The 258,332-nt window shown below is 40.0% G+C and overlaps 2 protein-coding genes across 6 annotated transcripts; one reads left to right on the forward strand and one right to left on the reverse strand.

Annotated features, from left to right (window-relative positions):
- Positions 1-26,620: 26,620 nt before the first annotated feature.
- On the reverse strand, positions 26,621-165,408 carry LOC126473340 (uncharacterized). Of its 2 annotated transcripts, XM_050100335.1 has the most exons (10): positions 165,023-165,408; positions 160,603-164,417; positions 124,069-124,217; positions 106,872-107,156; positions 99,072-99,209; positions 77,367-77,488; positions 60,836-60,960; positions 43,505-43,791; positions 39,327-39,509; positions 26,621-27,216 (listed from the first exon to the last, which is right to left on the reverse strand). In XM_050100335.1, the coding sequence occupies exons 2-10, from the start codon at positions 164,168-164,170 to the stop codon at positions 27,157-27,159; spliced, it is 4,917 nt and encodes a 1,638-aa protein (XP_049956292.1). In that variant the 5' UTR covers positions 164,171-164,417; positions 165,023-165,408; the 3' UTR covers positions 26,621-27,156. The 2 variants fall into 2 exon arrangements, with proteins under 2 accessions (XP_049956292.1, XP_049956293.1); XM_050100336.1 differs by lacking the exon at positions 99,072-99,209.
- Positions 165,409-165,475: 67 nt separating this feature from the next.
- LOC126473341 (uncharacterized) lies at positions 165,476-185,130 on the forward strand. 4 transcript variants are annotated; one of them, XR_007586438.1, is made up of 2 exons: positions 165,476-165,598; positions 176,594-179,868. XR_007586438.1 is itself a non-coding variant. In XM_050100337.1 (2 exons), the coding sequence occupies exons 1-2, from the start codon at positions 165,806-165,808 to the stop codon at positions 183,739-183,741; spliced, it is 513 nt and encodes a 170-aa protein (XP_049956294.1). In that variant the 5' UTR covers positions 165,609-165,805; the 3' UTR covers positions 183,742-185,130. The 4 variants fall into 4 exon arrangements, 1 of the variants encoding a protein (XP_049956294.1); XR_007586437.1 differs by lacking the exon at positions 165,476-165,598 and adding an exon at positions 165,609-165,815; XR_007586436.1 differs by lacking the exons at positions 165,476-165,598; positions 176,594-179,868 and adding exons at positions 165,609-165,815; positions 169,796-169,975.
- Positions 185,131-258,332: the final 73,202 nt, after the last annotated feature.

Genomic DNA, 258,332 nt, shown 5'->3' on the forward strand with positions numbered 1-258,332 from the left:
TTGCTGAGCATAACCTACAAGGTGCCACATGAAAGGTGCAGTCGTGGACCGTCATCCTCATCCTCAGCTTTCAGTTTTCAGCTGCCAAGACTTTTGGGACTGGTCTTCAGTTCTCGGTTGACATAGCTTCCCCACCTTTGTTAACTTAAGTGAAAGTGCTGGCGACACCTCAATACACTTTGCTGCCTGAATTCATAAGCTGTTCCTCTAAATTGTCTAGATGTGTTCGGACTGGTGCTGTAATCTTGTTAATGTTATGTGTGTCAAGGACCAAGCGCACCTTACCATCTGGCTTACACACAGCCTTTAGGGCTACAATAAGGGGAAAATGATTGCTCAATTTTGCCCCATTCAAGCATTCTGTTACTCCTTTTCCATGGTATAAGGTATGAGGTAGAACAAAAAGTTTTGTAAGGATATACTTCCATTTTATATGCAAAATTCTTAATGATACCTGGTCTGTTTTCAAAAACATGTATATAAGCAAGTGTCAGTTCCTTAAGTTCCCCTTGCTGTTCTTGACACAAGCAATTTGATTCACTTACCTTTGTGCTTATTGTATCTACATTTACTTCTGCTGCTGCTGACTGTTCTGTATTGTATGTGTTGACAAACATATCTCGGGAGGACGACGGTTCAATCCCGCGTCCGGCCATCCTGATTTAGGTTTTCCGTGATTTCCCTAAATCACTCCAGGTTAATGCCAGGATGGTTCCTCTGAAAGGGCACGGCCGACTTCCTTCCCCATCCTTCCCTAATCCAATGAGACCGATGACCTCGCTGTCTGGTCTGCTTCCTAAAACAACCAACCAACCAACAAACATATCTATGGGATTTACCAATTGAACTTCAAAATCATGAGTAACTTCGGTTTTACATCTATTGGTATTCCCATGATTAGGTCTATTACAAATAATTGGCTACTTACAGTGAAATAACATTGGCCTTTTCCTATATCAATTTGTACTTGGTATGTCCTAACTGTATCCATACTGATTAAACAATCAACTATTAATTTCTCTACTATCAAAAAATTGTATTGTACAGGAAACTGTCCTAATTGTACAGGAATTAAGGCTTGTATCTTGACCCATTTTGATTTATGACCAATGACAGCTTGTACCTTGCAGTTTTGCACTGGCAGTGTGGGTATATGCCCATGTTTCTTCAGTTCTTGAAAGAATCCCTGTGACATCAAATTAGTCGCAGCACCTGTCGAACACAATGGGTACATCAAGGTCAAATATTTTGGCTTTAATAGTAGCTTATACCTTGCTTTTGGTCAGGTTTTTCTGTGTATCCTCATTACTTTGATATAAGTCATCTCTCACATCACTACCTTGATCATATCTGATAAAGCAAGTGTTGGTCAAGCTCATCCCCCCACTCTCCTTCGAGGTCACAGAACAGGGACCTACCATAATCATGTCAAGTTTTCCAGTGTTGGAGCAGCACCGGTCTCTGCGTTGGGCGTAACTTCCACTATATGGACAGTATGTGTTTGATTACACCAATTAGTATCCTGTGCAGCTCTCAACTGATATTCTCTTTGCCTCTGGGCATTATTTGGCATATGTGCATTATTTTTTCTGGCTGAATCCCACTTTCTGTGGGTTATTCGGTTGTCTGGTATTGTTTTGTGTTTGCCAAGTGATCGGCTGATTATTGCCGGTGGCTTGTGTCTGTACATATTGTGCGGGCTGGCCATACGCTACTCACCTGTTTTAGATATCAATATAATAGAGGGAAACATTCCACGTGAGAAAAATTATATATAAAAACAAAGATGAGGTGACTTACCGAACGAAAGCGCTGGCACGTCGATAGACACACAAACAAACACAAACATACACACAAAATTCAAGCTTTCGCAACAAACTGTTGCCTCATCAGGAAAGAGGGAAGGAGAGGGGAAGACGAAAGGAAGTGGGTTTTAAGGGAGAGGGTAAGAGGGTAAGGAGTCATTCCAATCACGGGAGCGGAAAGACTTACCTTAGGGGGAAAAAAGGACAGGTATACACTCGCACTCACGCACATATCCATCCACACATACAGACACAAGCAGACGTCTTATGTCTGCTTGTGTCTGTATGTGTGGATGGATATGTGCGTGAGTGTGAGTGTATACCTGTCCTTTTTTCCCCCTAAGGTAAGTCTTTCCGTTCCCGGGATTGGAATGACTCCTTACCCTCTCCCTTAAAACCCACTTCCTTTCGTCTTCCCCTCTCCTTCCCTCTTTCCTGATGAGGCAACAGTTTGTTGCGAAAGCTTGAATTTTGTGTGTATGTTTGTGTGTCTATCGACCTGCCAGCGCTTTCGTTCGGTAAGTCACCTCATCTTTGTTTTTATATATAATTTTTCTCGCCTGTTTTAGATGTTTAGTAAAAACATCTGCCCATTTCTTTTATATCCACCTTTGAATTTACTGCTTTCTCCATTGCGATTGTGATTACTGTTACCATTACCATAGGTTTGTGTGGGGTAAGGTTGCCATCCATGTTGTACTATGAATCCATTGTTTACTTGTTGGTCCACAAATCTCTCTGGCACTATCAGTGTATTAACAGGCATGGGTTGCACAGGTCTCTCTTTGTATATGAAATCTATTGAGTCCAGTACACATAGATAATATCCGATATCATGTTCCAGAATGGTAATGAGTTTTTCCCTAATGTGTGCAGGAAGTTTGCTCTTTAAAATTTTCAGCACATCTACTTGAGATACCGGGTTCATCCAGTATCTGGTTTTATTCAAATACTTTTCAAAATAGCAGCTTAAGCTTCCATGTTTGCTATTGAATGGAGCTGGGTTGAATACTTCACATCTGAGCCTCTCTTGTGTGGCCTCAGACCAATATTTATCCAGAAGGGCTCTTTCAAACTGTTCATAGTAGTGGCAATGTCCTGCCATGTCCGTAGCCCATAGCAGAATGTCAGCTTTGATGTCTCCAGCAACAAATCTAATTTTCTGGTCTTTGGTCCAGGTATGAGGTAAAACATTTTGAAATGATCTAATAAAGACCATGGGATGTGCTCTTTTCCCTTCAGAGGTAAATACCAGTAATTGTCGATGCCTAAGTAATCCCTCATCTGCAAGTAATGTTACAAACATGCCATGCTGTCAGTGACAGGAGTGTTTATTTTTGCTTGTGGCATAGCGCATGGCAACTGCGCTTGCTTGATAGTTGCAGCTGCTGGCAATTGTTGCTGCATTCTGCAACCTTCACTATTTTCCTTCAATGTGCTAGCCCCTTATTGTGGGTATCCAGTGAAAGTATCTAACCTTTCTAAAAACATGAGTTTGTTTTCTGTCAAATGCTGTTTTGAAATGTCAGTAGTTATAGCAATACTGTGTCCTAACCTTTCCTGTACTTCCTTTTAACCCGAACCTATTTTAGCTAGAAGTTGCCTTTCTTTCTTCTTCTACAGTATCTACGTAAATTTTGCACTCTGACACTACCTTTTTCAGCAATGGTTGCATCTCCACTTCAGCTTTTTCAGTTATTTCCTTTACATTGGCACATAACTTACATCTCTGTTTTTCAGCAAATTTTGACTCTAAACTTAACTGGTGTACTCTTAGACTTAACTTTTGTACTTCTTGCAGCTCTCTGACTGCATCGGTCACAATTTTTACTGATGCATCCACTTGGGATAGCATCTCCTGAATTTCAGAATATGCCTCACTGAGGTTTTGTAACTCACCTACAAGTTTTTCCTGTTTATCATCAACTGATGATACCTTTTACGTTAACATATTTATACTGTGTGACATGTCGGTGATTATTTCTTGTTTTAGTTGTTTACCTAGCGCTGTCAACTTCCTGGATAGTTAGTCAGATAATTCAGTGCATATACGGTAGTTTTGCTCACCTCACTGAACTGTTGACTAATACTATTCTTCAAATCATTAAATACCTGATTTTGCTGTGTAAACTGTTGTCCTATATTTTCCTGATGTCTTGTGGACTGCTGTGTTACGCCCTTAAGCTGTTGTGTTGCATTTTGCTGAAATTCCTATTGTTTTGTAAACTTTTGTGCTATTAGTTGCATGAGTTGTGTCAAATTGTGGGTGTCACTAGTATTTACACTGCTTTTTCAAACTGTTTCCTGCTCTTGCATTCACGACATCATGAGAAAATAATCAGAGGAAGATTTGCTGTTGTGTGCTTCAGTTTCACTATTTGGAAAAATGTTTCCTGGTGAGAACTGAGAAATTGTCACATTGAGCATCATATCGTGATTAGTTATATCACCAGAGTCATCATTTTTTAATAGTGGAACACCAACCTTGTTGTTTTGGTAGCCATCGGCCAGTTCTATAGTTGACAGATTACTTTCAGCTGCTGCCAAGCTCAGATTTCCGACATCTTGGCGTATTGTATTTTGTAATGAGTTTTCAACAATGGCTATTTCCTTTGACTCCATTCTCAACAATGTTTAACAGAATTATGAAAATAAATTTCAAAAATGAACTTTTGATTGTATTGGTACTTTTCAATTAAAGTACAGTATAACCCCACTTTTATGTTCCCGGAATTAACGATTTCCCACCATTTATGACATTTTTTATCAGTCCTGTCAAATTTCCTATGCCCACAATGTTAATTTGCACCTGATTTTGCATCAACATATTTTTCTACGATTTACACATTATGAAAAAATGTTTGTGGAGAAAAAATGACACTGGCATGATGTTGGTTGTCCAGTAGCATTTACAAATATTATGTGGTTAAGTTTCTTGACACCAGAGAAGTCTACTCAGCGGATTTGAACCAGTAAATGTGTAAAAGTTCAAACAATTTGTGGCTATCTCCAGTCACTGTCGAGCTCTACTTGGCATGGTGGCTGATATGAGTAACTAGGTTCATTTGAATGAAGATATCATAACCAATCACAACCATTTCTAAACTATCTCTACTGCGCAAATGCAGTTTCATGATTGTTGTGATAATCGTGACACTTTTGTCGAACCATATTGAGTGTGTTTTGGCATATGGCCACTTGGAGTGCTAGTTGATACAGTCATTCACTTTGAGTTGCTCAAATGTTTTTAGTGTAAACGCAGCATGGAATACATATTTTATTCATGCTAAGCAAAACGTGTTTCGAGAATTTATTCTCGTTGTCAAGTGCAGTATTTACATATTTATTTTTTGTGATGTTACACAATCAATCAGTGTGAGTGACAGTTCGCATGTGTGTGTGGTTCTCTACTTAACTGATGAGGCACGGTACCTGATAACCTGAAAAAGGTGACTATAGTGCAAGAGACGCAGAATAACACTTATTCAACCACCATACAAAATACTTATTTACAGATTTGCTTTTTAACAATGAGAAAAAATTCTCAAAAAACATTGCACTAAGCAAGAAAAAATATGTAACTAGTGCAGTATTTCATTAGTTCCATTGTGCATAGCACTGGTTATAAAAATATTGTTTCCAGATCGCCTCTCTGCAGCTCACGCAAATTCCTCTTGCCTGTTTCAATCCTCTTGATGCAGGATTCTCAGAGCGGACAAAATGATGAACAGATGGTTATATAACTACCCATATGCAATCTTCATCTCCCTAATAACTTTTATAACACTTCTTTAATGTACAACTATAATAGACATTTTTTAACAATACTAATGTGGCAAAACTGGTCATATATCCACTCACTACCTCTCATAGTGACAATCAGAAATTAATCAATTGAAGAGCGCGCTTAGCTCTATTCTTTGAAAATATTATCTTTTCCACAAAATACCTTATATGTTTTAAAAATAAAAGAAAAGAACAAGTCAAAAAATAGTATGATCCCTTACATGCTCCAAAATCTTTGTGGTGTAGTGGGTGTAGTGAGTCTGACTGACCAGACATAAAATATAAAGAAAAATCTTGTAAGGGCCTTTTTGTCACATAAAAAGGCAAGGATCAGCTTTGCATCTCTTGTTTCCTTCAGGTCGCTATGAAGAAAAGCAGTAGTCACATCTATTTGTGCAATGTTCATCTCCTTGGCTGCAATACTAAGTAATGTTCAAATAGTTGACATCTTCAACACAGGGCTGTAAGCTTGCTGATAATCATTCCATTCCTTTTGAGAAAATCCTTTGATAAACAATCTTACTTTGAATCTGTCAATTGATCCATCAGCATTTTCTCCAGTTTGTAGATCTGCTTACTTGTAATTGCCCTTTTTCCAGGAGGTAAACTTCCAAAGTCCAAGTTCCATTTTCATGAGGTGCCATCATTTCTTGACCCATTCCTGTTTTTGAACTGTCTCACTGACTCAGATGCATGGCATCACAATAAGATTCTGGTTTCTCAAAGGTGATTAACTGCATTATGTAATCTTCAAATCTTTTTGAAAATTTTAGCATTAAACATTCACCCAGCTGTGACCTAATCCTTTCATCATCTTATTGTTCTAATTTCTGTTCAGTTTCATCCTATAAATCACTATATCTATTCAACTCATTTTGTCAAAATATCTATTGAATTCATTTTGTTCTAATTTCTCTTCAGTTTCATCCCGTAAATCATCCTAGCTATAGAACTGATTTTCTCTTGGAAAACTAAATTTCAATTTGCTCTCAGTTTGTTTTTTCTGTTTACTGTTAAACTCTCCTCCATTATCACTTAAGATGTTTTTAATTGTATTCCCAGCGGTCTTTGCTTTTTTTATATAAATTGCCTTAGTTTATTAGGAACTTCTGATGTTTCCTTGACAAAGTAAACAGAAATTTACTGTAATTATATTTGAATAAAAGAAAGTAGTGATACCCAGACTATGACATTTGAAAAGGACCACAGACACCTGTACGAATCATTGCACGCAATTCAGAAGCTCTTTTCTGGGTGCCAATTGGAAGATGATGTGCTTTACCATAAAATTTACCATAAATACAGCCTTTACATTGATGCCTAAGATCTTGGAGATTAACATCTTGACATGTCACTTAGTCTGATATTCAAATCTTTTACAATATAATCCTCATAAGTTTTATTGACTGATTTCATTTACTTCAGCAGCAAAAGGAGATATAATGCTTCTCATCATTAATTAAATAGTCCTCAATAATGATCATGGTTGCCAACTAGCTCTGTGACTTCATCCATTTAAAATAACACCTTTCTGTCGTGGATAAAAATGTTCTTTTTGGATTTTTATCATGTGCTGCTTAGATAGAAAATAGGTATTTTTAAATTTTTGGTACGTACCATCACTGAATGTGATTTTGTGCCACTTTACATTTACTGCTGCTTCCATGTTTATGGCGTCCTTGCCAAAAAGTCAACAGTACCACCACCCACTGATGTAACTCAATGTATTGTAGATAATGGTTCAAGTGTCTTGAAAAAATTGTCAGTATTGATAATATGACTTACCATTATCTACAAACCAGCTACCAGTATAACACTCCATCCTGGATTTTCCATTATTCAGATGACATGATGAGAGATGTTTGAGTGAAGAGTACAATGTTCATATTTGGAGTGTCAGCAGCTTCCAACACATCACTTTTCTGATTCCTTTGTGGTTGACCATCTACAGTCCACCCTTTGAATTTCTTGATGACATGGTTTGGCTTCTTAAGATGATGACAAACAATAATTTTCTTTTTCCACTGTGATTGTTTAGAGAGTTGTTTCAGTGACTCCTGAGGTGTAGAATCTCCTCCTTTACTTAGAAAGCTTTCTCGTATGCACAAAGTTGTCAAGTTATCAACAGTCCTGTCACTTTCTGATATAAGGATCCAACTTGATTTGAATGAAAAATATCCATGTGGTAGTATGCCTAATGTTTTACAAATTAAAAATGAATTGCATAATTCTGGATTATTTTCTACATCTTTGTCCAGTTCTTGCTTCAAATCATTCCACACAATTTTCAGCTTTGATATATGAGTTGCTACATCATCTTTAAAATGTCTCACAAATCCAAAAATTCATAAACAGAGGTCATAAACTTTATCTTCAGGAACACTGTCAAATAATTTATGCAATCCTGCCCATACTTCTTGAGATGTATTATGATGTATTATTTCCTGCAACATGTCTGCTGTCATATTCAGAGCCAATACAATTAAAGCATTGCTGTCAGCCTTAAGAGAATTATTTAGTGAGTTCTTCTATGTTTCTTTTAGTTGAACAGTAGCATCATCTTCTGTTTATACAGGTTTAACTAAACTATCTTCAATAACATTGAGTGGTCCAGGAATACCAAATATACAGATATTTGCCCTGTATTTCCATGTATACCAGCTTTGTTGCCCTTCCAGTAAACCAATACTTACCACTCTTGCCAAATTGACAGCTGAAATTCACAAACTGACTCCAAAAGTTACTCTGATATATAAAAGTTGCAATACAGCAATTTCAAAATTTACACTTCATTTATGTATTAAACTTGCAATTTGCGTTTCTTTAATTCACTTTGAATACATAGCAGCACCTGCGCCCATAACCTGTTTCATTGGTTAAAAACAATGCAAGTTTTTCTTATTCAAAAAGCATTGGATTATTAAAAGCCTGCACATTAATACTTAACAATGACAATAAGCACTTCAATTGTAGCAAAGAGTGTAAAATAATCCACATCTGGTAAGACAGAGATATTTAAATATCATACAAGTTATTTGATAAAAATGTTCACAACACAAAACTTTAACAGTGCTCAAGCAGCAATCTGGCGAGTAATCCTACTTAGATGTGCTGGAAAGCAAGTTGCAATAGTGGCTATTTCCATGATGGTGCTTTGATATCCCTAGGATATATAGTGAAGCCCTCCATAACTGCTCAGCCTTGGAGTCAAAGGAAAACAGATAGTTTCCAGTCTGCCAAATTCCGTATCTGGATCCGTAAAGAGTCTGGAAATGGCATCTTCATTAGAATGTTGATGGGAATGGCAGTAATGTATGGAGTACTGGTAATTGGATAAGTGCAAGACCCAATAGTGATGATGGTAAGTTGCTCATTCTGGCAATTTAGACTTGGGGCAAAACAAAGAGAACAAAGGTTTCTGGTCAATAACAGAATGAAACTTATTTCTGTGAAGGAAAAGCGTAGAATTTATACACTGCAAGCTAGTGCTTTTTATTTGTTAATAATGTTCCTGAGGATTATATCAGCCAGCAGCTGAGCTTGCATGACCTACCGACCAGAGATGCCCTGTGTTATTCATTGCTTGCAGTGACCTCATTTGACAAAAGTGTAGTGAGCTGTATCGATAGTATTGCATCGTCCATTGATATATCGAACAGGATTACAAGAATACTGTACATACAAATGTAGTGTATTTCTAGATCAGTACTACAAAACTTATATTGACGGATCAAACAACAGGGGTACTTTCACCTGGTCAGTTGTATTTTTCTGTCAACTACTTTGAGGCTTATCTCCAAATGAACTAACTGTATTCAGTGCACCTGTAGGCACTGAAGTAGAACTGGTGAATTTGAGGTGAGTGCTTACTCATCTGCTATATTTTCTTAAGTTTATTTTAAATTAATCATAAAAGGTACTTCATGTATGAAATGATGGATAACACAATTTATCTATATTTTCTCTTACAATACAAGGGAATCTTGTTCTGTTGCCCTTCATACTACACACATTGGAATTAAAGGAACTGAGCAAAGTAACACATCAGTCAGAGAAGCTTCTAAGGAACAGAATGTGGCACAATGTGCCATGTTTTTTAATGCAATTACTTCACTACTGAGGAGAACAGATACGTATCAGAGAGAGAATGAGTGGTTACAGGGCAAAACATGTCATATCGGGTTAAGTATTAAGAACAACAATTACTAGAAACAAGAACAACTGATTGTGTGAAACTTGATTTAATTGACTCAGGCAGCAACCTGGAGTTACCACAAATGTTCAGAATCATTCCATGCTTGCTACCCGCACTGCCACTGGTGCTGTGAGCAATGAGTGGCTGCCTCAAGACAAACGCTGCGAAGAAGCCATGCCCTCAGGGCAGTTGCCATGTCACCTAACAGGATCCTGTGGCCGATAAGCCTGATATAAGCTGGCACTCCGTCAGGAATGACAGTTCTTGTTGGTGCTCTGTATCATTCACATATTATGCCAACTGCCTTTTGATGACCACTACTGTATTGGACCAGACTACACTTGGACTGTGTCATTCTCTATTTATTGTTCACCGTTTGTCTGTCCAGTGAACACAGAATAAAGAGTGTTAATAAGTTTAAACCTCAATAGTGGTAACAAGTCCTTTTGTACATGCCATGCTTAGATTGCTCTGATACCGTGGACCTGGAATTACTGCAGCAGTAGCTGCCACAAAACAAGGAACAGTGTCAGTTGGATAGGCAGTGGAGCAACAGTGTCAACACTCGATTTTACTACAACATTTGTTGGCTTTGTCTGTCAGAGGAGACTTTTGCCCTGGCTGTCCTCCATTTCCTTCCTTTGTGGATGGCATTGGCCAGTAGAACACGTATTTACAGTGCCTCAGCCATCATTTTGTGATGTACCAGCTAACCAACACAAACTGGAAGCAGTCCTTTTTTTCTGTCATGGACCTCTCACAATTTGTTAGCTTTGCTCCCCAAGATGACTCCTACTGTGAGTCCTGATACTTTGTCACATCCCAGTATTTGCACTGTATTATCAGACCACTGCAGAAGCCAGTCTCGGGTGGCATGTGCTTGGTTGGAATTCTATCAACAGTGGAAGCTGCCATCAGAACAATGTAAGGATTAGGTCACCGAGCTTTGCAGCCTTAGTTGTCATTGTGCTTTCACGCATTCGGCAGATGCTTGTTGAAGATCATATGCTGAGTCTATGATTCAGGATTCTCTTCTTCAATTTGCACTGGATAAGGAAGTGCCCAAAAAGCTATGCACCTTGCAGATCCTTCCTTGGATGAAATTCTTAAAATCACTATGGCTTTTGAACTCTCACAAGACTTGAACTGTAGAGAGGAGTATTATTTTTACCATGTGATCTGTGACAGCTGGGCCAGCAGTACAAACATTGAGAGCATGCACCAGGAAAATTGGGTCATGCTGCAGCTTCCTTGTAAACAATGTGTTCCTGCAGTTGTTCTGAGTCGGACAGCAGCACTTTGGGTTTTCCCAGTCAGAAGTAGTGTCTCCTTCCCTTTCTGGCAAGCACATGCCCTTAATGTTTCTCTCAGCATTCATGCTTCATGCCTACACTGGTCAGCTACCTGTTTTGCCTGTGGTGTTTGCAGACTCGTTTCTTCCATGTGCCATGTCAAACCCAAGCCGTAGCTTATGCATGTTGCAGTCATGCACACAGCATAATCTTCTCCAGCAGATGTTATTAATGGTATTGACAGTGTGCTTAACATGACATCAGTGAAACCATTCAAGCTACTACTCACACTGTATGTGATGGGTGGTGAAACACCTTTCCGATGGGTGGAGCAATGCCTTTCCTGGTGGATACTGGTGCATCCTCTTCTCTGCTCAATAGTTCTACCAATGTGATTCTGGGCTCTCCTCTACTGTTCCCATTTCAGAGAATGGTCATGGTCTATGGCAGTCATGAGAATACAGTGCAGACATGTTTTCAATGGAGGTTGGATTTAAAAATGTGTCCCACACACTTTCATTTTTGGTGATTTCTTCTGGCACTGCACAAAACATTTTTGGGTTAGATGCCTTCAAGCAATTTGGGTTTCCCATTTCTAAGAATGTGCATTTGGTGTATATTCCATTCCAGGTCTGTGTCAGGCAGCATGTGTCAAGATATGCCTTCACTTAAAGTCAGTTTAATCTTGTGCTTCTCATGGGTGTGCCTATTTCCTCACACCATCTGCGTTGCAGTGAAGGTGGAACTGGACAGGTTGGTCACCCCCGATGTAGTCACCCCCAGATTCTTCCAGTCAGTGGGCTTCTCTATTCATTGTTGTCAAAACACCAGGTGGCTCTCTCACGATATGTGGCTATTTTAAAGCTGTGAACAACCAGTTGACCATAGATCCTTCTCCATTTCCACAACCAGAAGACCTGTTCTCTAGGATACAGAACAGAGACTATTACATGAAGAATGACCTGCTGGGCACATATTTATGGCTGCCATTACATCCAGATTCCTTCAACCTGCTGGTCCTTAACATGCCCTTTGGGTAGTATAAATGGCTTCCATTTGGAATCACTAGTTCCTCGGCTGTTTTTCAGAGATTCTTGGAATGGCTGATTCAGGGCATTCCTTCATATGGCAATTATTTAGATGACACCATCATGACAGGCGCATCTACAGTCGAGTACCTGTAGAATTTGTGTTCCATGATTTCTTGTTTATTGACTGAGGGCGTGAAATGTAACCTCAGTAAGTGTAAGTTTTCCAGCACTTATTGGAGTACCTTGGTTTTGACCTCTGAAAACAAGGCATCTGTCTGACCAGACACCATGTGCAGGCCATCAACAACATGCCCTGCCCCCAAATTCTGAAAGAACAACATTATTTTCTGGGGAAGATTAGCTACTATTTGTTTTATCCCCCAGACCACCAAGCTCACTGCCCCACTCAACACCCTGCATAAGTAGGGGACTTGCTTCAAGTGATCACCTGTGCGTGAGCCAGTGTTTCTTGCACTAAAGCAGACTCTGCAATTGGCACTGGGTCTGGTCCTGTACTCACCAGGAAAGGCCCTCCTCCTCATCACTGGTACCTCAGAGCATAGAGTCAATGCAGTGCTCTCCCACCAGGATCCTGATAGCTGTGAACACCCAATTGCTTTCATTTCCAAAACTCTCACCAAGGCTCAGCACAATTACTCCCAAATAGAGAAAGTGGCATTACCTGTTGTATATGCAGTGAAGTAGTTCCATACCTGTCGGTATGGCATTAATTTTCAGCTGATCACAGACCACACGCCATTACTCTCATTGTTTGGTCCTCAGTCTCGACTCTTGGACAAAATAGCACAAAAGCAACAGAGATGGGCATTGTTTGTGTCCACATACAAGTATGATATCCTCTACAATTCTTCTGGTCCACAAACCTACTGGCTTAACTGCCAGCTGACACAGATCCCGAGTTTGACTATCAGCTCTCAAGAATTTCTCATTTTTCCACTAGACTGACTCATCCTTCAGGAGTTCCACCTCGATGCACAGGAGTTGCATGGACAGCCACCACACACCATGGATATGACAGGTTGGCCTGAGAGATTGTATCTGGACACCCATGGCCCCCAAAAGACGTGCTCCACCCTCTGGCCCCAACTCTTCCTCTATGACAGGGTTCTTCTCCTCCAGACAGAACAAGACTGGCCTTGGGTCATTATTCTTCCAACCATGCACCACAATGTCCTTCATCTCCTACGTGCTGGACACTGGGTTGTTTTGCTTATGAAGCAGCTGGCCTGTCAGCACACTTATTGGCCAAACATCAAGAGGTATATCAAATTGATGGTCCAGTCCTGTATCACTTGCACCTGTCAGCATCCAACTCCATGCAAGGTACTTGCACCTGCCAGCATGGCAGGCCCCTGAGAATATCTTCACATTAACTTTGTCATCTGTTTTATACACCAGATGTAGCTCATTGTGGTATACCCATTCTCCAAGTTTCCTTATGTCCACACACTCCCCTCTACCACGTCAGTGACTGACTTCAGGGTTCATCTCACCTCTTTGCTATTGAGGGTCTCCTGTTGACCATCATCTCTGACATTGGTCCCCAGTTTACCTCGACACAATTCTCCTGTTTTGAGAGCTCCACAGGATCACACACCTGCCCACTACCCCATTCCACCAGTAATCTAACAGGGAGGCTGAACTAACGATGCAGACTTTTGAAGGGAAGATGTTAGCCATTGCACACTTTGCTACCATGGACAAGGCTCTCACACTGTTTTTGGCAACCTATCGGGCCACTCCGGTCTCTAGGAAGAGTCCTGTTGAGTTGCTATTCGGTAGCCACCATGGACTCTCCTTGATTTGATTTCAGCAGGGAAGCTAAAACACCTTATGTCTAACCCACCAATGCCCACACTGAAACTGAGTTTATTGTGCGGTATCACTCCCTGTATATCTAGTAAAGCCAACCAATGCCCTTAAATAGTGCAAGGAGTCCCTTTACCAGTTTTTAGTTAGACACCACTTCTTCAGGTCTAGTTGTCCTGAAGATTCTGTGTCTTTTGCTCTCCAATGCCATGCATTCGTAGATTAGGTGTGATGCAGTTTCTTCACCCTCATCACAGAACCTACATTTAGGATCTTCTTCTGTTATGTTGTATGTATGTATTGTTTGAAATTCCCATGGCCTGTCATCAGTCCAGTCATGAGTTTGATCTCTTTCCAGTTCAATCCCAGGAGTACAGAGCTTCTTTTAAACATGGCTTGGGCTTCATTACCTTACCACCATGTTTCTGTTTATGGACCTTGGTCCAATATTCTGTGTGCTGTTTCCTAAGCCAGTTCCATAGTTCTCGTTTAACCATAGCCTTGGTGATTGTCAGGACAGGTTCCGGTCCAATAAATGGAGTCATTGCCCCATCCTGGCCAATCTGTGGGCTTGTTCATTGCCACAGATCCCTGAGTGGCCAGGGCCCTCACTAGGTCTACACTATTGCTTCCCCCTAGCTCCACCAGAGCACTGTGGCATTCTGCAACAATCTTAGATCTTGTTGCAGAAGCTGCCAATGATTTCAGGGCTGCCTGGCTGTCTGAATAGACGTAGATGCTACGGTCATTGTAGCACCTACACATATTCTCCCCCACACATGCCCTAATTGCAGTAATTTCAGTTTGGAATACAGAGGCCGGTTTTCCTAGAGAGAGGATGCCCTCCAGTCTTAGCTGAACCCCATACACCCCTGCCCCAACTCCTTGGTCTGATTTCAGCTCCTCGGTGAACCAAATGATGTCCCCCATACAGTGTCGAACCGTTTTTTCTCACTGCTCCTTGCTTTCAATTATTATATTCTAAGGCTTCTTGAAGCAGTTGGGAGTTATTATATAGTCAGCAGGCATTTCCCCAGCCATTCCTATATTTACCTCACTCACCATGTTAGTGTGTGATTCTGGATATCCGAATGAGACCCAGTTTTTGCCAGTTTTAAGTATGTATGCCCCAGCTGCTGCCTCCACCTTGACCCAAAGGTGTAGAGGAGGCATGTCCAGCATGGCTTTCATTCCAGCACTTAGTGTGCTGCTAATTCCAGCTGTTATGGCTAAGCAGGCCAGTCTCTGCGCCTTAGCAATCTCCTTAGCTGCAACCCACTGTTCTACCTTCTTCCACCATACCACGGTCCCATAGGAAATCCTTGGTCTAACCACTGTGGTGTATATCCAGTGCATACCTCTGGGCCTTAGGCCCCAGGCCCCAGTTTTTACCACAAGCCCTTCTGGTACTCACTAGAGTACTTTTTGCCTTGGAGCAGATACTCTTAATGTGAAGGGTCCACGTTAGTTTCTCATCTAAGGTTACCCCTAGATATTTCACTATCCCCTTCACAGGTAGAGATTCATCGAAGAGCTTTAGATTCCAACTTGAGTGATGGATATGTCTCTTTGTAAATGGCACCACAACAGTCTTCTTAGGATTATCCTGTTTAATGCACCAATTTTGTGCAATTTCCAATCCTCCTCCTGTCATATTTCTAACTGTGTCAGTAAATTTGCCAACTATCACTATGACAAGGTCATCTGTGTATCCTTGGCAGAAGCATTGTCTGCAATTTAGTTCCTCAATTAGTTCATTCACCACTAGATTCCACAATAAAGGGGACAGAACTCCTTGTGGGCAGCTTCTAGTGGTGTTAATTACCATCTTTTCATTTGTCATGGTAGCCTCTACCTTCCTTCCGCTAAGCATGGCCCTCGTCCACCTACATATATTGGTCCCTGGGTCATGCACCTCTGCTGCCCTTACCGTGGAATCGAAGGTCGTGTTACTGAAGGCCCCCTCAATATCCAGGAAGATGCAGAGGGCTATTTCTTGGAAGTGAAGTGCTTTCTCCACCCTCACAAGAAGTTGGTGGAGAGCTGTCTCACATGATTTACCTGGTTGATATGCGTGTCGGTTTGAATGTAGAGGGGCCCTAATTAGCGTCCTCTCCCCAACGTATACATTAACCAGTTTTTTCAATGTTTTGAGAATGGAGGAGGACAGACTGATTGGTCTCATATCCTTGGCCTTGGTATGATCAGTTCTCCCTGGCTTTGGAATGAAGACAACCTTCACTGCCCTCCAAGCACTGGGGATGATTCCTACTGCTAAGCTAACCCTGAATAACCTGCATAGGACTCTTAAGAGCTTCTCTCCTGCCTGTTGCAGGAGAGCTGGAAAAATTCCATCTGGGCCAGGTGACTTGAACAGTTGGCATGTTCCCACTGCCCATTGGATTTTATTAAAGTCCACACACTTCTTGGCCATTTCACAGTCCTCTCTTCGAGTGCCTGAGAATCATTGTCTCTCCAGGATCACATTCTGGTCAGTGTTGTCTGGGAGCATCTTGAGGAAAGTGAGTTTTGAGGAGCATTTCCAGTATCTCATGTGCTGTCTTTGTATATTCTCCATCCTCCTTCCTCAATATACGTCCTGGATTGGTTGATACTCTAGTGAGAATTCTGTAAAGTCTGGCTTAAGCAGTCATGCTCTGTACTCCCTCACAGAACGCATTCCAGGATGCCTTCTTTGCTAGTCTGATTACAAGGTTGTAATTGACAAGGGCCTCACAATATTTAGCTCTTTGTCCTTTACGTCTTGCAATGTTAAACAATCTCCGTACCATTTTTATTTGCATTTCCAAGTTCTTAGTCCACCAAGGCGCACTCCTATTTGTGCACTTCTTGGGGGTTGTGCAGTTGTCCTGACATGAGGTCACTATGGCAGACGTAACAGCCTCTGCTACTTCCTCAAACTCTACTGGATTCCTTATCGAGGTTTTAATTTCCGATAAGCCTAAGTCAAGGTCCCTCCTATATGTCTCCCAGTTGTTTTCCTGGGATTCCTATAGGTCATGGTCTGTCTGATTCCCACTTCAACCTTAAATTTAATGTACATGTGGTCCGATGAGGATGGCTCTAACACCACATACCATTGTTTGACATAGCTGCCCATCATCATGGAACCAAAGATTATGTCAATTACTTCTTCCCTTCTGCTATTCCTGAATGTAGGTTCATTGCCCCTAATCTGGACCTCCATGTCTTTAGCTAAAAGAAATTTAAGAAGGTACTCACCTCTACTGTTGGTGTCCTTGCTGCCCCACACTAGGTTGTTGGCATTGGCATCGCGACCTCCTCCACCAGGGTTCATCCTTCTGGCACAACCTTCAGGTTGATCACTCTCCAGTCTTCTTTCAAGACTTTTGGGTTCTGGGCCCCTATTTTCTCGAACAGAGTCTTAGGCAAGACTTCCTTAAGGATCTTTGGTACCCATATTGACACCTTTGCGGTCTTAAGAAGCTCCGCTGCCATCTTGACCAGCAGCTTTGTATCTTCCCACAGGGATATCATGGGCACCTTGTCCTTAAGCCATTCCACCATGTGCACCACCTCACAGACTAAAATGAGGGCACTGTGATCTAGATAGACCCTCCTGAAGTTGAATCCTGGGCCAGCGCCACCCCCCAACCTCCAGTCTTTTCAAAGAGGACCATCTGTACCAATTCCTACTGCTGCAAGGTGATGGCCACCAGTGGATAGCCTTCCTGGATAACTGCCATCCTAAAAACTGAGACTGCAGACTGCAGTACTATAAGTCTGTTTCCATATTTCTTGCCTCAGTTTTTTCTGGACTCACTTATCCAAGGACAAGGGAGTCTTACAATTCTCCCTTGTCCTCTTGCTACCTGTTTTTGACATTGTGGGGGTCTGCTTATCCCCTTCAACCTGAGACAGTTATTTTCCTGGGATCTTAGGTTCAAGTCCCTTTAATTCCCTCCATTTGTCTTTAGGAAGCCATTCTTTCCCTTCCTTTTTCCTCTGTTCCCTGAGTCGTTTTTTCCTCTGGGCCCCAGACAAGGTTTTGATCTTAATCTGGTCTAACTTCTCGATTACAGTTCCCACTTCTGGCTCAGATCTAGACCCTGATTCAGTAGTTCGAATGCCTTCCATTGGCCCAGACCCCAATGTTTGGGTGTCTGAGGTCTCAATTTGCACCTCAGTTTGTTTTTCTTTATTTTCTTTAATCATGTCCATATTGGTCCCACGAGATTTGGGGATCTACATGGTCCACACCATGAATACCCCAAGTGGTTTACGGCTACTTACTCAGGGAGGTCGCCCGGTATACCTGAGGCTCCATTTGCGACACATCTTCCCTTGTGCCACACACTCCTCAGCACAAATCGCATCACACCTTGGGTTGGGAAACGGAATTGGGTTGGAGTACGAGTGGATAGGGAAGATGGGACGTTGTGAGACTCTCTTTAGTCTGAGCCATTGAATGAGGCCTCTCTGGCAGTAGGTCCTCATCCTTCGGCATAGCTCTCAGCTTCACACAGATACACAAGCCTCTCCACCCGCACTGACAGTGCTTCGTGAAGGTGGTGTCCCCTCGAGAGGATGGATTCTCCTTACACTGCTGTCTCTACCAGGACCTCAACCCTCTACCTCGAACCCGTCACTGGTTCTGGCTCAGCGCCTCGGTCTGGACGCGATGCTTCAGTCGCTGTCCATCCTGTGTTCCTGCTACAGTCCACAGCTCTCACAATCACCTGTTGTATGATGTCTCCACTAGAGGCCATCTCTGGTGCTGCCACCAGAACCAGCTATGCCCCAGATCACCACAGTTGGTGCCACAGCCCTGGACACCTTGCTACCTCATCCTTCCCCACCTCTCCAACCACCAGCTTTGCTTCACCCCAGCTGGGCCCTCAGTAACATGGGGATCATGGAGCGGAGCCCAGTACCCCATTTGTCTCTGTAACAGTTCCAGCGGAAGTGGCCCCACCTCCAGTGAATGCTCCATTCGTGTCCATGCCTGCTCCTGACAGTCCTGGGACTGTCAACATACAGATGCAACCTATCCCAGTCTTAACCCCGCTGGGGACCCTCACGGTCCTCGTGCCCACCACTGACCCGCCACTCCCTCATCACAGTTAGTACCACAGAGGCCTCTTCTGTCCATGTATGCCTTCTTTGGGGGAGGGGGGAGGGAGGGTTGATGTAACTGTCCAAAATCAACCAATACTTGCCACCCACAGCACAGACGGTGCTAAGAGCTATGAGTGACGACCGCAAAACAAATGCCGTGCCCTAAAGGCGATCGCTGTGTCACCTGGCAGGATCATGTGGCTGACCTTCCTGATATAAGCAGGCACTTCACTGGCAATAGCAGTTATTCTTGGTGTTCTGTGTGAGCCGCATATTACACCAGTTGCTTCGTGATGATAACTACCATCTCACACTGGATTACACTTGGATTGTGTGACTCTGTATTTCTCGTTCCTCACTTGTCTATCCCGTGAGTAAGGAATAAAAGTGTTAGTAAGTGTGAACTTCAACCAAATTCATGTTACGTGTCTAGTCACATCCATACAGAGCTTTTAAAAGGCTGACATGATCAGACAACTGAATGTTACACACAAACTTTATGAAAGTATTGATGGTTTGTACGATTACAATATCAGTTGGCTTTATAGCATTAATACAAGGGTCACTCCAAAAGAAATGCACACTATTTTTGTAAAAATACAGTTTTCATTCTGCATATGTGAAAGTTTTGCAGTGTGCAGATACATCCTTCCCACTTGTTTTCAAACTCAGTTCAACCTGTTCCCGTGAGTGGCGCTGTCACAGCATGTCTTCAAGGTGGCTGCTACACTTGGCATTCGTCAGAAGCAATGTGCTGTCATAGAATTCCTGTGCTGCGAAAATGAGACAGTGAGAAACATCCACAAGAGGTTGAAAAAGGTGTATGGAGATGCTGCTGTCAATTGCAGTCAGTTAGTCAGTGGGCAAGCAGGTTATGTGATGAAAGCGCGCACGGCAATATGGAGGATTGTCCTAGCAGCGGCAGGCCTCGTACTGCACACACTCCAGACAATGTGCAGAGAGTTAACGAATTGGTGACTGCTGACAGACGCATCACAGTGAACGAATTATCACGGTACATTGGGATAGGGGAAGGAAGTGTTGGTGTTAAAAAAGGTTTGTGCCAGGTGGGTTCCCAGGATGTTGGCAGTGGCTCACAAAGATACAAGAAAAAAAGTACGCAGCGAACTTTTGGAACAGTATGAGAATGGTGGAGATGAATTTCTTGGAAGAATTGTGACAGGTGATGAAACATGGCTCCATCATTTTTCACCAGAGACAAAGAGGCAATCAATGGAGTGGAATCATGCAGATTCACCCAAGAAAAAAAAATTCAGAACCACACCTTCTGCTGGAAAAGTTGTGGCTATGGTGTTTTTCGATTCTGAAGGACTCTTGCTTGTCGACATCATGCCAAGTGGAACCACCATAAATTCTGATGCATATGTGACGACACTGAAGAAACTTCAAGCTCGACTGAGTCGTGTTCGACCACTTCGGCAAAAGTAGGATGTTTTGCTGTTGCACAACAATGCTGGCCACATTTCAGTCAAAAAACCATGGAGAGCACAGTGTTGTTATGCTAACAGTAGTGCAATTTGCAAAGGCAGTGTACTGTTCCTCCATTTCTAGGTCTCATCATTAACAATCTTCTGATTATCTTGTCAATGATTTCATTAACTTTCACGCCCACAGTGAGTGTTTTCCATATTTTTAAATTTGATAGTTGTTCAGGTAACAATTCATGCTTTGATATCTTTGGATTTGATTTCTGAGAGAAGCTTGAAAAAATTATTCTTGTCAGTATTGCCCTCAGAAGTAAATAATCAGCAGCAAAAACAGTACAGGTTCTTTGTTGATAGCGAGCATAGAATCTATTTCCTTAAATATTTAGTCTTGCTCAAATGAGACTAAAATCACAACAAAGTTAAACAATGATGTATTCTTTTAGTGGATTCACCTGGTCTTTTTCTAGATTTGAAAGGTTCTTCACTATTTTTATACACTTCACTACCCCTTTCAGTTACCGCAATTCTGATATGCTGTGGAACAGATATTGGCCAATGTACAGTATCATTTGATGAAGAGGAGTCAAAGTTAGGTGCGACAGAAATATGTTCATTCGCAGAAAATCCCTTGTTATTACTATCTTTATCACCCCCCTCCCATATCACTTTGCATCAAAGTCTTCATAAAAATCGCATCACGTAGATTTTTCCCCTTGTTTGTAGTCTCAACACCAAAAATTATCTGTATGCAGGACCCACATTCAATGCATTGTTTACTCTTCCCTTCCCTTCGCTATCTCCACAAGCGGAAAGTTACTAGGATACAGGTCCAGTGAGTGACTTAGCTTCTTCACTCTTTGGTTTCCTTTTTTGCTTTAGAGTGAGCGGGGTGTTCCTTCTTCAGGTATTGACTATAAACAATGATTTACGTGACATTGGATTAGTTTCTGCCTGTGAAGTCTGGATGACTCTAGTGTTGATCTTAATGTCTACAGTTGGTAAGAACCTTTGATTAAATCTAAATGACTCTAGTTCATCTAGTTGAGTTTTCATACTCATTAAATAAATTCAATAATAATTAGGTATAAACTTTGAAAAAATAATTTTTAGACTGTAATACTTGAGTTAAGAAATTAATAAATCACTGGTAATCTCTTCACTGCACTTATGCATGTATTTTTAAACTGTGCTTACAGTACACCTGTGCAGACAGCATAGGAATCAAAAAACATTTCAAGTAGAATAATTGCATCCATCAGACAACTGATTATAATTCTACATTTTTCAAGTTTCATGTAATGTTTTACAAAAAATTCTGAACACACTCATTGACAGTTCCCATGGCCTGATAATAGGTAAGCAGGTACCTATGTTTACATTTCACACATGTATAGAGCCTCAGACTCCAAACTACCTCTTATTTACTGAACATGTTTTGGTATTGTTGGGATTTAATTTTAATAAAAATGGTATGTACTGGGGGCCTCTAAATTTTGAGGACCTCGAGATTTGGTGGCCGCCCTTTACCAGAGGCCCAGAGTGACCTCCCCTTCCTCCTAGACTGCCGGTAGGCACATGACAGCAAGGTCTTACAGTATAGTTTAAGACATAATCAGCGAGTTAGTTACACTTAAGAGTGTAGCAAAGATGAAATATCATTGATAAAAACAGTGATCTAAGAACAGATCTCTGGAGACTCCTTTAGAGGCTGTCGCTGTTTGGATGTGGACGCCACAGGCTGTTACTGTCTGTAGTCTCTATCTTCCACCAGATGATGATGATCCACAGCATGTCCTGGTGGTGCTGATAGCCCAATTGCCGCCACCTTTCCTGTTACTGGGTGACTTCAACACCCTCTGTGGGGTGGGTCAGTGGCAACAGGTCGAGGCGCCACCATAGAGAACGTATTGGCACAGCTCGACCTCTCCCTTTTAAACGATAGTGCCTTCACACATTTCAGTGTGGCACACGTCACGTACTCCGCCATCGACCTGTCGAGCTCCAGCCCTAGCCTCTTACCGTATGTTCAATGGAGTGTGCATGATGACCTGTGTGGTAGTGACCACTTTCCAATCTTTCTTTCACTGCCACAGCGTCAGTCTTCTGGGCACCCTTGCAGGTGGGCTATGAATAAGGCTGACTGGTTCTCCTCCACTGCCGCTATTGAACCTGTTTCTCGTGAAGCCATTGATGCGGTGGTTCACTCAGTCACCACTGGCATCGTTACTGCCGCAGAATCTGCCATTCCCAGTTCTTCTGGGTCCCCTCGGTGGAGGACGGTGCCTTGGTGGTCGCCAGAGATTGCCGAGGCGATTAAAGATCGCAGGCAGGCGCTCCAGCGTCACAAGCAGCATCCATCTTTCAAAACCTCGGCGCCTTTAAACGGCTCCACGTGCAGGCCCGCCGCATCATTCGCCAACACAAGCAGGAGTGCTGGGAACGGTATGTTTCCACCATTGGCCTCCATGTCTCTCCATCACAGGTCTGGGCAAAGATTAGACGCCTCTATGGCTATCGGACCCCTGTCAGCGTCCCTGCACTCTCACTGAATGGGGCAATTTGTACTGACTACGACATAATTGCCAACCGCTTAGCAGACCATTTTGCTCTCAGTTCCACATCTGTGCATTACCCACTGGCTTTCTGCTCCATTAAAGAGCGGTTGGAACATCAGAGCCTTTCATTTCACACGTGCCATCCTGAATCCTACAATGTCCCATTCACTGAGTGGGAATTCCACAGTGCCCTAGCCGCTTGCCCTGATACAGTTCCCGGGCCAGATCGCATCCACTGTCAGATGCTGCAACACCTCTCAGTGGACTGCCAGCAACGCCTCCTTGACCTTTACAACCGTATTTGGGTCGAGGGGGAGTTTCTGTCACAATGGTGGGAAAGTATTGTTATCCCCATTTTGAAACCTGGCAAGAACCCATTGGAGGTGGACAGCTACCACCCCATTAGTCTCACCAACATTCTGTGCAAGTTGCTTGAACGCATGGTGAGCTGGCGGTTTAGTTGGGTACTCGAGTCTCGGGGTTTCTAGCTCCGTCTCAGGGTGGGTTCCATAAAGGCCGCTCTGCCGCCGACAATCTGGTGAATCTGGAGTCAGCCATCCATACAGCCTTTGCCTGCCGTCGGCACCTCGTCGCTGTCTTTTTCGACATGCGGAAGGCGTACAATACGACATGGCGCCATCACATGCTCTCTACGCTTCATGGTTGGGGTCTTCGGGGTCCACTGCCGCTTTTCATCCGAAATTTTCTGTCGCATCGAACCTTCCGTGTGCAAGTCACGGCCTCCCATAGTTCCTCCCGACTTCAGGAGAACAGGATGCCACAGGGATCTGTTTTAAGTGTGTGCCTGTTTTTAATTGCAATTAACGGGCTCACTGCGGCGGTGGGAACGTCTGTCTCAGCGTCCTTGTATGCTGATGACTTCTGCCTCTACTATAGCTCCATTGGCATTGCAGCTGCTGAATGTCAGCTGCAGGGCGCTATCTGTAAGGCGCAGTCTTGGGCTGTCGCACATAGCTTCCAGTTTTCAGCTGCCAAGACCTGTGTTATGCATTTCTGCCAGCAACGAACAGTTCACCCTGAGCCGCAGCTTTATCTTGCCAGTGAACTTCTTGCTGTGGTAGAGACACATTGCTTTTTGGGTGTGGTTTTTGATGCCTGGTTGACTTGGCTCCCACACATTCGGCATCTTAAGCAGGTGTGTTGGCGGCATCTTAATGCTCTGCGATGCTTGAGCCACACCAGATGGGGTGCCGACCGCTCTACCCTCTTACGGCTCTACCAGGCATTAATCCAGTCCCGTCTGGATTATGGGAGCCTGGCTTATGGTTCAGCATCCCCATCTGCGATGCGGGTGCTGGACCCACTCCTTCACAGCGGGATCTGACATGCCACTGGTGCTTTCCAGACCATCCCTGTGGACAGCATACTTGGGGAGGCAGGCGTCCCTCCATTGCGGTTACGGCACCGAAGTTGACTGGCCGCTTATGCTACGCATGTTTTTAGCTTGCCCAGGCATCCTAATTATCATCTCCTATTCCCACAGTCGGTCGTCCGTCTCCCAGAACGTCGGCCTCGGTCGGGTTGTACGATCGCGGTCCGCGTCAGAGAGCTTCTCTCCGGGCTTTGGGTTTTCCCTCTTCCACCTCCTTTCCGGGCCCCTCCGTGTACACCCCTGTGGTGTGTGCCGCACCCTGACTCTAGGGACCATTACGAAAAATATTCATTGCTGGCTGGCTGCAGTGTTTTCACTGCTGAGCTGGTCGCCATCTTTCGTGCCCTGGAGTATATCCGCTCCTGCTCAGGTGAGTCCTTTGTTATCTGTACCAACTCCCTGAGCAGTTTATGAGCTATCGACCAGTGTTTCCCTCGCTCTCATCTGGTGATGGCTGTCCAGGAGTCCCTCCTTGCTCTTGCCCGTTGCGGCCGCTCTGTGGTCTTTGTGTGGACCCCAGGCCATGTTGGGATACCCGGCAATGAACATGTTGACAGCCTGGCCAAACAAGCCACCAGTGAACCAACTCTGGAGGTAGGCCTCCCGGAGACTGATTTACGGGCAGTCCTATGCCGTGCAGTTCTATCGCTTTGGGATGCTGAATGGTGCGATCTGACCACACCTAATAAACTCCATACTGTCAAGGAGATGATGGCTGTGTGGCGGTCATCCATGCGAGCCATTCGCAGGGACTCAGTTGTCCTTTGTCGGCTCCACATTGGCCACACCCGGCTGACGCGCAGTTATTTACTGCGTCATGAGGACCTGTCTCTATGTTGCTGCAGGGCGGCCTTGACGGTGGTCCACATTTTGTTGGCCTGTCCCCTTTTAGCCGTGCTCAGGCAGACATTTGCGCTGCCTGATGCGCTCCCTGCCCTTTTAACAGATGGCACTTCTATGACAGGCTTAGTATTGCGTTTTATTCAGGCAGGGGGCTTTTATCACTTAATCTAAGTGTCTGTCTTTTTTGTGTTGATTCTGGCCTTTGGCCTACGATTTTAGACTGATTTTTTAATGTGTTTCCCGGAGGTTGGCTTTTCCTTTTTTGTCTCTATGGTCGGCCAACCACTGTCACACTCTGTGTGATTTTAATTCCTTTTGTCTGGTCTCTGTCTAAGTCTTTATTGTCCTGTGTCATCTGTTGTCTTTTCACTTGTTCCTTTTTATTCTGTGTGTGTGTTTGAAATTTTGGACCAAGGGACCGATGACCGTAGCAGTCTGGTCCCTTTAATCCCCCAAACCAACCAACCAACCAACCAACCTACCTGGAGACTCCTGAAAGCATATGTTCCCATGATGATTACTCCAACCCACAGACAATTTGTTGATATCTGTTTTTAATTCACCTGTTGAACCACAGTATTATGCTTTTTGAGAAATTCTTCCTTTCAAAGTTACATACAAAAAACCTCCTAGAATCAAAAAGTCTTAAACTCATTACTTCTGGCCTCTCCAAGGCATGTTTGATGTTGTCAGTCACTTTGATTAATGTAGTTTTCTTAAAGCAATGTTTTTGGAAGTCTAGTTGATGTTTATTATGGATGTCATGAATTTTTAGGTACTCTGCATGTAGTATATTAAACAATGATTCATTTGAAATGTTTAGAATGTGGCTCTTCCCTCATATGTTCTACATAACATGAATTTTGTTAACTATGTTTTTAGCTGCAACCCCCACTTGATGTCTCACAGCTTTTACATAACTTGTGCTTCTACGACCACAATTAAATTCAATGAACACTTGTAGACCAGATCATTTGATGAAGCAGGGGATCCATGATACCTTCTCAGTTTGTCTTCCATTTATCCCCAAAAAATTATCTTTTATAAACAATAAAAATCCAAGTTCCTCCCTTTTCACAAAGAAACTCATACTTTGTTGCTTTCAAGCATATGCAACGAACTTGTACTGAACAGATAACACAATATTATTGCACAAAAATAGAGGGGCAATGTGTGTCTGTCATAAAATTTGATCATGATTTCCATCAAAATCAATGGCAACGTACACACTTTAAAATTCTTTTTCGTTGTTGACTGTTCAACTATAGCAAAAAGATTTATCCCCAAAAATGTTCTTGAAGTGGAGACTTGGTATTGGTGCGTGAATAATAAGACAGCAATGTACTGAAAACTGTTAAGTCATTTTATTTAAAAATATCTTGAAAATATAACAAGTTATAAGTCTTTACTCTACAGCACATTCTTTCAGCCTCCTCTTTTGGTAATACACTGTGTGCTATGTCCAGATTAAAATGTTATTTAACTGACTAATAATAAATAAAGACACCAATATCTTTAAACATTATACTAATATTTCTTTCTGACACACAATTAAAATTGTTCTAAATACAACAATGATCAATTTGAATAGTTACAGCAACATTGGCTACTAGTGTATTTATTTAGTTCAGTAAAACAGAATTTGAATTTTTTTTTTTATATTGGGCCTACATGCAAATATTTTGAAATACTGGACATATCGATAGCTCATTAATTACTCTTAACACCAAAATCAAAGCTGCCTGTACATCACATAGGTACAATGAAAGTATGCACATTTTATATTTCACAAACTTTAACATTTATTAAAAGCCCTTTAGGAAGATAGAACACACCTTACAGTTTCAATGTATAATTAGAAGACTTTCTGTCATTATTTCAGGCCATGTTGTCCAATGTATCAATTGCTGCCCACACATGTCGCACTGTTAGGAACAGCTGGAAGAGAAAAAAAAAAAAAAAAATTAGAAAGTCGCATAAAATCAAATCAAAAGAGAAGCCTACAAGAAAGCCACATAATGTTTCTGGTGGCATTGAAGCAAATATTGCAAAGATGTTGGGGCCCTTAGCCTCACAGTTGGCTTTTGAAACAAACAAATTACTGCAATGAAATACTTCTTCTTTTCCAAGTTCAATACATTCACAAACGCACATAACTGAAAAACTAAATATGATATGGCTTCTTTGTTGGAGATAGAGCACTTCCATCATCACAATGCCACAATGAATGGAACAGTTTGATATATCACATGAATGAGTGTCAGACTGACACACGTGGGAAATGGAGGAGGAGGAGGAAGGGGAGGGGGGGTGTACGGCATGCAACATCATCAGCGCACTTTGATCATGGCCAGGTTGTGGCCATCTGCTACATAGTACAATTCATCTCTGAGGTCATGCAGCATTGGGCTTTCCACATGACGTATTCTGAAATGTTTGTCACAAGTACATAAATTCAGGAAAAACTGCCATTGCCAGCATTAGCTTCTATCACCTGCAACATTTCATTAAAATTTTATTCGCGACTGTCAATCAGCAACTGTGGAGCATGTTTTATGAATAGAAATAGTCAGTCATCAGTTGCAGAAATTTTTATTAAATTACCTTCTTGAATAGTTTCTGCAAATTAATCCGCCACCCTCAGAAGATCATACAATTAAGCTTACATCTGAAAACAATCATCAAGGTGTTTTGATTTCTTTAGGACTGATGTTCAGTTTTGTTTGACTTATGTTACAGATACGAACACCCTCATTGTGCTTATGTCTTCATAAGTTTTTAGGTACACTAGTGCTTGTTGCTTTTTACGTACGTGAAATATTTTATAGTCAAACAATCAGTCTGCTGGTCCAAATCACCACATGTCTCGTGGTTTTTTTAATATTATACTTAAGATATGGAGTATTTTTGTTGCCATATTTTCACATTTTTTATGTTACTTTTTAACTGCTTGACAGTACTATGTAAAAATTTTAATGTAGGTACACTTATAATCTGTTTTATTACTCTACATTTATTGTTATTAATCTGCTGTTACTTGTGATCCAATCCATGTAATAACTAAATTCTTATTCTATACCCATTTTTTGTAGGACTCTATCGTCCAGAGTTTGCTTGATGATTGCTTTCTGATGTAAGCTTAATTGTATGATCCTCTGAGGAGGGCAAATTAATTTGCCAAAACTAGTAAAGAAGTTAATTTAAGAAAAATTTGTGCAGCTTATGACTGATCATTTCTACTCTTAAAAAATTTGATTAAAGGTATTTCTGTTGTTTATAATGGAGTGTTACAGTGGACAGATGGGGCATAGTGAGGAAACCAGTCGCCCGTACAATGCTTGAAAACAACTGGAGGGTCCCATACAGGAAGGTCAACTATAGATCAAACATTTAGCTGGGAGAGTATTGGAATTCAGCAAACCCATTCCGACAACACTTCTAGATTACTCCAAGGGATATACCACCAAAAACCACCGTCTGACTATGGAGTACAATGTCACTGTCAGAGCATTGTTGAAGCATGGAAAAAGGTAATGTTCCAGTTGCTGACCTGGCCACAACAGACACTATGCATCTCGCCCATCCTCCACTAGAAAGCAAGCTGGCACCCAATAAAAGATTTGATGACATGCCAACCATGTCATATACCAAACCATTCTGTTCCTTATTGGCAACAGAAACTCTCTCTATCTCCAACACAGCAACCATCTTATATTCACCAGGAACTGATGAAGAAATGAGTCCACATTGTGATGAAAATGGTTCTCTGATAAAAATAGTAGCAAGCAGCAACAGTACTTAGTACATGTAGATAGTTTTAGTGTAGTTGTTCCATTAAGTGCTTCTATTAGAAATGGGCAGTATGTGTTTATTTGATTGTGTTAACTTCTGCTTTTTTAATTTTTTGAATTGATTGTGTATTTTCCAAGTATTACTGTCACATGAACCAACTTTGTAATGTAGTTTCATGCCATCCCAAGAGCTACTGTACATGAATAAGTTTGAGTTAGTGAATACTGAAAGTCAGTAGAGGTCTAGATGCTAACCAGTGAGCAGTAGCGAGCAGCAGGACTTTGTCTGCATAGAGCATTTCCAGAACATGAGGCAGAAAAAGAATGGATACAAGTATGAACTGCTGATAATTAACAATCAAGATGTGTATATGCTCACAAGTTATGAGAAGATACTAGACAAGTGGTGTTAATATTTTGAGCAGTTGCTGTAAGCTGAGATTTGGACATGAAAACTGTGGAAGTCACTGAGGACACTGTGAGAGCTGCAATTAGAAAATTATATAACAGGTAGGATTCCAGCGAGCACAAAATAAATGCAGAGATACTGAAGGCAAGAGGAAAAATCTTTGCGTAGAGCACTATATAATCTCATCCAATGAATATGGGGCTGCAAAGAAATTCCACACAATACGATATTATCTGTAATTACTCCAACAAATAGGGGGGATAGCAAAAGGGACTGTAACAACAACAGAGGGATATTACTGCTGAGTGTGCCATAAAAATTCGTCTTTGCTCTTTATGACAGATAAATTAAAACTGTTGAGGGATATTACTGCTGAGTGTGCCATACAAATTCGTCTTTGCTCTTTATGACAGATAAATTAAAACTGTTGACTGAAAAGATGGTTGGGAACTATCAAGAAGGGTTTCACAGAGGAGCTCAACTACAGATAAATTATCTGGTTGGGAGAGCACTGGAATTCAACAGGCCCACTCTGACAATATTTACACATTATTCCAAGAGATACACACTGAGGTGATACATGTCATGGGATACCTCCTACTAATGTGTAGGACCTCCCTTTGCATGGCATAGTGCAGCAAATGGAAACAGCATGGGTACAAGAAGTCCCCAGAGGTCCCCTGCAGAAATACTGAGTCATGCAGCGTCTATAGCCATCCATAATTGCAAAAGTGTTGTTGGTGCAGGATTTTGTGCACAAAATGACCTCTTGATTATGCCCCATAAATGTTTGATGGGATTCATGTCGGGCGATCTGTGTGGCCAAATCGTTCACTCCAATCGTCCAGGATGTTCTTCAAACCAATTGCAAATGGTTGCTACCCAGTGACCTGTTTGGGAACAAGAAGACCATGAATTACTGCAAATGGTCTCCAAGTAGCCAAATACAACCATTTCCCGGCAATGATTAGTTCAAGTGGACCAGAGGAGCGAGTCCATTCCATGTAAACACAGCCACCATCAGCTTGCACACTGCCTGTTGACAACTTGTGTCCATGGCTTAATGGTGTATGCCCCACACTCAAATACCTCCACCAGCTTTTACCAACTGAAATTGGGACTCATCTAACAGGGCCAAAGTTTTCCAATTATCTGGGGTCCAACCAATATGGTCACCAGCACAGGAGAGGCACTGCAGGCGATGTCATACTGCTTATCTCAGGCATTCACGTTGGATGTCCGCTGCCATAGCCGATTAATGCCAAATTTCACTGTACTGTCCTAAGGGATAGACTTGTCGTAAGTCCCACATTGATTTCTGTGGTTATTTCACACAATGTAGCTTGTCTGTCAACACTGACAACTACTCGATCGTTAAGTGAAGGTTGGTGGCTACTGCATTGTCTGTGGTGAGAGGTAATAACAGAAATTTGGTATTCTTAGCACATTCTTGACTCTCTGGATCTGGGAATATCGAATTTCCAACCGATTTCTGAAATGGAATGTCCTATGCGTCTAGCTCCAACTACCATTCCACATTCAAAGTCTGTTAAGTGCCGCCGTGTACCCAAAAGCACGTTGGACACCTTTTCACACGAATCACATGAGTAAAAAATGACATCTCCACCTATACTCTGGCCTTTTTATACCTTGCATCTGCATATTTTCATATTGCTATCCCATAATCTTGTCATCTCAGTGTCATACTGTCCACATGCTGACAGTGTACAACATGCTTGAGGAAAATGGGGTACCAAGGAAATTAGTGGGCACAGGGAGAGCATGTAGAGACAAGAGAGTAGGTGAAACAAAAGGAAGAGATATCTGCAGAAATTAAATATACAAAGACACAACTGAGTTACAGACATTGGCTGTGAGTGGGCATTAATGTAAATCAATGTGGAAATTTGAAAATTTATGCCAGACAGACACCACATATCTATAAACACATAAAGCGGTTTGGTATAAAATCAAACTATTTCACCCATATTATTTAACATGGTGCTTGAGAAAGTCATCCAAGAAATGAGCAGTGATGACAAAGGTGCCAATGTTGATGATTGCAGCCTGGCATAGTAAAAACCACAATGATGAAGACAGTGAAGGACCTAGCTCAGAATACAAGCAAAGCCAGTCTCATAATCAGTGCTGAGGAGGCGAATGTGATAAGTCATATCCTGAGAAGCAGGGCAAAGGGCCCCATTCAAGCTGAAGAGCTGTGTATGGCTAAAGGCATGGCTAGACAAAATGTAACCTGCCGGAACTGCCTTGGTAGTGATAGGAGGCAACTCTGTCGCACCATGCTACATGTGCAAACTACTAATGAGGTTCCAGCCATTTCCACAGCATGACAACCGACGCAGCAACAGTAGCTGTTACAGCCAGCTGCTCTTGCCTGTGTGACGTCCCTTGTTGCTGTACACACAGGCCATCCACTACGGCATGATCCGCACTGGCAGTCCGCATTCTGTTTGGCCAGGCCTTACATTAAAAAGCTTCTTAACTTGGCATTTGGTTTAACAACCCCAGAAACTCATAGCTGGATATAAAACAACTTGCTATTAATTAATCCAAGATATACTTCAACATGAAAAAGATAATGACATTACATACACTCTGTCACAAAACCAAACTCAAAGCATTTACAGCAAGAATAGTTCCAGTGATGTTACACGAAACAGAAACCGTCTGTCCCACAAGGGTGGATGTTGAGAAACTCTTGAAGAAAGTCTTTGGTGCAGAGAAAAAGGAGGAACTACGAGAACTATATGAATTGATGTTGCAGTTAAACACTCTCCAGCAAATCTGGCTTGCAGACCTTACCATAGTGAAGTAAAACCAGAGCTGGTGGGAAGTCCTGAAGGAACACTACTATTAGGCAGACACAGAAACCAATGAAGGGGTGAAATCATGAGAGGCCTACATCAGATGGGAGTTGAGTCAAACAGGATGCGAACAGTTCACAAGTGCGGTCACTGAAGGCAGATTGCATGGTTGGCACATGATCTCAAGTTTGATGAACACTGGGTGAGTACACAAACAAGCAAGTAAGTGTTCATATATTTTATGAACCTTGGTGTCATGTGATCCTAGTAGCACACACCAGTTCAGGTAGCTTTAGCCCCAATTGTTGCCTCAGTGTTTTTGGTCGTTCAGACATCACAGCTTTAGATCCTTTTAATTATTTAACATATTTAATTAGATCTATTTAGAAGTAAAATATGCCTTGGAACTGTGCTTTACATATACAGATACAAGGAGACTCTGTCTCACAGTCCAAAAACAAGTAAAAACTACACACTGGATGTGGTCCACAAGCTTCAGACTGCTGCTCAGGGCTGTAGTAGTGATGTGATCTCTTAGGCAATAGCTGTGGCACATCTCATGCCATACCCATCATTTGAAAACCTTAAAGTTGCTGTGCCTCCAAAAGTATTTGATCTGGACAGTTTGTCTTGTGAGTCAGAGAGTGAATGTCAGACAGTGGTAGGTGAAGTTGGTGACCATATCATAGTGATAGGGGGTAATTTCTATCTGCCACCTACAGACTGGGAGATGCATCCTTTCAGAATGAGAGATAGGGACAAAGAGTCTTGTGACACTATACTAAATGTACCATACTTACCCAATTATAAGATGAGGTTTTTCCAAAATTCACCATTTGAAAAATACAGGGTCATCTTATATTCACAGATTAAACTACTGCTGCTAAGATTAATGTTTTTACATTGTTTACTTGAGTATGTACGAATGGCATTCATTAAACAATTTGGAAGGAAAGGACTGGGCAAATGAACAGCTTTGCATTCAAACAGCTTCAAGATTTCCCAATATGCCAAAGTGATTGATACAGTACTGATGTTCCTCAATCAATCATGTCACATTTGACTCGTGCTGCATTAGTGCAAGGTATATGTGAGAAACTATAAACTAACCACTGCAACGATCTATTGCTCTGCCTAAAATTTGATAATCTTTTGAAACACAGGAGGAAATAGCACTAAACTGTATCATCCTACAGACGGTTGTTGTATCTGAACAGGTTAGCAATGAAAATTCTCATACATGTATGGATACATCTACAAACATTAACGTCACTTTTTAAGTGAAGGTAACATTCAAAAGTGGGTATGTTGTTCAAAAAACACTACTAGATTCTGAATCCAGATCACTATGTTATTTGATTATGCGAGAATGTATTGATTTATTAAGCAGGTTGCAAAAGAGAAATCTGATCACTGTTCATGTATCAGAATACAGGGTAAAAATGTTATCTTTAATCAGCTATAGAGCATAATGGTGACATTTAGATGACAGATGAAGGAAAATTAATCCAGAATGAAATGTCTAATAAATGAAATCATTCCTATTAAACTGACTGTAATTCTTGCAGGGAGATATTGCAATGGCAAGACCTGTTGTGGAGATAGTACCAACAGACATCAGTAGATCACGGGACAGGCAGAAGTTCAAGAATTGGACTAAATTGTGATTGTGATCTTTTATTTATGTATTAGTTGCTGTTGCTACATATGACGTGCACCCTAGAAGATACTGCAGTCTGTGTTTCATAGTTGCTCAAGCACAGTGCTATGAAAGGATTGGAGGGGGATAATGTTACCAGCTTGGCTGAGAACTAGTTGGATGGCAGGAGGGGATTAGTGAGCAGGCATAAATTACATCATGTTGCCAACCATGGGAATGTATAATGTGTACTCTGGCCTTTTAGAAACAGCTACCACATTTAAACTGCAGTTTGACAGAATCCATTTGTGGATGGAATTGAATTGACTTTAAAATTGGACATATACTGAACTGTAGTATTCATTTCTGCAGGAGACAGTAAAAGTCTAGACAGGGATTAGTGGTGTACTTACATATTTTTTGCCCAATGTTGTCAAAGCTCACTGTGATGTTTGACAGGAACGAAAGAGGGTGGTGTCAGCTGTTGGTTCTACACTACCAATGAGAGAGCAGTAGGCAGACGATATGTTTGGAAGCATGTGACAGAGTAACATTCTCAGATCAGTATAGAACCAAAATCCAATATGTATTTGGATAAAAACATCTGGGTGTTCTCAGGTCCCACAGCAACAACCACCTCAGAAATTGCAAAATATTCAGAAGAAACAGCCAAATATTTGTGACAACAAGAACATAAATTTCACAGCTGTGCCGTTAGGATGATGATGATGATGATGATGATGATGATGATGATTAAAAATACTCACACCACAGATGAGTTAGTAAGTGAAAAAAGTAGAAAAAATTGTCCACAAATTAATGTAAACCATTTCTTTCTGATTATTTTACTTCTCCTTGTTTTATCATAATGTAGACAACCAATAAATTGCATTAATTTAGAATAAGTATAAAGTTAGCTTTTTAGACAGATACTTTATGTCAATAAAACAGTTTATAGCTTTGATTAGTCAGTACATATTAAAAATAAATTTTTCTCAAGAAGCCTCTTGAGAAAAAAAAGGGGGTTGTATTATAATCAGGGTCATCTCATATTCAGGTAAATATGGTATTTTCTGAAAATTATTTGGAGCAGTTGGTGAGACATTCCACCTTTGAGGAAACGTTGTTGGATGTTCTGGCAATAAGCAGGCCTGAACTTTTTCATTCAGTGATGACAAGGTTATTGTAGCATTAAATGTGAACATTTCAGATTAAGCTTGGCCTTTTTTTTTTATAAATATCAACTGAAATGCAAATTGTGTAACCAGTTCCATTTATTATATTACATTTTCTGCTACATATTTTGGAGGATTAGATCTCCATCATTTTATTTACAAACTGACGAAATCCACTTAATATTTGTACTTTTATTTGTCTCCAAAGGAATTGCAAAGTTGAAAAATTCATCAGAATTTCAAGCACATATAGAAAGCAAATTTAACAGCTAATTGCACTAAGCATTTTTATAAACTCCTACAGAACTGTGCCATACCACAAAAAATGTATAGAGGAGTTGCCACACAGCCATCAGTGAAGGACAAATCATAGACCTTGCTTCCATCAACGGACAGCATTCTGAGCTACATTGTTCAGAAGGTGGCATGCCTAGATGCCAGCATCCGTACAGATGTCTCTTGAGGAACATCTGTACACCAGTGTCCGTGAGCAAGGTCACTCTTCAATGAAACTGGAAACAGCTCCACCCATGTTGGTCCTACCAACTGCCATCCCTGCCACCAACAGAGAATGACCATTTGACACGGCCAAAACAACAGAGAATGACCATTTGACACGGCCAAAAATACGGCACCAATGACACCACCCCTATTCACTGTACACGGACAGCCAACATCACCTTAACTTTATGACTGCTTAACTTACTCCCATGCCTGAACAGCCTTATGAAACCCTTGTATGTTCATGCTGCTGTAACTCGCACCCAGAGGTTGGCCTATCATTGGAATCAAGAACAAGGACATCAAGATGATGCTAAAGCCAACTTATACAAAAGTCATTGGTTTGATGGAATTACATTTTCCTGGAGACATACGAGACTCAACTTTATCTTTGATAAGTAATGAATTAAAGTAATGAATTAAAATTTGTGCTAATGCCAAATGGGCAGAGTACATAAGTTGATGTTTGTGTTAGGGAGAGCATTGGACTAGGGTAATCTGTGCAGCTGTATGAGTCACAATGGCATGATGGTGCAGTGGTTAGCACATCTGCTTTGTAAGCAGGAGACCTGGGTTCAAGCTCCAGCCTTGGCACCAATTGTATTTCTTTACTTCAGCTTCTATCCTTATTGAACAAAAGTAATTGTTTGAACAGTTACACTACAGCCACTATGACCAACAAAATCCCATCTCATCAATGGGCTGACAACTCAACACTGCTTCTTCAACGAAACCCAGCACAAACCAAGGCATTATCTTATGCTGTGTGTCCATTTCAGTGGGGAACTATGCTATATTGATAGATAATAACAAAACCAATCATGTAGCAATGAAGACTACAATCCTGGTGATATTGCTGCGAAGACCACATGACTGGTGACCGCAATTACAGAGTAGTATTAAATTCTGCAACTGCTGTTGCTATTATGGGCAGTGCTTGTATTACAGACTATACATGGACTTTGATTCTGGATCACTACTACGTGATTGTACTGTGCTGTATTTACTATGATTATAGAATAAATCACATTCAAGATAATGCAAATATCAAAGACATTCTCAAAATATGAGTACAGGTTCAGGGCCTGGGACTTGATGGGTCACAGAAAAAAAGGAAAGTAAGTTTAGAATTTAATGTTACACCAACAAACCTTGCTAAGAAAAATTTATTAAATACTGTGAATATTTCTTCAAAAATCTAGATTTTTTGAGACATTGATGACTTTTTGTGAATTATTACATTAAAGGAGAGAATAAATTCTGAAGTACATGCAGAAACGTCACACAATCAAAGAAATTTTGTGCTGTTCAAGGTGTACAGAGGCACATGCATGGATAGTATCTTTTGGGACTTTACATGTATACTACTAACAGAGGCAACAATTATTATGAAATATTCAGCAATGTTGTAGCAGACAATGTTCATGAGATTTGCTGAACTATACTGTCAAAGATTCCCAGACTGTGATAAACTGTGGTCAGCTATGAGTGTTCGAGCACTGCCGTTAAAGAACAGCACTATGATATGGCAATGAAGGCAAAAGGCCAGTCACGACTTTGCATTGAAATTCTTGGAAAGTATATTAAGACATCTCAGCTGCAAAATGTATAACATGTGAAATACTATTGTAAATTATTTCCGATTACTCCTTGTAGACAGGTTGTAGGAATTCTGTGAGAAGGTGCTTCATATAGTGTTTTCTTCAATATATTTCCATTTTCTTGCAAATATTCAAAATGTTCACTCCTACATAGCTCCACCATTTCACATTATTACTCACTACTGAGCTAGAAACTTTGGTTGTAAGGGTTTGTACCTAAGTTTGAGTAGTTTCTGAGGTGGTAACAGAGAAACTTTTTATTTATATGCCTCTCACAATTTTAATGTCCTGTAACACACAGCCCATGTCCAAGGTCCACATGCAATAACCACTCATAGACAACAGGTGGCAACACTAGCAGTGGTGGGTATATAAAGTGTGTTGCCTGTGGGGAAGAGAGCCAGGGTTGCAGAAACAGTGCAGTCGTTGTTATTAGAGCAGAGCATGACCATTGGCTTCCAGCCCACCCAAGACTGGTAGCATTTTCAAAGAGACTATTTGCATGCTGCTGTGGTTACAGTATACCATTCATGGCAAAATGGCGCTATTCAAAGTCCGCACAATGTAGTGCACCATGAATCATAGATCACAGGGGTGACGGCTGCAGAGACGTGTACAGATGAATAGACATGTAACTGTTAAGCAACAGACCTCCCAGAAGAACCAAGGGACTACCAACAGTGTCTCCTCAATGACCATTCAACGAATATTGCTGCATATGGGCCTCTGCAGCAGATGCCTGGTTCGCACACCCATGCTGAATGTGGATCATCAGCAATGAAAGCTGGCATTTGTATGCCAGTGCTGCAACTGAGTGTCCACTGAGTGGCGACAGGTGACCTTTTCAGATGACAGACAATGAATGGCATGAAATGTCTGAAAGCAAACATCTTGCAATGATTGCCAAGAGTGTTCAGACCAGAGAACAGAGAATTATGGTCTGGGGAATTTTCTTTTTGTAGTACTGAACAACACAATAGATCAACAAAGTATGCATCTGTTCTTGGGGACCATGTCCACCCGTACATGCAGTTTGTTTTCCTTCGGCACAATGGCACTTACCTGTGCACGACAACACAGCTCGCATAGCTCGAAGAGCACCAGGATGAGTTTACACCATACCACCCCCTCCCCTCCCAGGTTCAAACCCAATCGACAACCACCACGATCGAGCTGTTCATGCCATAGATCCTAAACTGAGAAACTTAGCACAGTTTGCCACGGCACTGGAGTCACCATAGGTCCACACCTTCCAGTACCTCGCTCACTACCTGCCTGCACTTCTCACAGTGGTAACCACTGCAAAAGGTGCATATACAATTTTTTGACAAGAGGTCACATTAAAGTAACTGGACCGCATATAATTTACAAGTACTTTGTTTATGCATGTTTATAGTTACAGTGCTAGCAGCATCATTATAAATGTTCTATGGGCCATAGCAAAAACAACATCCAATAGTTCAGTGTGTGAGATTCAATCACTAATTACATGGCTGCCAGTAACTGAAGAAAATCAAGAAAAATAATAAGTACAGTACAAGAATTGTCAACATGGAGACTTGTCTGAATGCCAGCAAACTTTAGTGGACATGATTGTTTTGTTGGTGTGTATTTACCTTCAAATTTGAATTAATGGCTCTGCCTTTAACTGTTACATTGGACTTTGAACAAATACAATAAGTGTTATAACTACAGTTACTTATGGCTCTGCCTTTAATTGCTTCACTGGCTCTCAAACACATACAATAAGTGTTATCATTTCAGCTGCTTATTTCATAATTGAAATTATTCATAGCAGAGCAGTTCGACATTATATATTTGTTTTCAAAGTAATTGTGCAGCACACGACACTGTCATAAGCGGGTAAAATGTCAAGACAACATTTTTAATCTGCCGCTTGCTGGAGATACATCATGCACAGTTCATTGTACTGTATTCATTACATACAGAGTCTTCCTTAATATGAAAAGTTTCTTCAATTTTTCCATGGATCACTAACACACAGCAAATCACTAAAACTAATAAGCAGACAACATAACTTCTGCAGCATTCACAAATAAACCTGACATACAGTGCATTTCCACAGATTAAAAGCATAAATAATTACCTCTCTTAACCACAGCTCATCAGCTAGTAGCTCATTGAGGATTTCCATACTGTCTTTGCTTGGGTTGGAAGAGCGCTTGTCTGCAACCCTCTTTGCACACTCTACATACATATGGTATTTTTGGTGAGCTACCTTATTATACAGCTCAACACGTGACACACACACTTTGCAAAGGAGGAAATCCTGTAAAGGCCAAAATTATGTAAATAAATTCTAACACATTTTAGGTTACATTTAATTGATAAATGTAAACCCCATTCTCTGTTGCACAGTTGTCTGAGGGGACTTAACAGATTTTTTTATACATTAATTATTGAACTGGCTCCCTAGCCTGATGTTTGGTATTTTCAAAATTCCATATTCCATAAAAATATTATAACAGGTTGCTAAAGACATGGAGACTTTTAAAGCAAATAATGTCTTTATTACAAAAAGTCAAGAGCAAATATTATGAATCTGCAGCATTAAATACAGACTCCCATACTAATTTTACAATAACAGAAATTCCAGATAAAAACAAATGAGAAAAAACAAAAATGATGAAATACAACCATTCATTGGTAACTGAATGATTCGTGGTACACAGAAACACAAAACAGCATAGCGATGGTACTAGATTTCAAGCTACTACCTTTTTTGTAGATTATGTACACACACACACACACACACACACAGTGACAGTGACACCATATAGCATCCACCTATGGAGGAAGTGGTTGTCGGAGGGATTGCTTGTGCTGACTGGATTGAGGGAAGGTGTGTAGCAACTGAGAGAGAATAAGATGTACTGGGTAAGGAGGTGATGGGGAGGTTAATAGAAATTCACAAGACTGAGAGGGAGGGGAGGTTTGTGGAGAAAGGTTTGGTCAGGGGAGACATGGTGTGGAAAGTGACAGGAGAGAAAGAGTGAGGATACAGCTATTGCATGGGTTGGGAATTTTCATAGATTTACGATAGGCAAAGAGATGTGAGGGGGCATAGCAAGGAATCAAACTGCCATGGGTATTAAATAGTTCTTTAAGGGGACCACACCCTGCCTATCTAACCCATGTTAATTTAGGCAAGTACTTGACCCATTTCTGAAAAAACAATTTGATGTATTACCTTATTATTTTTACTGTATGTTACATGATGCTAATAGAGTCAACTGTACTAAAATCTACTTTATCCACTTTAGTTTTTAAGAAATACATTTTTAAATTCATTAACAAAAAATATTAAGTTTTTTCTGCAGAAAATATTTTTTGTGAACTTCCTAATGGGGGAATATTAATGAATGTAGTACCAGAGGTTGCTTTTTATGTTATGCAGAGTCTGTGAAAATTTCATTCATTTATCTACGATAGTTTCTGATATAATGGGTCATATGTACTGAAAATTTTAGTTTGCAGGAAATTGACTTTCACAAATCCCAAAAGTTTTTCTTTACTTACAGTTAATTAAAACTGTCCTGCTGCATATGATGGCCTTTCTTTGGCCTCTAGCAGGTCTTCCAGCTTCTTTTTCACCTTCCTGGATGTTTTTCTTGCTTTCTTGGCCATATTAGATGCAGATCTTTCTGCATCGGCTATCCTCATTTTATCGCAGTGTTGCAGCCCAGTAATCATATTTTCACCAGGATTAATTCCCAGCTTTTTCACTACCCAACACTTTCCAATATTAGCAATGTTGCAGCCCAGTAATCATATTTTCACCAGGATTAATTCCCAGCTTTTTCACTACCCAACACTTTCCAATGTTAGCACAACTGAATGTAATAACAGCATCACGAACTCCTAGTTTCATTGTATGCAAGCCCAAAAATACAGTTTTAGGATGGCAGTTCTAAATTATGCTGTTGAAACATTCATTTGAGTTCTGTGTCTGCCCATGCAGACATTTCCTTAGACCAAGTCTCTGAAAATAGGTTTAATTGCTGTAATAACAGCAGCAGGAAGAGAATGCTGGTGAGGATAAGATTCTCCAGTTGCCTGAGCCCTATTGTATTTGCACCACGAATTTTCTCCTGATGGACACAATCCATGACATGGCTTACCATCTGTAGAGGACTTATGGAAGAATATGGCCCAAACATCTCTCTTCATTGTCTCCAGATTTTCTTTATTTCTCCTAATTGCTGGCCCATAGTATACCTGCAAGTTTTGTATTTCAGTTTTAGTTAACCGACTCTGTCCGGTCAACAATTTTCCATCTTCTAATTTTTTTCCTTTCATATCAACAGTTAGTTTTCTTAGCTTTGTTCCCAAACGTTTTTGAACATGGCCTACACATTCTATTTTGCTAATAATGGCATCTCCATATGGCTTAGAGTTCACCACATTGTCGTATGCCTTACTGTCACCATCACTCAAATATTTGGTGTACCATATGCCTCTTGTTTCTACGGAGCAATGAAATATTTGTTGTACTCCATGAACTTCCATACCACCACTTGTTCCTCTAAAATTAGCCAAACAGTTGTGTTCTTTATGTTCTTTGACTTTACAACATTTGCAATATTTAGACATTATCTCCTAATCTAACACTTTACTGGTGACTACACTCGTGGCAGTCATTACTCCATTCAGAGAAGTATGTCCTCTTTTCTGCCAACTTCCATCAAGTACAACTGCAATATCCGAACATCCATCATTTTCTTCCATTGCTTTCCTAGCAGCAAGTTTCATGCTTTCCTCACTGACCTCACATACAGCTTTCTTTAATATTGCAGTCAGTTTTTCAAATTTATTTGGTGGTTGATGGAAGTTCATCACTGAACAAAATGTTCTCCCTGCAGCCATGCCCTTGCCAATGGATCGTAAGGCATAAACTGATCTAGTATTGATTTCATAAGGGCCACTTGCATCAGGTTTTGACGAACTCATAAATGAAATCACAGCTGAGCATTTAGTGCAAATTAAATCCAAAGCAATTGCTAGGCCTTTTCTCCCACTGGCACTCACACATTTTCACACACTGTGACTCACCACTGTCTACATTGTACTTCAAATTTAGAAATTATATCTGATAATATTCTCAAATTTATAATGATGTTACTGTACCCCTTGTCACTTACAGTAAATTTGTTGGAACTCTTTTGAAATGTTGAGAGCTTCTTTGATGATGCACTTGTTGAAGAATTACAATTAGAAACATTGTTGCCAGGCGACATAACCTCTTGTACAGAAAGATTTCTAAACTTGTTTCCTCTAAATTGTCGTTTCTTGAAAATGCCTTTACGTTTTGTCATCTTCAATAAACACACCAAAACACATGTAAATAAGCACTGCAAACGTAAGTGTAACAACTACTCGCAACCACACTTGAACAAAACTAACCGTGTGTTTGAAAGCGTGTTGTTTACAAACAGCAGAAACAAAAGGATACCATTTTTTTTTCAGCAAAATCCTTTCCAGAGTACTTTAATAAAACCTTAATCTATTGAAATGTGATGAAAACAAAAAATTGATTTTTTTCTACCTGAGCCACGGTGTGGTCCCCTTAAGTCACTGGTGTTGTGTTGTACAGCATGTTAAGCAACTGAACTGTCAATTTTGCCATTCGCCACAGTTTTGCAGTGCCCATTAAAGTGAGTAGGCAGCTGGTTAGTTCTCCTCTTCATATAGAATGATGCACAGTAATTGCAGTACAGTTTGTATACAACGTGGTTACTATACATGAAGCACTGACTTTAATGAGACAGGAATTGCTGATTGTGTCGGAAACTGGTGTATGGTATACTTTAGGTCTGTGCCTGGGTCAGCCACAGTGAAATGAATTACTATGAGCAGAGAAAGCATTGGGATGGATTAAGATATTGTGTATGTTTGGTGGATAATGTAGTACTTTGGTTGATGATGAGAGGGATTTTGGGTACAATACCCCTCATCTCAGGGCACTATAACACGTAGCTGCAGCTTCAGCGATGGAACTGGCTATATTTTTCAAGACTTGGATAGTACTGGATCATAATAGGAGTGCTGATCAGAGACTGGTTCACAGTGGTGACAGGTTTGTTGGTGTTAGAAGAACAGATAATACAGGAAATCTGTTTCTGGACTATATGTGCAGGATGCTGCATATTTTTAAAGGCACTGATAATGACATCAGGATATTGGCTAATCCTGCACTCCACTGCATACGAAGCACCAATGGGCACCAAGGCTGTAACATAGAAGTTTTACACCGTATCTCCTTACCTTCTGTGATGCCAACTTGGGGTCTGGAGGACAGCCCTCAAGAGTTGTTCTGTCATATGGCTGGCCATACATTTGAACACGGGCTGTGGCACTACTGTGTTCACAGGCAATGCAGGGCATTGCACCTTCCCCATCACCATCTGTTGGCTCATCAATTACATTGAAACACGGCCAAGTTCCAACACTAGTTCTTAGAGTGTTTGGCCACTTGGCAATCCTTAAAAGATGTTCCATTCTCTCTTCTGTTACTTCATCAACTGTCTTTAAGTTTGTTAAAAAGTAATCATCTACAGAGAGACAGAAGAAAATGACTTTTTTCCTCAAGTTTCTTGTATACAATTCAACAATGCATTGTTGCTCAACAAAATTGGAACCAATTATTAATTAACCAGTAACTACAAAAAGCTACATCAACTAGAGAACTGGTAATATGAAAACACATAAAATACATTTCTTGCCAACATTACACTCACTAGCTATAATAATATTGCTACATTCTTGGAGATTGACAGAGACACAGAATAGGAACCCTTGGAAACTGCAAACTATGAATATCGTAGCCAATGGGGCTGACAGTGGTGTATCAAGTGGGCCACACCTCTTGCAACATTCAGTAGCAGTATTGATGTAGATCTATGTGAGAGAGTCATTTAGATGAGAACTGTTCATAAGAAATATTTTATCTTTTCTCCATGGATTCATCTTTAAAATTTCTATCTACCAGCCATTTGTGATCCTACACAAGGTTCTCTGAATTCTTTTAATCTTTCCTTTCAGGGCAAATTTTGTAACAGAGAGAAATTGTGTGACATTTAGAAGTAGTTTAATCAGTTCCTGCTGTTGTGAAACTTACTGGCACATTAAAACTGTGTGCCGGACCACGACTCGAACTCGGGACATTTGCCTTTCGTGGACAAGTGCTCTACCATCTGAGCTACCCAAGCACGATTCATGACCCGTCCTCACAGCTTCAATTCTGCCAGTGCCCCGTCTCCTCCCTTCCAAACAGAAGCTCTTCTGCGAACCTCACAGAACTAGCACTCCTGGAAGAAAGGAAGAGCTTCTGTGAAGTTTGGAAAGTAGGAGATGAGGTACTGGCAGCATTGAAGCTGTGAGGATGGGTCGTGAGTCGTGCTTGGGTAGCTCAGATGGTAGAGCAATTGCCTGCGAAAGGCAAAGGTCCCGAGTTCGAGTCTCAGTCCAGCACACAGTTTTAATGTGCCAGGGAGTTTCATATCAGTGCACATTCCGCTGCAGAGTGAAAATCTCATTCTAGTTCCTGCTGTTGTTAAATATATAATTCACAATCCTCACTGTCTCTGAACCACAATAAAACAGGAAATGTATGTAAGTATTCTAATCCCTCTTCTGTTTGCTATGAATCTGTTATGTAAATTTTTTTGCTACACAACCACAACATTGTGTAACTGATATACAGTGAGAATACTGCATTTTCCATAACAGAATGCAGCACAAACACTGGTATTCTTGCACTGCAAGTAACTTTCATATCATTAAACAATGGAATCCCCAGGTTGGAATATCAACAATACAAAGAAAAGATAGATCGCTACTTACCATAAAGACGACACGCTTAGTTGCAGACAGGCGCATTTAAAAGAATTCTGTTCCGAGCACCTAGAGATGACGGTTATGTGTGTAAGGTGTGCTTGCTTGTGTGAATGAACGTGTGTGTTTCTCTTTCTTTTTCTCATGACGGCTGTGGCCAGAAGCTTGTTTGTAAGTGTCTTTTAATTGTGCCTGTCTGCAACTTATTGTGTATCTTTATGGTAAGTAGTAACTTATCTTTTCCTTACATTGTTTTATATCATTAAAGTATTTGATAAAATACATCTATAGACATTGTGGTTAATTAAGTTAAATATAAGCAGTGCAAGTCACAGCTTAACTCTTGGCCACCACAGATCCTGCTGATGCTTGCCACTATGAAGAGTTGCGTATAACTCTCCTTCCTCATGACAATGACGACGATAGTGTAACCATTGAAACATATAGTGGATGAAGTAGACTTAGTGACTGACACAGAATTACATAGCTTTTATTTCAAAAAAGGTTCTAATTTTAAGTTTTTTCTGTCTTTTCCGTGCCTGTTTTCACCAAAAAGTGCACAGCTGACCATACGAATCTCTAGCCTGCAACAAGGGCTAAGGTAACTGCAGCTAAGAGCATCAGAGAACTGATAAAGTCTCTGGTTTAGGCCCTTCATCACACTCTACATTAGAGAATCCTGAATGTTTTACAAACATACTGCAGATCAACAGACATTATGAGGTGTCACCTTGACCGATAATTGCTTATAGATTCCAACAACAACCAATTACATAATGAGTTACATCACACCTTCTTTTCTATTCATCATTCATATCACTTTCCTACCTAAGGTATCAGCTATGAGAGTCAGCTGTGGAGAATAGTAGTTAGTAATGTAACAGCTTGGGGTAATTTTCATTGCATGCTTTGTGTTTCTAAGGAGCATTTTCATTTTATACAAAAGAATGTTTGAGAGGGCACAGAAAATTGTTATGATCCCGCAAAATGAACTCGGTACAGCACTTTAGCTAGGAATAATTAGCTACGGATACAGGGTGGATGCTCACAGCTGTTGCTGTTACAGCCATACAAAGTGTTGACCTACCTCCATAACTGGGAGATACGGCCAGTCATCTGAGCTGACTGACAAGACCTTCAGTAAACACAAAATGTGTGCAAATGGAAGATACGGACTTACCAACAAGCATAACTTTATCCAAGTCCAGAGAAGGCACCTGCAGCAAGTTGTGACATGCAGTGCTTATAATTAACTTTATTAACCACAGCATCTATAAATGTGGCATAGCAAATAGTTTAAAGATATAAAAGTTACTCACAGTGCAAGAAGAATGGTATTAGAGCTATATTCTTATGTGGAAGATGGTATATGCTCTCTGTACGTCAGCCACACAATGTTGTGGTAGTGTAGCAAAAAAGTTGCAATTTTCACCAAAGAATTTACATAACACTGCCGAAATCACAGGCCAGTTGTGTGAACTTCAATCACAGGCAAATATAAATAACCATGGCTTATATTAAATTCATCAAGAACTATTATTGTTTAGTTTTGTGGACCAATAGACAATTCTAATCTGTTGGTACAGAAGATTGTTTGTGCTCACTAAATGCCGCTGGCCTTAAAGTGACGATTACAAGAAAGCCTACTTCAAATATTCAGTGAGAGTTGTAGCACTCAAATAGTGGCTCATTATTTAAGTGTCGCTAACATTGAGTAAAAGCATATTTCAATAAACAGTGAACTGTAAATTTTATGTGATAAACTGGACCACAGTTACACATTGCCCATTTGAAAATGACTGTTGTTAGGAAGATTGAAATGCAGCTGATGAACTTGACAGGGAAGAAGTACCTACAGACAATATAAAGGCTGTAGAATTGAGTGAGGAATCAGGACTTTCAATGTGGTGTAATGTTAGGGAACCAGTAATGTTGATTATTACTCCAACTACTAGTAACAGTAGTGGTGTGCATTCAGGGGAAGCAACTGAAGCACTGCTTCAGTAACAACAGTTGTAACACTATATAATATAATTATAATCATAAGGTTATTGAATAACATCTAGATAAAATTGTTAGATTTTTTTTAAAACACACAGAACTAATAAGTTCACTGATACAGCATTGTGAGCTGAAACAATATCCATGTATCTTAGCTGACCAACTAGAAAGTTGCACTTGCACCTCTTTAGGTCACAGGCAATGTGCGTGATTTTCTGCTACAACCTATGCTTGCTTTGGATGGGCATATAACACAGAGACAAAGTGTATCAACAATAGTACCATATTGCTTGCTCAGTTTATGGGTTTGGCAAGTGCGTACAAAAATACACTACTGGCCATTAAAATTGCTACACCACGAAGGTGACATGCTACAGTCGCGAAATTTAACCGACAGGAAGAACATGCTGTGATATGCAAATGATTAGCTTTTCAGAGCATTCACACAAGATTGGCGCCGGTGGCGACACCTACAACGTGCTGACATGAGGAAAGTTTCCAACCGATTTCTCATACACAAACAGCAGTTGACCGGCATTGCCTGGTGAGACGTTGATATGATGTCTCGTGTAAGGAGGAGAGATGTGTACCATCACGTTTCCGGCTTTGATAAAGAGGATATTGTAGCCTATCTCGATTGCGGTTTATCGTATTGCGACATTGCTGCTCGTGTTGGTCGAGATCCAATGACTGTTAGAAGAATATGGAATCGGTGTGTTCAGGATGGTAATACGGAACGCCGTGCTGAATCCCAACAGCCTTGCATCACTAGCAGTCGAGATGACAGGCATCTTATCCGCATTGCTGTAACTGATCGTGCAGCCACGTCTCGATCCCTGGGTCAAAAGATGTGGACGTTTGTAAGACAACAACCATCTGCACGAACAGTTCGATGACGTTTGCAGCAGCATGGACTATCAGCTCGGAGACCATGGCTGCGATTACCCTTGACTTTACATCACAGACAGGAATGCCTGCGATGGTGTACTCAACGACGAACCTGGGTGTACGAATGGCAAAACGTCATTTTTTCGGATGAATCCAGGTTCTGTTTACAGCATCATGATGGTCGCATCCGTGTTTGGTGACATCGCGGTAGACGCACATTGGAAGCATGTATTTGTCATCGTCATACTGGCGTATCACCCGGCGTGATGGTATGGGGTGCCATTGTTTACACATCTTGGTCACCTTTTGTTTGCACTGACGGCACTTTGAACAGTGGACGTTACCTTTCAGATGTGTTACGACCCGTGGCTCTACCCCTCATTCGATCACTGCGAAACCCTTCATTTCAGCAGGATAATGCACAACCGCATGTTGCAGGTCCTGTACGGACCTTTCTGGATACAGGAAATGTTCGACTGCTGCCCTGGCCAGCACATTCTCCAGATCTCTCACCAATTGAAAATGTCTGGTCAATGGTGGCCTAGCAACTGGCTCATCACAATACGCCAGTCACCACTCTTGATGAACTGTGATATTGTGTTGAAGTTGCATGGGCAGCTGTACCTGAACACGCTATCCAAGTTCTGTTTGACTCAATGCCCAGGCCTATCAAGGCCGTTATTATGGCCAGAGGTAGTTGTCCTGGGTACTGATTTCTCAGAATCTATGCACCCAAATTGCGTGAAAATGTACTCACATGTCAGTTCTAGTATAATATATTTGTCCAGTGAATACTTGTTTATCATCTGCATTTCTTCTTGGTGTAGCAATTTTAATGGCCAGTAGTGTATGTGAAGCTGCCTGAAAGTATCTCGTATTATAATATAGAATTCTAAGAAAAAAGGAAATAATTAAAAATGGAATTAAAAATGGATGGCCAACATCAGAACTATCGGACTTGGTTCAACAGTGTGAAATGTATACCAAATGTGACTGGTTAGCTGGTAGCAGTAACCTAAATGTGTTGTTTTGCTCGTATTGTCTGTTGTTTGGAAAGGATAGAAATACTAGTTGGACCAAACCTGAGTACATACATTTGGGAAATCTAGAGAAGTCAATAACCAAGCACAAATGCTCTGCTGACCATCTACGATCATCTGTTACTAGAGCTACTTTCGAGGAAAATAAAATACAAACAGCAGTTGATGAACACCTTAAAAAAGAAATATCTCTACACAGTCAGTCAGGTGGAACAGGGCATCCTAAAATTCTGTGTAGGCAAATTATGTGGAACTGCTGAAGTACACTGCAGACTATAATCCTCTTTTAGTGGAGCACACAGAAAACCTCCACTGTGTTTAAAGAAATTTCTAATTGAGTTCTAAAATGATGTAATACAAGCTGAAGTTCAACTGTTTTATCAGCTATGAAATGGGAAATTGTGGATGTTCTTTTGTAGCCATCATGGCTGGTAAAACTCAGATGTGACAAATAATGCAAAGTTTTCTATTGCCCTGCGTTATGTATATGAAAGAGTGATAAAGTAAAAATTCTTGGGGTTCAACGATACAAATAGTGACAAACATGCCTAGTTACTGCAGAACTTATCTGTCATTTCTTATCAAAATCAGGTGCACTGAAAAACATTTGACAGTGCAGTAACTGTGGTGGGAATCTGATTTGGGTAGATGCCTTAATCAGTCACACATCCTGAGGTCACAAAACCCACTTTTTCACCACTGTGCCCATGTAATGAACCTCCTTTTGTCTCAAAATACCAGCCAAATACCAGAGGGTAAAATGTCTTTTAGTTCACTTAATGGACATACAGCTTTTTCTCCCCCTCCTCCATAATCTCTTAAATGAGTTACATTTTTGCAATGTTGTCTTCCATTTGTCTGTACAACATGATGGAATTCCTCATAAAGACTGGTAAACACTGTGTCCAGAAACAGAACTAAAGTATGTGATGTGTTTAGTGTGATGCTAAGGTATTTTAGTACCCCCATTAATGGCTTGTTGGCAATTTTGGAAGACTTAAAACTTGTTTCTCTCTTGAAGACATTCAAGAAAATATTTACCTTCGCCCATGCAAGTGATATTTTGCATTGTGAACAGAAAATCCGACACTTGCCACTCCACTGCCATGCTACATGACTACTGTGAATAAGTTTTCCAAGAAATCTTGTCTCAAGTACAAAAACCTTCAAAGAGTAAAAATATCAACTATAAATGCCTCTATAATGAAATGTTTGATAACTCTGATAGCGATCTGGATTTAAGATTTCAAGATTATTCTAAACTGAAAATTTTAAAAATTTTAAATTTACCACTACATGAAAACTACGAGCAATATTCTAACCAGTTTCCCAAAAGCTGCTTCCAAAGTCTATAAGATGCACATGGAAAGTTCTTAAATATTATTTGATTGAAAAATAGTTTATAAATAAAGCCATGAGTGAACTCGCACAACTACTGAGCACCAATTCAACGCTAAACAAAAATTTCCAGCAGTTTAATATGTTAGTGCCATTACTGTATACAAATTTTTGTAATTATGTCTTCAGTAGAAAGGAAATTTTCAGCATCAAAGATAAGCAAAAGCTATTCTCAAAATTCTACTGGAGAAGAGAGACCCTCTCACCTTGGAATTATTTTGATTTAAGCTTGCCTACTAAAGCCAAAGAATGGAATTTCAATTGTTTTTTCTTGCAGAAATGATCTATCGAAGTGTCAGGGGTGGGTTTAAAGCCAGAAACAAGTTATTTTGTATTAAAGATTGCTTACAGTAATATAAACTGATAATAGGTCTAATTGTTGCAGTATCTATTCTTTCAATTTAAATTATCACCAGTTCTGATTTCAGTCTTTAATATTTATTATTTTAGTTTAAAAGATTACCAGTTTTGAGTGTTGTCGAGGGAAGACAAGCCCTTGATTTACAACTGTTGACTTACTTAGTGCTTGATTTGTAATGGTATGCACTGTTATGCTGTACTGTACCTCTGATGATTGAAAAAGATATCACTGCACATTTTGAGATGTGATATGACAGACCTTCTGCTGTGATTCAAGCAATGTAACACAAATGTTGTATTCACACCTCTAAAATGTTTTAAGAGGTCTAGATTTCAGAAACTTCCCCCAGAAGGTCAAAGTATCAGAACTTTTTTTACAGATCAAGAACTGCTAAACTTATAATATAAATATTTAAAATTAATTAATTACTAATAATTAATAGTCTAATTATAATATTCAGTGCTAATACAATGATAATTAACAGTATAATTATAACATTAAGTGCTTTGGCTATCTGCATGGTCACTGCATGCCACTGGATAATAGATTGGTCAATGACAATATGTTACTTAGAATTCTGAAGTCAATTGAAGCTAACAGTCAGGAACAGAAATTTGCAGCTGAAGCTAATTCTCTGAATGGTGAAAATCATTTTGAGGATCAAAAGAATCATATTAAAAAATTGCAGGAAGTGCTAGCCAACACAAAAATAGGAATCACAGACCCACTTACTTCTAAGAAAAATAAAATGTCAGAATTTCCAGCAAGCTATGAGAAAATAAAAAAAAATCAAATAAAAATAAAAGTTTAGCTATTCATAAACATCTGCAAAAATCTGTTGATGAAGGGGTTGGTCAAGTATACAAAAAGAACACCAACATTACGACTAATTTGTAGTATAAATAAAGACATACTGAAAAATTAGTCCTTGGACTACAAGAACAACGTAGACAGCTTGGAAATAAATACATTAAAATCCCATTTTTACATTTCTGTATTTTACCTTTTCCTGCTTTTTACATTCATTCTTGTTGGACCCAACAGAAATTCTGTGCTCTCCACACAATGCTTTCCCATCATTAATGACTCCATGTCAGAACATTTCCTACATTTTAAGTTTTCTTTCACACTATCACAACTGTTAACACTAATTTTCATACAGATTTCTGCAAAAACTGCATCATATTCTTGCTCAAAGTCAGCCTTGGAACAAAGTGAAAAATGCAGAATATGTGCAAAGTTATTGATCATGTAATGTAGCATTAGCACGGTAAGTAAGATTTTCATTATCAGCGAGCTGGGGCATGGCCACCTGCATTACAGGTTCATGTTGTTTGGAAGGGTGGGAAAGTATGCTGAGTCACTGCCTTAATAATAATCACTATCTGATGACAGTGATTCTAGTACGAACCTTCCTTCTGCTCATTCAGTTGTGTGACAACAGCTTTAATTTAATTTCACAGTCATTTATACAAATAAATACATTTTTGAAGACAGCGACCTTTATAATGGGCTTTCACAAATCACTGTTACATCCACATGAGTTACACTAATTCGTTCTAGGCGTGCAATCTTAGGTTGGTATGAACTGATGTCAGGAGTAAACATTCCTACTCGAGACGCTCCTTAACATGATGACAATTTCTACCCTCTTTCTCACCTAGGACATCACTGAACCAAGTGATTTCCTTGCCACCAAAAAGCTGTAGATTTTGTGCCTATTGTTCTCTGTTTACGAAGACTGTCAACTTTAGTGTTTTAATGAATAGTGTGATACAAGTTTTATTTGCCATAATTCTATAATGATTATCAATAATAAATCTCACATAAAACATGAATATCTCTCTAATGTGGTTCCATGAAAGACTTTTGCATCTTTGTTTTATTTAAACGACTGGACATGATCGGAAAGAAGAGTGAAACCCGCATGCATGTTTGCGTCCGTCAGCACTCAGCCACTGCCTTTGTGATTACCACGAGAACAGTGGCTAAGTGCTAACACAAACAACAGTGCATTTTTTTCCCTTTGTTCCAATCATGTCCAGTGGTGTAAATAAAACACAGAAGCAAAAGTCTTTTGTGAAACCACATTAAAAAGATATTCATATTTTAAAGTGAGACTTATTATTGATAATCATTATAAAATTACAGTACTGGTTAAAACACTACAATTGACAGTCTTTGTAAACAGAGAACAATAGACATAAAATCTACAGCTTGTTGCCAACAAGGAGGTCACTCAGCTCTGGGATGTCCCGTGTGAGAAAGAGGGTAAAAACAGTCCTCTTGTTACAAAGCATCTTGAGGATGAATGTTGACATCTAACATACCAAACTAAGACTGCACGCCTAGTACAGATAAACGTATTTCATGCGTAAGTAACAACGATTGATTACAGAATGGTTGTCTTCAAGATTAGTGTTTATTTGTATAAATGACTATGAAATTAAATTAAAGCTGTTGCATCACAAGGCAATAAACAGAATGAAGGTTGCTGCCAGAGTCATTACAGTCAAATTGTTTAAGTTGTCATGACTGAAAACAGAAGACAGTTGACAGGAAATGTCCAAATCGTACCAATGTGTCACAAAAAGAACTAGACAAGAAGTCTTCTTGTCACTAAAAATAAAAATGATTACCACACATTTAATTAAGAATTCTGAAACAAAATATGCAAATACATTAAGTTTCACTAATAGTAGTCAGTAAAATTTATATTCTATCTTTTCCATACAGTTACTGCTTTTCTGAATGCAACAACGAAGCTGTAATTATAACAATTGTCCCAAAAAGATAGTGCCATACTGGTAATAGTAAGCAAACAAACAGTAGCGTAAAAATTACATTCTGTAGTAGCTTGAACCAGTGCCTACAAGTGAAAAAATTAGAAAAGTTAAGAAATGTATCAGATCATGAACTTAATTAGCAAAGGACCTAGGAATTTTCGCTTCCACCCTGAACATGATTGTGAGAAATCAGTCCAACATCAAAGCAACTGCGATACAGTCTGGTTCCATGACAAAAAATCTGCATGCATTCAGCCATCAGCATATGATCGTTTGGATAAACTCATTGTAGAGGGATTTGTTAGTGTGAGAGCATTGAGAGTTCCACTTGATGGCAACGTATTGCGAGAAGAAGTACTTTAGTTTACTGCAAAAATGGGTATTACCAACTTCACTGCATCAAAAGGCTGGCTAGATCAATTTAAAACCCATTTTAAAATTGTTTACAACCAACTGTGTGGTGAAAGTGTAAGTGTTGATACTGGAACTGTGAACCAATGGAAAACAAGAACTGCAAAATACCTTTAAACATTATGACCAAAAAAATATTTTTAATGTTGATGAAACTGGTCCCTTTTACAACACATTATCAAAAGATCTTGAGTTTCAATGGTGGGAAATGCCATGGTGGGAAACCGAGTAAGCAGACGGCAACCATTTTACTTATGGTCAACGCTGTCTGGTCTGAAAAATTAGTTCCTCTGATAACAGTTAAATTTCTGAAGGCAAGGCGTTACAAAAATGTGAGAACTATGGCCACTAATTATGATTCCAACAGCAACGCATGGATGGCCAATTCCATCTTCACATCAACTGAATGCTAAAATAGATGCAAAAACAGGAATATAATGCTGCTACTTGACAGATATCTCAGCACATCCTAACAACTGCAGCTCATCAATAATAAGTTAAGTGTCCCTGCCTCCTAATTGTATGACTGAGTTCCAATTGTTAGATATGGGAATCATTCATTCATTTAAATAGAAATATAGAAAAATGCTTGTCCAGAAGGCTGTATTTATGCACAATAATGGTATGCACCCAAAATCTATGACCATATCACTTTTGGATGATATGTATTATGTAGCCACAGCACAGATGAATGTGACTCCTTTTAACTATTTCTGATTGTTTCATGAAAGCAGGATTTAAGTTCACAGAGAACCCTCAGGAACCACCACAGTCCAAGATTTTTCTGTGATATGCAAATCATCTATGTTTCAAGACTATGTCAGTATTGATGTTTGAGTCATTGCTTCAGAGGTGATACAGTTAATAGCATCATTACCAAACGTTTTGAAGAAGGGAAGAGAGATGTGACTGGTGAAGATGATGATGAAGATAATGACCAAGAACCAGTTGTGTCAAGCATTAGAGAAGCTACGGAAGTATTAGTATTTTGAGGCACTACATTGATAGAGCATCAGGTGATGATAATAGATTTGATGCTTTGTATACTGTGGAGAAACAAACAGAGCTAACTGCTGTTAGAAAGAAACAAAAATAATTAATTATTTCAGATTTTTTAAATAGCCAAATTTAAATTGTTTTAATCTCATATTTTTGACAATATAATGAGAGTGACAGTAAGAGTAATTTATTCATTTCTGATTGTTGTGTTTCCCATGCTTTCCTGTATTTTACACTTTTTTGGGTCAGGGTGCTGAAAAGTGTGAAAGGGGGTTTTCACTGTTATGTTGAAATCAGTTCACTTGCAGTAAAAAAAAAAAAAAAACAGTTACACGAACAAGTTACCACAATTTTGAAGAAAAACATCTAATTATCTGTCACATTTTTAACCTCTATTGTGGATAATGGAATGAACACATGCCAGTTCCATGAATTTAAGCCAAGCCATGATTTCATCCAGGCGAATTCATTAGAAAATTTAAAAAAGCCTTATCATGAAGTGATTGGATTGATACAGATAATCTGCTGAAATATTGGTATTTTAACAAATTTATCTTGATGACTAAAAAAAAAAGATGAACTTGCAGCCATATTAATTCCAACAAATTCCTCTAGTTGTACATGAAAAGCTGGCTTTTATACACTACAGAGAAAGTTTATTCAGTGGTTGACAGAACTGAAGGACGGAAGTGAGGTAATTTTTCAGAATGAAGACTCTAAAGACAGAACCATCACAATGAGAATACTGTAGCAATACAAAATTAGAAACCAACAACAGAGAAGTAACTGAAATGATATAAACACACAAAATGATAATCACTGGGCACAAAGCAAGGATTCTGTTAACCATTATAAAGATTGGATGTGTTGTGTCCTGCTACTAGTGCACCTGAGTTGTGAGTGTCCAAATGTAGTGTCACCACGCATGTGTGATAAATCAACTGCCAACTGGCTCAGTGCAGACCAGCCACTAGAGGCCACCAGTAGAAAGTGTGCACATGGCACAGTCTCTGTGTGCTGTCTACTGGCGATTTGGACCTATATACACTTGCAGCAGTGGTGACTCATGCTCATGCTCATTATGTTCTTTTGGTTTGTACTGATAAATCAGTTGTTCTGTGTATTGCTTATGTTGCACTTTCTGTATGATTCTTTTGTCTTGTTACGTGTGGAACCGCAAGATGTTTATTTCTGATATTGTTCAGAGTTTATGAAACAAGCCATATTTGTGTTACTTAAATTGGTTTCATATATTACTTGGTTATGACACAAGTGGCAACGAGGATGGGATGGTTTCTGCTTGTGCAGTCTTTAAGTGTGATTTCATCAGGTTTAGTCATTATGGTCGCTGTGCTACCAGCCCTGACTGAACAGCTTACTTTGGCAGTAACCATTTTGTTGGCTTCCATTAACAGACAGAGTAATGTTCTGCCAGTCTATCCACTCAATTTTCCTCTGTATGATTATTCAACCAAGGATTGGGATGCTGACGAAAAAACTCATGCAGCATTTTTTGGCTTTTGGTTTGACAGACTCGAATTTGTGCAAATCCTTATTATTAAGATGTATCAATTACTGTGTCAGAGTTCCCCCTTTACAAGAACCAGCAGCTCTTACTTTTGATCACATGTGCAGTTTATTGTCCAACTACCACCGCATGTAATAGCAACACAAGTTGAATTCTACCAATGCCATAAGAAACCAAACCAGTCGTATAGGGCCTGGGCAGCTGAACTTCACGACCTTAGCCGTAAGAGTCAATTCGTTACTGATGCCCATAATGACTCTATGGTGTGCAACGCAATTATCTGTTTAGCTCTAGACAAAGAAGGGTAAGGATTTACTCTGTGAAAACTGCACACTGGCAGAAGTTATGCAAAAAGCATAATCTTTTGAAGTTTCTCAGGCAGCAGTTGACCAAACTGACGCATCAGGCAATATGGCAGTAGTGTCACACGGTGTGCCCTCTAGGATGACTGAAAGCTTACATGAGTAAGTGGCAGTAGCGGAGGTAAACATGCAGGCCCAGCGCCTAGCAGACCGAGGCCGGACCAAGCAGCTGTGGCCACACAGCGCCAGCATCAGTGTTCTCTGTTTCTGCATTGTCCTTTCTGTTTTGTCCAACACAAACGTTTGGTGTACCCTAAGCACTGGGTTACTTGTAATGCTTGCCAGTCTCATTCACCAAAGGTCGCTCAGGATATGGACATGGATGTAAACTGTGCGATTCCAATGCTTGTGACTTCTTCCCAGTTGTTTATCAAGTTAAGTGTTTTTCATCAAGTACTATGGCTGCAGGTCAACATAGGTGCTGCAGTGAAGTTATTGAATTCTCATTCTCAAACCTATGTGAGTTTAGGATCACCACTGTTGACACTGGTCATGCAGAAGCTAGTCGGTTATAACAAACAGAACATTGTAATGTTGGGACAATTTATGGCATCTGCCTCTTATGCCTGCCTTATCTGAGACTGCAGATGTGTGCGCAAGTTGCGTTTATGTGTGTGTGTGTGTGTTTGTGTGCATGTGTGTATGTGTGCCTACTGTTGACAAAGGCCTTAATGGCCGAAAGCCTTAATTGTGTGAATCTTTTTATTGTGCCTATCGCGACTCAGCATCTCCGCTCTATGGTGAGTAGCAACTTTCCTTCTCTGGTATTGTTACATTCCATCCTGGATTTTCCATTGTTTGATACAACAAGGTTATGCATTTGTAAACATAATGCCTTCAACAAATTAGTTCAATTGTGATTGCATCATAAAGTCATTCCCAATTGAATATGTCAACCTATGAGCCCAGGTCTTGTCATTTGTGGGAAATTTCAATCTTCTGTTTTAACATGAAGAACTGAGGCTCATAAAATACTGGGTAACACCTATAGTGCGGCACCTATTACTGAAAGAATGTACAGAGAATGGTGTCAATGCTTCAAGAACAGTAATCTGACGTTGAAGGCTGGCATGGGGATGGAAGAGAGAAGGCGTTTGAAGCTACTGAAACCAATGGAAATGATCACAGGACCTTCTTATCGAAAGCAAATGATGTGTTTGAACCATGCACTGAAGGACAAATGGCCACAATACAGTGATAGACATGAAAAGGTGATTTTTCAGCATGACAGTGCTCAACCCCATGACATAAAGCCCATCAAAATGCAATGGGAACAAAATGGGAGGTTCTACCCCACCCACCATATTCTCCAGACTTTGCTCCTCCCTAGTACCACTTTTTTCAATCAATGGCACATCACCTGGCTCATCGGCACCTCTGGTCATATGAACAAAAGCAACATTGGATTGATTCACGTATATCCTCAAAAGACACACAGTTCTTTTACTCGAGGATTCATATGTTGCCCAAAAGATGAGAGAAAATAGGGGCCAGTGATGGCCAATACTATGAAGTGATTGGCATGCCTCATTAAGAAGCCTAACATAATCCTTTGTAGTTATTACTTTGTTCTATACATTCAAGGAGTACATATGGCCTGACATATGATGTACGAGTTTTGATCTTCTGCTTTTAATAAGACGGCACATGTGAGAACAACAAACACAATATGCCAGTGAGTATTGCACCAGTAGCTTACTTAATGTTATTCACCACCTACAGACAGGGTCTAAATATCTTTGTTCATACCATAACAGCTGTGCCTATACCACAATATGTTAGTTTTCTATATTTGTTGTCTACTGTACCTAATCATGTACACTATTGTACTGTTTTTGTACCACATATGCACAGACATTCAATGTACACCTGTCCACATGTAGCAGTGATGTAGTAAAATGTGAAGTGAACTGAAGCTTAAAAAATGTAAGTAACTTTGTTTATGAAGTATAAGTAATGCGAGAGCTTGCAGACAATTAATGTATAAACTGATTTCACTATTTTGTGAATAAATTACAGGTGTTCGAAAATGATCCATCGTTAAAACTGCTAGTTACATAGATAATAAACAGATTAAGGCCACTTGGAGCATATTTTCATCCTCAAAACACATTGAGGCTGTGGATACCCACAAAAATAAAATTTAAAAAGATTTCCAGTATTGGTTTTGCCACTCTTGGTGTCACTACCAATCAGAACACCATTTATGTCTTTAAATTACTGAACAATGTGAGCTGGCTGCTAATTAATAAGTATCAGGTTCCAAATCAAAATGTTTGTGATTCAATCCTCAGTCAGTCAAACCACATCCCCCCCACCTCTTGGAATGATCTGCCCTACAAAAAAATGCCAAGCTGCACTGTTGTTTAGGGTTCATCTTACACTTTAGAACCTCTTATACCTGGATGGTCATTTCAAATAGCACCTTGACATTCAAATACATCTTTACGTTAATGACAGCTTTAGTTAGTACAAATATCAGTGTGGAACAATTACTTATGTATGCTATACTTCTCACAGCACTCTATGCTACAATCACACAATATAGTTCTTTCACAGAATACTTTCAGGAAGCTACTCATATTTTACGGAAGTTTCAGGCAGGATAATTTTCATCAGTGTATATTACTATGAACTTTATGAAAATGATATTCATCAGTAATTACAGTTCGAAAGGGATCTTACAAGAATATAAATTAACAAATATGTCAGATATATGTGAATGATTTTCCTTTGGGTGGCTGTTCTCATACTTTTTAAATGAGTAACTCACAATACACAAAATATGAATCTAACTACACCTCTTAAATCAGGAAATAAAACAAAGAATACAGAGTAATTCAACCTAAAAGCTTACATGGAAAAAATTAAAGATTGGAGACAAGACCATTTACCTTACATTGGTATATGCAAAAACAAAACAGCATCTTTCCATCTGACAAAGAAATGCTGATGTCAATAAGCTCAGTGCATATTAAACCCTAAGAATTGCTCAATATTCAAAGGCAAAAATGCCCTTACAAGATGTTACTACCGTCCAAAAATTAAGTACAACCAAGAAAACAGAAAGTGAAAGGAGAAAAAGTGAGCAATCTAAAACGGGCATCAAGATTTGAACTGCGCGGTCTGCATAGCGAAAGAATGCTCCCTGCTTAAGTCAGACATGTGATCAAAGATAATAGTAAGCAGTGTATTAAGCTTTGAATCAGTTGTGTTTGTATTTTCATTGTGAGCAGAGTGTAGTTCCATGGTCAACTTGACAACATAAGACTAGGGGTATCAACAGGACCTTTATCCTGTGGAGTACAATCCTCAGATGCTTTGAAATGGGGTCGGGTACAGAAAACATCTCAGCGGTGTTCAGAGTACTAAAAAATGTAATTTCAAGGCTTAGTGACAGTTCCAATACATAGAGAAAATTTGTTGTTTTCCAGTACAAGGTCAATCATGCGCATTGTATTTCTTCCCGTTTTGCCCTATACCAAATTAAAACAATGTCTAAGAGCACATAGTCTTGGCAGTCCAATAAAATATATCTCACAAAGCTTTCATCCTAAGCCTTCTTCAGAAAAGCAAACACATACACATTCACACAGACAAGCGCACCTCATGTACACATGACTATAATCTGCTGCTTTTGTCCAATGTGACAGCTGCATTCTCATCTGAGCAGCCAGAGATAATGGTTATACATGTGTGTGGTATCTTTGCTTGTGTGAATGTGTGTACACATTTTCTTTTCTGAAGAAGGCTTTGGCTGACAGCTAAATGTGCTGTGCCTGTCTGCAACTCAATGTGTCGCCTTTGTGGTCAGTAGCAATCTAACATTTTTCTGATATTGTTGATATTCCAACCTGGATTTCAATTGTTTGATATATCACAAAGCTGCAGAGGAGATAATGAATATATAAAACTGTACTTGTGCATCATGACAATCATAATTATATATTTCAATTTAATGTCACTACTGATTCACAGTAAAACTTACCATGTTCCCTCAGAACTTCAGTCAGGAAATTTGAATCCAATGCCTGAGATATTAATGTCTGGATGTAAACTTCAAAGCTGTTGTAGTATTTGGCTGTTTCTGTTATTGACTGCTCAACCAGTGATCTGGAATAGTTATTTCATATTTTAATTTCAGATTCTACAAGAAAATCTAGGCCAAGTCACAGCATACACAGTTCACTGAATTCATGTTTTAGGAAAGGTTTTTCATGCTATATAGATTTAAATATTAAATTAGAGAGAACACAATGAACAGAATGTGAGGATTGTGTCATACATAAGGCTTTTGTTAGAAAAGAATAATTTGTGTTTGCTCAAGACGGAACCATATTTCAGTTAAGTATATATTTGAAAGCAAATATGGCATAAAGTGAGCTTCAACCACAAGATGAATATCTCTCAGCTCAGATTTGAAATTATGAGTTTTTGTGGCTTATGTTTTGCTTTTCTGTGGGTAGTCATGTGAAACATGAAGCACCAGAATACTCCAAATATTTTGTGTACAATGGTTAAGGAAACGACACCCAAAGTGCAAAACATCAAGTGAGTGGCTGCTACAGTTCCTTCTGACATACCTATGTTATTAACTAACAATCCATTTAGGCAGTGTATGTGGTTGAGTATTAGTGTTAGAATTTCCACAATCTTGAACAAAAGGTTACACAAAACTTTGTAAACTTAGCAGAAATAGTTAAAGGCACGAAAATGTTAAACAAGCTTCACACTGAGCTAGTTATAAACTTAAATTCATTTTAAATTGTACAATAACAACAAAAATAAACAGGGAGTAAAATAATTTGTCAGGAGAGTTGACAAAAAGTCTGGTAATAACAAGATTTAAGATGGAGTTTAAAGGTCAAGTTACTAGAAGGAATCGGGAGCAGGAAAAAGAGTACAATGTACAGTTGTTGGAGACAATAATAGTTTCAGTTTCAAATCAGGGGATATCAAAGATGCAGGACTGTAATTAGACAAAACAATAAAGTAAATGTGTTAATTCAAGACCCAAAGAACTAATAATGGGTTCCAACTAATTGACAAAATGAAGGCTAAATTAAAATAGTCACAATATGTTATTTTTGTTGTGGTCTTCCGTCTGCAGACTGGTCTGATGCAGTTTCCATGCTACTCCATTTGAACCTGCTTAATGCAGAGCCTTGACCTCTCTCAACAATTTTTACCTTCCATACTTCCTCCCACTTCCAAATTCAAAATTCCTTGATGCCTCAAGATGTGTCCTACCAACTGATCCCTTATTTTAGTCACATTATGTCATAAATTTCTTTTTTCCTTGATTCAGTTGTGTGGATCCTCATTTGTATTTGATCTTCCCATCCAAGTTTCAACATTCTTCTATAGAACTACATTTCTAAAATTTCTATTCTCTTCCTGTATGAACTGTTTGTTGCCCATGTGTCTGTTCCATATAAGATCACACTCCAGACAAACACCTTCAGAAAAGACTTCCTAACATTTACATTTATATTCAATGTTAACAAATTCCTCTTTTTCAGAAACGTTTTTCTCACTATATTCAGTCTGCATTTCATGCCCAGTGTACGTCAGCATTGTCAGTTATTTTCCTGCTGAAATATTAGAATTCATCTACTACCTATTGTGTCCCATTTTCTAATTTAATTCCTTCAGCATTGGCTGTTTTAATCTGACTGCATTCCATTACCTTTGCTTTGCTTTTGTTGATATTCATCTTATAGGATATTTTCCAGACACTATCCATTCTGTTCAACTGCTCTTTCAAGTCCTTTGCTGTTTCGTGTCACTACTTTGCAATCATAATTTATTAATGTGATGATTTAGTAGTATTCACACCTGCAAGCAACTGGCTTCTTTGGAACTGAAATTATTACATTCTTCAATGAAAGAAGGGAGAGGGTGAAACCCAGTGCCGGCTCATAGCCTACTCCTTGCGAATAGCACCATGGAGGCCACCAAGTTTAACATCCCCATCCAACAGACGGATCACCATCAACAGTGTCAAATGCCCTCACTTCATGAGATGCTGTAGAGAGGTTTGGTATTTAAACCAGGACATTAGCAGAAAATCTAGTGATCAGGTATTTTACGCCACAACCTCTCTTCCCCTTGCTGACCAAGTACTGCCAGTGAAAAATTTTTCCACCATCACAATTTGAACTGGCTTGTCACCAGGTGGAGCACCTCCGCAGAAGCATGCGTTAATGACCTCGGCCATCAAGACACATAAAACCTTGGGGGGAGGGGGGGGGGGGGTGTGAGGTGTGTGTATCTTGCCTATCTCATACATCAAGTACACTAGGTGGAATAGTTTTGTAACTGCTGTCTCACCTAAGAGTCACAATTCTGAGGGAATGATGCCTGCTCCCAGGGACTTGTTTCCACTTAGGTCTGTCAGTGCTCTGTCAAATTCTCCTTGCAGTAGTATTATCTCGTACCTCATCTCCACTTATTTCTTCTTCTTTTTCTATAACATTGTCAAGTTTGTTTCCCTAATATGGACTCTCTACATTATGCTGTAGCAGCTCACATGACCACCAGCAGGCAGTGAGCACTCACGGGCAGGGTGGGCAAATAGCTGATTTGAATGACTTGAGGTGTCCAGACTGTAGTGTAAGTGACCACACTACAGCACACGGCAGTGGACAGGCATGGCCAAGTGGCTAGCATATGCACAGGAAGTGTACAATAGGGCCACCTCATAGTTGGTCTATCCAATCTGCACCTGGCCACAAGCACACTGACGTGTGGCCAGCAGTGCCTTATAGTGCAGTGACGGACTGTATATATTCCTTTCCACTTTCAGCCTTCCCTTCTTTGCTGATTAGTGACTTGCTATCTTGGCTCTCGATGTTCATACAGTTGCTTTTCTTTTCTCCAAATATGTCTCAAATTTCTCTACAGGTGACATCTGTTTCCTGTAGTTATGAATGCTTCTACATCCTTGCATTTACTGTCTAGTCATTTCTGTTTAAGCATTTTGCACTTTCTGTCAATCACATTTTTAGACATCTGTCTTCACTTTCACCTGCTTCATTTGCTGCATTTTTATATGTTCTCCTCCTGACAGCTGAATTCAGTTTATCTGTGTAACAGAGTGACTTCTATTAGGCTTTGTCTTTTTACTTACATAATCCTCTGCTGTCTTTCCTACTTTTTCTAACTATCCATCCACCTTCTATTGTTCAATCTACTTAATTTACTATCTTTCAGCAATTCCTTTAGTCTTATTGCTTGGTCTTAATTTGTCCAATCTCAGTAGACTATGGACCAGGTCTAAAGTATCCACTACAACCATCACTGAACTTCCATATGCAGATAATAATGTAATTCTTGCCAACACTGAAGAAGATCTACAAGAAATCCTAAATGCATCTGATGAAGTATGCATGAGCATCATGCTAAGCCTTAATGTTCAGAAGATGCAGGTCCTACATCTACCTGAATCTAACTCTTATCACTGTACACCCAACAATCACAGTAAGGGAAAGTCCTGCAAAACATCGAACACTTTCCATACCTTGGCAGCCACCTTTCAGCAAATGTAAATATTGTTGCTGAAATCAAACACCACCTCCAATGTGCCAGTACAGCTTTTGGTCATCTTCAGGTACACGTACATCTTTGATACCCATAACATCAACATTAAAACCAAAGTATATATTTCAGGAAACATACCATATATGCTGCTGAGAAGGATACTAAGGGTGAAATAGCAAGATCAGTGCACTAACATCAGTGTTCTGGAAGAAGCGAACACTACTAGCATTGAAGACATCATCATCGAGCATCAACTCCATTGGATAGGCAACTTAGTTTGTACCTCTGAATCCTGTATACCAAAACAAATAATGTATTCCCTGCTAAAGAATGCTCCATGAAAACTAGGAAGATCACAAAAATCGTACAAAGATGTATTAAAGGACAACATGAAAATACGTCAAACTGAAACTGGTAACTGGAAAACTACTGCACTTAATCTTTCAGTATGGCATTGTAATGTTTGGGAAGGAATTCAGTGCTTCAAACAACTGAGGCAGAAAACAGAAACTAACAAGCGTAATGCTAGGAAACAATGGGAGTTCCTGAAGATAAGTAATATACTATGCATCCAGCAGAACAAATGTGTGTCAACAATGTGGAAAAATCTGTATCTCCAGGATTGGTTACTACACTCACTTAAGATCCCGTAGAATGTGAGTTCTGAAGAACATAATCATACTCATTAGTGAGAGAGAGGCCATCATTAGTCTCAATCTGTAGATAACCAATAAATTATGGTCAGAATTCACATATGCCCCAGGAAATGTCTGACAATTTAAATCCTGGTCTGAAATTTTCTGTCTTACCATTATGTAATCAATGTGGAACCTCATAAATTTGGTCAACACAGTTCAGAGGGGTAACAGTGATCTGGTGATACAAATGGGTTAAAACAACAGTCTAGAATGCAATAATATTTTATTAATGACCTGTTTTGATTTCTTGTAGAAGCCATCTTCAAAAAAATGACCACCATCTGGCTGCTGCTGACAGCTCTTCAGAAACTTAAGTGGCAACACAATCATAGCAGTTTACAATGATGTTGCCATGTGATCATCCAAGAAGCCACCAGCAGCAGATAGTCCTCATTTTCTGAAGATGACTTCTGCATGAAGTCAAAACTGCTCATTAAGATATTTTTGTGATCTAGACTGTTATTTTAACCCAATCTATGACCTTCCAGTATACCCAGGTCTCTTCCCCACATAAAACCTTCTTTCATGATTCTTAAACCAGATGTTAGCCGGCCAGTGTGGCCGAGCGGTTCTACGTGCTTCAGTCCGGAACCGCGCGACCGCTACGGTCGCAGGTTCGAATCCTGCCTTGGGCATGGATGTGTGTGTGATGTCCTTAAGTTAGTTAGGTTTAAGTAGTTCTAAGTTCTAGGGGACTGATGACCTCAGATGTTAAGTCCCATAGTGCTCAGAGCCATTTGAACCATTTGAACCAGGTGTTAGCTATGATTAAATTATTCCTTGTGCAATGTTCTACCAAATGAACTCCTGTTTCACCCCTTTCTCCCAATCAATGTCCTGCTATTGTTTTTCCTTCCCTTGGTTTTCCTACTACCGCATTCCAGTCACCCAACACAATTAAATTGTTGTCACCCTAAATTATATGAATAATTTCCTTTATATCAGCAAGCATTATTTCAATTTCTTCATCATCTGCAGAGCTAGTTAGTTTATAAACATAAAGTACTTTAGTGAGTGTTGGCTTCATGTCTATTTGGCTACAATAATCTGTAAATTGTGTTGTTCAAAGTAACTTACTTGCGTTTCTACTTTCTTATTCATTATTAGGCCTACTCCTGCAATATCCATGTTTAATTTGATAAACCTGTACTGACATGATCAATAGTCCCGTTTTTCCTGCCACCACACATGGTTCTCACAAGATGTAAAAGAACTGAAAGATTAAGGAACAATTAAGTTTGGAAAATAAAAAGTGAGAGCAAAAATAGGCATTTGGAGCAAAGAGAAAGTGAATAAAAAGAATATATTTTCAAAAAGTAGAAGAAACTGACTGAGAAAAGGATAGAGAATATAGAAAATCAACAGTGAATGGATGAAAATAAAGTTATGGTACAGAATGGACATGTAAGAGCATGGCTCTGTAAGAGCATGGTGTTATTTAAGATTAGAAAGACACCATTAGTGAGCCAACTGCCAACTCTTAGAGCTCACAAGTGGTGGTGTAGTCAAGTTTATTAAAACATGGACACAATTCATGGACACAATTTGGTTTTATAAACAGTACTCTACAGCTTCAGCCCCTTACTTAGCTTGCATTTATTGCAAACCTCTCATCCAGCACAAAGTCTCAAGGGATTGGAAAAAAGTGCATGTAACTTATGTACACTGTGTTCAAATGCAGAGATATGTATACAGGCAGAATACGGCACTGCAGTCAGCAATGCCTACATAAAACAACAAGTGTCTGGTACAGTTGTTAGATCGGTTACTGCCGCTGCAATGGCAGGTTATCAAGATTTAAGTGACATGGTGATATAGTCGGCGCACAAGTAATATGACACAGCATCTCCAAGGTAGCAAGAAACTGTGGATTTTACCATATGGCCATTTCATGAGTGTACTGTGAATATCAGGAATCCAGTGAAACATCACATGTCCGACATGGCTGCGGCCAGAAAAAGATGCTGCAAGAACTGAACCAATGATGACTGAAGAGAATCATTCAACTTGACAGAAGTGCACCCTTCCGCAAATTGCTGCAGATTTCAATGTTGGGCCATCAACAAGTGGCAGGGTGTGAACCATTGAACGAAACATTATCAATATGGGCTTTCGGAGCCAAAGGTCACTAGAGTACCCTTGATTAATGCACGACACAAAGCTTTATGCCTCACCTGGACCCATCAACACCAACATTGGACTGTTGATGACTGGTCAGACGAGTCCCATTTTGAATTGTATCGAGTGGATGGACGTGCGCAGGTATGGAGATAACCTCATGAATCCATGGACCCTGCATGTCAGTAGGGGACTGTTCAAGCTGGTGGAGGCTCTGTAATGGTGTGAGGCACGTGCAGTTGGAGTGATATGGGACCCCTGATACATCTAGATATGACACTGACAGGTGACATGTGTGTAAGCATCCTGTCTGATCACCTGAATCCATTCATGTCCACTGTGCATTTTGATGGGCTTGGGCAATTCCAGCAAGACAATGCAGCACCCCACACATCCATAATTGCTACAGACTGGCTCCAAGAAAATTCTTCTGAGTTTAAACACTTCCGCTGGCCACCAAACTCCCCAGACATGAACATTATTGAGCATATCCAGGATGCCTTGCAATGTACTGTTCAGAAGAGATCTCCACCCCCTCACTCTGCAGCATTCATGGTGTCAATTAGCTCCAGTACCACGTCAGACATTTGTCAAGTTCATGCCATGCCGTACTGTGGCACTTCTGCATGCGCGTGTGGGCTCTACATGATATTATGCAGGTATACCAGTTTTTTTGATTCTTCAGTGTATACAAGAAGGGTAAAAGAACAGACTCGCAAAACCACATACCAAAGTCCTTAACACTGATTTGCTGCAGAATTCTAGAACATATTCTCAGTCTGAATATAATAAATTTCCTACACACCAAAAAGCTTATTCCAATGAAACCATCACTCGTATGAAACTCAGCATATCATTTTCTCACATGATATATACACACTATGGATGAAGAGCAACAGGCAGTTTCCATATTTCTAGATTTCCGAAAAGCATTTGACATGGTACGACACTGAAGACTGTTAGCAAAGGTACAAGCATACGGAATAATTTCCTAAATATGTGAGTGACTCAAAGACCTCTTAATTAATAGAACTCAATACGTTGTCCTCAATGGTGAGTATTCATCAAAGATAAAGGTATCATCGAGAATGGCCAGCGACATGTGATAGGACCACTATTATTTTCTATATAGATAAGTGATCTGGCAGACAGGCAGTTGTTTGCTGATTGAGATAAACTTACGCTGCAGTCTTCTTCTTCTTTGCCGTGTTTATTTATGTATAAAATCTGATCCAGGAATTTTCCCTTGTGGAGGATTGTGTGTGTAAGATCGTGTGTGAATTTAAAAGTTCTAAATTCACATATTTTAGTGTTCGTGTTGCCTCTGTATAACCTTTCATTGATTGTATCAAACCCATTTGTATTGTGATACATTGGGAAATTTCAAACATTCGCAAATGCCGTGATAAACTAGTACTGTTATCGTCAATTGTAGGCGTAAACTAAACTGTACTCTTTTAAAATTTTTGAGAATAGTAGGCCTATCCTCATTAAAAAAAAATTTCTCTAATTTCATTTTACATTTATGTGAGAAATAGGTTAGTTTGAGAATTTTTGGACACTTATGAAACTACATTTTCATGAATTACCGGCATGAGTGTATTGGATATGTAATTTATTTCGTAGTAAATCAGTGTTTTCAGTTCACAGTTCAGCCAAAGGATATATCACTCCTGAATTTCATTGTACATCAATGCAATTAAATGTGAATTTTTGAGAATTTTCAGACACTACCATTGTCCTTTGCGTAATCTATGAGAATCAGTAGCAAATCAGTGTTTGTGATTTAGTTACTGTAGCAGATTTTCTAGCTAACATATTGTGTTACATCTAGTTTTCCTTTAAAGAGAAGTAGCCCTATATATTATATGCAATAATCATAAATTAACTTTATTTTCGGGTTTGCTAATTGCTGTGTTGTCCAAACAAGACACAACCAGGCTAAAAGCACCACAGGCGCAAAAATGCGAGCTGGTGCCAGTGCAATAGAGACTCGCAACTTGTGTGAGTTCCACCAGTGCCATGGGTGGCGTTGAGAGTGAAAATATTTACTTCACTTTGGCCAATTGCCAGCAGAGTGCAATTCGCTAATGACTGGACGACATCAGACAGAAGCCTACTTGGAAGATAGAAAAGCAGCTCTTGCCCTCTTGGTTATAGATCATCATCCAGGGCTGACTTAGACAGGGAACATTGTTTAGTTAACACTTAGAAGTGAACAGAAAGTTATTGTAAATTGCATTTGCTATGTGCAGTGAAGTTTACCTACAATTATTTGCACTTAGCCACTGAGGGCCTTTTTTGTGTTACATTACAAGTAGTGTTGCAGAATTCGCATTTCAACTAGTCACAAAGATAAGCAAACCTTTTTAACTCATTTGTGTGACTCAGTTGCTAATTTGTTGGAGTGTTGTAGAACCTTCGTTCTCCTATCCTGTTACCTGACACTGGGGTATAGGTGTGTAATAGTCGAGGGAGAAACTGTCTTAGTGATATACTGCACCAGAAGCCATTTCACGAACCCACAAGCTCAGCCTACCATAACTACAGTGGCAACTCCAGCTGCACAGCAGTAGCAATGAGGCCTTTAGAAAATTGGCAAAGAGGGTTTACAAATCTGGCGATGAGGTGGTGGCTTCCCAAGCCTGAAGCAGCATCACTTTTGCTTTGAATTTAAAGTGTTATTATTTGCTTTGTTTCTCCTAATCCAACACTGCAAATTAGTGACATTTTTTGTTCCAGTTGTGGGAGCACGTCATGTACATCACACCTTTTACTTTTGTGTCATTGCTATTGTCTAACTAGTTACGATGTCAACCCCACCCACTACCCAACTACAATTTATAATTCATTATCCCGTGACGCAACCGTAACCTATGTCTGCACCAACTACGGCTCCAAATCCACAGGATCTGCCGATTGCATGTGTTCCTACCAAACCATTATGTAATGTGGATGTCCAATCACCACAGGATCTTAATAAGTTCCTTCATTTTCAGACACAGTGCTTCAGAAGCTGACTGAAATCATGATACAATTCATCACACATCTAGCCGCAGCTCAAACAGTAAGCAGCCACACCTTCAGCTTCCGTGCCACAGTCACTGCCACTGTATCGTGCCTTCGACAAAAATACAGAAGACTGTATGGAGTATACTGCACAATACAGTGTCCACCTAGTAGCCCACCAAATTGTCAGGTACTGTGACACAGGCTTACTTCCTCTCCATCGTTTGTGTATCAATGCATAGGACTCTTGCAAAACTCTTCTCTGTATCACGGCCTGAAGTTGTCCCCTTTGAGACATTAGTCAGTGCATTAAATAAATACTATGTAGACTGTAACAAAATTGTGGCTGCCAGTTTTAAGATTTTTCATTTAAAGAAGCAGCCAGGGGGTGACTGAGTTACAAGGATTGACAAGGAAATGCAAGTACCGCTGTGTATGTGGACAATACAGCAGTGACTATATGATCAGGGATGCAATCACACAGAATGTGTCAGACAATAGGATCAGGTTCTGAAATATTCTGATCCTACTCTTGAGCAGGTATTGCAGATCACTGATTACCAAGACTCTTATGAGTTTGCTGTACACAATTTTCACCAGTTTGGTGACATTTGTGCTGCAGAATGGAAAGGCAGAAACAGTTCTAGTGCTACGCGGTCTCATAAACAGCCACACTTAATGGCACACAAATGCCGTTTAACACATCAACATCTTAAGCACAAGCCACACTTTGCTCACCAACATTGTGGTACAAAATCTTACCCCTGATGCTATATGACACGTAAATGTGAACATTGCCCATCATGTCAAACCACTTGCTACTCCTGCCACTGAACTGGACATGTACAAAGTGTTTGCTCAAAAAGACAGATGTCCCCATGTCACAACGTGAAACAATTGCACCCTGCTATCCAAGTGCATGGTATAACTTGCTCCCACAGAACAGTTGTGTGCAGTTATTCACAACACTATTTCCCCTGTTCAACATCTCTCTAATAAATTGTATGTACCTTTAGTGATTGCCGGGCATACAGTAAAACTTCAGTTAGATACAGGTGCATGAATTTCCTTATTAAACTATGAAACTTATGAACTGTTAGGCAAACTGTGTCAATCTACAAATACACTTACAGCGTACAATGGCCAGAACATTCCAGTGATGGGAATACTTACCATTGCGGCCATGTATCAGAATCTGCAATAGAGAGTTTCCTTTCAAGTGTTACAAAGTAGACAATCAGTTATCATTTTTTGTCTTGACTTGCTTAGACTAAACACTGTGTGCTAGCTGCATTTCATTTCAATTCAAGTGACAGTGTTGCTAAGCTCTGTGACAAATTTCAAGACCTGTTTGCTCCTGCCACAGGCAAAGCCAATAACTTTGTAGTGCACCTTATGCTTAAAGACAATGTGCAGCCACACTTTTTCAAAGGATAAGCAGTGCCTATTGTACATCGTGAGCAGGTTGCAAAAGAATGGCTCACTTGCAAGAAAATGGCATAACTGCACCAATCTCTGCAAGTCAGTGGTCTTCCCCAGTTGTTTACGTTCGCAAACCATAAGGAAAAATTAGGATTTGTGCTTATTTCAAAGCCACTGCCAATCCTCAGGCAGTTGTGCATACTTATCCACTGCCTTGCCCTGCTGAACCAATGGATCGCTTAGGTGCACATTGCTATTTTTCGAAAATTGACCTTCACCATGTCTACTTTCAGATTCCTCTTGATGAATCTTTGCAAAATCCGTTTGCCATCAATACACGTTTAGGACTTTTCGAGTTCCTTTTTTTGCCTTTTGGTAGTGCATCAACACCTGCATTTTCCAATGCTACCAAGAACAGCTGACTACTTCTGTGCCTTCATGTAGAAATTACCTGGACAATATTGTAGTTGCTGGCCGCACAGCAGAAGAACTTTTTGCCAACTTGTGCACTTTATTTCAAGTTTTGTCTGAGGCTGGACTCAAGTGTAATAAAGAAGTGTGTGTCTTTTTCCAAATTCGAATTGAATATTTAGGTCATGTTATCAATTCTCGCAGTGTTCACCCGACACAGGCACATTTGCAAGCAATATGTGATCAAAAACTGCCTCCAAATGTCAAAGAATTGCAATCTGTCTTAGGGAAGCTCAATTATTACTTTCACTTCATCCCTAACACAGCACATATAGCGGCTCCCTTGCACTGCCTTCACTGCGAACATGTTCCTTTCGTTTGGTCCCAAGATTATGACACAGCCTTTCAGAAACTGAAAGTGTCTTTGCTCAATGAGTGTCTTTGCTCAATGATCAATGTTTGGCTCATTTCAGTCCAAACAAATCTGTCACAGACAATTCGTCCTAAAAAATTGCTGCTGTTTTGTCATACCAGATTGGTTTGTCAGACAAACCTATTACCATCGTTTCCAAGCTTCTGAACAAAGCTCAGCATAACTATTCCCAAATAGAAAAGGAAGCTCTCACTATCATCTTTGGTGTGATTAAATTTCACCAGTGCTAATATGGACAAAAATTCTATTTGGTCATAGACCATAAGTCTTTGCAGTCACTCTTCAATCTGGTCAAACCAATTCCTATTTGTACTGCTCAGAAATTGCAACACTGGGCTCTTCTTCTCTCCCACTACCAGTGCAAGATCATTTATCGGCCCACTTCTAAGCACGCAAATGCAGACACTCTCTCACATCTCTCTCATGGGCCTGATGCTGACTTCGACACTTGTGAAGCAGCACGCTTCCAAACTGATGCACAAGAAACTGACACTATCGAACAGTTTCCCCTGGATTATTGCAAAGTAGCACAAGCCACTTCTTCTCCGATACATTCATACCAGATGGCTTTCTTTTATCAAGCATATTGTAAGCTCCATTGTTAATTGATATTTTGCACATCCACGTGATCTTTCCGTTGTCCGCCGTGTCATTTTGCTTCACACAGAGTCAGGAAATTCACGTGTGGTAATACCAAAGGTGCTTCAACGACATGTGCACTCGGCTTATTGCATCAAGGTCATTGGTGTGTTGTCCAAACAAACAATTAGCACACAGACATTGCAAGTGGTTTGGCATGGACGCACAAATAGAAAGGAGGTCTGAACTGTGTCAAGTATGTGTGAAACATCAGACTGCCCCTTCACAATGTTCTTTTGAGTGGCCCAAGGCAGAAGCGCTTGGCGGTGTGTGCACATAGACTTTGCTGGCCCTTACTGGAACACACGCTGGTTAATAATTGTTGATGCATATTGTAAATTCCCCTTTGTTGTTCCCATGTCATCAACATCTTGTTCCACTTTGCAAGCACTTTAGTCCATATTCTGCATCGAAGGTCTGCCTGAATTTCTTGTCATGGACAACGGACCACTATTTGTCTCCGCAGAATTTGAAGACTTCTGTACAGCGAACAGCATACACCATCTCACATCAGCACCATTACACCACAATCAGATGGTGAGGATCAATGTTTTGTTCACACGTTCAAATAGCAAATGGATAAACTTAGCTTGCATCATCCACGCAAACAAGCCTTGCTTTGCTTCGTGTCCACTTATCACTCCCAGTTCCACAACAGCCCTTTGCCCACAGAATTGCTACTTGGGTGATGCCATCGCATGCTCTTCCATTTGCTCCACCCCCACGGCGGTCACCACCTACAGATAGCAGTCAGCCAGCATACAAGATTAGCCAACCTGTGTTTTACAGACTGTGATACCTGTACCAGAGGTACCTCAAGTACTATCGTCTCCTGCGGTTCCTGTCTCCTTTGCAGAAAGTACAGGATCTCATTACTCATCCTCTTGATTGCGAGTGGCATCCTGTACAGTGTGTTTGGGGCTAGGGAGGATTCGGTGCACTGTACTGATCCCCCTAACGAACAAGTTTGAAGTGCTGTCTTTCACTGAAACAGAAACTGTGCCATTGGGACTCATTTAACCTGTTTTGTCTCGTGACAGGAGGAGGCAAACGCAAAAGGGCAGGAGCCTATAAATCGTCCGCAGTTTGAATGTATGGCGAACGATGGTATCCCTTAGGGAAATGGCAGCAAGGGACATGAAAGTAGACCAGGTGCACACAGTGTGTATGCCTGGGGGCCTCATTCAACTTGTAGAAGAGGCTATTCTGGCAGCCACTGAGGGAACAGTGTGCAAACGCTTGCAGATTGTGGCGCACATTGGAAGAAATGATGCCTGTCGTCTGGGGTCTGAGGACATTCTTTGGTCGTACCAGCAACTGGCAGAGAAGGTTAAGAAGACCAGCCTTGTGTATGGACTTTCAACAAAGCTCACAATTTGCAGCACTGTCCCTAGAACTTGTCATAGCCCTTTGGTTCTGAGTCAAGTAGAAGGATTGGACCACAGACCTCGAAGGTTCTGTGACAAGCTAGGCTGAGACTTCCTGGTCTTGCACCATAGGGTTGAAAACTGTAGAGTTGCCCTAAATAGGTCAGGTGTGCACTGCACATCACAGGCTGCTACTATGGTAGCTGACTGTGTGTGGGGTGCACAAGAGGGTATTTTTCGATTAGACAACTCTTCATCCAATCCAGATAACGATAGCTGTAGGAAACCCAGAAGCGTCAGTGTAAGATTGAAAGAAATACCTCCCATAGGCGACAGTATTGAAATCCTAATGGTAAACTGCTGAAGCATTCACAACAAAGTGCCCGAGTTTAAAGGGCTCATGAAACGAAGTGATGCTCACATAATATTAGGTACAGAAAGCTGGTTGAAAGCTGAAATTGATGGAAGCGAGGTTTTTGGGGAAAATAGAAGTGTATATTGAAAGGATGGGCAATGGAAGTGGTGTATTGGCCACAGTAGACAAGAAACACAAATCTATTGAGATAAAAATTTAAGGTGCATGTGAGATTGTTTGGGCAAGACTCAGTATCAGGGGTGGGCATAAAACAACTGGATCCCTCTGACATCCACCAGACTCACCTCCTGATGTAACCGATCCTGTGAAACTTTACTAAATGCCTTCCCTGAAAACTACCTAGAACAGATAGTTAGTAATCCCACTAATTATGGAAATATAGTGTATCTAATGGCAACAAATAGACCTGAACTCTTTGAGGCTTTCAACATCGAAACTGGCATCAGTGACCATGATGTGGTTATGGCAACAATGATTAGCAAAGTACAAAGGACAACTAAAACCAGCAGAAAGATATATATGTTCAGTAAACTACATAAAAAATCAGTATTGTCATGTCTCAATCAGGAACTTGAAACTTTCAGCACAGGTCAGTAGCACACAGAGGAACTCTGGCCCAAGTTTAAAAGAATTGTTGACCACACACTGGATAGATATATACCCATCAGAACACCATAGTGGGAGGGAACCTCCATGGTATACGGTCACTGTAAAGAAACTGCTAAAGAAACAGAGAGTATGGCGTAATACGTGTAAAACAAAGCTTATGGCTATCAATAGAGAGATGCTGAATGAAATACATTTGGCTGTCAAGAGAGCAATGCGTGATGCCTTCAATGACTACCATTGCAGAACATCAAATGACATTTCACAAATTCCAAAGAAACTCTGGTCATATGTAAACACTGTTAGTGGCACGAAAGTTAGTGAATGATACAGGAACTGAAACTGAGGGTAGCAAAGCAAAAGCTGAAATTTTTCATTCAATTTTCAAATGTTCCTTTACAAAGGAGAACCTAGGATAACTGCCCCAATTTAATCCTAATACCACTGAAAAGATGAATGAAATAGGTATTAGTGTCAGTGGTGTTGAGAAACAGCTGAAATCACTGAAACTGAACAAATATCCAGGCCCTGCAGGAATCCCTGTCAGATTCTAAACAGAATTTCCAGTTGAGTTAACCCTATTTTCCAACTACAGTCTATCATAGATCCCTCAAACAAAAAACAATGCCCACTTCTTGGAAAAAGGCACAGGTCATACGCATCTACAAGAAGGGTAGTAGAAGTGATCCACAAAACTACTGTCCAATATCATTAACATCGATTTGTTGTAGAATTTTAGAACATATTCTGAGCTCAAACATGATGAGGTATGTTGAACAGGATGAGCTCCTCAATGCCAACCAGCATGGATTTCAAAAACATCGATCATGTGAAACCCAACTTGCACTTTTCTCATGACATAATGAAAGCTTTGGATCACGGCAATCAGCTAGGTGCAATATTTCTTAGTTTCCAAAAGTTATTTGACTCAATGCCACACTTACACTTATTGTCAAAAGTATGATCATTTGGGGTATCAAGTGAAATTTGTGACTGGATTGAGGACTCCTTAGTACGAAGGACACAGCATGTAATATTGGATGGAGAGTCATCATCAGATGTAGAAGTAACTTTGGGTGTGCATCAGAGAAGTGTGTTGGGATCCTAGCTGTTCATGTTGTATATTAATGACCTTGCAGACAGTATTAATAGTAAAATCAGGCTTTTTGCAGATGGTGCAGTTATCTAGAATGAAGTACTATCTGAAAGAAGCTCCATAAATATTCAGTCAGATCTTGATAAGATTTCAATGTGGTGCAGAGGTTGGCAACTTCCTCTAAATGTTCCTAAATGTAAAACTTTGCACTTCACAAAATGTAGTATCCTTTGACTATAATATAAATGAGTCACTGTTGGAATCGGCCAACTCATACAAATACCTGGGTGTAACACTTTGTAGGGATATGAAATGAAATGATCACATAGGTTCAGTCATGGGAAAGCAACTGGTAGACTTTGGCTTATTAGTAGAATACTGGTGAAGTGCAATCAGTCTACAAAGGAGGTTTCTTACAAATCACTTGTGTGACCGGTTCTATAATATTGCAGGATACCATCTGCCACACACCGCACTGTGGCTTGAGGAGTATGGATGCAGATGTAGATGTATTCTTTATGCTATTATCATATAATCATTTCTATCTACTTCTTTTACCTTTTTCCTAACTTTTGTCAGAATAGCTCCTACCAAGTCCTGGAAGCTAGAGAAGATCTTTTGCTTAGTTTATGTGTATTTACCTCCTGACACCCTATAAACAGATGTTTCATACAGCATGTAATATGTCATATCTTACTGATTTAAACAATTAAACATTTTATCTTCCACAGAGTAAAAGTAACATATTAAAACGAACTTACGATGAAACAATTTTTACAAACAAAAAACATATGCTACTCACTGATGGTCATCACATATGCTGTTCTTCTGCAACTCAACAACTGTTTCAAAATTATTTTGCACTACAAATCGCACAGCAACTTGTTGGTAGATGTGCCTGTTTTGTGGACTCCAGCTTGTATACTGCAGTAAAAAAAGAAAAAAAGGAAATGATTCATCCTTCTGCACTTGCGAAAATACTGTCTACTCAGTTAATAATGGTACTTCAGTTATGAAAAGTAACACAAACAAACAAGCAAAATTTACAGACTCAAATTGCTATTTTTCCATGTATATTAAAGCCGAGTTGTAATGTATATCTACTTTGTAGTGTGAATTCAAACAACATTTAACACTAATCATTAAACTGATACCGAAAGAGGTCATGTTTTCTTTATAGTTGCAGGCAACAATTTAGACTGACAGTTTAATCCTAAAATTCACTTAATGTATGTAATTTCATATTTCTAAATGAATACATAGAATAAATTATTCCAAATTATACATCGTCACCATAAGAAATGCATACCATTTAAATAATCATTCTCAAATATTAGATATTTTGAATTTCAAGCTTTGGGTTCCAAATTCTCAGAGCAAGGAGGAGGAACAAGCAATAAGAAAATTAACTACCACCATACACACACACACACACACACACACACACACACACACACACACACACACACACACGGATGTAAAGGAAGGGAACGAAACTAGCTTTTCGACTTATCTGACAGCTTCAAAGACATTTAAATCAAAATATATTGACATATTCACACTTTTTTACTTGATACTATTAGTACCCACATCATGTAATATTATGCATCATGCGAAATAAAGTAAGATGATGATGTGTCATATGACACAACACATGCCATCATGTTGTCCAATAGCGCATTTGTCATGTAACGCAATATGACACAATGTGGCATTAAAGTTTAGGATGCATGTATCTCCCTGCGATACTTCCTATTACAGATGCACCCCCTTTCTCAGAAACCTCCTATTGTAGATGCACCCCACTCTGTAGAAACGCACAAATTTGTGTCTATTTGTTCTTACACTCACCATATATGTACCAGGTTGTGGGTCTAAAATGGCTCACTGTGCTGAAGAAGTAGGGTTAAATCACAAAAGGGTGCAAATATGTAAAAATGTTTTGGTTTAAATGTCTTTGAAGCTGCCACATAAGTCAAAAAGCTATTTCCCTTCTTTTAGATTCCTAACTCTGCGCAAGACATATTCACCATTTTTTGTCCTATGAAAAGAGCATTTTTCATTCTGGTTCTCAACTTTTACTCTACCATAGTTTTGATATTAGATTGCCATCAATTGGCAACTTATGTACATTTCTGTTGATTCGTATGATGGCTGATCTTGTACAGGTTTTTTTACTGTCTTTTGAACCATGTTGCTTATATCGTGACAATGGATAAACCTTTCAATGGATAAACCTTTCACAAAACAACAGGATGGCAATTAATTAAATGTATTTGTTAACCTTCTTACAAAATTTGAACCGATTTCCACAAGTCTGTAACATAGAAGAAGTGGCACACGTAAAAAAAAAAAAAAAAAAAAAAAAAAAAAAAAAAAAAAGTTTTTTGCAAGTAAAATCAGAATGAAGCTACATTTCTGAAAACAACTTTTCAATTTTATCACAAAAAAACGTACTTTTTAAGATAAAAAAAATTGTTTTGACTTTATCCGTATATCTATCATCGTGCAAAGTTTGAACCGATTCATATAAGTTTAATGTATTGAAGTGGCACACTTCTAAAACTCCTGAAAAACATTAAACCATTGTATCTTGACAACAATAAAGATTATTGCAACAGATAAAGATTATTGGATAAAACAAAAATCGTTTTGACTTCATCCATTTATCTACCTTCATGTGAAGTTTGAGCTCATTTGTACAAGTTTAAAGTACAGAAGTACTGTACTTCAAAAACCTCCCAGAAAAATGTGTCTTTTTGCATGTAAAATCCAAATGAAGCAAGATTTTTTCAAACATTAAACTTATCTTAGACCAAGGTCTGATACACCAGCGTACCAAATTTGAACCATTAGTCTCACTACAGTCTGGAGTTATTTAAGGGTGACTGTTTCTGCATGCACAATCAAAATGTGGGTGACTGTCTTTGCATGTAAAATGTTAATGAGGCACTCTGGTGCCATTAGCTGAACATTAACTTCAGCCCACTTACAATCTTTTACAAAAGGAAGTAATCCATTTGCACAACTTACGTGGGCACCAGCTCCGGTTTGTTGTTCAAGTCTTGCTTAATGTACTGTAAAACACCTATAGTAAGACAAATGTTCAAATTGCTACACAAATGGCTACTAGCCTGGGTAAACCACTTTCTAATACATGTTTCTAGCTCAAACAGGAGCCAAGCACAAAGATCCTCCTCTAAACTGGAATTCTGCACACAGCCTATTCAAAGTGCTGTAACAATATTTCAGAGTTGTTATACTGATTTGGTCACCTATCCTGAGTAAAATTTTTGTTGCTCCTGAAATAAATTGGATGCAGGATGTTTATAATGTTGAACAGTTTTATTTAAAGATGAGGGTTGACTGATAAGTAATGCCTGCACCTTCCTACCTCTTCAACAGTTGGCACATTGGTATGCGGCAGGTACTGGCTTGTTCTATAGCCTCTTCTCTACACCTCCAGTTGGTAGGAAGCCTTAGCGTTGAACGGTTGTGTTCTTACAGTGTAAAGCACAGAACCCTGTGCAGACAGTCAGTCAATGTGATTTAGCAATGTGCAGTCATTGAATTCTTGACAGAAGAAGGTGTCACCCCAAAGGAGATTCATCAGAGAATGAAAGCCATTTATGGTGATTGTGTTGATGTGAGTATTGTGTGTCGTTGGGTGAGTAAGTTTAAAGATGTTGAGGTGGGAAAATCTGACCTGCATGACAAACAACGAGTTGGATGTCCTGTGACAGCAACCACAGAGTTTCACAAGCAAAATGTTGAGAGATTGATTTCGGATGATCGTCGCAACACTCTGAGAGAAATTGCAAGTTCCCGATAATGAAAGACAGTCCGCGGGGACATCATAATGCTTCTGATGAAGACGTTGAGAGAACTGTGAGACTGTGGTTACGGAAACAGTGTGTCGACTTCTTCCCTGACGGCTTCAGAAAACTTGTTCGTCGGTGGCAAATATGTATCCAATTGTCTGGTGATTAAGTGGAAAAGTGAATATTGGTAATTAAACATCACAATCTAATGATTATTTCTGCATTTGATTTATTAAAATATTCCCATCCAAACCCAATTAAAGAAGGTAGAGGCATTACTTTTCATTCAACCCTCGTACAACACTGAGACCAGTAGTTGTGACTCCATGAGCAATTAAATTAATATTCAGTAGAGAATTGACATAGAGGAAACCATACTCAATAAAACAGAGATTCTGATACCAACAATTAGAACACATTATACATAGAATGTGTCCCATGTGGTAATGATCTATTGAATCTATTCATGTTTCCCATACAGATCACCCTGTAACAACAGTACAGACTGCGTGGAAGACACATTTTTTAAACAAAATTTTTATTCATCGTTGGGAGCAATTACATTTCCTTGTCAGGCATGACTGACTTGGGCTGGTTGCTACAGGATTCTTGCCAGATGCCAGCACCAATCTACATCTTGTTCACGTATCTGGGCAAACTCCACTAGCACAATCGGCGATATGACAAGGTGATGCATTGCCTAAGCAATGCTTACGAGGGTAACACTCCCGGAACAAGCGTTGGTAGAAGCAGCCCAGCAATCAAAGGGTAGGAAATGGTCATGTGAGGTCTGGGAGCAGACTGGGGAGTGTATTGGAGACTATAGCTCTACCTTCCTTACCAGCCAGCTCTTCACCTGAATAGACACCCATTTCCTACCCTCTTGGACATAATGTACATTCACTTTCTCAGTGGCCTCCCTAGGCACTGATGTATCCCTTAATTGTTAGGAATAAGGCTGGAGAAATGAGTAGTTTTGCAATGGCTACATTTGTTTTTATCCAATCATTCTTACAAACAAATTCCCAGAGATCCTGACCACGTTTTCATTGACCAACTTGCACAACTGTTGTCAGAAGTGGGATAGTTTGCACAGTTTGAACCGGTACTCAGACTATTCTCTTGTTCCAGATTGTTGCAGCATAAAAATCCTCAGCTGAGAGGTACTGTCTGCACATCATTTTAGCCTGCGGTTAAACTTGGTTGCTGACTTTCCCATGAAATATTTTCCCTTCTGTTCCTGGCATTAGATGTGCTTATGTGCCTCAAACTGTGTGAATACACACATGGGTTGCAGTGCCACCTGTGCTGAGATGCGTTCAGTCACACTTGGCCCTTCCCTATGTCCCTGGCAGATTCTTAGAGCCAACCAATCACTGATACTATGCTGCCCAAGCTGCATGCCACACCACCTCACCACCTGATGGATTGCAGCCTATGCCAATTGTCATTGATGCCAGAACTGGAAGGGACTTCATGCCATCGTCGGGTGTTGACATCACATTGCCTACCAGCTGTTCAATATGGGTCCTGAGTGTCACAACTGCTGTCAATTCGCTGTCGTTGCTACAGATGCCACTGGCACACCACACCATCACTGCAGCCACCACCACCATCTCCACATATCCACCATTGCCTCCACACGTTGAAATTACTGTAAGTTTCATTAGCAATGTGCACTTGTCCTCTGCTGTCATCTTGCCACGAGCACCCTTTGAGTGTCATTGTGGACAGGAATACATTCTGTTTTCTGTATTGACATCACCTTCCTCTGTAAAGGTATTTCAAGTGATCATTAAGTAACTGTCTTTCCCTGATTTGTAAACATGCCTGACTTACGTTCCTGACAAGAAGAAATACTGGAACTTGCTGCAGCAAATAGTCATGGATCCTGTTGCTTCTTTAAATCAAGAAATTAACAGACTCACTCTTAGAAAAATTCAATGACCTCTCTTCCTACTACTGTAAGCATTTTTCCTGCTGTGACTATTATTTTCGGGGAATATAAATGAAAAGGTAACTAATTTTTTGCAAAGTGTTCATGATGTGGGAAGTACTTGTTCCTGCCTGGACAGGTTCTTATTAAATGTAGCCAGGTTGAAGTTGTCAGGGGATGCCTGTACATATTTCGAATCTGTAGATACCTTGAGAGATGCAGAAAGATCAAAGTTTCAGCATGAGAGTTAACAGAGTAATACTCACATAAGAGAGGAGCTACTTAGTACAGGGACTGTCTGTCCACATTGTGGCAAAAACCAGGTGGGGACTGTGAGGCTTTTGCCCACTGGATATGGTTAGTTTCGTGTCATGCATATCTACTGGGACCAGATACAAAATGAAATTTTGTACTAATTGAGGAAGCTGAAGCTCATGCAATTACCATGTCCATTAGGAATACAAACTCACAAATAGATAGTGAGGTTAAAGTGACATCACCAACATCTTTATACAAAGTGTTCAGACTAATCTGGCTGTGCAGAGAGACAGGAAGATTAGTTTCTGCCCCATCATGCAGCACTGAGCTCTACCATGTTTCCACAAGTGATACATGCTGCAAGTGTTGTATAAAATTGTGCATGGGAGAAGGGAACCCATTTTTTTTTTTTTTTTTTTGGGTGGGGGGTGGGGGGGGGGGCGGGGGAAGCATGCACTCCACAGCTTGGTACATCGAACAGAATCTAATGAGCAAGGTGATGTGTGGTGTTGGGATATTGTAGCGCATGTATAACAGTGCTGAAACCCATTAGGGTCCTCATTTATCTACCATCACAACAGAAAAATCTGAGAATCAAATGTATTGCTCTTCATAACATCCTCCTCATAGGCCATCTCTCTCTCTCTCTCTCTCTCTCTCTCTCTCTCTCTCTCTCTCTCACACACACACACACACACACACACACACACACACACACACACACACATATATATGTCTAAGAATTATAGGTACTGAGAACTTAAAAATTATGAAGTTCATGGTACCAGCATCTGTTCTGCTTCTGCATCTGTCTGATTTTCGTTTCATGAGCTTTAGGCCATGGTCGAAGGCATATTTCTGTCAACCTACAGTATTACTAGAGTTTGAAATAATGACAAGGTGAGCTGCCTATCCACACACTTTTTTTTTTGTCTGGAATGACGGTATTCATTAGACATCCAACAAATATGAGGCATGTTTCTTAAGTAAGTACCATTTCGAAATAAAAATATAACAAGAAGACTTTTCTTGGCAATTTTTACATGAAAACCTGTACATTAATATAATTTGGCAATTTTTACATGAAAGCCTGTACGTTAATATACTTTTCATATCATACAACCAGCTTTTAAATACCATCCTCATAGAAATCTGCCACCTGATTAGGCAACAACTGCAAAAACATACTTCTTGACACTTGAGGAAGCTCGTCACATGACACTGAAACTGTAAAGCATCTGATCTCTCTCACTTTTTCACTAACTTTATGCACTACATTATTGTTAATAACTGAAGGTTGCCACTTTGCTCCTCATCATGCACATTTGTATGGTCATCTTTACAAGCTGTCATCCATTCCCGCACCATCCCATAGCTCATAACATCTTCTCCATACAATTCACTGATCTGATGATGAATTTCAGCAACTTTTATGCCTTCAGCAATAAGAAAATGAATCACAGGGTGCATTTCACAGTCAGCAGAATTCTCATTCGAAGGAGTCATTTCAAATACTTGCACACAAAAAACATTCTGAATATTGATGGGAATTTTGTAAAAAAGTAATTTAAATACACCCTTTCATGTAAAAATAACATTGCTAAGAAAAGTCTACTTGTTTTATTTGTATTTCAAAATGGCACTTAATTAAACAACAGGCCTCACACTATGCTCACTTGAGCTCCTGCCACTTTTGTGCTTGACCAACATGGGACAGTTGTAACAACATAATCCCATTGCTGAGCAGTTCTGTTTGTGTGAAAATAAGTCAAGTTCATGATCCATCACAGGCATTACCCATGACTCTTCTTAGTGCAGCAATTTCAGCATTGATAACATAAAACATTTTGACATCTGTGGGCCACACAATTCAGTTTTGACCTCACTAGTTGCTTGGTGTGATGCCCAAAATACAGGCCTCATTTTCTCTTGATGCCAACGCACAAAGAGTTAGCTGGAGATTACTCTGCACTTGCCAAGGATGTAACTGTGTGAGGTGCAGGTAGATCGCTCCATTCCCTGCTACCCTCTCTGAAAGTAACAAAAAAGTGTGTAGATAGTAAAATTAACTTCATCTCATCCTGAATCACATGAATAACCACCAGAACTCATTTGCTAAAGGCTTTAAATCAAATAAATTATAAAGTATGTCACAAGCAGCAGCTGGCTGATAACAAATTTTGTAATTGCTTGTTCATTTCAAAGACCCAAAATGATACAAAAAATTCAAATTTATAAGATGTGCATACTGCTACTTTTAATACAAATGCATAGCATAAGATAAATGTGAGAATTAAATTGATCAGAATTGCAAGACAACTACAATAGCACATTTAAATATGAAGTTCTTTGTTATCTGTGCTCTACATAAATGTTATCTGCCCTCTTCACAAGTCTTATTTGGTCTCTACGTAAGTGAAGTTCAAATAAAAAATTCAGAAGACTTTAGCCGTAAATACAAATTTTAAAAATCTTTATGAAGGTTCCAACTTCTTTTGTTATTAATAACACTAGTATAATCCTGTGGTATCTACCCTGAGCACATATGAAATCCTTTTCAGTAAGGTATATTCTAAGTGAATTAAACAATGCACAATGGCAGTGAACAGACTGCATGTTGTAGGTGAGCAACAACCATGAGATTATTGAGCAACTGTCTCATTGACTAGGTTAAGGCAGGAGGACGCAGATATACATTGATTACAGTTGTCTCCATTTTTATGAGAAATGGACCTAATCATTTAGTATGGATGTGTTCTGGTCAAAGCTCTCACCATGACTGAAATTTCATAGCACGATTATCACGGTATTTTCTCTTATAAATCTTCTTGATGACATGAGCTTTACTAAAAATGTATACAACAATTTTTCTAAGGAAATAAAAAAAATTGTTTTGGGCACAGGAAGAGAGAGTAGAGAGATGAAAGAGTGTGAGATATCTGTAAATACACATAGTGAAACAAATGAGCAATGGAATACAACTAACATTGTGCATGATACGTAGAAGTGTGTCCACCCAGATACTCAAGTCTTTCTGGACTATTTTATGACACTGACGTATTTCCAACTACACAAGCCATATAGTTATGTAGCCTTTTAAAAAACTATACTAAGTAGTAATACTATACTAATACTACATACTATGTAGAAAGAGAACTCCAGCTAGGAGCAAGAGTGTCACAAGTAGCAGTGCGAAGGAGGGAAGATCTGCCTTGTTCATGCAGCGTTACCAACAAGGGACAGGAATCTACATTCCATGTTTCATGCAAATTGTCTACAAAGGCAAAGACTGAAACACAATGCAGACAGACACACCAATGGTTCATGTAAGTGCAAATGAAATTGCATTTCAAATTGACAGCTGCATATAATTACATACAAGGTGCATCAAAAATATTTTCACGAACTTTATACGTGAATTTCCCTTGCACATGCAAGTTTTTTATTTAATTATTAATGAAAGTTTATATTCATTTAATTTCAAAGTAAAATGCAACATAGGTTTGTAACCAATAAAAAAAATTTAGATAATTTACTGGCATTACTGACAGAATGTGACCCTGTTTTCTCATCATGATTGATTAATGGTGTGCTTTCAGATATACAGCCGATTTGTCTTTTCCATTTTTGGCGTAGTATTTGCACAACTGACCCTGTTGTCTTCTTCAGGTGCAGTGAGTTGGCCTGTTATGTTTACTCACTGCTGGACTAGAACCAGACAGTGAACTACTATTGGTCCAACACTGCTATTTATAGCTGACTAGCTTAAGACCCACTGATTCGCTCTTGTAGACTGTATGGCCTGCAGAGATTTTTGTTTGTTTTCATGTAATCAAATTTTCATGTTGTTCACAAACTGCCATATCTCCTAAGCTTTTCATGCTAATTAAGCCCATATAAGCATGGTCTTTTCCGAAAGTACTTCTGACCAAAAAGTGATTCTGGTAGCTGAAGTCCAGAGTTTTTGATAATCATGCATTTAGCATTCTTGTGGAGATTTTTCCATAGCAACTTCCATCCCCTAACAAATATATCTTTATATCTAGCAGAGGAATGAAATACCAATTTTCATAAATTTAGTTTTAAATTTTTTTTAATGTAATGAAATATTTTCTTAAAAATTTTCATCCCATGTTTCAGCCCCTTAGGGGTTCAATTTCCAACAACACTAAAACAAGTATTTTCTTATTTGTAACCAAGAAGTCAAATGCCAATGTTCACAGATGTAGCTTTAACAATACATTAATAGTTTTTTAATAATGATATATTTTCAAAAAAGGCTTTTGTCCATTGTTTCACTCCCTTAGCATTAAATTTCCAAAAATGTTCAAACACATATTCCTTTATTTCTGACCAGAAACCAAATACTAATTTTCATAGGTCTAGCTTCAACACTGCCTTAATAGTGACATTTTTTTAAAAAAACCTTCATCCCCTATTACCCCCTTACTGTTGGAATTTCAAAAAATATCTTCTTAAATGAAGCCTACTGTATCAAATCCACACCTTCTCCAGATTTCAAGTTTCTATCTTTAGTGGTTTGGGCTGGATGATGATGAGTCAGTCAGTTAGGACATAGTCTTTTATACGAGGGTTGGAACTTTAATAGTGGCAACTATTTATTTACAGCTAGTACAAAATAGATATGTGTTTCAAAGTTTTACTGACCTTCAAAGTAGTCACCAGCATTGTGTATAACCCGTTGCCAGCAATGTGGAAGATACTGTTAGCAGTGCCTGTTGTGTTGACAGTTTGAGTGGTGCGGTCTATTGCCCAACGAATTAGTAGCAGTTCTGAAGCAAATACCATGAAATGCTTCCTTCAGTTTAGAAATAGAGTTGAAGTTACGAGGGCTTAAGTCAGGGGAGTGCAGTAGGTGGTATAGCACTTAGCAACCCCATCAGTCAAACAGATCAATAGCAGCTTGCACTTTATGTGCTTGAGCACTGTCCAGCCAAATTATGGTCAGGTCCTGCAGAAAGTGTCATCACTTCTATATCTAAGCTGGTCATAGATTGTGTTCCAAAAATGAACAACACAGAGACAGAAGTGATGACGCTTTCTGCAGGACCTGACCACCATTTTGCTGGACAACACTCAAGCATGTACAGTGCAAGTTGTTACTGATTTGTTTGACTAATAGGGCTGCTAAGTGCTATACTACCTACTACACTCCTCTGACTTAAGCCCTCGTAAGTTCAACTTGATTTCTAAACTGAAGGAAACACTTCATGGCATTCGCTTCAGAACTACTACAGATTCGTTGGGCAATAGACCGCGCCACTCAAACTGTCAACACAAATGGCACTGCTAAGAGTATCCTACGACTTCCACATCGCTGGCAATGAGATATACACAATGTTGGTGACTACTATATGGAAGGTCAGTAAAACTTTGAAACACATATCTATTTTGTATGAGCTGTAAATAAATAGTTGCCACTACTAAAGTTCCAACCCTCGTATATAGAGATTGCGATTTTGATTCCCGATGCCCAGATGGCTGGTGAGACTATAATAAGTTAGAGTTGGACACCAAGCTGTGGTGAAACAAGTGCTGTATTGTTTGAGAGATACAGAGGCGAGCGAGTGTGTCGGGGCTTACCCAAGTTCACTGTTAGTAGCGTCATGTCACCATAACGCGTCTGTGTGTAGCACAGAAGATACAAGTATTGCACCATAATTATGAATGAAATTAGAAGTTAAGTATCAGATTGATTAGATCAATATTTTACCTAAACACATCATTGTTTTTTTTTTACTAATTAGTGGCACTAAATAATAAAGCTAGGAAGCCAGATATTGGTCATAATGTGCAGATGTATGTCAAAATTAACTGGTACAAATCTCAAAGTGATTAAAGCAAAATGTTGGTCAGAATTCACGGTTTTAAGAAAAATTGAGGGCACTAAATATTAGACTTAGAAATGTGAAAATTTGCACGACACTTCAGTTCAACATGAAAATAATAACTACGTGATCCCATTAAGCTTACTCTAAAAGTTTTCGAGTAATTTACGAAAACTAAATTTGGAACAAAAACTTCCTTATTTGTAGTTCAAATGGCTCTGAGCACTATGGGACTTAACATCTGTGGTCATCAGTCCCCTAGAACTTAGAACTACTTAAACCTAACTAACCTAAGGACATCACAAACATCCATGTCCGAGGCAGGATTCGAACCTGCGACCGTAGTGGTCACGCAGTTCCAGACTGAAGTGCCTAGAACCGCACGGCCACACCGGCCGGCCTTTTTGTAATAGATTAAGTATTTCCTATATTAATGCTAGAAAGTTTTGGTTACAGCACATGTTGAAGCCTATTAAGTAATACAGCTATAGCACATTTTAGGACCTTGACATTAATAACAATCAATACAAGGTCTCTTAAATTTGTTGTTCAGAGGTCATGTGCTACTGTCAGTTCCATTCTAAAAATTCTAGAAGGCAAAGTTTTAATGCAAGCGAGCTAAAACTTTTTCTGTGATTTTAACAAACTTAACTATATTCATACAAAAATTATGAAGATTCTAAATTGATTCATGACATTGTTATAAAATACTGTGTGTCCGAGAAAGTGGCCGTTTAGAGACTGCTACCATGGACATAGGGTGGATGACAGCAGCTGTTCCCGTGGCCATCTGCTGTGCCACAAATAGGGTGAGTAAGGAGGAAAGGTACATGCTTTGAGTGATTCTGAACAAAACACTTCATTCGGTGTATGCCCTATTCTGAATGGTTTCTGAGATAGAACACATTTAATATCACTTTTGTACGTTTTTCTTGAATAACTCAAAAACTGCATCCTCCAGCAAAAACATGTCACAGTACAAAATTAAACTATATTAAATTTCCTACAAAAAAGGTCCTATTCAGTTTTTTATCTAGAACTAATTGTTTGTGCGAATAGAGTGCGAGAATGTTCAAAAACATGCATGTGCTGTAGCTTATGTAGTTTTTGTAGGCCAGTTTGAGGTAGTTACCTGACTTATACACCACAAGTGTCCCATATGAAACAGTTTGTCTCTACTTGCTACCTCAATATACTACAACGTGTGCTCATCGAGAGAGTTTTTCAACATTCTCACGCTCTGTTTGTACAAACCATTAGTTCTAGAGGAAAAACTGAATAGAACCTTATTCATAGGAAATTTAGTACAGTTTAATTTTGTACTGTGACAAATTTTCGCTGTAGGGTGTAGTTTTCGGGTTATTCAAGAAAAACATACAAAAGTGATATTAAATGTGTTCCATCTTGGAAACCATTCGGAATAGGGCATACGTCCATACGAAGTTTTCTGTTCAGAAGCACTAATACTATCACCCCTTAAAGCATGTACCTTTCCTCCTGACTCACCCTGTATATAAATACAGCCCGAGAGGCAACACTAGGCTTCACTTCGCATACAGCCACCATAAGACCTGTGTCAGTCAAATGCCAGAGTGCATGCTGCCTCAGATAATGTCAGAGACAGGCTGTTACAAAACGCTTATTTTCAGTAATAATAGAAAGTGAACTCGCAAGGACTGTACACCATCCTGGATCGCTTAGATTTTGCAAAAGTAACTGTTGGTATGCCACCCGTAATGTTAGCAAATCTGCGTGACAAGGGGTGACAATTATTTTCCACTTTCGTGGCGAACATTTATTTTGACTATCATCAGTCATGGCGAAAGACAATTTTGTAGGAACTTACCATAGAGGTCGCCTCTGAACTGCTCATAGTGCTGTTTTGGATAGAGAGATTTACTATCAGTATGAACGTAATGAATATTACAAAGTTGAGCGTGTGAAACTTTACCAAATGTATGTATCAATTAAAGTTCAAAATCTTCGTTTATAATCATAGTCCTGATCCTGCTGAGCAAATAGAGAATAGAAACATTTCTTTCAATGGGCTGGACAAGAACATGGACTTGCAGACTGGGAACTATGGTCAGTATGCTCTCCATCGCTTTCTGGCTGACCACTGTAATAGTTCCCAGGCTCTCATAAAAGACAGCGAACAATATTTACAAAAATTACAATTTCCTCCTATGACTAATGATTGATTATTATGATAATCAACCCGCCACCCCACAAAGCCTCATCTAGACTGAAACCGCGATTCCTGTTTATTAGATTTTCCAACATCTCTATTTCCATATTCGTGAGTTCCACTGCACCAAAAATTTGGCATCTACAGCAAGATACTCACCTCCTCATAATTTGTATCATAATTATTTTTGAGACAGTGCTTTGTAACAGCTGATTTGCTTGTTTCACAGACAGGCACAACAAGAAGGCTGCTATACATTTAACCTTTTGACCGAAAGGCCTTCTTCCAAAAACACATACACATTCAGAAAAGCACAACACACACATATAAGACCACTGCCTCTGCCCACTGTGGCCAGACTACATGCTGTAACTGTGACTGATGGGAGAATCAATATGGCATGGGTTGCAGGAATAAGGAGGAGACAAGGTCAGGGAGTGATAGGGATAGTGTGGCGAGGGGTGGGGAAAGGTGTAATGCTGCTTGTGGTAGCATGTGGGGATGTGGTGTGGACAGGGGGCTGCTAGGTGCTGCCAGCAGAGATGGGAAAAAAAGGACTGAGTGCAGGTAATGGGGACTAGCAAAAGGTTGTGGCCATGGGGGTTATGGGAATGTATGACACATTGCAGGGCGAGGTCCCACCTGTGCAATTCAGAAAAGCTTGTGCTGGTAGGAAGGATCCAGATGGTGCAGCTTGTGAAGCAGTCATTGACGCAATGCATACTGTATTAGGCAGCATGTTCAGCAACTGGGTGGTTCAGCTGTCTCTTGGCCACAGTTTGTCAGTCGGCATTCATGTGGATAGACAGCTCATCCCCATGTAGAAAGCAGCACAGTTGTTGTAGCTTAGTTTGTAGACTACATGACTGACTTCACAGATATCTCTTCCTTTGATGGGATAGGAGACTGGAGTAGGTGGTGGTGGGAAGATGTATGGGACAGGGCTCTCACCTACGTCTACTGCTCGGATATCAGCCATGACGCAAAGGGTTGGGAACAAGGTGGAGTAGGGACGTCAAGGGTACTGCATAGATTTGGTTGATGGCATAATACCACTGTGGGAGGGGTGGAAGGATAGTCCTCATTTCCTCATTTCAGGGCATGACAAGAGTTAGCCGAAACCCTGGCGGAGAATGTGATTCAGTTGTGTCCACCCTAGGTGGTACTGAGACATGAGCAGAGTGCTCCTTTGTGGCCAGACGGTGGGGATGTGGGAGGTAACTGGTGACAGGAGAGAGAAGGCACATTGAGATCTGTTTCTGTGCCCCTACCCTGCTATCCCTCCCCTTTTCCACCCCATGGCTCCTCCTTACCACACCACCTGCAATAGATTGGTTCTCCCATCAGCCACAGTTGGAGTCCCTAGTCCAGCCAGAGTGGCCAGACACAGTGGTCGTGTCTGTGTGATTAGTGATTGTGTGAATGAGTGTGTGTGGTTGCTTCCTCAGAAGAAAGTCTTTTGGTTATAAGCTTAAATGTATAGCAGTTTCTTCGTTGTGCCTGTCTGCAACACAATGTCTCCTCTACATGGCAAGCAGCAATCCATCCTTTTCATAACACTGTTGCTATTTCATCCTGGACTTTCCACTGTTTGATTTGCTTGCTTGTTTTAGTTGGGTGTGTTGCTGATGTTCCTTGCACCTCTGTTTGAATGTTCTAATAACCTGCCTCAAGTAAGAAATGTCATATTCAGATGGAAAGCAGTATACACCCAGCTTTCAGAGGCCTAGATCATGTTTAAAATTACAAAGATGATGTTTTAAAATTTCTGATGGGAGTGAAATACACAGGATGCCAAGTTCCACAGAAATTACCCATTTTTCCAGATATTAGACCAGCATAAAGTGGATAAGCAATCCTTGGCTTGTCTTTCTGTGTGTCAGTCTCAATCTCTTCCTCAGGAATTCTTAATTTTGAGTGCAATGCTTGCTGAATCTGATGCTCTGAGTACCCATTTCTTTAGAACACTATTCACTGGTGTAAATTCGCAAAGCCCTCCTTGTGTGAAAGTGTTTGAGCTCTAAGGACCAGAATCTTTAGTAAAGAATTTCTTGAAGATGGATGGTGATGGTTCAAGGCATGGGAACAGAGGTCACTGTGTGTGGGTTTTCTACATACACTGTGACCCAGGGGTCTGTCCAATTTTCTCTTGACTAACATGGTGATGAAAGATAGTTTGAGCTCTTTCTCAAATTCTGTCATGAATTTTATATTATAATGGATAAGACTTTAAATGTTCCAGGAACTCTTCAAACTTTTTCGTTCCATGTAGCCACACCACAAACATATCATTTACGTGTTGACAGAAACCCATTGGTTTGAACTTTATTAACTTATTAATAAATTACACTGAAAAAAAAAGCAAGAGACCACATCACGTCACTCTATGGGGAAGATACTTCCAACAATGAACAAAAGTAGGATAAGCTCCATCAGAACAAATTTCAGCTTCTCAATATGCTGACCTTCATAAAAATGTGTCAAGATGAATAAGTCGTACCTATGTTCACCAAAATCAAACACTGTGTTAATACACCTGCAGAAAAAATGCTTATAAGCCAAACAAACCTGGCTCTAGCACAAGAGGTAATTCACGATACCCGATGAATGCTAGATGTCATTTCAAAAGAGCTTCTTTATCTCTATCTTTACATGTGGGGTAGACTCTCTGTTGATTCTTGGGAATAGGTTGACAGTATGACATTGTCAGTAGCAGAATCAATGCAATTGAAAATCTCTGCACACCAGAAAGCAAAATTTGATTGCTTGCACAAAAACCCAAGGCAACATACTGGGAGCCATAATGTAATTAATGTCACTGACAAACATATGGATGATGATACAGTGGAGATCCTTGCTAAATGGCTAAATTTGTTGCACACTCCGAAAATGGTAGCTACATCCCACCAGAAGCAGCAGAAGAGGTTCAACACAAAAGCTGTAGAGTGCTTTCCACGGAGACAAAGCTAAAATCCAATATCTCCAAGAAACAATTAGTGCAACAAACGAGGAGAAGGAAACAGTAGTTTCACCAGCTGGCAAGGGCAACACTATGGTTTTAATGTCTCATGTAGACATAACAAGATTTTCAATCTTTTGAATGGTGCTGCCTCAGACATAGATACATGTTTATTCTATGAATAAAATCGAGAAGAAGATGATGACTCTTCTGAATAATGAATTGTTTAGGAATAAAGGAGACGACACACCGAAAGGCAGAAGTGCTGTGTCATTGACAGATACACGCACAACAGGTACAGAGCTTTACTTTGCTAGCTTTCAGAATGGAATTCCTTTCTCACGCTGTAGGAGAAACAAACACACACACACACACACACACACACACACACACACACACACACACACACACACACATACACACATGCACATACCTGTCTCCCTACATTGTGCTCATTTGACTGTTGAATGACCACAAATAATGCCATGGGTTGTTGAAAAGTAAAAGATCTGACAGGGAAGATACAAGGTGTTTCAAAAATGACCAGTATATTTGAAACGGCAATAAAAACTAAACGAGCAGCGATAGAAATACACCGTTTGTTGCAATATGCTTGGGACAATAGTACAGTTTCAGGCAGACAAATTTTCGAAATTACAGTAGTTACAATTTTCAACAACAGATGGCGCTGCGGTCTGGGAAACTCTATAGTACGATATTTTCCACATATCCACCATGCGTAGCAATAATATGGCGTAGTCTCTGAATGAAATTACCCGAAACCTTTGACAACGTGTCTGGCGGAATGGCTTCACATGCAGATGAGATGTACTGCTTCAGCTGTTCAATTGTTTCTGGATTCTGGCGGTACACCTGGTCTTTCAAGTGTCCCCACAGAAAGAAGTCACAGGGGTTCATGTCTGGCGAATAGGGAGGCCAATCCACGCCGCCTCCTGTATGTTTCGGATAGCCCAAAGCAATCACACGATCATCGAAATATTCATTCAGGAAATTAAAGACGTCGGCCGTGCGATGTGGCCGGGCACCATCTTGCATAAACCACGAGGTGTTCGCAGTGTCGTCTAAGGCAGTTTCTACCGCCACAAATTCACGAAGAATGTCCAGATAGCGTGATGCAGTAATCGTTTCGGATCTGAAAAATGGGCCAATGATTCCTTTGGAAGAAATGGCAGCCCAGACCAGTACTTTTTGAGGATGCAGGGACGATGGGACTGCAACATGGGGCTTTTCGGTTCCCCATATGTGCCAGTTCTGTTTATTGACGAAGCCGTCCAGGTAAAAATAAGCTTCGTCAGTAAACCAAATGCTGCCCACATGCATATCGCCGTCATCAATCCTGTGCACTATATCGTTAGCGAATGTCTCTCGTGCAGCAATGGTAGCGGCGCTGACGGGTTGCCGCGTTTGAATTTTGTATGGATAGAGGTGTAAACTCTGGCGCATGAGACGATACGTGGACGTTAGTGTCATTTGGACCGCAGCTGCAACACGGCGAACGGAAACCCGAGGCCGCTGTTGGATCACCTGCTGCACTAGCTGCGCGTTGCCCTCTGTGGTTGCCGTACGCGGTCGCCCTACCTTTCCAGCACGTTCATCCATCACGTTCCCAGTCCGTTGAAATTTTTCAAACAGATCCTTTATTGTATCGCTTTTCGGTCCTTTGGTTACATTAAACCTCCGTTGAAAACTTCGTCTTGTTGCAACAACACTGTGTTCTAGGCGGTGGAATTCCCACACCAGAAAAATCCTCTGTTCTAAGGAATAAACCATGTTGTCTACAGCACACTTGCACGTTGTGAACAGCACACGCTTACAGCAGAAAGAGGACGTACAGAATGGTGCACCCACAGACTGCGTTGTCTTCTATATCTTTCACATCACTTGCAGCGCCATCTGTTGTTGAAAATTGTAACTACTGTAATTTTGAAAGTTTGTCCGCCTGAAAATGTACTGTTGTCCCAAGCATATTGCAACAAACGGTGTATTTCTATGGCTGCTCGTTTAGTTTTTATTGTCGTTTCAAATATACCGGTCATTTTTGAAACACCCTGTATAAAAATGATTGAAACAAATGATGGGAATATTATCAGGGATGTGGAATGCACAAGGGAAGTGATGAATTATTTTGAAGTCTTACTGAATGGGGAAAATGAACAAGAAAGTGACATTGAAGACACTAAAGTAGAGGAAGAAAAGGCATCCAATTTCTTGGGCAGAAACTGAAAATGCCCTGAAACGTGAAAGGTCGGAAGACAGCAGCAGTGGATGAGCTGACAGTGGATATGATTAAGGCAGCTGGAATTCAAGGAATACGGTGGTTATATCAGATGCTGAGGGTGGCATAGAAAGAGAGAAAAGGGCTGAATGACAGGAAAAAGGAAAGTATAATAACATTGTTTAAGAAAGGAAGTAAAAAGAAATGCAGCAGGGACTTAGGAATCACACAGCTCTCACATTCCTTTAAGGTAATAGAAAAGATCACAGAAAAGAGACTGTGAAAAATCCTTGAACATCAATTTCAGGAACAACAGCATGGATTCAAAAGAGCAAGGGAACAACAGACCTCATTTTTCCCCTCCTTCATTTAATGAAAAAGTATTTGGAAAAAGAAAAGGATCTGGTAATATGACAGTGTAACAAGGTATAAAATATGGGAATGCTTGAGAAAACATAATATCCCTGACTCACTAATTAAAATAATTCAGGTACTGTACAAAGGTTGTGAAAGCAGTGCACAAGGAGGAGGTGGAAGATCAAAATGATTTCAGACAAAGAGAGATGTTCAGCAAGGCAGTTCACTTTCCCAAATACTCTTCATCACACTTATGGACACATTCATGGAAGATTGCTTTTTCTGATGACATCACCATTTGAGAAGAGACAAAAATGGAGATTCAGAGGAGAATGGATTACTGGAATAAAAAATTTAAGGAATTCAAGTTGAATGTCAGAGTGTGGCAGTGTCAATGAGGATGAGCAGGACACCAAAACCTTGTAAGATCATACTGGAAGGATAGAAGGTTGAATGCATGAAAATTTCAATACCTCAGTAGTGTTGTATCAAGTGGTGGAAGTGCCAAGCTAAAAATTTTAAACAGAGCAGCAAAAGTTTTCAGCTTCTTCCACCAAGTACAAAACCTAATCTGGGACAAAGGAGTGCCTTTAAGAACTAAACAGACCATGTATAACACATATATCCTGCCAATCATGAGATACAGTCTGGAGACTTGTGTCATAAATAAGAGAGAAGAGAGTCAGATACAGTCATGTTAAATGAAGTTCTTTAGCTCAAAACACCAAGAGGGACAGAGTCAGGACAAATATGTAAGGAGAGACCTGCAGGTGATCTTGACCATGGAGGAAAGAATGAGTGCTGCAGGACTGAACTGGTTAGGTCATGTGAAGCTAATGCACCTGACACTAACTCCATGTCAGAATTTGGAGATGGAGGTACCAGGAAAAAGATCAGTTGGGCAGTCTAGGAAGAGATGAACAGATCAGAATATTGAAGATCTCAATAGGAGAGGAATACTGTATAATGAAATTGAGAGGAAAAAACCTATACTGGAACAGAAATCAATGGAGGTATATCATCTGCCAAGTTCCTACCCAGATCGCTGGCAGCAAATCCTAATGTTTATGAGAATTTCATCATCATGTCGTGGAAGTGTCATATATGAAAGGGGCAACTGTTTGTCTCCAAAAATTATATGCTTAGGGGTAGAAACAAAAGGAGGACATTTTGAACATTTGTTGTAAGTTTCTGATTTGAGAATTTTGTAAAATGATCTCTCATTAATAAATAAAAAATGAAGCAATTCTAGCATCCATTTTCTGTGAACTTTCTTTTAATTATGTTATGAGGAATCCGAAAGTTTGTAGAAATACTTCTGATGTGCACTATATATTTTACTATAATGTAGATATCAAATTATTAAAAACAGAGGTGTTCAGCAATGACTGCAACAACATTAATGTATTGTTTGACTAAAAAGTTAAGAAAAAATGCATAGATAGTATTCAAATAATTACATCCATCAAACTGACAAAGCCAGGAAGCAAAGCGCACATTACCTGCATGCAAGTTCACAAGCATTCATGGTTGAATACATTATTTCTGCAGGACACAGTTACCTTTCACATAAGTTGCAAATTATTTCAGTTTCAGAATTAATTTTCCCAAACTGAGCAAGGAGGCACAGTGGTTAGCACACCGGACTCACATTCAAGAAGATGATGGTTCAAATACACATCCAGCCGTCCAGATTTAAGTATTCCACAGTTTCCCTAAATTGCTCAAGGCAAATGCTGGGATGGCCTCTTTGAAAGGACACAGCAAATTTCCTTCGACATCCTTGAGATATTCTTAGTGTGTACTCTATCTCTAATGACCTCAAAGCCAATGGGACATTAAATGCTAATCTTCTTTAATTTGTTTTATACTTTTCCCAAAAACTATTTTATGTTGAATTTTTTTTTACTATAATGCAACCTCAGTGAGGAAAAGCAACATTAACCTGAAATAAATGATTTGTTTCCATCTTGAAATTCCCATAAACAAACTATTCTGACACCTTAGCTCTCTTCACCCCATTCCTAGTAGTGTCTTACATTCTCTGCAATGTTTATTTTTCATGCAAATTTCATTTACCTATCTTCTGTTCATTATTATTTCTGCTTCTTCAATTTTCTCTGTCATGCTTACTCCCACATGTGTACCAGTCATACCTTGTTGGATAACCTGAATGCCCACTAGTTTAAAAATGGGAGAGAGGGAAAAGGTGCAGGAAATGATGGGAGAGGAGAAAGGGGAAGGGGATGGGAGGGGGAAGGAATAAAAAGCTCTAAAAGAAACTACTATGATTTTATGATCTGTTACATGTGTCTTCGTGCCACCCACTATTCAGTTGCATGTGAGTGGTTTGCTTCTCCTCACTCTTGTTTGATGCCAAATTTTGATACTCTACAAACACAACCAATGCTGATACAGCTATGGAGAACATATGATGAAGAAATACATTTGGCAACAGGATTTGTGAACATATCCTGTAATGACCATGTGCAAGATTCTATTTCCTTGCTGGCATTAATTATCATCTGGGCAGCCAAAGTTCAAATCTCTGCAAAAACTGAGGGAATTGAATCAACATTTAATAATGGCAAAAACAGTTAAGGAAGGATTGGTGATAATTTCATCAGAACAAACAGAAATTTCTCAAGACAATGTCAATAGATGATGATGTCCATGATTCAGGTTTCAAAACAAGTACAACATTAAAACCACAATTGTGTGAATATTTTATACACAAATCAAGCAATCAGGCAGAGTGGAGACTGGGGAATCAGTTCCTCACACATTTTTATTCTTAATGAAATGTGCACTCAATAATACATTACTGCCGATGTTCAATTCAGTTTTGAATATTATTACCACTTTATTACATACTGATTATCACAATTAAAATAATATCTTACCGTGGAAATATTCCTGTAGAGAGTTTTACCACTTTGTTCAAAGCTTTCATATTTTTGAAGGAGAGTTCTCCCATCTATTCTCCATAGTGGTGGATGCTCCATTGCTGTATCACTCTTCATTATAACAAAGTCACCAGACTAAAATGGAACATTGAATGTGACTATCAGCCCTAAGACTTCCATAACTACATAAATTATTAGCATTAAAAATAAGAAACCACTGACATATTATATTTCATGTTTTTGACGCAGTGGCACTGCCACTAGTTATCATTTTCACAAGCAGTGTGTTTTGGTCATCATCTTTTTGGTCACACGTAGTTAATAATGGTAATAGGTTAGAGTCAACACGAAAATTAATTCCTCTAGGGCCACAAACAGAAAAAAAGACACAGTTACATGGACACACAAGTTGCAATAGATCCTGCAACACCATAAATATTCATTATAACAAAGGATCAACATTTGTATTCTGATGTCCATTCTGCACTGTGACACCATGCATACAACTAATACATTAACGTCACATTCTGTGGGACCCGAGTAGAACATAATTTCCATAACAATCACTTCATGCTACTTCTGTATTAAATGAGGATCATGACATATGCAGGAAATATATGCTGTGTCCTATAAATGTATAGTGATACTTCTCTACAATATGCAGGGGTGGAGGGATGGCTGCCGCCTGAACCCTACACTTGGACATTTTCATGACCTTAAGAAAATTTCATGCACCAACAATGCATGAGATACTTCCTCGTGACAAATTTAGTCCAGTACTGTGCTCTGTGCATTTATAAACTATCATACAATTCCATCTGGATAATCACTGTAAATTACTACAATAATAATAATAATAATAATAATAATAATAATAATAATAATAGAAGGTGCGAACAAAAAAAATTAACTAGTAGTTTCAAAGGTTATTACTTGAAAAAGGAGATGCTGAGTCCTTCCTGGATGTTCCAGTGTTTGATTTTGTTAAAGTCAACATTGAAGTTTAAATCTCCTGCATGTTACCATCAGTCATCATCATTAAAAACATTAATGGTACTCCTAATGCCAACTAACTTGTAACTATTTATAACATGGTGCAGTGCAGCAGCATAAGTTAATTTACTACGCCTTAGCTGCAGGGGTCTGAGTGAAAACCATAGTACTACATATTTAATGTATCCAGGTAAAGGCTTTGGGCTCTAAGAGATTACAATAAAATCTGGACATTGCAGGGTGGTTATACTGGTGGCTTTGCAGCTGGGTTGGAAGACAAAGTATGGAAAAATATACCACAAAGAGGCTCATTACATGATACCACAACTGAGCAACTAGGTCAGCTAATATTAAATAGTCCATAGAGATGACAAATTCTTTTTTTTTCCCTCCAATAAAAACTCTGTGAAGATGGTCTGTGCACACTACAATCAGCAGGTTATGAAACCAACAAAAATCTTCTCAACACTTCATTTTTCTGAGCACAAACACACGACAGGTTCACATCTGGCCACTGGTGCAAATCAGCAGTCATGAATATCTGAGATCTGAGCAGACAAAGGGAGTTGTGAAATTAATGCTGCATACTGTTCTCAACTAAGTACACTTTATAACATTCATTGCTTATTACTGGTTGTCATTAACAGTCAAGTCAACATTTTCTAAAAGCCGTAATAAAATTTCTTTGTTATCTCCCTCAATCAGTACTAAAAATATTGAAGAGGTAGCCTTCCTACAATCCACAAGCTTTTAATCAATTATTCCATTTTGGAGTTTCTTAATACCTTGTTATATCTTCTATGATCTCATCATGGTGTATTGCACAAGCACTCTGCCAATAAAAGTAAAAGTACATTTACAAGACTCAAAACCTACGCTGTAGATGAGAGTATGTAAGCTAACTGGCATAAATGCATGGGTGCCTCTGCATCTGTATTGAACCTAAACAAAACTCCCATCTCTGTGTCAATGGTACAAAATCAAAAGAGAGGGATTTTCTTTTCTTTCTTTTTTTTTTTCTTTTTTTCTTTCGGTTACTTTCTACAATTACTTGCATTTGCCTATGGCCCCTAAACACAGTGTGATTCCATTTCACAAAATCAAGATAACAAAATGTATATATCTCACACCTTCATCGTACACACCCATTAACCCCTTAACATAAAACCCTGAGTTATCTCATTTTTATTATTTTGACATATCTGTTTCAGCACCAGACCTGGATCTGAGGGGAGGAGGTTGCAAACAGGGGTATCTGTCCTGGGAGACAATTTCAGGCGGTGCCAAATTCATATTCTTTAAGAAAAAACTCTTGTTTCAAAAAGTGTCTAGCATCCAGCGCATGTTGATCTATCAATTATCCACATGATTTTGAAACGTATCTCTGTTGGCTTTTGAGTATTTTTGAACACATTCTAAGTTGGTTTTTGAAAGAATCAAAGTTGATTATCGAATGCATACATAGTGTATGTGACGTTTCTGCCAAGGTAATCCCTGTTGCATCTAGAAATAAAAAACTTTCCTGTGGACAAAAGGGGATGGGGCTACCTGAACGAGTGAATGTGGTTGACTGGGTGTGCGAATGATCAGTGTTGTTATAATCATTAGCGAAATCCATAGATGCAGACTATGAGAGTAAAGACAACTAACAGGAATAACAGGTATGAAAGATTACATATTAATCATCTTGGTGTGTCCAAGAAAACGAAATTTGGACAGATTTTTTTTCCAGATTTCTACACAACTAAAGGCCAGTTGTACAGTCCCTGGTTAGCAGCCACTTAAGCTCTACTCTCGGAATATCATGGAAAAATGCATTGACAAGATTAGTAAAGTTAACAAGAGAGTAAGTTTTGACATATGCAGGAATAGTTACAGAATTAATGATGACAAGATTGATTGTTAGAATGAGGAAGGAGAAAAAAATGGGGACATTACAAACATTATATGGAAGAATATTATGATTGCACATTTGTATAAAAACTTCGTAATACTACTTTTTGATCTCCTGCTTGAGAAACTTGGAGCACATGAATGAAATGCGTAACTATTTCCTAACATAAAAGTTTTTGCTTGTAGTAGACCTTATAGGCATTTGATATTGGTACTTCATGAATCATATTCTGTTGTGTTATTTATGTAAATAAGGTAGATAAAAATAACCATCTGTGCCAAAACAGTCTTGCTTATCTGGCGTGTGTTACAATTGCTGCAATATTAGGAAGGCCTATTTTGTTTTATCTAGCAGACAGTGACAAAACAGATGTAAACAAACCAAGACACCATACCAGTCTGGGTTACTATTTGTATGAACAGCTTTTCCAGTATCAGTCAACGTCATTTTGATTGTCCATGTAGCAGAATGTTTGACAAACTTTGATGAGGTTTAGATTCTTTCACAGAAAGGAAAGCATGCCATGTAAACCTGTAGCTAGATTATAGAGAAAAAAATACTGGGACCTAAGGATTGAAGAAATGTGTACTGCCTTGCTTGTCTCTTGTCTTTACTGGGTTTATGTTTCCTATATTTAAGTTTATGTCACACAAAAGAGAAAGTTAGTGGCTAATAGGCAATAAAGATTTTTTATTCTCCCAGTTACAAATAATCCAACCTAGTATTAATTGTGAGCTTTTTGTGGGGGTATGCTGTCAAACCAGCTGACTGGAAGCAGAAGAGGCACCACAGGACATTTTGATTTCCACTGCCCCGAATGTAGGCTTGATGGCTTCCATTACAATACATACATGTTTGACTTCCACAGAGCAAAATACAGTGACATATAATACAAGGCTACTATGTGAAGAGGTGTGGCACTGCACTTTGGCACACTTAACACCAAATAACATGTCTTACATTTCCTCAAACATATATGTTTTATATACCAAAATCTTCAGAAAGATATGTGCCACAAAATGAACATATGTCTGAAAAATCACTTTTTTTTATTTTTGATGTCCTATCTCAAATGCTGAACAGGGGGAGGGAGGGGCACAACAATCAAGTTTTTGCCCCAGTTCAGAAATAGCATAGATCTGGGGCTGATCAGCACTGATACTTGTTGAGTGTTTAGGTGCTTGAGAGCATCAGGCCCTACATGTCTAGCCTGCCGGTCATGTTCTAATGGAGGTGGTCGCTACTAGATAGTCCTTACTGCATACAGCTTTGAATACTCAACAACAAACCATACACTTTCAGCCCACCTCTCCTGTGTTATTGTTTAGTCAACACCTTCAAAAGAAGATGGCTGTAGTCATCCTGAGTTTGACATTGAATTTAGTTACTCAAGAAGTGAATAAGTATGTGATATTGCTTCATTAAAGACTAAAAGTGACAAGAGTTTGTCAGTTTAGTGATAAAAGCTCATCAGTGGTACGAGATAAATGCCATATTTATCCGAGAGTGAGATGACCCTGAATTTAAGGCGAGCTCCCTTTTTTTAAAGAGGCTCCTTCAGAAAAATTTATTTTTTACCATATTCTGACTAATCAAATTTCAAATTTTTACTAACTTGAGGATCTGCCTAAAAAGTTACCATAAACTTATTCTAAACTTATGCCATTTATTGGTTATCTATATTTTGATAATACAAGGAGAAATAAAATACACAAAAGAAATTGTTTACATTAATTTTTATCTTCACTGCCTCTTCTGTTTAGCCTGTCATCTGCAGTACCACATTTTTTAATCATCATTGTAATAGTCTTCATCCCAACAGTGGAGCCGTGAAACTTCGTTGACACAAACATTTGGCTCTTTCTTCCGGGTATGTTGCAATTTTTTTAAAATTTTTAATTTTTATTTTAATTATTTGGGGGGGACTTGCAGATTTTGCTTTTATACTGACATGAGAGTGTTAACACCCTATCATTTGCATCGTACCTCATGGTGAGCATCAACAATATTGCTGCATAAAACACGTAAGTGTGCCACTGGCCTCAGTCTAGACTTTTACCACCTCCTGCTGCAATGTATGCTATTGCTAAGTATTTCACCAATTTTAAAGTCAATTCGATTCTGAGTGCAAATGGTTTCATGCAAACTGCACTTTAGGTATGGTAGACATTCATAAAAAGCTAAAGGACACAGTATAAGTTCCCATAGTTAGTACCACGACAAAATTTGCTGCCGACTCACCACTCCCCACCCCACACTCATTAAAGTTAGCAGACAAGCTGGAGTCACTGTTACCCTACCAGGCCTTCTGTAGCAACAATGACACACAGACATCTGTATCTTCTAGGTTGCAGGACCTGTGTCACAGCAGCAACTAATAATAAATGAAATATTGCAATCATGACTGAGACCACTTCTCGAACTTTCGCTCGTCCTGCGATTTAATGTGGTTTTTTTGTACTATCCCCAAAACAGGTCTCTCCGCTATAATTTATTCTTGTGATAACAATTGCAGTCAGTTTAATGAGATTTGTTTCATTCGTTAGATATTTAATTTTGGATTAATTTTCTTTCTTGTTTCATCTGAATGCTACCACCTTATTCTAAAACTGATTACAAGCTGGTAGTGGTTCATAATATGTAAACAACTACCAAATTTTCATCTGCAACACACTTCATAAATCATTAGTTTTTCATAGCCAAATAAAATAATAACTTGGGTTCAGATTCATGTAATGGGTTTTGAAGGACAAGATTTTCGAATTTGAATGTTACCTTTACTTAAAAAGCAGAATTAATGTAAGTCTACAGGTATCCATACCTGTCTGAGAACTTCTATTGAAAATATATTCAAATACAACAAAAGTTTGGGAGTTGGTAGAATTTAATGCTGTTTCCTCCTGTGTTTCACCAAATTCTTAATTTTTTAAGGTGAGCATCAGATGTCATAGTGCTAAGTTCATAGCTTCTCATGTATCCATCCATTGCATTACTGCCACGAGTCAAATGTCATGTGACTGATCGAACACGATTGATACTGTAACGAGCACTTCTGTGTATCGGGAAATCTCAAGCCTATTCAAACAAAAGTATTGCTTGCTAAACTCTACCCTTCAGAACTCTTAAAAATAAATTTGTGCAAAACCACAATAGCCAAAGCTTCATCTGTAAATGTAAGACAAGCCCTATATTAATCTATTAAACACTGAAAGAATATTTACCTCAGCAGCAATAGTTAAATCTGCAAATATAAGTAGACCCTGTATTTTTTAATAATGAATTTGGGAAAAAGCCTTGTCTTATAATTGGGTAAATATGGTGCATCCTCTGTGCTACAGCCACATCCTGCAAGACTTATGTTAACAGCAAACCATTGTGAAACACATGGTCAGGCTTCAATGCTACACAGAAACTAAAAAATGATTTAAAGGTTCACGAAATTTTAGTCAAAGTCCAGTGCATGAGTATACTCAGTATTTTATTAATGGTGAACTTCAAAATCTTATACCTCATTATTTTGAGTTTTAAAAGCTATCTTTATACACTGATCAGCCAGAACATTATGACCACCTACCTAATAGGCATTATGTCCATCTTTGACATGGATAACAGTGGTGAGACATCGTGGCATGGAAGCAATGAGGTCTTAGAAGGTCGCTGTAGGGAGTTGGTACCTCATCTGCACACACAAGTCACCTAATTCCCGTAAATTCCAGGGAAGGGGGTAATGAGGCCTGACAGAATGTTCAATCAAATCCCACATGTGTTCAGTTGGGTTCATACCTAGTGAGCTGGGGGACCAGCACGTCAATTAGAACTTGCCACTGCATTTCTTGAACCACTCCATCACGTTCCTCGACTTGTGATATGGTGCATTATCTTGTTGAAAAATGCCACTGGCATTGGGAAACATGATCATCATGAAGGGGTGTACGTGGTCTGCAACCAGTGTACAATAGCCTTCTGAATGTTCCCCAGAGCAAAATGGAACCGCCACCAGCTTTTCTCCAGCCCGCAGTATATGTGTCAAGGAGCTGTTCTCCTGGAAGATGACTGATTTGTGCCCTTCCATTGGCATGACGAACAAGGTATCAGGATTTATGAGACCATGCAAGGCTCTACCACTGCACCAATGGCCAGTGCCAATGTTTACATGCATATTCCAGTCGTAGTTGTCGATGTTGTAGTGTTAACATTGGCACATGTAAGGGTCATTGGCTGCAGAGGCCCATCATTAGGAGTATTCAGTGCACTGTGTGTTCAGACTCTATTGTACTCTGCCCAGCATTAAAGTCTGATGTTAGTTCTGCCACAGTTCACTACCTGTCCTCTTTTACCAGCCTGTCCAGCCTACAATGTCCGACATATATAATGGGGGATGGCCACCCAACCCCATGATGTCTGGAAGTGGTTTAACTTTGTTTCACCATGTGTTGAAGACACTCACAACAGCACTCTTCGAACACTCAACTAGCTATGTAGTTTCCGAAATGCTTGTGCCAAGCCTTTGGGCCACCATAATCTGCACTCAGTTACACTCAAATAGATCGCACACCTTATCCATTCTACACTCGGACAGCATGCTTACTGATACTACATGCACTGTGCAAGTGTCTGACAAGCAGCATTCCTTGCCAAGTGACGCTGCTATTGCCTGTATGTGTTTATATCACTAGTAGTTTGGGGATCATAATGTTCTGGCTAATCAGTTTATGTCTATATGTAATGTCATTCATTATACGATGTACTTCATTAATGAAAAAACATTATTTTTTAGAACCTAATCTGAAGAAAAAATCAATATGTTAAGGGGTTAAAGTACAAAGTGACAAGCCCAAATGGACAGTACAGTACAAAATATCCATCATAGCAACTCCTACTTCTCAATTACATTTCTAAGAAGCACTCACTCTGAAATTAGTGTCAGCTATGACTTCTCTGACAGGAGAATATGAAGCACCAGAGGGCATGTCAGATCTGGCCAATGACTGTGAATTTTGACTGATAGCAGCAGCATGTGTTCTTGTACGACTTTGTCTGGTTCGGTTCCCACGCAACTTGCTCACTTCTACATCTTCAGTGCCTCCAGGTCTAGTGCCATCAGGTGATGCATGCCTGGTTCTCTTGCAATTTGTTAGCATATAACGTGAACGGCGGGATCGTCTCTTATTAACATTATCATCATCAGATGGTTCCTATAACAAAAATTAAGAACAAATATGAGGTTTTTTTTCCCATATGCTTCACCTACATGTATCCAGAAAGTTAAGCATTTCATTATCAAATACAATTTGCTCTATCAGAAACACTGAGCTGCTCATAAAAGATGGAACAACAGGAGTAATGTACATGAATATAAATATCTGATATACTATATTAAATAAAACATTTATTGTTTAATAGCCATACAATGCTTTATAGAATTTGTTATCAGGCTACTGGTCACAACATAAATGTTCTTGGTAACTAAAAAAAACTACCTGAAGTGGAGCAGAATAAATATATCTTTTGTATTCCTAAACGAAGTTACACTTCAGGGTAAAATTTTCATATCAAGGTGTATTGCTTCTGAAGCAGCACTTCGGGGAGATCAAAATCATACGGTTTTATGCTATATTTATGTGTATTTATCAGCTACATTATCGAGTATTATGAAATATTTACTTGTTTTATACTGTTGCTCATCAGTTATTGGCAGCAGGTATTTTACAGTAGTCACAATTTTTATACTTGGAAAGTACAGCCTCAGTTAATTAACTCTTTATGCTGAAAACATCATTACAGAACAAAAACATATCAGTGCAAAGAAATTAAGTGCCTATGAATACAGTACATGCTCAATATGAAATCACAATCAAAGACAGGCATAAAATACAAAGGGTTTGTACAATATCTCATGATGAACCCTGTTGTGTCTGCACAGCTACCAACCTCGAAAGAGGATGCCAGTCATCACATGGCAAAAATGCAGAGATGTCCAGAGGCCCTCTCCCAGAAAATTTTTAAAAATTATCACTCTTATTTAGGCCTATCAATGCTATATTTCAGACACTTCTTGACCGTAAATGAAGAATAATGTTCAGATGTAAGGATAACCGTAAATGAAAATATTAGATTAAGCAGAAAATGCAAAAAAATAGTAAACATCATGGTTGCTATGTATTATTAAGTATGGATAAATAGGTGAACTGCATTTATTGTAACGCCACCTGGTTAGAGAAACCGCAACAGTGTACAGACGAATGGCTTGAACCTTGTGATGTCACTTGGTTCGGAAGCAGTTTCATTCCTATACTTTAAGCTGACACACACAGAATGAAAAATTTTCATCATCACTCAGCATAAACTACTTTAGTAAGCCAAGGTGACAAACTCATTTGTAGACAGTTTTCATCTAAATCTACATCTATACTCTGCAAACCATCATGAGGTGCATGGCAAATGGTTTCTTCCTGTTCCATTCAAGTATGAAATGCAGGAAAAATGACTGTTTGAATGCCTCTGTCTGTGCAATAATTATTCTAGTCTTATCTTCATGATCCCTATGTGAGCAATATGTACAGTAATCATTCAAAGTCAGTTCTTGAAATTTTGTTAACAGACTTTCTTAGGATCATTTATGTCTATCTTCAAGAGTGTTCCAGTTCAGTTCCTTCAGAATCTCTGTGACAACTTCCAATGGATTAAACAAACCTGTGACCATTCATGCTGCCCTTCTCTGTACATGTTCAATATCACCTGTAAGTCAAATCTAGTACAGGTCCCACACACTTGGAGAATATTTTGAACCCATCGTATGAGAAATTTGTAAGCAATCTTATTTATAGACTGATTGTATTTCCCCATATTCTACCAACAAACTGAAGTCTACCACTTGCTTTACCTATGACTGAACGTATGTGATCAATCCACTTCATATCTTCACAAAGTGTTATACCCAGGTATTTGTATGAGTTGGTTGATTCCAACAGTGACTCCTTGATATTATAGCAAAAGGATACTATGTTTTTTTTCATTTTTTGAAGTGCAAAATTTTACATTTCTGAACATTTCAATCAAGTTGCCAGTCTCTGCACCTTGTTGAAGTCTTATCAAGATCTGATTGAAGATTTACAGAGCTTCTTTCAGACAGTACTTCATTACAGATAGCTGCATCATCTGCAAAAAGACTGATTTTACTATTAATATTGTCTGCAAGGTCATTAATATACAACATGAACATATTTTCCTGGAGCACACCCAATGTTACTTCTATTTCTGATGGTGACTCTCCATCCAAGATGACATGTTGCATGCTCCCCACCAAAATGTCCTCAATCCAATAACAAACTTCACTTGATACACCATATGATCAAACTTCTGACAATAATCAGAGGTGTGGTACTGAGCCAAATGCTATCTGGAAATCAAGAAATACAGTAGCTATCTAATTGCCTTGATCCAAAGCTTTCAGTATGTCATATGATAAAAGTGTGAGTTGCATTTCGCACAACTGATGTTTTTGGAATCCATGCTGGTGGGCATTGAGGAGATTATTCTCTTCAAGATACTTCATTATGTTTGAGCTCAGAATATGTTCTAAGATTCTACAACAAAATAATGTCAAGGACATTGAACAGTAGTTTTGTGGATCACTTCGACTACCCTTCCTTGTAGGCGGGTATGGCCTGTGCGTGTTTCCAGGAACTGAGCGTGGTTTTTTGTTCGAGGGCTCTACAACAGAGCTTTGTTCAATTTTAACAATTTGAGCTGTTTCTGAACACACTCATGCTAATACTTATTTCATTCATCTTTTCAGTGGTATGAGGATTAAATTGGTGTGATTCTCCTGGGCATTCCTTTGTAAAGGAAGATTTGAAAACGGAGTTAAGCATTTCACCTTTTGTATACTCAGGAAGGAAATCATTACAATCTATAAAACATTGTAGTAGCATCATATGATTAGCAAAATATAAACAGTAAGTTTTCCAATTTATTTTTGAATCAAATTGTAAAATGCATATTTCCATAATTTTTAGTATCTTTTCATAACTCCATAATTAAGGTGTGAAGTCCTAAACAATTATGGGCAGTCCATAATAGCTGGCAGCTACGTGCCTGTAATAGTTGCACTGACATGCTGCTAGACAGACGATTATAATGTTTTGGCTGAGCAGTGTATTTCAATTGGATAAAACAAAATTCTAAATTATATATGAGGTATATACGGTGTCTCAAACAGAATCATCTGATTTAGCTTGTCTATATTTCTGAAACTAATAAACATATACAATGAATTTTGTCTTCTGATGAACGGGAAACTCAAAAAGTCTTTTTTCATACCTTTTATTAGGCATTCAATAGGCACCCCATGAGATGCATGGCACATGTCAATGCAGCGTTCAAATTGTTACCACACTGCAGTGAGCATGTCTTGAATTAACACTGCAGTGAGCATGTCTTGAATTACAGCTTCCACAGCTGTTGTTATGTGCTGTCTCAGTTCATTCATTGTTGTTGGTAACGGTAGCACACAAACAGAGTCTTTTATAAACCCCCACAAGAAATAATCACATACAGTCAGGTCCGCTGACCTTGGAAGGCCAGTAATGTAAGGCTGAATCATTTGGTCCAGTGCGACCAATCTATCATTCAGTAATTTGATTTAAAAATTTTTGCACTTCCAGATGCCAGTATGGCAGTGCCCCATCCTGTTGGTAAATGAAGTTGTTCAAATCAGTCTCCAACTGTGGGAAAAGAAAGTTCTAAAGCGTCGAGATATGTGCATTCCATAACAGTGTTTTCAGCAAACAAAAATGGACCATATGCCTTTTCCCGTGAAACTGCACAAAACACATTAAATTTTGGAGAGTCCCTCTAATGTACAACTTCATGTGGTTGTTCCATACCCAATATTCCCACATTATGAGAGTTCACCTTTCCATTTAAATGGAATGTTGCCTCATCACTAAACACTAAGCGTGGAAGAAAGCTGTCATCCTCTATCTTGCCAAGAACGAAATTACAGAACTCTACACATTATTGTTTGTCACCTTCACAAAGAGCTTGCATAGCTGAATTTTGTACATGGTTTCATGTGTAGACATCAATGCAACAGACACCAGATAGGCATCAAGGGCATGTCGAGCTGCACGTTGAATGGATTTCTGTGGAATCCTCGTGAAACTATGGTGGATGTGTTCGACATCTGTGTCAGACACTTGAGGGTGGCCCAGCAATTTGCCTTTACACAAACAACCTGTTTCTTGGAATTGTTCTTACCATCATCTAATGCTCTGTGCTGTAGGAGGATCCACACAATACCTAATACGAAAGCCACGCTGAACAGTTATTACTGATCCGCAATGCACACAACGTAGAACACAAAACGCTTTCTGTTGCCCTGACATCATTTTTACTAGACTGACATCCGCACACACTGCTGGTACCTAGCAGGAACCTTGTAAAACTCAAGAGTTTGCTCTTTCCAACAGTATATTGTTCACACACATATCTCAAATAACATAATAGTTACGATTATTTTTTTTTTTTTTTTTTAAATCATATGATTCTTTTTGATACACCGTGTATGTAGTTTGTTGAATGATGTCACAAACTTGGTTAGCTTACACAACTTCAGTGCTGGATTTAGGGTTTGTTGCTCAAGTTTCAATTACATGAGATATGAAGTTGACCACTGCGTAGCTTTCCTCCCATCCCAGCCCATCCTATACCACACCACCCAGCTTTCAAGTTAATGTGTCAGTAATTGTTTGCTTGCATTAGCAGAAAATTAAAACTAAATGACACCAACACTTGAACAGCAGAAACATGTATTTTCAAGAGAAATTGGAAGAAGGCAGTAAAGGCAATAATTCAAAGCCAAAATTTGTAAATGGAGTAAATGCTGTGCACACCACTGTATAATACTTTCTGAAACAAAAGGGTCAGTTCATTCAAACGTCTTAATGGATACGTAACCATGACAGACACTCCAGGATACAACAGTTCATGCACTTAACTGAATTTCAGTGAAGTTCAATTGTATTATCACTGTGAAACACACCCCAAATGGTGGGTGAATGGCATCCAGTGGTATTTTGTGATAAGAGTAGATTCTGCCTAGGTATTGTGATTGTTATTTGGTAATACATATAAGTCAGAGGAGTGGCAACTGCCAAACTGTACCAAGCAACAGCAGCCAGACCCATCTCTTATTGAACACATGAGGGATGTGCTGGGTCAGCATTACCAGAAACATCCCTTGACACACAGTAGAAATGGCATATAACACTCTCTCCCAGGATGATATCTGAAGCTCTATCATAGTCTCTGACGAAAATTGCAGGACTGTATTACAGCGAGAGGCAGTTATACGAGATACTAAAATTGTCTAATTAATCACATCATAAATAATGGATGGGATAAAGGAGTGTGCTCCCTGCCACCGCTGGATAAGCAACTGCCAGCAGCAAGTCATATACTCTTAGCTCACTTATTTTTTACATAGTTTAATTCTTAATTTATTGGCGTGTTTTTGTATACTTGCATTGTTTAATTCATAAATTTCAGGTGTATTACAGTATTTGAGAGTTGTAGCATAGTGCTTTAGTACCTGAATAGTATAAATTCGCGTAGTCATCTGTCTTCTGTTTTTGTTTTGAATGGCCAGTGTCGGTTGGTCACAGCCAGTGCGCTCCCTGCCACCGTTGGATAAGCAGCTGCCAGCAGCAAGTCGTATACTCTTAGCTCACTTATTTGTTACATAGTTTAATTCTTAATTTCTTTGCGTGTTTTTGGGTACTTGCATTGTTTAATTCATAAATTTCGGGCGTATTATAGTATTTGAGAGTTGTAGCATCGCGCTTTAGTACCTGAATAGTGTAAAATCGCGTAGTCTCCTTCTGCCGCCAAGCAGTGTGTCAGCAGTGCGCAAGTAGCAGCATTAGTGCATTTACTAAGCAATCTTGTATTTTAATAATCGTTTACATTTTGTGTCGAATTGTTTGTGCTCCCTGTAGATTAGTTCATACGATCTTTGCACAACAGTTTTTAGCATGGATAGGGACTGCGACTGCTGTGTTTGGATGCGGGCTGCGTTGGCATCCCTTCGCTCCCAGCTTCAGGCAGTGTTGGCTTCGGTCACACAACTTGAGGCTGTTGCCAATGGGCATCACTGTGGCGGTCCGGATGGGGGTTTGTCAGGGATGGCCAGCTCGGCCCACGCATCCCCCGATCGGACTAACGCTGTGGCTGCCCGGGATACTGCCCACATTGAGGCCGACCCCTCACCCGTGGTAGAGTGGGAGGTCATCTCGAGGTGTGGCAGGGGGCAAAAGACATTCCGGAGGGCTGAACGGAAGGCCTCTCCAGTTTTTCTGATGAACCGGTTTCAGGCTCTGTCTCCGGCTGATACTGATCTTCAGCCAGACATGGCTGCTTGTCCTGTTCCAGAGGTTGCCCCTCAGTCTGCAAGATCTGGGCGGTCACAGAGGGTGGGCTTACTGGTAGTTGGGAGCTCCAACGTCAGGCATGTAATGGGGCCCCTTAGGGATATGGCAGCAAGAGAGGGGAAGAAAACCAATGTGAACTCCGTGGGCATACCGGGGGGAAGCATGCCAGATGTGGAAAGGGTCCTTCTGGATGCCATGCAGGGTACAGGGTGCACCCATCTGCAGGTGGTCACTCATGTCGGCACCAATGATGTGTGTCGCTATGGATCGGAGGAAATCCTCTCTCGCTTCCGGCAGCTATCTGATTTGGTGAAGACTGCCAGTCTCGCTAGCGGGATGAAAGCAGAGCTCACCATCTGCAGCATCATCGACAGGACTGACTGCAGACCTTCGGTACAGAGCCGAGTGGAGGGTCTGAATCAGAGGCTGAGACGGTTCTGCGACCGTGTAGGCTGCAGATTTCTTGACTTGCGCCATAGGCTGGTGGGGTTTCGGGTTCGGCTGGATAGGTCAGGAGTCCACTACACACAGCAGGCGGCTACATGGGTAGCAGGGGTTGTGTGGCGTGGACTGGGTGGTTTTTTAGGTTAGATGGCCTCGGGTAAGTACAGAAAGGGCAACACCCTCAAAGGGTGCGGGGCAAAGTCAGGACATGCGGGGACCAAGCAGCAATCGGTATTGTAATTGTAAACTGTCGAAGCTGCACTGGTAAAGTACCAGAACTTCAAGCGCTGATAGAAAGCACCGAAGCTGAAATTGTTATAGGTACAGAAAGCTGGCTGAAGCCAGAGATAAATTTTGCCGAAATTTTTACAAAGGCACAGACGGTGTTTGGAAAGGTTAGATTGCATGCAACTGGAGGTGGCGTGTTTGTCGCTGTTAGTAGAAGTGGATAGTTTCTGTGAGTTATTATGTGTGGAGGTTACGCTTAACAACCGAGCTAGGTTAATAATTGGCTCCTTTTACCAACCTCCCGACTCAGCAGCATTAGTGGCAGAACAACTGAGAGAAAATCTGGAATACATTTCACATAAATTTCCTCAGCATGTAATAGTCTTAGGTGGAAATTTCAATTTACCAGATATAGACTGGAACACTCAGATGTTTAGGACGGGTGGTAGGGACAGAGCATCAAGTGACATTATACTGAGTGCACTATCCGAATATTACCTCGAGCAATCAAACAGAGAATCAACTCGTGGAGATAACATCTTGGACCTACTGATAACAAACAGACCCGAACTTTTCGACTGTGTAAGTGCAGAACAGGGACTCAGTGATCATAAGGCAATTGCAGCATCCCTGAATATGGAAGTAAATAGGAATATAAATAAAGGGAGGAAGGTTTATCTGTTTAGCAAGAGTAATAGAAGGCAGATTTCAGACTACCTAACAGATCAAAACAAAAATTTCTGTTCCGACACTGACAATGTTGAGTGTTTATGGAAAAAGTTCAAGGCAATCGTAAAATACGTTTTAGACAGGTACGTGCCAACTAAAACTGTGAGGGATGGGAAAAACCCACTGTGGTTCAACAACAAATTTAGGAAACTACTGCGAAGGCAAAGAGAGCTCCACTGTAAGTATAAACGCAGCCAAAATCTCTCAGACAAACAGAAGCTAAACAATGTCAAAGTTAGCGTAAGGAGGGCTACGCGTGAAGCGTTCAGTGAATTCACTGAATTTGAAAGTAAAATTCTATGTATCGACTTGACAGAAAATCTTAGGAAGTTCTGGTCTTACATTAAATCAGTAAGTGGCTCGAAACAGCATATCCAGACACTCCGGGATGATGATGACATTGAAACAGAGGACGACATTCATAAAGCTGAAATACTAAACACCTTTTTCCAAAGCTGTTTCACAGAGGAAGACAGCACTGCAGTTCCTTCTCTAAATCCTCGCACAAACGAAAAAATGTCTGACATCAAAATAAGTGTCCAAGGAATAGAAAAGCAACTGAAATCACTCAACAGAGGAAAGTCCACTGGACCTGACAGGATACCAATTCGATTCTAGACAGAGTACGCGAAAGAACTTGCCCCCCTTCTAACAGCCATGTACTGCAAGTCTCTAGAGGAACGGGAGGTTCCAAATGATTGGAAAAGAGCACAGGTAGTCCCAGTCTTCAAGAAGGGTCGTCGAGCAGATGCACAAAACTATAGAACTATATCTCTGATGTCGATCTGTTGTAGAATTTTAGAACATGTTTTTTGCTCGCGTATCATGTCGTTTCTGGAAACCCAGAATCTGCTCTGTAGGAATCAACATGGATTCCGGAAACAGCGATCGTGTGAGACCCAACTCGCTTTATTTGTTCATGAGACCCAGAAAATATTAGATACAGGCTTCCAGGTAGATGCCATTGTCCTTGACTTCCGGAAGGCGCTCGATACAGTTCCGCACTGTCACCTGATAAACAAAGTAAGAGCCTACGGAATATAAGACCAGCTGTGTGGCTGGATTGAAGAGTTTTTAGCAAACAGAACACAGCATGTTGTTCTCAATGGAGAGACGTTTACAGACATTAAAGTAACCTCTGGCGTGCCACAGGGGAGTGTTATGGGACCATTGCTTTTCACAATACATATATAAATTACCTTGTAGATAGTGTCGGAAGCTCCATGCAGCTTTTCGCAGATGATGCTGTAGTATACAGAGAAGTTGCAGCTTTAGAAAATTGCAGTGAAATGCAGGGAGATCTGCAGCGAATAGGCACTCGGTGCAGGGAGTGGCAACTGACCCTTAACATAGACAAACGTAATATATTGCAAATACATAGAAAGAAGGATCCTTTATTGTATGATTATATGATAGCGGAACAAACACTGGTAGCAGTTATTTCTGTAAAATATCTGGGATTATGCGTGCGGAATGATTTGAAGTGGAATGATCATATAAAATTAATTGTTGGTAAGGCGGGTACCAGGTTGAGATTCATTGAGAGAGTCCTTAGAAAATGTAGTCCATCAACAAAGGAGGTGGCTTACAAAACACTCGTTCGACCTATACTTGAGTTTGCTCATCTGTGTGGGATCCGTACCAGGTCAGGTTGACGGAGGAGATAGAGAAGATCCAAAGGAGAGCGGCGCGTTTCGTCACAGGGTTATTTGGTAAGCGTGATAGCGTTACGGAGATGTTAAGCCAACTCAAGTGGCAGACTCTGCAAGAGAGGCACTCTGCATCGCAGTGTAGCTTGCTGTCCAGATTTCGAGAGGGTGCGTTTCTGGATGAGGTATCGAATATATTGCTTCCCCCTACTCATACCTCCCGAGGAGATCACAAATGTAAAATTAGAGAGATTCGAGCACGCACGGAGGCTTTCCAGCAGTTGTTCTTCCCGTGAACCAAACGCGACTGGAACAGGAAAGGGAGGTAATGACAGTGGCACGTAAAGTGCCCTCCGCCACACACCACTGGGTGGCTTGCGGAGTATAAATGTAGATATAGATAGCAACTTATCAAACAGTTGAGGTGCCAACTGGTTGATAACACATATCTAGGACTGAAAATGTTACATTTTTGGATAATATCCTTTTTCAGAGGTAACTAGTACGTAATAAACGTACACCTGCATGGCTACGTTGCCCTTGCCAATAAAAGTATACCAGCACCACAACTTGACTAAGGTGAGGGATTGTGTCATGTGAAGCAGGCAAGTGGAGAAAGAATGTTGGAGAGGAGCGAGGGATGGAGGGAGGGGTAGCTGATGGGCGCGAAGAAGAGGCACGAGAGAGCTCATTCTGGAGCAGACAGGAAGACTTGTGGTGCTGCAATTGAGTAGTGGCCTGGAAGAGGAAGACAGAACAGAGAAGGGGTAGATTATGGAGAAGGGGATGGAAATAGCATTAGTTAACTTATATACCAAAGACCTCAGTCCCACAAAATTTTAAGGCCTATGCAAAAACCTTCAGCCCCATATTCAAGCTTGATAATAGTGGACTCATAAAATGCAGACACTCCTTCTTCTGACCCTTACAGCGGAAACATTTCTTGCCATCAACCTCACCAACCCAAACTGACTACACATCAACACTGAACCTTTTGTCTCCCTGTTCATATCTCTGTATGACCATCTGCCACTCCCACCTAACCACAACCTAGTCCAGTAATTCCTTATCTTCAACCTGGTCACAGCTTCCTCTCCTAGATCCTTCTGCAAAGACACAAACCTCTTAACAGAGGGAAGAATGCCTATTCACAACTTTAAGACAGAACCCATGCTGTTCATCCATCCTGTAGACAAAGTCTCCACTACTGTCATGATGAACTGCAATGATTATCTGACAGAAGGTATCTGCCTATTTTCCCCCTATCTCCACAATAATGCCCTTCCACTGTGATCCCATTTCAGAAGTCCAGAATAACCTCCAACCCCTACTCAATTCCTTAGGCACATCCCAAATTCACTCCCTCAAATCCATCTTCCTTCTCATCCTAATGACAACCCCCCTCCCCCCAATACACCCACCTACTACATGTTCCCCCAATTCCATTAACCTGATTACCATCCATGTCATTGATACAAACCATTCCCACCCATTACCACCTAAACCCCTACTTGTCATTGTTGACATCATTTCTCTATACGTCAACAAGTTCCCCTATGTGCTACCTGAGCCCCTACTCATCACTGTTGATGCCACTTCTCTCTACATCATCATCCTCTGTGTCCATTGCTTTGCTACTATTGAACACTATCTCCCCCAGTTTCCTTCAAACTGCAGATCCACCACCTCATTCATTACACATCTAGCTAACTACAGGCTCACATATAACTACTACTTCTTTGAAGGGAAGATATACAAACAAATCCATGGCATGAGCATGGGCACCTATATGGCACACTCCTATGTAAATCTGTTTATGGGCCAGAAACTTTCTAAGCCACTCAAAATCTGGTTCAAATTCATTAAAGATATCCTCATGATCTTGACCAAGTTCCGAGATACCCTATCCTCATTCCTCCACAGCCTCAGCACCTTATTTCCCATCCATTTCAGCAGGCCTTTCTCAACCCCATGTGCCACCTTCTTGGACACTGAGCTCCACTTCTCTGATGGCCTCATCCATATCTCTGTCCATATCAAATCCATTAACCACCGACAGTACCCCACTAACAGTACCTGCATTCTGTTAGCTGTCATCCCTTCCACGCCAAAAAATCATTCCCATGTAGTCTGGCCACCTGCACATGGCACATCTGCAATGATGAGCAATCCCTTGTCCACTATGTTGAAGGTCTTGCTGAAGTTATCAGAAAGAGGGATTTGTCCAAACCAAGTCTGCAAACATACCTCCTAAACCACATCTTCGACCAATCTGCTGAACCAACTGTAAAGGAACACCACTCTAATTAACCAATATCTAATTACCCCGAACCAGTACTGCTAAACCACATACTTCACCAGGGCTCATAAAAGAGGATCATCCTACCAACAATCCTTCCTGCTCCTCCAAAAGTGGTATTCCACTGCCCACCCAGTTTAAAAAGTAACCTGACCCATGCTTATGCCACATGAACTCCCAACCCCTTGCCCCATGGATCACATGTGTATTGAAAACCCAGGTGAAAGGCCTGTCCTATGCACTCATCCAGCTCACCGTATTTCAGCACCATCACAGGTACAACCTTTCCTATCAGAGGCAGGGCCATCTATTAAAGCAGTCATATTAAGAGGGTTATCCAGGAAGTACAGCCTAAATCGCCGTAGCTACTTGAACGATCCATTAATACTCAAAGACACATGTGCATCAACTCCTGGTATGTCTTACTCATCACACAACACAATTTGCATTGGTACTGTTGCAGTGTGCCGTTTCCGATATCAGTTCAAAATGTTTAAAACAATTGATCAGCCCATCAACTATGAAATACAGTCAGTGATTCAGTTTTTGACAGCAAGGAACACTGCTGCAACGGAAATTCATCAGCAGATAAGTGAGGTGTATGGCCCCAATACAATAAATGTCAGTAAAGTGTGTACATGGGTGAGAGCCCTCAAAGACAGACAGTAAAATGTCTATGATGAATGGCGATCAGGCTGACCATCAATGATCTCAGAAGATTTGATCAAATACATGGACAAAAAGATGTGCAAAGACTGGTGATTCACAATTTAAACTTTAGTATAGCAATTTTTGAATGTGGGTAGAACAACTTTGCACAAAATTGTCTGTGAAAAGTTGCAATTTTGCAGATTGTGTTCACATTGGTTTCCCAGGCTGCTTACTGAGAAACACAAAATGGAAAGAGTGGCTTGTGCTCTTGAATTTTTGGACTGATATCATAAGGAAGGTGATCAATTTTTACAGAATGTTGTCACAAGAGATGAGGCAGGGGTTCTCACATGACCCCAGAGTCTTAATATCAGTCAATGGAATCGTGTCACATGACATCATCAGAGTCAAAGTCAAGGCCAAACAGACAATCTCAACAAACAATGTTATGGCAACTGTGTTCTGGGATAGGTATGGAGTCTTGTTGGTTGAGTTTATGCAGTGAGGGATAACAATAAATGCAGTCAGTTACTGTTCTAACATGACTAAACTTTGATGTGTAATACAGAATAAGTGACACTGTTTCCTGACATTTTGAATTTTGTTGCTGCATGACAATGCCAGACCCCATTCTGCCATTTACACCCAAAATCTGACCAGATTTTTGGATGGGAACAGATTGTCCACACACTAATCAGTATAGACTTGGTGCCAAACAATTTTCTCTTGTTTTGGCACCTAAAGGAGTTTCTCAGTGACAAGCACTTCGCAACAGATGATGAGATGAAAGAAGCACCTAAAGACTTCCTCACAGGTGGCAGACATCTGTGACTTAGGGATATAATAGCTTGAAGAATGTTATGACAAATGTTTAAACCAATATGAAAACTATGCAGGAAAATAAACATGTAAGGAATTAAATACAAAAAAGATATTTGAAAAAATCTGTGTTGATTTATGTTATACAAGAAATTGGATCTTACTTTCCAAATTATCCTCACACATACCAGTTTTGCTGCAACTTTTGCACAGCCTTTTCTGTGAACATGGCTACCAACAAGCAGTCCACAAGAATGAACTACAACTGCCCGACTTTCGCAAATAACAGAGTTGGCCGAAAATTGGTGGAATACACTGCTGAGCACAACATGCTGGATCTTCCTTCCAATGCCAGCTCCTCTGTACTACACTGAGGTGACAAAAATCACCGGATGGCTATACGCACATATACAGATGGCAGTAGTATCGCATAAATAAGGTATAAAAGGGCAGTGCATTAGCAGAGCTATCATTTGTACTCATGGAACACATATGAAAGGGTTTCTGGCAGGATTATGGCCGCACAACAGGAATTAATAGATTCCAAAAGCAGAATGTTTGTTGGAGCTAGACACATGGGACATTCCATTTCAGATATCATTGGAGACTCAATATTCTGAGATCCACAGTGTCAAGAGTGTGCTAAGAATACCAAATTTCAGGCATTAACTATTACCGTGGACAACACACAAGCCAACAGCCTCCACTTAGTAACTGAAAGCAGCAACGTCTGCATAGAGTTGTCAGTGCAAACAGACAAGTAATACTGCAAGAAATAGCTGCAGAAATCAATATGGGACAAATGATTAACATATAAGTTAGGGCATCACTGCACAATTTGGCATTAATGGGCTATGGCTGCAGACATCCAACATGAGTACCTCTACTAACAGCAAAACATTGCCTGCAGCACCTTACTTGGATTTGTGACCATGTCGGTTGGACCTTAAACAACTGGAAAACCTTGTCCTGGACAGATGAGCCCAAGTTTCAGATGGTAACAGCTGATGGTAGGGTTTGAGTATGGTGCAGACCCCGTGAAACCATGGACCCAAGTTGTCAATAAGGCACTGTGCAAGCTGGTGGTGGCTTCATAATGGTGTGACCTGTGTTTGCATAGAATCGGCTGGGTGCTATGGTCCAATTTAACTGATCATTGGCTGGAAATGGTTATGTTTGGCTACTTGGAGACCATTTGCAGTCATTCACACACTTCATGTTCAACAATGATGGAATCATGAATCTTTATCTTATTTATATATCAAAAAAACATCAGGCTGGTATGAAATACAAATCCTTGGCAAAAAAGTACATCTGTTCATATAGTCCGGATATGTCATTAGTAAAAGTGAGAACATCTTTAAAATGGCTAAATAAGTTGCAGGCTTTCATTTCTGCACCCTATAGCACAGCTGTTATGCACTGAAGTGCCAAAGAAACTGGTATAGGCATCCATATTCAAATGCAGAGATATGTAAACAGGCAGAATAGGGTGCTGTGGTCGGAAATGCCTATGTAAGACAACAAGTACATAGTGTAGTTCTTAGATCATTTATTGCTGCTTCAATGGCAAGTTATAAGAATTTAAATGAGTTTGACTGTGGTGTCTAAGTCAGCGCACGAGTAATGGTACACAGCATCTTCAAGGTAGCGATGAAGTGGGGATTTTCCCATACAACCATTTCACAAGTGTACCGTGAATATCACGAATCCAGTAAAACATCAAATCTCCGATATTGCTGCGTCAGGAAAAAGATCCTGCAAGAACGTGACCAATGATGACTGAAGAGAATCGTTCAATGAGACAGAAGTGCAACCCTTCCGCAAATTGTTGCAGATTTCAATACTGGGTCATCAACAAGATTCAGCATGCAAACCACTCAATGAAACATCATCAATATGGGCTTTTGGAGCCAAAGGCTCACTCATGTACCCTTGATGATTGCATGGTACAAAGCTTTACGCCTTGCCTGGGCTTGTCAACATCGACATTAGACTTCTGATGACTGGAAACATGTTGCCTGATCCTATGAGTCCTGTTTCAGATTGTATCGAGTGGATGGACAGGTAGGGATATGGAGACAACCTCATGAATCCATGGACCCAGCATGTCAGCAGGCAACTGTTCAAGCTGGTGGAGGCTCAGTAATGGTGTGGGGTGCGTGCAGTTGGAATAATATAGGACCTCTGATATGTCTAGATAGACTCCAACAGGTGAAACATATGTAAGCATCCTGTCTGATCACCTGCATCCATTCATGTCCACTGTGCATTTCGATGGACTTTGGCAATTTTAGCAGAGCAATGCGACACTCCACACGTCCATAATTGCTACAGAGTGGCTCCAAGAACACTCTCCTGAGTTTAAACACTTCTGCTGGCCACCGAACTCCCCGGACATGAACATTATTGACCACAGCTGAGATGCCTTGCAATGTGATGTTCAGAAGAGATCTCCACCCCCTCGTACTCTTACGGATTTATGGACAGCCCTGCAGGATTCATGGTGTCAATTCCCTCCAGCACTACTTCAGACATTAGTTGAATCATTGCCACATCATACTGTGGCACTTCTGCATGCTCATGGGGGCCCTACACAATATTAGGCCAGTGTGTCAGTTTCTTCAGCTCTTCAGTGTATGAAACTGCTAACTAATAAACAGGTATGCACACACTATTGTGTCTGAACAACAACTGAATGAACATAGATGAAATGATCATAAAAATGACTGGACAGAAAGTACATAATGTTATGAAAATAATAATAATAATAATAATAACCCGTGGAGGCCCGGGAAAAGAATAGGCCTCCGGTATGTTCTGCCAGTCGTAAAAGGCGACAAAAAGAACAAACCACTAATAGGGCTAACCCCCCTTTTAGTGTGATTAGTTGGTTCAGGACAGAACTAAAGAAGCCTCGGACAAGCGCCATCATGGTCGGGGACGACGCTTGAACCCTATGCCCACCCACAATGGTAACAACACTGCTAGCCAACTGGAAAATGATTCAAATCCAAATAGAGGTGATTTGCAGGATATGCTTCCTGCAACCACCCTAGAAGGAAAACAAAGACAGAGGATGAGATGGTCAGATGAAGTAAATCGACACCTCATGTTCTGTTATTACCAAGCAACAAACCTAGGAACCAACACAACTGGATACAGATCACAAGTATACACAACATTTATTACCAGATATTGACACTTGTTCAATTACCCGAAAGTTCCTAAATGCAATGTAACATATACCATACAGTTAAAAGGAAGTCACGCTTGATCAAGGTCCGCGTCACCTTCCATTTTTAACCAGACTTAACGTCTGAGACAAGAAAGAAATAATAATAATAATGGGGTAGGAGCGAGATTTGAACATGGATCTCCCACTAAACAATCCAACACTGTGATCACACATCCATGATGTGGTGATTTTTACAAATCACTTAATGTTACCATCTTGAGCTTAGTCCATTCACTGTTTCTAATTTGCTTCTTTTTACGCAGTTCAGTACACCTTCTTCCTGGTTTAATGTGTGATCTATGTTCAGTTTTTGAGGGGCAATCCACTGGGCCATTTTACCACTAAATCTGAGGGGTTGAGATGGGGAGTTTCCCTTGTTAGTTATTTCTGTATAGCGAAGTCCATTTCAATAAAGAACCCACAAACAGTATACACAAGCATGCTGCTATTGTCAAAAAAACTGACATGTTTGAAGGCTTAATGAGTTATTAATTATTCTTCATTCACAATGTTACCTGTGTGGTGCCTGCCAACATCTATTGTTGCATTTAAATCCAAGCCCACATTCAACATTCAATTATCCACAGAAAGAGCTTCAATAAAGACATAGCCACTCACTTTAGCTGCTGGAGTCCATGCGGGATCGCTGTCCATATCCTCAGAGTCAGAGTCTTCTTCAAATTCTTCGAGGTTGTACTTCTTTGTGTTACTTATTTCTTTTGCCTTCCGGGGTGTCATTTCCCTCCTGGGCAAATAAACAGTTTGGTCTGGAATACAAAAAAAGCACATTTTAGTAGAGCCAGGGCACTAAGTAATATGCCTCACTATTTATAACACTGAGCAAATTTCTACTGAATATTAATGCAACAGCATACCCTTGGGTTTTCTGGTGCATTAATTTGTGTAATACAGATAATAATTTAGAAAGCATTGAAACACATTAAATATTTAGCATAAAGTGTGAAGTTTATAAAAAGAAATTCCTTGACTACTAATTTGCCTGGCTGTTTAACAAGTAGATGCGTTGTGATAAATGTCGAGTAACTAATAGCATTCACATTGTCAGTGATAGAAGTTCCATCTTACCAGAGCCATAGTTTGTTCCCTGAAATTTTCACCGACTTCAGAGAATGTCACTTAATTCATAGTGATTTCTAAAATAGTTTTGAAATAATGGTTGTTCTATTTTTCTGGAGGGCATGCAGCTTTACTGTATGATTAAATGATGGGTAAAATATTCCGGAGGTATAATAGACCCCGATTCGGATCTCCGGGCGGGGACTACGCAGGAGGACGTTGTTATCAGGAGAAAGAAAACTGGCGTTCTACAGATCGGAGCGTGGAATGTCTGATCCCTTAATCAGGCAGGTAGGTTAGAAAATTTAAAAAGGAAAATGGATAGGTTAAAGTTGGATATAGTGGGAATTAGTGAAGGTCGGTGGCAGCAGGAACCAGACTTTTGGTCGGGTGAATACAGGGTTATAAATACAAAATCAAATAGGGGTAACTCAGGAGTAGCTTTAATAATGAATAAGAAAATAGGAGTGCGGGTAAGCTACTACAAACAGCATAGTGAACACATTATTGAGGCCAAGATAGACACAAAGCCCACGCCTACTACAGTAGTACAAGTTTATATGCCAACTAGCTCTGCAGATGATGAAGAAATTGATGAAATGTATGATGAGATAAAAGAAATTATTCAGGTACTGAAGGGAGACGAAAATTTAATAGTCATGGGTGACTGGAATTCGACAATAGGAAAAGGAAGAGAAGGAAACGTAGTAGGTGAATATGGACTGGGGCTAAGAAATTATAGAGGAAGCCGCCTGGTAGAATTTTGCACAGAGCATAACTTGATCATGACACTTGGTTCAAGAATCATGAAAGAAGATTGTATACATGGAAGAACCCTGGAGATACTAGAAGGTTTCAGATAGATTATATAATGATAAGACAGAGATTTAGGAACCAGATTTTAAATTGTAAGACATTTCCAGGGGCAGAAGTGGACTCTGACCACAATCTGTTGGTTATGAACTGTAGATTAAAACTGAAGAAACTGCAAAAAGGTGGGAGTTTAAGGAGATGGGACCCGGATAAACTGAAAGAACCAGAGGTTGTACAGAGTTTCAGGGAGAGCATAAGGGAACAATTGACAGGAATGGGGGGAATAAATGCAGTAGAAGAAGAATGGGTAGCTTTGAGGAATGAAATAGTGAAGGCAGCAGAGGATCAAGTAGGTAAAAAGACAAGGGCTAGTAGAAATCCTTGGGTAACAGAAGAGATACTGAAATTAATTGATGAAAGGAGAAAATATAAAAATGCAGTAAATGAAGCAGGCAAAAAGGAATACAAACGTCTCAAAAATGAGATCGACAGGAAGTGCAAAATGGCTAAGCAGGGATGGCTAGAGGACAAATGTAAGGATGCAGAGCCTTATCTCATGAGGGGTAAGATATACACTGCCTACAGGAAAATTAAAGAGACCTTTGGAGAAAAGAGAACCACTTGCATGAATATCAAGAGCTCAGATGGGAATCCAGTTCTAAGCAAAGAAGGGAAAGCAGAAAGGTGGAAAGAGTATATAGAGGGTCTATACAGGGGCGATGTTCTTGAGGACAATATTATGGAAATGGAAGAGGATGTAGATGAAGATGAACTGGGAGATACGATACTGCGTGAAGAGTTCGACAGAATACTGAAAGACCTGAGTCGAAACAAGGCCTCAGGAGTAGACAGCATTCCATTAGCACTACTGATAGCCTTGGGAGAGCCGCTCCTGACAAAACTCTACCATCTGGAGAGCAAGATGTATGAGACAGGTGAAATTCCCTCAGACTTCAAGAAGAATATAATAATTCCAATCCCAAAGAAAGCAGGTGCTGACAGATGTGAAAATTACCGAACTATCAGTTTAATAAGGCACAGCTGCAAAACACTAATGCGAATTCTTTACAGACGAATGGAAAAACTGGTAGTAGCCGACCTCAGGGAAGATCAGTTTGGATTCCGTAGAAACGTTGGAACACGTGAGGCAATACTGACCCTACGACTTATCTTAGAAGAAAGATTAATGAAACGCAAACCTATGTTCCTAGCATTTGTAGACTTAAGAGAAAGATTTTGACAATGTTGACTGGAATACTCTCTTTCAAATTCTGAAGGTGGCAGGGGTACAATACAGGGAGCGAAAGGCTATTTACAATTTGTACAGAAACCAGATGGCAGTTATAAGAGTCGAGGGACATGAAAGGGAAACAGTGGTTGGAAAGGGAGTGATACAGGTTTGTAGCCTATCCCCGATTCTATTCAGTCTGTATATTGAGCAAGTAGTAAAGGAAACAAAATAAAAATTTGGAGTAGGTATTAAAATCCACGGAGAAGAAATAAAAACTTTGAGGTTCGCCAATGACATTGTAATTCTGTCAGAGACAGCAAAGGACTTGGAAGAGCAGTTGAACGGAATGGACAGTGTCTTGAAAGAAGGATATAAGATGACCATCAACAAAAGCAAAACAAGGATAATGGACTGTAGTTGAATTAAGTCGGGTGATGCTGAGGGAATTAGATTAGGAAATGAGACACTTAAAGTAGTAAAGGAGTTTTGCTATTTGGGGAGCAAAATAACTGATGATGGTCAAAGTAGAGAGGATATAAAATGTAGACTGGCAATGGCAAGGAAAGAGTTTCTGAAGAAGAGAAATTTGTTAACATCGAGTATTGATTTAAGTGTCAGGAAGTCGTTTCTGAAAGTATTTGTATGGAGTGTAGCCATGTATGGAAGTGAAACATGGACGATAAATAGTTTAGACAAGAAGAGAATAGAAGCTTTCAAAATGTGGTGCTACAGAAGAATGCTGAAGATTAGATGGGTAGATCACATAACTAATGAGGAGGTATTGAATAGAATTGGGGAGAAGAGGAGTTTGTGGCACAACTTGACCAGAAGAAGGGATCGGTTGGTAGGACATGTTCTGAGGCATCGAGAGATCACCAATTTAGTACTGGAGGGCAGGGTGGAGGGTAAAAATCGTAGAGGGAGACCAAGAGATGAATACACTAAGCAGATTCAGAAGGATGTGGGCTGCAGTAGGTACTGGGAGATGATGAAGCTTGCACAGGATAGAGTAGTATGGAGAGCTGCATCAAACCAGTCTCAGGACTGAAGGCCACAACAACACGAACAGTTGTTCTAATACACAATCTTGTCCTAAAACATACACATTAATGGTAGAAAAGTTGAGAATTAATTCTTTTACTCTAATTAGTGTGTGATGCTTTGATTGTACATGACACACAATTAACACAGAAGTCATTGAAATGTATTAAATTTACTGGGATTTATTCACCAACACAAATAGCAATACAATAATTACAATTATGACCATTTGACATACTACTGATTTAGTATGTACAGTCTACATACAATAATGCGCTACCAAGGAAGCAGTGACCAATATCACACAATGTAGGAAAAGGCAGATTGCTGCTTACTGTAAACAATACACATTAAGTTACATACAGGCACAATTAAAAGACACTTACACAAAACTTTCGGCCAAAGCCTTCATCAGCATAAGAGAAACACACACCAGTCATACACACAAGCAAGCACACCTCATGCACACATTACTGCCAACTCCGGCAGCTCAGGGCGGAATGCAACCATCATGTAGGATGCAAGCAGCAACTGGAGGGGTCAGGGAAGGCAAAGGGATAGCAGTGTACAGGTGGGGGGAGAGGAGAATGCTGTCTGGTGGAGTGTGCAAGGACTATAATGCCAACAGACACAGCATTGGGCGATTCTGGGGCAGGGAGGTGGGTAAAAATGAGTCAAAAAGGAGAGGAGCGGGAAAGATGGGCGGAGGCGTTGGCAGAAGGAAGTAAACAATGAGGGTGGAAGACAAAAATGGGGAGGATATGATAGGACAGAGGAGGTGCAAACTTTTGGGTGAAGGGTGTGGGGACAGTATGTTACTGTAGGTTGAGGCTGGGAAAATTACAGTAGCGGAGAATGTGTTGTAAGGAGTAACTCGCATTTGCACAGTTCAGAAAAGCTGGTGGTGGAGGGGACAATCCAAATGTCCCAGTTTGTGAAGCAGCCACTGAAATTAAGCATGTTACATTTAGCTGCATGTTGCGCCACAGGGTGGTTTATTTTTCTCTTGGCCACAGTTTGGCAGTGGATGTTCATCCCACTGAACACTTGGTTGGTAGTTATACCAATGTTAAAAGCCGTGCAATGACTGTAGCAGAGCTGGTAAATGACATGGGGGCTTTCACAAGTGGCTGGCCCCTCAAGGTGAAGGATAAACCTGTGACAGGACTGGCATAGGAAGCGCTGGGTTGGTGTATTGGGCAGGTCTCGCACCTGGGTCTTCCACAGGTATATAATCATTGTGGCAGAAGGTTGGCATTGGCAGTAGCACAGGGATGGATTAGGATGTTGTGGAGGTTGGGTGGGTGACAGAACATCAGTTTAGGAGGTGTGGGAATGATCCCTGGCAGGATGTCCTTCATTTCAGGGCATGATAACCAAAGCCCTTGCAAAGCCTTAGGCCCATTCCAGGACCCACCTCCTACATGCTTTCCAAAATCCACAAACCCAACAATCCTGGATTCCCATTGTGGCTAGTTATTGTGCCCCCCACTGAAAGAATATCGGGCCTCAAGGACCAACACTTCCAACTAACTGCCCATAATCTATCCTCCCACATCAAAACATCAACCACTTCCTTTGCCAGTTCTCCACCATACCTTTACCTTTACCTCCTGGGTCACTACTCATCACTGTTGATGCCTCCTCCCTATACATCCCCATCCTACATGACCAAGGTCTTACTGCTATTGAACACTACCTTTTGTAATGTCCTTCAGTCTCCAAACCCACTACCTCATTCCTCATACACCTTTCTAACTTTATCCTAACCTGCAACCACTTTTTCTTTGACGGGAAGATACTCAAACAAATCTGCATCACAGCCACGGGCACCCACATGGCACCCTCTGCCAAACTGTTTATGAACCATGTAGATGAGCACCTCCTAGCCTCCCAAAATGACAAACCCCTGCTCCTGTTCAGGTTCATCAATGATATTTTCATCATCTGGACCCAGGGCCAAGATACCTATCTTTGTTCCTTAACATCCTCAACACCTTCTCTTCCACCTGCTTCACCTGGACCTCCTCAACCCAGTGTGCCACCTTCCTAGACAGTTGACCAATTCCTCTCATATGGCTCCATTTGCACCTCTGTCCACTTTAAACCCACCAATCACCAACAGAACCTGCATTTTGACAGCTGTCATCCCTTCCACACCAAAACATCCCTCACATACAGCTTGGCCATCTGGGGACAACATATCTGCAGTAAGTGCCTCCTTTGTCATGCAGTACCACCCTGTATTGGACCAACTGAACCACATCCTTTGCCAGAGCTTTGATTATCTATCATCATGCACTGAAATGAGTGACATCCGACCCAAGATACTTCTCACGCCACATAAAGTGGTGTTCTATTGCCCACCCAAACTCCGCAACATCTAGTCCATCCCTATGCCATTCGCAATCCTAGCCCCATGCCACAAGGATCATATCCCTGTGGAAGACCCACGTGCAAGCCTTGCACAATCCACCCACCCAGTACTTCCTATTCCAGTCCTGTCACCAACTGTGAAAGCTGCCATGCAAGCAAAGTAGACCACCCTATGGAACAACATGCAACTGAATGTAACATACTTAATCTCAATGGCTGCTTCACTTCCCAAGCCATCTGGATTGTCCCCTCCACCACCAGCTTTTCTGAACTGCATGGGTGGGAGTTACTCCTTTCAACACATTCTCTGCTAGCACAATTTTCAAGCCTCAAACTACAGTAATATACTGTCCCCATACCCTCCACCCAAAAGTTTCCAAACCCTCTGTCCTATCATCTCCTCCCCATTCTCATCTCCCACCCTCTTTATTTACTGCCCTCTGCCAACACACTTACTCATCTTTCCCCACTCCTCTCCTTTTTTCCCAACCTTTCTGCCCCACAATCTCCTGACAATGGGCCTGTTGGCATTCTAGTCCCTGCACAGGATACATCTGTCTACCCCCCCCCCCCCCCCAACCCATGCACTACTATCCCTTCCCCTTCTCTGGCCCCTCCAGACTGCTGCTTGCACCCCGACCTGCCAGAGTTTGCAGTCATGTGTGCATGAGTTGTTCTTGCTTGTGTGTATGAATGGTGTGTGTTTCTCTTTTGCTGAAGCATGGTTTTGCTGAAAGCTTTATGTAAGTGTCTTATAATTATGCTTGTCTGCAAACTTAAGTGCCTTCTTCACAGTGAGTAGCAATCTATCATTTCCTACATTGTTGTTGTTCAATATCACACAGTCAGACCAAGTATATTAGTTTAGATTCTATACAATGCATAGCAGTCAAACAAGACAGAGGAGACTAGACAACTGAAATCAAAAACAGCCTTCTCAAACAGTCCTCAAATTAGGCTAGTTACTACTTACTTATTGTATGCTTTTAAGCACAATATTAAATATAAGGCACAGTCCATATCAATTCAAGCAGGCTAGGAAAAAATCTTACCTTCATAGTCTCGGATGTTATTGAATTTAGCATATGTTAAAATGAAGGCCTAAGTAAGGAACACGTATTTTTTATTTTCTCCAAAAACATTTCTGCTCAGAGATACAGCCCTCCAAAGATGCCACTGTGCAAACCATTTTGAAGATGTGAATTTTGGAAAAAAATTTAGAATGCTGTATCTCTGGAACAGTTCTATACATTTTGTTGGTTTTTTTTTTTTTTTTTATTTGAGAGATAACTGCTTTCTGAATACAAAGAAATCCTCCATCTGTCAAAGTTCTTTTACTATAGTGTTCTGAACTTTTTTAGAATTTATGGATTTTTTCAAAAATGCCAATCTATAAAATTTTGATTTTTTTTCTGTTGATTAGTACCATATAGTTCTACATTACCTGAAAAGGAGAGATTCCAATTTTAAGTTGAACAGGTTTTATGAACAACTGAAATTGTTGCCATACATAAAACCTGTTTTATTACCACATTATCACATAACAGGCTCATAAAAATCAAAACCTAGCCTCATTTAACATAATTTTAGTTTTGAAAGATGAGCAAGGTACTCATTTCTCAAGCATTTTAAATGGTTCTAAAATGGACGGGAAAGGTCCAAAGACTTGAAGGTTTCAATTTATACGTCTTCTGTGCACTCTGTTTTGTACTGAAATTAGCCAGACAATGAACTAAAAATGTGTTCCACTGCTACAGTATCTTCCCTTGATATAGAGTGATGTCTCCCTGTTGAACCAATAGGAACTGGAGCACTTTCAATCTTCTAAACATTGTGTCTGCAGCTCATGGTCCAGCAGCTAGCATTGCTGCCTCTGGATCATGGGGTCCCAGGTTTTAATCCAGCCGGGTTAGGGATTTTCTCTGCCCGGGGACTGGGTGTTTGTGTTGTCCTCATCGTCATTTCATCATCATCATCATCATTTGTGACAGTGGCTAGATTGGACTGTATAAAAATTGGACTGTGTAAAAATTGGGACTTCGTACGGGTGCTAATGACCACGCAGTTGAGTACCCCACAAACCAAATATCATCATCAAAATATTGTGAACAGGAAGTGAGCACTGATGGTGTTTTTGCTGTCCTTCAGCTAGGAACCTATATCCGGCAGCTGGTCCGTGTGGTAGCATAAAGTTCACTATAGTTTCGTTTAACTCATAACTGGTGTCTATAATCTCTGCAATCCACCAGTCACAGTCATATACACACACACACACACACACACACACACACACACACACACACACACACACACACACACCACAAACATCCCCCTTCTCAGGTTGTGAATCTGAATATTATTCTGCTGCTTCTCTGGTGTTGGCCGAATGAATGAAATTTCTTCTTTCTTGCTCTTTAGAGTGCATGCAATAAGAGTTCGCCCATCACTTTGAATCTAAAAATGTGCCTCTTGAATTCCTTTCACATGAGTAGTTTGTTTGGAACATTCTTCTTTTTTCTGCTCACGGAATTCTTCGATTTCCTCTTTGGACAAAAAAATGAGAACTGTGGATGTAAGATTGCACGACTCTCATAAAATCCTCAGCATTCTGAATCAGAGCTGCATTTGGTCTGGAGAGTTGGCACAAGCGACTTACTCAATTCAAACAGCTGGTAACAATTTTTAAAATGACTAGGAGGACCATCATAAATAAAGATGATCTTCTCTGCCCCTGTTTGCAATTGAAGAATTTTGCACATTGCTAGTAAAGCATGTGCTGAGTAATGTTCTGTGTCATCACTTATAACTGCAACACTTGTGGTCTTGTTTTGAAAGTTGTCACTTCTGTAAAAATTGAAACCTGGTCATTACTTCAATGGTACCCTTGTACTTCTTGTGGGAGAATTACAGACCAGTTCTCGGCAAACTCAGAGTGAAGCACTAAACATAGTTCTTCAGCCTGTACACACCCTTTCACTACCGCAATGTGTTATTGTCGCAGTTTCTTCAGATGCGGGTGTGCTACTGCTTTCACTGACCATTTATCAAGTTCATCAATGAAACTGTCAAAGGCCACAGTTTTCTTAATTAGTTTATTTCCCTACCATGTTGTAATTTCTGCACTGACCATTTACCTAGTTCGTCAATGAAACTATCAAAGGCAACAGTTTACTTAATTAGTTTATTTTCCTATCATGTTGCATATGTAATTTCTGGAGAGTTATCTGCTATGTCTTCCAGGCCAACTGTCTGTAAAGACAGTCCTACCTTTCCAGGGCAGTCAACACATTCTTGAAACAAACAAGTCTCTTGCTATATATCGCAGACTACTAATGACTCCACATGCCCAACCAAGGTGTCATATGTTGTGTGCTCCAGTAAGTTCTTCAACGTTACCACACAAAGTTCAAAATTCATGCAGCAACACACATAAACAGGCATCTATAGGTGGGTGTGGAATTACGCACTTAAGTCATAGTGCATAAAATTTTGATCTTCCAACATGTGAAGTTGTATAGTTGCTCTTATAAACTGCAAAAGTTTCTTTAATACTGCAAGTCATGTACCTCTTCACTTTCACAACTTTTTGACCTTTAACTCTTACATTTATAGTGTCTTTTTTGTTGGCACTCTGGCGAGAACAGTCGCATTTATCTTCCAGATAAAATGAGTGCACTATTTGAACTTGAGCTGCTTCTACAGGATGACCATAATAGGGATCTGGTCTTCCAAAGACACCTTTTACAGAACTCGCATTTCTCGATTTCTCTATCATGTACTTTGATACTGATGGAACGTGGTTCAAAATTGTTTTCTTTGAAAATATCTCTGGAACAATAGTTAAAACCAGCACCTTTTCACTATAGGATGCACAATATTCAATGGCTGAATTGATATGTGCAAAATATTCCTGGCAAGAAGTGCAAGAGTGCTTTGGTTCATTGTCTTCTGAAGATGGAATTACTACTTTTAAGAGTGTGGCCAGTTTTTCTGTAGTGTATTCATCCATAACTTCAGTAGTTTCTCTGTGCTTTCTTATGACTCGACTTCACTGACCACGATTTCTTAACAGGGCTAAAACCTACCTCTGTAGTGGACTGATTCAGGGTATATAGTTCTTCCTCTCCTGATGCAAAATTTGCATAATCTGCACCATGGAAGGCTTCACCTTGTTCAGATACTGTCATTGTTGTTATTCTGTCAAAACATTTAAAACACAAAAAGTCATCGCTGGAAATATCTTCATTTTGAAACAGTCTTCAAATAAGAACACTTATTCCCAACCTGAACAAAGTATGTTTTTTTTGTTTGTCTTATATATCACTCTTTTATGGATATGCAAATAGTCAGCACACTTCACTCTCCTGTGGCCCCAGTCAGAAGACATTTGAAACAGTCCTTTTCACAAAGTGTCAACTAGCAAATTCCTCACGAAAACACACAACTTACTGGATGGTCTCAGATTTCTTAGAAGCCTCTTCAATAAACAAATTAGCACTGAACAACTACAATACAGAAAACTACAATGAACAACCACAACAAAGAAACTGACAGGAAACAACAACAAAGTGTAAGAAATATCACAACAATGAAAGTGAAAAGAAATAACTGCAGCAAAGACAATAGAAATAAACATTGTAACAAAGAAATTAGTAAGAAACAACTTCAGTGAGGACATATATTACCCTTGAAAGCTATAAATTATTTTTAAATATAAAACCTGTCCAACTTAAAAGTGGAAGCTCTCCTTTACAAATAATATAGTACATGGTACTAATCAACACAAAAAAATCTAATTTTTCTGGATTGACATCTTTGAAAAAAAAAATTTCTGTAAATTACAAAAAAAAAAAAAAAAAAAAAAAAAAAAAAAAAAAAAAAAAATATCCAAAAGGCGACAGTAAAAGAACTTTGACAGATATGTCCAAATGGAGGATACCATTGTAATCAAAAAGCAATTATCTTTAAAATAAAAAAACTCTAACAAAACATCTAGAACTGTCACAGAGATATGTCATTTTAAAAAAAATTCCGATATTCACATATTCAAAATGCTGTTCACAGTGTCATCTTTGGAGGCCTGTATCTCTGGGCCGAAATTTTTTTCGAGAAAACAAAAAAATACATGTTTCTTATTTACGCCTGAATTTTAACATATGCTAAATTCAATAACATCTGAGACTGTGAAGATAATCCTCCTGCCTTAAGTGATACAGATTATGCCATAATTACAAACAACACCACACGCAACTTACAAAGAGACGTCTAAACTTTTAATATAATCAACTGCATTATTCATAGCTATCAGGAAAGCACTGAAAGTACCACAATAGACCCTACTGGGGCATTCTGTAACTATGTGATGAACAGTTCACCTGGTTGCTCCACAACTGCATTTTGGAGATGGAGGTTTACCCTTTCAATGAAAAAGAGCTCACACTTCTGCCATGATTAGTACGTATTCTGTTAAACATTGTCCATGTTTTGCACAATTGGTCAAAGGCAGAGGTTTCTTACTTATGCAGGGCAAGTTTTGCTAATGTGGAGCACAAGTCCCTGTCCAGTCTCTTTCCCATGAGTCTCTAAAGTTGAAGTGAGATGTGTACAGTTCCATGTTATTTTCATGGATGGTTTTCTTAGCTGAAGCCAATTTCTTTCTAGGATAACTGCATCTCGATGGATAGGGAGTTGCAGGTTTCCTAGTATCCATTTAAACTCATGGAGTAAAGCTGCATTTCATTGAAGTCCAGGGGGCAAAATGTGACTTATATGGACAACCATTTTATGTCGTTTGGTCTTAGTGTACCACTATTGAGCCATACAGGAGCACCATACTCCATAGTTGAGTAGACTAGTCCAAGTGCTGAAGAGTATGGAGTTTCAGCAGGGAACCCCAGGTTGTTCCACACAGTTTATGTAGGATGTTGGTTCTAGTTCAAATCTTCACAGTGGTGTTTTCCAACTGCTTCTTGTAAGATAGTGTCCAGTCCAATGTAACCCCTACATATTTTGGGTGCTAATTATTGAGTAGTCTGTCACAAAAATAGACCTGGAGCTGTCTATTCACCACTCTGTTGTACAAATGGAAAACAAGCTATCTCTGTCTTTGTGGGGTTTGGTTTCAATCTCTATCTCCGAAAAGAATTTCCCATTGTCACCAGATCACATGTTAAGAGGGCTTCCGTTTCTTCAAAATTTCGATGTCCCACTGCCACCCCTGAGCCATCGGCATATCCAAACTTACAAGACCTAGTGTCAGGCTATCGGAGATGTACAGATTAAACAGGAGTGGTGAGGACAGGTTCCTGATGCAGTCCATTATTTAGCATCTTTGACAAGCTTATCTTGCTGCCCAGTAAATATGGAATGACCTTTCAGCAACTTTGTTATGTAGTGAACTGTTTTTCTGCATGGGAATATTTGGATGAGTTTATAGAGAAGGTCACGTCTCCAAACAGTGTCATAAGCTCCTGAGAGATATAAATGCAGTTGATGTTTTTAAATTATTTTGAAAGCCTGCTTCTAACTAGGTTGTAAGTGACATTATCTAGTCTGTGCAGCTTCTTTCTGGGTGAAAACCAGCTTGTTCAATATGAATTTTCTCTAGTATTACATCTAAGATACTTTTGTAGATGACTCTTTCAAGAAGCTTGTATATAGAGTTAAGAAGGGCTACTGGGTGGTAGCTTTTCAGCTCATTACTTGGTTTTCCCAGCTTAATGATAGCAATGACATTAGACTTTTTCAATACATCATGATATTGGTAAAGAATGCTGATAGCTATTTTGTCATATATTTATCACAATTCAGGAGGAATTCAGGATGAATTCCATCAGATCCCGGTGCTTTTCCCACTTCTTTGAATGCCACTGTTATTTTCTCAACACTAAACGACTGGGAAAATACGTTCTGCTTGGGACTAGATGTCTTCTGGGCATAAATTCACGTGTGCCTTGTCCCTTGATTAGAAGCAGTCCCAACATGATTCACAATCTTGCCTGGGTGCAAGGCTGTGTTACCTTTTGCATTCTTACGATTTCCACCGCACATCTTTAAAAGTGCCCAGGCTTCTCTGTTAAATCTTTTGAAGTTAAGGTTCACAACTGTTTCTGATGATTTCTCACACTGAGCCATGTCTAGTGTGAATAGCAGGTCATCTGCTCTCTCTCCATCCTCTTCTTGGAGGAAATCCTTCTGTAGTTCTTCACAAAGAGCATTCCATCCTGGTATGTAATCCCTGCAGGATCCTCTAGGTATGGTCTTCTTTACTATTTCAGTCATTGCTCTTATGTACCTTTGGTAGCTTTCGACAGTGGATGGAATATTGCCTAAGAATATGTCAAAGTGGTTGGAGAACTTCTTCCAATCTGTCTACTGAAAATTCTATCTTGGAAGGGGATACGACCTGATCAAGGGGATGCTTACTCCTATTTCAATTAGAGCTGATCGATGTTAGCTGTGTGGGAAGTCTTGAAGTAGTCTGTGGGTCCTTTGCAGTTCTCATTGTCTTTGCTTATGAAGTGTGAATAAGGAATGTACTCTGCTGATTTAAAAGATCCCTTCTCTTTTGCATCAAATAGCAGAAATAGATTGTTATCATCAGCACAGCTTGTTAGTGTTTCACTGTAGCTATCGTTGACCCTATGTTTCCATTGTGTGTAGTGACTGAAAAGGTCCCCAACATAGACTGCTGGGTGGGGCTATAGAGGTATGGTTTCTTATGTCCATTCGGTGGTGGAGGAGTTTATACATCGGATGAATCACCTAAAACTTACACTGCAAATATTGCATAAGTCAAAAGTGCTATTGTTGTGCAGTTTTCACAGAATGGACCAGCAGTCAGGAGCTTATACTGTTAGCCAGTAAACAAATTTTAATATTACTTAGAAAGTGTATTTTTTGTGCAAACATACACCTTCCTTTTAACATCAATGTCTGTTGACATTAACAAACTAAATGTAGGGTGAATTAGAATGTCAGTGGTGTTTGTTGCAGGATTCTAGCGTGAGTCTTTACAAGATGATATATTTTGAAAAATTTCCACACCGACATTTATTTGTGTGATTCAACTTGCATAGTTTTTAGATACAATGTTGTTTGCTTACAGTGTTCTTGTGAGTTCCTTGAGTACATTGTGACTTGCTGGTTAGTGTGTGACAATATGAGGAGTATGTCATGAATGGATGATCAGATTTATGTGTACGGAGAGTGTAAGAAGGATGCAGTTCATTCTTGAACGGAGTATGCAGCAAGATATCTCAATAGATTTCAGCCATCTTGGCAATTATTTATCAATCCCTGTAACCAGTTATGTGAAAGTGGTAGTGCAATGTTTTGACAGCGTACCAGAAGGAAACAAACGATGACAGAAGAGGTGGAAATTAATGTTCTTGCTGCTGCTGCAATTGATCCACACATTAGCTCCTGCACTATCACACAAGTAAGTGGTATAAGTCAGACAAGTCTCCTAAGCATTCTCCACCCCTACCACATCTCACTCTGTCAAGAGCTGCATGTTACGGTTATGAGAATTGTGTTAACTTTTGTACAAAGGCATTAAGACAGTGCACTCCAGACGTATCATGCATCTTTTTTAGTGACGAAGGCACATTTTCCAATCATGGCCAAGTAAATCACTAAAACTTGCACTATTGGTTTGTTGACAATCACTGTTGGCTTCGTCAGGTGGAACATCAGCATCCATGGAGTGTAAACATGTGGTGTGGGATAGTGAACCACCAGCTCGCACTAAACTGTAATTTCCAAGACTACTGGGAAGAAGATTTCTTTACTTCCAACAACAATCACAGCATTGAGTCGAAAATCGCAATTTGTATTTGACTTATGTAACACTTTTATTGACACCAGAATCTGTTTGTGGAAACTCTTAAATCCTACAGTTAAACAGCTTTTGGAGAGGTATGCAGATGAATCTGTGCACAGTTAGTCAAGTTTGAAAAAATGTTAAGTGAGTGTTACGGTGAAGTAGTGAAAATCATTAAAGATGAAGGAAAAAATAAAATGATATGGATTTCAATTGACAAGTCAGCTGATCCTACAGGTTGTTTTATTACCAGTGCATTGGGGGACAATTACATCCTTCAGAAGATAAACCATGTGCTCTCATTTACAGCAGAGTATCTAGAAAAAATTTACAATTCAGCTATTGCAAAGTTATTTACCAGTTCATAAAGGTTACCATGACCTGAAGAAATTCTGTATGACAGTGTATTACTTTTCATCTCAGATGCTGCACCACACATGAAAAAGCTGGAACAACTTTAAAAATTGCTACTTCCAAACATGCTTAACTTGACCTGCGTAGCACATAGTTTCAACAAGACATCAGAAGAGAGAGAAAGTTGCTTCTGAACATTGACGAATCAATTTCCAGTATTATGATGTTTGTGAAAGCCCACTCAAGGATTCACACATTTCAAGGCTTCGCACCAGATATGCATCTGCCTCTTCAACTTATCATAATGAGATTTTGGAGGGGGGGGGGGGGGGGGCTGGCTTTCAGCAGCAGTTTACTATGTTTCACATTTCCTGAGCAATCTAAGGTGATCATCGCTCTGGAGGTTGAAGCATCTATAACTGCAGCAGCAAAGAAACTTTGGGGGTGAGAAGTGACTAATTTTCATTGCAGCCAAGTTCAGTTTAACTTCCATTCCAGCCAAGTTTGGTTTCCTGCCACAAGTGATCTGCCAGCTTCAAGAAAAAGGGCAGCCATTGATTTTTCAGTGAAAGTTGTGGAGCTGTGAAAAAATAGGACAGTGTGACAGGGAAATGGGGTTCACTAGTTACGAAAAGTGTAAAATGGTGTTTTAAAAAAATCCCAATTTTGACAAACTTAGAAACATTTTAAATATTCTATTAGGTGACAATTCTAATGCAGTAGAAGTGGGCGCCCACAATAGTTCAACATTTTAGATTTGCCCCTGTTACCTCTGTAGATGATGAAGAGTCACTTTCTCATATGAAAAATGTCTTGACACAACTCTAGAAAATTTAAAAAAGCATTTGACTATCATGTACAACCAATAAGATGATATGGCACTGTAATGTATAGTCTTACAAGAAACACTTTCAATTTTCTGTCAATCAGAATTAGTATTTTGTTTAAAGCTTTAAAGTTACTCAATACAGTATTAACATAAATTCTCTGAAAAGAGTGATCTTGTAAATAAATAGGCATTTTCTAGATTGCCTTTTATTGCCTATTTTAGCTATTTAAAATGCCTTTTTGGCTGCCTGTTTCGCTGATTTATAACGCCTAAACTTCCTGATTCTGGAAATGACAATCATAAACCACTACTTTAGGATATATTTCGAGTTAACTATCATAATCTGTTATACCAAACAATGGAAAATCCAGGATGGAATGTAACAATATTATGAAAAGGAAAGTAGCGGAAATGCAGAGTCACAAATAGGCACAACAAAAAGACTGTGTCACAATATAACCTTTCAGCCAACAAGGCCTTTGTCGATCTCTCTCTCTCTCTCTCTCTCTCTCTCTCTCTCACACACACACACACACACACACACACACACACACACACACGATTGCAGCCTCTGGCAGCTGAAGTCACGCTGTGAACAACAGCAGCAGTGCATGATGGGAGCAGCAACTGGGTAGGAGTAAGGAGGAACCTGGGGTGGGAAGGGGAAGGGATAACAGGGTAGGGGTGGCTACCATCACGCACTGCTGCTGTTGCTCGCAGTATGGCTTCAGCTGCCAGAGGCCACAGGTGTGTGTGTGGGGGGGGGGGGGGGGGTCTATTGTTGACAAAGGCCTTGCTGGCTGAAAGCTTATGTTGTGACAGTCTTTTTGTTGTGCTTATCTGCGTCTCAGGGTCTCCACTATATGGAGAGTAGCAACTGTTCTTTTCATAATATTGTTATACTTGGTTTGTCTGTAATAAGGTACAAATGACCATAATTAAAAAAAAAACAGAACTTTTTATTTATTATTTAAAATTCTTCCTTCTCAGTTACACTTTGTAGTCGGAGTGCACTAATAGCTTCTGAGACCACCAGTTATACATATACTCAAACAATAGAGCCCAATTTATAATAGTTGTTCAAATACTTTAAAAATAGAGCCCAATTTATAATAAACACTGTTACTTGTGATGGAGCAAAAAGAAATTTCAACTCTCAAATCATTTGCAGAAGAGATGACTAATAAAATGAGTTTTTAATTTTGACTAACTAACTTCCAGTTTATTTCTTGTCCTGTGAAAGAACTTAGCAACAGAGCACAGAAACATAATCTGAAAGAAGAACTAATAACAAACTGGCTCGACAGAATATTTGTTTTCTGTTTTGTCATGTCACATCACGTCAAGCAACCTGCAGTTCTTACAAGAATAATTTTATTGGCTACAAATACCAGTTAGAAGCAGGTGTGTGATTTTACAGACCCTTGACGTGGCAGCTGCAAAATGTGCCGTTATCCGCTTTGAAAACTGTTGTTATTCTTCACTTTTTCATAATAAATACTTTATTTACTTTAAGTCATAAGTCCAGGAGGAAATGCCAAATGATAATATGAAGTGAAACAATGGATGCTAATGAGGCGATACTTTTAAGGTTATTTTTGTTCTGCTCATCAAGTTTGTATATACAAATGTTATTGATATTCATCTGGGTCAAAGATCTAAGACATCAAAACTGCACCATTTCTTGAAATACATCCAGCAGTATCATCACTAATATACCAATAAGACTTGTTGTTGGCAGTACAAGTACATTATTTGCCACAAACACTATGAATTAGGTTGAGCACTTGCAAATGAAAACTGAGGAAAGTTTCCAACCCATTTCTCATACACAAACAGCAGTTGACCAGCGTTGCCTGGTGAAACGTTGTTGTGATGCCTCGTGTAAGGAGGAGAAATGCGTACCATCACGTTTCCGACTTTTGATAAAGGTTGGATTGTAGCCTATCGTGACTGCGGTTTATCGTAGAGCCACATTGCTGCTGGCGCGTTGGTTGAGATTCAATGACTGATAGCAGAATATGGAATCAGTGGGTTCAGGAGGGTAAAACGGAACGCCGTGCTGGATCCCAATGGCCTCGTATCACTAGCAGTCGAGATGACAGGCATCTTATCAGCATGGCTGTAACTGATGGTGCAGCCACGTCTCGATCCCCGAGTCAACAGATGGGGAAGTTTGCAAGACAACAGCCATCTGCACGAACAGTTCAATGAGGTTTGCAGCACCATGGACTATCAGCTCGGAGACCATGGCTATTTTTATCCTTGACACTGCATCACAGACAGGAGCGTATGCGATGGTATACTCAACGATGAACCTGGGTGCACGAATGGCAAAACGTAATTTTTTCGGATGACCTCAGGTTCTGTTTACAGCATCATGATGTTTGCAACCGTGTTTGGCGACATCGCGGTGAATGCACATTGGAAGCGTGTATTCGTCATCGCCATACTGGCGTATCACTTGGCGTGATGGTATGGGGTGCTTTCGATACACATCTCTGTCACCTCTTGTTCGCATTGACGGCACTTTGAACAGTGGACGTTACATTTCAGATGTGTTACGACCCGTGGCTCTACCCTTCATTCGATCCCTGCGAAACCCTACATTTCAGCAGGATAATGCACGACGACATGTTGCAGGTCCAGTACGGGCCTTTCTGGATACAGAAAATGTTCGACTGCTGCCCCGGCCAGCACATTCTCCAGATCTTTCACCAACTGAAAACGTCTGGTCAATGGTGGCCAAGCAACTGGCTCGTCACAACACGCCAGTCACTACTCGTGATGAACTGTGGTATCGTGTTGAAGCTGCATGGGCAGCTGTACCTATACACGCCATCCAAGCTCTGTTTGACTCAATGCCCAGGCTTATCAAGGCCATTATTATGGCCAGAAGTGGTTGTTCTGGGTACGGATTTCTCAGGATCCATGCAACCAACTTGCGTGGAAATGTAATCACATGCCAGTTCTAGTATAATATATTTGTCCAATCAATACCCGTTTATCATATGCATTTTTTCTTGGTGTAGCAATTTTAACGGCCAGTAGTGTATATATTGGCGGTTCCACAATTAGGTAAAAATATTTTTAAAATGTCAATGCTGTCAAGTAACTGCGAGTGGAGGACTTACAACATAACACATAACATTAAAATTCTTTTATTGTTTTTTTAAACAAATATTCTGCAACTTGGATAATAAGGAATAAGGAGAGTTGGAAACTCAATAATCTACTTTTTAAATGGAGTAACATAAGCAAAAAATCAATATTTGACAACTCACTCTAATAACAAGACATAAAAGTTATGTGAAGCTGCTTTATAGCATAACTTTCACATCTAACCATTGATCCCTCTCCTTACACAGAGCAATAAGGTATAAAGAAGGCAACAGTCCTCTCCAACGACCTATATTCTGCAGTGCTAGCAATGGACATCCAACTTCAGACTGCTTCCACACATGGCAAACTGTGTGCTTGCTGGCAACCCCATTTTCTTCACTAATATCTGTTAACTTTGTTGCACCAAGGTTCTGTCTGGCAAAGCAGGCAATTCTTTTGAACAACTCAGCAAAATGATGTCATAAGGAGGGTGTCGCAAGACATGTCAGTAATTAGGTGCTGGTGCAAGAATACATACTCGGCACGTTGACATTGCAGAAGTCAACCACAGGGCTTCTGAAAGGAGAAGACCCGCACCATTACAATACTGCCAAGACTGTCAAATTGCCGATATGACAGGAAAAAAAAAGAGCAATGGTGTTATAGTTACTCAATGTTTGGGCCTGACGCCTTAGCTTGGAGGACATAACTGCTACCATTTCAGAAATGACAGTGGACCAGGCTACCATATATACAGATACCACCAAATTTAGAAATTCAGTCTCAGACATTGTTAGCCACTAGTCACAAGGGAGGTATGTGCCAGTCTTTGAGCCAACATTGTCAATGATCTGCTACTGCCGGACACTGTTTTCACCAACCACTAGCCACTGTGTGCTAAATTTGTATGTTACCAACTTGGTGCCTTTCCATTGACAGGCCACACACTTGGTAGCTACCATCTGCTGCCAGCCATGTTCCTGGTGGATCAGAGTTCCAGCATGGGCCATCTATCTGCCCAGCCATCACTGTCCAATCATGCAAATGCTGTCATTGTTCATCAGCCTGTGAGAGCACAAGCATCACCATCACCCTGTGCTGCTGCCACCATCCACGACACATGCCACTCCTCTCCATTCCTGATTCAGCACTACAGCCCCTGTGCTCATGCTGTGGCCAGCCTATGTCGTGGGGAGCATTGGCCACCTTCTTGGTACCATCTTTGTAGCTGTAGCTTGTTATGAAATAAAGTGATTTTTTTTTTTCAACAAGTACTTTTCCCATGGAAAATCATCACCTGCACCTGACATCACTGCAGGCACACCCAGGGTGGTGAGTTGCAGATATCCTGACCTTATTGCCTACCAGCCACACCTTTCACCACAGCAGTCACTCATCCCATCCTCTACATTCGATGACAGAACTGGTTGCTGCCACCTCTACATCAGCAGCTGTAACGTGCTGCATCAACATGCACTATGGTTGTGGTATGTGTTGTTTTGACATGCGTAAGGTAATAATCAAAAGCAGATATTCAAACAGAGAATTAGTTACAGTACAAAGTGTTGCGTTAGTATTATATTTGTATTATATTTAAGTGGCTTCCTCATCATTCTATTTTGGTATCTTGTCATTTGTTTTTTGTGGAACTGACCAATGGTCCACCATATCAGAGTCAAAGACACATGGTGTTGTCTCTGAGGAAACGCAGAGCACGTTAGCATCTCAATTATCTGTACTGAGAGCAGACAATGTGATCACATGTGAGCAAATAAAAGGCTATGGAAGGGAAAAGCGCTGTACCCAGTTTACCTACTCCGATTTACATAAAGATGAGACAGATGACACGAATGGTTAGACAACTTGAGGGTCTGTGGATAAGAAACAATAGGCATATAGAAGCACTTGAGAGATAAAATAAGAATAGTACCTACACAAAAGCAACAAGTCAGGGAAAGAGGTTAATAGTGTGAGTTTAACCGAAGCAGGAGGGAGTAAGATTATGGGATTAACAGCTCCAATATCTTGGGGAAATTCACGGTGTGAAGGAACTGATAATTACAGACAAAATAAATATGTGCTACACTGAAGTACATGATGATGGTGTGAATAGCAACACGGGTAGACCTAATTAGGTGGAGTAGTATCTACATCATTTGGAGATAATAGGTATTGTGTACAACCCGGGGAGCCTAGACCAGGTTTGTCCCTGAATGGCCAAGCACCATGAATACTTGTGCCAATGATTTTCGCATCATGCAGCGCGCAGGTGGAGATGTTAATTTTGCTGTAAACGCTATGAAGGATACACATCAAGCTATTAATCATTTTAATTATGTTACAAACATTGTGGATAAGGAAGTGATACATATGCATTTATTTCTGACAGATGTAGATTCGTCATCACTTGTCACATCCTCTTAAGGGCGGAGAGGGGAAGGGATATAAAAGAGGAAAAGCACTTGTAAGAGGAGTGACTGGGCTGGCAAGGCTGAATCCTTACAGAATATGTGCCCGAGGATCAGGAGGTTCTTAAAGTTGATGATACTTGAATGTAATATGCACTAAGGGTAAGGAAGAGAGAGAGAAAGGAAAAAAAATTGAGTGAAAACTGATCCTTCACAGTGCACACTGGAACTCAGTGGGACATTGTTCCAGCTGGTGGAGACATCTGCCAATAATGCACTGTCACAAGGTTCTCTTGTCATAAAGGATGAACCAAATGAACACTGTAACAGTCGTTAAGATTCTGTTCACATGATATAGTGCTGAAAGGTACAAGGAACCAGAGCTTTACAAGGATTCAATCTGTAATTAGCTTTGATGAAAGGGGAATAAGGGAAATTACCAGTCAACATATTACATGTAGTAGCACCACAAGTGGTTTTTTGTGTGAGTGTAGTTTTTGGGGTGTGTTCACCGTAAAAATGAAACAAAACACTTCTGCTGCTAAGACAAAGTTTCAAATGTTGCACCAAATAAGTGGGTAAAGGAGGCATGAAACAAATTATGGGAAATGCCAAGCATGAGAAATCAGTTGAGTAGATCCATTTGCTCTTAAATGATCTGTTAACTCTTTGGAGCACGGTGGTATACATAGTATACCACCTTTTGAAAATTTTCTTGGCTCTTTGCACAGTGGTTTAACTGCACGACCACCACTCTAATATGCTCACCTAGTTCTCTACTTATCAGACAGATGGCACTCACTGCCTATAAGGAATCAGTTCCCGCCAAGAATTGCATAGATTACAACTGTGAAAGCTGCGTGCTGAGTTGTGCATGGTTTTTGCGTGTGAATAGTGGTTTATAACGAATTTCTTGTTGCGCCTGTGTTTTTTCCATATCTTGGACGTCACAGCTACGGTATGAACCCATGTATACATTCATATGCACAATCTTCCGTTATTTATATACAATTTATTTTGGTGGTATATTATTTGTACCACCGTGCATGTAGCAGTATTCTATTGCATTTCGTTTCCTAGTATAAAATTCGAAATCCTCCGCTACAAAGTTTAGTTTTTAATTGTGTTGTGACTTATTTTAGCTCTTTCTCCATTTTGTTTTGCTTACGTATTCTTTACTTGGATTCAGGCTGTTGTTTGAAAATGAAAATGTCAAGAAGAGGCTTACGAGATGAAGAAATCGAACGATTATTGTGTGAAATTCCATCAGACGAGGATTCCACTGTTGACACCACAGATGACGAATCTGATTATGAAGCAAGCATTGTTGCGGAGGCTATTGTGTCGTCTGAAGGCGAAGTTTCAGAGAGCGAGGAAGAAAGTGAGTCCACTCCGCCAAAACGCGCTGCTGACACAGCGCCAACTTGGGGACAACAATTCAATGCTACCTCAGGAATGCAGTTCGACAGTGAATCAGGACCAAGTGCTTTTATTAGGGACATTGATGATCCAGAACCTATCGATATATTCGAAAAAATATTTCCAAAAGAGCTAGTTGAGCTAATCGTTTTCCAAACAAATTTATATGCGACGCAATCTGGCAAGTCTTTCACTCCAACAACTGACAATGAAATACGAACTTTCCTGGGAATCAACATTTTGATGGGTATAAAGCGTATGCCAGCATACAGAGACTACTGGTCTAGTGCCCCAGAACTTCATGATCGTTATATTGCATCTCTGATGGCAGTAAATCGGTTTGGATGGTTACTGAGGAACATTCATCTGAATGATAACACATTGCATCCAGAAAAAGGACACCCAGGTTATGACAAACTGTACAAGCTGCGACCAGTGATCAAGATACTATCTGAATCTTTTTCCAAGTGTTACCAACCCAGCAAACACCTAGCAATTGATGAGTCAATGATCAAATTCAAAGGCCGCAACAGTATGAAACAATACATGAGAGATAAACCCATAAAGCGTGGTTACAAAGTGTGGATGCTGTGTGACAAGACCTCTTACAACTTGAAATTTGATATTTACACCGGAAAAGTAGGTGACACAGTGCAAACAGGCCTTGGGGAGCATGTAGTGCTGAGTTTGTCCTCTGAACTCGTAAATAAAGGCCATTATCTTTATTTCGACAACTATTTCAATAGCTATAACTTGTTGGCTGGTTTACAGCAGAGAAACATATATGCCTGTGGGACAGTTCAACCAACAAGGAAACATTTACCCAAATTAAAAACAGACAAAGAATTAAGCAGAGGTGAATTTGACTGGAGGGTCAGCAACTGTGGCATCCTCTACTTGAAGTGGAAAGATAAGAGAGCTGTTCATCTCCTTTCAAATTTTCACAGTCCTGAAGTTACTACAGTGACTCGCCGTGAAAGAGATGGTTCACGCATAGAGCTACCTTGTCCTCAAGCAGTGATGGATTACAATGCACACATGAACAATGTCGACAAGTTCGACCAACTGAAAAAATCATATGAAATAAGCCGGAGAAGTAAAAAGTGGTGGCACCGAATATTCTTTCACCTGCTTGATGTCAGTATCGTCAACAGCTATATAATTTGGAAGGAACTAGGCGATAGAGAAAAAATGACTGCCAAAGTCTTCAGGATGAGTATCCTGCAAAGCTTAGTAACCCAGAAAACACCATTGAGGCCATCTAGACTTCATGAGAGTCAAGTCCACGTAAAGAAAAACAAGCCATATGTTTCCTCACGCCAGCGTCTCGACAATTCATCCCACCAGCCAGAGCGTACTACCGCCAGACGTTGTGCGAAATGCAGTACAAAAAAGAAGCAAGTGCGCACTTTCTGGATGTGCGCTGAATGCAAAGTGCCTTTGTGCCTTAGCAAAACAAAAAGGTGCTTTCAAGATTTTCACAAAAAGGAATAAGAAACATATTTTATTTGTAAGGTTTGTAATTTGATTTTGTATTGTAAATGACCAATTGCCAGAAATAAAATTATTTTACATTAATTATACTAATTATTACTGCTTAGAGTAGAATTTAAAGGTGAGTTACAAGCACAAACCAAGATATCTCAAAAACTTTAGGTACGGCCCTAAGTGGCATGGTGGTATATTATATATACCACCATCTAAAACCAAAATCAATACAATAAAAAATTTTAATTCATGTTTTCCTTTATTAGCAACCCCACCAGACATAGAAAATGCATGTTTTATTAAAAAATTAATTAAACATAAAATCTGTGCATCAAAGAGTTAAGGGAATTTATTAAAAAGAAAGGGTTTCATAATTTTATTTTACTGGTTGCCTGTGTGATGATTCAGTGTAATAATGCCTTTGTGTTAAAAATTAGGTAAGTTCAGTGGGCAAATGGCAAGTCAAGAGGGACACATTACCATGGAGTAATTGCTCTAGCATGTACAGCAATACCGTGATCAACAATGTAGCAAAGTCATGACAATGAGTGTCTTGATTACTGGTATCATCATAGTTCTGACTCTACTTTGAGTAATCTGTATCTATTTTAGATGCAAGCTGCCCCACACTTGAGCTCATGCATCAGTTGCCAAGGAGACTGGCTTAATATTAGGAATAATAATTACATTAATAAACACTCAATGAAAACTGTGGTTCACTCTGGATTAGAATAAGGAGAATCAGAGAATACTGTATATGTATGTAAAACTGAGAAATGTATTGTTAAGAATTTTTCCAGAAATGTAAACAGTTGATGATCCCACGGACTCAGTCTCCAGAACAGGAGAGGTATGTTGTGCAACAATTCCACTTGGTGAAGCAGATGACCCTTATGTGCTACGGAGGATGTCACAAGATACCTCAGTAACTAGGTACACTGGTGGAAGAACATGTATTCAGCACACTGACATTGTAGAAGTTGCCCCCACAGCTTCTGAAAGAAGTAGTTTCAACACAACTTACATACTGTCAGGTCTGTGGAGTCGCTGATACAATAGTGAAACTGAGCAATGATATCAGGGTTGCTCAAAAGTTGAGCCTTGCACCTGGTCTTGGAGGGCAAAACTGCCACTGTGTCAGAAACGATATTTGACCAAGCTAGCATATATGCTGCCAGAATTACATGCTCAGTCTGCCATCACCAGGCGCTAGTCACAAGGGGAGGTTCGTGCCAGTATTCAAGCTAAGATGAGTCAGCAGCTGCCATTGTCTGCCTTCATAAGCCAAGCCTACTGCAGCTGCCCAGCCTTCAACATCTGAGTGGACACACACTGGCCCTATTCTTCACCCTGTGTTGTGCAGGTTCATGCTGTCACAGTTGGCCAACATCCTACACATGCACACAACACTGGCATCCTCCATGTTGGAGCCACGGTTTGATCCTTCTTGGCTAGGTACACTTCGTGCTGAGCAATGGGGGCAGGCCAGTTGCCATGGGCACTGATGCTGTCTTGACACAAACTGCTCCAATCCATTCCTCATACAGCACTACAGCCATTATGCTGACAGCAACACCTTAACAGCTGCTGCCATTACTGTTGCTGAACGATGGCACAATGCACTGTCTGTCTGCAAGGCCAAGGCCAGCCTATGTCTCTGTAGCTGGTTATGAAATAACAAAGGGGCCTTTCTAACCAATACTGATCACATAATGGATCATCACCTGGCAACTGCAACCAAACAACTGCAGCCATACCCAGGATGGTGAAGTGCTTACATCAGCAATCTCTTGAACACTACAATGATTGTACAACGTGCACTTGTATACCCTCAAGTCTACTGTGTCACCTAGCTGCACCACTGTACGTGGAGTGTTTGTTTCAGTAAATGGGCCCCTGGGATGTGAGCACATTAAGTACATAATTCCCTTATTTTTGGATCCAGGCTATAAACCAGCATCATACCTGCCTAACAACAACAAATTGACTGATAGTTGAGCATGGAAGAGAATGATGATATCGGTTCTCCATAACCCGTTTGTGCAGTATGACTGAGTGCAACAGCTGTGAAATTAGACTTCACTTGTGATCATATGTCCACAGTTAGTGTGCAGTACTGATTATATTTTGCAAGATCACATAATAGCTCAGCACTTTTCAGTTTATTTTTGCTGCCAGCTCCAAGTAGTTTGCTGCTTGAAATAAATACATTCCACAGGGAACAGAATGAAAGCAAATCTACATTTATGGACACAATTGTCATTTACACATGCTGTAATTAGTATCCAACACACGTTAGCAAAATTACCACAGTACACTGAATGTCTGACCAATCTCATTCTCTTACTGGTTCTCACTGCGGTTGTTGTCTTGTAAACAATGAGATGTTAATCACTATTATTTTAATTCATGCATAGTGAAGTTAGAGCTATATATTTCACTTTTTTGTTCAACCAATGTTGTTATTCCTTTTGTTAGTAAAAAATTAATTTTTAATTGTATGTAACCAATACGAGAAATTTAATATGTTGCTCTATAATCAAAAGGAATGGCTATGTCTGCTCAACAACAAAAAATACAGGCTGAAAAAAAAATATATATACATATACATAAATCCACAAATATTCCACACGTCCAAGGCCTCGCTGCGATGGAGCATTTCCTTTCACGCCGATCACCTGCCACCCTACGTAAAACCTCTTTCCTCATCACCTTAGCCAGCTTCATCCTGACCCACAACTTCTTCACTTTTGAAGGCCAGACATACCAACAATTAAAGGGAACAGCCATGGGTACCAGGATGCCCCCCCTCGTACGCCAACCTATTCATGGGTCGCTTAGAGGAAGCCTTCTTGGTTACCCAGGCCTGCCAACCCAAAGTTTGGTACAGATTTATTGATGACATCTTCATGATCTGGACTCACAGTGAAGAAGAACTCCAGAATTTCCTCTCCAACCTCAACTCTTTTGGTTCCATCAGATTCGCCTGGTCCTACTCCAAATCCCATGCCACTTTCCTTGACGTTGACCTCCACCTGTCCAATGGCCAGCTTCACACGTCCGTCCACATCAAACCCACCAACAAGCAACAGTACGTCCATTATGACAGCTGCCACCCATTCCACATCAAACGGTCCCTTCCCTACAGCCTAGGTCTTCGTGGCAAACGAATCTGCTCCAGTCCGGAATCCCTGAACCATTACACCAACAACCTGACAACAGCTTTCACATCCCGCAACTACCCTTCCAACCTGGTACAGAAGCAAATAACCAGACCCACTTCCTCATCCCCTCAAACCCAGAATCCCCCACAGAAGAACCACAAAAGTGCCCCACTTGTGACAGGATACTTTCCGGGACTGGACCAGACTCTGAATGTGGCTCTCCAGCAGGGATACAACTTCCTCAAATCCTGCCCTGAAATGAGATCCATCCTTCATGAAATCCTCCCCACTCCACCAAGAGTGTCTTTCCGCCGTCCACCTAACCTTCGTAACCTGTTAGTTCATCCCTATGAAATCCCCAAACCACCTTCCCTACCCTCTGGCTCCTATCCTTGTAACCGCCCCCAGTGTAAAACCTGTCCCATGCACCCTCCTACCACCACCTACTCCAGTCCTGTAACCCGGAAGGTGTACACGATCAAAGGCAGAGCCACATGTGAAAGCACCCACGTGATTTACCAACTGACCTGGCTACACTGTGATGCATTCTGTGTGGGAATGACCAGCAACAAACTGTCCATTCGCATGAATGGACACAGGCAGACAGTGTTTGTTGGTAATGAGGATCACCCTGTGGCTAAACATGCCTTGGTGCACGGCCAGCACATCTTGGCACAGTGTTACACCGTCCGGGTTATCTGGATACTTCCCAAAAACACCAACCTATCCGAACTCTGGAGATGGGAACTTGCTCTTCAATATATCCTCTCTTCCCGTTACCCACCAGGCCTCAATCTCCGCTAATTTCAAGTTGCCGCCACTCACACCTCACCTGTCATTCAACATCATCTTTGCCTCTGCACTTCCGCCTCGACTGACATCTCTGCCCAAACTCTGCCTTTAAATATGTCTGCTTGTGTCTGTATATGTGTGGATGGATATGTGTGTGTGTGCGAGTGTATACCCTTCCTTTTTTCCCCCTAAGGTAAGTCTTTCCGCTCCCGGGATTGGAATGACTCCTTACCCTCTCCCTTAAAATCCACTTCCTTTCGTCTTTCCCTCTCCTTCCCTCTTTCCTGATGAGGCAACAGTTTGTTGCAAAAGCTTGAATTTTGTGTGTATGTATGTGTCTGTTTGTGTTTCTATCAACCTGCCAGCGCTTTCGTATGGTAAGTCACATCATCTTTGTTTTTGAATATATTTTTCCCGTGTGGAATGTTTCCCTCTATTATATACACTCCTGGAAATGGAAAAAAGAACACATTGACACCGGTGTGTCAGACCCACCATACTTGCTCCGGACACTGCGAGAGGGCTGTACAAGCAATGATCACACGCACGGCACAGTGGACACTCCAGGAACCGCGGTGTTGGTCGTCGAATGGCGCTAGCTGCGCAGCATTTGTGCACCGCCGCCGTCAGTGTCAGCCAGTTTGCCGTGGCATACGGAGCTCCATCGCAGTCTTTAACACTGGTAGCATGCCGCGACAGCGTGGACGTGAGCCGTATGTGCAGTTGACGGACTTTGAGCGAGGGCGTATAGTGGGCATGCGGGAGGCCGGGTGGACGTAGCGCCGAATTGCTCAACACGTGGGGCGTAAGGTCTCCACAGTACATCGATGTTGTCGCCAGTGGTCGGCGGAATGTGCGCGTGCCCGTCGACCTGGGACCGGACCGCAGCGACGCACGGATGCACGCCAAGACCGTAGGATCCTACGCAGTGCCGTAGGGGACCGCACCGCCACTTCCCAGCAAATTAGGGACACTGTTGCTCCTGGGGTATCGGCGAGGACCATTCGCAACCGTCTCCATGAAGCTGGGCTACGGTCCCGCACACCGTTAGGCCGTCTTCCGCTCACGCCCCAACATCGTGCAGCCCGCCTCCAGTGGTGTCGCGACAGGCGTGAATGGAGGGACGAATGGAGACGTGTCGTCTTCAGCGATGAGAGTCGCTTCTGCCTTGGTGCCAATGATGGTCGTATGCGTGTTTGGCGCCGTGCAGGTGAGCGCCACAATCAGGACTGCATACGACCGAGGCACACAGGGCCAACACTCGGCATCATGGTGTGGGGAGCGATCTCCTACACTGGCCGTACACCACTGGTGATCGTCGAGGGGACACTGAATAGTGCACGGTACATCCAAACCGTCATCGAACCCATCGTTCTACCATTCCTAGACCGGCAAGGGAACTTGCTGTTCCAACAGGACAATGCACGTCCGCATGTATCCCGTGCCACCCAACGTACTCTAGAAGGTGTAAGTCAACTACCCTGGCCAGCAAGATCTCCGGATCTGTCCCCCATTGAGCATGTTTAGGACTGGATGAAGCGTCGTCTCACACGGTCTGCACGTCCAGCACGAACGCTGGTCCAACTGAGGCGCCAGGTGGAAATGGCATGGCAAGCCGTTCCACAGGACTACATCCAGCATCTCTATGATCGTCTCCATGGGAGAATAGCAGTCTGCATTGCTGCGAAAGGTGGATATACACTGTACTAGTGCCGACATTGTGCATGCTCTGTTGCCTGTGTCTATGTGCCTGTGGTTCTGTCAGTGTGATCATGTGATGTATCTGACCCCAGGAATGTGTCAAAGTTTCCCCTTCCTGGGACAATGAATTCATGGTGTTCTTATTTCAATTTCCAGGAAAAAAAAATATATATATATATATAAAAAATTTGAAAATGAATAAATTAAAAAAATTATGCAACTGACGGCTTATACTTCTGCTTTTGTGATATTCACAGCCTTGAAAATTATATCTGGTGTAGTATATCATTCGGAGTGGTGCTCTATACAAAATTTCAACACCTATTTTACGTACAAACTTTATCTTTTCTTGGTTGTCGTATTTATTTGTTGTGAACATCACACACCTTGATTGTTTACTTCCCCCTATTTCAAGACTGAATTTGAATGGTGGATTGGAGTTAATTGATGGTTTTTTTCTGTCACAATTTTTTTCTTATTTCTTAACATTATGTTAAAATCTGTTTTAAGCAAAGGTGAAATGTAACTTAAGTACAAGAACCCACTTAAAGAGTTTTCACAACTGCTACCAACCCTAATATTATATCCAACTGTCCATGGACCACTGACTATGCACTCAAGACATACAACAGTTTCTGGACCTTCTTTCCTGTTTCACATTCACTTTTCTGCTATCAACCACAGTGCAGTAGACACAAGACTTCTCTTTTATCTCGCAGTTTTACTGTCAATTAAATATTAAGGCACCCAAAGTCAAAAGCTCACCTAAAAATTTGATTTTGGATAATCAACTTATATCAACTCACAAGATGTTTTCATCAAAATAAAAAGCTGAGCAGGCAGAAATGAGGTATTTTCAACAAAATGTAAAGCTGAATGGCAAGAAAAAAACAGTAGCTCAACATCAGATATCCAAAAATGGTTATTGTCAGAAAAGAAAACTCTGATCACAGGAATCAATACTGTGATCAATAATCATATTGTGATAATTTCTTTATGTTATCTTTCTGTAAGCAATATGTGGGAAACAAATGAAATATTTTGCAGAAAATGTCTTCCAAGCTAGTCATGGAGGATAACACAGGGCACTGTTTAGTTTGTCTACTGGGAAAATTACTACTAAGTTGTACATATGACATTAACACAAACAATTCAAAAATATTGCAGACCACATGCAACTCCTGCATTCATCTTATTATTAGGTTACACTGAAATATGAAATTTATTACTAAATATGAAATTTATTATTTTGCCAACAGGCAGCAGAACACAGATTCCTTGTTGCTTACATAAAAAGATCAAAAACACTTGTCCTTTCATCCACATATGGGGACATTTTAGAAATAATTCACCTATCAATTTCATATGGAATATCTGTAAACAAACATTGAGAGGTGAGGTGGATAATCCTACAGTGTAAGAATGATCATCTCACAAACTAACAGAAAAATCCTGGTCATCATGTTTACCAGGTATGTCCAAAAACCCACTTAAAACAGGATGTAGTTTCTACTTTTTTTTTCCTTCCACTTCACACATCTAGAGTATACTAAAATGCTATCTTGATCCCAGTACCATTGAAGTGTAGGGCTGACAAAAATTCAATTTTCAATATTTCACACAGTTACTGAATCAATTTAAAATGCTGTCATAATCTGCTCATTAAGATGTATAATCTAATGTGAAAAGGTTAATACAATAAGACAAGTATTACAATTAGAAGCCATGTGTTTGCCTTGAGGCAGTGTAACTGATGGCATGCAAATACAAAGACTTCATTAATCCAGTTTTTGAGAATAAGAACACTTAGCAACTTCCAACACAAACTTTGCACATAATTCAAAACCTTTCCTAGGCTGCCTCTTACTTACATGCATAAAGACAAATATTTAATAGATTAAATCATTTGTAAAGTCATCAGATGCTTGACAATGTTTCTTTTGCCATGACAGTAAGATGTCTGACGTGTACTCATAACAAGCTGCAGAGTTATACCATTGTCAGTCACTGTATGCTACCTGCCTGACAGTGGTCAATTCATAATGTTAACATACTGCCCTCCTTTTCCACCATGAAATGATTTGCCCAGCAAGGAACTACAATGATCTATAGTCTTTTCCTACAAACATCCTGAAAATCAAATAAAATTTCTGAAAATTCTATGCCTTGTAAAGTTGCAGTTTTGATTCACATTCCTTGCCACCCAATTTTAATCATATTTTGTAGGTCATCAGGTTTCTCTCACTGTTTCAAAACTATACACTGCACACGTTGAACCATCACTTTGTTTCTTCCTCTATGAGTTATTATGACTGTAATTTTTAAATGACCTCAATGAAAAAAAGTATCTACCAATACAATTTTCAAGCTGTATTGCTCCTAATGCTTTATGGGGTTGGCACATTGTTCTTGGCAATGTTAGCAGTAGTGGGCTGCCAGATGCCCTTCCTATCACCACACATGCATAGGGTGACCCCAAAAAAACTTCCCACATTTTAAAGGAAAATACAACAAAATGAAAGAGAGAGAGGAACTTGTTTATACAAAAATATACAATGGATATGAGAAGTGCAAAAGATGCTTGGTAAGAGTTGTTAACTGTAACCAATATGCGTTAAAGGACAAGGCCCGATATCTATCATCAACTAAGGTGTAATGTCTTGTGGAACAGCTGCCATCTCCGTTTGAATTACTCTCGAGGTCTGCAAGAGTGTGGGGCCAATATGCATAAACCTTAACATCCAGGTGGCCTTAAAGAAAAATAAATAAATAATAAAAAATCACTTGGAATCAAGATTTGGTGAACAGGGCAGCCAAGCAACATCCCAGCATAATGAGATTGGTTTTCCAGGAAACGGATCTCTGTGCACTCTTATCGATAACCCTGCTGTGCACTGCAACAGCATCTTGTTGGAACCACAAATCACAGTTATCTTGTTCTAAGTTCTTAGGTTGAATCTGGATGAAATGCTCAAGTATGGCAACATAATGGTGGCATGCTACAGTAACTGTTTCACACTCATTTTTAAAAAAGAAATATGGACCAATAATGCCACCTCTGTAAATTGCACAAGAGTCACATTATCAGAGTGCAATGGTCTTTTGTGCAGGATTTGGGGGTTATGATGAGACCAATAGCCAAAATTTTGTTTGTTTACACACAACCACTTCAGTGGAAATCTGCTTCATCATACACAAAAGCATCTTCTGGGACCCTTTGAAGGATGTACACTAATTATTGTTGGCGGCATTAAGTTCTTGGACAAGCATAGTAGTAGTAGTAGTGTGGTGTGTGTGAGAGAGAGAGAGAGAGAGAGAGAGAGAGAGAGAGAGAGAGAGAGAGAGAGAGAGAGAGAGCGCACTTGTGCTCCCAAGGAAGTCAAATAGGTGCAGCATGCTTCCTTGCAGAACACTGGGAACTGCAGAACAGATTGTCTCTCAGCTTCACTATTGTCCAGCATATTAGCAGTTTTTGGTTGAACAGATGGTTTCACTTCCAGTACTGAACACACTGTTTGGAAATTCTTGAACCACTGTGAGACAGTCTTCATAACAGGAACAATTTTATTTCACAGAACAGCAAACCTTACATGAAAAATTCTTTGCACTGCAATCACAGAATGATTGCTTTTGAAAAATTTTCAGCTGAATACACATGATGAGCTCCTGACCAAACGATAATAACGAACAAACATGGCAGGAGAGAGATGAGTGACACCACTTCTCTTGCCCTTCCAATTTGTTCCCTCTCCCAGTGAAAAAATTACAGCCAATCAAAATATGTGAGGTTTTGTTGGGTAAATGGGGTTTTATTCGCAGTCATAGTGTCCATTGTGTCATTGCCATAGATTATTGCAGAGCAATTCATTCATAACACAGTAAGTAGTTTACAAGCTGTTTTCAATACCATTTCATAGTTTTTAATAAATCATTTTCTATTTGGAATATTTTGTCTTACTCATTTTCAAATAGCGTTTTTTGGGCCATCGTTAAGCACAATTTTAATATCTCAAATCTGTGTACATATCTTACTGTTCACTGGATTACAATATTACATGTATTTTGCAAGTAAATTCTTTCATAAGAAAACTAGTTACCTGCAACTATAGCGAGGAACTGAAGCCTTGTTAATATAACTGACTGCAAATATTACTCATCCATAACTTGAATACAACATGAATAAATTAGCTCTAACATAAGTTGTGCCACACACATTCCAGTGAAAGGCAGTAAGCAGGAATGTCAAATGAAACCATCTCTTACATTCATCTATAAGTGAAACATATGGCATACGAGACTGTGGTAGAAATACTGAAAAATTTTAACTATTACCCTTGTGAAGAACTATGCCTAGGGGAAAAAAAAAAAAAAAAAAAAAAAAAAAGTTTAAGAAATTAAAGAATAAGTTTTTAGAGTAGTATCTAGGAAAGACACACAGCTACCCGTCCTTTCCAAATGTAGAGATTATGAAGAAAAGCTTATCCTAACATGTGCAAACGCTTATAAGCGGAAATTTCTCCTGTACTCCATTCTTCATGAATGGAACAAAAAGAAATAATCACAATCTACTGTGCAAAGTGCCAGTTTCTCTTCATGTAACAAGATTTGCAGAGTACAGCTGTAGATGTACGACGTCACTATGTACAAGAATACAAATTTTGCATAGTGCAATGAAAAGAACAGCCTTCTCACTGCAAAAGTTTGATGTCTAGTTTCAGTCATTAAAAGCAAAATAAAGTGATTGATACATTTTGCATATGGTTCTGTAGTAAATACGAAAATAAAATATTTCAAATGCTAAGGATGCACAACAAATACCACACAAAGGATGCAGAGGGAAGAATTGTGTCACTCCAAAAATCAATGAAAGGAGATTAATCCTTTGAGACAATTTACATTAATGTTCACAAGATATTTAGACATTCAAGAAATGTCTGAAATGTTGAAGCCTAAATATACTGTACACAGTGTTAAAAACTAGCAGATCATAGATATTCTTTATTTTAGGTACAGGTACACTGCATACAGTGTATTAAGAAATTTTATTTTAGTCAGAGCATAAATATTCTTTATTTTCGGTACATGTACAATGGTTAACTGTATTTGGACAAGCTTTTTTCCTTTTTTTTAATATCTAACAGTTAATAGCTGAAGCTAGTGTATGTCTATTAAAATTCCATGAAAGAAATTGCTAACCATTCATGTCCTAACTTTTTAGCTTCTCTTGCACTTTGTAATGTCATTTTGATAAGTTCCGTTATAAGAATGTTGTGTTGCAAACTTCCCAATGTAGCGGCTGCTTAGTATTTTTCCCCCCCTTTTCCTTGTGCAATCATAATTAATATTCTCTCACTTGAAGTTACACTTGTCATTTTATATTTCGAATGAAGTCATCGCAATATTAATTCAGTGGTATACTCATTTCAGACATAAGCAAATACCTCACAGTAAAATGAGTCATCTAAATCAATGTCTATAATGTTCGTCATCAAAAGAAGGTAACTGATGTGACTATTTTATTTAAAACATGCAATTAATGATACCAACGAGTTACAAAACACAAAAGTATATTTACTTGAAATTAATACATGTTTTAAGTAAGAGCTTGATTTTTTCTGCAAAACAAAAATTATGTTCAAGCTGTATGCTATTACACAAATGTAATTATTCTCTGTACAGCAAATATGTCAATAAGAATATGAACTGACTGACTATTCATTCATGCCACATGCCACCATTCTTCCAGTAGGCCTAATTGTTTATTTTATACTATGGCAAAGCTACGCAGCTATGACATCCTCCTGGAGGGGGAAGTATCACATGAAAGTCAGTTATTGATGTGGGCAGGTTCAGATGCAAAGAACTGATGACACCAGTACACAGACGCTGGTATCAGAATATTCTGTCTGATGGCAACAGTTGAGAAACTTGACAATGTTACACACCAAAACCATACAAAACAGTATCAATTGCACATGCTGATCACTCAAAACAATGTATAAGATGAGGGTTTTTTGTGTTTGCTGACATCAGCAACTGTACCACCATTTTGGTAATTCCAGACAAAACTAGCAATACCAACAGTTCATTAACATTTGGTACAAAATTAATTTCGATTTGATTGCCTATTTTTAATTAACACAAACATCTGAGTTTTGAAATTCAAATATATTATATTAGTCTGATCAACACTAGGCTATACACATTTAAATGATATTATAAAGCACGAATCAGCAGTCTTTTAAACTGAAAGAGAACGCAAATGACATTAAAGATAATATAGTAAAAACATGCACTTAAGTTTTTTTCATTAAATATTTGATTGCCATCATTTTAATGTACAAAAAGTCAAGGATGGCATACTCTAATATCCCAAATTTGTAATGTCAGATTTAAGTGCACCATAATCTGAACCTGCACCACTTTAACTTAATTACATGCATATTTACAGTTATTGCAACAGGACAATATATTTACAGTAATGAATTACGGCTATCAAGCTAAAACATGAGAGTTATAGGTATGCAACATACCTTCTTTATGTTCACTCATTTTTCTCTTTGGAATCATTTGGTCTTTAACATTTCTACTCCTCTTCCTTTGCTCCTTTTCATGACTGTTTTGTGAATCCAGTGACTGTGGGTCATTAGAGTAACTTGACTGAAATGAATTACACTTTGATGAGAGTTCTGGATTAGAACTAGAATTTCGCCTCAACTGAATTGTTGATCGCTGAAGACTTTTCCCTCGGCTGTCTTTTGCATTTTTCTTCTGCTTCTCTGGTTCGTCTTCCTTATCCAATTTTTGCCTTTTCCTCTCACTTCCTTCATCTTCCTGATGACTGCTGTCCCTGGACATCCATTCAGTTCTTTTTCCTTTGCTTCTCATGTTTTCAGTGTCAGATGTGTCAGAAGTCACATCGGATGTATAACTGCTTTCTTCCCAGTCTTCATCCTGCTGACTTTGTTTCAAAACTTTAGTACTGGTACCAGATATATCTGCATTTTTAGCAATTCGCTTCCTGCGCACTTTCTTCTGTGCATCTGTATCTGCGGATTTTTCAGTGCTTTTGCTTTTTGTAACAGATATTCGTCTCTCTTCATTAAGGAATTTCATGTACCCATCCAAAAATCCACTACGATTTTGTAAAAAATACTTTTGTTTTGACATCTTAACATCTTGTTCAAGAGTCATTGGACTGTAAACAGAACTATCTTCCAATAGACATTCTAAATCATCCTCTATGTTAATTAAGGTGACTTTTCGATTTATTTCATTAAAGGATTCTGCAAAATCTGATGGTTGTTGAGATGCAGACTTCATTTCTGATGACATGTTGACAACCTCTGAAATCTGTCGAATGCTGTCAGAAGATTGTTGAACACTAGGAAGATCTGTAACAACTGGCTGTGTCACAGAAGCTGTTGCAGACTGACATTCATTATCAGACTTATCAATGGAATCCTGAAATGTATCTGATCTTTGTTTGAGTACATTTTCACACACTACACTTGCTTTTGGTGAAACCAACTTTTCATTCAAAGAATTGTTCCTTGAATCAGTATCTCGTTGCTCTCTATTTCTGTCAATGTGTGTGATATAGGAGCTGGCACTGTTTTGAGTCACTGCCTCTTCAGCGGACACTAGTTGCTGTCCTTCAGAGGTGGCCCTAATAAGGTGAGAAGAATGCTCTTTTGTCTGAGCCTCTGTGAGTTCACCAGTAGATAGTAATCCTGTACACAGAGGTTCACCTTCTTGCTGTAGTGCTGCACTGTAACCTGTGGCAGCATGCTTGTCAATATCATTACTCGCCTGCTCACTACAGGATGAACTGCTTTCAATATAACCTTCTTGCTCCATAGATACTGAAGGCTCTAAAATGTCCTGAGGTTGGAGAAGTGTTGATGTCTGTGGCAAATTGGGTGTTTGCACTACTGATAACATGGTAGCGGTACTACTATCTCCACCATCTCTCTCGTTGATGCATACCTTATAATATGGACTGGATTCATCTTCAACACTTTGTTCCTTCATTTGTAGTGTCACGTTTTGCTTTCGGCAGGTATTATCTTGCCGATTTCCTTTTCCATGCAAACCACTGTCTTCGTTATAACCATCTTTGATGTCACATTCATCTAATTTTTGTCTCTGTGCAACACCTGTTGAGCCCGATGTACGATTTATTACATGGTGACTAGGGATTTGTGATTTAGGCAGTACTCTTAATGAGTTTGTTGAGCATGGCTCACTGTCTGCAGAATGGCTTACTATTTTTGGCCTTTCATCAACAGTAGGGCATTGCCGTAAAGACACCTCTGGAGACAATGGCTGGACATAAGATGCAGAAGGCACCATACCTACTGGACTGTGGTAAACAGGATACGCAGGACTCGAAGCATGAGCATGGGGGCTTGGATTGTGGCTATGGGGACTGGGATTGTGACCAAGGGGACTTGGAACATGACCACGAGGACTCTGAACGTGACTGAGAGGGCTTGGAACGTGGCTGAGGGGGCTTGGAACATGACCAAGAGGGCTTGGAACATGACCAAGAGGGCTTGGAACATGACCAAGAGGGCTTGGAACATGACCAAGAGGGCTCGGATGCGACTGCGTACTAGCTGGGCTTTGTGTTTGTGTAAGATTTCCACAATCAGACTGACCGTGTTTCAATGAATCATTTGCAATACAGAGCAATGGCTCAGAATAAGATTTTGTTTCTGTTGTTGAAAAAGATGGTGAACTACCATAATTGGCACTATCAACAAGGGAGCTGCTGTATTGCTGCATATGAAATGATGCATCACTGTTAGGCTGACGCTTATGAATTGTTTGCTGTAATACACCAAGGGCACGTTTGCCATGCTGCTCTTCTACACCAAGACTTGTTGGAACTGACCCAGAACTAATACTAGTTGAACATGATCCACCATTTTCATTGCGTGTAAAGGTAACTGTTTGTCTTCCATTATTCAATGGAGAGAAATTAACAGGCGGAGATTGACTGTGTTCTTCTGGTAAAGGTGCTTGTGTCATGTGCTCAGAAGAATTAAATTCTGAATACAATTTCGTATCAAGTGAAGCCTGATGGTACGGTGTGGGTAGCTGTGCAGGAGAAACAAATCCTTTTCCACTGCTAACAAAATCAGAGACCCCTGGTAGTTGCTGCTGGCATTTATTGTTGTCATTTCGATAAGTTGTTGCACAAACAACTGAAGTACTGTCCCGAGATGAGACAGCCCCTACATTACTGAATGTTGCTGGAGAATGCTGATAAAATGTGGCACTAGTTGCTGCACTGGAGGCAGGTGTAAAAGCTGTTCTACCAGGGGACAGTAATGTGTCCGGTTTCCTGATCTGTATTTTATTGTAGTCACTTGAAGATTTACTGTATTCCAAAGCTGGTGAGAGCTGAGAGTTCATATTATTTAAATTCTGATTTGGGGTAAATTGTACATTGAAGTCTCCTTCACAAATGGAACTGCCCTTCTCCACCCCATTTCCAACAGTTTCATGTGGTAATATACCAAATGGACTTGGTATCTGGACATTTGTCTGATGTGACCAAGACGGGGTTGATGATAGTGATGATGGTGATCCTGCTGCCTGCTGTTCAAAATATGTGCTACTCTGTTGTTTTTCTCTGACTCTTGTTATTTCTGATTCAAGTGCATTTTGCTTGGTCGCTGAAGTATGTTGTAAAGAATGCTTTGAAGGGTTACTTGTGGCACAGGGGCCATAATTAGCCAGTTTTTGTTCAGGATGGTGAAATAAAGTTGAGAAAACTGGATCATACGATCCAGACGTTTGTGTAAGAAAGCTCCCTGAGCCAAATGCTGCTGTCATGGAAGTGTGGCCCATGAGTTCTCTGTTAGGCATGCTAGTAGAACTATGAGCAGTTTGCAAAAGAAGCTGGGAATTTGCTGATTGCAACCCTGTTACTGCTGTATTTTCCAAACTGTTGTTCCCTGTTGGTGAAGCATGATGGGGGGATCCAAAATTGCCACGTCCACTAGGAGCAGTCCCCTGATAACTGCCTGCTGTACCCGTTAGCCTAGTGTATGAAGGATTATATGTTGCCCACGGCCCCAATGGATCCATTGCTGTTCTGTGCCTATGACAATTATTTCATATCTTTCCAATACTAAGCAATCTACAACATGTAGAAATATTGTGCAATCACGTCAAGTGCCCAAATTTGACTCAAGTTTGCAGTGACTTGAAAAACACTTTGAAAATGATGCAGTTCATTATAACTCTTCCTCCATGATCGCAGCACATCCATCCTCCAAGAGTAGTCCATAATGACTTACTGGCCATATCAATGCACACTGCATTTTTGTATCACCTGCAAACAATAATATTTATAAAAATTCAGCCTTTCACTCTTCTGTACATTAATATAAGGATAGTTACTCTAAAAACATCCAACAAAACTCACCACAACAAAAAAAACATGAAAATTATACGTAGGGGCTGATTTTATGAATTTTAATAGGGCCTAGTTTATTCTGTAATGTTTCAGCATTAAGATACTAACAGAAGGTACTACAATAATCTGTGCTTCATAAACATTTATCAGTTTTGAATAAATTTATGGGACATTATGTTATGAATAATCTAGTGTTCCTACTCACTGAAGCACACAAAAATCCCCAGATGTTAAATTCAAACAACATATCCTAGGTAAGATTTAAACGGAGATAAAGTGAAGTAAGGGCTCACTTATAAGTAAACTAAATGCACGTAATTACAATGTCATACTAAATCATCTCAGGACTTTACTGTCATTTTATACAACCATGTATATATTATAGGTCTTTTCGGGCATAAATCGGGTACAATACATGTTTTACCAAAAATGAATTTTATCCTTTCTTAGGTTTACACTGCCTAAACGCAAAAAGAAATTGAATGATCACAACAGAGAAAAGTATCTTCTTGCCTACTCACCTACACATCCCGGCTTTTCTCGAAAATGACAGTTGCAAACGTTATTGTTACACAGTCACAAACAAAACACCCTTTACAACGGTGTCACAAGTAACTGAAATCAATTTTCAGGTTTATTATAACATAAACATACGTTTGTATCTACCACACGTACTGTTCATCTAATCTTTCTTCTCGATCGTCAACCTATATGACGTAATCCCGCGGTAAACCAACACAAATGACTTTAAAACAGACGCGTAATTTGACAAAAAGAACTATATTTAGTAATGCGATATTATCAACTGCGACCCGACTTGTTTACGATGCGTCAGTCCACCACTGCCGTATCCTTCATAGACTTTACCGCTACGCATCTCTAACATCTGTGTTGTTTTCGGCACCATTTCAGACAGCTCGCTGAAGCGCTGAACCTTCCATCTACATGCAGACACCTCATGCAAGTCGTAGGCATTTCTTGTCACGCACTTAGAGCTCAATGAAGGATAATGAAATATCAGTGATAAAGATAAAATCGATCCATCGTAAGGATGTAGTAAAATCGAAAAATTGAATGAGTATCCCGCCAGTCGACAGGTATCTCAGCTTCTAATGTTTCACCATGTTACAAGATGTTCATGTTGAGTGTGCTTATTATTACAGTCGTAACATATCGACAGCTAAAACTTATATTGACAAAGTAGATAATCGCTTCGGCATGCAAATACTGAGTGAGGCCTGCAACTTATACGGAGATGTTTAGTCATAAAATTCGTATGAGCTCAGAGATACTGTAGCCGTGAAATGAGAAAAGGTATACCTCGATTTAAAAATTGCATATTATCAATTTTTAAATAATTCCTGAGATTAGACTTCCACTCGTCAGTTTCCTTTAGTACCTTACTGGTTGATGGAATTTATTTTCTTTCTTGGCCATCTGTTTGCTTCCGCGTTGCAAGTTTCTAGTAGATTAAATCACACCTAGTGAGTCTTTAGGGCAATATCACCCAAATTTTTCCAGAACTCTTATGAAATTGTTTATTTTGTATAACGAAATGAATGAATGGAAAGAAAGTGAGAGCTGTGCCGCCTTTCTTTTGAAGAAATGAATGTGACTGGTTTTCCACTTGCCACTTGCAAATATTGTAAAAACTCACCATTTTTAAATCTGCACCACTCCTCAGTATATTAGATACTTTGTAATTTCTAAAATCAGCAAATTACAGTCGCCAAAAGTAAGCAGTTATTTTTCCAACCTCAGATGTATGCCTTCCAAATGATGTATTCCACTAGCTAAGTGATATAAATACTAATTGTGTTTATGCTATTCTGCAGTAGATGATTCCTTGCTGTCTTCATTTGAGCCAAGTGACTATGATGTGAAACTAAATCACTCTCATACACCTCTTCTGTGTGATCTTGGAAAAAAGAAAAACAACCCATTGTGCAGCCTTTTACTGTTGTCAGTTGAGTCTTTACTGCTGTGACTATGATGTCTGTTTTATAAAAATATTATCTGTAACTTTCCTCACAACTATCGGCAAATTTTCTCTCCTTTCTGAGGCTATTGGTTTTTTTTTTTTTTTTTTTAAATATTCAAATTCTACATCTGATTAACATCAACAACAAAGGCATACAGAAGTGTTGTAATATGATATCAAACAAAAAATTAACAAACCTTATAATCTATAACATTATATGGGATGTTTCCATTATGTGATAAGAGTATCGTGGAATGGTACAGAATGTTTGTAAATCCGGTACCAATATGTAAAAATGTGAGAGGAATAATGTAAATAACTACAGATCAATCACAATTACCTCTTGCCTTTCAAAAATATTTAAGAAGATATGTGTGGCAAATTTATGGAATTTGTGAATAAAAACAAAATCCTTTGTACTGAATAACACGAATTTGGCAATTAGAGGACAACAGTAGCTTCCTTTTATGAGTACATTAACTGTGAAGAAACAGAAATCAACAGCAGTTTTTACTTACCTAACAAAAACTGTTGGTGGATCATAAGTTTCTGCTGTCAAAGTTTGAACAGTATAATATTAAAGGTCTAGCGGTCTGTCCAACAATTTGATCAATTCCTACCTGAACAACTTAGTAAGCAAGCAGTGGGCATGAAGCACACTAATGTCAACTTTAAAACTATTTCTGGATACTTATCTGAGTATAATCTAATCAAATATGTTGTATCTCTGGGGTCATTAATAAGGCCTCTTATGATTCTATACTGTGTTAAGGATCTAAGCTTAAATGTGGAACTTATAAAATGATCATATTTGCAGATGACACAACATTCTATTAAAAGAAAGGAAGAATTACTGCAGTCACTAAACACTCACATAAAAACTGGGCACAGAATAATCAGCTTTTAATAAATAGTAAAAAGAACTATCGAGTAAAAATCTCACAATACAAAACAAGGATATGTATCCTCTCTAACAATAATTAACTAGTTGGTAACAGTAGAGTGATCAAAACCTTAGGATTATGGCTGCGAAGCAATCTCAAAAGAAGCAAGGATATAGAATATCTTATGAATTTACTAAACAAATCATATTGACATTATAAGTAAAATTAAATCATTAACCAATAAAATGTCAGGTGGCCTTGACGAAGTATCTGACTTCATATTAAAAGCTTGTGCTCACTACACAGCTATACCACTGCCAAAATTTTCAACTTTTCTGTAGGAACTAGTGTCTTCCCAGATCTGAAAATAGCAAAAATTTCACCACTGATAAAAAGGGTTCTTCAGATAAAATATCAAACTACAAACCTGTGTCACTGTTAAGTTCCTTGTCAAAAATTCTCGTAAAACATTTTTACTGAGAGGCTGACAAGTTTCATAAGTACGTACTTGCCTCTTACTATCCAGCATAGTGGCCTTAGAAAGCCAAAATCTACATAAACAGCAGCTATTGCACTCTTAGACTGTACTCTAAAATCCCTCAATCAACATAAATTAGCTGCAGGTATTTTCATAGACCTTTCAAAAGATTTCGATGTCCTGGACCATAAAATCAGAGAGATGAGGTGTAAGAGCAGTAACAAATAGCTCTTTGTATTCACGCCTAAACAATCACAGGCAGGAGGTATCACTCACTGAGTTCAACAGTGAATAAAACAAGAAAATAACTCATTCCTTTCCAGTGAACTATCAGCAAAATATGATTGCCTTAGGACTCAATCATGTTGTTGTTGTTGTTGTTGTTGTTGTTGTCTTCAGTCCTGAGACTGATTTGATGCAGCTCTCCATGCTACTCTATCCTGTGCAAGCTTCTTCATCTCCCAGTACTTACTGCAACCTACATCCTTCTGAATCTGCTTAGTGTATTCATCTCTTGGGCTCCCTCTACGATTTTTACCCTCCACGCTGCCCCCCAATACTAAATTGGTGATCCCTTGACGCCTCAGAACATGTCCTACCAACCGATCCCTTCTTCTGGTCAAGCTGTGCCACAAACTTCTCTTCTCCCCAATCCTATTCAATACCTCCTCATTAGTTATGTGATCTATCCATCTAATCTTCAGCATTCTTCTGTAGCACCACATTTCGAAAGCTTCTATTCTCTTCTTGTCCAAACTATTTATCGTCCATGTTTCACTTCCATACATGGCTACACTCCATACAAATACTTTCAGATATGACTTCCTGACACTTAAATCTATACTCGATGTTAACAAATTTCTCTTCTTCAGAAACGCTTTCCTTGCCATTGCCAGTCTACATTTTATATCCTCTCTACTTCAACCATCATCAGTTATTTTGCTCCCCAAATAGCAAAACTCCTTTACTACTTTAAGTGTCTCATTTCCTAATCTAATTCCCTCAGCATCACCCGACTTAATTCGACTACATTCCATTATCTTCGTTTTGCTTTTGTTGATGTTCATCTTATATCCTCCCTTCAAGACACTGTCCATTCCGTTCAACAGCTCTTCCAAGTCCTTTGCTGTCTCTGACAGAATTACAATGTCATCGTCGAACCTCAAAGTTTTTATTTCTTCTCCATGGATTTTAATACCTACTCCGAATGTTTCTTTTGTTTCCTTTACTGCTTGCTCAATATACAGATTGAATAACATCGGGGAGAGGCTACAACCCTGTCTTACTCCCTTCCCAACAACTCCTTCCCTTTCATGTCCCTCAATCATAGGACCATACTATCTCTGTTTTATGTGGACAACCTTGTTGAATGTATGCTTCATCAAAAAACTATTCCATTTGCTGGTGATACCAACCTTTTGCTCACTGGATCCATTCCAGAAACTTTTCAGTCAACAGCAGAAAGTAGCACAAAAAGACATACAGGCTGGTCCACCAAAACAAACTCATTGTAAATACTGGAAAAACTGTATTTGTCAGCCATTCGCTTATTTCCATCATCTAGCCAAACGTCTATTAAAGCTAAATTTAAAAAAATTACCCATTATAAAATGTAAGTGTAGCAAAGTTTTTGGGTCTGTGGGTTCAGCAGGACTTAAAATAGGACACACATTTAATAACTCGTCAAAGAAACTCTCTTGTGTGTGCTATGGTGTGAGAATAATAAAGTCTACAACAAGCAAAACAACAGTACTGCGAGATACTATCAACAATTCCACTCACTGATCCCGTATGGAATCATTTTCTGGGAACATTCAACTCATATCATGAATATCTTTCGAATGCAAAAAAGAGCTCTAAGGTAGTTTGTGGTTTTAAAACATGGAGTCCTGTAAATTTCATTTCACTAAGATTGGTGCTTATTCATTTATGAAACTACCTTGTTCCATAGGGACTACCTCTTGAAAACAGGCACAATCCTGCAGAACAAGAATATAAACACCTATATTGTCAGAGGGAAATCCACTATACACCAATCATATCCCAGAACAACATTCTACAAGAGAAGCATAATTAACATTGGTGGCATAATATACAATAAAATGCCAGAGGAAATAAGAATTGCTGTGTGTCCTGTATTTAGAATAAAACTAAAGGCCTTCCTAATAAACCAATGTTTCTATTCTGTAGAAGAATTTCTGAACATGTAAAATAAATGTTACTTTAAAATATATATTTCAAGAAGAGGTGTAATTGCCTACTATTTTACTGACACTGTGTATTACTGTATCATTATTTTGACATGTCCTTAAACAATTAATGTTAAACTTAGGTTATGAAAATATCTATCTACTTACTTTCAGATTTTTTTATAGTACTAATTATAACTGTATCTTCGCTTTGACCTGTCCAATGTTAATTGTACAATTTGGGCTAAATGATGAAACTGGATCAATGAAGATCAATTGTTGTTGTTGTTGTTGTGGTGGTCTTCAGTCCTGAGACTGGTTTGATGCCGCTCTCCATGCTACTCTATCCTGTGCAAGCTTCTTCATCGCCCAGTACCTACTGCAACCTACATCCTTCTGAATCTGTTTAGTGTATTCATCTCTTGGTCTCCCTCTACGATTTTTACCCTCCACGCTGCTCTCCAATACTAAATTGGTGATCCCTTGATGCCTCAGAATATGCCCTACCAACCGATCCCTTCTTCTAGTCAAGTTGTGCCACAAATTTCTCTTCTCTCCAATTCTATTCAATACCTCCTCATTAGTTATGTGCTCTACCCATCTAATTTTCAGTATTCTTGTGTAGCACCACATTTCGATAGCTTCTATTCTCTTCTTGTCTAAACTATTTATCATCCACGTTTCACTTCCATACGTGGCTACACTCCATACAAATACTTCCAGAAACGACTTCCTGACACTTAAATCTATACTCAATGTTAACAAATTTCTCTTCTTCAGAAACGCCTTCCTTGCCATTGTCAGTCTACTTCGACCATTATCAGTTATTTTACTCCCCAAATAGCAAAACTCATTTACTACTTTAAGCATCTCATTTATTAATCTAATTCCCTCAGCATCACCCGATTTAATTCGACTAGATTCCATTATACTCGTTTTGCTTTTGTTGTTGTTCATCTTATATCCTCCTTAATTAGTCAATCAAAAAACACAAAATTGAGTAAGACCTGCTACCTTTTTTGCTCACTAAATTCTTGGTGTAGGGAGAAAACAGCATCTCATCTTTACTTTCGTCCTCACTTTAAATGTGGGGTCACATTTTGGAGAAACTCTACAGCAGCTATCAACACATTCAGCTCAAGCTAATTGCAAAAAAGGGTAATTAGAATCAAGTTTGGATGGAAACCTAGGCACTCTGTTTATGATTGCTGATGTTCTTGCTTCACCATGTATCTACATTATGGAAACCCTTGTACCCTCTAAAATAATAGGTAGGAACAGTATATTGCTATTTTGCAGACAACAGGTTGATCAGTATATCACTTTGGGATACAAAATTTGGTTTGGAAATAACTGAGTGGAAAATTATGGGGCCAAGCATGTTGCTGGATAATTCTGGGATCTGACAACCTACAAATTGCAAATTTTTAAATTGTGGAAGGCTAGAATTTACAATACACCTTGGCAGTTTGGTATGATTCATATAGGACAGACTGCACATGCCTTTTGCAATCAAACAAGTCTACTATTGCCAAAAATTGCATCTCCAATTGGACATTTAATGGAGTATGATAAAAGAATCATTTTGACTGCAGCAACATCTTTTCGGTACCCCATTACTAAAGAATCCACCGAAATACACATCTTGGAAAATCCGATGATCTGTGACAGCTACCAGCTGGATGATGCGTGGCATCCAATCATCTTCACAATCTGTTCGAATCAAATGTGGCAGAGTGCACCAATGGCAGCAGTGAGCAGTAATGCAGAGTATAGCTGGTTTCCACTGTTTCTTCAGTGCAGGCACTGCCCTGGGCTGGTATGGTCTGTCTGTCAATATGAATTGACGCAAGCATGGAGTACTCACAGCATGCTATGCATATATTGTGGAATGGAGGATGTTTCATATATTGTGGAATGGAGGATGTTTTCATCAGTGTTCAATGGCACATCTGTGGATAACTGGCAGACACTTAGTGGAAATATCATGGAGTGTAGTTGAAGACGACAGGTTGCAAGCCTGAAATTTTTTTAAACATTACAAATTACTGATCGCATAATGTACAAATTATTTAGGAATAAAGGAGGCGACTAACCGAAAGGCAGAAGCACTGCATCATCGCTAGGTGCACAAACAAGAGGTACAGAGCTTTGCTAGCTTTCAGAGCGAATTTCCTCTTTCTAGCTTGTAGGGAAAAACAAGTGCACATGCGTGCACTCGCATGCCCTCACAAACACACACACACACACACACACACACACACACACACACACACACACACACACACACACACCTGCCTCTCTACATTGTGCTCAATCAACTGCCAGATCTTTCCCTTCCCATAGTGAGTGTTCTGGGGTGTGGTGGGGTGAGGGACAGAGAAAGGCAGGAAGCAGACAGGGCTGGGGGGAGCAGGGGGGAAGCATCTAGTGACTCGTGGGTGAGTGGGGGGGCTGTCTGTGGCCTAGCTAGGGGTGCAGGTAGAGAGGGAACACAATTCCACAGTCTGGGACGTGAGATAGCAGCACACAACTAGCTGGTATGAAAAGGGCGGTGGTTCTGGGACAGGGGCAGGGGATGGTGAAAATTCTCTCTCTCTCTCTCTCTCTCTCTCTCTCTCTCTACTGGATGGGGGGACTGTGAGTTACCTTAGGTTTAGGCCAGGGGGGTTACAGGAGCAAAGGATGTGCTGTGAGGATAGTTCCCATCCATGCAGCTCAGAAAAGTTTGTGGTGGTGGGGAGGAACAAGATGGCATGGGTTGCAAAGCAGCCATTGAAATCTCACGATGTGCTCTGCTGAGTGTTGTGCCACTGGGTGGCCCACCTTGTTTTTGGCATCAGTTTAGCGGTGGCCATTCATTCTAGTTGACAGCTGGTTGGTTGTCACACCAATGTAAAATATGCAGTGGTTGCAGCAGAGCTGGCATATAACATGGGATAGGTGCTGCTGGGCGGGTGGATTGGGCAGGTCTTGTATCTGAGTCTTCCATAAGGGTATGATCCCTATGGTAGGGGATTTGTGGTGGAAGTGGCAGAGGGATGGACTAGGATGATGTAGAGGATGGGTGGGTGGTGGTTTGCATAATGTACTAAACTGATTTGTCAAGTACATAATAACTTTTAAAGTTTAGGACAAGCAAACCCAATCTTGATGTACATGTACACCATGAAGAGTGAGGTCAGCAAGCTGCACTGATGTGGTACAGATAAGGTGTTTTGCGTACTGTCATGATTGACCCTGTTTGTCCGTTGTCTGCTTACAAGCTGAATTGTACAGTTGATCAGCCCTTGTGACAGGGTGAAATGGTGAACCCAGTTACAGAATTAGAGTGAACTCCCTATAATGAAAAGCAAATGGCAACTTCAGGGATGCCAACACATTGTATTGGGTTTCATTGTATTTTCTGAAAAGACTGAAAGGAGTTTGTGGCCCTGGAGTCCCCAGCTCGTGGCTTTAGTACGTGCACTGATAGTGTGGATAGATGCAAAGAAACAGTTAATAACTATTTTTATATTATAATGTATCATTTGCAAATAGTGTACAAATAAAAGAATGGTGCATACAGGCTAACCAAATGAAGAAGTGCAGTTGTTAACACACTGACCTTACATTCGGAAGATTAAATTTGCTCCGTTCAGCCTTCCTTTCTGTGGTTTTCCTAAATCATTTCAGGCAAATGCTAGGATGGTTCCTTCAGCAAGGTCTCAGCCAATTTTTTGCCCAGTCCTCACAAGAACATCTTTACATGGGGTGTGCCAGGAGGAATGGTCAGCATTCAGGGATATGACAGGAATGATCATTCGAAGCAGAAAAGTTTAGTAACTATCAGCTCATTTTCTGTATGAACCATAATCACTTCTTCATCTTCAATACTGTGAAACAAATTTCATCTACTGCAAGCTCTTTGCTTTCCATATTTTGTGAGCTGGGCAGAAACAAGAAAAAAACGTCAAGTTAACGTGGGCTCTAAGGTGCAAATGAGTACCTTAAGAGATAAGAGCTCTTGTTCGTCTTTTCTAATGAGTAAAACAGTTCTTTTACTGAAAAAATGTGCATAGCTTTTAAAGTGTACATTTTAGTGCCCATGTTTACTAGACAATTTTTTTTCATGTTTTGGTTCATACTACCTCTTCCCAAAACATGAAAAGGAAAGAGTTTACAGTAAAAGAGAGATGTTTCACAGACTCGCAGATGACGAAGTGCTCTTAGCTGTTAAGGTATCCCTTTTAGATCCTGTGTTCACTTGAGTTTTTTTGCTTCAAATGATCATTCCTGTCATTTCCTGAATTTTGATGATGCCTCCTGGGACACCCTGTATATTCTATGTGTCTGTATATTTTGGCTATTTTTTTCATTGTGTTATAATGACAAACTTATATCATTATCTGATGAGCTCTGAATGAATGAATGAATGAATGAATAAATACAGTAAGAACTTGATTAACTGTCACTCTTTAAACCGTCAGTTTCTGTTAACCGTCACTGCTGTAGCAGCATAATAATACTGTAATAACAGAATGCTCTAAGGTGCAGTGAGGCGTTCGCTTTGTCTATTTACTCTATTTTAGTGGGAAGTGAATGTATCCGCCCGCTGTAGAATGGTACATAAAATATGACCTTCAGTTGGCGTGCCAACACATTCCCCCTTTTCTTGTCTTTGTCTCATTTGTGAGTCAACAATCACCAATGGATCGGTTTCCAGTTGTGGCGAGAAGACTGTAATTGCCGCAGTGTATCTAGCGGGCTGTGCCTTGTTACATGTTTTCCACTTGAATAAGCTTTATTGACTAATATTTTACACTACCGTATTTAGTGCAGGTGTGTGTGATACAGTGACTTGATAAAATGTCTGAAAAACGTAAACGTGTTGTTTTAGGACTTAATCAAAACCTTGAAATTATAAAACGCTTAAGAAAGGGTGAAACTGCGACAAGTGTAGTGTTGATTTATGGTATTGGAAGAACAGTAGTTAACGGCTTAAAACGTGATGCTGATAAAATAGAACAACATGTGTCAACAATGCAGAGCATGGATGGAGATGTGCGAACAAGAAAGACTGAAATCTGCAAAATATGATGAATTGGACACTGCAGTGTACCGATGGTTTATACAAGCAAGAAGTCAGGGGATTCCACTTTCAGGGCCTATAATAATGGCCAAGGCTGTTGAAATGAACAACAAACTTAATGGTGACTCGTCTTTTAAAGCAAGTATCAGATGGCTCGACAAGTTTAAATTTCGTCATAGCATTCGCCAACTTGATATCAGTGGAGAAAAACTCAGTGCGGATAGCTCTGTAATTGAACAGATACTTAAAATTATTACAGATATGTGTAGTGGACTTATCATTATCAGCCAATCAATAACAAAGTTGAAATACTTTTATTTTTTCTTATAAGTTTCAACTCATTTGTCTCAGGACCTTCAGTTGGCGTGCCAACACATTCCCCCTTTTCTTGTCTTTGTCTCATTTGTGAGTCAACAATCACCAATGGATCGGTTTCCAGTTGTGGCGAGAAGACTGTAATTGCCGCAGTGTATCTAGCGGGCTGTGCCTTGTTACATGTTTTCCACTTGAATAAGCTTTATTGACTAATATTTTACACTACCGTATTTAGTGCAGGTGTGTGTGATACAGTGACTTGATAAAATGTCTGAAAAACGTAAACGTGTTGTTTTAGGACTTAATCAAAACCTTGAAATTATAAAACGCTTAAGAAAGGGTGAAACTGCGACAAGTGTAGTGTTGATTTATGGTATTGGAAGAACAGTAGTTAACGGCTTAAAACGTGATGCTGATAAAATAGAACAACATGTGTCAACAATGCAGAGCATGGATGGAGATGTGCGAACAAGAAAGACTGAAATCTGCAAAATATGATGAATTGGACACTGCAGTGTACCGATGGTTTATACAAGCAAGAAGTCAGGGGATTCCACTTTCAGGGCCTATAATAATGGCCAAGGCTGTTGAAATGAACAACAAACTTAATGGTGACTCGTCTTTTAAAGCAAGTATCAGATGGCTCGACAAGTTTAAATTTCGTCATGGCATTCGCCAACTTGATATCAGTGGAGAAAAACTCAGTGCGGATAGCTCTGTAATTGAACAGATACTTAAAATTATTACAGATATGTGTAGTGGACTTATCATTATCAGCCAATCAATAACAAAGTTGAAATACTTTTATTTTTTCTTATAAGTTTCAACTCATTTGTCTCAGGAGCAGGGAGCCCTATCTGAAATTCGTATGTTAGCCCTACTCCATCATATCATAAAGTTTTTTCATCATCATTTAAATATCCTGTGTACATTTAGCTATAGTTGCACATTAAAGTGTTAATATCATACACTACCATACTCTTACATAATACAACATTTAAAGTTAGCTAACATTGTCAATCCACAGGTCTGTCCTCCAGTCTTGTGACAAAGTATGTGTTTTCATACAGACACCAGTGTAATGGGCATATAAGTTCCTTAAATACATCAGAAAGGGGTGGAAACCTTCACTTGCATACCATACTCATAGGCTTGTAAGCACACTTTTACTTAGGTCACCACCAGAGGCGAGCATCGACGCTATGCAGCCTGCCGAGGATCACAGCCATGACAGTAGGGCAAGCCTTGACTCATGTTGCCCGGTCAGCTGGCCAAGCAGTACTGGGGACCACCAGGCTGAGCTGTGCCCTGCCTCACCAGAGCCCCAGTCCACCCGGGCATCTGTATGGCTTGGCTGGCTGTTGCTCACGTCATGCACCTGACAGGCACCACACTGTTGCAAGCACAGAACAAAATCTCTGCAGCAAGCAGTTTTTTACTTTGCATAGTATTTATCAACACAGTACTTAACGTCTGGTGTTATATTAAAATAGCTAATGGCTGTAACATCAAGAACAAGATGGATACTTAAATCTCCACTGTTGCTTGTAATTGTTAAATCAACTTATCGTTATGTGCATGTAAAAAACTCTGTACCTTAAGACTGTTGACAGACACTGACGTTAGAGGATTATATCATGGCAGAACTGTTCTCACATTGCACACTCTTTCCACATTCTGAAGGCGTCGATGGTGAAGCTTTGTGCTCTGTATGACATTTTGCAAACGTGGAAGACAAATATGTTATATCGCATAGCTGTTAATAAATTTGGTGCATTGTTCACATAAATTTATGTCTTTTCACTGTTATATGATCAAAACATAGAGGACATCAGTACTGATAAATTATTTAACTAGCATAGCTAATTAACATTGCATTTACTTTGTAGTGCAGCACATCTAGAATATGCTGTGACAAACTTCCTCTCTCTCAATTATCTAAGAGTTGCTTTAGATGAAACACCTGTGGTACTAGAAATAATGCAAGCAAATGCATTGACTTCGCTTAAGAGATTTTGAGTGCTTGCTTTCAGTAGTGCTGCTAGCCTCAAATCATTGTCAAGAGGGCCGATGAGCAGACAGAGGTTTAGAGCCCTCTCTTCCTCCTTAAAGACGAAAGAATCAGCTATGATCAACAACATGAGGGAGCAGAAGGCAACGGAAACCATTACATTAAAGACGCGTAACCATCTTATTTAAATACAATCTCTTATCCCGTTATGGGTGTTTAAACTATTTAATGGAAATATAAATTTCATTTATAAATGTGTCATTTTATGTGTATGAGATTGCTTACCTTACAGTCCACCACTTTCTCAGCACAGTGTTCCTGTAGCTGGTACACCCATGGTACAAGCAACTGCAGTGTCGAATCACTGTCAGCTTCCATAATCTTGGTAATACTTTGAGAAAATAAATTAATGTGTCAGCTAACTGATAATCCCAGTTCCCAAATACGCTATTTTTCCAAATTCAGCAATTTGTTCATGCTGCATAAGTACGGATTTTAGCATGACACACAAAGTCTTCAAGTGAGTCTCAGTGTGCTACTTCATGGTAAACTACAACCGTGAGTCTTTCACATGGCCACTCCTTTTTAAGTAATTTACAGCATGTTTCACTGATTGGTACTATGGCTGAACATTACGACAATATTTCTGCAACCATTTTTCCTCAAGGGTGTAGGGTAGAACAATGCTGAGGGAGAAGTTGTCGTATGGGAGATGATGAAAATTCTCTAGGGACTTTTTCACATTTTCCCTCCTTATCAGTAATAAACATAACTTTCAAGAGATGGCTTGTAAATATCCCTAACTTTTAGTTTCATCCCATACATTTGTAGCACTTGTCTCCAACAAACAGGAGCTATGCAAGAAACAGGACCCAATTTTTGCACTTCAACCCTAATGATATTGAATGCATAATAAGAGTAAAATAATGCCTTTTAATGTACTTGTATGTCCATGTGTCAGTTGTACATGCGCACACGTCATCCTCCATATCCTGCAACACTTGTGGGGACTACAACCACAAGGTATTCATCTGCTGTTTCTTTTTCCTTGTGAGAAATTGTTGGATGGTGAAGAAGCACATCCCTTGCAATTGCAGCAGAGTACTGTGCTTCTATGTCTGGCACTGTCTGTGAATGATCTAGAAAGCATTCTCCAGCCCCTTTGATGAAGGACCACAGATCTCTTGTCCACATTGTTACACACTGCTCCTGGACAGTAGATTTTGCTGATGCTGGATGGAAGGTCGTCACTACTATTGATCTGACTATAAGAGAAGCTTTGCAGTTATTCAAGTGTTGCAACAGGCTCCACGAGCTTTCCTGCACATGACAGCAAGTTCTAGTTCTTTTCAGTATGGTGAAGGAGTAGACCACGCACCACATCGAAAACTTATAAAATTGTACTGCAAAACACCTTGTTCGAGGGAAATCATCCAGGAACATTACATGAAGAAGAATATAAAAAGTAAGGGTGTACGAAGAGATTGTTGAAACATTTCTAGGTGATGTAAAGCTCTGGACCATAGTGTAATGAAAATTTAATTACAAAATTTGAGATCAAGTTTCATAAAAGAGGCTTTAGAAAGTAGAGGAAAAAAGAAAGGATGAATTGTATAAACCAATAAAAAGTCACTTGTACTATGTTCATTACTGTATTACACATTACAGTGTTTTTCTTTACAAAGACACAAGAATAGCCTGTTCTTAGTATATCAAACCTTCTCAATTCTTGGAGGAGTGCACACCTGCTCATGTGTGGTTCATCATTCCCGCCTCCCCTCCGCTGTCTGTTTCATTGTTGCACTGACCTCTGTTGACACCTGGACTCGGCCAGGTACCCGAACAAGTTGCAAGCACTGTTCCCAGTGCAGCTGAGCTTGACTGCCCACGATGCAGGCAGCAGAACAGAGCAGGCGGGCTAGGGCGGGCAAATGTGGTGCGATGCACAGCTTTGGTCACCACAAGGCATGCACTGTATCTCATTTTTTGTGATGTAATCATGGCTTGGTGGCTCAATGGTACTGTGCCAGGTCTCGGGTTCGATTCCCATCAATCCTAGGATTTTTATCTGACACTGATCAATTCTTTGACATTCTACAGCATTTGTTGATGTGAAAAAAGCTGAATTGGACCATAGTTTGGAATTCTTGTTACCCTGTAGGTCACTCATAAGGTGTTTGGGTAAGTCAGTTCAAATGTCAGAGGAATGTGATGGCGTGCCACCTCCAGTAGGACCATGGTGAGTGAAGAACATGGTGTACAAAACAAACTTTGGATTGATGGCTCCTGTACTGCTTTATCATCTACAGTATAAAATTCTTGGTGCGTTAAGTTGTCTTTCAGAAACTTGAAATTGTCTTTTCATGCATAAAGTCCTGTACACTTTAGTGTATACATTATTTAGCTGTTCATTTTTAAAACAGAGTTTTTGTATTCAATCTCAGATCTCACCAATATCTGTTATATTGTTTTTAATAATAATAAAGTCTGAATCTCAATTCCCAACGTGTTCTATTTCTCTGCCTTGAAACATATATAGATATTTTAATAGTATTTTATATTTGTGATTTTTTAGGCAAAGAACAATAATTTAAACAAGGTAATAGGTTGTAGAGATTTTTGATCCTTGTAAATAGTGAATGACCGTAAGACAGTGATAGGCAAAGTTAAAATGGAAGAAAAGAAGACAAGGAAATAATAAAGAAAGAATGAACTAAAGAAGATTTGAATACAATGCTGGACACTCAAAATGCAACAATCGGAAGGAAGGTGAAATTTGCAACAATATGAGATGCACATGATTAGCATTTCAGTGCCGGCACACATAACAGGCAACAGAAGCGCCACTGCAAGCACTTTATAAAGGGGGAAAGGACACCCATATGAACACACTGGAATTGTTCTTTCATGTGGTTGTTTTGCATAAGCACCTTAAGTATGCCTCGTAGAAAACAGTGAGCATCTTTCAAGCACATTTCAGAGTTTGACTCAGGAAGAGTAAGTTGCCTATAGGGGTTGTGGACTATCCCTCAGAGAAACTGGTGATCACATCAGATGGAACCGAGCAACTGTGATGCAGATTTGTAATCGCTGGTTGTAGGAGGAAACACCAAACCAATGAGACCGACTGCACTCCCTAGTTACACCACTACACATGATGACAGGAATATTGTACACATGGCAGTGATGGATCGCTCTGCCAAATCATGAAGCATATCACAACAAATACAATCTGGTTCACAACAAGCAGTGTTAGCGCTTACCATTCAACACTGTTTGCAGCAGAGTTGACTATCCACAAGGCATCCATTGCTGTGTTTATCACTGAGTCAACATCTCAGGTGCATTTGTGCTAGCAATGGCGTGATGAATGACTGACATAGACAATCAGATGGAACAACATTAGTTTTACCTGCACCACCACAATGGTTGGGTTAGAGTCTGCCTTATGCATCACTCTCCTGGTCCTTCAACTGGTATTATGTTGAGAATGATATTGGATTCCACTCCTGCAATTCCCTGCTGATAGAAGGATAACACAGAGTAAGAAGGAAAGATTTAAGACCTTTTTATGAGCAAAGGATACTGATAGGTGCGAGAGATATAAAGAACAACGACAAAAACTGGAACACACAATAAAGAAAGCAAAAGCTACTGCCCGGAAATAATTTATGAGAAAATTGAAAAGAGCCCTAAGTATAATATTAAATTATTCTAAAGGAAGTTGGAACACATGAGAGAAAGAACGGAATGCCTGCTGAAATCCATTACAGACAAGCAGGGAAACTTCTTATCAACAGAGACTGACAAATATAATGTATAAAATGCTTCCATCCATCACTGAATTTAGATAAAGGTAAATTTCAAATAGAACAGGAGAAAAATGAAGTGAAGAAATGAGGTCGGAAAAGAACTGAAACTAAACAAAATGCACATAGATATTAACCCTCCATTAGTGTGGCATGGTCTCGCAGACCAACTCCTTCAACAGCATTTATTATATTTTCTACCAATAGGGTGCACAAGCTGTTCTGCCGTGTACTTTTCTCATTCAAATTGTTCTACACATCACGATTTAATCAGTTGGGTAGCGGCTGTTGTATAGTGACGATGGCATTGTTCAGTCCCCTAGTCCAACCACATTGACATTGTAATGCTAAAACATTGTTGGTTGTTTGTTAAAAGGTATGTTTGACTCAATATATTTAGCTTGGTTGGCATTGTCTTGCTAGACAAATACTCTGTGTCTTCTGCATGAGAGAATTCCTGAGGAGTAGATCAAAGATTGCAGCAAGACCAAGCGCTAGTTGGTATCTTTGTATATACGTCAAAAGAAAGTAGGAAAATGAAATATCACTGCTGAAAACGCAAAGAATACATTTGTCTTAAACTTATTGAAGTTTTGTGGAAGGATTGTCAATAAGTGCAAACTGTGAATAATTAGAAACTGCATAAATAATTTTCTCTGTTTTTTCAAAGTTTCTTAAATTTATTGTATGGTCCGATTTATGTTTTGTACAAAAGTTTAAAAGTATTGCTTGAATATCCTTAGATTTTCACTGATATGCTAGCGTGTGGTACATACTAGTTATTTGACCAAAGAGTGGCATAATATTCAGTGTGGCCGAGCGGTTCTAGGCACTTCAGTCTGGAACTGCGCAACCACAACGGTCGCAGGTTCGAATCCTGCCTCGGGCATGGATGTGTGTGATGTCCTTAGGTTGGTTAGGTTCAAGTAGTTCTAAGGAACTGATGACCTTAGATGTTAAGTCCTGTAGTGCTCAGAACCATTTGAATTTGTTTTGCATAATATTAGTTTAATGTTCTATCCTTGTTTGTAATTGAAATACTAATAAAACTACATGTATTCAGTTTTTTATTGTGTTGGTCTGAGACACAAGCCTCACCAAACTTGAAACATAAAGTGGCCTACAAATAATCTGATTTGGCCGTGTGGTTGGGCAGATTTGGTCATGTCAGACACATTGTCAAGCCATGTTCTAGTTGTATTGACTGACACATCTCTTGCCGGGTCCTTGTCAGGTGGCTGCGCCACCCAACCACCTGACTACATCAGACCATCTGTAGTGCTCTTGTATGATAATGCTAATCAGTTGTGCTCTGGACTTCACTGTGGGAAGGTTGTGTTTGTGTGTACTATAATGGTCACTGTTACTATTAAGCAAAAAGTCATTAAGGAGTTCTTAGAACACCACAAGGACTTCAGATGGTAGTGGGATACTTCTGACAAGCAGTTGCGTAATAAGTTTGCCAGGAATCACGAATTACAAATCCTTGCAGAGAAATGAAAAACAGTTGCAAATATCTCGAACATAGATGAAGGAAACACGCTACATTATATGCAAGAAAATATGTACTATCCTACAGCTATGAGAAATGAGTTGTGTTTATTGGTGCATTACAGAAAAATGAATATCTGACATTATTTTTATGGAAAGTTAAGAAAGCAGGGACTATTTATGAAAGTGACTGTTGACAGATTGCAGCAACCAATCTTTCATCAGCATTACACATTCTGTCTCAAAGCCAATGAAGTCACCAAGTGCAGTAGTGTAATGAAATTGTCATAGTCCATTCTCAGATAATTGTGAAACTCGTCCCTGTCCAGTTCTTTCAATGTTATATGACTAAAATGTTTCTGTCTGAGTAAGCATTTTTTGGCCCACATAATTCTCTTTCTTACACAAGGAGTTCCTAGCAATGTTGCCAGAGCCCTGCCACCTTTCTTTTGGTTAAATAGAGCAAGAGGCATAACATGTGTGCATGTACGTGTATAAACAACTACAGGTGGCGGATGTGCTGGTCAAGTGGATGCCTCACCAGAAGCTGCAGAACAAGTTGATGCCTCACTAAAAGCTGCAGACCAATTTGACACCGTACTGAAAACTGCAGAACAAATTGATGTCCCAACAAAAGCTGCAGAACAAGTGGATGCCTTGCACACAGTGGAGCAGTCAGCATTGGGAAACACAGAAAATGTTCATCTACTTAGGAAAACAAAAGCAGCAGTTCCATCCTACTTCAATGATTCTTGTACAGGAGAAGTACAGAAAAACCACAGGAAGATAAGTACAAGTGTAATGTTTCTACATATTTATGTGCAGTCTCTTAAGAATAAACTTAATGAACTTCAGTACCAGCTGGAAAACTTAAACTGCACAGTGATTTCAGTAAATGAACACTGGCTTAGCAATGAAGAACTAAAATTAAGTGTGCCATTAGGATGTGAATTAGAACCAGCAACTGTTGAAGAAGTGTTAAATGTAGTGGTGTATCTGTCTAATGAATGAAGTTATAGATGTAAGTGGGCTGTGTAGAAGCAAAATTTGAAGCTGCAGCCATAATGTTGCCAAAACAGGAAATTATAGTAGCTTCAGTATACCACCCCCAAAACACAATGAAGACCTGTTCGTGGAGCTTACGAAGAAACTAATACTCTTGCTACTCAAATATAAAGATTATAGAATGCTAATATTCACTGATACCAATATAGACATAATATGTAATTTTCATCTAAGCAAAAGTCCGCCCCCAGTAGCTGAGTGGTCAGCGTGACAGAATGTCAATCCTAAGGGCCCGGGTTCAATTCCTGGCTGGGTCAGGGATTTTCTCCGGTCAGGGACTGGGTGTTGTGTTGTCCTAATCAACATCATTTCATCCCCATCGACGTGCAAGTTGCCGAAGTGGCATCAAATCGAAAGACTTGCACCTGGCAAACAGAGTGCCCGACAGGAGGCCCTAGTCACACGACATTTACATTTATCTAAGCAAAACAGAATCTGGCACAATCAAACTATGCATTTATGATCATGAAGGACTATGGTTCAGACAAACTCTTAAAAGTGAAATGATTGAAACATCCACTGAACATTGAAAAGTTGTAAGACCAATTAATGAATCACAGCTAAGTAAATTTAATTTAATATAACAGGATAAAATAATAATCACCACAGATGCAAGTGAATCTAATGACAAAGTTTTAGAATTGTTAACTGAAAAATTTGAAGCATTTTGTCCTAAATGCTACAAGAAAATAACGAAGCAGAATCGCTGCACCAAACCACAAAATCTAAAAAAAAATGGTACACTCCACATCTAAGTAGAATGAGAATCATAATGCTACTCTATCATGACAGGTCAAAGCATAATAATGCTGACAAGGATATGTATGTGAAAGTGAGAAAGATTTACAGGTCTGAAATCAAGGCAGCAAATTGCAAAGCAAATGATACATATATACTGAGCTCAGTGAATAAATGCAAAGCTGCATGGGAAATTACTAAAACAGAAATAAACTTTGATGAAAAAGTATACCAGATACCGCTTCCATCTGATACTCTAAATGCACATTTTGTCGGTCCTCAGTCAGATGACACCATCATGGAGGATGTGAGTAAAGCAGGGGCACTGCTGTCAGAAATGAACAGTAAGCAGATAGACAGCTTTCACTGGACTCGTGTAACTGGGAAGACGGTCAATGAATCAATAGCTTAGCTCAGTAACTATAGAGCAGAGGATTTTTATGGCCTCTCATATTATGTTATTAAATATATCAGAAATCAAATTGTAATGCCATTGTCTAAAAGAATCAATAAAATTTTAAATGAAGGTATTCGTCTGGAATGTTTAAAAATGTTGTAGTTAAACCAGTGTATAAGAAAGGGGATATAGCATCTCCAGATAACTGTTGACCTATGTCACTTACACCAATAATATAAAAAATAATAGAATACTGCAAGAATAAAAAATGATTCAATATTTTGAACATTATGCTGTACTTACCTCCTCACAGTATTGTTTCATATCCAGCCTTTCTACAATAAAAGCATTTGAGATCATGGTAGCAAAAATATACCATTGTTTTCAAAATAAAGATCTTACTTCTACAACACCATTGGACCTCAGAAAGCTTTTTATATGGTCCCCCACAGTATTGTCATAAAAAAGACTCTACCACTATGGATCGAGAGAAAATGCTTTATACCTAATGCAGTCTTACCTGGACAACAGAAAGCAGTTAGTTAAGATAAATAATCAAATGTCAGAATGTCTTCCAGCTTTAAAAGGCGTACCTCAAGAATCTGTTCTTGAATCTTTCCTTTTCATTATTTACGTAAATGATTTACCCACATTTATACCATGTGATGCAGTGTTATGCGCAGATGACACAACACTCATCACATGTGGTACCAACCTTGAAAATGTGTAACACAGCATGGCAGTGGCAATGGAGAGGTGTACTAGTTGATGTGAGGCAAATGTGCTGCAGTAGAATAATAATAAATCTGAAGACATTGTATTCAGTCTGAATGCTCCCAGTCATGATAATGAAACAGTCAAATTATTAGGATTTCACATAGTTCATAAGCTCAGCTGGGATACTCACTGTACTGAATCATATTTACATATGTAAACTGAATGGGATATACACAATGCCAAAGGTAAATTAACAAGTTGCTTTGTGGCAAGGACAATGTTTTTACACCTCTGCATGAAACAAAAAACAGAAATACACTCTTCAATTTATTAATTACTGTATCTTCACCTGCTTTTTTCTGTAAGTGGTAGCATGAAGACATATGCTTGGATCCGTCATACTAGCAGTGTTATAAAATATGTATCTGAACCGTGCATTAAAAGTGTTACACAAAGTTACTAGAAAGGTAAAATTAAATCATACATTTCAAAACATCTTGCATCATGGGATTCAGAGCAGACAAGAGGAATTTGTGCGAGGAGTGGAGAAGCGATCCTGCATCGGCATTGTTATAATCAAGACTGTGAACAATGAAATTAATGTGAAGCAGTATGTAATGCAAATTATGAATATTGACCTTGAATGTATTGATATTGAAGGTCTGTTGATATTGGCATTAGTTAAAATCACCCAGAATTGTGTACAGATTCATAAATTACCTTCCAGTTTCTTTCAACTATTCTTTCCAGTCAATTTTTCTAATTATTGAAGCAGTCATTTATCAGTTTCCGTTATCTTCCCTGACATATGTCACTATTCAATGGTGATCATTTGAAGGACAGTGCCAAGTGAAATATGAACAGATCTTTCAGTTGTTGAGATAAAAAAAATTGAGATAAATGATTCGTATTACTGTTACAAGAAACTAATGACACTTTAGTTGTATTTGTTACATCTCCGCGACATTGGGAGTAACGAAAACATGGAAGGAGCAAATTAAAATTAAATTCTGTCTACAAGCAAGATGAGCTGGGAATATTGATTTCAGCAGTAAAGATAGGAAGCTTCTACTCTGTATCCTTATATGGTCACACTTGGCATCATCTCCCTGGCAGTAGGTAATCTCTTTTCCTTCCAGTTTATATCCTTTACAGAAAGTGCATTTCTACAGAAAAGATAAAAATTTGTACAAAGTCATCATTAAAGTGCAAGATAAGTCATTCAAATTCTATAAGACTGTGAAACTTGGTGGCAGATTAAAACTGTGTGCCGGACCGAGACTCGAACATGGGACCTTTGTGAGATAATAATCAGATTCACTAGTGAATACGCAGCTAAACCTAATTTAATTGAAAAGTATTTATACAGACAAAATTTCATTTTAGAAAAAAAAATTATTCATAATTTTGTTAAAAACTATTCACAATGGAGTCAAGGGATATGGCTATTGTGAGAATTCATTACAAAATTCAGTATGCCAAGGTGTCGGAAATCCGAGCTTGGCAACAGTTGAAGGTAACGTACCAACTTGTGAACTGACTGATGGCAAAAGAAACAATGAGGTTGGTGTTCCACTATCAAAAAATGATGACACTGGTAATATAGCTAATCACGATGTCATTTTTATGATGCTTGATGAGAGAATTTCTCACCGGGAAACATTTTTTCAAATAGTGAAACTGAGGAGCGCAACAGTGAAAATTCCTTTGATTACTTGCTCATGACATTGTAAACCCAAGAACAGGAAACAGTTCATAAAAACAATATAAATACTAGTGAGACACACAATTTGATACACCTCATGCAACAAATAACACAACAGTTTACAAAACAACAGGAATTTTAGGAAAATGCAATACAACAAACTTAAAGGGTATAAGACAACAGTTTACACAGAAAAATCAGACATTTAACAATTTCAAGAATAGTATTAGTCAACAGTTCAGTGTGGTGAGCAAAACTATACACACTGAATTATCTGATGAACAATCCAGGAAGTTGACAGAGCTAGGTAAACAACTAAAACAAGAAATAATTACAGATATATCCTGCAATATAAATACATTAATGGAAAGAATATCATCCATAGACAATAAGCAGGAACAGTTACCAGGTAAGTTACAGAACCCAGTGAAGCATATTTCAAAATTCAGGAGATGCACTCCCAAGCGGATGCATCGGTAAAAAATGTGATGAATACAGCCAGCGAGCTGCAATACATGTGCAAAAATTTACCTACAGAAGTACAAAAGTTAAGTCTAAGAGTATACCAGTAAAGTTTAGAGTCAAAATTTGCCAAAAAACAGAGAGATAAGATATGTGCAGATGTTAAGGAAAAAGCTGAAGCCAGGATGCTGGATAAGGGCAGCACCCTTGCCAAAAAGATAATGTCAAGAGTGCAAAATTTATGTAGATACAGTACAAGAAGCTCTAAAGGAGAAATGAAGTCAGTTTCTAGCTAAAATGGATTCAGGCTTAAAGGAAGCAGAGGAGAGGCTACAAGGCAGTATTGCTAAAATTATTGGTGTTCCAAAATAACATTTGACAGAAAGCAAACCTATACCTTTAGAGAAGTTAGATCCTTTCACTGGTTACCCACAATACGTGGCTAGCACGTCGGAACGCCACCAGCGAACATAAACACACCTGTCACTGACAATGCGGAATGTTTGTCAACATTACTTGCAGATGAAGGATTACTTACGCATCAGCAATTTCCAGTATTTATTTCCGAAGGAAAAAGAACAAACCCCGTGGTTTTTATCAGAGCATTTTGAAATGTTTTACCACATACCTGGACCGAAACCCAGAAAATTAGATTTGTTGTTGGATACCCGCAGGGTGACATTGTGCAATGGGCTGTGGACATGGTAAAACATTGCCACTACTATGAACAGTTTGAGAGAGCCTTTCTGGATAAATATTGGTCTGAGGCCATACAAGAGAGGCTCAGACATGAAGTATTCAACCCAGCTCCATTCAATAGCAAACATGGAAGCTTAAGGGGCTATTTTGAAAAATACTTGAATAAAACCAGATACTGGATGAACCCGGTATCTGAAGTAGACATGCTGAAAATTTTAAATAGCTATCTTCCTGTCCACATTAGGGAAAAACTCATTACCATTCCGGAACATGACATTGAATACTTTCTATCTGTATTGGACTCAATAGATCTGATATATGAAGAGATACCAATACAACCCAAGCCTGTTAATACACAGATAGTGCCACAGAGATTTATGGACAAACAAGTGAACAATGGATTCGTAGTACAACATGGATGGCAACCCTACCCAAAACAGACCTATGGTAACAATAACAGTAACCACCGGCAATGGCAAAAGCCATAAATTCAAGGGCGGATATAAAAGAAATGGGCAGAAATTTAACAAAAACAACTATAACTGGCAAGTACATATGGCCAGCCTGTACAATATGTACAGACACAAGCTACCGATAATAATCAGCCGATTGCTTGGCAAACACAAAACAATATCAGACAGCTGAATAATCCACAGACAGTGGAACTCGTCCAGTAAAGTAATGCACATATGCCAAATAACACACAAAGGCAAAGAGAATTTCAGTCGAGAGTCTCTCAGGATACCAATTGGTGTAATCAAACATCAACAGTCAATATAGTAGAAGTTACACCTAACCCAGTGACCAATGCCACTGTGAAAAGCAAAACATGAAATGGAAAATGTGAACTGTTCACAGTAGGACCCTCATTCTGTGACCTTGGAGGAGAGTGGGGGTACAAGCTTGATTGACACTTGCTTTACCAGACATACTCAAGGCAGTAACATTAAAGATGATCTGTATCAAAGTAATTAGGGTACACAGGAAAACTTGACAGATGGCAAGGTATGAGTTACTATTAAAGCCAAAATATTTGACCTTGATGTACCCATCGTGCTTGACACAGGTGCTATGACTAATTTGATGTCACAGGGATTCTTTCATGAACTGAAGAAACATGGCAGTATACCCACACTGCCAGTGCAAAATTGCAAGGTACAAACTGCCACTGATCAGAAATCAAAAGGAGTCAAAATACAAGCCTTAATTCCTGTCCAATTAGAACAGTTTTCTGTATGATGCAATTTTTGGATAGTAGAGAAATTAACAGTAGATCATTTAATCAGTATGGATACATTTAGGACATGCCAAGTACAAATTGATATAGGGAAGAGCCACTGGCATTTCAGTGTAAATAACCAATTATTTGCAATAGGGGAAGTACTAATAAATGTAAAACTGAAGTAACTCATGCCTTTGAGGTTCAATTGGTAAATCCCATAGTTATGTTTGTCAATACATACAATAACGAAGAGTTGGCTGCAGAAGAGGTAAACATCGACACAATATACACGTAGGTAAGTGAATCAAAGTGCTTGTCTCAAGAACAGCAAGCGCAACTTAGGGAACTGATACTTCCTTATATACTTGTATTTGGAAAAAGACCAGGTATCATTAAGGATTTTGTGTACAAAATGGAAGTGTATCCTCACAAAACTTTTTGTTCTACCTTATACCCTATACCATGGACAAAGAGGGAAGCAGTAAGAGAAGAGATTAACAGGATACTTGAATGGGGCATAATACAACCACCATTTTCCCCTTATTGTAGTCCTGTTGTGGCCATGAGTAAGCCAGATGGTAAGGTGCACTTGGTCCTCGACGCATGTAACATTAATAAGATCATTGTACCAGTTCACACACTCATCCAGACAATTTAGAAGAACAGCTTATGAAATTCCATGAGGCTAAATTTCTTACTATAATCAACCTCCGGTCTTTCTATTGGCAAATAAAACTACATTAAGAGAGTCGGAAGTATATCACCTTTTTATGTGGGGGCACGAGCTCCAAAGTTCAAGTATTACAATTTGGATTAAACAAAAGTGCAGGTGTATTTATCTCTATGCTAGACAAAGTGCTAGGGCCCAAACTTTTGAGCAAGGTAACAGTATACATGGACAACCTTTTAGTTGCCACACCCACTTGGATAGAACGCTTAAGATTAATTGAACAAGTACTGAGCCACTTTTCTGAACATGGTGTAACAGTAAATCTCAAGAAATCTAATTTCGGACACGAAAAGGTAAAATTTTTAGGATACATAATATCTTCAGAAGGCATATTGCCAGATCCTAAAAAAACATGATGCCATTAGGAACTGCCCTGTTCTTCAAACCAAGAGGCAATTAAAGGAATATTTAGGCCTAAAGTCATTTTTTATGAAATTCATCCCTAAAAAACTTATGAACAGTGATGCTTTACTCAATCTTCTCCAGAAAAGCAGTCCTGGGTTATGGGACAAGCAATGTCAAATCGATTTCAAGAACCTCAAGCAAGCCTTATTAAATGCAAACATTTTATCTCAACCAGTCATGAAGAAGGATTTTTGCTTATGCACTGCCTTTTTCAAATGATAGATAAAGAGGGAGAGTTCATACATAAAGTAATTAGCTTCACCAGTAGCACCTTATCCAAAGCTGAACATTCATATTCAGTTCAGTTGGAGGGTTTGGCTGTAATTTGGTCCTTTAAAAAGTTTGTGTATTTCCGTTGGGATAAACACACCAAGTATACTGTGACCGTCAGTTCCTATCATTTTTGTTAACCTGTAAATTGTTACACCAATGGATAGCCAGGTTCAAGAATTCAGTTTTGTAATAGTGTACATAAAAGGAAACCAAAACATAGTAGCTGATGCTCTTTCTCAATTACCACAAGGTTTACAGGAATTTAACAATCTTTTAGAGCAGAAAGGTGAAATAAGAGCTATGTTGAGGGAAGAGAAAACCCTCTGACCATACTATGTCCACATGTGTAAACACATGGAGCAATTACGGCAGGAAGAGACATGCTGGAGTAAGGTAAAAGTGAAAGTTACACAGAATGGTGATGAAAAGTTAAAAAGGTTTTTCACTATTCACAAAGGTGTTCTGTTCCATAGGAACCATACTGAACAAGAACAATGGCATGTGTGTTTGCCAGAGGAATATGTGGATGATTTTATCTTATACACACACAACACTTGGGGTCATTATGGCACTGCAAAATGCACTGGCAAAATAAGTAAATATTGCTATTTTCTCAACTGTAGACAAAGAATACTATAGGTGGTAAGAAAGTGTATTGTGTGACAGAAAGAAAAACATTCTAACATCTCCAAAGAGATAGAACTACATCCCACTGTGGCTATAAAACCTCTACAAAAGGTATCATTGGATGTGGCTGGACCATATCCCAGAGGTAAGGGGGGAGTAAGGTATAGAGTAGATCTGTATGATATTTTCGTCAAATATGTAAAACTGTATACTTCACAAAACATCACAGCCAGTTCAATTATAAGACAGATCAAACAGGATTATTTTGCAAGAGTAGGGAAACCAGAAGTCATGTTAACAGATAAGGCCTCATAATTTGTTGGATGTAAATGTAAAGAGTTTGTAGATTCCAAATTTCATCCCAAAGCATCCTCCACAGAAAGGGTAAGGAAGTCAACAGGTTTGTGAGGAGCTATATACCTTGTGAACATACCAAGTGGACTGAGTACGTCACTCCTTTCTTACAAGTTGTTAACAACTTTCCCCATACATCAACAGGATTTACACCAAATGAGCTAATGTTCCATTGCAAGTAGATGAATGGAAGAAAACTTTGCCCAAGATACCGATACAGGAATTATCACTGGAGGATAAAATACAACAAGCAGTAATCAGCCTTGAAACCTGGGCTAAATGTAGGAAAGGAATTTATGACAGAAAGCTGAAACATACAACACAATTTTATATAGGAAAGAAGGTGTTGCTGAGAGCACATCCCAAATCCACAAAAATTGGAAAATTGAAGCGTAAGTGGCAACTATTATATGCCAGATCATACATAATTACTAAAATCCCCTACCTAGGAGCATACAGATTGGCACACATGAGCACTGGTAAACACAAGGGCCTTTACCCACACAAAGACTTGAGAACGTTTATATATTGAAGAAGGGCTGTATACTCTCTAAGTTGTATATATGTATAATAATATTGGATTTAGGATGCTGGAGAGTCACATTCTAGAATTTATGTTTTTAGTTGTTCAGGAAAATTTTTTGTTTGTGTTTTTTTCCTATATGTCTAATGTGTGAATGTAGGAAGAATTTTACTTTTATCTGTCTAGAGATGATAATACTCTAAATAAAATGCTTTGCCTTGCACATAGCCCAGCTGTAAAGAAATAAATAAACTTGTGAAATGCACGGTAGTGCACACTGCAATACACAACTCGCTGTGACGCCTGTGGTACCGGAGAGAAGCAGCGCATGCGCATCTGGTAGCAAGCTAATCAACAAACCGCAAGCCTGTGCATGCCAGACAGACACAGCTGGAAGTGTTGGAGCTCCCAAAACAAACAAACCTGATGAGCTCCAGCCTGCACTAGCATTTGTAAAGCCTATTGCATAAACAGGGGCTTAGAAAATTAAGGGAGAGTCTCTACTTTAACTATGACTAAAAACAAAGATGAGGTGACTTACCGAACAAAAGCGCTGGCAGGTCGATAGATACACAAACAAACACAAACATACACACAAAATTCAAGCTTTCGCAACAAACTGTTGCCTCATCAGGAAAGAGGGAAGGAGAGGGGAAGACGAAAGGAAGTGGGTTTTAAGGGAGAGGGTAAGGAGTCATTCCAATCCCGGGAGCGGAAAGACTTACCTTAGGGGGAAAAAAGGACAGGTATACACTAGCACACACGCACATATCCATCCACACATACAGACACAAGCAGACATATTTAAAGACAAAGAGTTTGGGCAGAGATGTCAGTCGAGGCAGAAGTGTAGAGGCAAAGAAGTTGTTGAAAGACAGGTGAGGTATGAGTGGCGGCAACTTGAAATTAGCGGAGATTGAGGCCTGGCGGATGACGAGAAGAGAGGATATACTGAAGGGCAAGTTCCCATCTCCGGAGTTCGGATAGGTTGGTGTTGGTGGGAAGTATCCAGATAACCCGGACGGTGTAACACTGTGCCAAGATGTGCTGGCTGTGCACCAAGGCATGTTTAGCCACAGGGTGATCCTCATTACCAACAAACACTGTCTGCCTGTGTCCATTCATGCGAATGGACAGTTTGTTGCTGGTCATTCCCACATAGAATGCATCACAGTGTAGGCAGGTCAGTTGGTAAATCACGTGGGTGCTTTCACACGTGGCTCTGCCTCTGATCGTGTACACCTTCCGGGTTACAGGACTGGAGTAGGTGGTGGTGGGAGGGTGCATGGGACAGGTTTTGCATCGGGGGCGGTTACAAGGATAGGAGCCAGAGGGTAGGGAAGGTGGTTTGGGGATTTCATAGGGATGAACTAACAGGTTACGAAGGTTAGGTGGACGGCGGAAAGACACTCTTGGTGGAGTGGGGAGGATTTCATGAAGGATGGATCTCATTTCAGGGCAGGATTTGAGGAAGTCGTATCCCTGCTGGAGAGCCACATTCAGAGTCTGGTCCAGTCCCGGAAAGTATCCTGTCACAAGTGGGGCACTTTTGTGGTTCTTCTGTGGGGGATTCTGGGTTTGAGGGGACGAGGAAGTGGCTCTGGTTATTTGCTTCTGTACCAGGTCGGGAGGGTAGTTGCGGGATGCGAAAGCTGTTTTCAGGTTGTTGGTGTAATGATTCAGGGATTCCGGACTGGAGCAGATTCGTTTGCCACGAAGACCTAGGCTGTAGGGAAGGGACCGTTTGATGTGGAATGGGTGGCAGCTGTCATAATGGAGGTACTGTTGCTTGTTGGTGGGTTTGATGTGGACGGACGTGTGAAGTTGGCCATTGGACAGGTGGAGGTCAACGTCAAGGAAAGTGGCATGGGATTTGGAGTAGGACCAGGTGAAACTGATGGAACCAAAGGAGTTGAGGTTGGAGAGGAAATTCTGGAGTTCTTCTTCACTGTGAGTCCAGATCATGAAGATGTCATCAATAAATCTGTACCAAACTTTGGGTTGGCAGACTTGGGTAACCAAGAAGGCTTCCTCTAAGCAACCCATGAATAGGTTGGCGTACGAGGGGGCCATCCTGGTGCCCATGGCTGTTCCCTTTAATTGTTGGTATGTCTGGCCCTCAAAAGTGAAGAAGTTGTGGGTCAGGATAAAGCTGGCTAAGGTGATGAGGAAAGAGGTTTTAGGTAGGGTGGCAGTTGATCGGCGTGAAAGGAAATGCTCCATCGCAGCGAGGCCCTGGACGTGCGGAATATTTGTGTATAAGGACGTGGCATTCCTCCATTATGACAGCTGTCACTCATTCCACATCAAACGGTCCCTTCCCTACAGCCTAGGACTTCGTGGCAAACGAATCTGCTCCAGTCCGGAATCCCTGAATCATTACACCAACAACCTGAAAACAGCTTTCGCATCCCGCAACTACCCTCCCGACCTGGTACAGAAGCAAATAACCAGAGCCACTTCCTCGTCCCCTCAAACCCAGAATCCCCCACAGAAGAACCACAAAAGTGCCCCACTTGTGACAGGATACTTTCCGGGACTGGACCAGACTCTGAATGTGGCTCTCCAGCAGGGATACGACTTCCTCAAATCCTGCCCTGAAATGAGATCCATCCTTCATGAAATCCTCCCCACTCCACCAAGAGTGTCTTTCCGCCGTCCACCTAACCTTCGTAACCTGTTAGTTCATCCCTATGAAATCCCCAAACCACCTTCCCTACCCTCTGGCTCCTATCCTTGTAACCGCCCCCGATGCAAAACCTGTCCCATGCACCCTCCCACCACCACCTACTCCAGTCCTGTAACCCGGAAGGTGTACACGATCAGAGGCAGAGCCACGTGTGAAAGCACCCACGTGATTTACCAACTGACCTGCCTACACTATGATGCATTCTATGTGGGAATGACCAGCAACAAACTGTCCATTCGCATGAATGGACACAGGCAGACAGTGTTTGTTGGTAATGAGGATCACCCTGTGGCTAAACATGCCTTGGTGCACAGCCAGCACATCTTGGCACAGTGTTACACCGTCCGGGTTATCTGGATACTTCCCACCAACACCAACCTATCCGAACTCCGGAGATGGGAACTTGCCCTTCAGTATATCCTCTCTTCTCATCATCCGCCAGGCCTCAATCTCCGCTAATTTCAAGTTGCCGCCACTCATACCTCACCTGTCTTTCAACAACTTCTTTGCCTCTACACTTCTGCCTCGACTGACATCTCTGCCCAAACTCTTTGTCTTTAAATATGTCTGCTTGTGTCTGTATGTGTGGATGGATATGTGTGTGTGTGCTAGTGTATACCTGTCCTTTTTTCCCCCTAAGGTAAGTCTTTCCGCTCCCGGGATTGGAATGACTCCTTACCCTCTCCCTTAAAACCCACTTCTTTTCGTCTTCCCCTCTCCTTCCCTCTTTCCTGATGAGGCAACAGTTTGTTGCAAAAGCTTGAATTTTGTGTGTATGTTTGTGTTTGTTTGTGTATCTATCGACCTGCCAGCGCTTTTGTTCGGTAAGTCACCTCATCTTTGTTTTTATATATAATTTTTCCCACGTGGAATGTTTCCTTCCATTATATTAACTATGACTATCTATACAATACACACATAAAAAGATAAGCTAAGGGATTATATACACGGAAAGGGACCCTAATTACAAGATATTTACTTCAGTTATGCTACTATATACATTATATCTATACATGTACAACATTTACAAATTTAAGATTTAAAGTACATGGACCAGAAAAGTCTTCCTACAGGTAAACAAGTGAGTACAGTATAAATGGCAAACTGAACAAGAGGTCGCACCATGCCTATTATACACTGTATCTTTCAGATATATAGGGTAAAAATCAAACAATGGAAAATCCAGGATGGAATGTAACAATACCAGAGAAGTAAAGTTGCTACTCACCATATAGCGGAGATGCTGAGTCACGATAGGCACAATAAAAAGATTCACACAATTAAAGCTTTCGGCCATTAATGCCTTTGTCAGCAGTACACACACACACACACACACACACACACACACACACACACACACACACACGTGTCTGCGATAGCATGACTGCGCACTGAAGTGAATGAATACATGGTTGAATGTATGGAAAAAGTATTGGTAGCTATCGAGTCACTATACATGCATCTATGAAGATCTAGTTTTAAGTCAGTACTAAGTTTTTTTTCTTCCAGGGAATGATGGATCGACACATCCTAAAGTGAAGGAAGATAAATGCTTGTAGAGTGTTAGGTACCATATAAAAATAAGAAAGGACTCCACCGCAAGATAAATATAGTTATAAGTTTATGATACGCATGAATGTGATAGTGTGAAGGTATGTGAAGAAGAAAACAGGTGCAGTATGTCACATATCACAATGCTGAACTAAGGTTGAATACTACCAAATAATCAAGGGGGACAAAACCTAGCTACTGTGAGCTTCAACTACCCACAAAAGTGTCAAAAACCTGAATTACATTAAAATTTTTATGCATGTTTGTTACTTATGTAAACATTGTTTTACGCTCATTATACGTAACATACCATATTGATGATACAATTCTGCAAACCTCAGCACATGAAATAGTTATCCTTTATACAATGAACATAACAACTAAATATTTGTCAGACTTTTAGAGATTACATTAGATTAGATTCAGTTTTTTTCCATAGACCCAAAAAATGAGATGATTCTCGGTGGTGTGGAACATGTCAGAAAGTATGATATAAAAACATAAAACATTTGAATATAATACATACTACCCTGATCATTTGTCAGTAGATTGTCAAAATATGTGAATACAATGTAGTAAATTGGAATAGCCAATATTTACAGAATTAACACACTGTCAGAATGAGACATTGTTATGCAATATTAATAAATTGATCATACACAAAATACCTAACCTTGACTGTTGTGACCAAGTGCTGTCAAAACTGAAATCTAACAGACATTTTACTTAGGCTGGCTCAACAGTCTCTGTTAAGATATTCATCTATAGAGTAGAAGGAGTTGCCAATCAAAAAATCTTTCAAACTCTGTCTAAACCATGCTTTATCCGAAACCAAGTTTTTAATGGTTCCTGGCAATTTATTAAAAATGTGTGTTCCTGAATATCGAACCCCTTTTTGGACCAAGGTAAGTGATTTTAGGTCTTTATGTACATTGTTCTTATTCCTAGTATTGCTACTATGTATTGAGCTATTGATCGAAAATAGAGACGTATTATTTGCAACAAATTTCATTATGGAAGAAATATACTGAGAAGCGGTGGTTAGAATACAAAGTTCCTTGAACAGGTTTCTACATGATGTCGAATTTACACCACAAATGATTCTTATCACATGCTTTTGCGACCTAAAAACTTATGCTTGGTTTGATGAGTTGCCCCAAGTGACATAATATAATGAAAGTAAGCAAAGTATGTAAGTTTTTTTATATTTATATCTCCTACATCTGACATCATTCTCACTGGAAATACATACTTGTTTAGATGCATAAGCAATTTTGTGGTATGCCCTCCCCAACTGAATTTATTACCGAGTTGTGATCCAGAAATTTAACACTGTCAACCTCTTCAATCTGCATGTCTTCATATGTTATACACATGCTGGAAGGAAATCTCTTACAGATTCTGAACTGGATATAGTTTAATGACAGTGAATTAGCTTTAAATCATTTATTAATGTCAGTGAAAATTTGACTAGCAGCTATTTCTAAATATGTTCTTGACTTGCTACTTATCACAATGTTTGTATCATTTGCAAACAAAACAAACTTAGCATCTGACAAATAACAGATGAGAGGTCATTAATGTACACAAGAAAAAGAAATGGACCCAATATGGAACGTTGAAGAACACCACATGCAAAGTAATTCCCAGTCAGATGAAGACTGACTGCTTACTGCACAAGTATTTTGCAATGACACCCTTTGTTTCCTGTTATATAGATAAGACTCAAACCATTTTGCAGCATTGCCAGTGACACCATAATATTCTAATTTACTTGAGAGAATGCTGTGGTTCACACAGCCAAGTCTTTTGACAGGTCACAGAAAATTAGCCTCAAATTTATTATCTAATGAATTAAGTACATTCTCATTGTACGTTTAAATAGCTTTCTCTATATCAGAACCCTTAAGAAATCCAAACTGTGACTCGGACAATATATTATTTGCAGTGAGATGCTCTAGGAGACACTTGAACACAACCTTTTCAAATGTTTTTGAGAAAGCTGGCAAAAGTGAAATTGGTCAGTAGTTTGATGGTATCTCTTTATCCCTCTTCTTGTAAAGAGGCTTAACTTCAGCATATTTTAGTCAGTCTGGAAATTTTCCGCTGATAAGAGACTGATTACACTAATATAAGATAGAACTCAATTCATAGGAGCACACTTTGATTCACTTCATTGATATGTTATCATACCCAATGGAATACTTCAAACAATGGAAAATCCAGGATGGAATGAAACAATATTATGGGAAGGAAAGTTACTACTCACCGTATAATGGAGATGCTGAGTCATAAATAGGCACAACAAAAAGATTTTCAAACTTAAACCTTTCGGCCAATGGCCTTTGTCAACAATAGAGACACGTGTGTGCACACACACACACACACACTCTGCAGTGTGGTTTCAGTTGCCTGAAACTGCAATTGTGTGTTTGCATGAGTGTGTGTGTGTGTGTGTGTGTGTGTGTGTGTGTGTGTGGGCGCGCGCGCGCATATGTGTGTGTACTGTTGACAAAGGCCATTGGCCAAAAGCTTTAAGTGTGAAAATATTTTTGTTGTGTCTATCTGTGACTCAGTATCCCCGCTATATGGTGAGTAGCAACTTTCCTTCTCATAATGTTGTTACATTCCATTGGAATACTTAGATTTTAAGGATTTTATGATGGATGCTATTTCTCTGGGAGACGTGAGTGTAATTTCTATTTTACTGAAGTTATTTTTAAAGACTTGTCTCAGATACTCCACTGTACTGTTCACTGAACCTGATAACCCCAAGCTGTCAGTAACAGAAATGAAGTACTTGTTTAAGAGGTTAGCAACACCACATGCACTTGTTACCAAAGTCTCATTTATACCTAGAGCTATCTGTTCCTCTTCCTTTTTGGCCCCACGTGTCTCTGTCTTCACTATATCCCATACAGTTTTTAATTTGTTACCTGATATAATTATCTTTTTCTCATAATAAAACTGCTTCGATTTCTGGATTACTTGCTTCAATATTTTGCTGTATTCTTTGTAATGCATTACAATTCTAACATCAGAGCTGTCCCTAGATAGTAGATATAGTCTCCTTTTTGTCTCACATGATATCTTTATTCCTTGTGTAATCCATGGTTTATTTTTTGACTTCTGTATGATTTGAGTTGCCTTTAGGGGAAAACAATTTTCAAAAGTGGAGGTAACTTTATTAATGAATTCTTTGGATTTTCCATTTGAGTCAGAAGTATTGTAAACATCTCTCCAGTTCATGTCTTTGAGCAATTTCCTGAATTTCTCAATTTTTGACGTATTTATTACCCTCCTGTACTCAGATTTAATAGATTTTTTACCCTGACAAGTTTTGCCATTTAACATAAGATGCTGAATGTCATGATCAGATAATCCATTTACTACTGGTTTTGTGATATAATTCTTTTCCCTGAATTTGTCTACAAAGATATTATCAATAGCAGTCTCAGAGCATTTACATATCCTAGTAGCAAAGTTCACAGTAGGAACTAAATTAAATGATAGTGCTACTGACTGCAATAATTGTTCACTGACAGAGCTTTTCAATAAATCCACATTAAAATCACCAGCAACCATTATTTACTTGTTTTTTGTCATGAGGTGGGACAACAGAGCTTCTAGATCTTTTATGAAGAGGTTAAAATTTCCTGAATGTGATCTGTATATACCTACTATTATAAAGGATTTATTATGAAATACTACTCCTGCTGCACAAGCTTCTAAGTGCTGCTCTGAGCAAAATTTACTAATATCATTATTCTTGAAATCAACAGTTTCTGGCAAATGATGCAACTACTCCTTTCTCCATATTTCTCTACAGAAGTAAGAAGCCTACTTGAATCCTGTAACATTTAACTTGAATCCTGTAACATTTAATGTATTTATACCAGTGGTCACATGATGAGCAGAGAGGCAGATTATATCAACTGGTTTGCTCAACTTTAATTCTTCAACAAAAATAAGCAACTCATTAAGCTTACCCCTTAGTCCCCGGATATTCTGATGCAATAACAATAACTTATTTTGTGCACTGGCTGAATTACAACTGGATGTACCTAATTTTCCTACCAATTGCTGCACTAGTGTCAGTCCTAGTTGAGGGAAAGGGAAATTTTATCAAAATTCAATGAAGGCGCTGTTGGGCGACGAAATCTAGGGCTGCTGGCAGAGTGTGGTAACTGATGACAGCCAGCAGGCCAGGCAAGGTAAACACGGCACTCACGGGCGTGGATCTGCAGTGGCAGTATTGCACACATGATTGGTTTTGAGTGGAGCAACAACGAGGCAGGAAACTGCAGCATTGCTTTAAGTTATTGTGATGTATGAGGCGGGGCACTAGGCCAGAGCCAGGAGTGCCGATTTGTAAATGGCTGACATGTGGGAATTTATTCCAGCCATAGTTTCTGTCTCTCTCTGACACTACATCAGAAGCGAAGGAGAAACCAGTATAAATAGATGGGCAATTTTAGCTTGACAGAGTGTGCCAGGTCAATCAAGCATCGGGACGGACCTGTGTTGGTCTACGATTATAGGGGCCAGTCTGGCAGCAATGTTATAAGTATTCAGCAAAAACGTGTACTTTGTTTCTATGTACGTGTTTAGACTATATTCTGCCTCCGGGAGCACAACACCGGGGCAGGACGGAACGGCAGCCTGGAACTTGGAGCTTGCATGGTCTGCCTGAAGGAGGGTAGTGACAGCGGTCTGCAGCAGGTCCAGGAGAAGCTTGGTTCCACTCCAGCAGAGTGGCCTTTCGATGGCAGCAGCAGTGTTGGCATACCAGGAGTTGCTGAGCCGGCTGGACTCACAGGACAGCACTGCAGGTGGCATGCCGACACTACGCTGCACCCATCAAATACTGTAAATTTAGCTGAATAAAGAAATGCTACTGAATACCGCTGTATCACTCTGTACTGGCCTTTGACACTCTTGAACTTGCTCGGCCTCCTGATGATATACAGCACGGTGGGTCCCTGCTTCAGCTTGGCCATCTGGAGTCCCGGGTTCGACTCACCGACTCCGCAACAGTGGTGTCAGAAGTGGTGCAGGTTACAACACTGGTACCGGATTTCCAGTCCCACATCTTATGTCGAGCAATTAGCATTGAGGTGTGCCTGTGAAAAGGGGTAGTTGAGGTGTGTGGCTGCGTTTGTGATGGGTGGTCGTGTACATCTTGTTACATCTTGTTGTTCGGGAGGTGTTCTTCCATACCAGTATAGGGAGGAAAACAGGACTGTTCACCTGCACACGAGCACGACGTGGAGGGGTGAGTGACGTTTGATTCATGGTTTATGTGTCATTCTTTTGTTAATTAGGATGGACTTTTTAAAGGTGTGTTGTGTAAGGTTGGAGGAGGCTGTATATTTATCTGGATTCATGGGAAATGGGTGACATAATAACATAGCACCTAAGAGATGTAATTTTTGTAATCTGTGCGGACCACGGGTAGTGGTACCAAAGAGTTTGAGAGAGGAAGTCTTAAAGCAGGCCCATGATCATGTGCTCTCAGGGCATGGTGGTCGTCGAGCAACGGGAAGACTAGTATCAGAATGATTTTTGTGGTGCACTTGGAGAAGGGATGTGGAACAATACGTAGCAAATTGTGTGCCACGTGCACAGTGAGTGGATGTGACGCACACAATAATTTCATTGCAATGGTTACCAGAGGCTTCGAAACCATTTGAGTTTATTGGGCTAGATATTTGCGAGCCAAACAACAAAACACAGTCAGGGAATCATTATGTTTTAACTATAATTGATCACTTTTTGTGGTTCTAGCCATGCTTGCAATACCAGACCAACAGGCAAGTACAGAAGTACAAGCTTTAGTCAATATCAGGTTACTGAAGTTTGGGGTGCCTGTTACTGTAATTACAGATCAGGGAACGAACTTCATGTCCAAATTAATGTCACAGTTGTGTCATTTATTGAGAATTAAAAAATTATGGACCACTCCATTTCATCCACAGGTGAAGGGGGGAACGGAGTGAGTACATAGGGCAATTTCAGAAATACTAAGTTGTTATGTGAATGAAAACCATGATAACTGGGACGTTTATCTTCCATACGTGGGGACTACTCAAGAGGACATCGTTATCAGGAGAAAGAAAACTGGCGTTCTATGGATTGGAATGTGGAATGTCAGATCCCTTAATCGGGCAGGTAGGTTAGAAAATTTAAAAAGGGAAATGGATAGCTTAAAGTTAGATATAGTGGGAATTAGTGAAGTTCAGTGACAGGAGAAACATGACTTTTGGTCAGGTGAGTACAGGGTTACAAATACAAAATCAAATAGGGGTAACGCAGGAGTAGGTTTAATAATGAATAAAAAAATAGGAGTGTGGATAAGCTACTACAAACAGCATAGTGAATGCATTATTGTGGCCAAGATAGACACGAAGCCCATGCCTACTGCAGTAGTACAAGTTTATATGCCAACTAGCTTTGCAGATGATGAAGAAATTGATGAAATGATGGTGAGATAATACAAATTATTCAGGTAGTGAAGGGAGACAAAAATTTAATAGTCATGGGTCACTGGAATTCTAGAGTAGGAAAAGGGAGAGAAGGAAACATAGTAGGTGAATATGGAATGGGGGTAAGAAATGAAAGAGGAAGCCGTCTGGTAGAATTTTGCACAGAGCATAACTTAATGATAGCTAACACTTGGTTCAAGAATCATAAAAGAAGGTTGTATACATGGAAGAATCCTGGAGATGCTAGATGGTATCAGATAGATTATATAATGGTAAGACAGAGTTTTAGGAACCAGGTTTCAAATTGTAAGACATTTCCAGGGGCAGATGTGGATTCTGACCATAATCTATTGGTTGTGAACTGTAGATTAAAACTGAAGAAACTGCAAAAAGGTGGGAATTTAAGGAGATGGAACCTGAATAAACTGACTAAACCAGAGGTTGTACACAGTTTCAGGGAGAGCATAAGGGAACAATTGACAGGAATGGGGGAAAGAAATACAGTAGGAGAAGAATGGGTAGCTCTGAGGTGTGAAGTAGCGAAGGCAGCAGAGGATCAAGTAGGTAAAAAGACTAGGGCTAGTAGAAATCCTTGGGTAACAGAAGAAATATTGAATTTAATTGATGAAAGGAGAAAATATAAAAATGCAGTAAATGAAGCAGGCAAAAAGGAATACAAATGTCTCAAAAATGAGATTGATAGGAAGTGCAAAATAGCTAAGCAGGGATGGCTAGAGGACAAATGTAAGGATGTAGAGGCTTATCTCACTAGGGGTAAGATAGATACTGCCTACAGGAAAATTAAAGAGACCTTTTCAGAAAAGAGAACCACTTGTATGAATATCAAGAGCTCAGATGGAAACCGAGTTCTAAGCAAAGAAGGAAAAGGAGAAAGGTGGAAGGAGTATATAGAAGGTCTATACAAGGGTGATGTAATTGAGGACAATATTATGGAAATGGAAGAGGATGTAGATGAAGATGAAATGAGAGATACGATACTGCATGAAGAGTTTGACAGAGCACTGAAAGACCTGAGTCGAAACAAGGCCCCGGGAGTAGACAACATTCCATTAGAACTACTGACAGCCTTGGGAGAGCCAGTCCTGACAAAACTCTATCATCTGGTGAGCAAGATGTATGAGACAGGCAAAATACCCTCAGACTTCAAGAAGAATATAATAATTCTAATCCCAAAGAAAGTAGGTGTTGACAGATGTGAAAATTACCAAACTATCAGTTTAATAAGTCACAGCTGCAAAATACTAACGCGAATTCTTTACAGACGAATGGAGAAACAGGTAGAAGCCGACCTTGGGGAAGATCAGTTTGGATTCCATAGAAATGTTGGAACACGTAAAGCAATACGGACCTTACGACTTATCTTAGAAGAAAGATTAAGGAAAGGCAAACCTACGTTTCTAGCATTTGTAGATTTAGAGAAAGCTTTCGACAATGTTGACTGGAATACTCTCTTTCAAATTCTGAAGGTGGCAGGGGTAAAATACAGGGAGTGAAAGGCTATTTACAACTTGTACAGAAACCAGACGGCAGTTATAAGAGTCTAGGGACATGAAAGGGAAGCAGTGGTCGGGAAGGGAGTGAGACAGGGTTGTAGCCTCTCCCCAATGTTATTCAATCTGTATATTGAGCAAGCAGTAAAGGAAACAAAAGAAAAATTTGGAGTAGGTATTAAAATCCAGGGAGATGAAATAAAAACTTTGAGGTTCACCAATGACATTGTAATTCTGTCAGAGACAGCAAAGGACTTGGAAGAGCAGTTGAACGGAATGGACAGTGTCTTGAAAGGAGGATATAAGATGAACATTAACAAAAGCAAAATGAGGATAATGGAATGTAGTCGATTTAGTCAGATGATGCTGAGGGAATTAGATTAGGAAATGAGACACTTAAAGTAGTAAATGAGTTTTGCTATTTGGGGAGCAAAATAACAGATGATGGTCGAACTAGAGAGGATATAAAATGTAGACTGGCAATGGCAAGGAAAGCGTTTCTGAAGAAGAGAAATTTGTTAACATCGAGTATAGATTTAAGTGTCAGGAAGTCATTTCTGAAAGTATTTGTATGGAGTGTAGCCATGTATGGAAGTGAAATGTGGACAATAAATAGTTTGGACAAGAAGAGAATAGAAGCTTTCAAAATGTGGTGCTACAGAAGAGTGCTGAAGATTAGATGGGTAGATCACATAACTAATGAGGAGGTATTGAATAGAATTAGGGAGAAGAGGAGTTGTGGCACAACTTGCCAAGAAGAAGGTACCGGTTGGTAGGCCATGTTCTGAGGCATCAAGGGATCACAAATTTGGCATTGGAGGGCAGTGTGGAGGGTAAAAATTGTAGAGGGGGACCAAGAGATGAATACACTAAGCAGATTCAGAAGGATGTAGGTTGCAGTAAGTACTGGGAGATGAAGAAGCTTGCACAGGATAGAGTAGCATGGAGAGCAGCATCAAACTAGTCTCAAGACTGAAGACCACAACAACAACAGCGTGGTATTGAGTTATAAAAAAAATGGTTCAAATGGCTCTGAGCACTATGGGACTTAACATCTATGGTCATCAGTCCCCTAGAACTTAGAACTACTTAAACCTAACTAACCTAAGGACATCACACAACACCCAGCCATCACGAGGCAGAGAAAATCCCTGACCCCGCCGGGAATCGAACCCGGGAACCCGGGCGTGGGAAGTGAGAACGCTACCGCACGACCACGAGATGCGGGCATTGAGTTATAACACTGAAGTATATTCAGGGGTCGGAATGTCACCATTCGAGGTGGTCTATGTAAGAAAGATGCCATCACCATTTGACGTTCTATGTCTGAAATCAGGAGCTAAAGGGGACGCAGTGAGGGAATTTGCACGGACAATACAGGAAGTCTGGAAGAAGGTACAGAAGGCTAATATGAAAGTGTTAGAGAGGCAGGAAGAACCAAATAAGCAGTTGGGACCTTTACCACAGCACAGGGTAGGCCAATGGGTATTAATCATGAATCAATACACACCTAAAGGAAAGACAAAAAAAATTCTTGCCAAAGTACCACAGACCATACCAGGTCATGGAGATAACTTCACGTGTGAATGTTAAAGTTCAGCTGCCAACAAAAACATCCATTATCCACATGAGTAAAGTAAAGCCTTGTAAAGGAATGGTGGATGGCTTACCTCAATTACAAGGAAGTGACCCGACTGCAGAGGCTATGCAAAGCAAACAGAAGAAGGAGGTCTCTGCGGAAGGACACCAGTGGATGCATAACATTCCTTATGCATTACAGTCATGGAGGTAGAAATTATTGTGTGTGTAATATTGTATGGCATGTTTACATTGTGTGTGTGTGTGTGTGTGTGTGTGTGTGCGTGCGCACGCGTGCGTGGTTCCCCCCTCTCTCTTTTTCTCGTGTTATGGTGGGTCTATAATAGTTGCGTTTTTTTCATTGCTTTTTTTTTTTGTTTGTTCGTTGTTTTAGTTTTGCTATCATTGTATGCGGGAGACTATTTTCTATTTTTTAGGGGCAGAGTGAGCTATTGGTAATTTTTGAGGATGTCATACGATGTTGTAGTAACTTGTAGTGGAAAGTAATGGTACTGGCATGTTTTGCCCCTTTTCTTTGCAGGGACGAGTGATGATTTGCCCTAATCGACCAGTTTTTTCGTATAGTAGTACATGCGAAGTTGGATCATTCCTGGGGATTATGAATGGCTCAGATTGTGAGAAAGAGGTGTTATTGACACATTCCTACTTCCAGAAGGTAGGGAGGCATTGGTTATATTCAGTATTTACTACGATATGGGTGATGGTAGGTTATTATACCAATCACTGAGCGGATAAAATAAGGAGGTTACAACTGCAGGAGAGTGGAATAATTATAAATGGTACAGTTTGTGAGAGATTGTGGGGGAGGATTGCCACCTTCCAGCGTCACATATGGGTGAAACAGCTTTAACTTTGTCACACGGAATGTTGTTTATGCGGAAGAGATTATAGAGATATTACCAGTGCAGAGTCTGACATATTTGAACTCCACGTTAAACCCAGAGTTTTTTGGAAACGTTGCATTCCTTTATTAATGCACAGGAAGCATCTATCATGGTTAATAAAGTAGTGTAACACGTTTGAATGTTACAACAGCATTGGAACAACAATATAATGACAGTGAGCATTTCAGCCACAGGGTGTGCTGTTTTTCTATTTGTCTTGAGTATAGCTTTGTGGAGAATGTGGAAACGTACACCAATGGAGGAGGTGACAACACATCAGTTGCCTGTGGCTTGGGTAACCAGTGTAAACAGTGTACAGGTATAGAGTTAATGTTTTGATGTTCTCATTAGTTTTAGTCTGTAGAATGTAAGTTTTGTGAACAAGGTATGTTTACACAGCCACAGGCCACATCTGTTTTATCTTGATGTGGGATGAATCTTGTTGAAAGGAGGGAGGTGTGCTGCACTAGTGTTAGTGCTAGTCAAGGGAAAGGGAAATTTTATCAAAATTAAATGAAGGCGTGGTTGGGTAATGAAATCTGGGGCCGCTGGTAGAGTGTGGTAACAGACAACAGCCAGCAGGCAAGGTAAACATGGCACTCATGGGCAAGGAGCTGCGACGATGGTATTGCACACACGATTTGTTTTGAGTGGAGCAACAACAAGGTAGGAAACTGCAGCGTTGCTTTAAGTTATTGTGATGTACGAGGCAGGGCACTAGGCTAGAGCCAAGAGTGGTGATTTGTAAATGGCTGATGTGTGGGAATTTATCCCTGCCATAGTTTCTGTCTCTCTCTGACAATACGTCAGAAGCAAGGGAGAAACCAATATAACTAGACGGGCAATTTTAGCTTGACAGAGTGTGCCAGGTCAGTCGAGCATCGGGGCAGACCTGTGTTGGTCTATGCTCATAGGGGTCAGTCTGGCAGCAATGTTATAAGTATTCAGCATAAACTTGTACTTTGTTTCTATATGCTTGTTCGGGCTATATGCTGCCTCCTGGGGTACAACACTGCGGCAGGATGGAACGACAGCCTGGAACTTGGAGATTGCATGGTCTGCCTTAAGGAGGGCAGTGACAGCAGTCAGCAGCGAGTCCAGGAGGGGCTTGGTTCCACTTAGTCAACGGGCCACATTCACTTCCCACCTAGTGTACCGGGGTCTGGGTGAGGCGTACACTGTGGGAGGCACACAGCGCCAGGGATGGCGGCAGGTATGAACACCCACAAGCACCACTAGCAGCAAGTTGTGGCATAGTGTCCAGGAGGGCGTGGGTTCAAGTCTGGGCCTGTCCTGGGAGCAGTGGTGGCCCGAGTGCCACGGGTGACCAGTAAATCCACCTTCGTCCCAGGGTCGGACAGAGCAGACCAAATGGGGCAGAGGGCAGTGAGGACCAGGGACTGTAGCAGTCTCTGGAATCGTGGGTGGCGACTGGGGAGAGTGCAGCCAACTTCCAGCAGAGTGGCCTTGATGACGGCAGCAGCAGTGTTGGCACACCAGGAGTTGCTGAGCCAGCTGGACTCACAGGACAGTGCTGTGTGCGGCATGCCGACACTACGCTGCACCCATCAAATACTGTATATTTAATTGAATAAAGAAATGCTACCGAATACTATTATATCACTCTGCCCTGCCCCTTGCTGCTCTTGAACTTGCTTGGCCTCCTGATGAAATATGATGCAGAGGGTCCCGGCTTCAGCTCGGCCATCTGGAGTCCCAGAGGCTGTCTGGCTGTCTGCAGGAATTGTGTACACTAAAATTTGCCTTCTTGCTGCCTTTTTTATCAATGTGAATGTCATTTTCAGCCTGTCTCTGAACATCTGCCCTCCCTACCCTAAAAAACTGCTGATCTGTCACTTGTATCGACTGGTACTTTACCACTTGTGACAGTGCCCCCCTTAAGTTATTTGCTATTAGCCCAGACCGTTTTCCCTTCCCTTTCCTGTTGAGGTGAAGGCCATGCCTAGTATAGTCCCACCTGCTGATAGAGTCAACAGGAACCACACTGATATGAGATCCCATATCTGATCCATGCAGCCATTCCACCTCTAAATTAACCCTCCTAACAGAAGAGTTTAAATGAGGCCAGCCTTGGTGTCTCAGAACAGACACAAGCCCAACATTGAATAAGTATTTGATATGATTGGTATCATCAGACTTGAGTTGTTTTTACAAACAACAAACTATTTTGTTCATGGGATCACAGTTAAGTCTATTAATAAGATGTAAATGAGCGCATAAATGCCTTTCCATAGAATTTCCTTAACCCTATGGTGTGTAGATCCTTTCTGGAGAATGCTAGAGGGGCAAGGCCATGCTTAGTTATCTGAGTAGTGTGTAGTATTTATTGTAGCGACTATTGTTTACTTCTTTAATTCTTTGGAATTGATAAATATGCTCAGACAAAAAGTCATTGTGAATTGAAAAGTAATGTATGTCAATTTATGCTATAAATGGAAACATAATGTATTATCATATGAATATTATATCAAGAATGTATAATCAAATGAAAATAAAATGTGAACTCGTATAATTGGAATCAAATAATGTAACAAAAATAAAAACAGAATGACAAGCACTGACACTGGGGAGAGAATATGTTACAGACTATAATGTATATGAGTGGTGATGATGGCATGTCAGCAAATGAATATGATAAGTGTATTTTGTAATTGTATTTGTATTTTATTATGTCATGTGTACAGTATATGGAAAGGACACTAAAGAGACTTTATGTAATGCAATTGTATGAAAGACACTCAAAAACAAAGCGCAAAACCATATGAACCATATGAAACCTGGCTGCAAAGTGTTAAGTGTGTGTGTGTGTGTGTGTGTGTGTGTGTGTGTGTGTGTGTGTGTGTGTGTGTGTGTGACAAACTAAAAATGGCAATACTGCATGTAACATGAATTTTCTGTGCTTGACAATTTCGAGAAAAGCAGCAAGGAACTTACCTTGTCAACGGATGTCAGATGTATGACAAGTGTCCCCACTGAATAAGTGAGAGCAATGAGGTGAAATAAATTCCTCTGTCCACTGATATGGAAACCAGTTGTCATTGCATCAAAGATTTCACAAAGGATCACACTGATAAACATGAGCTTCATGAATTTGTGCAGTGAAAGCCTCTGTAAACGTACGACATGGACACTCTGGCCTCATATTGAACATGTGAGCACAAACTGGGATGATAATGGATGCAGTGCTGTGCACACATGCTTTGCAAGCTAAACACTGTGCAGATGCTGACTGACAACAATGGGACTATGCAGTTACAGCAAGCACTTTGTCAGGAGAGCAAACTTATATACAGTGTGGTCCATTGATAGCGACCAGGTCAAATATCTCATGAAATAAGGGTCAAACGAAAAAACTACAAAGAACAAAAGTTGTCTAGCTTGAAGGGGGAAACCAGATGGCGCTATGGTTGGCCCACTAGATGGCACTGCCATAGGTCAAATGGATATCAACTGCATTTTTTAAAAATAGGAACCCCATTTTTATTACATATTCGTGTAGTACATAAAGAAATATGAATGTTTTAGTTGGACCACTTTTTTCACTTTGTGGTAGATGGTGCTGTAATAGTCACAAACATATGGCTCACAATTTTAGATGAACAGTTGGTAACAGATAGGTTTCTTTAAATTAAAATACAGAACGTAGGTACGTTTGAACATTCTATTTCAGTTGTTCCAACGTGATACATATACCTTTCCGAACTTATCATTTCTGAGAACGCATGCTGTTACAGAGTGATTACCTATAAATACCACATTAATGCAATAAATGCTCAAAATGATGTCTGTCAACCTCAGTGCATTTGGGAACACGTGTAACAACATTCCTCTCAACTGCGAGTAGTTCGCCTTCTGTAATGTTCGCACATGCATTGACAATGTGCTGATGCATGTTGTCAGGCATTGTCAGTGGATCACAATAGCAAATATTCTTCAACTTTCCCCACAGAAAGAAATCCGGGGACGTCAGATCCAGTGAACGTGCGGGCCATGGTATGGTGCTTCGATGACCAATCCACGTGTCATGAAATATGCTACTCAATACCATTTCAACTGGAAGCGAGCTACGTGCCGGACATCCATCATGTTGGAAGTACATCGCCATTCTGTCATGCAGTGAAACATCTTGTAGTAACATCAGTAGAAGATTACGTAGGAAATCAGCATACATTGCACCATTTAGATTGCCATCGATAAAATGGGGGCCAATTATCCTTCCTCCCATAATGTCGCACCATACATTAACCCACCAAGGTCGCTTGTCGCAGCCATCATGGATTTTCCATTGCCCAATAGTGCATATTATGCTGGTTTACGTTACCACTGTTGGTGAATGACGCTTCGTCGCTAAATAGAACACATGCAAAAAATCTGTCATCGTCCCATAATTTCTCTTGTGCTCAGTGGCAGAACTGTACACAACATTCAAAGTCATCGCCATGCAATTCCTGGTGCATAGAAATATGGTATGAGTGCAGTCGATGTTGATGTAGCATTCTCAACACCGACGTTTTTGAGATTCTTGATTCTCACGCAATTTGTCTTATACTGATGTGCGGATTAGCTGTGACAGCAGCTAAAACACCTGCTTGGGCATCATTATTTGTTGCAGGTCATGGTTGACGTTTCACATGTGGCTGAACACTTCCTGTTTCCTTAAATAACGTAACTATCTGGTGAAACACTTGGATGATGTCGTCCAGGATACGGAGCAGCATACGTAGCACACGCCCGTTGGGCATTTTGATCACAATAGCCATATATCAACATGATATTGACCTTTTCCACAATTGGTAAACAATCCATTTTAACACAGGTAATGTATCACCAAGCAAATACCGTCCACACTGGCAGAATGCTACATGATACCATGTACTTATACAGCGCCATCTATCACAAAGCGAAAAAAGTGGTTCAACTAAAACATTCATATTTCTTTAGGTACCACATGAATATGTAATAAAAAATGGGGGTTCCTATTTTAAAAAATGCAGTTGATATCCGTTTGACCTATGACAGCACCATCTAGTGGGCTAACCATAGCACTGTCTGGTTTCCCCCTTCGAGCTAGACGAGTTTTGTTCTGTGTAGTTTTTTTGTTTGCTGCTTATTTCATGAGATATTTGGCCCACTCACTATCAATGGACCACCCTGTATGTAAGTGTTAAAAGAAGCTGAGATACTCATATAAATTAATAATCACACATTGGAATATGGCTGAAAATAAAGGCTATATCCATACCAGCCAGGATTATGAACCCTCAAAAAGGGAAATAAGCTCAGACACTGTGCACCTCTGTATGACATCAGTGCACAGTGATTGGGGGGGGGGGGGGGGGGGGGGAGCAATTGTGTTGAATCATATTATTTTTTCCTTCTTTTCTTTTTATACGTGTAAATGATATGTAAACTGAATGGAATATACACAATGTCAAAGGTAAATCAACGAGTTGTTTTGTGGCAGGGATGATGTTTTGATACCTCTGCATGAAACAAAAAATAGAAATATGCTCTTCAATTGATTAATTCCTGTATCTGCACCGTTTTTTTTTTTTTTTTTTTTTTTTTTTTTTTATTTTTTATTTTTTTAAATAAGTGGTAGCGTGCGGACATATGCTTGGATCTGTTTTACCAGCATTGTTATAAAATGTGTATCTGAACCACACATTAAATTTGTTATGCAAAGTTTCTATAAAGGTAAAATTAAATTGTACATTTCAAAATATCCATACCTGTCTGTTCACCATTTCTCCCATCGCTGAGATCCTGCATCAGGGGGTTCCGAGCAGACAAGAGGAATTTGCGCAAGCAGTGGAGGAGCAATCCTGCATCAGCATTGCTATAATCAATCCTAAGTACAATGGAATTAATTTGAAGCTGTACATAATGCAATTTATGAATATTGACCTTGAATGTATTGATACTGAATGTCTATTGATATTGATATCAGTTAAAGTCACCCAGGATTGTGTACAGAATCATAAATTACCCTACAATTTCTTTCAACTATTCTTTCCAATCAATTTTTCCAATTATTAAAACAATTATTAATCAGTTTCCATTATCTCCCCACACATACATCACTGTGGGATTATGCAGCAGACTAGCCCATGTTGTCTATCTGCTGTACAAGCTGAGGAGCTGTGTCAGTAGAGAACTTTTCTTTTATTCATATTTTGCTTTCTTCTATCCCCAACTGAGTTATAGGATACTAACATGGAGCAGTTCTGTAGGCTCAAAATTAGTGTTTAAATGAAAAAAAAGGCTGCAAGGTGCATTGCAGGACTTGGACTACATGTATCATGTTGAGATTACTGCAAGAAACGAAATATAATGACAGTGCCTATGCAGTATATTTACAACTGCCTTGCCTTTGTGAAAGAGACTCTAAGGATATTTGACCTAAGGAGGAGAATTCATACCCATAACACAAGAAGTGGGAAGACAATTAATGTGCCATATGCCAGGAATGCAAAGACTCATAAAAGATACAAATATCTGGATCCTGTCTATTTCAACAAATTACCTGGAAATACCTGCACGGTGCCAGTAAATAGATTTAAAACTAGTCTCTCAAGGTGGATGAAAGTAAAGTAATTTACTCTGTTCAAAAGTTCCTTGAGCATGTATCAAATGACCCACATTTCTTATGAGAATGAACAATAAATTAACTACAAACTTTACACATGCCACACACTGTAACCATTTCTTTTTTTACTGTTTCATATATTTTTGTTAATTATCTGTTTCATTAATCAGTATCTTTGTTATTTACTTAACTATGTAGTTCACTTATCTTGTAATTGTTAGGAAAGTTTTTGTTGTTATTGGCATTTATTTAAGTACCAGTATGTAGCATATTTTAGGAAACTTTTTGCTGTTATTGGCATTTATTTAAAAATGTAGTGTATCTGTCTTGGATTATTTTCTTATAGTTAATTACAATGCCCAATTTATATTATTATTATTGTGTTAACTTTGACTACACCAACTGCATGTAAATATGCTCAAAGGTGAAAAACAGAAGCCAAAAGCCAACTGACAAAATCAGGCACTACTTCACGCCATGTGGATGGTACATATGGTTTGTTGGGTCAACTATCAGGACAACAGGTCAGGTCATCTGTAGCCACTTTAAAGTCACCACACTGCCAAGGGGTTAAAAAGATAAATAATGAGAAGGCTGAAGGGTAAGTGGGTACATTCCATCTTTTATGTCATGGGATCCCAATGATTATTGATAATGGAATTTAAATCAACTGGGAAAACTTCAAGAAACAGAATTATTGTTTCTTTTCCAAGTTTATTTTATCTCTGTCCACAGCTCATGGTCTCACGGTAGCGTTCTGGCTTCCTGAGCACGGGGTCCCAAGTTTGATTCCCAGTGGGGTCAGGGATTTTCATCTGCCTCAAGATTGCTGGGTGTTGTTGTGTTGTCTTCATCATCATCATTCATCCCCATTTATGATCAAAGGAAGGCAATGGCAAACCGCCTCCATTAGGACCTTGCCTAGTATGGTGGTGTGGGTCTCCCTCATCACTCCCCTGTATTCTGCCAAGAAGCATGGGACCCTGGTGGTGGAGGTCGGAGAGAAGTTCCCTGGAGGCAATGTGAGAGCAAGACCTGAAATTGTTTTTATGGTTCTCGCAGGTTGCCATCAGGGTAAGCAATTATGGCAGCAAGATGGAGATTTGAAGTGCTGCAGATAAAGGAACCACTGCTGCCCTGAGCCATCACCTGGGGAGACATGAAGTGGTCGTGGCTGTAATACAAGAACCCTATTTATATAAAGGGGATGTATTGGGTCTTGGTGGTACTGGAGATAAGTTGATTTATGCTAGAAATCTAAGAAACTCCAGAACATGCATTTATGTGAGAAATGGAATTTCTTTCATCCCAATGATGGATTTCTGTTCCATGGACCTGGTGACTATCAGGATGCAGCAACATGAGGAAGGTATCATGAGGGAAATTCTTTTGGCCTCAGCATACCTTCCTTATGAAGACAGCTCTCCTCCTTCTTTGGAGGTGAGGAGACTGACGGAAGCTTGCCATCAGCAAGGCACTAAACTGTTGGCTAGATGAGATGCCAATGCCCACAACCTAATATGGGGCAGCAACAACACCAACAGTATAGATGAGTACCTTCTTGAATTTCTCTTGTCTAACAACTTGGAAGGCCTGGATAGGGATGACGAACCTACATTCAGTAACAGCAGAAGAGATGAAGTAATTGACATAAGCTTTGCTTCCATAATGATGGGCAGCTTTGTCAAACAATGGCATGTTGCATTAGAGCCATCCTCATCGGACCACATGTATACTAAATTCAAGGTTGAAATGGGAATCAGACAGACCACGGCCTATAGGAATCCCAGGAAAACAGACTGGAAGACATATTGGAGGGACCTTGACTTAAGCTTATCAGAAATTGAAACCTCGATAAAGAATTCAGTGTTTGAGGAAGCAGCAGAGGCTGCAACCTCTGCCATAGTGACCTCATACCAGGACAACTGCTCAATCACCAAGAAGTGCACAAATAGGAGTGCACCTTGGTGGAACAACAACTTGGAAATGCAAAGAGGACAGGTACGAAGACTGTTTAACCTTGCGAGACGTAAAGGACAATGGGCAAAATATCATGAGGCCTTGTCAACTACAATCTTGCAATTAGACCAGCAAAGGAGGCATCCTGGAAGGCATTCTTTGAGGAAGTGGAGGGCATGGCAGCTCAAGCAGCCAGACTTCACAAAATCCTCACTAGAGTATCAACTAATCCAGGAGGTACGTTGACGAAGGAGGATGTGGGGGATATACAAAGGCAGCCACGAGATGCTGGAATTGCTCCCCCAAACTCACTTCCCTCAATATGCTCTAGTGGATAACATAAACCATAATGTGATCCCTGAGAGACAGTGGTTCTCAGGCATTCGAAGAGAGGACTGGGAATCGGCCAAGGAGTGTGCTGACTTCAGTAAAATCCAATGGGTGGTGGGAATGTTCCAACTGTTCAAGTCACCTGGCCCAGATAGAATCATTCCAGCTCTCCTACAACAAGCAGGAGAAAATCTTGTAAGAGTACTATGCAGGTTATTCAGGGTTAGCCTAGGATCAGGAATCATTCCCAATGCCTGGAGGGAAGTGAAGGTTGTCTTTATTCCATAGCCAGGGAGAATTGATCATACTGAGGCCAAGGATATGAGACCAATCAATCTATCCTCCTTCATTCTTGCTGGTCGGGGTGGCCGAGCGGTTCTAGGCACTACAGTCTGGAACCGCGCGACCGCTACGGTCGCAGGTTTGAATCCTGCCTCGGGCATGGATGTGTGTGATGTCCTTAGGTTAGTTAGGTTTAAGTAGTTCTAAGTTCTAGGTGGCTGATGACCTTAGAAGTTAAGTCCCATAGTGCTCAGAGCCATTTGAACCATTTTCCTTCATTCTTAAAACATTGGAAAAACTGGTTAATGTACATGTTGAGGAGAGGAGCCTCACTAGGGCTCCTCTACATTCAAACCAATGTGAGGCAGCTAGTTGGAAAAGTGGAGAAAGCACTTCACTTTCAGGAAATAGCCCTCTACATCTTCCTGGACATCAGGGTGGCTTTTAGTAACACAACCTTCGATTCCTTGGTTAGGGCAGCAGAGGTGCATGACCTATGGACCATTATATGTAGGTAGACTAGGGCCATGCTTAGTGGAAGGAAGGCAGAGGCCACCATGATGAAAGAAAAGGTGGTAATTAACACCACTAGAGGAGTTTTGTCCCCTTTATTGTGGAATCTAGTGGTGAATGAACTCATTGAGGAACTAAATTCTAGACAGTGCTTTTGCCAAGGATATACAGGTGACCTTGTCATAGTAATACTTGGCAAATTTACTGACACAGTCAGGAATATGGCACAAGGTGCGCTGGGCGTTGTGCAAGATTGGCACAGGAAACAGGATCTAATGGTTAATCCTAAGAAGACATGTTGTGGTACCATTCACGAAGAAGCATATCCAACACTCAAGTTGGAATCTAAAGCTTTTCCATGAAACTCTACCTGTGAAGGGGATAGTGAAATATCTAGGGGTAACCTTAGATGAGAAACTAAGATGAACCCATCACATTAAGAGCATCTCCTCCAAGGTGAAAGGTATTCTTGTGAGTACCAGAAGAGCTTGTGGCAAAAACTGGGACCTAAACCCCAGATGTATGCATTGGATATACACCAGGTGGCTAGACCTAGGATCTCCTACAGGGCCGTAGTGTGGTGGAAGAAGGTAGAACAGCAGGCTGCAGCTTAGGAGCTTTCTAAGGTGCAGAGACTGACTTGCTCAGCCATAACAGGTGGAATTAGCAACACACCAATCACTGGAATGGAAACCATGCAGGACATGCCTCGATTACACCTTTGGGTCAAGATGGAGGCAGCAGCTGGTGCATACAGACTCAGAACTGATATAAACTGGATCTCATTGGGATATCTAGAATCACACACTAAAATAGTGAGTGAGGTAAATATAGGAATGGTTGGGGAAACACTGGCCAACTATATAATAACTCCGACTATATAATAATTCCCAACTGCTTCAACAAGCCTTACAATATAATAACTGGAAGTGAGTGGGAAAAAACAGTTCAACACCATACTGGGGACATTGTCTGCTTCACTGATGTATCAAAATCAGACCAATTGGCTGGGGCCGGGGGGTACAGGGTTCAGCCAAGACTGGAGGGCATCATCTCTCTAGAAAAACTAGCCTCAGTATTCCTAGCCGAAATCACTGCAATCAGGGTGTGTGTGGAGAATGTGCCTAGGTGCTACAAGGACCACAGCATCTACATTTGTTCAGACAGACAGGCAGCCCTGAAATCATTGGCAGCTCCTGCAACAAGATTTAAGATCACTGCAGAATGTCACAGGGTTCTGGTGGAGCTAGGGGGGAAGCACTTGGGTAAACTTAGTGTGGGTCCCTGGCCGCTCAGGGATTGGTGGCAATAAACAAGCCAACAGTTGGCCAGGATGGGGGCAAAGACTCCATTCATTGGACCAGAACCTGTCCTGACAATCACCAAGGCTATGATCAAACTAGACCTACAGAACTGGCTCAGAAGACAGTGCATAGAATACTGGACCAAGGTCTATAAACAAAACATAGCAAGGTAATGGTGCCAAAGCCTTGTTTTAAAAGAATCTCTGTAATCCTGGGCTTGAACAGGAAAGAGATTAAACTCATGGTTGGATTGATGACTGGTCATGGGGATTTCAAAGAACGCCTACATACAATGGGTGTAGTGGAAGAAGACACTAAATGTAGGATCAGTGACTGCATTGGAGAGCAAGAGACACAAAATTTTTGAGACAACTAGACCCGAAGAAATTGTGTCTAACAAAGAACTGGTAGGGGAACTCCTTGCACTATTTAAGGGTATTGGTTGGCTTTACTATATATACAGGGAGCGATATCAGACAATAAACTCAGTTTCAGGATGGGCAATGGTTGGTTAGACCAAAGCTGTTTTAGATTTCCTGCTAAAGTCAAATCAGTATTTTCAAAATTGTTAATGAAATGTCCTATTTTTAACAAGGATGTAATAAAATGTAACAGACTTTCTATTCTTTAGAATTACTTATGTTCTATAGTATTACATCACCACATTCTGGCTATAACAAGACAGATGTGTCCAGTTACAAAGAAACTATTAATGGGTTCAGTGATAACAGAAAGTTCATATCAGAAGGCAATGACTAGTTAAAGTTCTATGTCTCAATAGTTTACAGACTCTTACGTAGTGGACAATGAGGTGTTAAGACTACGCCAAACAGACAGACTAAAAACCATAAGTCTAACAAGAAATCTAATAACTTGCTCTCCCACGACATCACTGTGTCTCATTTTCAGTGTTACATACCTATCACACTTCAGTGGCAGACACTAGAAGGGAGTCATGGAAATGTTTCCATGAGCATATGTTTCAAGGACAGTCAAGTAACATATTGCTTCCTCCAACATTTCACAAAATGACAATTACAAGAAAATTAGAAACTCAAGTTTATATGGAGGTTTCATATCACATGTCATTCATTTATGGAACAGAAAAGGGAAGGATACCTCTCAAATTAAATTCCGTCAGAGGAAAGAAGAAAAACCGTTCTTTTAAATTGTTTGCAGTCTGTTTCATTTGTTTTTATATGTTCCATAAATTTCACTGCAAAGGACAGGTTTCAGCCAGATAAGGAATCTCTCTTGAGCTTCCAGCTGCATCAAGTGGTTTAACATCCATGACCTTTTGGCCTAGTGCTCCTTGGCCACAGTCAAGTGGTGACTTTCTTTTGGTTGCTGCTACCATCCTATATACCTACAGTGCCTTCTGTGGTGTCACTGGCAATCACTTCAGTGCCATATAAGGTAATGTTTATGATGTGTACCCACTTCAAGATGTACTTTGCTGCATGCTGCTGCCTTTATTGAGGGTGGTGTCACAAATTTTTATCTCAATCACTTCTTTAATGATGCTATCCCTGCAACTATTAACCTGTATAATAATGAATATCTCTTTGAATGCAACAAAATGTCTATTTTCTGTAGCATGCTATACTGCCACTTTTTTGCTCAGAATATTGAAGGCAAAAGCATCTTCTGTGTTGTACACAGTGCTGTTCAACAATATATGTCTGTCTGACATAAAACTGTCCAAACTGAAATGGTATTTTATACACTCCTAGTGTCCTGGAGCCTACATCATCTTTCACAGCCTCATGACTTATTGAAAGTTTGTGAGACGTCTGAAGACTGAATTGATCTTATGTCTCTTTAAGAGCCAGATAATCTTTCCTGTTACTGAGCCACAGAATGGCAAAAGTGTAAGCTTCTTTGAGTCCTCCTCGGTGTCCTTCTGCTTCTGGGTTTTCAAAAAGATGGCTTGCAAAATCTTCTTGCTGTTGTAGCCATTTTCCTTGAGCACTTTCTGTAAGTGGCTCAGTTCCTTTGGGAGATTTTCAGCATCTGAGACAGCTTCCACTCAATGCACAAAGTTCCTCAGAATAGAAGGTTTCTGCTATGGATTCCAAACCAACAACCTCCTTCCTAGTCTCCATGACCAACTATATCCTTACCCACAATTACTTCTCCTTTCAAGGCATTACCTACAAACAAATCCACGGTACGGCTACGGGCACCCGCATGGCACCATCCTATGCTAACCTATTCAAGGGCCATCTAGAGAAATCCTTCCTAAAAACCCAGAATCCTAAACCCCTCACCTGGTTCAGATTCATTGATGACATCTTTGCTATCTGGATTGAAGGTGAGGACACCTTATTTACATTCCTCCAGAACCTCAACAACTTCTCCCCCATTTGCTTCACCTGGTCCTACTCAACCCAACAAGCCACCTTCCTAGCTGTTGATCTCCACCTCAGAGATGGCTACATCAGTACCTCCATCCATATCAAACCTACTAACCACCAGCCATACCTCCACTTCGACAGCTGCCACCCATTTCATACCAAGAAGTCCCTTCCATACAGCCTAGCCACCTGTAGTCATCGCATCTGCAGTGATGAGCAGTCCCTCTCTAAATATACTGAGGGTCTCACTGAAGCCTTCCATCCTTGTACAAAAACAAATCTCACGTGCCTTATCTTTCCAGTCTCCCACCACCTCCCAAAGTCCCACAGTCCAGCCACAGAGGAGCATTCCCCTCGTAACTCAGTATTATCTGGGGCTGGAGCAACTGAATTACATTCTCCGGCGGGGTTTCAATTACCTCTCGTCATGCCCTGAAATGAGAAATGTCCTACCCACTATCCTTCCCACCCCTCCTACCGTGGTATTCCGCCTTCCACCGAACCTACACAATATTCTCGTCCATCCTTACACAACCCCTGCTCCCAATCCCTTACCTCATGGCTCATACCCCTGTAATAGACCTAGATGCAAGACCTGTCCCACACATCCTCCTACCACCACCTCCAGTATGGCCACTAACATTACCTATCACATCAAAGGCAGGGCTACCTGTGAAACCAGTCATGTTATCTACAAGCTAAGCTGCAACCACTGTGCTGCATTCTATGTAGGCATGACAACCAACAAGCTGTCTGTCCGCATGAATGGCCACTGACAAACTGTGGCCAAAAAAACAAGTGGACCACCCTGTAGCTGAACACACTGCCAAACATGATACCCGTCATCTCAATGACTGTTTCACAGCCTGTACCATATGGATCCTTCCCACCAACACCAGCTTTTCTGAATTGCGAAGGTGGGAACTTTCCCTGCAATACATCCTACGTTCCCGTAACCCTCCTGGCCTCAACCTTTGTTAGTCACTGTACTCACCCATCCAGCCCCCTCCCTGTTCCCATTCCAGCACTACACAGCCGTCATTTCACTGCCACACCCAGTGTTTCAATTTCTTTTATTTTTATTTTTCTCCTTTCTGCTACTTAGCATCCCCCCCCTCCACCCACCGCACCTTCTTTTCTACCCTCTGTCTAAACTGCAACACTTCACTGTCTGCCACTCCCACCATACTATGCCCTCCTCCTCCCTGCCCCAGCCTCCTCCTTACCCCCACCCAGTTGCCACTCCCATCATGCACTGGTGCTGCTGCTCGCAGTGTAGTTTCAGCTCTCGGAGACTGCAGATGTGTGTGCTAGTTGCGCTTTTTTTGTGTGTGTGTGTGTGTGTGTGTGTGTGTGTGTGTGTGTGTGTGTCTACTGCTGACAAAATCCTTAATGGCAGAAAGCTATGATTGTGTGAATCTTTTTATTGTGTCTATCACAGCTCAGCATCTCCGTTATATGGTGAGTAGCAACTTTCCTTCTGTCATATTGTTACATCCCTGTAGAAACTAAATTTTTATTTAATTTGCCAGTAATGCTCAGAAAGTGATTGTTAAATACTGTACATATATCAATAACAGAACATATATCAATAACAGAAATATTTTTACAATGAACTGACTATGTCGTCGACCTGGTGCTGCTGACCAGACACTTCCTTCACAACTTACCATATGGTTTTAATTTTATCCTGTGAATTAGCTGTTCTATTTGCATAACACATACTCTTTACCTTACTAATAACATTTTTAATCACCTTACAATACTGTTTGTAATGGGCTACTATAGCTTGATTGTGACTACTTCTGACACTTTGATATAATTCCCACTTTGTTCTACATGATATCCTCATCCCACTAGTCAGCCACCTGGGCTGCCTATTACTGCTAGTACCCCATTTAGAATGTTCTAATGGAAAGCAACTCTCAAAGAGCATGAGAAATGTGTTAAGGAAAGCATTATCTTTATCATCTATGTTATCAGCACTATAAACATCCTGCCACTCTTGTTCCCTGACAAGGTTTAAAAAACTCTCTATTGCTGTTGTATTAACCTTCCTACATAGTTTGTAATAATATGTGACATTTGTTTGAGTACAAAAGCCTTTTAGTGTTAAAATTTGTGCATCATGGTCTGAAGTGCCATTCACCCTTTTGCTAACAGAATGCCCATCTAGTAATGAAGAATGAATAAAAATATTGTCTATGTCTGTGCTACTGTTCCCCAGCACCACATATGGAGAAAAAACAGTCTGCATCAGATATCTACCAACATCCTTTTTCTTGCACCATCATATACAATATTTATATTGAAGTCACCACATATAATTAATTTCTGGTACTTCCTACAAAGTAAATCAAGAACCTTCTCTAGCTTGAGCAGAAATGCTCTGAAATCAGAGTCTGGGGACCTTTAAATGACAACAGCTAGAAGTTTATTTTCACTAAATTCAACTGCCCCTACACAACATTCAAACATCTGTTCAGTGCAGTGCTGTCATACATCTATGGACTCAAATGGAATACTGTCTTTTACGTACATGGTCACACCCCCACGCCACAAGGAACTCCTTGAAAAACAGCCAGCTAACCTGTATCTTGGTAAAGAAAGCCTTTGAGTTGTCAAATAATTGAAGTGGTGCTCCGATATACCAATAATTTCAGAGTCACCATCTACAAGCAGTTCACTAACTTTATCTATAATACCGCTTATATTTTGATGAAATATGCTAAATCCTTCTCTACTTGGAAACATGACGTCCTCTGAAGGTAAACCCTTAGTTAGAGAAACTTCCTTTAAGCAGGTATACCTATCAGCTGACCTCAATTTTGAAAAAGGTGCAGCTCTAACATCAACAACTACAGGAATTTTTTCTATGAGTGATCCCACCACCACTCGCTAAACTGTCACCTGTAAGTTTTGCCAGCCTCCCCTTCCCACACCTATTGAGGTGCAGGCCATGCCTAGTGAAACCTGATCTATTGATGGACCCAACTGGCACCACTGAAAAGTGACCCATACCCTCTGCCATCAGTGACCTCCCCAGCCCCATGTTAACGCACCTAACAACCACATTAAGATGAGGCTGATCATGACACTGAAACAGCTGCACAAAATGCACATCAGTGCCACCAGTTTGAGTAGCTATCTTTACCAGGTCACCACCTACATCATATTCTCCGTCCTTATCAAGACTGTTCCCTGCTCCAACCACTATCACTACCTGATCCTCCTCCATAAAATTCCTATGCTGTCAGTCAGCTGAGCCAACCCTGCACTAGGCTTCACAACGCTGGTGACCTGGTACTCACTCTCCAACACTTCCTGCCACTGCTGGCCCACATCTCTACTGTGCAAACTACCTTATTCTTTCTGTTAGACTTTGCAACTGAGATAGGCCTCCAAACTGCTGAGGACTGCTGCATGTTCCCTACATCTACAAGAGGCTCCTCTCCTCTCAACTCAGACAGTCGGTCAAATCTATTGCATATACGCAAGGTATAACTGTCTGAATACCTCCTCCTCCTAGCTGCCTTCTTGCCAACTGCCAGTTCCCATTCCCCACCACCCTTCACCCTCCTCAACCTATCTATTTCCTCCTTTGCGCATTGTAACTGCACCTGAAGGGCACAGATCATACGCTCCTGCTTCTCTATCAACTTATTTCTACTGCTGATTCTGCGTTCCCAGGAGAGGATCTTGCTAGAATGCCCACTGAATTCCCCACTGCATTCCCCCGATTGAAAATACTTTGAAGAAATCCCACACCATAACCCACTACTCACAAACCTACGACAGAGCCTACACTTCACTCATGGTAAAATTTTACAGTTACTGAAAAAAACTATACATCTGCACTACCTAAGTTCAGTTTCACCAGTAGAACAATTTACAGAACTATCAATAGTTGTCTTGAAATTCTCTGTCTACTGAGAAAGCAACTACTTGTATTAATACTACTACACCACAACCAGTACCAATACCAACACCAACAAAACTTCAGAAAATTATTAGCTAAAACCAAAAATACAAGCAGCCACTGGAACACTCAATGAAAAAAAAGAAAAAAAAGCACAATAAAAATTTTACTGAAATATTTCACTAGAAACAATAAGAAACTTCAGCTGAAAACTAAAACACGAAATTTACTAAATGACTTCAATGCACAGGAAACTCTAAATAACACAGTGAGCAAATATTTCCAAAAGTTTATTAAATTTTTATTTCACCACAAACAGCATGAAACACCACTGAAAACTATTAAAGTTAATAACTGTATAACAGTGCACAAATAACTTTGTCAGTACTTAGCTTTATAACCGCTACAGCTGCAACTGCATGCCGCAAAATGTAAACACACTACTGAGGTGTGAGGCTTGGACGAACAACGTAAGCACACTCATGAGTAACAGACCACTTGAGTCAATAACACAGGAAGAAAGACTGAGATTAATGAAAATCCACTAATAAGTAACTTTTACAGCAAATACTAACACAAATAAACTTTAAACTAATTAAATGAAGACTAAAATTGTATAAAATATTGATGAGCAATTTCAACAGCAGTCCAGATGGTGTCATCAGAGAGGAGGTGGTCAACATCTAGGAAGGTGGCACACAGGGTTGAGGGGGACCACATGAAGTGGATGGGAGAGTAGGTGTTGAGGTTGTGAAGGAACAAAGGCAGGGTATCTTGGCCCTGGGTCCAGATCATGAAGATATCATCAATGAACCTGAACCAGACTAGGGGTCACGTCAAAAGAACCAGTTCTTTCTAAGTCAACCCTGGGTGGTTTGCATGATTTCAGAAGAGTTGTCAGTAGATTTTGTAGGGCATCATACAAGGGAGATTCTTATGAGAAGTGATCTTACTGAGCAAGTTTATCTTAGCTGATTCCCTCCTTATATCTTGCAGAGAAATATTAGCTAAGACAGGCAGCCACTGACTGGGAAAAGATCTGACAGTACCAGTGATAACTCTCATGGCTCTATTAAGATGCACATCAGTCTTTGTTGTGTGAGCAGTGATTTCCCACACAGGAGGACAATATTCTCTAGCTGAATACACAAGAGTGAGAGCAGTGGAGAGAAGAGTATTGGTGTCCACACCCCAACTGCCTCTGGCAGTCTTATGAAGTAGATTTACTCTTGAGCCAAGTTCCTTAGACAATTTAATGCAATGTTGTCTGAGTTTCAAGAACCAATCCAGAGTGATTGCTAGATATATTGCATTGCAGTTATGTGGTACTTCAGTTCCACCAAAAGTCATATGCCACACAGTGTCACAAGCTGCCGTAAGATCCACAAAAACTGCAGCTGATTTGATATCTCACTGAAATCCAGCTTCTGCTAGAGCTGTCAGTGTTAAGACCCAGTTGCAGAAGCTCCGATGTTTCCCAAAGCCAACCTGTTTGACAAGGGTGATATGATCAATGACCTCTTCAACGTGGTTTAGAATAAGCCTTTCTATTAGTTTATAGGTCATGTCGAGCAGTGATACTGTCCAGTAGCAAGATGCATTGGTTCTCTCTTTGCCTGTTTTTATGGTGGCAGTTATATTAGCCTGTTTAGAAAGCTTTGATAATTTTCCAGGTCTCAGAATCTCGTCGAAAAATTCAGTGAGCCACAATGTTGTTTCAGGTCCAGTGGCTTTAAGAAACTCTGTATTTATGTCATCAGAGTCAGCAAATTTATTTTTCTTTTAGCATATTCAATGCTTTATCAAGTTTCTCAATGTGGAACTCATGAGAGCAGTCTGGATGTGGTTATAGATGTGACCTGTTTATATAGAATTCTTTTTTCATGGTACAAGTGTATGCCTTGTCTATTATGGTTCTAGTGTGGCTGCAATAGAATTGGCCTTTACATGTGTGACTGTACATGACAACCTTAGGCGTGTACCAAGTTTTCTTATAGGGTTCCAGGCTTTCCACCTAGAGTGTGTAAAGTTGAGTCCTCTTATTGGGAGCTCTCAAGAGGTTATCAGCTGTTGTGTCATTGTGGGATTCTTGATATTTAGCATATAACTCACCACATTCTTGAGACCATCCAGGGATGTACTCCTTTTGAAACCCACATGCAATGTGCTTACTGGCATTAACTTTAATCACACCCACAAAACGGTCATAATTAGATGGAATTGGAAGAATCCACTGATTGCTATTATCAAGATCTTTCTGAAACAGTTCTCAGTTCGCCAGTTAAATCCATTGAAGTTGACGGATGTAATGACTAATGGAACTTCAGTACCATCATGAATTGTGACTGGCCTACACTGGCTTTATGGGGAAGACTTGATGTCCTTTTGTTGTGTTGTGTCATTATGTCCACTTAGATATGATGGACAAATCAGGAGAATAGTCCTTTAGCCATCTACCAGATTGAAATGTTCCTGGATCCTTACTTTCATACAAAAGCTGAAGTTTGTACATATACATCCATTAATTTAGGATAGCTTCATTGCTGTCTTCTTCCTGATATCTCCAAAAATGATTATTGCTGTTAAAGTCACCAACATACACAGCTGGATGGCTGAAGGACCTGTCAGGTGGACTTTTCCAATTGACTTGTGGAGGTTTGCAAATATTTATAATAATAGTGCCAAAACAAAGACATCTGGTGATCTGTTTTGATAACACACTTTTTAATCAATGAGATGGAACTTGATATATGCTGCAATGCTATGTTGATCACCATTTATGCCCCAACCAAAACATATTCATACATGCTTCCTCTTTGGTAAAGGTCTGTGTCACCTTTGGCATGAGTCTCCTGTATTGCTATAACATCTACTGCATTCTCCAGCATCAGGCATGAGACATACTGACTTTCAGAAGTGAACTGCATTGTTATACAGGATGAAAAATGGGGGGGAAGGTTCAACACTGACTACTGTAAATGATGTAGCTGACAGTTGCACAGTTGTGTTTCACACTTCTTTACTTTCACTGTTCACAACCCTCCAATATTACACAGTTACATGGCCAGTTCACTATTGGTAAATTTTGATTAATAGGTTGCAGGCAAACATTAGCATACTGCAACAATAGTTTGCTGTTGAATATCTATGAGCAGTAAAAACCTAACCACACCATTCACAGTTCTTGCAGAGTAACAAGATACATGTGACACTATTTCTCAAATAAATTGAACAGACACTGTCATTGTTTTAACAAAAAATGGTTCAAATGGCTCTGAGCACTATGGGACTCAACTTCGGAGGTCATCAGTCCCATAGAACTTAGAACTACTTAAACCTAACTAACCTAAGGACAGCACACACATCCATGCCTGAGGCAGGATTCGAACCTGCAACCGTAGCGGTCTCGCGGTTCCAGACTGTAGCGCCTAGAACCGCACGGCCATTCCGGCCGGCCTGTTTTAACACACAGTCTGTGTGTATTACACTAATTCCACTTGAAATAGTACATAATTTCCCTCTGAAAATCGATGGTGGACTGACTGTCTCGGAATCAAAAATTGGGCCTTTATTTATCCTCACAATAATAGCTGCTGAAACTTTACACTGTTTGATGTTTAATTTACAGAAATTACAATTCAAGCATAACTCATTCAATTAACTGAATACTTCGACAAATTGCTCCTTTTTAACAGTTCCTTCTACCACAAACTTTAGACTGAATTTTTTGTTTAAATAATGATATTAACAGATATAGTTATACAAACAATGCTTTCAACAAACCTGGTAATTATTTTGTAATTAATTAAGGGCTAGCTTTGCTAATGTGTTTTCGAATAGAGCCAAATAAATACTTTAAGAATCCTAATAGTTCTTCTTCCTAATATTTATAATTATTACAGGATTTATATTTGTTTATAAGTCAGCAATAGAATCTGAGTCATGAAACAATCACTAATTTCAAGCTATAACAAAAGTGTTAACTAGGAATGGTCAAAATAAATTAGAAAATTGATTACATACACAGAACTAAGCACAAAATTAGACGTGGTGCTACATTTCTTAAGACAGCAGGACCAACTTTTCTCTTTTATGAAAATGCAGATTGTACTCATGTATGTTAATGGTAATTAGGGAAAAATGAAAATAAAATGAATTTCAGGAGGCAGGTGGCAAAACAAGACAGTAAGTAAAGAGATCCCAGCTTGCTTCGTCACATTACCTCCTCACCGGATTGACCAGGTAGATATTGCAAATAGCTTACAGGGAAATTCAATGACCACAAGTGACCCCAGGAAGTGGGTTTAACATTCTACACACAAAAGAATATTACATAAGAAATCTCCTTATCAAAAAACTACAGTAAATGCGTTTTTCAAATTTCCACTTATATGAACTGGCCATATGAAAATCTCCATGCAAAATATTTACATATAGTATATTGTACAATGGCATAAAATATCCACATATTATATTTTTAATAAAAATGTCCTTTTTGGACAAATAAAAATTGCATTCTAAGATACATATCACTTTATACAAGTCCTGTCTTGCTTCAAAGAAAAAATGATCATGGGTTGCAAAAAGTTAAATTGCACTGCACCTTTCAGTTCATTATCAGACAGAAAATTTCAGTTTTTCTATGTTTAGTATTTTGCACAAGCACTATCACTCTTTTAAAGAGCTTTAACACATTTTCTCATCAAGGCATTCACACCTTCAACAAGTCTAAGTGGCAGTTAGTAAGGAAATGCACTGCTATCAGTTCCCATGGAGGTGGTTCTCCTCTGCCACAATACATGAAAAAATTAGACAAAATACCCTACTTTAGTACACTCACTTTTACTTCTAAGTATAAGGAAAAAAATGTTTCATACTAATGGTAACTAATAGTCATTACTTCATAAATAAATAAATAAATCACACAGTTCTCATAACATCACAATAATTAGCACTAAAATTGACTATAGTATGAAAGGTGTGGACTACTAAAATTTTTAAAATCAAGTGCACATTACACTACAAAAAATTACTCTAGGCCATAACTCTGTCTCAAACTGGTTAAACTTGAAATATTTGGGTATCTTTTCCATTTGCAAAATCACTAAAATGCCAAGTCCTGGTTTGAAATTCACATCATTTATGGACTCATCTCTCCTTAATGTCCAAAATATGTACATTGCCTGTAGCAAAAACTCAAAATGTGCAGTAGCATAGATTTACTAATCATTGCATTATGAAAAAAATAGAGTCATCACCACATAACTTAATTACTACTCAAATCGAAATTAAGGGGATGGAAGTTGTACTAAATCATTGCCCTACTTCTCCACTCAACTCTGAGTACTACTCTCATTCAACCAGAAAATTTAATCCTCACAAAATGTTACCAAATAGTTGACCTGTCAGAATATGCACACCACACTAGCATCACAGTTATCAGTTGATCAGCAAAAGTATCTTTTCAGCAAAAAATCTTTCTTTGCCAGTATTACCACTTCAAGCTCATAGTTCCTCCAAAAACAAATAGAAGTTTTCAGATAAACTGTAGATCCAATAATGCAGCATTATATGACTTGTACCTCACTAAAATATTGCTCTTTCTGTTAAGCTCTTTTTCCCAGCTGCAATGTCATGAATTGCGCAATATACACTGTACCCAATGTTGCCTAGTTCAGAATTAGATCCTCAATATAGTTACACCACATTTGTTTGTATACAGTTATCTTTTTCATTAACCATGTCTGTCAGCTCCATTATTTTACTTACATTTCTTACTTTGTTAGCTAGTGGAGTGCATTCTCAAAAAACATCCCTACTGCAGAGACAGGCTCCCTAACCATTAAGACCCTAACATTATTCATTATTTTATTTCATTATTGCTTCATTATCTAATAAATAAATACCTGCTCTGCTTATCCAATGCAAAATTGATTCTATTGAGAAACACTCCACAGTAATAGATCCTTATGTTAAGTCAAACTTAACTTTCATTACTGATCAGACAAAATTATTACTTAGAAAACTATTATTTCACTGTATTTCATCAAATTGCTTGATATTCTAGCCTGAAGGGTGATATACATACAAATCTTACTCATTCTTTCCACACACATTACTCCAGGCAACCACGTTTGAAGTTGTATTTCCTTAACGTTAGAAGAGGCTGCATCACGACACACTTCCATAGGTAGATAGTCATCTCCATGTACTGACTGTACTGAACACAAACACTTCTATTATACCACAATTAATTTTAAGACTGAGTATTCAAGATGGTTTTTACTGAATGTTGCCTCTGCTGCCTAATTTCACATATGAGCTGATTACTTCAGATGTTAATTATAGTTTTCAGATAATCTGCACCTTGTCCTCCACATATGCTAGCACCTTTTATTTTATTTTTACTTTAACTGTTTGTCTGACAGAAATTCTTTAACCATGATACCAATTTACTTTCACCATTTTTCATAAAACCAGAAAAAACATAGTATCTCATAGATTTTTACAAAATACCACTACAGCCTCTTCTTCCATCCTCTTATTATTCCATTAATATTCCTATACTACAGTACCTTCTGTAAAGAATCACATGAAAGTGAAAGATAGAATGTTTCTGATTCACTTATAAACTACAGATAGGATAGGAGAAGAGTTTGCCTGTCTCAGGAAGCATGAAAAATGAGACAGACAGCTGAGGTAAGCACTATTGGCACATAATGAATCCAACACAGAATGTTGAACCCCTACTTGCTATTTGCACAAGAAATTAGTCCCAAATACACACATCAAAAATATTTTTGCATCACCCCAGTCCCCAGAACTCCTGAAGATACGCACTGACTGTGGATATTGTATCGCAGACAGAGTCCCTTTGATGGTTCAGAGATGTCACTAAGCCCGCTCAAAGATGTAAACAACCATGCTTGAGCGGCACCTATTAGATAACAGCCGATCAGTTCCAGTCATCCCATCAGGAAGGAGGTACACGCCTCATGTTGTCTGTAGTTCAACCCTGCCTAGACGGTCAATACCACAGTTTGATCATGGCTGCATTGTTACTTTGTGCCAGGAAGGGCTCTCAACAAGGGAAATGTCCAGGTGTCTCGGTATGAACCAAAGCGATGTTGTTCGAACACGGAGGAGATACAGAGAGACAGGAACAGTCAATGGCATGCCTCGCTGAGGCCACCCAAGGGCTACTACTGCACTGGATGACTGCTACCTGCAGATTATGGCTCAGAGAAACCCTGGCAGCAATGCCACCATGTTAAATAATGCTTTTTGTGCAGCCACAGGACGTTGTGTTATGACTCAAACTGTGTGCAAAAGGCTGCATGATGCGGAACTTCACTCCCAATGTCCATGGAAGGTCCATCTTTGCAACCAGGACACAATGCAGACGGGCCCAACAACATGTCAAATGGGTCGCTCAGGATTGGCATCACATTCTCTTCACCGATGTGTGTCGCATATGGCTTCAACCAGGCAATCATTGGAGATGTGTTTGGAGGAAACTTGGTCAGGCTGAACGCCTTAGACACACTGACCAGCAAGTACAGCAAGGTCTAGGTTCCCTGCAGTTTTGGAATGGCATTATATGAGGCTGACATATGCCGCTGGTGGTCAAGAAAGGCATCATAACGGCTGTACGATATGTGAATGCCATCCTCTGAGTGATAGTGCAACCATATCAGTGGCATATTGGCAAGTCATTCGTCTTCATGTATGACAATTCACACCCCCATCTTGCACATCTTGTGGATGACTTCATTCAGGATAACGACATCACTCGACTACAGTGGCTAGCATGTTCTCCAGACATGAACCCTATCGAACATGCCTGGGATACCTGGAAAAGGCCCGTTTACGGACGACATGACCCACCAACCACTCTGACGGACCTATGCCGAATCGCCATTAAGAAGTGGGACAATCTGGACCAACAGTGCTTTGATGAACTTGTGGATAGTACGCCACAATGAATACAGGCATGCATCAATGCAAGAGGACATGCTACTGAGTATTAGAGGTACCGGTGTGTACAACAATCTGGACCAACACCTCTGAAAGTCTTGGTGTATGGTGGTACAACATGCAATGTGTGGTTTCCATGAGCAATAAAAGAGGTGGAAATGATGTTTATGTTGATCTCTATTCCAATTTTCTGTACAGATTCCGGAATTCTCGGAACTGAGGTGATGCAAAACTTTTTTTGATATGTGTAATTTAACACAGTATTGTTGTAGTAGAAAAGATGATAAAAAATGAGACAACTTTGCTAACCTAGAATTTGGCCTTTTTCTTAATTCTTTCACAATTTTTTTTTTCTATAAAGTATTTTTGGGTTTGTACAGGTTGTTAAAATGGCAAGACTCATTAGAACCAACTTGGGAGCATAAAAGTATCAAAATTATGACAACACTAAGCTACAGTAGAAAAGTAGCGAATGAGTTCAATGTCACTTGAACAATTGAAAGCAAAGTAAAGTACATCCATTTAAAGACACAGGGGTGCCTGACTGCACTGGCCTGTGAAGATGAGGAGTAAACACATCCTTCAGGTAAGAATCAAAATAGTTATCACACAATGAACTAATGTTTGAGTAGATCAGTATAAGGAATATTTTAGCCATTTGAAATACTCATCAGGAATGCCCCATCCCACATGTCAAAAAAGACAAGAAAAAATATGAATGACAACCCAGTGTACAAGAAAAAGAAATTTTGTTGAGCCTCCAAGCATTCAGAAAGAGTTATGAATTCTACCAAAGCAAGTATTCCTCTAACGTTTGCAGCTTCTGTGTCAGAACTAAGCAGTTATGGGACATGTGAATTTCAGGAGAACCAAAAGTAACAAAATACAGGGTGATTAAAAAAGAATACCACAACTTTAGGAATTTAAAACTCTGCAACGACAAAAGGCAGAGCTAAGCACTAACTGTCGGCGAATTAAGGGAGCTATAAAGTTTCATTTAGTTGTACATTTGTCCGCTTGAGGTGCTGTTGACTAGGCGTCAGCGTCAGTTGAAGCTAAGATGGCGACCGCTCAACAGAAAGCTTTTTGTGTTATTGAGTACGGCAGAAGTGAATCGATGACAGTTGTTCAGCGTGCATTTCGAACGAAGTATGGTGTTAAACCTCCTGATAGGTGGTGTATTAAACGTTGGTATAAACAGTTTACAGAGAATGGGTGTTTGTGCAAAGGGAAAAGTTCTGGACGGCCGAGAACGAGTGATGAAAATGTAGCACGCATCCAGCAAGCATTTGTTCGCAGCCCAGGAAAATCGACTCGCAGAGCTAGCAGAGAGCTGCAAATTCCACAATCAACTGTATGGAGAGTCCTACGAAAAAGATTAGTTATGAAACCTTATCGTCTGAAATTGGTTCAAGCACTGTCTGCAGCTGACAAGATTAAAAGAATCGATTTCTGTGATTTTATCCTTGCTCAAATGGAAACAGATGAATCTTTCGTTTCAAAGATTCTGTTTAGTGATGAAGCAACTGTCCGTAACTACCTGAACGTCAACTACCCGAGGCGATGGATCGGCCGCCAGGCAGCCCGTGACAGAGCACTTCATCACTGGCCTCCAAGAAGCCCTATTCTTACCCCCTGCGATATTTTCTTATGGGGGTATGTTAAAGATATGGTGTTTCGGCCACCTCTCCCAGCCACCATTGATGATTTGAAACGAGAAATAACAGCAGCTATCCAAACTGTTACGCCTGATATGCTACAGAGTGTGTGGAACGAGTTGGAGTATCGGGTTGACATTGCTCGAGTGTCTGGAGGGGGCCATATTGAACATCTCTGAACTTGTTTTTGAGTGAAAAAAAACCTTTTTAAATACTCTTTGTAATGATGTATAACAGAAGGTTATATTATGTTCCTTTCATTAAATACACATTTTTAAATTTGTGGTATTCTTTTTGAATCACCCTGTATAACAATACAGCAAGTGGGCAGTTTGATGCACTGCATGTTGAAAAATGGTATTTACATGTTTTGCCACAGAATAAAATAAAATGACAAATTAAACACTTAGCCACAAATGTTTAATAGAAGATAAATCTTAGTAGCCATGTGAATTTAAGAGTTATGAAGGCATGCAGAACTCACGACATTCACTTTATGTTCTTGCACCCATTTATTTACATCAAACTTTGGATGTTTCAGTCTGCTCCCTATAAAAGGAAATGCAGAGCCATACTCTAAGATGATGTAAATGGATATATACAAAATTGACTCACCATGTGACAGCAGGTTAAGGAAATCTGCAGGCTTTCAGAGCCAGTGGTGGCTCCTTTTGGCAGAAGGGTTGAAGGAGAGGAAAGAGAGATGAAGAAAAAGGGCTGATGAAGTTTAGGAAATGGGAGAGTTTGGAAAAGTCTCCCTGAACCGTGGGTCAGGGAAGGCTTGTCAGACAGTATGAAAAGGGAAGACATTTTCCTTCCTCTGCAGCCATTCTTCCAGAAGTCATTGGCTCCAAAACCTTGCAAATTTCCTTAACCTTTATATATGTACCTTCTCCTGCCACAGCTTGGTGAATAGATTTTTTATTTATCCAGTGGCAATATATTTTCTAACACTGATTATTTTTGCTGACCATCATTCCTTCTTATGCAACCCTCTTGTCAATCTATGTAGTCATCTATACTGTTCAAACTGTCATCTGTTTTTGACCTTATGAGCTATTTTGCTTGTTCATTTATCTTTACCATTTACATTAACCAACATCTTGCCCCAACATCTTTTCTAGTACTGATTTTTGGACTCTTACACAGGTCCATTGTTATTTATGGATTTGCATATAACATCTTATTTATGATTCATTACCCTGCAGGGCTTCCTCCCAATTTGTCTTTTGCTGATTTATTTGTAAAATTTGACAGCAATTTCCTTTCTCACTCACCTCTTGTCTTGCTTCAACATGATTCTTTCACATTTTTGTGCATTTGTTTATTGCCAAACCGTATTGATCATCTGTTCATACTGTTTCCTGCTTTATTTTATTTCCCACACATAGTAGATTCTGTTTTCTCCAATGACTTTTCTGTTTGCCCTTTTTTTAAAAATTTTGTCTGTTTTCACATATTTACCATTGACTTTCCCAGTTGTAGTTTATTGTTGTAATTTTTTCTTACCTTAATTTTTTCGAATCATACAGGATAAATTCTTGCCCAATTACTGCCTCTTGTTTACCCTTGCCTTTTCTCATGATTTTTGTACAAATTTTTCCATATTTCTCCAATTTTTTCTCCTTGCTTGTCTTCTTTATCTCTTTTTGCCTTCTCCTTCTTTTTGGTTGGCTGGTTGGTTGGGGAAGGAGACCAGACAGCGTGGTCATCGGTCTCATCGGATTAGGGAAGGATGGGGAAGGAAGTCGGCCTTGCCCTTTCAGAGGAACCATCTTGGCATTTGCCTGGAGTGATTTAGGGAAATCACCGAAAACCTACATCAGGATGGCCGGACACGGGATTGAACCGTTGTCCTCCCGAATGCGAGTCCAGTGTCTAACCACTGCGCCACCTCGCTTGGTCTTCTTTTTGGTAATCCCACCACTGTAATACTCCAAACTCTCCTCTCTTGACATGATGAGGTCCTATCATACATCATATTTGATGCTTTAGAAAACATGCTTTTGCACTATCAAAACTAAGGTCCCTCGTTCTATTTCTGGAAAATTCCTTTTGCTTGAGAGATACCCTCATAGCTCTAATGTTTAAAGTCCCTGTTTCTGGATGTAATCCTACTCTACATCAGTCTCTTTTGCAGTTTCAAATACAGCAGTTTCTTGTACTTGCCCGGCTATATGTCTCATCTGCCCATTTGCGCTCTACCTCCTTACCTCTCTTAATCACGCTGCTTTGGTGATGGAGCTACTTTCTCTCACACATATTGTCAACTGAATACGTTGCCCAAGACCTTTCCAACAGCAAGCCTGACACTGAACCTGCCTTTAACAGTTCTGACCATGACCCGGGAGTGATTTACCACCAATACCTCAGAAACACCCCTTACAAGCCATACAAGAATTCCTAACATCCAGCATTGCTTCAAACCCTTTCTCAGGTCCCTAAAACATGACCTTAACTTGTCCTCTGCTGAACTCCAGGCTCTTCATTCCCTAAAAACTGATGACTCCACCACTGTGGTACTTGATCATTGGGAGTATGTAAGCAATGGTCTACACCAGCTGTCTGATACCTTCATGTACAGCTTCTGCCATCAAGATCCCATCCCTGCGACACACTTACCTACAGCCCCTCCTTAAAACCTCAGGCCCCTCACAAGGACCAACACCTCAACCCATACAACTTCCTGCCACACCCAAACTATGCACTCCCACCTATTATCTTCTTGCTCATATCCACAAACTCCATCACCCTAGCCATCCCATTGTTGCTGGCTTCAAAACACCCACCAAATGTATCTCTGCCTTAGTTAATCAACACCTGCAACCTATGGTACAAATATTTCCCTCCTGTATTAAAGACACCAATCATTTCCAAGATCATTTGAAATCTGTGCCCATCCCACCCCCACAAACACACCTAGCTTGTCAACTTTGACGCCAGCTCTCTTTACACTAACATTCCCTATGTACGTGGTCTGTTTGCTGCTCAACATTACCTCAACCAGAACACACCTGATTCTAAACCTGTGACTTCTGTCCACCTCATCTTAATCAACTTTATATTTACCAACAACTATTTTAACTTTGAGTGTCAGACATATAAACACGTCAGGGGCACAGCCACATAACCATGCTGGCTTCTACCTCTGCAAACCTTTTCATATGACACTTGTAGGGGGCTTTCCTGGGATTCCTAAACCTTCGGCCCTGGATTGGGTCAGATGCATTGGTATGTTTGCCATATGGACTCCTGGTGAGGCTGACCTGTTAAAATTTTTGGGTATCTCTAAATTAATTTTCCCAGTTAAATTTCACATGGCCCTATTCTCAATCTCATGACACTTTCCTTGATGTTGGCCTCATCTTCACCAAGATCCAGCTACACATTTCTGTTCATATTAAACCCACTAACAAACATTACCTACACATTGACAGTTGCCATCCTTTCCATGTGAAAAGTTGAGAAGTTTCCTACTATACAGCCTTGAAATTCGAGGCAATCACATTTGTTCAGATGTACTCTGTACAGTAGTACACCACCATTCTCAACTCAGCCTTCACTGGATGTAATTACCCCACCGGCCTAGTTAAAAAAAAAAAAAAAAAACAGATTTTCTGGACCACCACATCCAATACTTGTACTGCTGGTCCCTTCAAAAAAACACCTCATGCTACTCAGTATTATCTTGTCTTCCAATGTATTAACTACTTCAACAAAGTTATGACTTCCTAAAATCATGCCATGAAATGAGATCTATTCTATCTGACATTTTGCCCACATCACCTAGAACAGATTTTGTTGCCATCCCCCACAATCTTCTGTTCATACCCCACACTGCTCCTCCAACCATTTCCCTACCCAATGGTTCACACCCCTGCGACTGACCCCACTGTAACACTTGCTCCACGCACCCTCCTACCACCACCTATACCAGCCCTGTAACTGGCAAACATACACTATGAAATGAGATGTTATGTAAACACTGTTTGGCAGTTTAGATTGATATGACTACACGAAGTTATCAGTTAGGACAAATGGACATAGGCAGAGTGTGTACAACATACAATATTTTGTTGTGGAGCATGCTGTATATGACAGTTGTAACCTATGTGCCTGTTTCACCACATATGCCATTTGGATTCTTCCCCAGACACAGGCTTATCAGAACTTCTCAGGTGATCTAGTAACTTTTCCAATCTCTTCTCATTTCCCAAACTAAGCCAGACCATTTCCTTCATCCATCTTTTTTCCCCTACAACCTTTATGCCAGGAGGAGCCATTGGCTCCAAAAGCTTGCAAATTTCCTTAACCTTACATGTGTACCTCGGCGCGCACACAGCTCTGTGTGTGTGTGTGTGTGTGTGTGTGTGTGTGGTTTTTTTTTTTTTTTTCAAATACTGATTATTTTCATTGATAGATAAGGTGAGCAACTCACCTAGTTCCAAAATACTTGACAAAAGATCATTTCCCAAACACTGGTCAAAACTTCTCACTGCTTGGGGCGAAGGAGAGGAAACGAAATCAAACATCGTATGAGGGTACAAGAAATATGGTATTGTGCCACTAAATCTTGCAGTTTATTCTTGAATCCCTGACACACAAAGAGCTGATGGTAATGGGACACCAACAAGAATTAGCGATTCACTCATGAACTACCTTCATGCCTGTTGGGGCCTTAAATAGTCCACCGAGGAGGAGGAGGAGGAGGAGGAGGAGGAGGAGAATTTAGGTGGCATCAGGAGAAGCTGCTGATGAATCTCACTTGATGAAGCACCAATCTCTTCCGAGTACCTTTGTAACAAATCTGACTGAGGGGACTGGTAGAAGGCAGAACACTCAGAGGAACAGCCATCACAGTGTCAATGAATCCGACTTTTTCTTTACACGGCACATCTGACTGAACTGGAACAAGATGCAGAACCTACAAAAGATCTTGGTAAGGAATTAGTTGAGCATGTTGATCTCATTTTTTTGCTGTGAAGAGGATTATAATTCGATCATTTGTGAACATAATGAAATGAATCCTGGAATGTCCCAGGATCTTACACAACTTAAACTTGGAATGCTTGCTGTGGTAAAATTCTTGACAAAAAATGTGTAAAGCACTTTCTTGGAAAACTTACTCAAGTATATGGTATCAGGGAGCTTCAAGTGACATTTCTTTGTACAACAGAAAGGGGGAAAAGTTTTTATTTCCCAGACATGCCAGATGAAGCTTCCCTGAATGTAAAAGACTTTATACACATAATGTGTAAATAGTTTTCAATGCTTTGTACTCTTTTTCTGTAATTATTTTGGTAATTTCCACTGATTTTAACAAAGTTGAAAAAGTTTCCCAATTTGCTACGTAACAATGCCAGATATGTTCTTATTTACAAATACATAACTAAGTTGTCATCTGTCCATGCATTATGAAACTAGAGATAAAGACTCATGTTGTAGTATGGTTTCAAAAATGTGTTTTGCATTATTTAGTAGCAAAAAAGGTAGAAGTAAAAGTGGCAAAGTTGTCCAGGTTTACAGTAATTTAACAAATGACAAAGCAAGTAATTCCTATGGCTAGGCATTTTACACTAATTTGCAGCTCATTGAGTTACATGTACGAATATGGATAGTGTATAGAAATACTTTGTCAACAAGTAACTTAAGAAAAAGAAAAGGAAGTGCATGTTTCAACTAGGCAAAATAGAATTAACAACTGTTGGTTGTCCCTAGGATATTGTCAGTTACTGAGTTAGTGGAAGTTTTGGTATTCTTGAAAAGCAAAATGACAATCATTAGGTTGTAATTAGATCTTAATGCACAAAATACTGAATAAGGAATTGGTCACGAGTGTCACTGACATCCGTTGAGGCAGTGTTGAAAATCTGCAGTTAACACAACTTATTCTGACACCTTATGATGGGTAAAGTTTTTGCTCACTGTTAACACTTGGAAATGGAAGAAAGGTGCAGCTATGGAAACCACTTGATTTCACTTCCACTAGAGAATCATCTTCCTATAAGGTTTTGCTGAATGTTTTTTGAAACTGTTGTGGCTTCATCCTAGCAGATGCAACAGTGACAGGCAAGTTTCTACCACATTGTAAACAAATTGACAGAGCTGTTTCAAGATATCAATGAAGAGGAAAGAAATGATAGGAAACAACACGCAAGTTATCCATGACAGTACCTCATCCATCAATCCACATATGCAGTTGTGATTGTTTCAAGACTAGGTTATTAAACTTCCTTCCAGCTGGCATATTACCCACAAAGCACCCACCACCTACACCCTCTTGTGAAGTGGAAGACTTGAGGCATAAAGTGTCTTAAGTGATGAAGCAATAGCTACAGTGGAGGGCTTTCTTAAATAAAACTCACACAATACAAGAACAGAATATAATGGTAAATCTATTTCTGTAAAAATACATAGCCTCATATTTATGCAGAGAAAAGTTACTCTATTTCTTCATCATCTGATCAATGATACAACTTCATTAATATTTCATATGGGCAAGCACTTTCAGAAGTGAAGTAGAAAGTATTAGTGCCATTTTAACTTCATTTGAGAATTTTTCTACTCATTGTACCTACAGCGCAACAAATTTTTGAATATCACTGTATTCTGAAGCACTTATCAAGAAAATGCTACTTTGACAAAAGTGGTATTAAAATTTTTGTTATTGCTGCATGGAGTAGTACACTGGTGTCCAAAATTAAAGCAACAAATGGAAATTTTACAAGGTTGCATTTATTTTGCCACAAAACACAGATGATAGTAAAGTAGAAACAATGTAACGATATGGAACATAATCAACTGCAACATGCATAACAGTAGACAAATTTTTGTTCCAACTTAATGGATTTGCACACACATTCTGACAACTGGTTAACGTGCTCAGTACAAAATGTGACAACTTCTGGCACCTATACCGGCCTGACAACAATGGGACATGCTGTGAATGATGCCATCAATCTCATGTTGAGGCAATAATGCCCATTCTTCTCACAGAGCTGCTCACAAGTCTTGTAGAGTGATTACGCATGTTGACATGATGCAACCCATCTCCCCAGTGCATCCCAGACGTGATCTATGGGATTCAAACTGGGAGAGCAAGCAGGCCACGCCATGCATGCAGTATCTTCTGTTTCCAAGAAAACACCAACTGCCCATGCTCTATGAGGTCAAGCATTATCGTCCATCAATACGAAGTCTGGGCCCACAGTACCTCGCAACAACTGCGCATTAGATCCCAAGATCATCTCAAGGTACCTGACAGCAAGTAAATCTTGCTGATTCACCCAAAAATTTCATGAAAAGGTATTTGAGTGGTCAATATAATCACTGCCCAGACCATTAGGAATCCTCCTCGATATCTGTCTCTTTCCATAATGTCTGGTTCCTGAAATCATGTTCTATGTGCCCTCTAGACACGAATTCATCTATAATCACTCTCCATACCAAACTGGGACTCACCTGTGGAAAGAACATTGGCCTACTGTCTGATAGTCCAGGTTGCATATTGACACCTGCACTCTAGACGCTCCCTTTTGTGAAGACTCGCCGACGGTAAACATATAGCAGGTGTCCAACAATAAAGGCCACTCTGCTGAAGCCTTCTGTACAGCATTTCCCTTGATACAACATGGCCAGGGGATGCTGAGTACAGTACTAGGACAATACTGTCATGCCTTTACAGCCAAATAACAGTCCACTCTTTCTGCTGTCACACATGGTCAGCCCTGTCCTGGTCTCCAGGAGACTGTTTCAGTCCCCATTGAGACATTAAGCCATCAGGCCACATCAGTTTGTGACTCTCCAGCTTCCATTCTTCCTATGGCCCTCCACAGCAGGGAGTCTATAGGTGTCTTCTCTGTGCCATACTGCACCATCTGCGACTGTGTAAACAGCGATTGTGGATGAGGGTCTACCTTGCAAACACTACCCTGCTTGATAGGTGCTCTGACCATTGTTGGCACGGCTGTCCATTGATCGGAACGCCATATTCCAGGAAGAGCACGATCGTAAGACATCTGGTGACACTTTGTATGATTATAATGTGAATTAGACAGAGGACAGAGAAATAGCAGCTAGTTGCTTTAATTTTGGACACTAGTGTATTTAGCTGCTCGCATTATGGACAGTGTAAACTTACACTAGAGTACAATCAAATTCATATTTGATTAACATGTTTCTTGTTGTTTCCTTGCATGTCAAACACTGAAGGCATCACACCACTACATTTACTGTAACACACAGAAGTAAACGTTCTTGACACAGACCACCAACAAGAGCTCTGGTTCAAAGTCAGTGTAAGAATAAACAGACAGATTCTGATTAATCCCTTAACTTAAAACCTTGAGTTATCTAATTTTTATTATTTTGACAGAAAATTACAATCTTGAGTATACTCTGGCAACTTAAGAACAGACCTTTGAAAAAATAAAACCCACTTATATCCATTTCAGCACTGATATTTAAGTGTTTGGCCACTAGAAATCATCTGGTACTACATTTGTAGCCTGGCTGTCATGTTTTGGTTGAGGTAGCTGCCACCAGATATCATCTTTACTGTGTGGAGGTCTGGATACTCAACAACAAAATAGGCTTTCAGACTCTCTCCTATATTATTGTTTAGGCTATACTTACAAAAAAGGATGGTTAGTCATTCTGAGTTTGACACTGAATTTCACGACTCAGTAAATGAAGAAGAATGTGATGTTACTTCATTAGAGACTGAAAGTGATAACAATCTGCCAGTTGAGTGACAAGTGCTCACCAGTGATACATACATTGTATTCCAGCCAGCTCCTTCAGGATTTATGTTCACAGGAAGGTGTTGTGAAATACATGGTTATGCTTCATAGCTACACAGAAACTAAAAGAATGACTTCATGTTCCAGGATATTTTAGTCAATGCCCAGTGCATGAGTATACTTGGGATTATATTATTGGTGAACTTCAGAATTTTGTAACTCATTATTTTGAGCTTTATAAGCAATCTAGATTTACATTTATAGGAAGATGATGTGAAATACTTGGTTAGACTTCACAGCTATACAGAAATTACAAAATAGATTCAAGTTATAGGATATTTTAGTCAAAATCCAGTGCCCAAGTATATTGATCTCTAAATTACGTAACTCATTATTTTGAGCTTCAAAAGCTATGTTTATATGTCATGTCATTCATTATAGGACTTTTTCGTTACTTAAGAATATTATTTTTTGGAACATAATTTGGAAAAAAGTCATTAAGGGGTTAATATTAAAAATTGCACTGAAAATAGCATAACAAAAAATTATGAAATATTTTATCATTAAAGAATGTTGGCTTGAAATGAGTATTAGTAAGTATGTAGTTTTTATGAGCACGTTTAAATGCATCTCTGTAAGAAGTAACAGCACTATTATGAGTGCCACTCACCACATAATGGAGACATTTTCTTGCATGAAGCCACAACAAATAGACAGCTACACATGTGAGCTTTTGACCAAACGCCTCCTCCTAAAGAGAAAACACAAACAAATTCACACAAACACAACTCGCATGCATATGACTGCTATCTCTGCGAGCAGCTGCGCATGATGGAAGAAGCAGTTTGGGTGGTGGGGATAAGGAGGAAGCTGGGGAGGGGTAGCAGGGTAGTGGTGGGGCAAGGTGTAGCGCTGCCTCCTGTGGGAGCATGCAAGGGTATGGTGGGGACAGGGTAGGGATGAAAGGTGTCTCGGCTGGGGGAAGGGGGGGAGGGGAGGAAGGGGAGAAGGAAATGCAGCAGGGGACAAGTAAGAGAGAAGTAAAGGAGGGGAAAGAGAACTACTGTGTTTGTTGTGTAGCACTGGAGTGGGAGCAAGGAGAGGGACTGGTTGGTTGAAGGACAGGGACTAGCAAAGGTTGAGGCCAGGGTGGGTTACAGGAATGTAGGGTATATTGCAGGTAGAGTTCCCCAGCATTTCAGAAGAGATGGTGTTGGTACGAAAGTTCCAGAAGGCACAGCCTGTGAAGCAGTCACTGAAGTGAAGCACGTTGTGTTGGGGAGCATGTTCAGTAGCTGTCTCTTGGCCGAAGTTTGTCAGTGGCCATTCCTGCAGAGACAGCTTGTTGGTTGCCATGCCCACACAGATAGCAGCAGGGTGGTTGCAGCTTAGTTTGTAGACTGCGTAACTGCTTTCACAGGTAGCCCTGCCTTTGATGGGATAGATGTTGCCTGTGAAGGAACTGGCGCAGGTGATGGTAGGAGGGTGTACAGGGTAGGTCTTGCATCTAGGCCTATGAGCCATCAGGCCCAGGGTTGAGATCAGGGATGGAGTAGGAATGGAGAAGGATGTAGTGCAGGTTGAGTGGGTGGTCTAATATGTCTAATATCACTACGGGAGGAGTGGGAAGGGTAGTGGATAGAATATTCCTTGTTTCAGGGCATGACAAAGGTAGTCGAAATCCTGGCGGAGAACATGATTCATTTGCTTGAATCCTAGTTGGTACTGAGACATGAAGGGAGTGCTCCCTTATGGCCAAATAGTGAAATTGTGGGAGGTTGTAGGGGGCTGGAGAGACAAGGCACAGGAGATCTCTTTCTGTACAGAGTTGAGATTCTTTGGTATATTTGTAGGAGGACTGCTTGTCACTACAGATGCAACGATCACATGTAGACAGGCTGTATGGAGGAGGTTCTTGGTATGGAATGAGTGGCACCAGTCAAAGTGGAGGTATTGCTGGTGGTAGGCAGGTTTGATTTGGAAGGAGGTACTGATGTAGCCATCTTTGAGGTGCAGTTCAACATCGAGGAATGTGGCTTTGTTGGTTTGAGGAGCATAGAAGAAGCAAATGGAGAAGGTGTTGAGGTTCTGGAGGAATGTGCACAGTGTGTCCCCACCATCAGTCCATATCACAAAGATGTCATCAATGAACCTGAAACAGATGAGGGGTTTGGGGTTCTGGGTGGTTAGGAGGGATTCCTTTTGACTGCCCATGGACAGGTTGGCATAGGATGGCACCATGTGTGTGCCCATAGCTGTTCTGCCGATTTTTTTGTAGGTGAAGCTTTCAAAGATGAAGTAATTGTGGGTGAGGATTCAGTTGTTCATGGTGACCAGGAAGGACGTTATAGGTTGGGTGTCAATCAGGCATTGGGAAAAGTAGTGTTCAAAAACAATAAGGTCATGGGCATTAGAGACGTCAGTGTAGAGGGAGATGGCATCAACTGTGGCAAACAGGGTTGCCACATGGTGAAGAGACAGGCACTGTGGAGAGTCATAGGAGAAAATGGTTGGCGTTTTTGATATAGGATATGGGTAATAGGCTGAAGGTATTGCTCCACGAGAGCAGAGATTCTCTAGTGGGGGCTCAGTAATCTGCCACAATGGGGCTTCCTGGGAGGTTGAATTTACGGATTTTAGAAAGTGTGTACAAGGTAGGAGTGCATGGAGAGGGAGGGGTAAGGAGAGGTATAGATTTATGGGAGAGGTTCTGGTACTGGCCAAAGCATTTGAGAAGAGACTGGAGATCCTGTTGGATTTCTGGAATGGGGTCACTGTGGCAGTGTTTCTAGGCAAAATAATCTGACAGCCAGCCAAGTCCCTGCAATTCAAAACCACAATAGAATAGACTGTCAGCAGTAGGATTAAAAGATCAGTATCAGTTTTTAGGTGCTGGGCTGCAGTTCTTTCTGTAGATGTACGGTTAGTTTTCATGTTGAGGGATTTGGGGAAATATGGGGAGGCAACGTTTGAGGTTAAGAAATTCTGGAATGTTAAAGGAATGATTTTGGTTCAGTGGTGTTGGATTAAGGTTGCATCGAGGAATGAACTGAGTCAGACAGAGTTCAACACTGTCTTTGAGTTGAGTCTGATTGGTAGGGTTGGTAGTAAAAATGTGTTTCCACTGTACAGACTGGGAGAAGAAAAGGTCTTCAACAAGTCCAGCATAACTGAATTTGGAAATGTGGCAAAAGGTAAGGCCTTTGGGAAAGACTGATACTTCTGTGGGATTAAGGCATTTGGAGAAAAATTCAGGCTTGTGTTTCAGGTCTGTTTAGGTTCTGGATTCTGTATGGTGGTGGGAGGGCGGAATGGATGAAGTATATGGGAAAATGCTGAAAAATGAAGTAGGAGAGCAGGTACCTAAAACATTCTGTGAAATATGTAAGTGTGTGGCAGTTAAAGAGTGATCAATTTGAATGTCTAGGATTGGTGGGAATACTGTGGAATGAGAGGCGCTGCACCAGCAGCCAGTGTGGTCATGCAGCTGTGTGTATTTTTATGCGTTTTTTTTATCCTCCACCATGGTCCCTTGCTCCTTCTATCTGCACCAGTTTCCACATCCCTAGCCAGACCCACATTCATGGAATTCCTCCAAATGGCCTTACCATCAAATTACCAGTTTCCAGCTGCAACTTCTCTTTTCACAACCACCTCTATCTGTGCAAATTTCATCAGTCCCAAGCCTTCACCAACCTAGTACTACAAAAACACGTAAATCAGGCCCACACTTCCTTGCAGTACCTCTACTCTATCCATAAAATTCTCCTGCTCTGCAATCTCAAATGAATGTATATGCACCACCTCTACAACAGCCCTCAAATCACCCTCATATCCCCCTCATAGTCAACAAACCCTGCCTCACAGACCTACTACATTTACCACACTCTCAAAAACTCTCACTACCATACAGAATTCAGAAACTAAATAGACCCAAAACACAATCATGAGCCTTTCCTCCTAAAGCCTTAGTCTCACAGAAATATCAGTCCTTCCCAAAGCCCTTATCTTTTCTCCCACACCCAAATTCAGTCATGCTGGACTTGATAAAGATCTTCTCTCCTTCTCCCAGTCCATATAGTGGAAACACTTTTCCGCCACCAATAAAGAAAAGTCCCCCACTCCTAAATCACCCCATTACTATTATAGAATTTCTTAACCTCAAACCTTGCCTCACTTTCATTGCCATATCCCTCAAATGAAAACCAATCTTACGTCCAGAGAAATAACTGTTGTCCACCACCTAAAAACTGATCCTGACCTTATAATCCTACCTGCTGACAAAATCAGTACCATTGTGGTTTTGAACCACAGGGACTCTGCCAACTGTAAGATTCTTTTGCTTACAAACCCAGCCACAGTGACCCCATTCCATAGATCCAACAGGATCCACAGTCTCTCCTCAATTCTGTAAGTCTATCCCAGAACCTCTCCCCTCAATCTTTCTCTCCCCTAATCCCTATCATTCACCACACTCCTACTTTCTATATGTTTTCTAAACTCTATAAATCCAACCACCCAGGACACGCCATTGTGGCCAGTAACAGTGACCTCACTCAGAAAATCTCTGCTCTCCTGGAGTAAATCTTCAGCCTATTACCCGTAACCAACCCTCCTATACCAAAAACACCAACCATTTCCTCCTCCAACTCTCCACAGTTCCTGTTTCTTGGGTTGAGTGGTAACACTGCTTGGGACTAATGATGCCAACTCCCTCTACACTAACACCCGTAATACCCACGGCTCTGCCGTTCTTGAACACTACCTTCCCCAGTGCTCGGCTGACTCCAAACCTTCAATATCTTTCCTGGTTACCATGATCAACTATATCCCCACCCACCATTACTTCTTCTTCGAAGCCATTACCTACAAATGGATCTGCAAAAGGAATCCTCCCTAATCAACCACAATCCCAAACTCTTCACCTCCTTCAGATTCAGTGATGACATCTCTGTGATATATACTGATGGTGATGATACCCTATCCACATTCCTCCAGAACCCCAACACCTTTTCCTCCATGTGCTCCCTCGGTCCTCTTCAACCCAACAAAGCCACATTCCTCGATGTTGAATTGCCTCTCAAAGATGGCTACATCAGTACCTCCATCCAAATCAAACCTACCAACCATCAGTAATACCTACACTTCGACGGCTGCCACCCATTCTGTACCCAGAAGTCCCTTCCATACAGCCTAGCCACCCACAATGGTCACATACACAGTGACAAGCAGTCGCTCTCCAAATATGCCAAGGTCTTACTGAGGCCTTCACAGACTGAAATTGCCCTTCCAATCATGTACAGAAACGATCTCCTGTGTCTCGTCTCTCCATTCCCCTACCACTTACACATTCCCACTGTCCAACAACAAAGAAGCACTTCCCTCATGATGCTCTATACCCAGGACTCTCTAATAACTGAATCACATTCGCCACCAGAGTTTTGACTACCAGCCATTGTAGCCTGAAATGAAAAACATCCTACTCGCTATCCTTCCCAACCCTCCCACAGCAGAATTCTGTCCCCCACTGAACCTACATAGTATCCTCGCCCAACCGTACCCCACCCCTGCTCCTAACCCATAGCCTCATGGCTCATACCCCTGTAATACATCTAGGTGCAAGAACTGTCCCATACATACCACCACCACCACCTACACTAGTCTGGTCACAGGCATCATCTACCCCATAATAGGCACGACTACCTGTGAAAACAGTGATGTAACCTACAAACTAAGCCACAACCATACTGCTGCTTTCTACATGGGCACGACAATCAAGAAGGTGCATCTGCATGAATGGCCACTGAAGAACTGTGGCCAAGAGAGAGCTGGATCACCCAGCTGCTGAACATGCTGCCCAACACAACAGGCTTCATTTCAAAGACTGCTTCACAGCCTGTGCCATCTGGATCCATCCTACCAACATCAGCTTTTCTGAGCTGTGCAGTTGAGAACTCTCCCTGCAATATATTCTACATTACCATAACCTCCTGGCCTCATCCACTCACACTGTTCCTTGCTCTCATTCCAACATAACATTGCCTTCAATCCCTACAATGCAGCCCATAGTTCCTTTCACCTCCTTTACTTATCTCCTTTTCCATCCCTTCCTCCCCACCCCACCCCCTCCCTCCAAAGCTCCTAACAGCCCTACCAGGTCTTCATTACAACCCTGCAAAAAAAAAAATTCTGCCCTGCTATCCCTCCCTCTCCCCACCCCAGCCTCCTCCTCAGCCCCACCATCCATTGCTTCTCCCATCAGATGTAGTTGGCTGCATGCTGTCCAGCCTCAGCAGATCCAATAGAGGTTGTGTGCAAGTTGTGGTTGTGTGAGTGTTCTCCTTTAACAGATGGCCTTTTGGCAGAAAACTCCTTTTTGTTGTTCATGTCTGCAGCTCAGCATCTCCTCTATATCGAGAGTAGGAATCTATCCTTTCCATTATATAATCATTATTTCATCATGGATTTTCCATTGTTCTACAGAAAGTAAATTACAAAAAACAAATATGTTGAATAGAAAAGTATTCACCATGGAATTGTCAATGAAATTAAAGTATAATGTCACAAAGGGTGTATAATTTATTACTAACAATAAAAGTATATTGTAATTGAAAATAGCTATGATTTGCAGGTGCTGAACCACAGATAGTACGAACACGTAGTTTATTATGCTGAAGTGGCGTCATTTCCGAATCCAATGACAAGCTGAGTTTGTTACACCACCTAAAAAGTTTTAGTGAGTAATCACAATTACAAACAACATACTAAAGGTATTGGTTAAATCTAACTCACATCAAATGGCACATACCAATTTGATAGCAGGTTAAGTTGGTAGCATAACTGTAAGTGTAACTATGCACAAGTAAACAACTCGAAAAGCTAACATCATCATTAATTGACATAAATTCAGACATTGTATCTATCAATGCATGTGCAGGCAAGTAATCCTACACACTGCAAACATGAGGAAACATTTCTAGGAAATGTTCTGTGAAATGCATCACTTCAAACGGATTAGTAGGATGTATGTAGTGAAAGGTTCCTGAATACATGAATAAATCCCTCTACGAGTACACATTACTCCCAGGATGTTACTACACACACCTAATGTGTGATACAGCACCATATAGCTGCAGACCTAATTGTTAAACACAGTAGGCATACTGTCAAATTGCAATTGAAGACTTGGCCAAGTGGTGATAGAGCTGGATATTTTAACAGAATAGGGACACTGAACATTAATCACAACAACACAGGGGGGAACAGCAATGTCTCACCGATAAGAAGGCCCATACCAAAGGAAAAACTAGTCTTCCCAATACTAAATTGTTCACACACATTGAACTTACTCATGACATTACTAGGACCAATATTAAATAAAATCTCCAACATTTTAATAATGCAGAAAAAGAAGTATCATCAAGTTTGCACACCTCAGAAGGCAGTACAGTGGTTGTTAGAATTACTTCAGAAAGTGTAGCAAGAAGCTATACCTATGTCAATCGGGCAATTAAAAGACAATGTGACAGACTCTTAAGCTACACTAGCTTGAAGGCTATACCAGAAATCACGAACCACAGAGGAAAGACATCAGACTTTGCAGGTATTGTGAGGGTACATAGGTGTGAATTATTAATTCGGGAGTTCACACAACACCTGCCACAGAACAGCTGATATAATTGAGAAATCATGGTCTTTTGGTAGGGGCTTAAGTTACATCATTAGAGCTAATTTTAGTATTGAACCAAGTCTTTTTTTTTTCCTTGGGCTGTGCAGTGGAGAAAGACTATCTTATGAAGAAATCATATCAGAAGTAGCCACAGTGCAGCACACCATGACGGAGCCCTTCACGATGAAGTTCCATGACAATGGTCAATGATGATCTAGGAGAGCAAAATGAAGGAGGATTCTGAAAATTACCTTAGATCAGTTCAGTAACATTTGTATTACTAACAAGTTGAAACTTGAGTTGTGAATTCAAGTCTGTAATCTGGCAAATAAAACCAGATAATATTCCACCACCGCTTGAATAGTTCTTTGTACAAAGCGATTTTCAAGGAATAACTTCTAGACGTGGTGGAGAGTTCTGCCAGCTGAAGGTAAAAGCATGTATCTAGGTAGCAGAATCCTCGCAGTATATGAATACTACTACGTACAAACAAGAAGTCATCTAATGTAGTTACTACAAAAGTTCTTAACTGATTTACTTTAAACTTTTACGGCACTAATAAACATGCATGGATTTAATATACTGTGTATAAAAAAATCACAATGTACAGGTTTTCTGTACCTGTGAGAAAACGGTGTTAAGCTGTACCGTGTATATGTGCAGTTGCATTTTCTTTCTCACAATCAGTTTTAACTATGATAACAGGGCATTTAAACCATTAGACAAATTGTTACTTCTCCATATATTCTTTCTTCTTATACATAATTGGGAACATGAACTGTATACACAACTATGTGCTGTTTTACTTTATTCCTCATAGTCAGTTTTAAAAGAAAACACAAGTAACATCGTTGAAGTTACAATACTCACAGATCCAGCAGCAACAGAGGTCCCCATACCCCATGTATCAATGATTACAAACTATTTAACAATTTATTTTAAGCAATTTCGCTCTCTAACAAAGGTATCCTTAGCATTAACAACAAATGAGGTTCAATGTCAGTGGTGGGGGCGGGGGGGGGGGGGGGGGGAGGGAGAAGAAATTGACCTACACAGGAGAGGGAGGGAGGGAGGGAGAGCGGATGTGAATATAGATATGGGAAGGAGGGGGAGTTTTACAGGAAGATGGAGAGAAGGAGACTAGGTGGCATGCCTATTTAGCAACTGCAAGACCTTGCCGGGTTTACTGTTTGTTTATAAAAGTAATGGCAAGACATATTGAAGTCAAAGCTAAGTAAATAGGAACATCACCTATGTCATTATAACACCTGCCACAGGCCCTATAAGCTCTCATTGCAACAAGTTTCATGCTACCTAAACTGGGGCAACAGGGCAATGACTTCATGGAGATATGCCACATGGTATCTGTTGCAGAAACCATTACTCAGTGACAGTCTTAAAGACACCAGGAACAGTCAAGTTTCACCTAACAATACAGTGAAGCAACAAGCACAGCCCAAGTGCCCAACAGGAGACTGCACTAGCATTGGCTAAACTAAGGCATAAAACAGTTTCCAAGTCAGATATCACCCATGCTGAAGTTTTGCAACATACAGCACCATCATATACATCATTCCTAATTTTTCAATTACATGAAGGCCTAAGACTTCAAAGTATTCCTGAGACTTGGAACTTAAAAATTTAATTGTGAACCCTCATGCTGCAAACTGGCTAATTTGTCTTAAGGTACAGCAGTGGTTTCTGTGTGATCAATTCTAGGTGCCCAAGAAAATCCATGGTCAGTGCCACTGCAGGTTCTCACAAGTTAAACCAATCACCACTATCCATGAAGTATTGAAAGAAAATTCAAGTGCTGTCTATAGATAAACTTGAAAGGGAAAACAGGCTATTCCTGACTTTCAGAACAATTATGTCATTCCCCTGTAGGTAAGAGGGATATCCTGGGGGAGGTCAGAAATGAGGGACATTGCACCACAAGGTGAGGGTCACCTGCTTATTCTAATGAGGAAAGAAAGGTCACAGAGAGGAATGTACAGTTGATAACAGTGAACAGTGTTCCACAATTTTTCATGTATTTAAAGTTTTTCCTCAGACAGCAGTAAGCACACAGCCCCACATCACATTGATATGAAGAAAACTTCAGAGCCACAGCCCATCATTGTACCAAACTTTAGCATACTGTATTGCATGAATATATGCAATGCGTGAATATAGGCCACACCTAAACTTTTGATTCGAGGTTATAGCAAAATCTACATCTCAAATATAGGCCACTCTACTAATTTTACTAGAAATTTCAATTAAACAGTACTTTCAGTTTCATCTCTCCCCCTCCCCTTCAAGTCCTGCATAACTACGGGCGACTCATCACGAAGTACTACTACTGTTTACATGATGCAGACACTAAATTATGTTTGTCACCCTGCATAGTTGAGCAACACAGAGCAACAACATTACCGTATGCTTTGTGCTTTGCACCCATACAGAAACGAATATCAGAAACTGATGAGATTTTCATGAATGTTCATGTAGAGTATAGATGAAGCTGGTTCACCATAACATCCATACATGCTCCACTCTCAAAATTGATGACTGTGTGCTTTAGGCTATTTACGGTTCTCGGCATATCATCTCCCTCCCCTTCTCTCTACAATCATCTCGTAACTAAGTACAAGCCATCAACAAGTTAGGTTTTGCATATTTGGAGATCTGATAATGTGACTAATTTAAGGGACAGTTTTAAAGAAGTTCAAAGTTGAGGACAAGAAAAAAGTTGACCATTTGATTTGTGAGTGATTATGTTAAGGCAGCGTACTAGTTACACAGCAAAATTTAAACTTTAACTTATCAGCTATCAAAAGGAACACGGACAGCGGGAAGCTGGACCAGACTTCACATCTATGGGGGGGGGGGGGAAAGAGTAGTAGTTCAATTGTTGTTGTGCATGTGAAGATAAACCCAGAAATAATTAGAAACTTGTGTTTATTTTGGGGGCAAATGTGAAAATAACCAGATGTGAAAAAAGACTTGCTTCATTTTTTAGTTCAAAACAGGAAACATGGGTATGCCATTACAATTTAAATGATTCAAAATGAAGATTGCTAAAATAACAAAAAAGGAACATTTCATTGATAGATTTTAAAGTTTTGTTCAGGTGGGTTTGGCAATTTATGCAATGAAATAATCTATCGCAAAATTACAATTGCGCAAAAACTGCCTCAAGCTTATGAAAGCAGTTTCATAACCTTTTCAGCATCACACAATCCAACTTCAACACACAACTTTTTATTTACATTCCCAAATAGAGAAGGCAGACCAAATGGCAGTCTTATTTTGATAAGCAGAACAGAACTACAGTAAATAACGCAGGTGAATGTAGTGTACAAATACCTACATGTGGTGCTGAAAAGCAGCAGTCCACATTCACGATGAGCATTAGGACTGATCGACAAAAATTACTACCGTATGTGGGTTTTGATTGGAAAACCCTCCCCAAGGGAGGAAGCTTCCCAGCTGGTATCACTAAGAGCTCGTGATGGAGGATGACAGAGAAACTGGTCCTAGACTGAATTTCTGTCGTGGAATAAGCAGCCAGGAGCTTTTCTTCACTCAGTCAATGCTTCTGCTCCAATAGTTTTCATGGGCACACTGCTGATCAAGTGAAACAAACTTGACCTAGTGATTACTCCTGGGAACATGACAAGTGTGTCGCAGGCTTTTGATGTGTGTCTCCATCCAATCAAAGCTACTACAAGACAATTGTGCAGTAACTGCATCATGAACAAAGCATCTTCAATATCAGGAGGTCATTTGCACCATTTGCCTCTCTGAAGTTTGCCATTGGATTTTGGCTATTTGGCGGTCAATACCTGATGAACTTTTCACGAGTTTCAACACACTTTAATTTCCAATAATACTGATGGGACTGAAGATGACTTCATTTGTGGTAGTGACTGTTGCTGAATTTGGGAAGGTACAAACAAGTTGACAGTTTCATGAAACAAGGTTGCTTTTCTTTTTTCAAGATATGATACTGTATTTTGGACAAAGTATAAGTTTTTCTGCTATTTTCTTTTTATGGCTTTGATGGTTTACAAAAGTAACTTTTAATGGTATTAATTCCACCCACAAGACATGTGTATGTGTCTCTTAAAATTTATGAATTATTATGCGATGGAGAAACACTAAATTGCGGGCTGCACCATGATTTTTCATGCCAAAATTTAGGAAAAAAGTAGCGTATATTTGCACAACACACAGCAGGTCTGATTTACCTGTTCGCCATGAAAATTAATGCTCTTCACATTAAGCTAATTCTGTACACAATTTATTTGGAATTGCGTACTTCTTGCCGTATACAGTGCTTTTATAGCATTGGTTATGTTTCTTTCCTTCTCAAGGCTGGAACTTTTACATCCAAAAGCTGTAGTACATATTTTGATGTTTATTTGGAATGTTTGTTGACTCTGGCTATTAATTATTTTCATTTTTTCAGTTATGACATCTAATGTAAGTAACATGATATCTATATTTTCTGAGAAGCCATTATGTTTAAACTTGTTCTTGCTTGTTGAAGGCAGTGGAATAATCATGGAAAATCGGTGTCTGAACTCAACATTTTCCTACAATTTTCACAGTTGGAGTCTTCAATGGTTACCTTGTACAATCTTACCTTGTTTTGATCTGCTAGAAAATTATATATTTCATGAGGCATACTAACCATCCTAAGAAACGCTCCATCTACAGTTTTATTTTGATAAAATAATCTGCAGTGGGGTTAATAATGCTCCTTACTACATACAGCACAATAGTGCTATTCAGAAATATCATTTAGGTGATTAAGTTCATTTAAATCATAGTATATCACTCCAGTATTTACCTTTCAGTGAGTTGCACCACTACCCTGGCTAAGAATAGTTTCACACATGAAGGATTTTACACCTTAGGAGGCAGTTGTTAAACAGTTTATATTTTAAATTAAGTATTTACATTTAATTATTTGGCTTTAGTGTCTCCATATCAACAGCACTTTACACATTAGAGTTATTTTACATTTATCTGTACTGGACAATTATGCTATTCTTCCTAAGTATTAAAAATCTGAATATCAAAAATTACACTTGACTTAGTCAAGATTAATGTGTGCAAAAATATCAAGCTGCTGTTCCAGTCCACAGAAACAGCTGCTAGATATAGATCACAGATTTACAGAAATAACATTACCATTAATATTACAGTTAATAAGGCAAAAGTGATATCCAAAGCAACCCAAGAATTTAATTTAGCAGGACTGATTAATCATTTTGGTAAATTCCACCTACACAAGTTATCAAACCTGATGTGTGTGCAAACATTCAAGGATGACATCCGATATAAAAAAACAATACTACTCACATTACCACAGACTTACCATTGAATAGTATATAACTGACCTCTGTGTCCTTGTGTCAAGTTTCATCATAATCTACCCACCATTCAGTGGCGGCAAATGAGTAGTTTCTAATAGACTACTATTTGCGTTCCACTGGAAGATGTATGCAGGGTATGGCACCAACAAAACTAAAATGATGACCATTAGTCTTGTAGGAAAGTTTTGATAGAATGTAAATACTTCTGGATTAAAGAAAACACTTACTGAAAAACAGAAGGGTTGAGTTGTCACTAGGTACACAGAAAAAATCTAGGTTTTGGAATAATCTTTTATGAGTGCAAATAAAACACGGACATTTGCATGCTTCTTTTACTCTCGCTTGTAAAAGGCTTACTCTGTAAGCTAGCACATTTTCTTTTCGTGTAAGCTTACAGACAACTCAACATTGCTGCTTTGCAGCTAAAGCTCTCCTCTGACCATTTTGCTGCTGTGTGTGTGCACACACATCCTGCTACACTGTTTCCCGGGTGCTTTGGACATGTGTATGTGCAGCACTTTGATCTTCCTACAGTTCTACAGATGTTTGGATGCATCCTGAGCTGCCAACCTCTCATTGCTTTGGACGAATCACTTCCATATCTCGGTGAATAAAAGGGTTTCAAGTATTCATCATACAACATACGTGCCTCATTGCATGCTAAGATTTGCAAAAAAAAAAAACCTCATTATGATATCTTTAACCATTTATAGGATGACGATTGTTATGATCACAATTCACAGTGCGCAAGAACATGAATGGGCACGTCGCACGTAATTGTCCTTCCGATATAAAACCCGGCAACTTGATAATGGACTGATATATCTTTCTGCTCTTAATTTTAAATTAAATTTCGATATGTTATCTACATTTCATTTGCTGCAATGTACGAGCTAAAAACCAACCATATTCAAAGTTTGCACAATGCAATTTCATCTCTGCTCAAATTTTGTGCAGTGTTTTGCTTAATTTGATTTAGTGTAGAAAGTATGACTGAACATGAAAAGAAATTCAGTTCTTTATAAAATGAAGAGACTGTAAAACATGCAAAAATCAAATATTTTTCACCTAATAGTTCTCTAAATATCGGACAATATGTATTTCGTATTGGCCAGAATGCCATCTCTCAGCGCAGGCACCAGCATTTGGTGAGCAGTGCAGCCATAACAAAAGCCACCTCAGCACAGAATGCAAAGAGCATTTCTGGAGCAGCAGAAGGATTAATCCAAAAGTACTGATGTTGCAAAGCTGTGGGCTTCCCAGTAATCTTCAGTTATTGCCACTTTCAGTGTAGGATCCACTCGATTCCGCGAACTTCTGCATTCATTCCTATAACTACGCAAAATGTATTTACATGTGTCTTTGCACAATGCAGTACAAAATCTCTGCCATCAGTCTTACATCAGAGCTCATGCACTAGCCTGTAGTAAACTGCTACTCCACTGTGACAGTCAACATGAATTTGATAGTTTCCCACGCCAAGGACAATACACAGTAATGCATTAATACACAACCATTATTTCTTAGTACATCTACATCTACATCTATACTCCGCGAGCCACCTTACGGTGTGTGGCGGAGGGTACTTATTGTACCACTATCTGATCCCCCCTTCCCTGTTCCATTCACGAATTGTGCGTGGGAAGAACGACTGCTTGTAAGTCTCCGTATTTGCTCTAATTTCTCGGATCTTTTCGTTGTGATCATTACGCGAGATATATGTGGGCGGTAGTAATATGTTGCCCATCTCTTCCCGGAATGTGCTCTCTCGTAATTTCGATAATAAACCTCTCCGTATTGCGTAACGCCTTTCTTGAAGTGTCCGCCACTGGAGCTTGTTCAGCATCTCCGTAACGCTCTCGCGCTGACTAAATGTCCCCATGACGAATTGCGCTGCTTTTCGCTGGATCATGTCTATCTCTTCTATTAATCCAACCTGGTAAGGTTCCCATACTGATGAGCAATACTCAAGAATCGGACGAACAAGCGTTTTGTAAGCTACTTCTTTCGTCGATGAGTCACATTTTCTTAGAATTCTTCCTATGAATCTCAACCTGGCGCCTGCTTTTCCCACTATTTGTTTTATGTGATCATTCCACTTCAGATCGCTCCGGATAGTAACTCCTAAGTATTTTACGGTCGTTACCGCTTCCAATGATTTACCACCTATGGCATAATCGTACTGGAATGGATTTCTGCCCCTATGTATGCGCATTATATTACATTTATCTACGTTTAGGGAAAGCTGCCAGCTGTCGCACCATGCATTAATCCTCTG

Source organism: Schistocerca serialis, chromosome 4 (genome assembly GCF_023864345.2).
Source record: "Schistocerca serialis cubense isolate TAMUIC-IGC-003099 chromosome 4, iqSchSeri2.2, whole genome shotgun sequence".
Classification (NCBI taxonomy): domain Eukaryota; kingdom Metazoa; phylum Arthropoda; class Insecta; order Orthoptera; family Acrididae; genus Schistocerca; species Schistocerca serialis.

Excerpts from the sequence above, each read along its gene's own strand:
- LOC126473340 (XM_050100335.1), bottom strand. The coding sequence starts at position 164,170 with ATGGATCCATTGGGGCCGTGGGCAACATATAATCCTTCATACACTAGG. Across the intron at positions 99,210-106,871 it reads TAGCTGACACTAATTTCAGA|TCTGGTGACTTTGTTATAAT; the intron begins GTGAGTGCTTCT and ends GTTCCATTTTAG. Across the intron at positions 77,489-99,071 it reads TCTACAGGAATATTTCCACG|TATACAAGCTGGAGTCCACA; the intron begins GTAAGATATTAT and ends TTTTTACTGCAG.